The following is a 288358-nucleotide window of genomic DNA, read 5'->3' as shown; positions in this document are numbered from 1 at the left end:
AAAAAAAAAAAAAAACAGGTTGAGCAATTAAACATAGGCTGTAGCTCTACGCATCCTGACCGTTAATTATCTGAAGTCACGGGTTGACCTAGGAGCGCACCCGCCGAGTATCAGCGCTCCCGGTGCGTGATCAACGCTCCCTGAGAGTGCGCGTCCCTGCGTCATTAGCATACGCCCCTCCCCCTCCGCGCCCCCGTGAGGAGTGTTGATCAGACCGTGTATAATTGGAATGTGGCCGCCTGAGTGCTTCACCGTTTGGTGTAAAGGCCAACAGTAAATGTTCACTGGAGGCATACTGTCTTCTAGATAGATTCATTCTGTGTTTACAAGACTTACCTTTGCTTTAATTACTATAATCAAGATGAATTGAATGTTTTTATTTCAACTCACTTTACAACTATTTTAATTCAGCCAAGGAGGCCTTGATGTTTGAATCCTCTACTAAAGAATGTGAACGGTACTGTTTGTATATAACATCTTCTGCTCTAATTATAATTCAGACAACCTTTACCGGCTTAACAATCCCACATAATTAAAAAAAATCTCCCTTAGGTCTTTTGAGATGTTGCTTGTTGCTCTTATCAGTATAGGCCTAATTGTTGGCAGCATCGCAGTGCTGATAAATCACAGATGGAACAAGTTGCAGCAATGAGATGAGTGGTTACACATGCACATAAATATATGTGCTTGAAACTGCAAAAGTGAACAAACTGGATATATATGTCAATTAATAATTTCCAAAACAATCACGTTTACACAGTGTACTGACTACGGAAAAGTTTAACTTTGAGTTTTAAAAGCTTCTGATACAGATAATAACACTATAAAATGATTTTCATTCATTATTATAATAGCATGCTGGACTAATACTGTCACTGTATGGCATGGCATCTTGAGCAGCACAAACACATTCTTGTAATCTCTTGTTGAAGTGGTTGTCTATTAGTAGGGCCAGAGAGAATCTGCAGATATCTATTGCTATTTCTGTGGAGAATTTTGAAAAATATTTGTGGATTTATGTGGAATCATTTTATGAGTATCATAACTAAAAACTAAATATATATATTTTTTACTTTTATCTAATGTTTACAATGCGAATCCAATTAGATCAACTTACTTGGTAAACAAAGCAAGTCTCTCATGTAATAGATCTACTAAAAGATAGAAAATATTACTTTACAAACTGCATTGTAAATAAATTATAAGAACATTTTAATATTACTATTATTATATCACAATAATATTAGTGAAATTAATTTAAAAACTGAATAAATGTAAATTTACACACATTTACACGTGTAAATACATCTCAACGATGGGCTAAAAATTTGCAGAAATCTGTGCATTTCTGTGCGTGCAGATTCCGTGTGGCCTTATCTATGCATGCAGTAACATAATTCATAATTCACTACATTACATTTGTGTAATTAACTTAAATTAAGTCAATACCTGTATAATTTAAGACCAAAATGTATGTAAGACCCCTCAAATGCAGCTGTCATGTAAATTATGTCCAAAACACACACACACAAAAAAGATAGGGCCGAATTTATTTTTAGTTGAAAACAAAGTATCATAACTTCAGTATCATAACTTTCTTCTGCTTGAATGTTGAAAGATTTGATTCAAATCTGATATCATAATAAAAAAAAGTCTATTTAACGTTTATGTAAATATATATTTTTAAAGATTATTAAAAGTTTATAAAGGTAACAGTAGTTGTTTAAGAACTGTAAAATATTTTTATTTTATTTTTATGCTCATATGACTTTCATTTACGGATTAGTATCATCCAAGTAAACATGCAATATTAAAACCATCCTGACAATTATTATATATATATATATATTTGGCTAATAATGAAAATCTTCCTGACTCATTTATGAGTCAGATTTCAGTGTACTCATATCTGTAACTTTTGTAAGTGTTATTGTGGTTTCTGCACATAGTCGCTGTGGGGGAGGTGAACTTTTCTCCCCTGGTGCTGATTTTTTTACCAGACTCTGCTCGCATGTGACAGCAGCACTTCACTATCAGGTGAAAAATTTGTGACGTGCCTGTTGCTTTGGCTGAAGGCAGAGTGTTAACCTCGAGATGAGCTGTTGGCCAGGTGAAGAATGTTTTACAAGCTAGAAAATTCATTAAATCTCTCTCGCTTTTAACCTTGTTGACTTGCCTGAATGAATAGATAAAACATCAATTCTCTAAATGTACTGGACTGTTATAAACACAGTAAACTTGAGGCCCAGGGAACAACCCACTGATTTGAACTCTCCGTCTTGGAGTGGAATGCTAAATAGTCAACAGACTTTCAGAGTACTTTAGGCAGTCTCAGGTGAAGTTATCTGTAGTATGTGAGGAAGGTGAACTGTGTCTAAACATCCTGAAAGCTGTGTGGCTGTGCAGTACAGCCTTAATTAATCTTTTTTTAAAGCACACCTTGCTTATATCACCAACTGCTCTAAATGCTGACAGAGAGTATCTCAAGTATGTCACTAAGGACGTGTGTATTCTCAAAACCCTATTTCACCCATACAGTTCCAGTATGGGTTTCCTGTTTGTGTCTTTTCGGGAATCGTTCTGTGCATATCCACAGCAAAAAGGTGTTCAACACCAGTTCCACTGTTAAATATTTCTACAGCATTGTAGTTACATTGCACTGTATGGCTCTGTACAGCAACTTCAAAAATATAATCCTGAGGTACATGGTATGTGATATAACCAGGAGTGAATTTAGGGATTTTGGGGCCCTGTAAGCAATTCTAGCCAAGGGGCCCAACAGTTCTAAAATGCACCTTTTGTACTTTCATTTTTTTAATATTATTATTTAGCAGTTTTTTCTTACTGTATATCATTTGATCTCATTCTCTTCATTTTGTTTATGCAAAATAATAATAACATGTAAAGCACCTTGTAAAACTTTTAAAATTTTGTGATTTCTTATGTTGAATTCACAACTAAACAAAATAAATGAACAATTTCGTTTTTAAAACTAAATCTTTACTGATTTGACTGCTTGAAGGTGGGGGACACATTTGTGCAGATTAAATAATTACGTTCAAATTACAAAACAAATTTGACCACAACATATAAAATATGATAGAAAACAATGTTATATATAATTTATAGTATTATTTATACTTTTCGGTATTTATTTTGGGCCCCTTAGATTTACTGGGGCCCTTAGCGGCCGCTAACTTTGCTTATTGGTTAAATCTGCCCCTGGAGAAAACAATTGAATGAAGCATTTCACTTCTAATTCATCTAAAAAATGAAGGATGAAACCATGGTTGAATCAGTCCCGGTACTGGAGACAACAAAACAGAGGTGCTGAAGGCACAATGTTCTTTTTCAGCCTGTTTATAGAGTACAACACACCAAGTATTATATCAGTAACTATGTTTCCATCCTCCTATTTTTATACGAATTTTGGACATATGCATAAAAAAACGTTGATGTAAACACCAAGATGCGCATCAATTTTGAAAATGCACATAAATACCATATGCACATAACTGAGTAGGACAAACGTTTTATTCGATAAAAAGAAATGCGCATAAACTTCAATGGAAACGCAAATTCCAGTATGTGCATTAAAAAAAGTCATGTGATTTTGTTATAAAAGATCATGTGATTATGAAAACGTGTGAATGGACAAACCAAGTGGCTGACCACATTGTAAAGCATTTGCTGTTTCGGTCATTCTAAAACATTAGTGTTGTTATATTATTATTAATTACCTCCAGAATTGTCAAGATTGTCTGTGCTCCGTGTCTCACCCCTTCAAACGCCAGTACCTGTTCATTGTGTGTTGACATTTGTTTCTTAGCCGCAAGTAATTTATTAAATAAAGAAAAGATTCATGCAGCTTCACCTACTGCAGTAAATTATTCCATTTTTACTTTTGATATTTGGCGCCAGTAAATCAGGAAGTGATGATTTTGTTCTCTTTGACTCGTTGGATGGAAATGTTGCTTTATTTGCACGTGTTTTATGCGACATTTCCATTTTTGCGCATACATTTAATGCGCATCTTCGGATGGAAACATAACTACTGTTCATTCTGTGGAATAATTATGGCTAATTTGCCTGGCCGAGACTCCAGAATGTGAAGCATTGTTGTGGAAAAGAAATACGATTCTTCAAACCTTTTTAGAAGATGCTTCAACTGTGCCAGTGTGTGTCTTTTTTCACCTTTGGACGTGGGAATTATTCCCAAACATTTGGGGTTCTCGCAGCACATGACATAAAGACTATCAGGAGCATGAGCTGTAAACGTGGAGGTGCTTATACTTGGTAAGACGACAGGTGTTGTTCACAGGGCAGCTCTCTTTCTGTCCCTTCCTCCTTTGGCTCCCTCCAAGAGTACTGGAGGGCAATCTGAAACCTCCCAGTTTGGGAATAGAGGAATGTGGCTGACCGGTATTAGCATGGCTAAGATAATAAACATGGCAGCGGCTGTTGGGCGTGCTGTGCTTTGTAGTGGCTTTCTAAAATGGAGGTTACGTTTCAAAAGAACTTTAGCAAGGCTGTGTTTTTACACCGAGACGTTTTAGGGGAAGGATTTACACCTCTGAAATGAGCAGAACCCGCAAAGTTTTACTTGACTGCGCTTATACTCGAAATGGCACACCCAGTGAATGATGAGAAATATTTAGCTTGTTTACTATCGTTAGCTTCGGAGAGCTATGGCCAGCGTCAGGCTACTGCCAGCTCCGTGATAAAATGGGTGTAGCGGAATTTATTTGGCTGATAAAACTTTAATTACTGCACCGGGCAATTTCCACACCCTGTACCAGACTTTCTAGGGTTTAAGGCAATAAACACACACGCTTGTTTTTCTCTTACTCATGCACATTAAGTGATGCTTTATAGTTGCAGTATTTTGTTGCATGTATTTGTTTTTCTGCAGGTATATGTGAGTGAGGAGGTGTGCTTTTCTGCAGGATGTGCTCCTAGGGCATTTTAAAGGCCATCTGCTAACATTTAGGATCTCTCTCTGGTTTAGCCGAAGAGGAAATTTTTATTTATCCATCATCCCTGCCTTGATTTCCTCCAAAAGTGAATTGACTGTCCTCTTCTCCTCTCCTCCTTTGACCCTTTCCCTAAGACACAGTAGCAGGACGATGTTTAGTGACCTCTGCCATGGGCACCCATGCATTGCCTCAAGTATGACTTCACTTTCCCCCCCTGAGCCATTGTGAGGCGTCCAGCGTAACAAATTGGCTGTGTGTTAAAGTCCCCTACACGCACACACACACACACACACACAAATACACACTCTGTGAATAGATCTCTAGGTAACAAAGCTCAGAAGCAGTCCTTGTTTTTTTCGTCTTAGCCCCCATTCCCTTTCAGCTTGCCCCCCGTGTGGAGGTCACATGGGGGAGGGATTTGTTGAAGATGGGGGTCAGTGTTTCGGAGGCCTGCTGAGGTGACAGTGAAGGACTGTTGTAAACTGGCGAGATGGCTCTTCTTCTCTCCCTTCCTGTGCTTTGCATAACAAACATGGCTTCCTTCTTGTCAAGGGCCAGTGCAAATGTGTGTTTAAGCACATGGAAAACACTGTATGTGGGTAAAAACTTCCCAGCAAACAATTTTGTGTTTAATAGAGATCTAATAGACATCTAAACTTAGTCAGCTCGGCTAAAACAAGGCTAAACTTGGGCTGTCAGTGAAAATCTAATAGACATCTAAGAATAGCCCAAAACTAGACTTTATTGGTGTAGTCATTCATTTCAGTTTATTTGATGACCTATTTTCAGACGTCTATTAGGTTTTCACTGACAGCCCAAGTTTAGCCTTGTTTTAGCCTATATGACTTTGTTTAGACGCCTATTAGACGTCTATTAGACATCTTTTAACAACAAAAAATGCTTGCTGGGTTTGTAGACAGAGCGTGGCGCTGCATTTCTGTTTGACTGAGCTCCAGTTTGTGTTTTCTTTTGCATTGTATGCTCTCGCTCGTTTTCTTTAGAAGGGCTGAAGAAGGAAATTGGGGCCTTTTGTTTTGTTGATTGTGTGAATGAAAAGGAAAGAAAAGGAAATGGGACTCCATTAAAGGTAAAAGTAATGGCCATTCAGGTTTTAGTAAATACAACATGTCAACATGCGACATGAGATGGCATGCAGAACTTTTCCTGCCTTTACTGTCACAGTTGTTTAATTGAACGTGTCCTTGCAGAAGAAAAGTTTTCATTAAAATCAGGGATGCTTTGATCGATCAACCAGAGATTGGTATCGAATGATTAATCGCATTTAATGACTCTATCGGTACTCGCTGATCTGGCCAATCTCAGTGTTTGTTTGCGCGTTAACATTCAGAGGAAGACACACATGCAATTGTTGCAATCCAGTAGTTTGAGTTGGAGAGTTGGGGTTAGAGTTAGGATTATTGTAAGTTGACATGTCTTGCAAAGTTTCTTATAGTCAGTTGAATGTCTGTTTAGCAGCAGTATCAACTGATATTAAGCACACAGTCTACTAATACTCAAATGAACCATCAAAATAAAGTGTTACCCAGTGATGTTCTAAAAAACACACATACAGTACACTAGTTAGGTAAATTGAATAGATCAGAAAACTTCTTGTAATATACTTATTGCAATCAACCGTAGTTTAAAAGCCTATTTTATTTTAGTACAGAGGTATTAGATTTGTAAGTGTGCATTTTAACTTCTTATGGATCAAATATTCGCTCCAAACTCATTATTGATTGAGACATGTTGAATTCTCGTTCCATCATTTGCAATGTTTGCATTGTTTGTAATTTTGATCTGTGCAATCAGTTAATTTCTGTAGAGCTACTGCTGACACTGACGTCCACTCCTAGGGTGATTTTCCCAAACAACGAGGTAACTCGTGGCTGAACTAGTATAATGCCCATAGTTTCTCTGTTGCAGATCCATAGTTTGAACCATGTTTGTTATAATGTAAAACGGCCATAATGATGCTCTCAACGGGGTGGAGTTACAACTTTTTTAGAGAAAAACCCCACAAAACCCCACGCACATTTAAAAAACAAAAATCCAATATTAATTTTGGTAAAAACATGCACTCGTATTCCATATTAATTGAAATATATGTAAATGGCATGCATATTCTATTCTAAAACATAAAAAACCTTACAAAAGCTAACACGTATCCTAATATCATATATAAATCATAATAGATAAATAATACTTATTAAGAAATTAAATTTAATATTCATTATTTATTAGGACATGAAAAATTATTACTTAATAGTAATATAATTGACGATGATGATGATGATGATTATTATTATTAAGTAGCAATTTACACCTAAGAGGTTTAATATTAGAATTAAGCAAATTACACCTAAGAGTGATGACTTTAGTGCTTTTTTAAAAATAATTCCAAGTTTAAATGTTAGAATGTCCTAAAGGAATAGGGCATAAGGAGATAACTGGGAATAAACACTACACTTTATGTTTCTACTACAGCTCTAGAGGTGTAAGTTTGCTACGCAGTTTGCGAATGTTCATTGGAACAATGAATTTAGGAAAGGTCAAATCAACAAACTGTTTGTAACAAAGGAACTTGCGACGTTAGCTGGCTAACGATGGTTTTCGGAAATGCACCCCTGATTGGTTATAAGAGATGTGTTTAAGGGATTATATGCAGTATCCTTAGTTTATTTCCTTAGGTAAGGTGAGATCTTCACTTAAGTGTCATACTTAGAGGAAAAATGTGCTTTATGCATTGTAAATGCATTATAAAGCTTGAAGCATTAGAATCGGTACTCGATATCGGCTGAACACCAAGACACGAAACCGATACTTGGTATCGGCTGCAAAAATTCTGATCGGAGCACTCCTAATTAAAATAAATAAAAAAAGAATAAAAAAGAAAACTTTCTAACCCCAAAAATTTAGCATTTCTGATTAAATTTGGAATTTTATTTGGAAATAATGTAGAGTGGGAACTAAATTTATGAATTAATATTTAAAGCTTTATTCTTTTGACATTGATAGACCTGCTAATACTGCCTTGGTAAATTATGTTCCAAATCACAATGAAAAATTATAATATTTTTATATTTAATTAGATTTTTTTTCTTAATTTTCATTGTGTTCTGAATGATCCTTCAGCTTGCAAAAAGCTGAGATCTATACACGGTTCATTTCAGGTGCTGCTTAATTCCTGCGGCCCTGTCCAAATTTGGCTCTCGGCAAACAGCACTCCAAACATCTCTGTGCTTTTACAAACGGGATTAATGATCAGCCCGGTCACTGGTCTCACGGAGGAAAGAGAGGAAGCATTACTCCCAAAGAAAAACCTTCTCTTTATTTCTCTCTCCTTCATCTCTCCCTCATTTTCATTCTCTCTAAAAGAGCCCAGGTTTCATGAACCCCCTTTTTGGTTGTACTTTATTGCTGGGTTTGTGTGTATTTGCGTGTGTGTGTGTGCGCGCATGCTTAAGTGAGCTATTGTGTTTTAAAGCTTCAGCGAGGGGGAGAAAAGGGGTTTTGCTACCTATGCAGCAGGCCACTATCGGCCATAGAGGGGCTTAGCGGCAGAAGAAAAGAACTATTGAAAGAGTGCAGAGAGGGAGGGAACACTCTTTCTCCTGCTGCCTGTGGGAAACTACTGCCCATGCGGAGACGTGCATTTGCATATGACCCATTCTCCTCCGAGAGGAAGACGAGATGTGGAGGAATCCTTGTCTTTTTGCATGTCAGTGTGTGTAGGTGGAGCGTTTGTCTGCTGTGATGGAGAGGTGTGATGGAGGAACAAGTGTTAGAGCGGATGGGTGTCAACAGCACTGGTCTGGGGACTAAAATATCCTAAAGGTGTTTGGATGGTGCTGGTGAGAGACACGTAGGCATTGCCAAAATAAAACCCCCCTCGCAACACTTGAAGATTGAAGTCATATGTGTCAATTTCAAATACGCACATGTTTATTTATGTTAATTGATATAATAGGCTTTTGATCTATATAATAATAAGAATATTATAATAGTATAACAATAGTAAAGTCAGGGCTGTACTATACTTCAAACAAAATCAAACAGGTCTAACTTAATTCTGAACAAAATTAAGCTAAAACAACTATATTACATTTAGTTAGTGGTAATAAGCGAGGCTCTACCTTCTTGGAAGTTTTCTCTGCTTCATTTCTGTCATTCTCAGACACACAAACACGGGTGCTGTCATCTACAGTACAAAATGAAGTAAAAGTGATACTGATATGTTAAATATCATAAGTGTAGGTGCATATGGTGCTTAATAAAGCACTGTATAATTTTTATTGTTGTTGTTATCATTACTATTATCAATTGAATATATAAAGTTCATACTGATGTCGAATAAAAGTTGTATTTTCTGTACATTTCTGTCATCATTTACGAATCCTCCACTTGTTCTTCTTATTTTTAACAGCATAATCCTTCGAATGCTAAGACTAAATGATTTGGCTAGATTATAAATATGGATTGTCAGAGTCATCGTTTTTTAAATTTTGTACGGCACGAAGGCAATCGTACTTATACTTTTGAGCATCATGGTGGCACTGTTTGTAGCAGGATTGCCTCACATTATGAAGGTTGGTTCGAGCCCGGCTGGGTCAGTTGGCATTTCCATGTGCATATTCTCCCCGTGTTGGCTTAGGTTTCCTCCGGGTGCTTCGGTTTTCCCCACAGTCCAAAAGATGTGCAGTACAGGTGAATTGGGTAAGCTAAATTGGTCGAAGTGTATGTGTGTAAATGCAAGTGTGTATGGGTGTTTCCCAGTGTTGGGTTGTGGCTGGAAGGGCATCCGCTGCGTAAAACATATGCTGAATAAGTTGGCGGTTCATTCCGCTTTGGTGACCCCTAATTAATAAAGCCATTTATCTAAGCCGAAAAGAAAGGAAATTAATGACTGAACTTTTCTTCATCGATAATGCATGTTAGGACTGGAAGATACTGGGAAAAACGTGATATGTGATACAGTTTTTGTTGTTGCGATAATGATATTTCTTATGATATAATTAACTTGCAAAAGGCAATTTTATCAGCGCTTTAAAAATATATATTTATTTATGTTATGACCATAATGAATAAACAGGTAATAGATATTTTTCTAAGCTTGTTAAATCCTAAAGAAAAACCTAACAGCACCAACTGGAGAGGTTTCACCTACCCATCTGATCGGTCTGCACACAAATGCTTGGCACATACTGTAAAATTACTTTACTGTGATATGGACTTTGCATACACCAGGGGTGGGAAATTATTTTTCCAAGGGGCCACATTAGACTATGGGGCGGTTTTAGAGGGCCAGATAAATACAATAATTTGTTTAAAAAAAAAAACATTTAGTGAAACTATTCATTAAACATTCATAAAAACTCTATAGTGTGAAAAATTTTACACAAAAAGTGTTTTAAAGACCAGCATCAAAATATCAACTTCATATAAATGCCACAGGGTTATTTGTTTGATTGCTTTACCTTTGTTCATTTTTTTTTTTAATTTTTAAAAAATTTTCATTCTTACATTCATTCATTTATTATTTTTATGTTCAGTGACAGAATTCTAGCCTTTGTCGGGCTGAATAGGTGCACTGAAGTCCATTTGAAATAACAAAACTGAGTGTGCAAAAAACGCTATATGTGAAAGTCTCCTTCTGTTGACTTGCAGTATCAGGCCTGCACATTGCAAGGCCCTGTTTGTGTTTGAATTTAAATTAAATTAATACTTAACTCGGGCCGATTAAATAAGTCCAGCGAGCCGCATGTGGCCCAGGGGCCGTAAAATGCCCAGGTCTGACATATACAGTGCTCAGCAGATAGAAGTACACTCTTTACAATTTTTTAATAAGAAGCAATACAATATTATATTTGTGCATATACATTAGATAAGTCATTACTGAAGCCAAATCTGGAGCTTATCTAACAAAATAACTTATGATAACCGTCCAAAAACTAGTACACCCAAATGTATATTATAGAAAAATATTAAATACAAATTAAAAAAAAGAAAAAAAAAATCAAGAGAAGGAAAAAATATATATTTTTTTGTTGAAATTTTGTAAGTTGTAATTTATTTTTGCAATATTTTGCTTGAGTTAAATTGCGTTATCTGTCAATTTCTAAATATGTTTGTTGCAGAAAATATTATTTTAACAAATTTATCTGTTTAATAAATCTGTTTTGTTTAAATGCACCAAAATACCTTGCCTATATTCACTGAGAAATTGATAAAAAAAAGTCACTTTCAAAATGGGGTGTGCTCAATTATGCTGAGCATTGTACTATTACCTTGATAATAATATTTTTTAAGGCTTGTGGCTGCCATATTCCAACTATGAAACTTTTAAAACTTGCTAAATTTTAGCTAATTGCTAAAGCAGGAATCTCCACAGAGGCAACCCAAACAACAAAGTTTGATATTTATGATTTTATGATTTGGGATCTAGGGAGCTCTGACTTTTATTGATTGAGAACAATAATACATAATCATAATTATAAACACAATGTTTCCACAAAATTTGATTGTGACAAGCCAAAACTTGGTCTATGCCGATTTGATCATTGAGTGGCGCGAACAGAAAATAAAACAGGCTTAAAATCGTCAAGTGGCCAGCCTTACACACAGCTCAGAAAAGTGACGCCTCCCTAGAATAGCAGCAGCCAGTTAGGATCATTCACAAGTATTGTGTTGTCTGAACCCACTAGCACACATTTCACAATGTGTGTGTGTGTGCGCGAATGCTTCCTATCAGTCTCATTTTTTCTCCTGTATGTCACTGTGTTGTGTTGATCTCATCTAATAGAGTGTGTATGAAATAGATTCTCTGGAGATAAACACTTCTCTGCAGATCTCTTGTCAGTGTGAGTCATATGAACAGGTGTGTGAGGTGTATGACCTCATCTAATACAATCATCTATCCCGACGTGTGTGTGTGTGTGTGTGTGTGTGTGTGTGTGTGTGTGTAGGCATGGTGGGAAGGTCACTGCCACATCTCACAGGAAATTAAGACTTCGTCCCCCCTTCTCCACTCTTTTACTCTTTGGGGATATTATGTTTGTGTGTACACCTGTCCGAAAGACTCCGATCGGAGCCTGACAACTTAAGTGGCGTGTTCTTCAGGGATGAGCTCGTGTGTTTGTGTGCACCTGTTAAGGTTTCTTTAGTGCACCTGAGAATATGAGTGCTCGTAATTGGCTTGTGTGGGGGGTAATTTTGTGCGCCTGTTGTGCTGATACATGTATTGTTTTTAATAATATGACTTGGGAGTACTCTTAAGGGCTAGCATCGTCACTAGAGTCTCTCTCTCTCTTTCCTTTGTTTTTATGCATGTCTACAGCTAGCCTTAAAGCTAAAGTTTGTTTTGAACTGTTTACACAATATAGTCCTACTGGTCTTTTTTTTAGGACCATGTATTCAGTAGATTGTGGTGTAATGTAGTAGTAGGAACTGGGCTCGTAACAAAAAGGCTTAAATCCCCAAGGAATGATTCCATGAACGGACAGCTTTGTGCTGTTGAGCGAGCCACTTAACCTTAAGGTTGATCCAAGAGGATTGTTCCTGTAACCGAAGGTGCGTTTAGCGTGTTATCTGCTCAGTCTATAGGCTGATATAAATCTACACTGTAAAAAAAGTTTATAGATGAAAAAAAGTGAGTAAACCCATTGCTTTAAAGTGATTAGTTGACTACTTAAAAAGTGATTAAACCTGTTGCCTTAAAAACTATTAAGCATTTTGTTGTTGTTAAAAGATGCCTATAGATGTCTAAAAGACGTCTAAACATAGTCATCTTGGCTAAAACGAGACTGTCAGTAAAAATCTAATAGTCGTCTAAGAATAGGCCAAAACTTTGAATTAATCAAATAAACAGAAATGAATGACTACACAGATAAAGTCTGTCTATTTGACGACTAGTCTAGTTTTGGGCTGTTCTTAGATGTGGATTTTCACTAACAGCCCGAGTTTAGCCTTGTTTTATCCATGCTGTCTACAATAAGATGTCTATTGGACATCTATTAAAAAAAAATTGTTAATAGTTCAAGGTAACAATGTGTCTACTCATTTAAGTGAACTTTTAGCTTTTAAGGCAACAGGTTTAATCCAGCTAGATCTCATGAAGAAACTTAACTATTTCATGTTTTGTCAGTTTAGTGGCTAATTCGTACGAGTTCTGTCCCATGAAAATGTCCGATTTTAAAAAGGAGGTGTGGAACCCAAGCCTGCCCCCAAACCCAATCGCCATGTGTAAAGGAACAAATCTTACTAAATTGAGATTGTACAAATTCATACAAATAAGCCAGTAAATCAGGGCTGTCCAAAATTTTCATGTGGAGAGCCAAAAACTAAATATCATTGAGACCCATGGGCCCAAATTATATTACATTAATGTGGCCATACACTCTAAAAAATGTGGAGTTATTTCATTCCAATTCTGGGAGTAATAGGGACTAACCCAAGAGCTCTTTTAAAAAAAATCAAATTAATAGGACCAAATTTAGCACATTGTTTGGGTAAGTCTATATTGTACCCAATTTGGGTTATTTCCTAACGTATTTTATAACATTTTAAAAATAAATAGTTACTTATTACAGTAAAAGCATAAACAATAACATTTATAGCACAGTAGTGTTCTATGCTGAATACATTAGTCAAGCAGAATCTGCCTCTGCCTTCATTTGCTCACTGATATATCTGTATTTACAGTTAAACAGTATTTACATTAAAAAAAACTGAAACATTTAATTTTCATTAGCTTTTTGTAACTTAGCAATAAAACAAACAAACAAAAAGTTACATTACATTAGAAATGTCATTTCTAGTCTCTAAAACAATAGTCTCAAACTCAATTCCTGGAAGGCCGCAGCTCGGCATTGTTCAGCTCCAACCACCTCCAACTCACACCTGCTTAATAGTGTCTAGTAGTCTTGATTAGTTTGATCAGCTGTGTTTGATTAGGGTTGAAGCAAAACTGTGCAGAGCTGCGGCCCTCCAGGAATTCAGTTTGAATTGAGACTGCGTTCACACCAAAGGCAGTGACAGTGTCAAAGTTCACTACACTGAACTCATATTTAAAGAGGCCGTTACAGCATATCAGTTACATTTCCACATAAAACATGCTTTCTAGCAAGAAAATGTTGCACACTTTTTATCAAATTCATTTAACAATGGAATATTAAGTTGTTATATGTGGTGTGGCTTTGCTCCACCCACCCAATATGTGTCCTTATGACAGAAATATTCAGAAATCGTTATAGTTAGCATGAGATTCCCATTTTTTTAAAAGAACAAAATATAAATAACATTAATGAACATGAGTAACCCGCCAGTAACTTTTTTATATGCATTTCACTGTATGAAAACATTGTAAATAGCTGGAAATGTGCCAACTGCAATAATCGAACTCTTTGGAACAACTGTGGTCGGAAACACAGTGATTGTGTTCTCTGGCCTTCTACCAATAGCTAGCCTTCAACATTGCGATTGCTTGCCGCCGAACCGTGTGACAGCTTATTAACATGGAGTTGACTTGATTTCAACTCTCCTCGAAGACCACAACTGCAAAGACACACTGCGCTGCTCCCCGTCACTTATCACACCGGCTCCCATTGAAATTGAATGACTTCCAACTACTTTGACGCTCTCGCCGTTTTTGGAGTGAAAGCACTGTAAAGCATCCATATCATTCTCCCTCTTTTCTCAAGAGATGGGATGGGATGGTGCGCCAAATCAAAGGTTACCATGGGCCAACTTTGGGCCCTAGTTTGAGCATCTCTGCACTTAATCAAAAAGTTACGAATTGCTGTGAGTGTGTTTTTTCACTCAATTTTTTTAAGTGAGCTTATAACTTTTTACAGTGGGAGCAACTATTTGACATTTAAAAGAGCATTGGCTGACCAGCTACTACTGTTCTGACATGTATAATACAGCTTTTTAATTCATTTTCATTCTACATCCATGTGAACAGGGTTGTTTTACACCATTGTCTGCAGCACCTGGGAAATTGTTTTAGAACTTAAAAGGAGAAACATTTCAGTTTCTTAATACATCACTGCAAGAAAGACTGCTGAGAAAGTGCAAAGTTTTCTGATTGACAAAACAAGGTATTTTGTCAGTTTATAAAGTTTCGAGTAATCCCAGAGTCAGGTATGATATTTGTCAGGTTATAGGGATTTTTTTTCCCCAAGAACAAACAAAAAACTAACATTGTGTTTTCTGCTCTGCCTTATGAACATATCAAAGAATAAGCAAGGGGCGTCTCATCAGCAGCCAGACTGTTTCTCTTACCCTCACCTCCTGTTTATAAAGGAGCTAAAAACGAAAAGCTGTTTTTCATTTCTTTAATCTTACTTCACGCTCGTCACATCCAATCCCATCATCCCCATATTGCATCCATAATAGGCAACAACCTGCAATATCTCCTGATTGATCCACAGCATAAACACGACAGTCTCTTCCAGCACAAAAGCAGCATCAACACACCTTCAGCCGTCACCGTTCCTTTTTTGCATCCCTGTTGCATCAGAAAGCAAAATTACAGCTAGAAGTAATGCATCCTCATTTAATGCTTTCAGCCCTTATCGCATCAAAACAATGCTAAGAAGATAATGATGAATATGCCGTATACTTTTATCAGCTCGTAGGCCTTATGAATACAGCTCTTATGCCGGCGAGCGGCTGCACTGATAAGGTGATCTATCAAAGTGATGTATGAAATGTCAGGGATGCTGGGAGGCAGCATGAGATCTCTGTTCTCTGAGCTTCTGAGCAGCTCGGCAGGGTTTGATGCGTTATGATTTGAGGGGAGACTCGTAATGCATCTCTATTCACAGCCCCCTGGAGACCTGTGTGTGTGTGTGTCCTTGTCCATCTGAACTCCCTGGAGAAGGGATTGTATAAGTAGGATGTTAGGTCGTACTATGATGTGTGTGTATTAGTCACATTGTGAAAGGCTTTTCAGTCCAGCGAATGTCAACACCGGTAAACATCTAGAAAGATGCAATGGGGAAAAATGTAACATTTGTGATAAAGCCGAATGAAATGCTGAATTGGCTTTTTTATGCGTACAAAGCAATGTGTAACTTTTATTGATGCATATTTTTCTGACAAGTTACAATCTAATGTAAACAAAACAATAAATCAAGATGTTGTTACAGCATATTATTCATTCATTCATGTTGCTTTGGCTTAGTGTCTTATTCATCAGGGGTCACCACAGCGACATTCATTCATGTTCCTTTGGCTTAGTGCCTTATTTATCAGGGGTCACCACAGCGGAATGAACCACCGACTATTCCAGCATATGTTCTATGCAGCGGATGCCCTTCCAGCTGCAACCCAGTATTGGGAAACACCCATCCACTCATTCACACACAATTCACCTATAGCACATGTCTTTGGACTTGAGGGAGCACCCAGGGGAAACTCACGCAAACAAGGAGAACATGCAAACTCCACACAGAAATGCCAACTGCCCTAGCCGGGTCTCGAACAAGTAACCTTCTTGCTTTGAGGCGATAGGGCTTGGCAATTAATTGAAAAATAATCGAAAACGACATTCAGAACCTATAATCAATCTAATTTTTCCAAGTCAATTTTTTTTATTTCTTTTTTTACCGTGTCTGGAGTCATGTGACCCCACTCTGATTTTTACAGCTGCGTTGAACGCACACGTATGGTCCGGCGCAGCCTTTGTGCGGTCGCATACATGCGCGCCTCTCAAAAAATGTACCTACACATTGAACGTTTGCACTAAATTGACGATGATTGGAGGCTGTGCCAGAAAAGCCTTGAGACGGCATATTTTCCATTACATTAAAATGATTATTTACATTAAAATATCTGTTTACAGAAGATGCAAGAAATGCACTGTTTAAAATATTATTTACAGGATTTTTAGAAGAGATAATGCTAATGTAACAGGGTTAAACGAATGTTAGTTTAATTGTCTTACACTTATTTCTACTTTTAATATCAAAAGTACAGTACACTGTAAAACCCAACAGTCAACAATACCAAATGAAATGAGTGTAGTTAACTCTAAATTTACTGAAAGTTCATTCTACTCATTTAAAAAGAGTTTTAAACTCAGTATTGATGGTAATGAGTTACTTAAATACCTCATTACTTCAACTTAAATGGAGTAAGTTTACAGTACTTGTATAGATTTTTTTTTTAACTCAAATGGTTTGTAGCAATCCATTTCCTCAAACGGTTTGTGTTGCCTTAACTTAATGAGTATTACAGTATAGTATTACAGTATTACAGTATAGTTTAGTTAATTACAGATAGTTGTTTTGAATTATATTCATTTATTGGGTTTTACTGTGCTCAAATTGCTTCATTTACTCAAATGGATTATGTTCACAGTACTCATTCAGATTAGTGTTTGAACTTAAATGGTTTATTGCAATTGGCTTAGAGTTACCTTAACTTTTTTTGTTTTACAGTGTAATAATTATTAATTTTGTTTATAAAAATTAAGTAATTTATTTTTACTTTTTTAAGAAAGAGTGACTGTATGTTTTAGGCAATGTGTGTGTTAATTTCAGTTGCTGACGTTCAATAAATAATCATGTGTGTTTCCTTCAATTATTTTAAAATCAAGCAATGCACCCTTCATTCAAAAGTCTCTCACTTGTAATATGTCAGCATATTTACTTTATCTATGAGGACAAAATATTTACTTTATCTGAGGGCCAATAAAATCAAATAACTTAAAGAATCATTTATTAATCTTAATCAAGTTAAAATATTCATTAATCAAGATTTTGATTTTAGGCCAAATGGCTCAGCCCTATGAGCCCGTATGACCACTGAGTGATTTACAGAGTAACTGCCTCATTATTAGTCGGTAAAATAAGGTCATAAAGACCATAAAACAACAAAGTAATTAATTGCTTCCAAAATTACTGTATAAAAGCAAACTATTCAAGTATTAAATGGGAAGTAATTACTTTTTATTAGATTCACAGCAGCATTACGGTTCACTTAAATTAAAATCATTTATGTACTGTAACAGGAAATAACTATTAATTAAACAATATGTAATAAAATAAAAAATAATTATTTAATATGAAACAGAAAATATTCAAACGAATTCAAACCAATGAAAATGTCAAGTAACTCAAATGTACAGCATATCTGAGATAAACACTTTGCGGGACATAAAGAGACAGAACCCTAACCCTAACCCTAAAGAAAGAAATGTAAAACCCAAAACTAGTGGTCTGCATTTGATTAAAACATCACCTAGTGACATATTACAGCCAGTCTTGCACAAAATACACTAAAAGAAGATGCTGTCACCCCAATTAAAATGCTTCTCGAGGGTCTGTGTGTTCTGTACAAGCGCGAGTGTGTGCACCAACAGACAGTCTTGTCATGGGATGATGAATATGTTTAAGCGGTGTTTAGCAAACTGTTTGTTTCTGCTCTGCAGCTCCATATGTTTGCCTCAGGTCCCCACAGGTTTCCTCTGATGTCATCTATCCATGTGCTAAATGGCATCCAGGGAATTTCTCACCTCCGCCAGTAATAATTATCCTGGGGTCCCGTGCGAGGCTGAGAGGATGTCATTGCACCGTTTCCTTTTAAAACGCCCCTAATGTGAACCAGATTTGGGTTTGGCTCTCTCTCTCTTTACGTGATCCGGACATCTTTTAAGCTGTCAGACTCCCTCACCCCTCCTCTGCCCGTCTGCACCTGGCACCTGATGGTATCAGAGCCTCCCACGTACATTTCAGCCAATCACAGGGCAAGGAGTGCTATCCCTCCTGTATTTGCAGTACACAGCATTTGGCCTTGCCAAGTTTACCTGATAGTTACCTGATACTGAACTGAGGTTAGGCATCCAGAGCAAATAAACGTCTTGTGTAATAATCTTGCTTCGTGCCTTGACCCAATTGGTGGTTAATTTCTTGCAGTTTTACATCACAATAAGGTGAAATGATGCTTGCAAGCTATTATTCTGAAAGAAATGAAATATTTTTTTTGCATCAGGAATTGATTGGATTGAGGCAGAGAGTGTTTTATTGCATTTTGATTGAAGATTACAAACATTTCTTTTTTTTTTGTATTGGAAACGGAACAATGAATTGTGCTTCATAAGGCCAGAAGAATACGTTCAGATAATACATGAGGTTGATTCTGATTTCAGATGTGTTATTGGTTAATTTTAGTGGATATCTTTTGCCCATAATGTGTGTGTGTGTGTGTGTGTGTGTGTGTGTGTGTGTGTGTGTGTGTGTGTGTGTGTGTGTGTGTGTTTTAGCTGATCTAGCGATGATGCTCTCTGTCCAGACATGGCAGATTAAAGTCCACCTGTCCTGACTCAGGTGTTTGCAGTCAAAACAAACGCTGACCTTGCAGTGTTCACCTGTGTGCTGTGTTTACCTGGTTACAACACTGACAAGAAGTGATGACTGAACTTGGGTCCAAACATCTGCATGACTAAACGTCGGTTAGCTTTTTTTTGGGGTTGTTTGCACTTCTAAAGTTTATGATTTCATTCATTGTATTGGATTTTATTGTTTTTACTTGTGATTAATTTCAGAAACACTTTAAAGTGGGATTCAATCAGCTAATCCATGTGTATATTGAACCTGAAGAATACGTTCTATATATACTAACACATTATAATACTTTAGAAAAGAATGGTCATATTGTTGCAGAAGCAAAGTGTTAAGTTTACAAAGTGACTAGCATGCAAAGAAAAAATCTTATTGTTGTGTTTGTAAATTCAATAGGGATTGTTTTGACAGTGTTGACAGTCATCTGCATCCAAAATGTTTCAAAAACAGTTTTCAGTACACTGTTATTGTGTTAAATGACAAAGTAATTGTGTCAAATGAAAATTCTGTCATTACTTACTCTACACGTGTTCCAAAATGTCTTTTTTTCTGTTGTTATTATTGTTCTGATATTTTGAGGAGCGCTGAAAACCAATAGCCATCAGCTTTTCTTTCACTATGGATGTTGGTCACAGTTACCAACATTTTCAAAATATCTTTTGGAACCGAGTATGTTTTGTCTCCCTTTTACACTATAAATGCTGTAAGCATTGTCCATTGTTCCTAATGCCTAATTAATATATTCATTTGAACCTTTCCTTTAGTTGCATTGTTTTCTTCGTCTTCACCTCAGTAACATGTTTTAGTCTGAAAAACTCCCAAGGTCCACTTAACATTTTCAGCACACTTTCGTAATGTGTTTGAAAACGCTGTTAGACCTTTTTGTTCTCACAATGCTTTCACAGTTCTTCTGCCGCTCCCAGCTTCCCTGAACAAATCCACTACACTTTTTTTCAATGTCCTTTAATGTTCCCGGCCACCCTTAACACTTAAATAACATAATCACAGTGCTTTCACAACATTTTCCCTGCTCTTACAGAGTACGGCAGCTGCCGCTCGGCTTCCCGTCCAACTACAGCAGGTGCTGCAGACTCACAGGAATTCCGCTACACGTCTCATAAATAACACCTGACAAAAGAGAGAGAGAGAGAGAGAGAGAGAGAGAGAGAGAGCGAGAGGGGAGACATGGTACCTTTGATGATTTAGACTGAAAAACTTCAGCAGACATGGATTCTGAATTACTTTGCTTTTAAGAAACAGAAACAGGTCAGTGAGGCAGAAGAATGTTAGAACTGCACCAAATGAAATGATCCATGAGGGTTTGTCTGCATGGAGAGAGAGAGTGAGGGGGGAAAAGACAATGCAAGACAATGGCTTTGTCCAAAACTATAAGAGCTACCCGTATGTCCAATCAGCCAGTGATTTCACAGGCAGGGCTTTTCTATGAAGTTACATAAGGCAACATTTCAGCATGAGGAGCACAGTTTTGCCTCAGTTATCTCTCATATTACTACTTATTATCAGGGCCAGACAGAATCTGACTTTTTTGCCCGTTGATTGATATAAGTTTTATAACATTTTTTTATTTTTTTTATAAAAAAACGAAATAATAATAATTTGCAAATTTCTGTGGAGTGTTTTTAAAAGTATAAAGGAGCTGAAAACTTAATAAAAAAACATACTTTTTGTTTAAAATAGAAATTCAATCTGTTAGGTCCACTTATTACGTAAACAATGCAATTCTATCAATACAACATCCTCTAAAATACATAGAAAATGTTACTTTACAAATTGTATTATAGAGAAAGCATCTAAATATTTAAATAATATTAAAAAATATGACATATATATTTAAAAAATCTGAATGTATAATATAGGCCTTTATACAACTAAATAGATGGAATGACACAGGGTCAACAATCTGCAAAGTTTTCTGCACATTTCTGTGGGTACAGATTCTGTGTGGACCTACTAATTATAAATAGCTAATAAGAGAGTTGTTATAGTGGTCAAGCATGGAATAGGATTCTTATAGTCAGTTAAATGTCTGTTGAAGGAGCAGTATCAACAGATATCAAACAGACAGTCTACTTATACTTAAATGAACCATCAAAATAAAGTGTTGCTAATAAATTAAATGTAATATTTAATCCTTGTCTCCTACATAAGTGCATTGTATTTTATGACGGTATAATGGTATTGAAACGGATACCGTTGCTATTTTTAGATACCGCGGTATACCATATTACCACCCAAGCCTAATTGTGATGCTTGTTTTTAATAAAAAAATGCAAAATAATTCAAGTATATGCAGTATATCAGGGCACTGAATCACATTTAGTGTCTTATACACTCAACGTCACTAAATGGCCATTGGTACTGCTAATAAGGAGGTGTCTTGTGTGAAAATATATGCAGAAATTATATTTAGGAAATATCTCAGTTTTATTATGTTATTATAAGCTCACCATTAGGGTGAGGAACAGAAGGTACGGCCTCACCTTTACGCTGCATTCCCAGATTGAAAAAAATATATTTTGTTTTTGTAATCTGCCAATTTGGTTTTATCATTTGTCCATTTTTCTCGCTCCCTTAAATCAAGCTTTTAAGCTTGGTATCGGCTGAAAGCGTAGAGGTCACAAAAAGGATAAAAAAAAAAAGCAAATGGATGTGTTGGTTAATGGATGCAGATGAGAACATGAAAGAGTGCTTGTGAATTCAAATCGAAAAGCAGGGAGTGCATTGTTCTGTTCTCTAGGAGTTTATAATTCCATAAAAGAAAAGCGGGCGACTGTGTTAATTGTGCTGTTAAAAGCTGCTAACGTCGTCACGAGTGACATTGAATGAGTGTCTCAAAAAAGTGGCGGGCTAATAATTAAGAAGTGAACATTAATCAGGTTAGATTGGGCATGAATAGACATGTGTAAAGTGATTAATTGAATCATTACGGCGTTCCTCTAGCCCTGTTTTGCTTTCCTCAGAGGTTATTTACAAAAAGGCTGAAGTTACTGATGCTTGGACGTGGCATATTTTTAGCTAAATGAATCAGTTCATCAATCTGTCTGTAAACTGTCCTTTGCTGATGCCACCAGCTGGAATGGTTCTCTGATGGGAATCTTAATGTCTGGCTTAACATGAAAGATTTTGATTGTGCTTGTATTTCACTTAGTAGAAGTCAGTCATGGACACAAAACCGAGAATGAAAACAGACACTGCTATTCGCTGAAATACATTTGGGGAAATATATAGTAGTGTCTTCAGTTAGGATCATACAGTCAAAAATATTTTAAAACTCCTTATTTAAATGAGATGAAACAACACAGTTCTAAAGATTGTTTGGGACAACTTAATTGTTTTATGTTCAATCCACTTAAATTTGTAAACACAGTTAAGTTAAATTAATCGGTTTGTGTTGGGACAATGTGAGTGAATGAATGAATACGTACATTGTAAAAATGTGGTGTTTCCCACAATTCCATCATGTTGTCCCAAGACAAAACTATTAAGTTAACTTAATTGTGTGTCCAAAAATTTAAGTGAATTGAACATTGGACAATATAATTGTCCCCCCTCAAAAAATGTATGAATTGTGTAAACTCTTTTAAAATGAGTAGTTTGAGCAAGCAGCAAAAGTCATTTTTGATTGGTATAAAATGCGATCTACACTTCAAAACGGTAATTGGGTTTTATTTAACTATGCATAGAAACATAAAAGTGCAGAAAAAATATACAGAAGATAGAATGGCCAGTTAATAATATTTCATTGTCTCTCTCTATTCGATTAGCAGCCATTCTTCTGCACATTTCTCTATAAGAATGTTTTTTGCATCTTACAAAGGAAGCAACTGAAACACAGAGCACATACAGAAGTTTAACACTCTCCAAGGACAACTATACGGTTAGAAAATCTACATCAACATAATAGGAGAGAGTTTGAATAAAGACTGAAGGATACATTTTCCTTGTCCAGACATTACTTTTCACCATTACTGTAGCTAAACACGATTTTCAATAGATTCCATTCAAAGGTTTGGTGTCAATAGGGTTGACTAATTGGATTTAAGCCTTTTATATGTTCACCTTTTTTATTAAGCAATGTTAAAAAGTAATAATGTGAAATATGATCGCCACACAATGCACTTCATTACATTTACAGTGATGTTTTGCATGGTTATTTTTATTGAATGTACAATTGAAGAGTTTAAATGCAAAAACCTCTAAGGGTCGTCTAAAATTATTATCTAAAATGAGCATGTTTATCATTCTGTTGTATGTAGTTTCAGTTATAATTACTCTTAGTGCAAAGAATACATTATTTTCTTTGCTTTTAAAGTGAAATTATTAAACAGAAACATGGGAGGCTGGGAAAAACGCAAATTTTAGAGGAAAACTTCAGACGGCACTTAGAGGTTTTTGCATCTGAACCCTTAAACATGGACCTACAGTAAACAGAATTCAAACAAACTGACTTTTCAAACTTCTCTACTCACTTCTCTACCGCTTCTGAATGCACTGCGCAGGCTTGTTTATTTAAGCTTACCATGGGAACGGTAACGTGGATGAGACTGAACGAGTCTGTGATGTAAACATGACTGATGTCATGTTTATACCGTGTAATAAGATGCGTTTTGGTTGATCGGATCACAGGTAAAACAAGAGACGCATTCCTGTTTAAATCTTCCATTTAAATGAGGTTTAAGTCTTTTGTCCACTTCCAATCATGTTGTACTACACTTCTCCGATCTTTAAATCTAATACGAGAAAAAAACTATCAATTATGTACTTTTTGTCAAAGATTGTACAGTTAGCACTAAAGCAATTAAACACCCATGATCACGCTCTGCAGGTTTTTTCCTTTTATACTTCCTAGTACAGAATTTATACTGTTTTACAGTTTTAACATGTATACTATATACACTGTGGTCTTCATTGAATTTGGTTAGATAGATTTATACTGGCTGATGTATGAATAAAAACAATGCAAAGTATCAGGAATTTATCATGAGAAAAATATTATGCAAAAATGTATTAACAGCACTAATGACTTCATCTGTTAAATAAAATATACACAACAAAACAAACAAACAAAACAAAAAACAAACAATTAAATCATATGAGCTGCAAGAGAGTGCTGTGTGAAGAAAATAAAGCCGCTTCAGCACAATGCAAAAAAATTATTTGTTGTCAGTATTTTTATTTTATCAAAAAAAAATACATATGTTTTGGACAAAATGAAGTATAAAATTTAAGACATTTCTTAGTTATAAATACAGTGCTTTATATTGGCAGAAGAATTACATTTTAGAATATACAAATGAGTATTGTAGCTGCTGTTCTTATTTGTGCCCAATTTTTTAAAAATGGTTTCATGCATATATCCTTGTTAATAGCGTCATATATGAACATTGCATTTACTTTCTCCAGGTTTTTGATTTTTTTCTGAAAATCACATTTGAATATGCAGCAACTACAGTTGCCGGTGGGCAAATATGTTGTAAGCATTGTTCAATGTAAAAATGTAATAGGAAGAGATATGAAAACCAATTGATATGAACCCCTAAACAATCATATAGTTTCATGACTATGAAAAGACAAAGAACTAATTCATTTGTCTCACAGTGATGAAACACACACCAGTATCCCCAGCAGACTATTGTGTGTCAAAAGGATAAAAGAAAGTAAAGTTAAGAATTATATTTATTTCAATATTTGTAATAATATTTGTAAAAAAATCTTCCCCTACAAGAGTTTTCAAAATCATGAAGTTTCAGTGACCTGATACTTTGTGAGTGGATGAACAGTCAAACTGTGTAGAAAAAGCAGAGATTTAGACACTATCTATGTCTGTGTGGACAGCAGGGCTTAAGGTTGTAACTGAATTTAGTTGTAGCTTTCTCTTTTTCTTTAGTGATTCAGCAGTTCATTATTCTCTGTGTTATTTTAAATCTTTGTGGGAGAGGGAACAGTAGGAGAAGTTAACTTTACTTTGACGATTTTGCTGTGTATAAAATTATGTATAAAAAAAGTCTACTTTAAAGTAAAGATATTAGTTAAAGGGTTATTTTAAAAAGGGGTATTATGAAAGTAAAAAAAAAACAAAAATTAAACAAGGCTAATAACCTTGACTTATTAACTTACATTATACCCTAATCCACCATTATCTATGTACTTACAAGGTATTTGCTCACTGGCAACTATAGTTTCAACTTAAACATTTGACAAACTATACACAAAACTATAGATCTCTTGAAAGATTTGTTTTGTTTGATGAATCTAGAGACCTTCAATTAGAGGTAGGACGTTGACAGCCTCATGCAACAGGAAGTAAATCAATTCTTTTTTTCTTTCATGAAATCTTTTATTTGGTTGTTTGCTTGCATGTCACTGAGAAATTAAACATGGATAACATGTGGAAAATTACTTAGAAAAGGAAAATGGCAACTATGAACTTGGGCAAGTATAGTTGCCGGTGTGCTTAAATGGATTAACAGCCAAAAAGTTAAGTTCTGTGTCCAGTTGATGACACACAGGGCAACTTTTTGAGCAGTGTTGTTGGACAATATTGTGTAGAGTGATGTTGCTTGGCTACTTTTCTGCTGAAAATTAGTAACATTTTTACAAAACAACTATGCAAGTTATTTTGTATAGATGTATACATCATGTTTGTTAAGTTAACCCCGTAAAACTAAAACAGGAAGTGGTAATGAATACTTTTTGCTTTAGTACATATTTTAGGCTGTCCTTTTCTTTCTACTTTAAAACAAAAGTGTAGTCTGTACTTCAACTTTTACCTTTTAAACATGAGTATCTGCACTTCTACTTGAGTAAATGATGTGTGTCCTTTTGCCACCTTGGTAGGTCATTAACTGAAAGTCTAATTAAATGAAGTATGGCCCAGTCCTGGCCCAAATGTACCCTATGATGAGTCAGTGTCTGCTTTGAGTGACCCCCATCCGGGCCAATGCAAACAAAACCAGGAAGAGACAAAGACAGATTACTTACCCAGGATGCACAGCCTAAGGTCCTGCCCCCTCACAACTAAACAAAGCAACAAAAAAACTAAACAAACAAGGAAGTGTATGTAACTTTAGCATACGTGTGTGATTGCTGCTGACGGTACAGTGGAATGACACTTTTAACTGCACAAATCGAATTATGATTTCAATCTTAACAAGCGTCTCTCTTGAAAACCCAGAGTGTTGAAAGGATCCAGTCACACACTGGATCTCTGTTTCATCCAATTCCTCTCACTAATACCAAAGTCTTGCAACACTGCTTTTGAGGCAACACTGTGTGCATGCCAACGAGCCTCTGTCTCCTTTTGTGCTGTTTTCACTGACTGGCCTTATTCACGCTCTGGGATAAATAAGCCTCATTCATGACCGATGAAAGCCAGAGTCTGCCCTCACTGGCACAGACGGCCCCTCTGCATGTTCCTGCCTGGCATCCGCTCGCCTCAGAGGGCACTGCCAGCCCGACTCGCCACCCTGCCATCTTCATTGTGCTCAGACAATCAGCAAGCAAGTTATCAAGACTTTAATAAGTCATCGATGGCAGCATCAGCTCATTTTTAAAGTGTTTATGGATTAGATGTCGCATTTTGGTGTCTGCATCAAATTAAATGTATAAAATGGATATGCTAAGAAAGTAAAATATAAGTGAAATATTGTTCTATTGTCATTAAGAGTAACACATTTTGTTAAAATGAAAATTATTTTGACGTTTAAAACAAAACAAAAATGTCAAACTAATTTATTCTAAATTTCTTTTATAATTTTTGAACGATTTCCACTTTCTACCAAAACTTCTTGCTTGAACTGGATAAAAACAAGTGGTGTGAAACAGAATAAACTAAATATTTTTAATTTGATTACAATTAATTAGTATTTCAAAGCTACAAAATGATCCTTAAATAGTGTTTACAATGTGATCAAATTGTCTTTTTAAATTACTTTGTTATTTTAAGAACACAATCTAATGTATGGAAGAATCGAAATGTAAAGCTTTATGTTAAATATAAAGGTTTCACCATACACAGGGAAACTTTAATTCATATTTTGCTAATTTATTATTTGTTTGTTTTTTTAAACAGTGCAGTGTTTATATGGTGTAACTTTAGTTTAGCATATACTATAGCAAATACAGTATTATCTCAGCATATACACTCACCGGCCACTTTATTAGGTACACCTTACTAGAACAGAGTTGGACCCCTTTTATTCATCAGATATTTAATGCAGCAGATATCGAGACTGGTCAGACCACGCAATGTTTTTAGATGCTCTTCTGCATACCTCCGTTGTAACAAATGGTTATTTGAGTTACTGTTGCCTTTCTATCAGCTCAAGCTTGTCTGGCCATTCTCCTCTGACCTCTGGCATCAACAAGGCAGATGATGGTTGTGCGTGAAAATCCCAGTAGATCAGCAGTTTCTGAAATACTCAGACTAGCTCGTCTGGCACCAACAACCATGCCATGTTCAAAGTCACTTAAATCACCTTTCTTCCTCATTCTGATGCTTAGTTTGAACTGCAGCAGATCCTCTTAATCATGCCCACATGCCTAAACACATTGAGTTGCTGCCATGTGATTGGCTGATTAGAAATTTGCGTTAACCGAGCAGGTTGACAGGTGTACCTAATAAAGTGGCCGGTGAGTATAGGTATGTTGGATAAAATTATAATATTAACTAGAAAACTAAAAAAAAAACCTGCACACCGCTTGATTTCACAAAAATATTTTAATTACTGTTTCAATAATTTAACTATAACACTCATTTATAAACAGAACAGTTCACTCAAAATCATTTACTCATCTTCATATCATTTTCAAATAGCACCATCTGAGACATATTTGCTTATGTGATTGTATAAAAACTGTTTTGACTGTATAAGGAAAGTCAATGTGGTCCAAAATAGCAATCTATAAAATAATTTAGAAACCATAAGTCATACAGGTTTGGATTGAAGAATGTCGGATGACTAAATGATGACGGCATTGTCATTTTTAGGAGAACTAGTTCAGAATGACTGTCTGCGTTCTCATTGGTAGTTACTGCATCATGTCATTGTGCATTTGCATAAAGCTTGACTTCTGTTCCGCGTTGTCTCATAACTAGCATTTGGTTGAATTGTCATTATGAAAATGAATTGCTTCACATCTTCTTGTCACTACAGATTGTGATTTTCTTTTATTTAGAAGTTATCATGACATTCATTTAACAAAGAAGTCTGAATCTTTCAGGGTTTAATGTGTGCGTTGTCTTAAAAAAGGAAGAGGCGTGCACTATTAAGCAACAGTCTGACAGGCAGAGGACAGAAGAAGAGGAGTGAAAGGAAGAAGGCAACTGAAAGGGCGAGGAATGGGAATGCACCCATGAGATAAGCGTGTGAGACTCACATGGTTGGCCGTGCGTGCGTGCGTGTGTGTGTGTGTGTGTGTGTGTGTGTGTGTGTGTGTGTGTGTTTGTGTGTGTGGATGATTTGGTTTGTGCATGCATTCCTAACCTCCACCTGAATGCTGACCTTACTCTGAACTAGAAATGCATCTTTTTTTCCTCCGATTTACCCTGCACATGTCTTCATGGGTATTAACATTTCTCTATATTGCAAGATTGGAGGGCTTGTTTGAGAACAGACACTTGTTGTTATCTCTTCACCTCCACTTGTCATTTTTGTAGCATCGCTTCTCCTGAGCTTCACATTTGCTGACCTTTTCCGTCCTGCAGTTTTGGTCTGGTCAAAGAGCACGGTTAGAAAAGCACAACACTGACAATTAAGTTCAACCGACCTAAAAACCTGATACATCAGGGATAATTAGAGTAATCAGGGTTCCCGTTAGCTTGAATTGAGATCTCTGAAGGGTGGAAGAGGGGTCTGAACATGTGGTAGACTGTACTTACCCTTTAATTTCGATTCTGTGTGGCCAATGTGCCCTCTGCCTGAGCTGTCATTTAGCACAGAGTCCTCTCTCAGTCCTAATTGAATCAAAGCCTAATAAATCTATTAAATCAAGGAGAATCTCTTTAGCCCTACAGACGCTGTCTAGACGTTTATGGCCAGTGTGCCATGCCGGACCTTCGGAATTCACAAGCATTTATTCTTGTCATCTGCTTGATGTGAAGATGTGAGCTGATATTGGGTCATTTTGCGAGATGGTATTGGATGACTTGATTGATGATTAACTGGAGTGCTCATTTTGGCTGGTGTCACATTATTTATTTATAGTAGTGTGTGTGTGTTATATCTATAAAATGATTTACTCTATTGAATATTTATTTTATTTTAAACATCTTGAAAACAGAATTATTAGCCCCGCTTTGATTTTTTTTTCCTTTTTTTAAAATATTTCCCAAAAGATGTTTAACAGAGCAAGGACATTTTCACAGTATGTCTGATAATGTTTTTTCTTCTGGAGAAAGTTTTATTTGTTTTATTTCGGCTAGAATAAAAGCAGTTTTTAATTTTTTAAAACCCATTAAAAAAGGTCAAAATTATTAGCCCCTTAATGCTATTTTTTCGATAGTCTACAGAACAAACCATTGTTTTACAATAAGTTGCCCAATTACCCTAACCTGCCTAGTTAACCTAATGAACCTATTTAAGCATTTAAATGGCACTTAAGGCTGTATAAAAGTGTCTAGAAAAATATCTAGTCAAATATTATTTACTGTCATCATGCAAGGATAAAATAAATCGGTAGAAATTAGTTATTAAAACTATTATGATTAGAAATGTGTTGAAAAAATTCTCTCCGTTAAACAGAAATTGGGGAAAAAAATAAACAGGGGGGCTAATATTTCTGACTTCTACTGTATATTTATAGATGCTTTGGAAATTATTTGATTATTTGAAGTTATGACAAATTTATTGTTCTGAACTGATGCAACTGCACATAAATGTTTATTTCTAAATGATTTCAAATCATATATAAAGTATATATTTAATATGTATTACAGTATAAGTAGACAACTATAATGCAAATATAATGAAATCTTCACGATATTTTTAAGTTCATTATATATACTTATTTACATATTTTATCCAAAACATTCTTAGTTTATTGTTATGTATATAATAAAAAAATCTAATTGTATACATGTTGTATATGTGTATAATTATATTTAAATATATGATTAATTATTCAAAGTTAACTTTATAATAATAACTTAATGAATCCAAAACTCTACTATCTCTATTATTATTATTATTATATTATTATTATTATTATTATCTCCTTATTTATTTATTTTTATTTATTTATTATTTAATTAATGACATAATAACTAAATTGTTCTACATTTATGTATTTTTGGTCATATTTATGCATTTATGTGGTTACACCAGGAGTGCCCAATCTTTTTCTAATAAAGAAACAAAAACAAAGTTGATTGAGGGCTGTGGGCCAAAGTTAAATACACCAAACAGTATTATATTAAATTTGCCATGTGTAATTTCTTCATTAATTTGCTTATTATTTAAAAATAACTAGAAAATGCTGCTTGAAAACATATTAATGATGCAGTATCATCTTTAACATTTTATAATGAATTTATTATAGTAAAGACATAAACAGTCCTATTTATAACACAATGGAGTTCAATAAATACACTAGTCAAGCTGCTCCTGCCTTTGCCTTGATTTGCTCGCTGATGTCTTGTGCATTGTCCTCTATCTGTCAACAGTATTTGCATTCTGATTCAAAGTCTAATTCATTTACAACATTTAATTGAAACATTCAGTTCTTTGTAGCTCCTCAATTAAACAAAGAATCTAAGATTAGATTAGTTTCAACCAACTCCGCATCATTCTCTCTTTTTTCAGGCGGGCCAAAGCGCAGGCTCTACTTTGGGCATCTCTTGGTTAGAACAAATAATTGTTTATTTGCAATTTAAAATATCTTAAATGTTTCATTTCAATATTTAAAAAAAAATCAACAATTAGTCACCTTAGAGTTGTATCTGACATTTTTGTCAAAATTGAGTTATTGACATATTCTTATTAAATGACAACTTATTTACATTATGGGATGTTTTTTTATAAGTTGTTTACATTTTAAGACTTTTTTTATTTAAAAAACAAATGTTATATACATACTGTTTGCTATAGAATACAAAAACTTCAAAGCTCAATATCTCAAAACCATTCAGAACGCAGAAAGAACCTTATAATTCCAAGGTGACGAGTTATTGATTTGCTTTAAATGCTCCTCTGTCTGCCTCTCACCCATGCACAGGGTTTACCCCATAGAGTCATGGAGCAACGAAGCATCCCATTTAGAGAGATTAACTTACAACAACACCATGTGTAATGATGATCTTGTGGCCTGGCTGGTTATTAATACGTAAATACGGCGGATTAGTCTGCTTGCAGGCTTGCGCTGGGAGACCAGGATTACGGAAAAGCGCAGGAGTTTTGCTGCATGTCGCTTGCCTCGATCACACGCACATGTGTGCGCAAATACACAGACCACCTGAAGCACTCAGAGAGAGGATGATTAGTTCATGGTTAATCTTCTCTATTGAGGTTGATCTCTGTATGTCTGATGCCACCCCTCCCCCAATTACACACAAGTATGGCCCGCCAGATAATGTCCAGGTCAAACACGCTTTTACCCGCTAAGCTTTTACATTAAACTCTGGCCACTGGACTGTTTCAGGCCATGCATTACACACACACACACACACACACACACTCAAATTCACAAGCATTCAAACAGCAGATGGAATGGAGGGACACTGGAGGGAATCTGCATGCTTTTCCTACTTGGAAAACTGTTTGCTTGTTCGCATCAGCCATAGGCTTCCAAACTGGCTCACATCAAAAGCCACGTCTCTCCAGTCACATGGTCTGCACAGGAAACATGATAATAGCTCCAATCATGCTGATTCAATCAGGGCTTCTCCTCCAGCATTCTGGAGCTAAATAGTTCCTTGTTGACTACGTACACTCACAACTCTGCAAAAATCTCAAGCTCTAGGCTAATGCACAAGAAACACAAGGGAATAGCAGTAGGATTCAGTAAAACCACTCAATTCTTTTTCTTATTATTATTTGTGTGTGTGTGTGTGTGTGTGTGTGTGTAAAGCAAATAATTTGGCAGCAACTGCATCTAAGCATGTAGATGTGGCCAAGATGATCTGCTAAATTTAAAACCAAGCATCATAATTGGGAAGAAATGTGACTTAAGGGTGCACTTAGACTATGCTATCTATTTAAACCTTGCCCAGTCACATTTACTGGTTCGTTTGACAAGTGTGCGGTTGGGCTTTGGCATTGTTTGCTTGAGTGCAAAGTGCGCCTGAGCCTAAAACTAAAGTTTTGATGTCACTTTTAAGGGACTGTTTCATATGGATTTATTAATCATTTTTACTTTTCAATGATCGGGAACTGTCATGGTTTATTAAAGACCCAAACCCCTTCAGCCAACCTCCTTATACGTACAGCACAAGGACTTTTATGATAATATAGGATAGTCAAAAGTGGTGCATGTGTTCGGCAAAATATTTGACTGCTTGTCACTGCATTTCAAACAACTAAAATGATATATAACTGAAGCGATCTCCACTGTGCTGAGCGAGAGCGCTTCTGTTGCTTCCTGCTGCTATTCTAGTAGCATTTTCATGCACAACCCTCTCTAGGTTTTATAAAGAATTGTCTGGAAAAATCCAGCATTAGTTCTTTGCAGCAAAAATGCATTGTTAATGCCAGAAATAATAATAAAAAAATTTAATAAAAAAAGAATGACCAGCAACTCAAATACCCACATATTATAACCAAACCTTGAAGCAGGTGAGCTTCAGCAGCAGAAGAGCACACACGGGCGACACTCCTGTCAACAGCAAACTAAGCTTTCAATTTGCACAGGCTCATAAAAATTGTACAATAGAAGATTGAAAAAATGTTTATCTGATCAGAAAAGTCTTGCTGGGACATTCCAAGAACTGTAGACAATTTATACAAATTTTTAGTACCAACAATGCCTTGTTTAAAAGCCACAGCCTACCCTGGGCACGGTCGGATAGCATAGTGTGAGTGCACCCTTAAGCAGGTCGCACACCAGAAGCACCGCTCGGCGACACGGCGCGCGCATGACAGTTTAAAGTATCACACACCAGACGCGCACATTCGAATGATATTCAACATGAAACTAATCAGATGTCGTTCTGTGGCGCGGCTGAAAATGAACTGCGTCCTGAGCCATGGCCGGGCGCCGCCGACAGCCGCCGACTTGCGGCGCCGGTGTGTGTATCCTGATAAAAACCTATGTTTAGAATTCTAAAATGCATGGCGCTGCGTGGCGCTTCTGGTGTGCGACCTGCTTTAGTATTGAACAAAATCTCTAAGAAATGTTTCCAGCACCTTGTTGAATCATTGCCACAAATAATATCAGGGTCAGTTCTTAGGGTGAAAGAGTACTAGCAAGGTGTACCAACCTACTTTATAAATACAGTTAGCGTAGACCATATTTCATTCTTCTGAGGGTAACAGATTCACAGGGGCCTTGTGTAACCCTACCATGGCTCTGCTGCTGTGGGTCAGCCTTGCGATTAGTGCAGCTCAATCCATCTCTGTTATGGCTGAAATAGCTCCACAAGAAGTAGTAAGCACAACCTCCTGACCCAAAAATGAGGGGCTTAAGAGACCAGCTGTGTGTGTGCGTGTGTGTGTGTTGGCCAGGAGAACGAGAATGCATGTTTCAAAGGTTAAGCCTTTATATGTGTGCATGTGGGAGAGATTTGTAAGAGAGGAGAAGAACAGGTAAAAGTGTAGCGATAAACCCTATTTATAAATCCCTCTTCCTTTAGCATCTATCTCTTCTAATCTCTCTCTCTCTCCTGTCCTGTGTCTTCCCGTTCACTTCCTTCCTCTCGCTGTGCTTCCTCTCGCTCATTCGCATCGCAATGCATACAATTGTGTACCTGAGGAAGGTTTTATCACCTTTCTGTCGCTGTTGCTGGTTTGTTATCATGCACGATTAATGAGGTTGTTGTACGAAACAATGCAGACTAACCACGAACACATTTATCCACCCTATCATCGCAGGGTGTGTCTTCCTGGGAGAGGACACAGGAAACCAAAGAGAGCGAGCGATGGTGCACCAATTAAACAAACGCTCTTCAGACTGTGTGTGTGTGTGTGTTTCCATCTACTCAAAATGTACTCATCTCCTCTTTTTTTCATTCACACTCACTCACACTCCCACACACTCAGGGCGGCATCATAGACAATCATCGTGTCTGAGGACATGGCACAGGAAATCAGGGTTGTCTTGGAAACGGGGCCTTATTGATTAAGTGGTCATCATCGCTCGGCACATGTGGCTCAGAGGTGGACAGGGTATTACAACTCTCTCCTCTTTTGTTCGGTCTTTTGTGTCATGTTTATGTTTCATTTTCCTCATCCAAATCCCCGGCAGGTGTTTGTCGGTCCCGCATGGTAATCTTCATTTGTTTTGTTTTTTGTTTTGTTTTCAATACAGCGCATTACTCCCCTGCCCATGTTTTTTAGTGGTGTTGGTTCCAGAAGTATTTTACCCCAAATGATAAAAACAACAACGACAAAAGATTATGAGCCAGACCAAACAAAGCGACCATAACAAAAAAAAAATGTGGTAGGTAGAGCAATATGTACTTTAACAGCCTTAATAAGACAGCATTAGAAGTACAATCCCATGAAGCATTACGAATGACAACATCTTAATACAAAAATGAGAAGTATATATTTATATTTAAATATGTAAATATATGGAAGATCGTCTTAATTACATAATTTGTGGTACTTCATGGAAGTGGGCAGAGATGGTGGGAGGCGTGCGTTGTGTCCCACTAGAGACAATATACAGTCATAACGCACTGCTATGAGTGTGATATTGTATTTATACAACAGTTCAACAACATAGTCATGTAGATAAAAAAGAAAATTAAACATGGAGACTTGGAGAGTCTAAAAATCCTTTTGTATGAGGAACTTCTTTCTTCCGCCATTTATTTACACCTGCAGCTGACGTTAGAAACGCAGAAACCATTGCTACCTCACCAACATTACTTTAGAGCTAGTGTTTGAATGATTCTCTAGCGTAATGTCTAAAGTAATGACTAAACAGGTGATTTTGTTCACATCTTTGAAATTTGTTTTTACTTCTTATAAATTTGGGACTAGGTTGAAGAAAAGTGACTGAGTGAGTAAAACTTGATTTATCATTTCTTGTTTCAAATCTATTTATCAATGGAGAAAATAAATGGAATTTTTATATTCCTGTACCTGACTGTTGTATTCAGTTGAGTGTGTTTATTATTATCATAACTACTGGGCACAGTTGAACACTTTACATTAACAGAGTATTATTGTACAAAAAAAAGATAAAAAAAGAATAGAAAAGATAAAAAGAAAGATTTTTTCAATATTTTTTCCAATATATTAGGAAAAACTGAAAATTAAGAAAGATTTTTATACTTTAAAAACAAATAGAATCATTTTGACATTTATTGTTTTTTTTATTTTAAAATTGAACCTAATTATAAGATTTTTTTTCTCTTTAGTTCAGGTTTTCACAGGATTTCCTTCATTATTTGATCTTTTTCCTAAAACTCAGATAATACACTGAAAACTACAAATAGTGAACCTAAATTAGACATAAACTGAGTTAATAATTAAAACCTTGATAACTCATAAAAAACTGACACAAACAGCAGTTTCTTATTGTTTGCTGCTACAAAAGCAGAGCAAGCATCTCTCTCACTCGCCGTCTCTTTTTGATGCTTCTACAATTCCTCATTTGATATTTAACTCTCTTTTTGCATTTGCCATGTGCTTCTGTTCTCTCCCCATGGTTCTGCCAGCTTTACAGTCTGACTGTCAGATGTCAGATGTTTTGATCTCTGTCATGGAGCAGTCAAAGGATTTTCGAATGCTAGCATTGGGATTTACAGTAGGAAATCAGGACAGAAGCACAGTACCTTTTCTCTTTTTTTTTGCCGTTGGCTGGCAGTGTGGTATTTTGAGTTTAGACAGATTAAGTCAGGGTCCTGAGGTCATTTAGATTCTGAAAAGGCTTTTATGGTTTATATGAATCGAGCTTTAGGTCATAGGTGTTTGAAGAGTAGCCAGGCTTAATAAACGCACTAAATAATGTCTGAAATCTAAATGTAGAGATGTAATGTGTTTATGTAAAGTTAAAAGAAATTATTAAATTATAAAGTATAAATAACATAGGCTAACTACAACCTTTAATCATTATTATTTTGTAATGTAATGTATAAAATGTAAATAGCTCAATGTAAAATAATAAATAAATAAAACAAAATCCAAAACAATATGCAAATAGAAAGTTATGTACACAAGACATTTAAAGACATAGTTTACACAAAAATTTAAATTCTGGCATCCCTTTAGGAGTGTGTAGGAAGTTTCAATGTCATGTTTAGCTATGACAGCAGCTTTTATGTAACCTCACTGAACTGACACTGAATGTGTGTGTATCCTTTATGTTGTGTGGACCAAGTATAGTAAGTATAGTAAGTACATTTTGACCTTTTTGGGACATTTTTTTCTGTTTCCTTTGAGGAAAATGGCCCATAAATCATTCGTTTGAAAGAGTAAAAATGCAGAATGTTTCCTTTGGAGGTTGGGATTAGGGGTAGGGAGACAGAATATAAATTTTGTACAGTGAAAAAAAATCATTACATCTGTGGGAAGTTCCCAAAAAGATAGCTGTATGTGTGTATATGTATGTGTAATAGTTTATCATCTGCTGGTCTCATCTTCCAGAGGATTGAGACGCTGTGGAATGTAAACACACAAGCAAAATAAACAGCTATTATAGAACGCAGCCAGTGTACTTGTGCACGTGAGTAAGAAAGCCAGTGGATGTTGCCAAGTCTCTGTTAGTGGTGTAGTGTTCAACTGTTATATCTACAGTAAATGTATCAGCTGGGAGATCATTAGTGACACAGCCAGACCTTCAGACAGACAGCAGAAGGACTGCACACATATAAGATTTCACTGGCCATGGACTGCCAAGAGGACTTCTGACTGATACGTCGAGCAACCAATCACAGTCTAAATTTGTTCAGTGTTTAGGGGTTTGTTGTTGTAAAGCTGATGTCCATACAATGACAGACTGGCGTGTGCATTTCCATTTATATTAAAGGGTTAGTTCACATAAATTATATAATATTCTGTTATAAATTGCTCATTCCATGTTGTTCACATCGCCTAAACGCTTTATTCATTTTCCAACACAAATGAAGTATTTTAGATGAAATATTGGAGCTCCTTCATTCTCTATAGATTTATTACAATTAAAGAAATAGTGAAAATGTCAATTTTGCCATCATTTACTCTTCCTACACTTGTTCCAAACCAATTTGCACGTTTTTTTGTTCTTTGGAAGACAAAAGAAAATATTTTGAAGAATTTTGGAAACCTGTAACCATCGACTTACAAAATATTTGTATATTGTACTATGGATGTTAATGGTTTCAATTTAAAAAAAAAATGTGTTCTGGTTTAAAACAAGTCAAGAGTGAGGAAATCATTTTTGGGTGAACTTTCCCTTAAACATCCTTTCAGTAGTTGGCAGCGATGTCATTTACTAGATATTCAATGTGAGAAACGAAAATCAGACCAGTGCTCCAGTCACAACAATATATAGATAAAAGAATATATAATCTTTTGCACATTTTTAAGACCTACAAACTCAAATGTTCATCTAAGTTCAAACCAAGCACAAAGATATTAAAATTCAGCAGAATTCAACTAATCAGATGATGACTTTTTCAGTTTTTTAATCAGTATCGACCCATTCAGATAATGATGTGACGTGTAGATTGTTCTCCCTTGTTTAAAATGCTATAATTTAAATAACGACGAGCAAAAAAGATTCCATAATCTTGCCCTTCTCGGCATCAACTCAATAATAATAATAATAATATAATAATAAAAATATAATAATAAAAATAATAATAATTAATAATCCCTTATAATTATATAGCACTTTTCTGTGAGAGTTGCAGAGAGCTGGCTACAGGCATCAACTCAACTCAACATCAACTTTAAGTGGGGTGGAGAATAGTTTGAATCCTCCCTGATATCAGACTAACAGCATAGCCGGATAGCGGATGGCGTATTCAGTGTTTTTCTCCCAAAGTTTCTTCTTCATTCAATCCGTTAATCTTGCATTGCATCTCAACACAAGAGACGCAAGATATTTGCTTCTCATTTAGGGACAGCTCACCTTTCTCTTTGTGAGATATATCTGTGAGAACATGTGACACAGTTAAAGATAAATTATTAGTAGTAAAATAGTAGCAACTGATAAAGCACACCCACAGTTCACTGACACACCTGCTTCGATGCCAGCATTATGATTCCCAAATGATAACTTTTAAACTGTTTATGTGTTTTCCATTTTGTGTGCCTTATGCATCAGAGATTACCAATGGACATCTTCGATATTGGGGGGTGGGGCGCTAATTAATCCTGCAGAATTCAACCAATCTGATGATATCTCCAAAAGCTTTTCCCAATTTGTGTACCTGCCTTATGCATCAGACAATCCCCATGGACATGACGTCTGAAGCTGAGACTAGAAGATCACAAGCTTCACTGTCTGAACTCCCATTGGCATTTGCCATATTTGCATAAAGTTGAACTCTGCTCAACTTGGTCGAACCCTTCCTGCCACTCGTCTCACCTCAAATCGTCAACTCTCATTAAAAATGAATGCTTTTCAGCTGCACAAGTGTGACTTGCGCTTAAGAGAGTCACGTAGAGGTAACATTTCTGCAGCACTTTCACACACAACAACCTTGCATAACCCAAGTCTGAAAGTTGCAACACAATCTGATCGGACACAAATTAGCTCCAAATTTTCTTCAAATGCTTAGTTATCAGATTTAGTGTGACCATGGACCTTTTTCCAGATTAATCTTGCTTTAAATTTAAGCAGCAAAGCGTGAGAGAGTTTGGGGAGTGAAAGTGAGGCGCTCTTTTAAACATCACGTCATGGAAAACTCACAAGAAAAAAGCATATTGGTTCGTGGCGAGTTCAACAGGATATTGAGGTTCTTCCTGCCAAGGTCATGACCCAGGAAGTACATTACCTCAGATAAGGGCTGGTGGGAATTCAGCCATTGTGGCTGTGTCACGAAAAGAGAGGATGTGGATAGTAGGATCTGTGTGTGAGAGAGAGATGCTGTGAAGGAAAGCTCAGCCAGACATTAGACTCTCTGTTTTCTTCCTCTTTATCTGGGATGCAGAGTAATGACACATGCTTACTGCTTGAAACAACATTACATGCTAGGTTTAAACTCGAGCAAATTCTTTGGTTAGAAAACAGATAATGTGATTTTACACATTAGAAAAGCAAATTTCTCTCATAAGTGTGAAAAACTTTGGCATCAGTGTGTTTCCCAGTGAGAAGTCCTATTTATTTGATCAAGGGTGTAGTATAATCAGTGGTGTGAAGTAACTAATTACAAATATTCAAATTATTGTAATCGAGTAGTTTTTATCAGAAATTGTAATTTACTGAGTAGTTTTTATAAATGTGTGCTTTTGCTTTTTCTTGAGTAGATTTTTAGTGCAGTTCTGGTACTTTTACTCCACTACTTTTCTTCAACCTGCGGTCACTGCTTCATTTTTTCTTATCTATGGGGATTAGAAAAATCAGTCCCGTGATTCCTGTCCAATCAAATCACACATACTGTAGAAAGTAAATGGCATCATAATGAACTACCTCAAGACATGTGTGATTTATAATTGCAGCAAACTGTTTGAAAGTGTTCAAGAAGAGGTCCAAAACCTTTACACGTATTGATCCAGAGACTGTTTAGATGCATGTCACTAATGAGAAGATGACGGATGTTTATTGTATGATGACCGAAATGGCTTTATACACCCAGCAATCACAAGATGTCAGAACTCAAGGTCAGGCCAACATCCAACCTAAAACCAACCAAATATAAACGTCTAATGATATTATAACTTGACTTTGTGAGGACGTTACCAGTATGACATCTATCACACGTCAAGTGGATTTTGGTTGCCATACACAAAAAAATGCAGGGTTCCACACAATTTTTTCATGTTGTCCAAACATAAACAGAGTCAACTTAATCGTTTTTACTAATTTTAATGGATTTAACAAAGTAATTAAACTGTCCTCAAAAAACCCTCAAGAATTATGTTGTTTCAACTCATTTAAAATAACTAGTTTAAACAAGCAGCAAAGGTCATTCTTTTCAGTGTACCTGAGGAAAAATTGTCAGTTTAAGATGTTGGCTCGACGTTGGATTTTGGTTACTTTCTAACACAACCTAAAGTCAACCAAATATCAATGTCATTTGATGTTGTTATTGGGCATCAAAATAACATTGTCCTTAGATGCTGAATTGTGGTCACCTGACATCACAACCTAAATCTAACCTAACATTAACGTCTTATGATGTTTTGTGCGTGCTGGGGAATAACTAAATGCACTACAGAATGTTACGTTTACTAGTTTAATACTAGTAAAGTTATGGAAATGTGACTATTTTTAATAACCTTTTAATATACGCATATACTGTACTATAACCTTAATATATTCTGTATTATTTGATAATTAGAATATCATCTAGAAGTTTTTATTGTTACTTTTGATCAATGGATGCGTCAGAACTTTTCCTCTGACTGCCAAACAATGGAAATCTAAGCCAATCATCACTTTTTCAGTAGCACATTGTTCACAGACACACTAATCATCATCACTGGTTAATTTTGTGTCTTGCCCCAGCCCCACACACACACACACACACACACACACACACACACACACACACACACACACACACACACACACACACCAGAGAAAGAGATCCGACAGCTGAGAGAGAGATGCTGCTCGCATAAAAACTGATTCAGTGTTCTCAACTATAGTAACACACAATTTATTGTCAGTAACAGCAACGGTGTTGTAGCAGGGGAAACTAGAACTCATTTGATTACTCGTTACTTAAAGTATCACCGTTAGTAACGCTGTTTATTTATAGCGCCGTTATTCCCATCACTGGTGCTTATACAGATAGAGAAATGTATACAATTAAAATTAACTTTCCCTCAGTTATACTCCAGTCAAAACAAACAAGACTGCATTTTTGAGTCTTCAGTGTTGGTTTACCTGACATCAGGACACTTTTTACTTGCTCTTACATGAATTATGAACCACAAGTAATTTCAAACTGCTAAAAACATAATTGCTCTCAGATATCTTGCATGAGCTAATACGCTAGCTAGTATGCTAGCCTGACCTCTCGCTCTTTCTCTCCCACTTTGAAACTGAGACGTTGATGACTTTGGTGTGTTTTTCTTTCCTTGTCCCTCTGTTCTTTTTTCTTCCTCTCCTTTCTTCCTCTCCTTTTTCCACCCTTTTTTAATTTCTCCTGCTACATCAAAGCACAGGCTGGTGTGTAGGCGGTTAAATATGGACCCAATGTCAACAAGCCCTCTACTTTTTTCACTTCTCTTCTTTTTCTTCCTCATCCGAGACCTGGAGGACATGCCCTCCAGCAAAAACACTACCTTTTCCTTTTTTTTTTCCAGTATTACATCCAATATAACATCTTTACGTTTTTTCTCTTAAGGGAAGTTCAACTCTTTCTTGTCAGAGTTTCACAGGGAATGACCGCACTCATTAGCAGCAGTTCAAACCCAAATTCAGGGTCTTTAAGATGACAAACATGCTGTCTCTCAGAACACAGCCATGGCGTCTAAATAAACAGTGCAGCAGGATTTAGGACAAAGCCATAATTAGAAGTCAGGGGAATTTACAGTTATGACTCATTATAAATCATCTGTTAGCACCAGATATTCCTGCAAGCTCAGTACGTCACAGTTTTTCTTTATCATGGATTCTGGGCTGACTTAATAAAGCTGTCTGGAGATATAAGAGGAGGATGAGACCCAGACGCAGGGAGGATTGAGGAGAGGTCTGGAGCACACCTGGTTAACACACACACACACGGCTCTCTGGTGTGTGTTCTGATAACTTCCATTTGTTCAGTTTCCGTTTGATTTCTTTTTAAATAAGGAAAAGATGTTGTTAAAGATAGAAAAAGGAAGGGGACGGACTATAAAACATCACAGGAAAAGACGTCAACGCAAAAGTCCTGGTGTGATGTGGCTCTGTTTGGCAAGTGGAGACTTAGTGGTGAATGAATTTAGGTGAATGAGCAGATTAAATAGCTCACTCCTGAAGAAATGATGCAGCACAGCACATTATTAATATGTCTGAATTTGTGGTTCTGTAATGGGTATTGATTTGAATATGTACAGTGGTCTCAATAGTTTAAGGCATGTCTAAAATGACTAATGATGCCAGAACTTTTTTTCAGAATCAACTTTGCCTCTAAGACTTTTTTTTGTAATGACTTTTAAGCAACTGTTGACTTTAGTAGTGATTTAAGGGTTTGCTTTTGTTTTTACTCAGGTGCATTAATACAATAGCATGTTCTAACTACAAAACATTTTTTTACAATGTATCATAATTTTATTTTAATGTTGTCAAATGATTAATAGCACCCAGAATAAACGCGTAATTACATAATGTGTGTAGTCACTGTAGTTATATATACAGTGTCAATAGAAAATGATTATACCCCACAAACAGGCTACAAAAACATTTCAAGGAACAGGCAGGGAAAGTTATTTGCAATGTGATTTGATTTCAGGCTGTATGACAAATAAAGTCATTCTTTCAAATGGATATGATGTTTTTCTATAGGCACTGTGTGCGTGTGTATATACATGGGACATTCTACCAGAAACGTACATTTTTACTTTTAAAAAAATGTGTCGTCCTCAGTAAAATACTAAAAAAACGTGTATAAAATCATACAATTCAAAGATAGAACGCATCCTTGGTCACTGTCAGCTTCTTCTCCATCAAATGATGTCCCTTCTGAGTCATAGCCTTAAAGGTGTATTGCACACATTTTATGTTAAATTTACTGCAAATGTGACAGGACTGAACGAAACATGGAGATAATTGTAAATGTATTTGTATTATTTGTTTGTAGTAAAATTTGTAACATTTATTTAAAATTCAATGTTTTTAATCAATTGATGTGAATGATAATAACTTAAACGTTGCTATTTCTGAAGTTTTTTTTTTTTAAATAACAGTTTTTAGCATAACAAAACTATTAAAGCTTTAATTGGGCTTAGGTCAAAGTTGGTTTGTAAATTTATAAAGTTTTTTTTAATAAAGAACAAAAATCTGAGAACCAAATTAATGTCATATTACATAACAGAACAACTCACAGAAATCAACTATCAGTCCATTTTAGACATTTTTGGACACATTTGAAATACTTTTTAATCACTGTATTTATGTTTTTATTTCAGGGACAGATAATGTATGTTTATGGTGGAATGTGCCACAGTACAATACTGTTGAAGTCAGAATTATTAGCCCCCCTGTTTATTTTTTTTCCGTAAATTTTTGTTAAACGGAGAGATTTTTTTTAACACATTTCTAAACATGATAGTTTATATAGTTCATAATTTAACTAGATATTTTTCAAGAAACTTCTATACAGCTTAAAGTGACATTTAAAGCCTTAACTAGGTTAATTAGGTTAACAAGGCAGGTTAGGGTAATTAGGAAGTTATTGTATAACAGTGGTTTGTTCTGTAGACTATCAAAAAATATAGCTTAAAAGAGCTAATAATTTTGACCTTTAAATGGTTTTTAAAAAAATAAAAACTGCTTTTATTCTAGCCAAAATAACACAATAAGACTTTCTCTAAAAGAAAAAATATTATCAGACATACTGTGAAAATTTCCTTGCTCTGTTAAACATAATTTGGAAAATATTTAAAAGAGAATAAATGTATTAGACATAAACATATAGACACACATATATGTATTAATCAAATTCAAGCTTTTACTTTGAAATGTGATTAAACATAATTAATCTTTTGACAGCATTATATTAAACTATGATTTATTGGAGAAACCCTGTAAATGTCATTTGTTGTAATAATAGTTTACATTGCAATAATATTGGCAAATATTTAGAACAACAATATTGTAATAACATATTTAAATACATTATTTGAGTATAAAAACTCCAAAATAATTAAATGTCATTTTAAATGTCATTACTGTATTCTTCAACCTTCAGGTTTTACTCATCCCTGAGCAAGAAATTAAATGGTTTAGTCACCAAAAATGGGACGTCCTGCTTTGAACCCATAAACAAATACCAAGTTATAAAACTATGTAGAATATAATGGTTCTTGAAAGCGTCTTTGTCTTTGTTTTTTGCCACAAGTAACAAGCAATGGAATACGATGTTAAAATCTCGCTGGTCTAAACTAATTACCAGTTATCATTAAATCAAGTGACAGTTTCACATTCAATGTATGATTGTGCACATCCGCCATACATGCATGTCTGACATGCAGATTAGAGGAACACTGTTGTAACTGAATGCCTGGGTTGATTATACTCACTTGGTGACTAAAAAGAGAATTCAGGTTCAAAAGAGGAGGAAAGGAGGGGAATGATCCCCTCCAACCCCCCAAGCCTTGTGCAGTAGAGAATTTAAGCCTTTTTGTGAAGCTCTCTCTCTCATGTTGCTGGCCTGTAGTCCACAGATCATGCCTTAGAGTAATAATGATTGCACTCAGTCTGTGTCTGATCGTAGCTACAAACATACAGGTGTGTGTGTGTGTGTGTGTGTTGGGGGTAATCTCTAATCTCTGTCGTTTATCTGATGTTCTGTTTGTTTGTTTGAGATTAAGAGGATGTTAAAGCTCTGTTGTATTTGTTATTATTACACACTAATAGCATGTGTGTGTGTGTTTTAGAGTAAAAGCATTAACAAATGCGGTCGTTTGAGAGCACGATTAGCTTGTTTGACCACTGGAGCTGTGTATGTGGTGTCATTAGCGTGTGGGTGTGTGATGAAGATCAGCAGATGATCAGTGTGTTTTCAGCTACTGTGGTCTCTTCGCTGCACAGATGATGGCAGAGTTCCTCGTGCAGATCAAGAACATCTAAGCATTCTACATTTCTTCTGCTTCCCTGCACATCTGCATGCGTTAATGTGTGTGTGTGTGATTGTTTTGTATTTGGTTATTTTGTCTGGCAGGTAAATGTCACGCATGGGAGTGTTGCCTAGCTACAAAAATCAAATGCCATTAGCCCAATGAGAGTGAAAGCGTGCTTCACATTCCTGACAAATAACATGTCCACAACACCGCACCACTCATCTGCATATATACACACACATAACCACACTTCCTGTTTCCTTTTCATTTCATCAAATAATTAAAAAGCAAACAGCGAGACGCTTTGAACTCTTTATTGATGATGCTGTGGGTGTTTATAGGGGACTCATGCTTTGTTACTCTGTGTTTCTGGCTCTAGTTTTTGACAATATGTATAGATTTTTGCTGTGTCCATGTCTTGTTGAAATGACTGTAATTACAAGATAACAACTCCGAGCTGCGCACATCTTGGGCAATTTTTATTGCACCAAAACAGATCTGTATCAGCACTAATGTTGATATCTTAATCACATTTTTAATGTTCCTCAAAATTTTATTTTAAAAGAATTAAATATAATTAAAATATACTAAATATATATTTAATGTACAAATCCAGAAGTGGCAAAGTAAATAAAAATAAAAAAACTCAGGCTCAGTCTGAAAACCTACCACTATATTCATTTAAACGTCAATTATATCCTAGAAGCTACGTTTTTGGCTGTTTTTGTTTTCACAAATCTTTGTTTTCAACAAAGCCACTGTGTAGGCTTTTTCAGATCTAAAATTTCTCTCGTGAGTGCCATTCAAACCTGCTGTTCTCACGTAAAACTACAAGACGTCACTGTCGACTGACTGATCGATCGACTAATCCACCCTCCTCCTTCCTTAAACCCAACCAACAGTGTTTTTAAAAGCACCGATTGACCCACCCACTTCCCTAAACCAAAATGGTTTTCAAAAGCAATCCAGATGAAATGCCCTCACCTGATTTTTACCACATTTTCAGATTTTACCACATTCTTACCCTGTTATTTACTTGTATATAGAATTTTTGGCATCTGTTTTCATCTTACCCGCTTTCTGGAACTGTTCTTCGCAGGACTCGAACCCCATCATCATGGTCCTCTTTGCATCTCAAGACTACTCGTATAAAGTCAGTCTATTTGACGATTAGTCTAGTTTTGGGCTATTCTTAGATGTCTATTAGAATTTCACTGACAGCCCAAGTTTAGCCATATTTTAGCCGAGCTGTCTACGTTTAGATGTCTATTAGACATCTAGTAAACACAAAATAGTTTGCTGGGTTTCCTTAATATCTGTTTATTTCTCAGTAGTGATGTCAAAACAAAATACAGTCCACATGTAACTCTTGAGTTACTTATTTGTCATGTTGAGAAAAATCATTAAAATCCATAGATGATTTCTGCAACAGGTCAATGGGAAACTTGTGGCTCAAATTATCCTCAAGATGCAGCATTCACATTGTACCACTTCTGCTTTTGCTGCAAGAAAGTCTCTGAGTTTAAAGTATATTTCCTCTTTCATTACTATAAAATGCTTGCTCTGTCTGAATGTGCTTAAAATCACAGTAAAGACTAATTCCGGTCACAAATCACACACTTCAATAAACAGACAGAAAGAAGGTTCATGTGTTTACATGCTAAACAAAAGAGGGAGTACAGGCAAAAAAAATCTAGCTCTACTTTGATGACCTTACTCTGATAAAAAAAAAAGTGGAACACATTTACATGACCATGTGAATCCTTGGCTCAATTAGGCATGGGTCGGTATAAGATTCAGATGATGATTACCTTGGATATAACAATATCACGGTTTCACAGTAAAATGCTATTGGTATTGTGAACAACAACAACAACAACTTTTCCCCCCACATTAAACACACTATATTTTATTTTAAGAAACATTTAAAATATTTTGGAATAGTAAATATGTGAAGCTAAATAATTTAAATAAACTCTTGACTTCTGCTTGTTTTCATTAGTTTCAAAAACAACTTGAAAAGGCATCTTTGGATATCTTTTTCTGTGGATATAAAGTCCGCCACTGCACTGTTCAGGTTCAGAGCATGCTTGGATGCAAAAGCAAATTTTTTTCAAATGTTTCCTGAATGGGCTGACTAGTAGCTCTTGATGTGGAGGGTACCTTTTCTACAAGAGAATCGGTTGCCCTAAAAAAACAAACAAAACAAAACAAAAAACTGTCAAACCCCCCCCCCCCCCCCAAAAACGTACATATATCGTAGAAACGGTTTTTACAAATCACGGTAAATCTTAAAACCAGTTATCGTCCCATGCCTAGTATCAATATGTCTCAAAATTGGCTTGAATATGAACACTTTTGGAAAATAGTTCAGCCAATGAAATTAGAGCCCTGTAACTAAAATGTTGAATAAAAGAAAACAAGGTAAAAAAAAAAAAAAGCGTTTACAGATGTTTCTATTTGTTTTTATCTCTAAGGTGTGTCAACAAACCAAAACTGCCTTAGGGTCTGCTTCAAAGCTTTCAATTCTCTCCTTTCCTTTCATTTCGTTCGCTTTGCACTTAAGGGGGAATCAGGGACAAATTGTCTATCAGTCACTAAACACACACACACAAACTTCTGTGCACAACATTGCGTCACACCCTCCCATTGTGTTTATTAAAAGCTGCATATGTGAGTTTCCTGAAGTGTCAAAAGATTCGCCTAAGTTTAAAGGACAAACGTGCGCACACACATTCACCTTGTCCTAAAATGTACTCCAGTATCTTTCAAAAGTGTCTTGTGTGCATGTGTTTGTTGGGGAATATCACAGGAAGGGTTGTGTTCAGGGTCACATTGACTAATAGAATTAGGTCAGTGTGGGTTGTTCAATACAAATGCTGCTCTCTTATGAATCTATAGAAAAAACATTTATTCCCAGTGTCGTATTAAAACAAATAATGAGCGAGTTGTGTGCACTTGTGTAGGTCAGAGATGCCATTAGTAAAGGTGAGAGGAAATTAGAGATCTGTGTTGTTTTACACGGAGCGATTTGTCAGTGCACACATTGATTTCTGTCGGCGTACATCTTTCTCTTTCTCTCTGACAAACACACACACACACACACACACACACACGCACACACACACACACACAAACACAAGTCACAGACAAAGAGAAGCTTCAATATGTCAATATGTCTGTCCCTGGTGACATCATCTATCCGTCAGGTCAGCCGTTTTATCAATTTTTCTGTAAAAGACACTGTTTTCTTTATACACATTCCTGAACGTATTATGAACAATTCAGTGGTGCAAGCTACTGTCAAAAGAAAAATGTTGACGTTTGTAATGTTGCTCCTTTTTTAAAGTGGATAACGCCCACTTTTCACTATCCAATCATTTATTCATTTTCTTTTCGGCTTAATCCCTTTATTAATCAGGGGTCGCCACATCGGAATGACCTGCCAACTATTCCGGCATATATTTTACGCAGCCCGTGCCCTTCCAGCTGCAACCCAGTACTGGGAAACACCCACACACTCTCAAATTCACCCCCATACTCTACAGCCAGTTTAGTTGATTGAATTCACCTATGTGACTGTGGACTGTGGGGGAAACCGGAACACCCAGAGGAAACCCACTTGAACATGGGTAGAACATGCAAACTCCACACAGAAATTCCAACTGGCCCAGCTGGGATTCAAACCAGTGACATTTTTGCTCAGAGGTGAATGCACTAATCACTGAGCCACCATACCACCTTAACTGAAATATGTATAAATATTTTTATATTTGACAGAAATAATGGTTTAATATATATTTCTAATGATTGTGTTCTTAAAAAAGGAAATTAATAAAAAGAGTTGGCATTATACCACTATAATGTCCAGTAATTGCATATTTTACAAAATTAGAAAATGTAAAAAATGTTAAAAATATGGCACATCATATTCTGTAGAGAAAACCAGCGACCTTGCTGCTGTGCAGTGACAGAGCTAATCACTGAGCCTCAGTGTCACCACAAAATCCAGTCAATAGTGGATTAATTTAAAAAACATCTACTTTTTTTGTGCTGGGCAAAAAATTATCGCGATTAATCTGAAATCCTCATCCAAAATTAAAGTTTGTTTTGTCAATTTAAGTGTGTGTGCTGTTTATATTAAAACACAGATACATGTATATATTTAAGAAATTTTTTATTTACATTTAGATATAAAAAATATCTGTATATGATACAAGTAATATAAGTATATATATATTCATTCATTCATTCATTCATTTTCTTGTTGGCTTAGTCCCTTTATTAATCTGGGGTCGCCACAGCAGAATGAACCGCCAACTTATCCAGCAAGTTTTTATGCAGCGGATGCCCTTCCAGCCACAACCCATCTCTGGGAAACATTCACATACACTCATTCACACACACACTCATACACTACGGACAATTTAGCCTACCCAATTCACCTGTACCGCATGTCTTTGGACTGTGGGGGAAACCGGAGCACCCGGAGGAAACCCACGCGAATGCAGGGAGAACATGCAAACTCCACACAGAAACGCCAACTGAGCCGAGGCTACCCACTGCGTCGCCCATATATATATATATATATATATATATATATATATATATATATATATATATATATATATATATATATATATATATATATATATATATATATATATGATAAATAGACATAATGCAACACAGGCTCGTTCTGAAAACGTAGCCCTTTATACATTTCTGGAGAACGCGATTTATGTTGCCAGAAGTACGTATGGCTGCATTTTGTCTTTAAAACCAACGCTATGGGGCAGCATGACGCCGTTCCTTTTCGCGTCTACCAGCTGACCTTTTATACTCGTGTGGGCGACTTTCCCGCTGTTACCAGTCTGTCTAGTTAGCTCACCAAGTATAGGGATTTGAGATACAGAGAGGAGTTGAACACAACAACGGGGTTCAAGTCCAGGGAAGAACGGTTTCAGAAAGTGGACAAAAGCAGAAGCCACAACATAAAATTTACAAGTAAATAACAGGGTCAGAATGTGATCAAATCTGAAAATGTGGTAAAAATCAGGTGAGGGCTTTTGTTCATGTTCAATATCATAGAAATACAATACAGTATGTCACATATAAAGAGAAAAATAACGGTTGTGTTGTTTAATGTTGACTGTAAATAGTGCTGCGTGTGTGTAACTGTAGAAAGGCTGTTAAAATCTTATAATCGCTGATCAAAGTAAAAACAGGACAACTGATCCTTGTCACTTCTTGTAATTAGTGACTACACCGACATCCAGTCACTTTTTTTTCCTCTCTTCTCCCTGAGCGACTCAACGCACACACATACATACACTCTCTCATGGCTGGTTAGCTTAGATATATCTCGGCTGGCCGTGATTGTGTAAGTGATTGCCGTCCTGCCCGTTTAGTAGTGTGTAATGGAGCAGCACTGGATGGATCAGTGAGCTCCAGGAGGACGGGGGCTCAACCCCACCTCAGTGCCCACGAACAAGACACCCTTCTGGGGCTCGGTCAAACCATAGCAGAGCTTAAAGTATCTTTCAGATTATGTTTTTAACAAAGGTTTTTGTTTGTTAGAAAATGAAAATGTTTAAAAATTTGTTTTGAAAAAGGAAATACTGAGTCTGCATTCATTAAAAATACGAAAACAAAACGGTAATGCTGTGAAATAAAATTAAAAACAATTGTGAAAATTGTGTGAAAACAATTGAAATGAGGTAGTTTTATATTGATAATATATTTTAAGGAGCAATAAAGCTGAATTTTCAGCATCCATGGCTGCAGTGTACAGTGTCCATCGGAGATTATTTTAATGTTGATTTGATACTCAAAGATTTATTTTTATTATTATTATTACTATTATTACTACTACTATTAAGGTTTTATTAAGGTATTAGTATTTATATAAACCTATTACAAGGTCATACATTTTTGTACAGGTAAAAAATAAAAACAGCATTTATTTTAAATATTTTGTAACATACTTTGCTAAAGCCTTTGCTATCTATTTTAGTCAATTTAAAGGCAAGCACATATTCTTTGTTGGTCCACTCACTGTCTTTATTATCCAGTATCTACCATAAGCATTTGCAGAAGTTTATTATTCATCAGCAATTGGAAATACTTAAATGTTAGCCTAATCTCATGCCAAAATACAACTGTTTTATGTATTAATAAATTAGTAGAATTTATAAAAAGTATATAGAAGCCTTCATGTCATTTTACTTTCATTTTACTTGTGTGTTGATTCTGTTACTGAGAGTTAAAGGGATAGTTCAACCAAAACTGAAAATTCTGTCATTCTTTACTCATCGTTCATTTGTCACAACCGCGTTTGAGTTTCTTTTTTCTGGTCAATACAAAAGATGCTTGAAAATGTTGGAAAATATATAGCAATTGACTTCCAAAGTATTTGTTTGGTTTCTAAAAAAATTCTAAACAACTTTTGTTTTATGTTCAAAAGGACAAGGAGACTCATAAATGCTTGAAACCACAGGAGGTAGAGTAAATAGCGAGTCAATTTTTATTTTGAGGTGAACTATGTCTTTAATCAAACAGCACATACAGCATACAGTGCTCAGCATATATAAGTACACCCCTCACAAATCTTTTTTAAATTCATTTTTTAATAGGAAGCTATGCAATATTATATTTGTGCATATACATTAGATTATTCAGTACTGAAGCCAAATCTGGAGCTTATCTAACAAAATAACTTACGATAACCGTCCAAAAACTAGTGCACCCAAATTTATATGTAATAAAAAATATTAAATACAAATTAAAAAAAAAGCAAAAATCAAAAGTTTAATTGAAATTTTGTAGGTTGTAATTTGTTTTTGCGATATTTAGCTTGAATTTAATTGTATTATCTTTTAATTTCTAAATATGTTTGGTGACGAAAACATTATTTTAATAAATATATATGTTTAATAAATAAATTTTGCTGAAATGCACTGAAATACATTGCCTATATTCACTGAGCAATGGATACAAATATTCATCTTCAAAATGGGGTGTACTCAATTATGCTGAGCACTGTATATACCAGTATATCAAAATCAAAGTATTTGCTAAATATTCTACAACTAAATAAAATAAATAAAAACAATTTTGCAAAAAACCACATGAGGGCACTGAATTGGGTTCAGTTTCTTTAAGTTTAGTAGTAGGGTTGCCACTAAGAAGATTTCTGAATTCATCATATACTGTATTTAACCATCTGCCATTTATCAGTCAGAGTCATTTTCAAATCCTTTGCATCAACCAATAATTACTGTCAACGGTTGTGCTTTATCAGCCGATAACACTCGTTTACAATATCATGCTCAGTTAGCAATTCTCTGTAGCTATTGTTAGCATAGAAAACACCATATACACCAAACTCTGGTATGACTTATTTTGTAGTCTTTACCAAAGCGGAAGCTGCAAGGGCCTGTGGGGCAAACAGAAAGTGAAATTTGCAGATCCGTGCTGTTTCAGAGTGTGACGTGGGAGAGTTTCTGGGGTTGTTTTGTTGACTCATCCCTCTGCCTCCAGTGGGAGTGTTTAGAGTATGTGTGTGTGTGTGCGTGTGCGCCTGTGGCATCTCTTCACCTCTGTAAGTGTCAGGCTGTCTGAATGATCAGCTTTATGAGACCTGACCTTTAAATACAAGAGTCTGAGCACCCCCCTCTCTCAGTCTTCCTCTCTCTGAGCATGTGTGACAGGATCTGCCTCAGGCGAACCCGCCGTCCAGATGAATATGGACTTTGACGACGATGCTTTGTCTTTTCAAGTCATTAACAGTTTTTTCACCACCGTTTATACTCACAGCTCCATCTCTCACAGATCAAATGCTGCTGAATGCTGTTTTTTTAAACTATTTATGCTTGGAAAGAGCAGGGAGGGCTTATCTGTCTCCCCTTCCCCCATTCCGGTGCGCCCCTTTAACAAGAATAGTCATCCTTACTGCACACTTCACCTGTTCCCACAATCCAACAGCTGAGACTGATAGTGGGCCTCCTGTCGGGCTGGACCTTAGAGCGGTTTAATCCGGTTTAAGGTGTTTTCAGTCTAAATGAGCTGCATTAAAGAATGAAATAAATATACCAGTCATAAGCCAATCAAAATGCAGTGTTTCACTGATGTCATCATTGCAGTTATTCGCTTGTTAAGTGTGATGTTACGCGAAGTGGCTTTCAGGACCTGTAGCGCTCTATCAAACTTAATAGGGAGACTCAACAAATAGTAATACTAAATGTTTACAAAGCAATGTATTACTTTCGAAAATTATGATCGCAATATTCATATCTAATATCCGATGTCCGGAAAGTCATTGTTTTTGATGTTAATGTCAATGTTTTTATAAATTAATAAAATGTTGGTGTCTTTAATGCAGCAAGTCCAGAGACTGTTGTTTACACCCTGGTTTTATATAAAATTCACTTTAATGTGTGATGATATGACTAAAAAGTGACAAACAAATATTTTCTCAGTTCAAATAAGTTGTGGCTTAAACCCCGAAACACCGATATGTCATGACTTAACAAGTGGATTTTCACACAGTATTTGATATCAGGGCTGAAATAAAATCAAACCTAAATATTTAATCAAATACTTAATGTTGTGACAGCTAACAAAGTATAACTTAATGTCATGGACACATAGCAAAATCAAAAAAAATATGACAAAAAAGGAGATACAAATATTGATCTCTATATATATTACAAAATGAAAAAAATGCATTACAAAATAGGGATGCAATGATTTTAGATTTTGATTGTACGACTGTAGTCTGAAGAATAATCATGGTTATCTCGATTATTATGCATTCATTAATTACAAAACACCACTACTCTGTAAAACAAAATCTGTAATTTTTACATAATTTAATTAAAATAACAGATGTTAAATTACAGAAATTTTAATTTAAGGACATTTCTGTAATTTAATGGCTGTTATTTTACGTTTTTTCCGGCAGCTGGGGTAAAAACGTAAAATTACTGATATTTTTTTACAGTCTAGTTTAGAAAAATCACATGAAAACTCCTAATATTTTCAAGTGTTATTTATTGCTGCACAGTAACCAATTGATGCAGCACATAATAATAATAAAAAACAATCAATAGTCCATTTTTCTATGGACTTAAAAATAAGTGAAATTTTTTATTTTTTTTAACTTTTAAACATAAGTAATAATTTTACACTAACAAAAATAAATGACAGAAGAATAAATGAATAAATAATTAAATAAATAAACAAAAATAAGAATAAAAAAAAATTAAGCATAAATAAAACAAATAGGATTTGTCTAATCTAAATCTAAGCATCATATTAGCCAAGTTTTTCCCTTTTAAAGAGATTATTTCCATACGAATAATGAAGCTGATTGGTCAGTTCTGGTCACATGACTCAGGGTGTGCTCATGCCATTCTTTCAACTAGGTGCGCCGCGTTCGCACCGCGTGCACGTCACTCCCAATATGCACGCAAGAAAAGAAATAATGAACTTGCGTGCACAAAAGACACAGTATGTCAATGGCCCTTAGTTAATAGCTTCAGCCATGGTTAATCCATGGCATAACTTTTAGTTGCAGCAGTTTTGTTCTGTGCAGAAACACGGTGTTGAGAAGCCTTTACGATTAATTAACCATGACAAATTAAAGCACGGTTAATAGGGAAATTGGTTAATCGTTGGTTAATCTTTTACAAAAAAAGCTAAAACTAATATAAATACATAAAACAATAAAATACTTTAAATAAAAACTAGAAATATAAAAATAAAGCAATTTCAAAACATTAAATAAAACTAAAATCGAACTGCATCAAAAAGGAAAATTAATTTTTAAATTAAGAATAAAAAAGCACATCAAAAATACAAGTTATTTTAATTTAACATTCAGTTTTGCTTAAAAAGACAACAACAACAACCACATTAAAAGTTAAACTAAAATGTAAACTACTATTAATAACAACACCAACAACAACAGAGATGATTACAACTAAATACATAAAAAAGCTGACACAAAAAGCTAACAAAAAGTGTAAATGTGACACTAATATCTAATATAAATCTTTCGAGTTCTGTTCAATCAAGCATTCATCATCTTTGTCTGACTCAACCGATGTGCTATTTGGGAAATGCCCTGCATAAACACACACACACTGACAGATATACTCTTAAAATGACTAATGGTGTCTGAGTCACTCCGTGTGTGCAGAAATAAGTGTATCAGTGTGTGCTGCTCAGTGGTTTGGTCGTGCTGGTCAGTCAAGCAGACTGCAGTTCAATGTTTCGTCTAGACGCTACTGGCTCATTCACTCGTTCTTTTATTGATCATTTCATAGATTAAAACTTTTGGACAGTGTTTGTGTCCAAGAGAGTGAGCAGACACTATTACACGTCTGGAAAAACCACCAAACAGGGAAGCTTGTTCCCAGAGGAACCTTTTATTGCTCAGAGGTTGTTCTTTTATAGCGCAAGAGAATTAATAGTGTTCACAGTTGTGCTTCATTGAAGTATCAAGTACCTCTGTGTCATCAAGTACCACAGAGGACTTTCCCTAAGTCAGAGAAAAATGATTTAAAAGTAAGGCTCAATTCGATATATACCATTTACAGTATCGCATTTGCTAGATTGACAGTGTTTGAGTAGTTTTGGACAGTATTCTGTTTTTACGGTTCAGGAAATCTGATAATAAGTTTCAACATTTGAAATTCTATTATTTACAATGCAATCACATCTGCTTTTTACATAAATATTTTGACATTTGGTTATATTCTAGCTACCAGGCTCTTTTTACATTTCCATTTTAAATTTCAGATGCTTAAAGATCTGATTTGTGAGTCATTGACTACGTTTACATGGACATAAATAATCATAATATTGTCTTAATCTGAATGAGACAATAATATAAGTTGGAAAATGCACCTTCCAAGCTTTATACAGGTATGTATCTCATGCTCATCTCTTATGTATTCATGGAGATGTACACGTGGACGATTGTAATAACAAGGCCTCGTGGGTGTGGCCGCATTAAAAATAATGAACTGAGACTGAAAACAGTGTTGGTTTCATACTGATTACTTTATCAAACAATGTTTGTTTTCACCATGCACTTGCAGCATTTGAAAGTAGACACTTCAAGCTTTCTATATATATATATATATATATATATGTCTCATGTCTGGGTGTTTTGTTCTCGCAGAGTTTCAGTGCATTTTAGTGACGCGTTTTTAAAAACAGTTTGAAGAGAAGAGAAGAGAAAGAATGCCCACACTGTTTATTTTCCTTGTTTTGCAAAAGCACAGACTTTTGTTGTTGTTGTGAGTGTACACAAAAAAGTAAACACCTAACAGATTCGATGGATGTATTACTCTTATGCCGAGTTCAGACTGCATGATTTTCAAAGTACTCGTGTCACAGATGTTTTCACACTGCATGACTATCAGGGCTAGCGTTTTTTCGCTACTTTGTTTACACTGCAAGATTGATCGGCAACAGGGGGTTTCACATTGCATGACTTTACAAAAGGAAGAATTGCTGACAACTTCATCCAAACAACGTCTCACAGCCAAAAACACGTAGTATACATTTTGTTATTAACTACATAACGAGAAAGAAGCCTTTAATAAGGTAGAAAATGTACATATTTGCTCACCTGGGTTTAAAGGGAGTTAGCCATTTCTCCTCAACTTTCCTTTTTAACTTTCTGTATGAAACTTCAAACAGACATGGGTGCTCCTGTCAAACCTCCACAAGTTTTTCCTCCATTTCTTAGGTCCAAATAAACTATAAATGAACACTTTTAACTTCTCCCTCAACCTCCCGCTGGCCTGCAGGTACACACACAAGTAGATGCTACTCTCTCATTGGCTGTAAGCGATCGCCGATGTTATTTTTAGTCAAAACTCATTTCACACGGCATGATTAGAATCGCAGACAGCTCCAGATATTTAGCATGCCAAATATCTCACAGGCATCGGTGACTCATCGGCGATTCTCTCAGATCGCATCTTTGATAGTTCACACAGTGTGATTGTCACTCACGTGCACAAGCACCGATTTGCTGGTGATTTCTCAAAACCTGTTAGCGAGTCAAAATCTGGGCTAAAATCATGCAGTCTGAACTCGGCATTATCTGCATGATCAAAACTGGAAGTGTAATACAAGTTATTTTCAGCGTTATCAAGAGAAGACGCCTCAAACCACATAAATGTGGTCTTCAACCACTGAAGTTTAAGGTGTTTACATGAGTTGCTTTTTAAATGTTCCTTTCATGATCCAGTTTTACATGTTATAGCACATAATTCAATTAACGTCATTGCATCACCAAGTTTCCTCAGGAGTCAATCAACTTTAACTACAGTTCGACACTTTCATTTAGGAACATTTCATGCATACCGCCGTGACAAACGAGATATTGGATGAGAATATGAACTGCTGTAGGAGTGTTGTTTTAATAAAATTTGATACCGCACGCCATATGGGAAAAAAACCTCCGCATTTCACGATGCAGGTGTCTGTGGTCCTTCATGGACTCAGTAGGTGCAGAGAATAATGTCAAACAGCCATGAGTGTGTATCCTGTCGCAAGATGCGGCAAAAATCCTACACAACGCTAATAGTTTGATTAAGGTCTTTACATGCCTGTGCTTCACTTCAATAATGCGACTAAAACCTGCATACTCCACATGCCTTCGATTTCTTTTTAGTGCGATTATGACCTTAATCAGATTTGAATAATCAAAAATCGCTGTTTACATGGCAGACTCTTAATCAGAGTATTGTCTTAATTGTATAAAAATAGGATTATTAGTAAACATACTCATTTTATTATTTTTATTTTAGTTATATTTGGTTTTCTTTTCTGATTATTTATGTTACAACTACAATCTACCACTATATATATAATTGTATTCCCCCAGTATGTCATACATTGCATCTGTGGTATTTGAGTGGGAGAGAGAAATCCCCATTTCCTGTTGACACAGGTGTGTGGTCATGTCTCTGTGTTCTCATATACAACATATTGTAAGTGTTCATTTTGGTATGGGTTACTCTGACAACGGGACTTTCCCATCATAAGCAAAGCGTGGTATGTTAGCATCTAAATCCAGCGTGTGCTGACCATGAGCGGCACCAAACCTCTGTCTGAATGAGGACAGAGGAGGCTGATCTGATGGAGGAACGAGTGGGAGGGGAGAGAGCGAGAGAGAAGGTAGTGAAACTGAACGACTAAAGGTTCAGGTTAGTGAACCATATCTGCAGGTACAGGACTGACTGACTACCCAGCAGGCACAACAGATGTTTCCTCTTTATATCTACAGAACAGTGAAGCACAATCACACATGGACAGACACAAAGTCTAGCAGCATGCAGACACCAAACAGGCTCTGATAACACACAAGTGCCACAACATACCTCCCATACTTTCACTAACAGGTTATGAATGCACTGCTGTGCCATACAAATCTACAGGTTTATCTCTTTCGCTTATAAAAGAGCTTAAATTCACTATTTTTATTATTTAAAGCTAAACTTTCATAGCCAAATCGGATCATTTTCAGAGAGAGAATTTTTTTTTTTTTTTGTTATATTGGTTCATTTAAGCTTGAATCTTACCTCATTTAGTATATTATACATATGAATATTCTAAATAGACCTGCCTCCACTCCAGCTCGGACCTGCTCCATTTTCATTCATTCAGCTAAAGTATAAACACCACACAATGGCAAGTGTCAACTTTGATTAATTTAGACATGTTTGAACTAGAAACTGATTATGAAGAAGGGTGGTCTACAGGTTGATTTATTGCTCGCTGCAATGTCAGACACATAACTATATAATTAATATCTTTAGCTTGACTGTGTTATCAAACTGGTAATAATTGGTTGCTAATGTTACTCAAACCATGTTGGCATTCAACTCAGACAGTTATCTTCCAAAGGCCAAGTTTATTATTACATGTTGAGATGGTATGGGAGTACTTGACAACCAACACAAAAATGGTGGAGATTGCCAACTACTGGCCTGGCATGAATAAAGCAGTTTGTAGTTTATTTACAAGATAGTTTAGGCAATAAAGTCATCTGTATGCAAAACTTTTCATCACGGTTGTATGAACATGCTGAATATCCAATGAGCTCCTATGATTTTCTTAGTTTTAATGAATTGGAAAGCCCCAACCAATAAATTGATGGGATTGGTTTTATGTTTATGACAGTAGGAACATAATATTTTTTTTGAAACTTTGTTCTATAGACTGCAATTTTATAGAAAATAACTTTGTTTGTTTCTCAACCACGCTCCCAGTGGACCACCAGCTTTGCAAACATTTCCATAGCTGCGTCCCAAATGGCACACTATACACTATGCGCTTATCCACTATACTTATGCACTTACACACTCAACAGCATAGCATATGAATGTAGTGTCATCGCAAATGGAACACTACCCAGCAAACGATTTTGTTTAATAGAGTGTTTTAATAGACATCTGAATGTAGACAGCTTGGCTAAAACAAGGCTAAACTTTTAAAAACTGCTTGCTAGGTAACGTTTTTTTACTAAGCAGAATTTAAACCGTTTCCCAGATGACATATGTCGGTTGCCAAATTCTATTACCAAATAATACCTGCCATGAGTATAATCGCATTCACCATCGGGAGGCGATATAATCACTCTTGTAAAAGAATACTGCTTTCACATTCCAAAATAAAATAAAGTAATCCAACATCAGTGCCCGAAAGCTCCGCCCCTTCCGCTATTTGAGCAAAGCAGAGTCTGTTGAATGGGTGAAGTGTCCAACATTCCACACTTCGTTTTACGGTTGTATTTAAAAGTGCACTTATTATTTTTAGAGTTTTCAGTGTGATTGCACTACTTACACAATTCATACTACAAAATGGCCTAGAATAGTGCATAAGTATGTGGTTTAGGATGCATATCATGTGTCCTTAACCAAACACACCTGATTGAGATCATCAGCATTAGCAGAGACTGAAAGACCTGTAATGGCTGTGACAAACAAAGGAGACATCCAAGACATGCAGTATTGGTGGACCTCCAGGAACATGGTTGAGAAACACTCCTTTAGAGTCATTTTTACACAGCTGTTTTTAGGCAGCCCTAAAGCGAGTCTGTTTCTGCTTAGAGTTCAGTGTAAAGACGCTATGCAGTATTCAACGGTTTATGCAAATACACATTTTTGAAAGTTTATCTTTAGGTTTGAGTTCTGCGCCACCTTTGCAGTGTAAATATGCTTCAAATTGATGTTGACTAATGAATTTTCTTATTTCCAGCATATTTAAGCCCATGTTAAGCATGTAAACACATTTAAAAACTAGATTTTACCCAAAGGTAATTTTTGAAATGAATCTTCTGCCAGTCAGCACATATGAGAGAGAGTGAGTTAAGCTTGTGAATAAGGTCGGTCTCACCTCAAACATAAACACGCTAAAGTAAGCGCTGACAAAGTGAAGCTGCACACACTGTTATCATAGCACAGGTATGACTGCGCTCTCTGACCTTATTTAGAAGAGCCCAGTTGCACAGAGCAAGATTATCTCAAAATACACACTCGCATAGTCTCACATGAAGGCCAGACACACAACATGCATGGTCAGATGAAAGTACTCAAAGTCGCCCTTGCTCAAAAACACACTGTATATTCCTCATGGTACAGTAACACATTAGTATTAACACCGGCAACAATCAGCAATCATGCTAAGTGTACATTAGCAGTGTGTTTGTGCTTTATGTGAACACTTCTTCAGTGAATAAAGGAGACAGCCTGTTGCAACTAATTAGCTTCTTAGCATTGGCTGGATAATGATGCACTTGTGAAGTGTCGCTGTTAGCAGGGCAAGTGGCGCCAATGCCATCATTACACAAGTGTGAGCACGGACTCCCAAAGGACAGGAAGCGGGAAGGAAAGCATGGGAGAGCTAGGCGACTGAGATGTGGGAGTGTGAATATTGTATACTTACAGTACAGTGAACTTGTTATGTAACTCATTGATGTTGTGGCCTCTAGGTTCAGCCATGGTCCTTCTCAAGCAAATAGGTCTGCATATACTACTCTGAAGTGTCTTTTTGAAAATGATCAGCTGAGAGCACCTAGAGGGCACAGTTTTTAGCTTGTTGGTTGCGATTGTTGGTGATTTGTGTCCCGCCCCTTCTGAACTGTAATTGGAAGATTGTGTAAAAAGTAGCCATGAATCCATTCAACTATTTTTATGCACATTTAGGTTATGCGCATAAAATTTGTTGATGGAAACGCCAAGACGTGCACCAGTTTTGAAAATGTGTATGTGTATATCTGGGTAGGATAAACTTTTTATTTAATAAGAAGAAATTGGCATGAACTATGATGGAAACACTTTTAATGAACAAATTCCAGTAAGCACATAAAAAAATCATGTGACTTTGTTATAACAGATCATGTGATAATAAAAATGTGTGAATGGACAAGCTAGCAGGCTGACCACACTTTAAAACATCTGAAATGCTGTTTTGGTCATTCTAAAATGCCTTAATCATTTCTGTATTAATGTTATTATATCCTTAATTACTTCCAGAGTCATCAAGAGCATCTGTGCTCCGTGTCTGATGCCTTTAAACACCACCACGTGTTCATTATGCATCAACATTGCCTTCTGAGGTGAAAGTAATTTATTAAATAAAGAAAAGATTGACGCAGCTTTTCCTACCACAGCAAATTCAGTCTTTACTCTTGATACTTGATGCTAGTTATTCAGAAAGTGACAATTTTGTTCTCTTTGACTTGTTGGATGGAAAAGCTGCTTTATTCGCACGTCTTTTATACGATATTCCAGATTTGTGCATACATTTTACTCACATTTTTGGATGGAAACATAGCTATTGATGGCCACAGCATTTCACCAAGCTCTCGAAAGAAAACACTGCAGCAGCAGTATAGCCCTCAGCATGAAATAGCCTCCAAGTGCCTCATCACATTTTTAAATACAGTATGCAGGACTTTCATTTAAGACAATTAAAAAAAAAAATGCTAGCCTCAAGGAAAAAAAACACTTTGCAATATCAGCTACTAATTGTATCAGCCAGTATGAATATTAATTTTAGACTCTTTTAGGCTCTTTGATTACTTTCCAGTCATATACACATTTACAGAATTCTCCACAATTTCTGAGTTAAGTAGAATTTCGCAGTATTACACCAAAAACAAAAGCTTAAGGATTTGAAATATTAGAATTAACCATACTTGGTCCTGGAGGTCCAGTGTCCTGCATATTTTAGTTTCAACCCAGGGTCTCCCCGACGTCTTAAAAAGAATTAAACGTTGATTAATCCATTATGAGAAAATTAAGGCCCTTAAAAGGTACTAAAAAGTCTTATTAATGTTTTTAAAAGATATTAAATATTGTTTAAGCTGTGTCCAAAGTGTTTGACTTAAAAAATGAATCATTATATATAGTTTCTTCCTAATATTAACAAGCTCCTCCATCCGGGTGATGTCACGTAATTTGCAACAAACGTGGGAAGGTGATGTAATGCTCTCCACAATGCGAAACCATAGAGCAAAGTAGACTGCAAAATGGGAAAATGTAAGTTTGCGTACTCCTGGTCGGAGAAAGATGAAAACAAACACATGATTTATTCTTTCAAGCTTTGTTTCTTCCGAGCTTATTTGAGTTCTGTTGCATGGTTGTGCTCCATTGATTTATTTAACTACAACTGTTTATTACAGTAAGTTAAAGGTTTGACACTGATTACAACTTGAAGTGGCGATGAGGTCTTAAAATATTCTGAGAAGGTCTTTAAAAAGTCTTTAAAATTTATTGAAATTAGCTTTAGGTTTCCTGCATATACCCTGCAACCAGCTAATCAAGCTCTTTCTAGGTATACTAGCTTCCAGGGAGGTGTGTTAATGGAATTGGAAGCTAAACTATGCAGGGCACTTGGACTGAGTTTGTACACCCCTGTTTTAAAGTGAAGATTTTAGTAAATATAAAAACATTATTATTTTACTGGGATGCTGATTAAGACTGTTGATTCAATAATAAAAGATCAGCCATGTTTACTTTTAAATGTAGATTTTTATCTGCCTCTAATAAGAAACTAATTATCAGCTCCTCTGTGTTGGCTAGAACTTTAATATCGGCGCATCCCCTGGTTTCTCATCTCTCTTCCTCTGACATCACGATGCGCATCACATGAATGCTAAACGCTTTGCAAACTGGGCCACGCTGTGCTCCATCTGCCTCTGTTGCCTCGCTCATGTCTCATTGGGAACAGGTTGCCCCCTACAGGCCAGAGCAGAGAGAGCCCAGCCTCTGAAAAACAGTCACTGAATGACATGAGCCGCATGTGGAATCGGAGTCTTTCTGCTCACTCCCCAGACGGCCAGAGATGTGTGCGGTGACCGGCTTTTGTTTGATGTAATGGCTCTGTCTTGTTGTGGTTAGTGTGTGTGTGTGCAAAAAGAATGCTGGGTGTGGATGTGGTTTAAAGCTTGTGATGCTGCATGTGTGCGTTTGCCTGTGGAAAAAAGTTTGTGCGCAATAAAAAAAAAGTTATTCAGTCAGAACGTGTATGGTCCAGAAGGGTTTGCTTTGTTCTTCCAGTCCTGTATTGTTATTTTTTTTTTAGTTTTGGAATACAAGGTACAAACAGAAGTGTGTGTCGGTGTGTATTGAAGCTTTGGTTTATATATAGCCCATTTCTAGTGCAGGGTGTGTCTTCATTCACTTTAACGTTGCTTCAGTGTGTATACATACTTCAAACTATCACAAATCCAGCTTTGCATCATGGAATTGTTAGAGATGCTACAGTTCAGATTTGACAGTTTTTGACAGAGAGATCTGACAGGATCTATTCACTTAGTAGGTTTGATATCTCATTAGTAGGGAAATTAATTTAAAAACTGAAAAAATAAACATACACACATTTATACTAGTAAATAAATAGACTCTCGATGGGCTAAAAATCTGTTCTGTATATGCAGATGGGCCTACCCATTAGTTCAGTGTGTCGTTTTTTTAGTAGCCGAGTTGCAGAGATGTTGGCATTACTCACATATGCTAAAACTTAAATAATGTTTTCAATGCAAATGAAAGGATTTTTGTACATTGCACAAATTTCATCACAAGCATAGTAGTGGGAGTACTGAATGCAGGAATCAAGAAATTTGTAAACTCTGCACACCATGGTTCATTTATTCAATCATTTTCCTTCCTCCACCAACTATTCCAGCATATGTTTTAAGCAGCTGATGCCCTTCCAACCACAACCTAGTGCTGGGAAACACTCATACACTCTCCCATTCACACACACTTATACATGGACAATTCAGTTTATTCAATTCACCTACAGTGCACGTCTTTGGACTGTGGGGGAAACTGGAGCACCCGGAGGAAACCCAAAGCAAAACAAGGAGAACATGCAAACTTCACATTGAAACACCAACTGGTCCCATCAGGACTTAAAAAAGCAACTTTCTTTCTGTGAGGTGACAGTGTTAACCACTGAACCACCATGCCACCCTACCATAGTGTACATTAACCAAAATGTGTTTAAACTCACAAAAAAGTCACATTAGTAAACTTTTAGCATCAAAAGATGTCAGAGCAGAGATATAGGTTCCATAATGCAAGCTGAAAGTGTAATGGGTTACTTTTCATTTACATATTTTAGCATATGAATATCCTATACGTATATGGAGTGTGTAAGGCATTGAATGCACTATAGGTAATGATTAAAAGTAGTATATTCTGGGATTAAGGTGCTGCTACATCATATAGTTGCTCATGTAATTGTCATACTAAATCTTTGAAATTCCATCAGACAAACATTTTATGATAAATTACTTTGAAAATGAACTGCCCATCACTGTAAAAAATGCTGAGTTCCTCACAATTCCTTCATGTTGTCCTAACATAAATCTATTAACATAATTCATCAATTTTCCTTTGGCTAAGTCCCTTTATTTATCATGGGTCACCACAGCGGAATGAACCGGCAACCTAAATTGCATACACTGTAAAAAATCTTATTTTACCATAATTTTTTTAACGTAAAATAAAACACCTTAAAATAATGGGCGTTAAATGACAGAAATTTACTGTAAAATAACAAACATTAAGTTACAGAAATTTACCATAAAATAACAGACATTAAATTACAGAAATTGACATAAAAAATAGACATTATATTACAGAAATTTACTGAAAATTACGATTTAAGGAAATTTCTGTAATTTAACATTTATTATTTTACAGTAAATTTCTGTAATTTAACAGCTGTTTTTTATGGGGGATTTTCCGGCACCCAAGCTGCCAAAAAACTACTCCATAAAAAACAGAATTTTGATTTACAGTGTATGTTTTACGCAGCAGACACTCTTCCACCCACAACCCAGCACTGGGAAAATTAACTTAATTGTTTTATGTTTAATCCACTTTATTTTGTAAAAACAATTATGTCGTCCCCAAAACAACTTTTGGTGTGTGTTGTTTCAACTCATTTTAAATAAGCAATTTGAACAAGCAGAAAAGTCATTTTTTGAGTGATCTTTTCTGGACAAGCCCATGTTACAAATGCTGAAAGTTGTGTTAAGCACCAAAGTTTAGAATTTAGGGTTTAATTTAATTGGTTAACACTACTATGAGCAGCAGGAACATGCCTTAGCAAGCACTACTAATTAGTCTTTGCAGCTGAAAAGCAACAGTGCAGTGTGTGCCTGTTGTAATGAAGGTTAAAATAAGCCGACGCAGCATTCTGTCGTTATGGTCGAGCCACTCAGGGAGAGTGTTATGATTGGACATTCCACGCATAGCTTCCCTCACCAGGGTTGGAGGAGCGAACTAGAAGCAACTCCTGGACGAGTGAAAAAACCCAACTATCCACTCTTACTGTAGCCTCCTTCTAAAACAAACACTCAATCCTCTCACCGCAAAGATAGCTTTGGAAAAAAGGCACGTTCTTAAGCTGTGTTTGCAATGGAAACCCAATTACAGGACTTTTTTTTGTGGAGATCACCCACCTTGTGTTGTCATAATGTTGGTTCAGACAGGTATACAGCCAGTTACTTTCCATACAAAGGTGAAAACTAGTCCAGCGATGCAGAGCTCAGGATTCAGGGAGGTAAACGTGCTGGTCGCTGTGAAGAGGAAAGCATGCTGTAATTTACCGCTCTTGTGCCCCCCTCAAGATCGCTTCGTTGGTGATAAATCCCATGAACAGAATCCTGAGCGAAGTATCAGTGTGCCCCAGCGATTATTTTCTTACACCACAGGCCACAATGATTAATATGTTCAGCAGAGAGGGTTCCAGAAGAGAGACAACTCATGAAAGATTTAATGCACTGTTTGCTCTTTTAGCGCATTTGATAATCTAGCTGGCTAATTCTGAGACTTCAAAATGTAAAAATCCATATTTGACCCAAATTTACAAAGTGTAGCGTTTTCTGTTCTATTATGCGTTTTAAAAATGCTAATTTATTCCTGTGATGGCAAAGCTGAATTTTCAGCAGCTATTACTATATTTAATAATAACGCAGGATAACTTCCCCTATTTTTATATTTAGATTACCTTTGTACTCGTCTAACTTGTTTCAGTTAACCTTAAAAAATAAGTAATTTAATAACACTTATAAATGTAATCCAGCATCTCAAAATTATTCACAATGTTATGATGTCTATTTAAATGTCAAATATTTTACAAAACAGTAGTAGTGCATTGATAGACTATTTTTGTCAACATATGCTTCTTGTTTAACTCCAACTAAGGCGCATTCTGATTACATACCCCTATATACATTTTTGGAGAGCACCAAATACGTCCCAGGAGCTACAATTTTCTGTTTTCGCGAATCCACAAAAGGCCATTGTGTACACTTTTTCAGATCTCAAATTTTTCTTGGGAGGGCCATTTGCATCTGCTGTTCTCGCGTAAATCGACCAGAGGCTGCTATTGACTGACTTACTGACTGAATGACTGACCAATAACCCCACCCACCCCTTTCCTGAACCCAACCAAGTGTTTTAAAAACCACCAACTGACCCGCCCACCCACTTCACTAGATCCAACCTACAGTGTTTTTAAAAGCAATCCAGAAAAAAGAACAGGCCTCGCCTGATTTTCACTACTTTTTCAGATTTTACCACATTTTCTCCCTGTTATTTACTTGTTTGTTTTATTTTGGGCTTTTGCCTAACCTGCATACTGGAGCCATTCTTCGCCAGACTCAACTTCACTTTGTGTCTCAAATCCACCGACGTACACAGCGAGTCACTGGACAAACTGTTAACAACAGAAAATCCGTCCATACAGAAGTAAGCTGTCAGCTGGTAAGCGCAAAAAGGAACAGCTACATAATTCGCAATTTCCAGAAATAGGGCTACATATGTAGGGCTATAATGAGCCTATGTTGCCTAAATCAGGGGTTCCCAAACCTTTCAGCTCACAACCCCCAAAATGGCAATGCCAGACCCAAGTCTATTCATCATTTAAATTTGAAGAACACCACTCTAAGATCATCCTCCATGTTCAGTTGTGGCCTGTATTTATTTTGAATGTACAGTATGTAAGTGCTGTAAAGGTGTCAAAAAGTTTAACTTGGTGCAATAAAATCTATGTGCTGTGTCTTTAACGTAACGTAATCACCCCAGGGGTCACAAAAAAAAGAGAGGCTGATGGCTTTTTATTTGCATTTTGTTTTTTTTTTAAGTAACTATTAGCTACATTTTTCTTGTTCTGTAGGTTTTGGATAAATATGGTAGTAAGAATACTTTAATGAAAATAATTAGATTTTTGAAAATCACAAAGCCTCATTGTCCTGCGACCCCCACTTTGGGAACCACTGGCCTAAATCACTGATTGTACATGCTCTTGAATAACCTCTACATTGAGATTGAGAGGTCAAGTAGCATGTTCTTAGAGGCAAAGACTCATGGGAAACCTGCAGCTCACCTTCCTAAATGACAAATCAATAACTCTTGTCTGCCTCGGAGTCTCATGTGTCTTTTATCTGAGCTGGAAGAAAGTTCGATTTATTATTTAAAGGCTTCATATTTGATGCACTGTACTGCTAACAAGCATTTGAGCTCTGCACAGGTGACTGGAGATGTGCATGCACTCATTTGGATCTCGCTTTTAGAAGCATTTATCAGTGTGTCTTGACAGATGTCACCACAGCGCCCTAGGGAGCATTAAGGGATCCCAAGTGTGTTTGCTTTCAGTAGATGATTTGGAAAAGTCACCTGGAGCACTGGGAATACTGGGGTTATCATACAGGTACAGAGAAGCAGATTGGAGTCCAGTTTTGGCCCAGTCAACATATCGCTTCACTGGGTTGATTGTAAAATCCATAGATGAGGCATAGCTGGAAAACTGATTGACCAGTAGGAATGTAGACTCATTAGGCTAATGGTTTCATAGGCTGACATGACATATTCATAGTGCTGTGCGTGCCGACAACTTGCGCAAAGATCGCTGATGGTTTCGAAGGAATGTCGATGTTTGTGTGAGGGTAATTTTTTGTGATATTTTAGGAAGTATGAAGTATATTTAGCAATAGTTTATGTAACTACTGTGAGTAATAGTAGAGCCTTGGCCTTAGCACACAAGCTAAAAATACATTAAGATGTAGTTCCATTTTCCTGTTCTTTCTCTATTTGAGGTTTTAAAAATATATGTTAATTGTGAACATTTTGATTTTGTAAATGTTTTTAAACACTGCATATCAAAATTTAAACAGCTTTCCATTTTAAATATTCTTTTATTCATTTTCTTGTCGGCTTAGTCCCTTTATTAATCCGGGGTCGCAACAGCGGAATGAACCGCCAACTTATCCAGCAAGTTTTTATGCAGCGGATGCCCTTCTATCTGCAACCCATCTCTGGGAAACATTTAGAATATTTAAATATTCAATTTATTCCTGTGATTTTTTTGGTGGACATAGTTGCGGTCGGAAGTGATCCTTCAGAAACTTTTAACAGTATGTTTACATGGACACGATTTTAATACGATTAAGACAATACTCTGATTAAGAGTCTATCATTTAAACAGTGATTTTTGATGACCTCAATCTGACTAAAGTCATAATCGTACTAAACAGAAATCAAATTAAAAACATGTGGAGTATGGCGATTTTAGTCGTATTTTTGAAGTACAGCACTGACATGTAAACACCGCAATCAAACTATTACCGTTGGATGGTATTTTCGCCACATTTTGCAACAGTATAATTGATACACACACTGCAGTTTGACATTATTCCCCTCACCTACCGAGGCAGTAAAGGATCACACACAGCTGCATAGCGAAATGCAGAGGTTTTTCATTCATATAGTGTGCGATATCAAATTTCATTCATAAAAATAAAATACTAAAATAATTTGATTACTGATGTCCATGTAAATGTAGTCAATTATTTTGGTATTCTGGTAGCATTTCTTATCAGTGTTTAACATGGTTGTGCTAAAAACTATTTTGTAGAATCTTTTTTTTTCCAATTCCAATGAACAGGAATTAAAAATTTATTATTAAAAATAAAATATTTCAAACAAGACTAATGGCTTTACCTTCAAGTTCAATTCAATCCATGCTTACTAAATAAAACATTAATTTTAATGGACTGTGTGAGAAAGCAATCTTAATATTTAACATGTGGCCCAAATTATTGAAATTATTAAAATTTTTTATTATAAATATGTGAAATATTCAATTTCTGCATTAATCAGGGTTTCTGCAGGTTTCACAAAGTAATATTTAAGACTTTAAGACCATCATGAATGCAATTTTAGACTTATACAGGGCTAAATGCTAATGATTCTTTTCGAATATCCTAGTTAGACAACATTTTCACTTGCCCTGTAAAAAGTGTTAAATTTTAATACATTTAATAATAATAATTTTGTTTTGAATATTTTTTGTATTTATAAAAAAAATCCATTCACACACCCTATAACCCTTACCAAGAATACGCTGTAAAAAAAATCCTGGTTGCCTTAAATTTTTAAGCTGCATCGAATTAACCTTATGACTCCATTGAACTTATATTATGTTAAACTAACCTAAAACAGTTTGTTTAATTTAAATTAAGTTAGAACAAGAATTATAAGTTACAATGAACTAACAAAATATGTTGTCATGACTAATTGATCATATAATTATTACAGTGTAGAACAAAACATAATTGTCAATTACTTCAGTCTACAATAATAATAATAAAAATAATAATAATAATAATAATAATTTATTAATAAAAAATATAGATCAGGTCAGTATCCCTATAGCATTAAATGAATGGAGAACTTTTAAGCAAATGTTATTGTAAGGAAAGTAATTAAAGGATATTTTAAAAAAGTTTTATTGAGATGGATTGTTTGTTGTTAATGGCCAGATAGATGAACAAAGAAAAATTAAGATTAAAAATATTTAAGACAACATTATACATTATACTACAACACATTTCAGTAGATTTAAAAAAAAAATTTGCTTTTTAGATTTAAGACTTTGTAAGAGCCAGCAAATACCGTGATTAATGTTATATTTATATTTATTTATATAGTTTTTTTTAAATAGTTGAAAAAGTCACAGGGGAGATAAAATAAATAATAGAGAGAAAAAGACGTTAACCACAACATTATCTAGATTTATTAAACAACTACAGCATCAATCTTCTGATTTCTGACCAAAAAACCTAAATAAAAATATGAGTAGCATATTTGTTTTTTGTACAGTAACATTTCTATTTAAAGGTGTCAATGTTGAATGTTTTATCCGGTCTCCTACGCGTCTTTTATTTAACAGTTTGTTCTTCCTGTGCCTTTACACAGTTTCAGTTTACGGCTCCTGCATAATGTGAGCTATTCCTTTCTCTGTAAAGCGTTTGTTTAGTCACTTTTCCTGTGTGTACCTCCTGAAGGCTGTAATGAAATTTCTCATGTGGAACGGCGGAACAAGGCTCGTGGCTGTTTGTCATGGATCATTCGCAGTGAGCTCACACACACACACTCTCCACTGTCCCTTTACTTCCGTCTTCTGCTGACTAGCCACACCGTTTGCTTCCCTTGGCTGAACAGCCTGATGGGATTGGTAGCATCTCCTTCACAGTACACCGAATTGACTGTTGTGGCGATCCGTGCATCACTCGGATAGGTTTGACAGAACTTGTGGCTAGTGAGCGATGGGACTCTCTTTACGATCGCATGATTTTTTTCCCCATTTTGTTACAGGCGCCATTTTTACAGCCAGTGACTCTCAGCTTTAGAAGCACCACAGGTTTTTGGTCTGATCCATGACCTTAAAGCTGAAGATGAAGTGCGAGATAGAAAGAAACAAAGAGGTTAAGAGGTTTGCACATGCCCTGCACAGGTGGAGAATGAAAGTACAGGCCAGAAAAATAAAAGAAGATTGAGTGTGAGAGTGAGCGAGCAAGAGAGAAAGAGAGAGAGAGAGGGTTGGTTAAAGAGTGCAACAAAAAGCACAAAATCAGCTGAATGTAAATGTGCCAGATAAGCCCAGCAGAAGAGATATGGTGTGTGTGTGTGTGTGTGTGTGTGTGTGTGTGTGTGTGTGTGTGTGTGTGTGTGTGTGTGTGTGTGTGTGTGTGTGTGTCTACGGCCAGCCCCTGTGCTGACTTTGCTCCTCTCAAAGGAAAATTGATTTGGCCAGAGAGAGGTACTTAGATGAGTGGAAAAGAAGAATGACGGAGAGCTAGAGCAGTGAGAGAAATGAAGAGAGGAGGAGGACGGAGAGGAAGGATTTCTGGTACACCTATCTTTCCCTGTGAAATGTACACCAACTGTGCACGATCAAAATAGTTCACACATATTACGGCAATAATCACTGTTGTCTTAGGCGTTATTTTCAGTTCATGTGATTCTCTGTATTGGAAAATACCATATAAAGGATCAATTCGGCCAAAAATATAGATGATGTAAACAATAACAATGACCCTGATGTATTTCCTGTTTTACATTTTAAATTTCCATAGCTTCTGAGACTTAAAAAGTACCATGTAATGATAAATAATGTTATAATAGCTGTTATAACATCAAGTTATGATTGAATTGCCTCTTGTTACAGATATAAAACAGTTTAACAACAAGCAGGAAATGTTCATGAGCCAATTACATCACCACATTGAAAATATCTATAGTCAAAGTTTGATTTATGGTCTTCTATGGGGTATAAAAAAGACATTTGAACAAATATTCAATGGTTTTAGTCCAAAACATCATTGAGCCCCTCTGACTTAAATTGTTTTGGACACCACTGACTTTCATTGAATGGAAAAAAGCAGGCATTTAAAATAAAATCTTTGTTTTTTTTTGTTAAGAATGATCAATATGAGGGTGAGTAAATGAGAGTTTTCAAATGAGTTAAGGCCTGTACACATCCAAGGATGATATCGACAAAGTCAGTCACAAACAATAGTGACAAACTTGAAGTTTAAAAGGATTTGTAACGGGTTCCTTTTTTTGATCGATATATAAATCTGAACATTGCGTTTGATTTATGGATGCTCCATTAGAGGCCTTGTCCTGCCAGCACTTACCTATAACGAATGAGAACCTGTTGGGCGAGCTTACCACTCCGTCATCCGCTGTTTTAATAGAATGTCAAATCACACTTAGCCTAGCATGCAAACACACACATTACTAATTAAGGCCGTCTGGCCTGTTACAGAAAATCAATGCGTTTCAGCTCGATCCCTCTCTCTCTGCTGAAATGGAGGTCAAACAGTCCCTCCTCTTTGTCAAAAAACTAAAGAGGCATTTAATCGTTACAAAAGTTTTTTTTTCAGTTGCACATATATAATTTCTAGATTCTATAATCTCCAGAATCCAACAGGTTCAAATGAGAGGTTTCATTTAAGATAAAATATGTGCTTGTTTGAGCTGCCCAGGGTTGTGTTTTATCTCCGTTATTATTCATTTTATATACAAATTCATGTGTGAGGTAATTTAAAAATAGATATTGTAACGGATACAGATGATACCGCTTAGGTGAAGGAAGAACACAGGCTTGACTTCTTTTTAGACTGGTGTGAAAATTCAAACCTTCTCCGAAATATTCCTAAATCTGAGGATGGTTATTGATTTTAGAGAGAGAGAGCACAAAGCAAATCTCCTCCCACATTAATTAGTTGAGGAGCAAATTTAGTTCGTAACAAATTATAATTATTTGGGTGTGATGTTGGAAGATAAACCTAAGAGGGATGTATGGACGGTCTGTATAAGAAAAAAAGCTTCAGCATTGTACTTCCTAAAGCAACTATTGTCTTTTAATTTTGACAACACATAGTTGATCATGTTTTATAGTGCTTTTATCAAATATATTGCAATCTTTTGTGTGAGCCCAGAGAGGTCACTGGGGAAGGTGGTAACAACAGCCAGTAAGTTGTTGGGAATAAAACTAAAAAGCATTGATAGTTTATACAAAGGAAGAGTAGTAAATAAGACTATCATGATTGTCAATGATAAGAGACACCCTTTATTATACACTTTCCAATTGTTATCATCAGGTTGTAGATATTGTGTTACCAGATGTGTAAGAAATAGGATACAATGATCATGAATACCTCAAGCAATTAACTTTTTAAATTCCTCCTCTTAGTAGCAGTTGATGGCCAATAGACTGGATTTATTTAGAGTAGTTGTACCGTGTTTTATATGATTTATTTACATAAATGCCAAATGTGAAATGTCAGATGTCTCGGTGAGTGAATGCTTCAAATTAAATTTCCCTACAGCGACAAATAATGTTAACCAATAAACTGCATAACCCTTTTTAAGTTTTATCTGGTAAATTATTTCACCATTACAGAACCAGAGTCATCATTTCACGATGGAGATGATCTGATAATATGTGACTGTTTCCACATTGCAGGACCGTTTGGCCATGAATGGCTTTAACACGAGCCATTCTGATTTATTGATTCAATCTGGAGTGATTCTTTGTCTTGTTTCTCTGGCTCCCTGAAAGACACAGGAACTGCTCCACTACTATTTGGCATTTAATTGAATTATTCCCTCAAGCGCACTTCATCTCTCTGCGTCTCTTCAGTCATCTCTCCCGCTTTAACAATTGGTTTCATCTGAGCTGCTGTGTCTCTCTTTAATCATGTCTGCCTCTATCTTGTAGTCGTTTTCGCAAACAGCATCTTTTCTGAATCTTGAGGGTTTCATCAACCCTTCTGTGGTTTTCAAGCTCCATATGTTAGCATTCTCCTTAAGTGTTGTGTTTTCTCTGTCTGCAGTGAGTAACTACAGTCATGTGCTGGAGGGCCAGTCAGACTCCGATGATGAAGATAAGCTTCACATTGTGGAGGAGGAAGGGAGTCTCCTGGACGGGGCTGACTGTGACAGCGTGGCCCCTGACGATGACCCCAACGGGACCGCTGACCCTGACGGCAGATGGGACGATGGTAAGCCCGTCCTGTTGTGACATTTTTAATCAAGAAAGTGCTGTATATATGGAGTCTCAGTTCAGGTTCACCTGATCAGACAAGTTTCTCAAGAAGTGTTTACATAAGAGACAAACCTGAGTTCAAAAATAGACAGACGGAACAGAGCGCAAGTGCCTCAAGAAGCAAATCTTTGAAAAGGCAAACTATTTTTAAATTGACACGCCGTCTTAAAATGTCAATTTTGTGGCAGGATGCTCAGAACACAGTACTAAACTTGATGCAACCACCAAAGACATCTGTCTGAATGTCTATGGCTTTAGTTGTGGTGCTTTATCTGTCTGACAGACAAAACACAGCTCACTGTCATTACAGTAGATAAAGCATCTTTAGATGTTAAAGAACCCCAAAATACATGATATAATATATAAGGCAGTGTTTGATGAAAAATACGTAAATGTAAAAATAATCACAGAGAAAAATAAAAATCTATAGTCAAAAGGTTTCCACAGCAGTGCTTCCCACACATATTCACTGATACATTTTAGTTTTAAAACAGCCTTTTACAATGAAAATGATCCATGTCCACACTGCTGTTTCACCTATTGTTTCTGAACAGCCCTCCAACCACACTACACCACTGAAAACACACATCACCTGACCACACACACACTCTGGCATGCACTGCAGCGTATGCTCGCGTCTGAGCTCCAGGCAGTCAGCGGGTGCTTTGAGCACAGCTCCCCAGGTGAGAGCTGTGCACGTCGGACTGTTCATCAAGAATCTACCGCTGGATCTAATCTCACTATATTTATTAAACGTGATATTTAAATTTATATAATTAATCTTGTCTATATCTAACGACATTTCCCGACTTTGGTTTTTTAGATCACATTTTCATTTGACTGTTAAGATATTGAAACAGTATAGCCAGGATCATGTGAATGATGTTATAAACTAAACTGTTCCCTTTGAAAATTTACCCGACGTATCCTCGGGAGTTTGTTTTCCATATCAAACTTGCAAAGTCTAAACTACAGGGAAAGGATGCAAGACTGAACTTTGTGGGAGATTCCCAGCTGCCATTTCTGTGTGGAGTTTGCATGTTCTCCCCGTTCACATGGGTTTACTTCAGGTGCTCCGGTTTCCCCCACCAAAGAAACGTACTATAGGTGAATTGAATAAACTAAATTGTCCGTAGTGTATGAGTGTGTGAATGTGAGAATGTATGGGTGTTTCCAAAGAAGAATTAATGAATTCATTGCCTTAACTAATATCTCTAACACTGCGTTGAGCAAAATTTTAGAGTGATCAATGCGAGGTTGTGTTGTTATGGTGATTCATAATTAAACAATAGGCTTCGTCATACAATAATCAGTTATTTTATCAATAATAATCAGTTAAAATTTTAATAATTAGTTATTTTATTTCATCACAACAACCTACACAGCATTGGGACACTTAAAAAAAAACTTTTCAGATCTTTAGCAGTGAATTGTCACTACTAGCATAATTGGATTTGCGACAGAAGATTCCAAACTTGCTATATTTAAATATTTATCAGCATTCACTGTTGGTTTGCATGAATAAGTCACATTTATACCACCTCAAGAAGACACATGAAGAGACCTGAAATGGCAGTCAGTAAAAATTTTAGTCAGAAGAGGTCAAGGTATTCCTCTCATTAGAAACCAAGCACCAGAATTAGGCTCGATCCCAATTCTAACCCTTAGCCCTTGCCCTTACCCCTACCCCTCAGTTTGCACGTTCACTTCAAGGGGTAAGGACATCACAATTCTCTTATGCTTGAAGGCGTAGGGCTAAGGGGAGGGGTGAATAGTCATTCGAACAAAGATTTTTCAGAACCACACTTAAAACCAAAGAGTAAGAAAATTTCCCAGAAAACACCAGCCACAACGGCAGTATTGCTCAACCCGGAAGTAAGGAGATCCACAAATTAGTATTTTTTGTCAATAGAATAGAAGAATTTTTACAACAAACAAACACGTTTTAACATATTCATACTGGCGTTCGTGTTTTACCGGCATGCTTAAAAAAATAAATAAATAAAAAAGGCAAAATTTCACAATCTATAATCCATAATCATAACTCCTGTACAGCAGTCCCACAACATTCTCACACTCGATGACACTCGAATCCCCTGTCAGAAAAATCTAGTGGCTGAGAATGAGTTTTTTACAGTGTCTGCTATAATGTTAATGTTGTATTTGGTGTATTTAGATGAATATGGCCACTGCGTAAATACACAGTACAGTTACGATCTTATTGCCACATTAGATCCTTATGATAACATAGTATATGCCTTCAGTGATTTCTGGAAGATAAATACCAAAAAAATAGCACAACTGGAATAACAACAGCAGTCGTGATCGGTGATCTCATATTAAGCAAGAGATCGTGATGACATATGATGACGTGTGCAGGTGCTGTAGTGCTGTCCCTGAATTTGGAAGCCCTTCCCCTTAACCCTCGGTTGTAAGGGCCAAGGGGAAGGGGTAGGGGTACAAAAATAGAATTGGGATTGGGCCTTAGTGAGAGCTGGGTGGGGATGACCCGGTCACATGGAATGAAAATGTTTTCGCAGAAAGTTAGGGGAGTATAGCCAGTACAACTATAGCGATAAACCCCACTTTCAACAGTACTAAACTGCAATAGAAATACAAACCAACCTGAGCAATGTTGAACTAAAGCCAACCGAGCCATGCAGAACCATAATGTACAGTGCAGTGGAAAAGCAGGTTATGACACTGATCAATATTAGCACAGAAGCTTTTCCACACACATAGCAATAAGAAAAAAACGATCATCAACAAGTTGGAATTATGAAATGGAAGATAGTTTGTGTAGATATAACAGCGATACTTCTGTCTTCACAAAGTTTTTATGATTAAAAAAGCAGCAGCCTCAATGCTATTGTTTGTTTACAGTCTTGTTGTGCCTCAATGACATCACTCACAATTTTATAGACATCAAGCGATGAACATATAGCCTGAATTCTCTTGTTCATGACTTGTCAGCAGACAGCCTATTGCGATTAGAAACACTGATTGAGATACAATTGAGCACCATTCTTTTCCGTCCTTGCTTTCAAGTACAGACATTTTTGTCAGAAAAAGCAGACCTTCTTTTTATTGTGTTGCTGAAATCTTGGCTCTGTCTGGAAAATGAGCCTTGATGGAGGCTGACTGGGATACAATAGAGCTCTTTTGCCTTCGATGGAAGGCATTTCTCCTGTTTTTGGGTTAATTTGTATTGCCTGCAGTGTGGGGATTGTTTATGCTGTAGAAGCTGAACACAAAGTCTGTTGTGTGTGAGCTACCAGGGTGCTATTGTGCATTATAGTTAGTGTTGCGGGATGCCGGCATCATGGCAGGTAATATACCGCAGCTATAACCACAGCAACTGCTTGCACAGCAGCCTCTCTTTCAGTTTTTTCAGTCAGAACATTTCCTGTATTGCCAGGTTTGCTTCAGAAATTCATAACTCTCTGTCATTTTAATTTCTGCCAGTGTTCATTGATTCATTCATTCCTCACTCCCGACGTCTCTGTCAGTTCTCTGCAGGACGGAGCTTCAGCGAAGAAGAAAGTCATTGTTTTTGGCAGAGCTCTCCAAACATTAAACACTTCACAGAAATCTAAGTTGAGAGAAGCGACTACTCAAACTCTCTTTACCTCCACATCTTCTCTTTGTCCGCATGCTTATTCTTTGTTGTAGAACACTTGTTAGTCTCTAACATTTTCCCAGAATTCTTTGTCTACTCTCTTTTAACATGTTCCAGCACAGGATCCAAGCACCTGTTGTGCCTTTTCTCCAACATTTCGTAGCTTTTCCCTCACCATTGCAGCAAGAGGCCCAGATATACGAGCCATTATGAGGTGTGTCACATAGAGGAATTGGGCTGTTGAGATGTAATGTGCATTGTTCTCTGTTCTCAGATGTCGTGTTTGAGTTATATACACTTCTCTGCCTAAGCTTCCCATCATTCATAGAGCTCAGGGCTGTAAAGCAGCCACTAGCCGTAATGGTTCAGCACTATCAGTCCAACTCGCTCTCCCTCTCTCCATTTCAGGCTACCCTGCACCTCTTATTATTTTCTTTTTATCTTGGCAGTGATCTCTGTTTCAGAGTACCATCTCGCTGACTCTCTGCGGTCTCTCCGCCGGTGTTTGTTTTAAGCCTTCAATTCTTGTGCGCCCCTGTACCTCAACCTCCACTTTAACTTTCCCTCCATCGGTGCTATTTTTCTGCGCTTCATTCTTCACGATCAGATGACTATCCGCTCGCTTACTGTCAGCTCTCATGTTCTCTGAGATGAAAACGGAGTCATTTATGGGGTAAATGCTCTGTAAACCAATACATGATTACTGCGGTATGGATGGTGACGCTGCATATCCAATTCAATATGTCATATGGCTCCGTTCTCCAGTAATTTAACCACACATTTCTTGAACCGGTTGTTGGAATCAGCTATTTACTTAATGCGGTGAGCATAGGCACCTAGCATAATGGAACAAGGAACATGGCGGATGCGCTTACCTCATTTTTTTTTTTACTGTTGGGGAGGATTACTTTCTATATTTGACTCACAGGTTTTAAAGTGCATGAGCATATGGTGATGGAGAAATCGCTCACCGGGGAACGTGCTGTAAGTGCCTGACTCATAATGGAAATCCCACCTCAGGTTTAATCAGGAAAAGTGAAGCTGTTGAATTCTGGGCAATGTAGTATTGGCTGATTGGCAGAGTTGGGTGTAAGGCGTTCCACAGTAATGCATTACTGTGTTCTAATTACATTTTTGGGGAACACAGTAATGTAACAAATTACATTTTTAATTTGTGTAGTTTAAATACAGTTACTTAAGTCAATGTAATTGTGTTACTTGCGTTACAAATATAGTTTTTATAAGAAAAAATCTTCTTTTAAATCACGTTTTCCACTGCAACGTCAGTAAATAAGCATGCGTTTTCAAATTGCTGGAGAATGTGAGCTGAAATGGTTGCTGACGAGAGTGGCTGCTTGTTCAAGTGAAAATGCAGACATTACTTTGCATTTCACTTCTTTCTTTATGTTTTCATGCTCACTGAAATCAGTCTATGTCCAGTGTCTAACTTTTAACTGCTTTTAACTCGACCGGCAACTTGTTTAAGGCTTTGAACAGCAAGCATTCTATGACAACTCATTTCCAAGGAGGACACATAAACAGGCTAAATTGGATTTTTGTGCAGGATCGGGTGTGAAGGTATCTTCTGAATGTGAAGAGAAGCGTAGCTGCTTATGTGGCCATTCACATATCGCATCTTTTGCATGCGCAAATTCAAAATTTCTGATGGAGGCACGTGGCTTGTGCACGCTTGCATTTTTCAGGTGAACCCAGTTGAAAAATGAATCACTTAACAAGAAATAACCAATCAGTTTCATACCTTGTGTGAAATATACATATTTTGGTAACTACTTCAGACAAAAAGTATTAGTTTTCTTCTTAATGTCTTTTGTTGTAAAAAAAAAAAAGTAAATAAAATGTAAAGTAAATGATGAGAGAATTTTAAGTTTTGGTTGAACGATCTTTAAATTTTTTGAATATGTCAAGCTGCTGTGATCAACCCATTGTAATGTTTTTCAGTAAATATTAAACTACTGAAAGAGCTGCAGTTTATTCTGTATTTTTATAGGTGTATTTTAAATGTTTTAAAAGGTAATTCAAAGTAAAATAATTGGTAATCTGATAACTTTTTACATGAAGTAATTATCAGTATCAGAAGTAATGTAATCAGATTATAATTTCCCAGTAGTAGTCAGTAACTTGTAATCTATTACTTTTTTTAAATTACTTACCCAACACTGCTGATTGGCTTTGCTTATAACAGTTGGTCCAGTTCAAGTTTTACCCCAAATATGTATTTCTATCATGTATAACAACAATCTGTAAGATTGTATTAAAAAATAAATAGGCAAAAATAATAATTTATATAAATATAAAAAAATGCATTTAAGTAAGATATTGTGAAATCAAGTTTTAAAAGTTATTTTCTATTTTCTATAAATGAATACATTTAAGTATTGCAAATATTAATTACAGTGTAATTAATCCAAATATGTAGTCAATTTATTATAATAGATAATATTACAGATAATATTTCTATTAATATATTTCATTATATATTAATATAATACTTGTAATAAATATTAACATTAATGCCTTTATTCTTGCGATAGCAATGCTAATTTAATTTCTTTGAAATACATCCCTAATGCTTAAAATGGCATTTAGCTGAACAATTAATAGTAAAAACAAAAACATTGTATTTGTTTTTTATTTTATTACTCATTTTTTCTGACTTTCATTCAGCAGAAAGTGATTAGTTAATAATGCTGCTTATTGTTTTTGCAAACTGCATACTTTTTTTTAGATTATTGACAAATAATGATTTTTACATTATAAATGTCTTTACTGTCACTCTTCAATTTAATGCATCCTAGTAAACATCTTTTAAAATCTTTTATTTTTGAACTTTCTATAGACATAAAACTTTAGTTAAGGACAATTCAACCTACAATTAGCATTTTATTTTTAAAAAGTCAGTTATTAACGATTACAATCCGGAATCATATTTATCGCTTTGCCTTATTATAATCAAATTACAAGCACAAGTCTCCACCTATTAACTTACAGTATACAATAAACACCAGGGTAAAGTTTTTAAAAAGCACAAATCAGTTTAAGAGAGTTGTCTGTTGTTCAACCTAGTATTGGATAGAGGCTACATTTAAAGGGTCATGTGAACAACCTCACAGAAAAATCAGATTTGAGCAGAAAATCCGATTTGGGTCCCATTCAGCTGCGGTGGAAAGGCCTTAGTAAACCGTAACTGTTTTCATAGTGGGTTTAATGGATGGTGTAACTACAACTTACAAAACCTCTCAAGACTTCATGTACATCTCTTTTCAGTCAGTTTCTCTAGTTAACCGTCCAAAGTTAAAGTAAATCTACCAGCAGGGTGAGCTTTGACACTCATGTGACTGAGCTTTAGCATGCTAGTGCGTCAACCTCAAATCAAACCAAGCCTGTCAGAAAACACTCATGCACTTTATCTGACCTTCACCCTTAATGTGTTTAACAAGGTCAGGATGTCACATAGATTATACGTGCGTGTAAGTATGCTACTAGTGTTTGTTCAAAGAAAGTTTCAGTTTGTCATACAATCACAAGATCAGTCTCCATTTTTTATTAAAAGTCCTGAGGGAATATCGTCCTTCAAAAGATGTCACAGGACTTTAATAATGTGGGTAATAAAGTGTTTCTTGGAACTGGTGTAGAGTAGAATGAGCTTGTGTCTCTATCTCTGGCTTACTTCTAAAGTGAGAGTGTCGCGGCTGCAGTTGTGTTGTGATGTTATGACAACAGTGTGCGGTAATGGCTGGAGAGTGCTGGGCAAAGCTTGGAGCACGAGCGCTGGTAATCATCTGTTCTTTCGCTAGCAGAAAAGCCTCACACCCAGATTTCGAAACGATGTAAACCTCTCTGGAACGACTGGGAGGGACCTGCTGGAACATTAGCTATTGAAATTCACTGGAGATCGTGATAGGAGATGATTTCAGCTGAGTTTATCTTTTTCATTGTGCTCGTGGTTTTTCTGTCTGAAAACGCCAAGAGCGTGCTTTAAATGAATATGCAAATGAGTCTATAAAAATTAGCATAGTCCTCTATTACTCTTCTTGCGCCTATTACTTGAAGAGCAAGCTAATCTGATTAGCAAAATTACTGACTAAAGTCTTTTTTGTATCACAAAAATACAATTGTGGTTTCATGATTAGCGAATTAGCTACTGTTTTCATTGTCACAAGTGGGGTTTTTTGTACACACACACACCTTTCAGTTGACATTTATTTCAAGTAACAAAAATGGTTATGATTTTGAATTAAGTTTTAAAGATCACCTATGATGTAAATCATCTATTGGAAACTGTTTAGACAGAACTGTGTGTAGGTATAGTGTGTCCACAGTCATATTAAAGTGATAGAAACACAATAAGTCTCTTTTTTATTTCCTGACGTTAAATTATATCCAAATCCCTCCCTCCCATTTTGAGGCCCACCTTGACATAGTAGTGCGGTTTCCCCCGCCCACTGAATTGATTTACAGAGGAGTATTTAAATATCTCCAAAATAAGTAAACCTGATGAAAGTCTGCAAGATGTTACAAATGCAGTATATGAATGTTTTTAGATTCGTTACAGTACTGTTAATCTTGATAAATCCCAGCTGTTAGATACATAAATTATAAAATATTTTAACTGGGTGTTATGTAAATGTTACTCCAGACTTAAAATAATTGACTGTATTTATAGTTGATGTATTATTTGTTAGAAGTAAATTTCAAATAACATTAATAAAATAAAATGTTTACAATTAACAAACAGTAAGTACTAGGGCTGCACGATATGGGAAAAATATAACATTGCAATATTTTTTTTTTCTGCGATATACAGTATTTTGCCATATTAATACAATTTCAGCAGATGACATGAATAGCTCTATTTGGAATGAAATCATTAATTTTGATTGGAATAATCATGTAGAGGAGTAAATCAAAGAAATTGCAAGTGTAAATAAATAATAAAGAGCAAAGATAAAAGTGAAATAAGTAGTCAGATATTCAGGTACAGTAATACGATAGAATTTGATATTATCATTATATTTCACAAGAAAACCATCCCCAATATATCATATTTGTAAATCAAGGGGGAAATGCATGCATTATAAGATGTATTTTATTAACAGCACATATATTTTGTAGAATTTATATATGTTTGATCTGACACTACGAGAAGCGCCACCTCATGTACTGTCACCTAAAAGGTAAATGGTAGAAGCGCAAGGCTGATGAATTAGTTCAGATCTTTTGTACCTTTAAAGAAATATCAATATTTGACTACATTAATATTGTATTGCTGGTGGAATTATTACAATAAATCAGCATCAATATTTTGTCCTGGCCCTATTATTGGATAATCACATGTAATGTAAAATAACACTGTGCATTCTTCATTGCTGATCAACTATAATAATCCTAACTCCACATTGCAGATGCTGCGATGTGACTATTGCGAATGCACATGTTGCGATATCGATACTGAAACGATATATTGTGCAGCCCTAGTAAGCACATTAACAATAACAGATATTGAATTTATAATATATATAAAACTAATGTATGAAAAAACTAAACTTTGTTGAGAAACAAAACACTGATGACACGATATGCGTCTTTGTACAGAACCAAGGACGCCCTTGCGTACTGTGGTGAGAAAATCCTACATGTCAGACAAATAAAGCGAGTCAGTGTGAATCAGCGTCCCTTATGGAGACATCACTGCTGACAAGGGTAGAGCACGTTACAAAAAGAGCTGCTGAGGAAGAGAGCGAGAACAAGCAAAAGAACACTGACAAACACAATAACAAAAAAAAAACTCTTCATTTTGTTTCCCTCCCTCACATATTGCAGGATCTCTTAAATCGTTCCGACACACAAATGCACAAATGTCCTCAGGTGTTTCTGAATGTTGTTTTGACTCGCTAGCAAATGCCATTAGTTGTAATTGCTGACATTGCGGACTCATTTTCAGCATACGCATGAGAGAGCGCATAGCTAAGGCACAGAACTGTGTGCTGCCCGAGGGCTCGCTTTCTCCCGGAGCCGTCGCTTGTTCATTTGCAATCGTTAGTTGAGCCAATCTTTCGTTTGTGAGCAAAAGAGAATGAGAGTACATTTCTCAAATTAAAGAAACTCGTTTAATGGCGACGTTGAGCTCAGATTGTGCATTAAGCCCCAAATTGAATTAGCTGCACCAGAGTCATTTCTTTTTCATTTGCTTTTAATAGGTAAATGTGCAATCGAGGACTAATAAGTGTGTTTTTGTGGGTGTACATGCCCACGTACATGAAGCGGTGTATCTAAAGCTCATACACACTCAGACTCCAGTGAGTATTTAGCTAATGTACTGTTTAATAGTGAGTCACTGCTAGGTATTTCTGTTATTTGCTCTGTTTCTAATTACGCATCCTTCATATTTTCTGTTGTGCATCACAGCAGTGAGCGTCCGTGTATTTGTGTGTGTGTGTTGCAGTGAAAGAGGAGTGCGTGTCGGATGAAGATGAGAGGAGCAGAGATGCTTTGGTTGAGGAGATGCTCCAGCAAGGAGACACCGCAGTCATCTTTCCAGAGGCTCCAGATGACGAACCGCGACAGGGCACACCAGAAACCAGCGGACATGATGAAAATGGTACAGTCCAACAGTAGTAAAAAAAACTTCAGTTTACAAATTGGCGCATGGTATTTTCATGCCAAATACATGTGTAACTGGCTTCAAAATATCAGAAACACATGTTGCTTGGATTGCTTTTATAATGTGAACACTAATCGAATGTGGTGGAATGACCCACTGTTTTAGTCTTTTGAGCTCCAGTAATGATGATGAACACTGATGTACACTGTAGTGATCAAAATAGACTAATTCAACTTTTTTTAAGTAACTTAATGCTTTAACCAAAGAGTGTATTAGCTATTTCATCTCAGTATGCTACAAGTGATGGTAAAAAAAAAAAAGTATATTAGTAAATCCCTCATCAGGAAATGTATTCATACGGTTTCATTCAGAAAGTTTTTCTTCATAGGGGAGTCGATGAATCATTCTGAGAAATTACAGAATATTATTGTATAAAGGTTTGTCATGATGAGGATTTGTGCTGGTGGTATACTGTTATAAAAATTGTTGTGATAAGCGATATTATTGTCATTTTAGATCATTTTAATATAATGATTAAAATAGAGCACGATAAGGCAAAAAGCCAAAAACACTTTAAAACACTTATTTAAGGTTATTTAGATTTTATAATTTGATATAAAAATGTGCAGTAAATGTCCTATTATATATAATATTAAATAGGGATGCTTAAAACGATCGCTGAGCTGGCCCATCTCATGAACTGATCACAACTGTTTGTTTACGAGTTTACAAGCAGGGGACACATAAGAACTGAAATCTTTTTTACATAGACCTAAACATTCTGTATTTGGGGCGGTGCGGTGGTGCAGTGGGTAGTGCTGGGTTTCCTCCGGGTGCTCCGGTTTCCCCCACAGTCCAAACACATGCAACATAGGTGAATTGGGTTGCAGCCAAAAGGGTATTCGCTGCGTAAAATATATGCTGGATAAGTTGGTGGTTCATTCTACTGTGGCGACCCTTGAATAATAAGGGGATAAAGTGACCCTTGAATAATAATTGGCTGGAAATATTAGGGAAATTTTAATGTATTTATTTTTTTACTTTACTATTTCATATTATAACTTGTTGTAATATACATATTGTAATAAGCAGTAGTTTAGGTACCTATTTCCTCTAAGTAAAGAAGTAATGGGTATATAGATGTGCATTTTAATTCCATATGCGCTCCAAACTTCATTTAGACATGTTGAATTCTTCTTCCATGATTTGCAATGTTTCCAAAATGCTTTATTAGTGATTTTTCTTACCAATTTCTAAAATCAGTTTTTTCTATTTTGTTCTTCTGACCATGACATGTCTACACTAATGGTTTCAGGTGACATGTTTAAGGAATTATAGCAACATCTGTAATTTATTCTCTAAAATAAGTAAGGCAAGATCTCCACTTAAGTATCATACTTGACCTGTACTGAAAATGTGTTTTTGCATTAGCTTGAAGCATCTGAATCAGTAATCAGCTTTGGCCGATCACCATGACAAGAAATTGGTATTCAGTATCGGCTGCAAAAATCCTGATCAAAGCATCCCTGCTATTAAATGTCCTATTAAAAACTTTAACATCGGTCAGGTAAAACGTAAATATCATTGTAAAATTGGTGAATTTGTAATTATATATCGCAACGGCAAACATTTATGAGGTAATCAACAAGTATTATACGATAAATTGATATATCGATATATAGGCCTAATTGTATGATGAATTTATGCTGAAGCCAAGGGTTCACAAGTCTTTGGAACTGTACAATAGCCACACTTCTCTTCCACAGACCACTAATGACTTTGGAATGATTTCATTTACACCTGCAACACCTGTGCAAATCTCCCATACCTGAGCTACTTTCTCACGTCCCTGTTGCTGTTTGTGTGACAGAGAACGTTTCACCTGACTGGACTGAGAAGGTTAATAGGTTACCTGTTAACAGGTAATATGTTACCTGTGTGAGAGCTGGACAGAAACCGTTCCAGGTGTTTTCTGCCCATTTTTCCATTTGAATAATAATTGAAAAAATGTTTTATAAATCTTGATAATGATAATGAACTCAAATTCTTTCCTTAAACGTAGACATGTAGTTAATTTGTTGATTTATATAAACTATAAATGTACTATAAATGGCATTTCAGTTAAACATATGAATGTCTTCATCAATGACATCAAAGAAAATGTATCTCACCAGCATTCCCTGTACTCAATAGACTTTTTTGGCATTTTTCCATTTTAATGTACTGTCAAATCTTCTCAGGTTTGTAATCTATGCTCCTTTTCTATCAGCCTCTACTAGCATATTTTCGCTTACTGTGTTTCCATTTAATCCATTGTGAATCTATATAATTGTTTCCCTCGTTGCCCTGGTATGCCTTAAGTTACCAGCTGCCAATCCTTAGTTCTTTTCATTTTAGCTGCTGCTCTTCATGCTGGAGACATTTCAGCATGTGAAGATGTCACACATTATAGATCTAATTTAACTCTCATATTCACATTCCTCAGCGAATTGATCAATGTGTATATTCACTCATGCATACAGTACATTGCAATAAATGATATCTATGCTAGAAATCCATGCATTGGGATTCTTTAATTACACATCTTCAGAAATATCTGAACAATAGAGTAAATAATTGTAAGCTAATTTGCATACATTTGCAAATACCAATAAACAACAGATTTTGTCATGTTTCGGACACAGTGCTCAGCATAATAGAGTACACCCATTTTGAAAATGAATATTTGTATCAGTTCCTCGGTGAAAATAGACAATGTATTTCAGTGTATTTAAACAAAACAGATTTATAAAACAGAAAAATTTATTAAAATTATGTTTTAGTCACCAAACAAATATAGAAATTGAAAGAAAATACAATTAATTTCAAGCAAAATACTGCAAAAACTACAAAAAAATTTCAACTAAATTAAAAATACATATATTTTAATTTTTTTGCTTCGCTTGATTTTTCCTCTTTTTTAAATTTGTATTTAATATTTTTCTTTAATAACATAAATTTGACTGTACTAGTTTTTGGACTGTTATCGTAAGTTATTTTTTTAGATAAGCTTCAGATTTGGCTTCAGTACGGACTAATCTAATGTATATGCACAAATGTAACATTGTATAGTTTCCTATTAGAAATATGAATATTAAGAAATGAAAAGGAGAGTGTTAAAATTATCATATTCAATTCTACTCATTAATATGCTCTTCATTTCATTTCTCTCTCTCTCAGGCACGCCAGACTCATTTTCTCAGCTCCTCACCTGTCCGTACTGCTCTCGTGGCTACAAACGTTACACCTCACTGAAGGAGCACATTAAATACAGACACGAGAAGAGCGAGGACAACTTCAGCTGCTCTCTCTGCAGCTACACCTTTGCCTACAGAACACAGCTGGACAGACACATGACCGCACACAAAGCTGGCCGAGAACAGGTATTCTGCACTTAATCTGTAATATTTGTGAGCATGTAATTGAATGAGATATTTTGGTTAACTACGTTAAAGCTAAAGTGTTCAAAGGGGCCAACTAGCGGGAATAGGTTACAATTTAACACTATAATGTTGAAATCTAAGGATAAAAAAACAGACTCAAAATAGCAGGGTTTAACACATGGGTAATTCACAAGGCTTATATCATTCATGCAAGACATACAGGACAACATTAAAAGCTGTAAAGTGTATAAATGAATGCTGTTAAGCAATTAAACCATGCATGCATTTCAAATAATGGCCATTTGAAGATTTAAGTGCACTTACAAAAACATGACAGCAGTATTGTTCGCTCAAGTGTAATGTATTCTCTCTTGTGTGTTTTTTTTAGCGGCATGTTACTCAGTCAGGTGGAGGAGGGAATCGAAAGTTTAAATGCACTGAATGTGGCAAAGCCTTCAAGTACAAACACCACCTGAAAGAACACCTGCGCATCCACAGTGGTGAGGACTGCTCGAAATTTGCTAGAGTAGTGTATGTTGAATCTGTGTGTGTGTGTGTGTGTGTGTGTGTGTGTGTGTGTGTGTGTGTGTGTGTGTGTGTGTGTGTGTGTGTGTGTGTGTGTGTGTGTGTGTGTGTGTGTTTGCAAGCATGCATATACTGTATGTGTGCAGTTGTTTACTTCATTGTACCAAAATTTTAGGCCAATTCGGCATTCAACTACTTCAAAGAACTTCAAGTACTTACTGTCAAAGGCTTCTTAAGAGTTTTTCATCTAAATACTGCACACTTTTATGGGTTTTACTTATTGGAAGGAAAAAAAATGCTTTTTCTGTGTCGTAGTTTCTTCTGAGGACTGCCTATTATATTTCTACATTTATTTGATTATTAAAAAAACTGTTATAAAAATGTTCTGAACAGTGAAACAATAGAGTTAAGTTGAAATACATCAAGTGTTGGTTCATCTGTTCATTTTGTGTTGTGCAGGAGAAAAGCCTTATGAATGCTCCAACTGCAAGAAGCGTTTCTCTCATTCCGGTTCCTACAGTTCCCACATAAGCAGTAAGAAGTGCATTGGTCTCATCTCAGTAAATGGACGACCACGACCTTCTCCTGCTACAGGGGCTGCCAAGACCCCGCAGTGCTCTTCCCCGTCCCTGCCAACCTCCTCCCCTACAGCACGAGTCCAAGTAAGAGACAAACTGGATAACAGCAAACCCCTTCAAGAGCAGCTTCCCTTGACACAGATCAAGTCTGAGCCGCTGGACTATGAGTACAAGCCTGTGGTAGTGGCCCCATCTGCTAGAGGCGTAAATGGCATGTTTCAGGGTGGGGCAGCAGCCCCTCTCCAGGGTGCCGTACAGGCTGTTGTGCTTCCAACTGTGGGACTGGTGTCCCCAATCAGCATCAATCTGGGGGACTTACAAAACGTGCTAAAGGTGGCAGTGGATGGGAATGTCATTAGGCAAGTGCTGGAAAGCACACAAGCTAAGGGGCAACAAGCAGGGACGGGGATTGTAGGAGCAGGAGGGATTGCCCAAGCTACCCAGCAAGTTATCCAAGCCATTAGTCTTCCTATCTTGGATCAGGATGGCAATGCTAAAATCTTCATCAACTATAGTCTGGACCCATCCCAAGCCCAAGCAGTCCTTCAAAGTCCAAAAAAGGAACCATTGGGGTCGAACACTGAGGTCTGCAAGGGTCAGAAGCTGCCTGAGGACCTTACAGTAAAGACAAATAGGGACAAAACCACCCTCACTGTGGATGAGAAGAGCATGTTACACAATGACATATTACTTAAGCACTGTGGTAAAGATGAACATAGGATTAACGGGAAAAATCTTGAGGAGAAGATGGACTTGGAAGGACTGTGTCCTGGTCAGCCTCCTCTGAAGAACCTTCTCTCCTTGCTCAAGGCTTACTTTGCCTTAAACAATGAACCCACTAAGGAGGAGCTGGCAAAGATATCGGAGTCTGTCAGTCTTCCAGCAGAGGTGGTGAAAAAGTGGTTTGAGAAGATGCAGCTGGGACAGATCTCCATAGACCCTTCTTCACCTCAGCATGAGGAGGAGCAAACCACTCCTGTGGATTTGGATGGTACTAAAGGTGCATCACCCAAACCAGACTTAGATGAGCAAATTAACTCAGAGAAGCAAGAGGAGAGGGAGTGCTGTAGCCCAGCGGAGGGCATTGCAGCCAGTGTGAATGGAATCGAGAGTGTCCCTGCATCCCCTTCACCACTAAACCTATCGGCTGATGGTCCTGTCCCAGCCAGGACTCTTGAGGAAGGCGAGGGACCTCTCGATCTGTCGCTACCAAAATCCGCTACTACAGCCTCTGTGGCTAGCGGTCATGCTAACACTGTTTACTCGGCTCAAGAGGAGCCGCTGAATTTGACTTGCACAAAGAAGGAACTGCTCAGTAATGCAAGCACCAATGCTGCCATATATGCCAGCCAACCAAGTGCCAATCCCATAAACATCATGACCACTCAACTGCCCACCCTAGTGGCTATCACTGACCAGGGACAGGCGCAATGTCTACGTGCACTTACCACCACTAAACAGACCATCCTGATCCCGCAGCTGACTTACAGTTATACCACTACATCCTCCAGCCCGGCAGGGACCGACACACCACAGAAGAACATTTTACATGTCAATGGCATCAAGGTGAGGACTCAAATAGACATTCTTTAGCTGGGTATGGATACTTTGTTACATTTTTTAAATACTATGATATGCTTTCTCTCATGATGTAGGAGGAAAAACAGGAGATGGGGTCAGAGGCCACCTCTATATTGGAAGAACAGACAGACTCAGACTCAGGGCCGACCAAGAAGAAGATGAAAAGGACGGAGAGTGGGCTGTATGCCTGTGACCTGTGTGACAAAATCTTCCAGAAGAGCAGCTCGTTGCTCCGCCATAAATATGAACACACAGGTGGGATTCTCATATAGAGATAGATGATAAAGAAAGCAGTTAAGCCTGAAATTATACACAGGTTTCTTCATACACGCTGAGATTTCATAAAAATATGATTTGAAGTGATATTGAAGGGGAATTTATGACAGAGTACATTGTATTGCAGTAATTTTACCTATTACACAGGGAGCAGAACTGAATTTTAGGTTCCAACCGCTGTTAAATTACACGTGCTGGAGGGTGCGGTGACTTATTTTCCCCTCATCTGCTAGCCAAATACATTACCTTCTCGCACCGAACCCAGGCTGTTGCATCAGTTCTCTGTTAGTAATTTACACTCCTCCTCCCTTTTTTGCTCTAAAACATGAAAAAGTTTGCACAGCCAAGAGCAGGTCACCTCTCGCTGTTAAGATACCTGGCCAAAAATCCAGCAGCACTCATCCAAATGACATCACAGCGTCTTAAACCACAACTTCTGCTGTCTTTTCTCTCTCTCTTTTTCATTTGAAGCCACAGTTTATAAACTTCTAGGCCTTAGTGGAACTGGCCTGTCTTGTGCACTACAGCTTGTTTTGATTCATTGTTTGGTCTTATTGTCCATGGCTACATAAAAACATGTAATGCAGTCCTTAATGCCTTAAAGATCCAGGGTTGAAAGCTGGGTGTAGAGGGGTTTTTAGTGCTTTGTGTAGAAATTACAATAATCTTTTGTGGCTGGGACCATTTATAAAGTTCAGCTGTGTGACAGTTGTGTTTTAAGCATGCATATAATTGATCAAATTATATAAATTATCAACTCCAATTTCAAACTGTGGAACATCTTTGTCAGCCAGGTTAAAAAAAAAAAGTATATTTTAAATAAGTGGATGTGACAGATTTAACTAATTAAAGATGCATTCACATAAGCATAATTAGTACTGCATACAAAATTAAAACAAAGCAGGATTCTATTGGTCCACAAAATAAATCGCATGACCAGTTTTTCTTTCAAAATTGTTAGAATTGAGAGGTCTGCAATTTGCAAATATGAGGGATATATTAAGTTTGTGAATGTAACCTAAAATAAGACATAAATGAATAAAGCTATAACCTATAAGTATGATGACGGGAAGTTCAATTCATTTGAATATAGTTAAAATGTTACATATTAATTACCTAGCATAAATTACAAAACACATGCAAAAGATGTCATCTTGAAGACAAAACTATAATGCATCTATGAAATTATCAGAGACCCTGAGGATAAAATCATTGTTTAACTGGGTCTCCAGGCTTTGCAGTTTAAGGATGCGTTCACACCTGTAGATTGTTTTGTTCTGAAACAGGGATTAATATTGTTACAATGTTATTTTTTGTTCCTCATACGATTCGCTTTTACACGGCAAAGTATTTAAACGAAACAAAACAGTTAAAACAAGTCATGTGCGAGTAAACTCTCCTCACAATGTTCAGAGTTTCAGGGTTTATTTTCAGAGTCCCACAGATTCTGCTCAGCTACCTCATTATTTAAATTTATGATGATTAGCAATAAGGCATTATAAGTGAAAAGGTGCACTTTATTTTGACACCCACAGATATTGTCACCAAATATAAATAAGAGAGGTCAGACTTTCTCATTTCAGTCAAGTTTTGCAAAAATCTATTTATTGAATCAATCAGTCTATATCAGTTGTAGGGAACCTATGACTCACGAGCCACAAGTAGCTCTTTGACCAAAATATGCGGCTCTCCAGCTGTCTTCCTTCAATATTATTTTACTGTTTAAAAAACCATAACCATCACTAAAAATCAGTTTCCTATCGAAAATACAGTTACAATCCCCTTTTAAATTGTAATTTTATACAGCAGAATCAATAAGAACTTAGTTAACAGTATAAGGACATTTCGACCAATGTTTGTTTTTGGCAATGTGGATAAACTTGAATTGTGACACCATTAAAGGGCAATCAACTTATGTTTCTATGATAACTTAAATTCAAAGAACATTCATGAGTGGTGATGGTGAAAATAAAAATAATCTAAATTGTTCTTTTTTTCATTCATAGACTTCAGATTTGTTTATTTTTGAGTTGTGCATGGACATAAATTAAGGTTTTGTTAAAACTTGTATTATTTATAGTAATATAATAATAACAATAATAAAAACATAGTATTAGTAGTAATACTATAATATTTTAGTAATTTATAGTAATACAGTAGCAAATGCATTTTTAAAGAGGCATTTTGAGATATACAGTAAAGTCAGAATTATTATACCCCTTTGTAATTTTTTTCTTTTTTAAATATTTCCCAAATGATGTGTAACAGAGCAAGGAAATTTTCACAGTATGTCTGATAATATATATTTTTTTTTTTCTGGAGAAAGTCTTATTTGTTTTATTTTAGCTAGAATAAAAGCAGTTTTAACTTAAAAAAAAAACATTAAGGTCAATATTATTAGCCCCTTTAAGTTAGTTTTTTTCCGATAGTCTACAGAACAAACCATTGTTATACAATAACTTGCCTAATTATCCTAATCTGCCTAGTTAACCTAATTAACCTTGTTAATCATCATGTCATCATGGCAAAGATAAAATCAGTTATCAGAAATGAGTTATTAAAACTATTATGTTTTAAAATGTGCTAGAAAAATCTGCTCTTCGTTAAACAGTAATTGGGGAAAGAATAAACCGGGCTAATATTTCAGGAAGGCTAATAATTCTGACTTCAACTGTACACACATCCAAACGGCTCTTTAAAAAAATGCATTTGCTAAAAAAACAGAAATGGCTTTTTGCTGAAAAAAGGTTCTCGACCCCTGGTCTATATAAAAAAGTGTGTGCTTTAAAATGACACATTATAGGGTTAGATTATAGAGAGAAATAACAGATTAAGACTGCAGTCAGATCATGAAGCAAATCAATGTTGATCTTTCTTTCAAGGTGTCAGTGGAGAAATGAACAAAACAATAGACCTAATACAAAATAATATAATCAATCATTATCATTTCGGTCAATTTTTCTAACACATAAACAGCCCACTGTAATATTTCAGCAAGCTTTCACTTTCATATTTGACATGTAATGCACATTTACCAGTAGGAATAATGGCATCCTAGCCTACTCATCATTCTCTCTTCATTTAGTTTTATGTATGGCAGCTACATAGACACAATACACTGTGATATAGCCTGGATCGTTTTGCTTTCTCACTACAATCAATCTGCTCCAAAGTTCATTTCAGTCAAGCTGGGACTACCTCATTTAGGCGATCTTGGGATTGCTGGATTCACATATGCCAAAAAAAAACACTCCAACTGGACAAATGAGACACGTTCCAAAATGTCTAGGTGTGAAACCACCATAAGATAGCTCATTTCACATGTCCTAGTCCTCAGGTAGTTCACTGGTTATATTGTAACATCACAAGTCACACCTCCTTGAAATACAGTTAAGCAAGCTGTCCTGGTCCAATAACAGACAAGATTATTTAAGTCTCATATCCTCTGGTTTTAAGTCATCTGTTTAGCAAGTGGCAGCACCATGGATTAAAAATTGATGGTGAGCCAGTCCATGAATATGTATTTATTTCATTCATTTCTCTAGGTTTCGGGAAAAGATGTAATTGTACATTGCCCAGCATTTCTGGGTAGCTGCTGTCTGCATTCCAAGTCCCTTATAAAGCACATTTTCACCATGTTAACAGCCAACACTATGATTCCTGTCAGACAGAATGATGGTCAGTGACAGAGGCACAAATTATCAAAGTTATGATTGGTCGGAAAACCTGTCAATCCAGCAAACAGTCAATTGTACATGAGACACCAGCAGAACCCTGCAATACAAACTTTTTTTTTTTTACTGAATTTAAAATAAATAGAGCATCTGTAATTATTCAAACCCCCTTTTTGTGATTTTTTTGTGATAAAGAGTTAATTCCCAGAAATTTGCGAGCAATTTTGCGATAAATAAATCAGGTGTGCAATCTGACACAATGACAATGACACAAATCATAAAAATAAAGCTTCTTTATTTTGGTCTCTTGTCAAGACAAGATCATAAACTAGATCTAGAACGGAAGGGATTAAGTCAAAGGAAGGTTGTAGAACTATTACTTTACTCCCCGGAGCATCTGACATCATGTACCCCACTCAGGACATGCGTTAGGGCTTCCCCTACCGTAATACACCCAAAACACGGATTGCCGTAAAACTCGTCAATAGGAGGAAATCGTTTTCTCTCGTCAACAACAGGGAAAGAGTTAAACGATATCATTTATTGATTAGATGTAAATCATATTAGCCATACATGTAAAGCAAAAATAATGTCCTTTAATCTGGTCATGTCCAACGGCCCTCATCCTTGAACCAATCTCCATCTTTGTAAGCTGCTTTGTTTTTCCTCCGTTCCACTGCTCTGTTTGTTAGATGTTTGCTCCCACTTTCTTTTGCAGTCTGAAGTGCATCAAACGCACAAAACACCCAATTCGCGTCACAGGATGCCTAATACAATTTTTGCATTGACTTCACATGTAAATAACTCGCGCTTCATCCCCGTCTGCTTACTGCACAGGCTGCAAAACATTTCCTCCCACTCTTATGTAATGTAATAATTGTGTGACATGTCATTTTTTGAGAGACACTAAAATACATCACGGGCGCTGCGTAAGCAACATCTATAAGTCATGTAAAACAATAAATTGCAAACTTAAATAAATATAATGTGATTATATGGTTTGGAATTGGATGTTTTATGAGATTATTTACATTTTTTTATTTCACGTTTAATTAAGAATTTTGCAGGATCACTAAAATTTGCTACTTTTTGTGATTTTGCATTGGATTCAGCAATGGCGGAATCGTGAAAAACTAGGGGATCTGATTATTGTATTTCACTTTGTATTTCTTTTAATCAGAAAAGTACTCCAAAATAAACATTAATGAAGTGCAATTTGATCTTCTGCAGGAAAGAGGCCTCATGAATGCGGGATCTGCAGCAAGGCCTTCAAACACAAGCACCACCTAATAGAGCACCTGCGCTTGCACTCTGGAGAAAAGCCCTATCAGTGTGACAAGTGCGGGAAACGCTTCTCCCACTCTGGTTCCTACTCACAACACATGAATCATAGATATTCCTACTGTAAGAAAGAGGCTCAAGGCCAAGGGCTAGGCCAAGGAGTGGAAGAAGAGGACAATCCTGGTGAGGAGCAGCCTCAGACGGGCAGTACAGCGACCTCGCCTCCATCCCACCTGGACTCAGATGAGCGGGGGAGCAGTACAAGGGACGATGAAAGCGAGGAGGAGGACGAGATGGGCTCAGGGAGCTTAGTTGACGAGGATGAAATTCAGGTAGTCAAGATTGGAGAGGAGGGAGATGAAGACGATCAGGGAGCAGATGAAGACCAGGAGAGGATGGAGGAAGATGGTGATGAGGAAGGTGAGGGTGAGACGCTGAAAGTCGTGGTGATGCAAGATGAATGTGAAGAGGATGAAAACGAAGAGGATGAGCAAACGTCGGAGGATGCCATGGACACCAGTGACCACACGGAGGAAATGACAGAAAGAAAGACCCCAGGGGACAATAAGAACATTGGTGAACATGAAGGAAACACAGCCGCTATGAATGGAGATGTGAAATGAAGATTCCTTACGACGGTGTTTTACAAAGTTACTAATTTGAAGGAACCAACAAAAAGACGTTTTCTTTCAGCAGATGTTTCTCTCTCTTCCTGAGAACTGACTGTGTTAAGAGGAGAATGAGACGAGGAAGAGTGCGTGACGCTCTTGCGCTGCATTTAAACCCACTACTGTGTATAAACCCCCAGGTGTGCCTGAAAAATACAAAAGAGTTACTCTTTTTCCACATAAAGACAATTTTCTGTGTTTGAGTATGGTTTGTACAAATGCAAAGTTTAACACAAAAAAACAAAAACAAAAATGACGCATATATGAACTGAAAGCTATACACGTTTTGGCTAATAATGTTTTATTACTAAAACGCCTTGGGTCAATTTCTTTTATCAGTATTACTAATTTTTTGTCACTCTCGGTTTACCCTCAGAAGCTGTACAGTTGGGAGAGAGAGATTTCTATACGTTTTTATTGCCAATGAACAAAACTCAGTATTTTCTTGCATTTAAAAGAGTATCCTGTGCACTACCATATTCCCAGTTTACCTTCGGAACACCTATGTGGGCCTTGTGTTGTTTAATGTCTACCTTCCAGTATTAGTGCCCCAGACGATATTCCTTAAGCCACGCTAGCGCTCGCTAGCACACCATTTGTCCATCGTCTCATTTCCCAACGAACTGTGAGCCTTAAATGTTAAAAGATTGATGTGGTAATGGTGGGAGGGCTTTCACGAATCCCCTAAAAGAAGCCAAGACATCAAAGAAAAACCTTAGTAATCCTGGACAGCTGGTTTTAGACGGTGATCGCCATCAGCTCCTTCCCCACCCATTATCCACCCTTATGCAAAAACATGCATGTTGGAAGTGCCATTGAACAGTGCTGTGCCGTTGCTGTGACGCCGTTGCGAAGCAGCACATTCGCGTGGGGCTCATGCTGTCTTCGTTTTTTTGGTAGCAAAATTTTGGAACCCTGCACCTAAACCACTAGTCCTAAGTGAAGGACAAGACTGCCTATTTCTTTTTCTTTTTTTAATCAATCCAGTAAGGACTACACTGCATCAAGAATTCAGGAAAGAGGATCGATAAGCAAAAAGGAGAAAAAAAAATACGCTCTTTTTTCAGCCTTGAAGTATTTTCCCCTGTTTGGTGCACTTGTTTCTCTTGTAATCTTTAGCTGCACGACACTTTTTCTTCAGGTAACAAATGTAGGCAGATACGATCAACGAAGAATTCACTTTTAGTTTCTTTTGGGTCAGCCTTTTTACCTGTCAGTATTAATTTTTGTCTCGTTTGTATTGAAGTTTCTTTGTTGCTTGTTTCAGTGAACATTGTGTAAGTTTGTTTGTTTGTTTTGTTTTTCAGTAAAGGCAGTATTATCCCTCCCATCCCTCACCATTATAACTTTACATTTTTAGTTTTAGAGACCTTTTATATTTATGTGTCTTATTTTTGTATTTTCGTTATGGTTATTTATTACACAATGTAGTGTACAATACTGTAGTTTGTATTAATACAATAATATATTTTAGTATGAAGAATAATTTCGAAGATAAATGAATTCAAAGCTGGGGGCGAAACTCCAGCATTTCGAGTGTTTTAAAACTGAAAAAAGTATTATTTTCAAAGTTTCTGAATGCACCGTTTGAAGAACAGAAAAAAACACACACCCCTAAAGTATATCAGAACTGTTACCTTTTACATGTCACTTTCATGTTTCTGTCTCTTACCCCACTATACTTTGAAGCTACTGAACGTCTAACTGTATGCTATACACGCATGAGTCTTTGCTGTTGTATCGAAAGATTGTCCCTCGCCATGAAACTGTGCTGCCCTTTTTAATGAAGCCAAAACATCATCAGTGTGTTGTTTTTATTATTGTTATTATTTCCGGTTGTGCCAATTTGTAACTTTGTCTACATCGAGGCAACAGTCTTTTGTATGTCCCTGTTTTAACCTTTTTTAGTGATAGCTTTTTTGTTTGATCGTTTTTCATTTCTTTGTTTTTTTAATGAATCCCCATCTCACAATAAAATACTTCAAGAATTCAACATGTACAGCTTTTCTAGCATATTTCCTTTACAGGAGATACAAATCTTCATATTTAATTACAATGTATGATGAATTTGTTAGTGAAAAACCGAGACATTCACTTTGTATTCAATCCCTCAGCACTAACGAAAAGCATTGATTAGGATCAGGTTGCCATGCTGGGTTTTGGATGGAGAGTTTTGAATTATTAATGCAACAAAACATAAATCTATGATCTGACTAAAGTCTGAAAATGATCTTATGTGTGATGCTGTATAGAGAATAGGCTCAGCATTGAGCTGAGCTATTCTTGAGTGTCAAACTTTTAGAATTACCCTGCAGGCACACAACATCATAAGACGTTAATGTTAGGTTAGATTAATCATAATCCAACATCTGGTAGATGTCATAGTGGCAACGTCCACTCAACATCAAGGTGTAACATGATTAGACTTTGATATGTGGTTGATTTTAGGTTGTGTTGGGAAGTGACCAAAATCCAACGTCTGATAGATGTCATAGTGGTAACTTCCACACAACGTCATGGTGTAACATAATTAGACGTTGATATTTGGTTGGACATAGATGTCGGCCTGGCGATGGGTTCTAACGTCAACCCAATTTTCATTTCCAAACAAACGTCATGGGGTACAATGTCAATAAGACATCATGTTGACGTCCTGTGTCTGGTAGTTCAAAGCAGAATGTGGATTTTTAATGCAATTTTAGAAGGAAATTCTGAATATACTGTCTTTAAACATCTATCAAACTGTAGATTTGCCATGCCGACTTAAGCTGAACACTCTGAAAAACACACTTTAGGCTGGATATGTGTGCACACAGAATGAAACGAGAGCCCTGTGTCTCCTGCGGTAGCTGAAAGCTGATGGACAACAGCACAGGAACAAGCCAAGAGTGGAAGCAGAGAACAGAACATCCCCTGGGAAATTTAGCGGATAGCACAATCAAATACAAATAGCCTACATCTGTGCTCAAAACATTAGCCTTTACTTAAAAATCATGTTCATTTTAGCCTAGCACTGGATTTCACCGAGCGTAGGCTTGAGGATTAACGCCACAGTGATTTTCCCATCAATATTTTACTTGGATCGTTTCAGCACACTTGATTTTAATAAACAGTTTTATAGGTGGAACAAGCACAGTTCAAGTTGATTGTATTTATTGTAGAAAAGCTCTTCAATTCTTATTGTGAAGCAAAATGAAATGGTTTGATATTGTCAGCATTTCCACGGTTTGGATGGTAATCAGTGTTAGGAAGTTTATAAGTTATTTTATGAGGATCTTTATGTCAAATATGAAGTTCAGTTTGCCAAAAGAAATTCCAGGCCCAAGTACTAAATGCATAACTGTATTAATCAGGTAAGTGCCTCTATACTGTAGCAAAAACATAAACAAAAAATGATAAACAAAAATACATTAATGTGTCAGCACCAAAAGCCTGAGTATTGGGCATATAAAGTTTGAGTCCTAGCTCCCGACCCCATCCCCCCTCTCTCCAACTTCACTTCCTTTCTAATATATAGTACTATGCTAATTTGTAGTCCTAATTCACACCTTTGGGTTTTTTTTGCAATATTTTCTTTTAGGTTGTTTACAGAAGAAACCACTGCCCTACAAACCATTTACTGTAACTTGCCTAATTAACCAAGTTAAGCTTTTAAATTTCACTTTAAGCTGTATAGAAGTGTCTTGAAAATATCTAGTATAATATTATTTACTGTCATCATGGCAAAGATAATATACATGAGTTATTAGAAATGAGTTATTAAAACTATTATGTTCAGAAATATACAGGGAGGCTAATAATTCAGGAGGGGTAATTCTTCAACTACATGCACACATATGCTAACACTTTACTTGAAGGGGTGTTCACAAGACTGTCAACAAATCTTTAAAGTAATGACATAATACACGTCATGAAGGTGAATGAGATTTTTGCATGCTTATAACAACTGCCATTAGTTCAAATATGACAATTTAAATGCAAAGATGACAGAAGCTATGTTTTCATCCAAAGAAATGTATGCGCACACCTGGAATATCGCATATAAGACATGCGAATAAAGCGGCGTTTCCATTCGAGTAGTCAAAGAGAACAAAATCATCACTTCCTGATTAACTGACACCAAATATCAACAGTAAAAACGGAATTTACAGGCAGTATGCTGACACACGATAAATGCGTGTTGGCATTTAAAGGCATCAGACGCGGAGCAAAGGCGCTCTTGACAATTCTTGAGGTCATTAATAATATAATAACGCTAATACAGAAATTATTAGAATGACCAAACAACATTTCAGATGCATTTACAGTGTGCTCAGCCAGCTGGTTTGTCCATTTACACATTTTTATCATCACATGACCTCTTATAACAAAATCAGAGAACATTTTAATGCACATTTTGTCTTATTCTTGTCAACTTGACATTATCAAACAAAAAAAAACTTGTTATAAATCTGTCATAAACATGATTGTCATGAATTTGTCATTAAAATGTCAATAAATAATAATGACGCTCCTTTACATATATTTGACAGAATATTGACACTTTTAAATGAAACTTTTAAATGACAAATTCAGTTTGTTCCACTAAGAAAAGTTATCAGAAAAATACTTATGACACAATTGTAATGGCCCCATGACAATCATGTTTGTGACACATTTATGACAAGTTTTGTTGTTTTGATAATGTCAGGCTTTTATGACAAAAAAACAGACCCGTTGTGATGTATTTGTTTATGTCAAGTTGTCAAACAATATATATTACCTACAAAACATATATTACTTTATTATATAGTGCTTTAAGTGCAAAAAGCAATGCTGTATAATTACTTTGTCCATCCAAGCAGTCAAAGAGGCCCACCCAAGATGTACATATATTTAAAACACTTTATTGCTTATATTTAAGTGATGTTTCGTCATACATGTATAATACAGTATACTGCAAATTGAATATAATCTATATTATGCTGAAATTCTGTGGTGTGTCTGATAAACTATAGTCATGTGTAGGGCCCAACATAATATAAAGACACCTTTGAGCTTTTATGACCAATAATCAGCCATCCAGATCACCAAGCAACCACATAGAAACAGTAGAAACACTCCAAAAACACACTTAAATGTTAAAACGATTCCTTCATACCTTCATAAGGCAGCGACATTACCCTTCTTGATATCACATGCAAGTCTCATAATGGCAGACGGTGACTTTTGGCCAAACCCCTGAAACGAGACAAATGACCATTTCAAAGTTTCTTTCTTCAAACAGTGAAGTGACAAACAAGAATCATGCTTTAAAATGCTGCTCAAACGCTCAAACATCAGCAGTGTTTGTTGTGAAGGTCTCTGCGCACTCTTTTGATCTCAGCATGTTGTCGCCACACTCCTCAGCTGCTAAGACCAAACCTGACCACAAGTTTCTGATGTTTATATAAGGCTGTGCCCCTCCATTTACTCTCTAATGAGCTTCTAATCATTTGCACCTGTGCTAAAGTGCACCTGATTTTCATTTGGAGTGTTTGCTGCATGTGGAAATGGCATTTCTGTTTATTTAAATAGTACAAATGACTGCGCAGCCTTACTCAACCTTACATGACCTCACGTAAATCCTTCTATTTGATTGTGATCCAGCTGAGAATACATCAACGAGACTGGATACTAACACTATGCCACATGCGCTAACAAACATGCACACGCACATTGTTATGGACCGATACAAATAACTAATATCTATTACAGTAACATGCTGTTACAAATGTTGCTGATGATGATGTATTTGTAATACCATCCTCCTTTGGAGACTGTAAGAAAAGATATAAACATCACTGATGTAATATGAGCTAACAAACTGGAGGTTTATGCTGAGCATGAAGTTATTGAAGAGCTATACGTAATCTCTACTGTATATCAGCGTCTTTGCTTGCTTCTCAGATTGTACATTTCATCAGATTTGGCTATAAAATACAAAACAGGAAACAAGAACTTTAAAACAAGCACAGTTACCTTTTTACAATGTGTAAATGCTTGAAAATGCAGTTATTTATTTTTCATCAGCAGCAAAAAAACAAAAACAAAAACAAAACAAAACAAAAAAACATCTGAATCCATTTTGTTCACCCGAGTTAAATTATAGCATCCTTAAAACAAGCAAATCTAATCTTCTTAAAGGGTGGCAATGTCTGCTATTTTGATAAGAATAATTAAATAAATTAAAAATAACTAAATAAAGCAATCCTTGATGATTATTATTAAAGGTCAGGACAAAAACCATTAAAATATTAGCAATATTTGAAAAAAAAAATCCTTGAAACAAACAAAAGCACATTAAATCGTGGAAATGCCTGAAACAAGTAACTTAATCATAATGATTGTAATTCAGATTATTATTTCAATTTATGCAACACACATTTAAACAGATTGGGTTCAACAAAGTGCAATTTCATGCAAAACTACAAGCAAATCTATGATTAAAAGTTTTTTTCAGCTTTATTTGTACAGCGCTTTTACAATGTAGATTGTATCAAATGCTTAATTGTATTTATTTGACTGCAGTTCAAAAGTATATCTACAAAAATATGTACGCATTTAAAGTAGGCATGGGGCACTAAACAGTCTCAGGGTTTACTATGGTTTGGAAATGTAACAGTTTTTAAACCAATACAGTAATATCGTTCCTCTGGTACATATAGTAGGGCTGCACAAAATATTGTCTCAACATCAATATCGCAATGTGCCCATCCGCAATAGTCACATAGCAGTACAGTATGTGCAATGTAAAGTTTACATGTTGGGACTATGTTTGACCAACACAACAGTTCTAAACACAAGGGATTTGTGGAGTCACCTCAAAACATTAAATTATTGAGAATATTTAAACATTTTGTCCAAGGCATATTTTATTCAGAACAAATAAAGCTTCAAATGTAAGTAGGGGAGAGTGAGGATGATTGTAGCATGGGGCAGGTGCAACAAGACTTATTCCTCCATTGAGGTATGAGCTACATTGATGATATTATACTACACATTCTCAGTTAGACCCTCTTTCAATCTGAGGAAAATCATCCATGAGACCATTCCTTCAGAAAAAAACTAATTTTTTAGCGAAAAAAAAAAGTAATTTAAGTAATTTGTTTAATGTTCCGAAATTTTCTCATACTGTCTAATCTGTTTTTGTGAAAAATTATTCATTCAATGAATTTAAATAACTGTTTTCTTAGCTTTAAATAGGTATAGCTATCAAGGGTTAAAGCTATTGTATCTTAGAGTTGGGACAGCTGTTGCAACTGTCCCGAATTACAATATCCCTTGAACTGTCTGCTCTACCGAATGGTTGACCATATATTGACTGTTTTAAATAATGACTAATTTTAAAATAATGAGTAATTTAAAGAAAGACCATTTTAAATAACGATTTACACACAAAGCATTGTTTGCTTACAAAAAATTTAAATCAAACAAACAATTCTGCTGCACTACTACACTTGATTTTGGTTTTATTGTAAAAACAAACAAACAAAGAAAACAAGGAAACATGTTAAATGAGAATTTCTAATTTTTTATGGCATAATTATAAAAAATAATGATGCTTTAGTATTCAAAAATGTTTTATTTTGATTATGTTTTTAAATTAATTGGTCTTACACTTCATATTTTCAGATATTTCATAGTATATGCATTAATTTTGATACTTTTACCACAAACCAACATATCTACAATTTAGTTGAGGTTGATATTTTAGAAATTATGGGATCATGTTGAAAAAAATGCATTGAGTGTGTTAAATAGAGATATAAGCAATTAAGGGACATTAGGAAATTCAATCTAAATGTTTTTTTTTTCTTAGGGTGGCTGTTGAAGGGATATTCATATAAAAGCTTGCCATATTAACAATGCACACTTTTAAATTGATCACAGTTTCAATGTAATTTAATTTTTTTAAAGAATTCTTTGATTAATTAAATAATTTCAAAGTTCAAATTATTTTATAAAAGCTTAGTCTAGATTTTCAGTAAAAAATATGTTTGTTTATTTTCTTGGCCTGATAATTGGTTGTTGCTTGTTCTTTTAATAGTCTGTATTTATATGTGCAACTTAACACATTTATCAATTTTACCAAATTTACATTTAGTCTGTTCACCAAAAAAATAAATAAAATAAAATCCAACCTGATATTTTAGACTTATTCTTACATTTTAATGATTGTTACAACTGTCTCAATGGATTGTTGCAACATTCCCCCTGCTCGGAGTCAGTTGCAACGTTTGACTTTACCTGTTGAAGTTTAAATTCTGCAAAGAGTATCATATGTGCACATATTATAGCAATATGGGTGGGTGTCCAATAGCTGTGGGTTTATCATATAAAAATTTGAGGTATCCAAAAAAACTGTCTCTGAGAAACTGAAGGTAATGCAAAAAGTGTTGCAACTGTCCCCACTCTCTCCTATTGACTCAAATGTTTATTTATTATAATTTATTATTAATATTATTCATATATTATAACTAAGATAATTTACTTCCTTTCGATTCAAGCTACAATTTGTATTCAAGAAAACTGCAACACATATTTATTCATTCATTTTCTGTTCAGCTTTGTCCCTTTAATCAGGGGTCGCCACAGCAGAATGAACCACCAACATATTCAGCATATGTTTTGCGCAGAGGATGCCCTTCCAGCCACAACCCCACACTGGGAAACACCCATACACTCCTGCATTCACACACATACACTAAGCCAATTTAGCTTATTCAATTGACCTATAGCGCATGTCTTTGGATTGTGGGGGAAACCAGAGCGAATACAGAAAGAACATTCAAACTCCACACAGAAATCCCAACTGACCCAGCTGAGGCTCGAACCAGCGACCTTTATGTTGCGAGGCGATCGTGCTACCCACTGCGCCCTCGTGACACCCCACATGTTCATTTTAACCCACATTTTCATCTTTAGCTCATCTTTATTAGTCACTGACGAATCCACTTCGAAATGAAAAACAGCATGACGCACAGCTCGTTGCGTTAGGTGAACGTATTCTCAGGTGGAATAAAGACACAGATGATGTCGTCAGTCCTCAGCAACACAAATGACCTCTGGTGATGATGTCAAAAACATGCTCTAGCACATAATGATTTAATTAGATCCCTACAGAAAGAGCAGCGTGCAGTCAGTGCTTTTAAAGAACAAATCTGAGCTCAAAACCAAATTCAAGAGGTGATCTGTTGTCTCCCTCCCTCACACACACATATGCTTACTCCGAGCCAGATGGCTCAGGGTACAAAAATCAATTAGATCTCCACCTCAGGAGCAGAGGGAATTGATCCGGGCCGACCCCAGGTCTGAGTACAAGAGGACTGCGGCTCTCCTTCTGCCTCATCACCTCAGCTCTAATCTACTTCTCTCCGCTGCATACACACTAACTTCATTAGACCAGCGGCGGCAGGAGGAGGGAGAGGTAGAAATAGGGCACGCTGAATATCTTCGACTGCATGAATCACCAGAGCTCCTCTAAACATAACTGAATTGTGAGGCATACTTGAGAAGAGAAGAAGAAGAGAGAGCTGTAAGGAACATCAAAATAGATTTATTTTGCATTGGCAAGCCTTGCCAGCTCTCCTTTGGAGGAGAGGAGCAGAGGAGAACGTGTAGGTGGATTCTGGGAGAAGGATAATGTGCAATAAAAAGAAATAAGCTGACAGCAAGAATTAAGACTGTGCAAAAGCTAAAAACGTGAGCTTCGTTACACCCTAGTGTTCATGTTATAACATTGCATCGGGATTCATTGGTGAATGCAGTGCTTGGCTGACATAAGCTTATGGAGGTAGTTCATATAAAACTGAACATTCTGATATCATTTACTCACCCTTTACTGGTTACAAACCTGTTTGACTTTCTTTCTTCTGTTGAACAAAAAAGATACTCTGAAGAAAGCTGGAAATACTTTATATATTTTTTCCCTGCAGTGGATGTCAATGGTTGCAGGTTTTCAGCTTTTTTCAAAACATCTTCTTTAGTGTTCAACAGAATACAGAAACTCTGCATGAACAGGTTTGTGACCGAGAAAACATTGAGTGAATTAAAATTTTTGCGCAAACTGTTTAATAATGAATCGGCCATTTTGTGTTCAAGGGATGAGCATGAGCTAAATTGGAGGTTTAATTAGTCATAAGGTTTGATCATCAATCCGATTTGGTTTCATATTTTTAATTCTTATATTCTTTGGTGGAACATAAATGAGTGCATTTTTTATATATTTCACACTAAAACTATGATGAAATGGGTTCTTTTTGATTTGTGCTACAGTAGATTACACATCTTCTGAAGTCAAATGAGAGCTTTGTGTGAAGAACAGGCCCATTTAATCTCTTCTTATTGAGCGAGCAGTGATGCGTAGAATGTAGTTTCCCTTACTGAAATCAAAATAAATAGATTTTCACTTTTTATCTCATAATTTTTAATCACTTTGTATAAAACCGCAATTTAAAGGGATAGTTCACTGAAAATGTTTAATTCTGTCATCATTTACTTACCCTTTACTGCTCTCAAACCTCTTTGAGTTTCTTATTTCTGCTGAACACAAAAGAAATTTGTAAACTAACAACCATTGACTTCCACAGTATTTGTTATTCTTACTGTGGAAGGTAATGGTTACCCATTTCTAACCTTCTTAGAAATATATTCTTGCGTGTTTAACTGAAAAAAAACTCATAAAGGTTTGGAGCCACAGGGTGAGTAAATTTTAATAATTTTGGTCCATATTGACATGGCAACATTTGTCATCTGCACATCCATGATGCAAATCTCTCATTTCAACCCACCCCAGAGTTGCTTTACTGGGTTAATATCTGGTAACTGTGCATGTAATTTCAGTATAGCAAACTTACTATCATGTTCAAGAAGCCAGAATAATATTTTAGTCCTGATAGAGGTAGCATCACAAGATGGGTTCACTGTGGTCATAAATGATAGATTAATTAATTCATTCATTCATTCATTTTCTTTTCGGTTTAGTCCCTTTATTCATCAAGGGTCACCACAGTGGAATGAACCGCCAAAAGTCAGCCAAGAAAACATTGATTCAAGGTAGGTTTGACCTTGGCTTTTATGTTGACTATGCCTAAATCTGACCCTACTATCCCTGTCTTCAAGCAGATTTCAAGATTTCAGAGAAACCCTTTTCTCAGTTTTATGTTGTCCAATTTTACTGAACTTGCATGTACTGTATCCTCATTTTGCTGTTTTTAGCAGACAGGAGAGTCACCAGTGTGTTCTTCTTCTGCTGCTGTAGCTCATCTGCTTTATAGTTTGTTGAGTTCCTTGTTCAAAGATGCACTTTTGTACAGGGTTTTTTGATTTACTCTTACATTTCTATTAACTTATTTCAGTGTGTGCATTCTTCTCTGACAAACCCTAGACATGGTTGTGCATGAAAATGCCCCTAGATCAGCAGTTTCTGAAATATGCGCACTAGCCCTTTAGCCACAAACAACTAACTCATATTTAGTCACTTAAATCCACTTTAATCTACATTATGTTGCCAAGTTTGAACTTCCTTAGAATGCCTTTACAATAAAAATGTGCGTAATTGCATTAGGTTACAAATATGTGATGGCTGGCTGATTAAAAATTTGCATTAACAAGCAGTTGAACAAAAACCTAGCAGTTAGTAGTAGTCCCAAAATCAGAATTTGACATTTTGGAATTGAACTATTTATTTGGGAAAAGAAATGATAAAAAAACATGTTTCAACCTAACAAAATGAAGGACTAAAACAGTCTCTTCCATTTCAATGTCAATGCTAGTTACGACCCTAAAGGATGAAAATTCCAAAGGGAAATGCAACATGCATGAATCTCAACAACCTAATTGATGTTTAACATTACACGCCTGTATCTCTAGAGCTGCTGTGTTATCTTCTCAGCAAAACAGCACTGTAAAGTGGATGCTGCACCTCAGATCATAAATCAAGGTGTGAAGACATTGTGTGTGTGTGTATGTGTGTTTTGTTAGTGTGTGTGAGGCAAACTCGCGGGAGCAGCAGTCATAACACCGAACAAGAACACCCCTCATTTATCACCCGCTCGCTCATCAAGCCTATGATTTCATAGTCCTTAATTAAAAAGCACACAGTACTATTTATATGTGTGATCGTCACTTAGTAGCACTAATAAGGATGTTAGTTGAAGAAACACATATTATTAAGCCTTAGCAGAAGCAGGGCTTTGCTAGTAGGCACTCATGCTAATAAGCTGCTGACGGGGTCTAACACCACTCCATGGGCCCGAACAGGATTAATCAGCCTGTAAAAGAGACCCACCACACGGTTTCCTGCAAGGACACCAAGGCTAAATCAGCAGTTGGAGACAAACTAATTAACGGGTAGAGAGAGACCGAATCACTAGAGACTAGTGAAGAGGGGCACTGCTTCTAAATTACTGTCAGTCTCGTTCACAAGATGCCTGGCTTAAAGGGTTTCACTAGGCTGTCTATACTCAGGATGCGTTTAAGCTGATGTATGAAATTTTAAAGCTGTAGTGCACTTTTCTGCTCATTAAACTTTACTTTCTACACTTGTCTTCTAAGACATATCTGTCCTATTAAAAGCTGACACGCATGTGGCTCATTTTCATAAATGCCTGTCATTTGTGTCCCTCATGAACTATACATATGTAGTGTACAGTATGTGTAAAAAAGAAAACCAATGTAATTTAAGGCACAAAATACAGGATATTTATGAGTGAATGAACACATGAAAAACATTTAATTTTTACAACCAATGATTTAACAGAGGCTTATTTTTCCTTATTAAATCCTTTAGTCAATTTTACACTCACCAGCCATTTTATTGGGTATACCTTACTTGTATAAAGTTGGACCCACTTTTGCCTTTAGAACTGCCTTAATCCTTTGTGGCATAGATTCAACAAGATGCTGGAAATATTCCTTAGAGATTTTGGTCCATGTTGACATGATAGCATCACACAGTTGCTGCAGATTTGTCGACAGCACATCCATAATGCAAGGCCATTTGAGTCATTTGAGTCAACTCATTGTCATGTTTAAGAAACCAGTCTGAGATGATTTGCGCTTTATGACACGGTGCATTATCCTGCTGGAAGTAGCCATCAGAAGTTGGGTACACTGTGGTCATTGGGGATGGACATAGTCAGCAACAATACTCAGGTAGGCTGTGACATTGACACGATGCTCAATTGGAACTAATAGGCCCAAAGTGAGCCAAAACAAAATATTCCCTACACCATTACACCACCACCACCAACCTGAACCATTGATACAAGGCAGGATGGATCAATGATTTCATGTTGTGGATGCAAATTCTGACCTTTCCATGTCGCAGCAGAAACTTGGACTCATCAGACCAAGCAACATTTTTTCAATGTTCTGTGGTCCAATTTTGGTGAACCTGTGTGAATTGTAGCCTCAGTTTCCTGTTCTTAGCTGACAGGAGTGGCCCTTGGTGTGGTTTTCTGCTGCTGTAGCCCATCCGCCTCAAGGTTCAATATGTTGTGCGTTCAGAGATGCTCTTCTGCATACCTCGGTTGTAACGAGTAGTTATTTGAGTTACTGTTGCCTTTCTATCAACTCAAACCAGCCTGGCCATTCTCCTCTGACCTCTGGGATCAACAAGGCATTTGTACACACAGAACTGACGCTCACAGGATATGTTCTGTTTTTTTGGACCATTCTCTGTAAACTCTAGAGATGGATGTGCATGAAAATCCCAGTAAATCAGCAGTTTCAGAAATACTCAGAACAACCAATCTGGCACAAACAACCATACCACGTTCAAATTCACTTAAATCACCTTTCTTCCCCATAGTGATGCTCAGTTTGAACTGCAGCAGACCGTCTTGATCATGTCTACATGCCTAAATGCATTGAGTTGCTGCCATTTGATTGATTAGAAATTTGCGTTAATGAGCAGTTGAACAAATGTACCTAATAAAGTGGCCGGTGCGTGTATACTGAATCCATAGTTAATGTAGACAAATAATCAGCCCAACGTGGCCCACAGGCAGAGCTACTTTCCATGACACTTTTTAAAAGCACCATTTTTTAAATGTATCTTTTTTTCAGTGCCCATGTCGAGCACCTGTGTTCCTTAATGATATCAATAAGAGTAGCTGTCTGTCTATATACGTTGCACTCAAGGTTACACAGCCTTTCAAAGTATACTCCATTTATTATCATCCAAGTCTAATTTCTGTGACTTTTATCTAAGAATACAGAACGCAAAAGATAAAGTGTACTGTAGTCCAGGCGATTTATACTTTAATGGAAATGTACAAAGTGGTCATAATTCAGCAACACTACAAGTGCACACAATATTTGCAATCCTCCATCCAACAAATCCATTCAGACAGACAGACAGACAGACGGATCTATAATTTTAAAACATTATTAAAGGTCTATGTAAAAAATGTAGGCTATTTATTAAGTTAAGCAGCACTGTTTTAAGAACTATAGGTTTTAAATAATTTTAGTAAATATGTTTACTTACTTGAACTAACGAAGTTTGCTTTGCCGTCTTGCTTTGAGTAGGCTACATGTGATTGTCCATCCAGAAGAAAATCGATCGGAAATATACACTAAAACGCAACGAGTAGTCACATTAGTAGACCACTAACACCTTTATATATTTTTTACAGTGAATTTTGAAAAGTTAAAGGATCATTTCAAGCTATATAAACGTCTCAATGGACAATTTATGTTTAGGCTGACATTTGATACAAGAGTTTAACCAAATGACATAAACAATCCCACTTCAGTTTAAAAAGCGACGGTCCTCCTCACGTGCTCAAACTGACGGCTCACGCCCGCTAACCATACACCAAAAATTGAGCATACTCCAAACAAAATTAGGCATTTTTACAGTGTATTTGGGTTAAGACCGGTTTGTTTAGATTCTTTACACTCTTATTATATTTGAATTAAAAAAGTTACAACGTGTAGCTATACATATTACAACATATTATTATTCATAACAAAAGCTGTACCTGAGTGTGGAATCATGGGAGTTGTGGTCTTCAGTAAAAATGCTGGGTTCCACAATCAGTTTGTTTCGGGACAACATGAAGGAATTAAGTTATCTTATTAATTTGCACAAATATAAGTGGATTGAACATAAAACATTTAAGTGGTCCACCCCAAATCTGAAGAATTGTGTTGTTTCAGCTTATTTAAAAAAATGATTTTAAACAAAAAGCAAGCGCCATTTTTTGATTGGACTTGGGGGATAAAAATTGTTAGATGAGCTTTAGTATTACAAACTTGTTGTCAGTAGTTTAAAGTCCATGAAGCAAGACAGTTAAACCAATTGCTGAAGAGATATGAGCGCGACAACTTTAAACCAGCAGAACTTTTATTATTCCACAGTCGACCGATTCGCTTGTGGTTCTTCCACTTATGATCAGCAACCCAGTTCATCAGTACCATACACTTGATTTTAGGGTTGTGCGGATTTACCCAATAAGCGAGGATATCTAAAGGGCCCCCAATAAATATCTAGAACTATGAATTAAAACTAAATTATAATTATATATAACATCATTTATATCATATTTTGTATGGTTAGATTTAAACAATTACAATATAATGTAAGTAAATATTATTTCATATACAATAAAATATAATATAATAATGTAATAGGCGATGTGGTTGCGCAGTGGGTAGAACGATCGCCTCACAGCAAGAAGGTAGCTGGTTTGAGCCTCGGCTGGGTCAGTTGGCATTTCTGTGTGGAGTTTGAATGTTCTGTGACGCTCAATAATCAGGACGTGGAACCCAATTGCAAGTAAAAGTTATTTAATGAAGATCACAGACAAAAGACAGAGAAAATGGTGAGTGGCTGGAAGTACACAGTCTTTTAGCAGGAATAACAGTAGCGATCTTGGTCGGCAGCGCCGATAGAAAGTTCATGACACTCGTCAACAGAGTGAATCAAACAGTCATCATCAAAGGAACCGGAAGCATCCGAAAGTGAAACGAGGAAGCAACCGAGCCACTCACCACCAGCGAGAATCAGCGAGAGGATCCTGACAAGAGACAAAACACCGTGAGCATACAACGAACTGACAAAGTGAGACAGGAACGCTGAACATTTATAGGCACAAAAATGCGCTACACCTGTAGCGCGCTGATTAACAGCCGAGCGGTGACACGCAATAGTTCCGGTAACAAGGATCATGTGACCGCTCAGCTGATGCCACGAAAACAAACACCCACTGACAGGCACGCGAGTCCCACACAAGCACAGAGAGAGAAGCACACACACTTAGAAACACATACCATAAATAATGAACTGTCACACAACGCAGACACTTCAAATGAAGAGCAGATAGATCCACAACCGTGACATTACCCTCTCCCCTACGGACGCCTCCTGGCGTCCCCAGACGAGCCTACCTGGCGATTGTAATCATCGATAAGAGAGTGGTCCAATATGTCCCCGGCCGGAACCCAACTTCTCTCCTCCGGACCGTAACCTTCCCAGTCCACCAAGTACTGAAATCCTCGTCCCCTCCGTCTAGAGTCCAGAATGCGCTTAACCGAATAAGTAGTCTCCCCATCTACGAGACGCGGCGGGGGGGGAACTGGTGTGTGCGGATTAATTGCCGTATGAAAAACGGGCTTTACTTTGGAGACATGGAACACGGGATGAATTCTCCTGTACGCTGGAGGTAATTTGAGGCGGATTGCCACAGGATTAATGATCTTAGTGACAATAAAAGGGCCAATAAATTTAGGGGCTAACTTATTGCAGACGGTGCGGAGCGGAATGTTTTTCGTAGAAAGCCACACTTTTTGACCGACAACGTAAACGGGAGGCTTAGACCGGTGGCGATCGGCTTTAGCCTTGGTGCGCTTCCCCACTTGGAGGAGGGTCTGTCTGGCCCTATTCCAAGTGCGGCGGCACCTCTGGACAAAGGCGTGAACAGAGGGAACCGCAACTTCAGATTCCAGACTAGGAAAAACTGGTGGCTGGTAACCTAGACTACACTGAAACGGAGAAAGGCCCGTGGCAGACACTGGTAACGAATTATGTGCGTACTCCACCCACGAAAGTTGTTGGCTCCAAGAGGATGGATTCTGCGAGACCAAACATCGCAATGTGCGCTCAAGATCCTGATTGGCTCTCTCGGTCTGGCCGTTACTCTGGGGATGAAAACCAGAAGAAAGACTAACAGTGGCCCCCAATAAACGGCAGAATTCTCTCCAAAATTTAGAGACAAACTGAGGCCCCCTGTCAGAGACCACATCCGTCGGGAGGCCATGAATGCGAAAGACATGATCAATGACAGCAACCGCTGTCTCTCTGGCTGATGGTAATTTGGGCAGAGAGATGAAATGAGCAGCCTTCGAGAACCGGTCCACCACGGTCAAAACTACCGTGTTACCGTTAGAGGATGGAAGACCCGTAACAAAATCTAGCGAAATGTGTGACCAGGGTCTCGAAGGCACTGACAGCGGTTGGAGGAGTCCAGCAGGTGGGCGATTGGAAGACTTGGAAACCGCACAGACAGAGCAAGCCAAAACAAAATCACGCACATCGCGAGCCATAGCTGGCCACCAAAATCGTTGTTTGATAACAAATAATGTGCGACTCACCCCTGGGTGACAAGCTACCTTGGAGGAATGACCCCACCGGACGACGTCGGACCGTAATCCCTCTGGCACAAACAAACAACTCGGTGGACATCCGATCGGGGGCGTTACCCCATCCAGGGCTGCACGGACCCTCGACTCGATCTCCCAAGATATGTTAGCTACGACGATGTTCTGAGGAAGTACAGAATCAGAAGATGACTTGCGATCTGAAGGATCGAAAAGACGTGATAACGCATCAGGTTTGATGTTCTTGGAACCTGGTCTGTACGAGATGGTAAAATTAAACCGTCCGAAAAATAATGCCCACCGAGCCTGCCTGGAGTTCAATCTTTTAGCAGATCTAATATATTCAAGATTTTTGTGATCGGTCCAGACGATAAAAGGCACCCCCGAGCCTTCTAACCAGTGACGCCACTCCTCCAAAGCAAGCTTGACGGCCAACAACTCTCGATTACCAATGTCGTAATTTCTTTCTGCAGGAGATAATCGATGAGAAAAATACGCGCAAGGATGGACCTTGCCATCCGAGGCGGAACGCTGGGACAGGATGGCTCCGACCCCAACCTCCGACGCATCGACCTCCACCACGAACTGCCTGGAAGGGTCAGGGGCAATGAGGATCGGGGCTGAAACGAAACAGCCTTTTAGTTTGGAGAAGGCAGCCTCGGCTGCACTGGACCACCTGAACGGCGTTTTGGAGGAGGTCAAGGAAGTCAGAGGTGTGGCGAGCTGGCTGAAATTGCGGATAAAACGCCGGTAGAAATTGGCAAAACCCAGAAACCTCTGCAGGGCCTTACGGGAATCTGGGGTTGGCCAATCTACCACAGCCTGAATCTTCTCTGGATCCATGCGCATCCCCTCGACTGACACGATATGTCCCAAGAACTGAACCGACTGTGCATGAAAAACGCATTTCTCCGCCTTGACATAAAGCCCATTCTCTAACAGCCTCTGCAACACTCGTCTGACATGTTGAATGTGCTCCTGGAGAGAGTGGGAAAAAATCAGAATGTCATCCAGGTAGACATAAATAAACTGATCTATCATATCTCTCAACACGTCATTGACGAGTGCCTGAAAAACAGCCGGAGCGTTGGAAAGGCCGAAGGGCAGAACGCAATACTCAAAATGCCCTCTAGGGGTGTTAAACGCTGTTTTCCACTCATCCCCGGGTCTTATGCGAACCAAATGATAAGCATTGCGAAGATCTAATTTTGTGAAAAAGTTCGCCCCCTGCAGACGCTCGAAGGCTGAAGACATCAGCGGCAAAGGATAAGTATTCTTAACCGTGATGCTGTTCAGCCCTCGATAGTCTATGCACGGACGAAGGGAACCATCCTTCTTTTTCACAAAAAAAAATCCCGCCCCCGCCGGTGAAGAAGACGGGCGGATGATCTTGGCTGCTAGAGAATCAGAAATATATTTCTCCATGGCCTCCCTCTCTGGAACAGACAGCGAATATAACTTGCCTTTAGGCGGAGACGTACCTGGCAATAAGTCTATAGCACAGTCATAGGGACGGTGAGGAGGTAGAGAAGCAGCCCGGGACTTACTGAACACTCTCTTCAGGTCATGGTACTCACGGGGCACGTTTGACAGATCCACCTGCTCTTCCTGAAACACAGAACAAGACACAGTGGAACAAGCAGACAATAGACAAGACTTATGACAGCTCTCGCTCCAAGAAAAGACTGTGTTGTGGCCCCAGTTAATATGTGGCTTGTGTAACACCAACCACGGATGTCCCAGAATGACAGGATTCTTAACAGTCTTAGTGAGAAAAAAGGAAATAGTTTCAGTATGATTTCCTGAAGTAATAAGTCTAATAGGGGCCGTGATGTGCGTGATAGTAGGAAGAGGTAGTCCACTAAGTGCATGAACAGCTATGGGTGAAGAAAGAGGAAAACAAGGAATTTTTAACTTATTAACTAGATTAGAATCGATAAAACTCCCTTCAGCACCTGAATCGATGAGCGCATCACAGGAATGAAAGTTCGAGTTAACTCCCAATTTAATGGGTAGAAAAGTGGAACCTGAAGTGTCCTTCCCAGTCAATATTTCGCCCACCAAAAAACTCTTACCAGTGGATGGTTTGTTCTTGACTGGACATACGGCTGCATAATGACCACCAACCCCACAGTACATGCACAGTCCCCCTGTGCGACGACGACGTCTCTCCTCCGACGAGAGGCGAAATCTTCCCACCTGCATGGGCTCAGGTTCCGGATCGGGGGTTGTAGCCTCTGGAAAGCAGGCCTGAGGACGGAACTCCTTGTGAACGCCTCTGCGCTGCAGACGGTTGTCCACCCTTATAGCCAGACTGATGAGACCGTCCAACGTCTTGGGCAGCTCCAAAGCATAAATTTCGTCTTTTATGTGGTCCGCGAGTCCGTGAAAGAACATGTCCCACTGGGCTTCACTGTTCCAGCCACACTCAGCCGCCAGGGTGCGGAAATCAATGGAGTAATCCGCCACACTGTGATCCTCCTGGCGAAGCTCCGCGAGACGTCTGGATGCCTCCCTCCCCGAAGCAGCCTGATCAAACACCGTCTTGAGCTCCTCTGAAAACGACTTAAAAGACAGACAGCAGGGAAGTTTCTTCTCCCACGCCGTGGTTCCCCATAATGCCGCTTTGCCAGTCAATAGATTAATTAAAAACGCCACCTTGCTCTCTTCGGTGGGAAAAGATGATGGTTGAAGAGATATGTAAAGTGAACATTTGGCAATAAAGGCTCTACATAAATGGGGTTCACCTGCATAAGGTTGTGGTGGAGGTAGTCGTGGTTCGGTGGTTCGGGGAGTTTCGTTGACCAACGGGCTGGCTGGTGGGTCGACGGAGGGAGCTGGTAAGGAGGATCCGGCGCTGAGACCCGAGCTGAGTCGTTGGACTTGTGTAGTCAGCTCCGAAACTTGATTGACCAGTGCTTGGATGGCTTGGCTGGTCATTTTCATCTGTTGGTCTTGATGATCCATCCTGGCGACACTGCGTGAAAGCACCTCCTGAATTTCTGCGGCACTTGCTGGGTCCATGTTGGTCAGTTCGTTCTGTGACGCTCAATAATCAGGACGTGGAACCCAATTGCAAGTAAAAGTTATTTAATGAAGATCACAGACAAAAGACAGAGAAAATGGTGAGTGGCTGGAAGTACACAGTCTTTTAGCAGGAATAACAGTAGCGATCTTGGTCGGCAGCGCCGATAGAAAGTTCATGACACTCGTCAACAGAGTGAATCAAACAGTCATCATCAAAGGAACCGGAAGCATCCGAAAGTGAAACGAGGAAGCAACCGAGCCACTCACCACCAGCGAGAATCAGCGAGAGGATCCTGACAAGAGACAAAACACCGTGAGCATACAACGAACTGACAAAGTGAGACAGGAACGCTGAACATTTATAGGCACAAAAATGCGCTACACCTGTAGCGCGCTGATTAACAGCCGAGCGGTGACACGCAATAGTTCCGGTAACAAGGATCATGTGACCGCTCAGCTGATGCCACGAAAACAAACACCCACTGACAGGCACGCGAGTCCCACACAAGCACAGAGAGAGAAGCACACACACTTAGAAACACATACCATAAATAATGAACTGTCACACAACGCAGACACTTCAAATGAAGAGCAGATAGATCCACAACCGTGACATGTTCTTCCTATATTCGCGTGGGTTTCCTCCGGGTGCTCTGGTTTCCCCCACAAGTCCAAAGACATGCGGTACAGGTAAATTGGGTAGGCTAAATTGTCAATAGTGTATGTGTGTGAATGAGTGTTTATGGGTGTTTCCCAGTGATGGGTTGCAGCTGGATAGGCATCCGCTGCATAAAACATATGTTGAATAAGTTGGCAGTTCATTTCACTGTGGTGAACCCAGATTAATAAAGAGACTAAACCAAAAAAAAAAAAAAATGAATGAATGAATGAAGGTTATGTAGTAATAATAATTGATTCATTCATTCATTCATTTTTTTTTTTATTTTAGCTGTAAATTCATTTTAAGAAAACTAACCATTTAAAATGTGAAAATTGCAATAATTCAAATGTCGAAAAGAAGATTGAGTGATATTAAAAAACAGCAATATAAATAAATATTAAATAAATGTAGAAAGAGAGCATTTCAGGACTTGGGCTCTATGGCTGGAATTGCGTAGGGCCCCAAAATCACGAAATCTGCCCCTGGTTGTGTAATAATGCTACTCTGTGCACACTATGAAATGCATGAGATTAGGGTGTCTTTGGTAAAATTGAAGGTGCATGATGTCATTACCATACTGGTACAGGATACATACATAAAGAATAAAGACAGCAAAATATATAAAACTATAAAATATAAAACAGAAACTATATCTAGCACTGTTATTATATTTAAACTTAGCACAACTAAAAAAACCACTATTTAATATGAACAAACAACACAGGATTAAAAGCTAGCATTTTGTTTTCTTTTGTCTTTCAATTTTATTTGACATTTATTTGAACGACTTTCTAATAGTTGTACACCAACCCTTTCACCCTTTCCCTCTCTTACAGCAGCTCTTCCATAAAATATTTTGTTTATTAAACAGTTTCTTGCTGAAATGTGGAGATTTCGCAGAAATATCAGTGTTAAATTCTTTAAAAGCACCGTGTAATTTTCAAACCCTCTAATGTCAAATTTAATAGCTTCAAATGTAGCAGTGCTTACATGTATATTTATTTATATTTTAAATCTTTTACCTAGGGAGCGCACAGTGCATATGTGGACACTTACAGAATGATACTTCTGATAGAATATTTTTTAGGTTGGCGACAAAAAGGATATTCTTATGTGGCACTTTGAAAGAAACTCCCATTTCATATAATGGTTCCTGAAATGCATATATTGGCACACACACACACTCACACACACACACTCACTCTCCAGCAGGAGCTACTCTATAAACCTCTGGCCAGGGTTCTTCAGGTGTTCTCAGCTGCAAAATTTACAAGCTCTTAATGCTGGGTCAGATGATGGAGTACGGATAAACCAATCAGGCTTCACCCAGGATGAGTAAATGGACATGCAGAACGGTCCATTATCTGTCAGGCTCGTATGATACAGCAGCCCCATATTTACGGCCTACTTAATGGGGTTGATTGTATTAGTGCGCGAGGAGGGGGAATGGCACTATCGCAGACATAGTATTCCCAGCTTTGTGCAATTACCTTATGTAAATCCCGCATGCAGGCGTCTATTTAAAATGCATTGAATTTCCCAACGCAAAACCATCAAGTCCAACCAAGCGAACTTCATTAATACCAAAGCATGGGCAGATAACATTTTGAAGTACTCCTATGATTACTTTAGCCGATGGCCGTGTGCATTTGGGGGTTTATTTTAAAGGATACTCGAGATGGTATTTGGAAAGACTTGTAAAACGAAGCTTTTAAGCACAGGAGAATCTCAAGTAAGCACAAGTTTACATGGAAGTACCCTCAATATTTACACAATTGCTTTATAAAAGCCAATTAGGGAGAGGGAATGGATTTCAACATCATGTTCGTGCTGTATTACATTAAGGGCCAATTATCTTGCAAAACAGATATCTTGAATCTTGGTAATATCACATTCTATTACACTTAAAGATTAAAGTAACAGCAGACGCGTGCTTATCAGCTGCTAGAACATTCCTGTAAATGTCATTCAGGCTGCATGCATAGAGATTTACAGCTCACAAAAACAGTTTGCATTTATATGTGGCCTCATAAAAGTAGTTACCCTGTCAAATAAAACGATTTCATCTGCCCTCCCCGAACATGCAAATTATTCCAAAATGTGTAAGAGTCGAAGATGAATGAGAAAATTTGGACTCATTTCTTCTTTTTCCTTTTGATCCCTTAGCCTAATTCAGGCTGGGTTAACAATATCATGTTTTTATTTCATATCTAAGCAGCAAATGCGTGAGATGTTTTCATGTTCGTTTTTAATGAACACAATTACTCAGGCTAGTTGAGGCTCCAAAACGCAGATATGAAAATGGATCCCAGAAGACGCAAATCTAGAGAACTCAATTATCGTTTATGAAAGTCTTCAGTCAAACACGTTCTTGGTCAGAGTTTGTCACTGATCATGATGCAAGATGACAGAAAAATGACAGACATGCTTTGGGGGAAGAAGAAAAAAAAAAGAGTCAAGATTCAAAGTCATGAATCTTTTATGGGTCATAATGGCTTGCTCAAATTTCCTCACCACACTCCGGCCTCCACGGACACACAAGACCAGGGGCTTTCCTGGCACCTCTGCCCCACAGACACGAAGCAGCATATGGTGTGCAATTCAGACACCTCTGGGAGTGTGGTCAGAGCTATGAATTATGGATATGAGCTAATTGTTTTCTCATTTGGAAAGTCTTGCTCTTTTTAGGTTGCACAGCTCATGGTTTTTAGCAGGTGCTTGATTTTGATCTCCACCCATTCTGTCATTTTCCATGACACAGATTTAAGGTGGTCCTGTTCAGAAGGTCTGGGTGGGTTATATAAAGTAATATAAGGTCATTTCTATAGTGTAACTTTTTTTTGACTATTTTCAAAACATTTTTGTAGCCGTCAGAATAGTCTGTTATTTGAATATCTGAATAAAGCAGAAAAATACACAAGCTGACAGCTACCTTGTCGCCTATCCAAGTTTTAGGAACAATAAATAATACCTTGACTTCTAGTTTGTTATTTGGTATAAGAAATGGCTTAGAAAAGGTATTAGAAAGGCAAAAACCTCTAGATTATGCTTATTTGACCAAATAAAATATGATCATCTGATTTTTAATTATTTAATTAGGACAGTAAGGTCTGTCTTTGTTTGTGCAGTGGAAAAAGAATGAATATTGTGTATGACTCCCATGAGCTTGTAGGACTGCATCCATACATCTCTGCAATGGCTCAAATAACTTACTAATTTATCTGGAATGGCAAAGAAAGCATTCTTGCAGGACTCTCAGAGTTCATCATGATTCTTTGGAATCATCTTTAATTCCTCCATCTTAGCCCAGAAATGCTCAATAATGTTACCCTCTGGTGACTGGGCTGGCCAATCCTGAAGCACCTTGACCTTCTTTGCTTTGAGGAACTTTGATGTGGAGGCTGAAGTATGAGAAGGAGCGCTATCCTGCTGAAGAATCTGCCCTCTCCTGTGGTTTGTAATGTAATGGGCAGCACAGATGTCTTGATATCACAGGCTGTTGATGTTGCCATCCACTCTGCAGATCTCTTGCACACACCCATACTGAATGTAACCCCAAACCATGAATTTCAACAGATGATTCATCAGAAAAATCTACATTCTGCCACTTTTCCAAATGATCAACTAGAAGTCAAGTTATTATTTGGTGCTCTTACAACTGGGATCGATGACAAGAGTTTTGTCAGGTAGTGTATAGTGTCACAAAAGATGGACCGTTCTGTGAGTAGAAGAGAAACCTTGTCTCACAAAAGACAACATTTCTTTAATAGCATTAAAGAGCTGTGCCATAAAAGGCAGGAAATTGTCAATGTTATCTTATATAATATGGAAAGTTACATAAATAAGGGTGAAGCTTTGAACCATAACAAGCTAAATTTATTGTGTCAGAGAATTAATTTTTTTTTCAGTTGCTTATTTATATCCTTATCATTAAAACAAATGACAATTTTAGTTATTAAGGCTGCAGAAAGGGATAGTTCACCCAGAAATGAAAACTCTACCCTTGTGTCATTCCAAACCTCCTGAAAATGACAATATTTTAGATGAACTCTGAAAGCTCCCTCCTCCATAATAATAATGACTTCATTCAATAGTTTCTTCTCCTCAGTGTCAGTATATGGCACACATTCACAAGGATTGTGCAAAGTCATCTCAGGCCTCAGGGGTTTGGATTGACTTAAGTGTGAGTAATTAATAACTAATAGTAATACAATTGAAATCAGAATTATTAAACGCCGTTTGAATTATTTTCTTTTTTTTTTATTATTTCCCAAATTATGTTTAACAGAGCAAGAAAATGTTCACAGTATGTCTGATATCATTATTTTATTTTGGCTAGATTAATCGCAGTTTTAAAATTTTTAAAAACATTAAGTTATTATGTTTTTAAAAAATGATTTAGCCTCTTTAGGCTATATTTTTCCCGATAGTTGAGAACAAACCATCGTTATACAATAACTTGCCTAATTACCCTAACCTGTCTAGTTAACCTAATTAACCTAGTTAAGCCTTTAAATGTCACTTTAAACTGTATAGAAGTGTCTAAAAATATCTAGTCAAATATTATTTACTGTCATCATAGCAAAGATAAAATAAATCAGTTATTAGAAATGTATTTTCAACACTATTATGTTTAGAAATGTGTTGAGAAAAAAAATCTTATATCTGTTAAACAGAAATTGGGGGGAAAATAAACAGGGGGGCTAATAATTCTGAATTCAACTGTAAGTTTATTTTGGGGGTAAAGTAACACTTTAGGGTCTAGTTTAAGGTTTATTGCTGCATCTTCAAATCTTTTCGATTGAACATGCATTGAATCCATTTAACATTCAGTTGGCGAATATTGTTATGGTGTTAATCTTTAACTATTGGAATATGACTGTTTTTAACGTCAAATTGTGTTGGCTAATACTTGAGTACATCTCTATTTGTTTGCTGAAACTACTGAAGAAAAGGTTTAAAAATACAGAAAAGCACTAAACATTTGGCTGTATTCAAATCACCAGGATATACTTTTATTTTAGATCATTGTATTAAAAGGAAGGAAATGGTTGATAGTTCCCTGCGTCATTTGGTAACATCAGTTCCTGCACTATCAGGATAAATGGTGACAGATGAACAATAAAATATAAACACTAGACTAATAACTCAGGCATTATCACTTTAATATTATCCATGAGCTTTTGTCTTTTTAATTAGGATTAGACATCAATTTCAGAAACAGCAGTTAGTCTGAAAATTACATTCAAAATGTGCAGAATTCACAATGTGATGACATCACCCCTCCCTCGTCCCATCCAATACTCCATTTCCTTCATCAGTACATCAACAAAATGAGATCTTCTTTTTTTTGACACACAACTTCAAGCCATCACACTTCAATATTATTGGTATCTTTTTTTTACAACAGAATTCAAGTTCATATTGAAGTAATCTGTACATATGCTTAAAAACGAGACAAAGTTGCCGTCCACCGTTGGCATCTTCAGTTAAACACCAACTGCAGGACTATTTCCAGTACCATCCTGTCAATTTGTTATCAAGCTTCTCTCCTTCCACAGGCGGAGCAGGAAACAGGAGATGAATATTCTGTATTGATCTGAAACCGTGTAGGCCTAAATGCCGATCTAAGCATCTCACCTTTCTTTTTTCCAGTAAGCCCGGAGAGATACAAGAGCAACTGGCAGGTTTTTTTTGTCTTGCTTTTAAACTACACAACACATCGGGTTCACATCTGCAAAACAACCTGATTCTCGGCATACTGTTACACAACTCAGCACGACACAGTCCATTTATTTCAAGGAAACAACACAGATTTGACCTCAAACACGTGAAAGCCTTGATATTTCAGTAAAGGGAGGCTCATTTCGTTAGTTTTCCTATCGGATGATCCGATGTGTGAAGAAAATGTGAGTTTTCCAGTAAAGTGAAGTCCTGAAGCAAGAGACACACAACCATTCTGGTTGACATTAGTGAGGGTTGGAACATTGGTGGACACTGGGGTGAAACAACTGAGGGGAAAATCCTTCGATTTTGAAACCGTAGTCCAGCTCTAATACTGATAACTAATTTCAATCGAGCCCATTATCCATAAGTCAGTAGTCATTGTCATATAATACTGTTTCCTAATACAGTGCACTTTTAGCTTATTCCACAGGAAAAACAAATGAAGAAAAACAAAACCTCTGAGTCTGTCATAGCCTCAGATACACGAGTGAATCAATGAAATCCCAAAAATCTGTTTTACTTTGAAACATTTCACTGCAAAGCATTCTTGAAGTCAGTTTTCATCCGAGTCGTCAATACTGGCTAAGAAAAAAAAAACATTTCAGTGTCCAACTTAGGAAAATATTCCTATTTTCCCAAAAAAAGAGTGCATAATGGAGACTGACGATCATCCATAATCGTCCAAAAGTCCATCCGGCTTATTCTAAGCCAAAAATTGACAACCAAATGGCAGAAAAAAGGAAATAAATGTATATCCTCAAAATGCTAAGTGCATAAAGAACCTTCCTGTGTTCACTGTAAATCCAGTCATAGGTCACAGTAAATCCACTCTTGGTCCACAGCAGTTTTTGTGCGATGGATATGAGATGTTAAACGTCTGGCATTGTGTCATAAGCAGATGTTCTTCTACCTGCCAAATATGTTCTCGTACTCCAGTAGGATGAGTTCTACTATTTGGTTCTGATAGACCATATGAACAGCCATATTTCCAGTCTCGATCTCCGGCCGCAGCAGGGTCGGGCCGAACACGATAGCCACACTCTGGGTCGTCATCCTGTTCACTTCGCCATGATCGATCACTCTGGAAAAAAAGCAAGTAAATTGGATTGAAATGTTACCATGTCGCATGAAGAAATCCTAAATGCTGAATTTGTGGTAGCATCAAATCTTCCCAACACCGGCGACTTTACATTAGGAGAGATGTTTGGGTATTGTGGTTAAATTACACAAACACAACAGATGCATTTTCCCTTGTAACAGCGAAATGTCAGACCGTAATTTTTCCGGGACGCTTTGCCGCCGTCCTCCATTTTGAGTTACAGTGGGCCGAGAGCCATTTAAATGCAAATGGAGGTAAAGGCAAATGTCATTGTGCGTGTTTGATATCGCAATTACGATTGAGACTCAACACCGGTCTTGAATTACATTCAGACTAGCACAGTTTCATACAAATGACGCACTCTATATGTCGAGTGAAAATGGAGTTTTGTTGCTGTTTATTTCCTGCTTCATTTTAAGTTGAAGAAGCCTCAGGTGCTGTAAGTATACTGAAAGAGTTGAAGATTGTCTTTAAAGGAGACAAACGCATTTGGCTGAACATGTTGTTGCTTCCAATTTTAAGATGATTATGGGAATATCTAAAGGAAAGGAAAAGCAAGGGGCAGTTTGAACACCGTTCTTGATAACTGAAAGCAAAAGTAAGGTGAAATACTGTAGAAATGAACAGACCTCACTTGAGTGAACAAGACAACTCCCTAAAGAAAGCCTGAAGTGATTAAAGATTGATGGGACTCTCACCTGGCACTGAGGAAGCGGCTTTATAGCTTATGATTATTTTAGGGTTTGGAATGTATGTGATAACAGAGGTAGAGTTAACAATTTATGGTTATAAAAAGTCACTTCATAGACCTAAATCTACAAGAAAGATAAAGGAGTAGTCATTATAGTGGATTAAGAACTGGATTGCTGGAAAAATCTTTTTTAGTTTTTAGTTTTGCCTTTACAGGATTAACAGTTTGATTCTTTAAAATAACACAATGTTTTGGCTAATATTGTATTATTTGCAGTTGCTTTTATTTTTATGAGAAGGAAGGGTGGTGAAAGTTGCTGAAAAGTAACTATACATTTTGGTTTCAAATAAATGCTTTTCAAAACCTATTCACAGGCTATTCTCATCATTGCTAATCCTAATAAATGTTACTTGAGTACCAAACCAAATAAAACCACATAAAAACATAATTTTAAATAAATGTATATTTGGTAAGTGTAGAAAAAGAAAACTTATTTTAAAAATATTAAAAGATTTTACCAACAAAAAAATTTTATTATTAATAATTTCTCTTTTTTTTTAATATAAAAAACATGTCTCTCTTTTTACATACATTCTAATCTGTAGACAATTTAAATGAATTTGTGTGTGAGAGTTTTTATATTACATGGCAGGAAGAAATATATACATTGAATACTAAATTCCATTACTGGTCAAAAGTCTGGGGTCAGTTTTTTTTTTTAAAGAAAATTATTCTGTTCATCAAGGCGATATTTATTTAATCAAAAAATGTTTAATTGTAAAAAAAATTATTACAATTTTAAATAAATGCTTTCTTATTGTATGCAGTTTCAAATGTAATTATTAATCCAGTGATTATTGTTTTTATCACCATTACATTAACAACAACAACAACAACAGCAATAATAATAAATAATATTAGAGTAAGAAAGGATCATACGACTCTGAAGACTGGAGTAATGAAGCTGAAAATTCATCTTTAAACTCACTGGAATAAATGATTAAGTTAAATGATAAACTATTTTTGAGCAGTTATTTTATAGTACAATAACAATTTACAATTTTACAATTTGTACTGTATTTTTGATTAAATAAATGGAGCCTTGGTGATCAGAATAAGCTTATTTTAAAAGATTTAAAAATTGTACTGACCCCAAAACTTTTGACCGGTAGTGTATTTGATCAAATAATATAAATCACAGTCTTTGTACTGGATCTGTAAAATCCAATATTGTACATTTAATTGTGTGTGCTCATATCCTCTATTTTTACATTTAGATTATATTTGCCAACATCTGAACCTCATAGAAAGTCAAATTGTCGACTGTCAAATGTAATTTCAGGTCTCAAAATAATAATCTACCTTTACACTGTGCATATGAATGAAATACAATGTAATGATGTACATATAAATTCATATATATACAAATATATGTACTGTATACAAGTATACAGTTGAATTCAAAATTATTAGCCCTCCTAACAATAATATATATATATTTTTTTCTTTATCAATTATTTCACAAATGATGTTTAACAGAGCAAAGAATTTTTCACAGTATTTCCTATAATATTTTTTCTAGAAAGTTCTATTTGTTATATTTAGGCTAATAAAAAAGCAGTTTTTTTTAGGTCAATATTATTAGACACCTTATGCAATATATTTTTTAAAGTGTCTACAGAACAAACCATCATTATACATTATATTATTAGAGGGATTTGCCTTATTTACCCTTACTAGCCTAAATAACCTAGTTAAGCCTTCAAATTGCACTTTAAGCTGAATACTAAAACGCTGACAAATATCTAGTAAAATAGTATGTGCTGTCATCATGGCAAAGATCAAGAAAATCAGTTATTAGACATTAGTTATTACAGTTTTTTTCCAACTGCTTACACACAAAATCTTGTCACACAATTTCTGAAACATCCCACTCAAAATGGAAAAACGACACAGCAAATTTCCACAACCAGAAGCTATTTCTCATCCTTATACTCAGTTGTAAACTGCATAAAACACTTTTTACAAAACACTACACACAACTCTCTACCTAAAACACAAAAATCTAACAGGAAGCCACTTTCTTTCCTTTTCCAAACATAACCAATCAAAATGCTACACTTATTGACATGGCACACACACTCCTCAAATGTGCAAACACTAATTTCTTAACTGATCACTAAGCAATCATTGTAGTGCAGACCTATAAATAGATCAAAAGTAACAGGACACTGGGATGTTCTGGAACAAAAAATCCACAATTTGTAGTTTTATACCTACTGCAGTCACCTTTTCTAAATAATACATTCTTTTTGTTAGAAGTTTAGAAATTCCTTTAGAAAAGAATAGAATAATTCTTCTCAGCCTGATGCTGGCAAGTATAATGTAGTTTGTAAATCTTCTCCATGAAATGGACACTTCTCCCACAGAGACCCTCCACTGACAATTGTGTTTTTACTGTATTCTGGAGAATATACTTTTGCTTTACATGTTTGCTTTTTACATTTGTACTTATTATGTTTATGGTTTTGTTGTATGCTACTGTATATACCAATAATGTTTGGCCTAACAGATATTTTTTGTTTCTACATGTGATTGGTGTTTACAGTGTACCTGTTCCCCCTCTCAGCCGATTATTTTCACTGTATAATATTGCATTGAACTGTAGATATAAGCTACAGTTTATGGCATATGATGTGTGTTTATGGAATTTCGAATGTAGTGTTACATTTTGAAAAATGAAAATGTAAGGCATTTTGCATTTCGTGTGCGCAGTTTTGAAAATTGTGTGTAGTCTTGAAAAAAGGTGACACGGCTTTAAAAATGTGTGTGAGCAGTTGGAAAAAAACTAAAACTATTATGTTTAGAAATGTGTTTAAAATTGGGGAAAAATAAGTGATAATATTTATTATAAATTATTATTATTTTAGATTCATATATAAGTAATAATAATTCAGGAGGGTTAATATAAATCTGACTTAAAAATATACAAACTAAATATTGATTTAAACATGACTGTATCAATTCCAATCTAATTGTGCCTTTTTTATCCACAATGAACAAATTTCAAGATGACAGTCGGGACACTACAAGAGCCCGAAGCGTCAGCAACACAACAGTTGCTTCTCCACATCTGCCATTTCCTATGAAACTCCTGAGGTTGATGTCACTGTCAAGAACTGTTTACACAGGCCGTTAACTAATCGAATTACATTCCCACTGCATCACAATCATAGCCAGCCGCGCCTGGATTAACAACAGCACCACGCGCTCACACTCTCCACCATACAGCCCTTCATATTCCCTCTCCGTCACAGTCTCGTGTGCAGTGGCGATGCATCAGGAGGATGTGGTGTTCAGTCTCTTTCTGTCCCTCATAATGATGTAGTTGGCCAGTCTCCAGGTCTGTCCCAGTAATGGATACAGTGAGATAACTCGATAGAGGCTTGCTGTGCAGAGCAGCAGCCACACCCTCCATATATACCTCCAACACTCACATTTACCAGAGCTGCCCACAGGGTTGCCACTTTAAGCTAAATATTCATTTCTCTGACTTTTCTCTCACAGTATGGAATAACATGTTGCGGTTGTGCTTATACGACAATAATGTGCTAAAATATTAAGATATCAAAATAGCAAAATTTGGTAACACTTTAAAATAATGATCCATTAGTTAATGTTAGTTTATGTATTTGCTAACATGAACAAACTATTAGCAATACAGTTATTATGATTTTTACTTATATCTGTTAATGTTACTTGACGGTTTTTTTAAATAAATAATGTTAGTTCGTCAATTCACTGTGCATTAACTAATGTTAACAAGCACAATTTTGGATTTTATAATGCATCAGTTAATGTAAAATATGATTAATAAATGCTTTACAGGACTATTCATACTAACAAACATTAACTAAAGGACCATTTTTCTAAAGTGTTACCTAAAATGTAAATATTGCATGACTTTAATATACCCACTGTGAGAACAATAATGGATCATTTACCTAAGATTTATTTTGAGTTGTTGTAAAATGCTCCTTCTCTCATATTTGATTGCTCGATAGTAGTGTTATATACAGGAATCAGAGAGTAAAATTCTATACCTTTTATAAGACTCTTTCCATACATTTTAAGACCACTTTAGGCCTGAACCGGTAACATTGGCGACCTTTTAAATATAATCACTAAATACTGATTGTAAGAAACAAATCCTAGACTAAAACATTATTTATAAACTTTATAAACATGTTAATCCAGAAGGTGTTGCTTATAGAACAGCAGAAATAATGGTGCTACCGTGGTTACTGCAGTAAATAATGCAGTGTGACATTAAATATAGCAGAATTTTATCAATTTTTTTAACTACACGGCATCCCAAAGTTTCAAACTTTAGCATTCAACTATAATTATAAAAGTGTATGATCAAAAATTATGCAAAGTATAATACCTTGTAACAGCATTTAAGTCTTTTTAAGGGCCTAAATTTCTCTAAATTGATTCTTATTTTTTGATACTTTAAGACCCTGCGGACACCCTGTTATTACTTGTATTTTGACAAAATTTGCATTTCTGTCGTCTTTTCAACATCAAATCTTTAAAATAGCGATTTTTAAAAGCAAATTTTTTGTGTATTAATTTTTGTGTACCAAGTGTATTATAATAAAATGTAAATAAAAAAAGAAAGAGGTCCCAACCATAACAATAGATGTGAAAATGCATGATATAAAAATATGTTATATAAAAATTGCATTCTGATAAACGGAAACTAAAATTTAAAGCAACAACAACAACAACAACAACAACAACAAAAACTGATATTCCACAGCTTGGACAAAAATATATAAAAAGTTTACTGACTTTCAATGTCTGGAACAAACCATTTGATATTCCATGAAACTACTCCTGGATGAAGGACGAGGGTTTATTAAAGTGACACTTTTCCATGCGCCTGTCAAAGTTAAGATTTTTTTAAAATTGTTCAATGTTTTTTTTCTTCAACCTATGTTAAATTGTTACGGTACACAATTTTCGGGTTCAAACCTCTACTCGTTTGATCTGAGAAAACTAAATAGCTATTTATGATCATGTTTAGTCATATCCAGGGTGTGAATTGCAAGTAATTACGTTTGATCCCCCTGAAGGAGATCAAAACAAGACGTATGGCAGGGATCACCCATTTAAATAGTGAGAAATAGTTGGCTCTGATCTGTATCTTTAATGATATTAATAATTAAAATAGTAGATAATATAAATATACAATTGATCACCCCATAACAGTACATACCACATAATCGCGTCAAGCTGTCTATGCGAGAAAATATTCATTCAGCAGTCTGAAACCAGCAAGAGCACCAATAGAACCCGTAAGTGTTCACAAGACAATTTTCTTGTCAAATAGGTGTGTGTATCGACATACAGCCTAAAAGAATAGTTCAGTTAGATGCATAGTTTGTATTTTAACAGACACCTGCTCACACATGGAATATAAACAGCAAAATAATAAGTGCAATCTTTCATGGTCATCTATTGGTGCAGGAATGCAAGTGTGTCACCATTGGATTTATATGTTTTATTTGTTTGATATTTTATATTTCACTATAGTTAGTGCACCAACATAAAGTGCAACCTTGCTGCAGGTGTCCCGAGTTAAAATCCCGACTCATGGACCTTTCCTGATCCCTTCCTGCTCTCTAGGGGGTCACACACCAGAAGTGCCGCTCAGCGATGCACCAGCCATGACTCAGGACACTGTTCATATTTCTGCCGCAACACAGAAAGCCCTCTGAATAGTTTCATTTTAAATATCATGCAAATGTGCTCGTCTGGTGTGCGACACTTTCAACTGTCATTTTTCTCTTCATTTTCTGTCAATATCTATACTGTTCTATCGTAATGAAGGCAAAATGTCAAATATAAATCTTGAATAATAATAATAATAATAATAAATAAGTCATCTTTGACAATCACACATCTGTTTAAATCAGGTTACTGTAGCTCAGAATACATTCGATATCCATCAAAACACTGAAAACTGAAATAAGTGTTAATAAATTCATTTAATTGAATAATTTGATTCAATAGTATTTTTTCTAGTATGGAGGTAAATAGTTACAGGTTCTTCAAAATATCTTCTTTAGTGTTCAACAAAAGACAAAACGTAAAGGTTTAGAACTACCTGCGGGACAGTAAATAGTGAGAACATGAACATTTTGGAATGAACTGTTCCTTCAATCACACTTTATCAATGTAATGGATATTTTAAAAGAATTTTACTCCAAATTATTTTTTTATACTGCCCTGGGACATATTTCTCCACTTAAGCTGCACTTCCATACAAAACAATTTACATTTTTAACAATATCTTTTACAAAGAGATTTCTTCATACATAATTTCTTATGATATGCTTGTGTTAATAACATACAACATTTTATTCTTCAATTTTTAGTCTGCATTTTTTGAATTATGTAATATTTCATTTTTTAATAGTGATTAAAATTCACAAAACCAAACTTGACTTATAATATGCAAAGAAAAGAAAGACTTTTAAACCTGACTTCATCCAATGATTTTTGTGCAAAATGAATGCAAATTAGCACATATTTATTTTAATAAGGCATCACTTGCATCTTTATAACAAAAACATATATATATATATATATATATATATATATATATATATATATATATATATATATATATATATATATATATATATATATATATATATATATATATTTTACCTATTCAATTTCAATGTCCTCCCTTAAGAACAATCGTTTTAATGGCATGGTGTATAATGCAGTTCAGTGACAGGAGCTGCAGCTTCTTACCTTTTTAGATGCTTGAATAACACTTTCATTGTTTCCTGATTGGGTTTTGGCAACTGTTTGATCAAGTCTTTTATGGATTGGACTCGCTGCTTGTAGTCTGAGTTTTCTGTTTTTAAGTGAAAAAGAGAGGAAAAAGCATGATCAGGATGCTGTTAAATGCTGCAGATGAGCTGCAAGAAAAGCTAACCCCTGGTCACACTGCTCCCTCTTGTGGTTGAAGGCTTGCTAATGTTATAAATGTAAGAAGATTAAATCAATGTACACTAAAGATATTTTATTAAAAGAAATAAAAATGTAAAAAAAAAAACTAAAAGAGATAAAACAATCTGTATTTTGTCATATTACTGTTTCAGAGTAAAATAATAATAACTGATAACAGCAGTAACAAGTATTGTTGTAATAGCAATACTACATTTTTTTTCTTGAGCACCAAAACAACATCAGAATTATCTGATGGAAAAGAATCATTCAAGATTACAAGATTAAAAAAATAACAGCTCAGAGGTGCTCAAATTTTTGCAATTCATTTTAAATCATGTTACATCTCTTTGTGTATCTCTTTGTTTAAAATCTTTCAAAATAAAATCTTTACTGAAGTATAGACATGGAAGCACTTACTGATGGCTTCAACAAAGTCATTAAAGGATGCGTAAGTGAACAACGGCTCTGGAAGCTCCCGGAATAACATCTTTAGAGCACCTGTGGTGACGTGGATGTCCTCCCATTTACTGTCGTCCAGATTCACCTTTTCATCTGCAATGCATAAACACAGACTTTACACTAATTGAAAACAAAGCTGTTGACAGAGCAGATCATTACTATTATTGTTGGCATTCCCCACCACTGGTTCTGTTCTATTATTTTCATCTCTCTATATGTTCAATTTCTAATATTTTTGCTTCATTTCTATGTATTATTTATGACCTATAATGATGTTTTCTACTGTTATGCATGTTGTATATTTTTTATGTTCTACTTTTTTAGTTCTACGCACACACACACTCACAGAGACACAGACACACACACACACACGCACACGCACACGCACACACACACGCACACACACACGCACACACACACGCACACACACACACACACACACGCGCACGCACGCACACGCACGCACACGCACGCACGCACACACACGCACACACACGCACACACACGCACACACACACACACACAAGCACACACACAAGCACACACACAAGCACACACACAAGCACACACAGCTGTACCTGTACCTGTTTTTTCTGTTATTAGTTTTTCTCTATTTTCCATTTTTGTTTAATTTCATGTCATTTGTGTACCTTTTTGCACAATAATAATACTAATAATACATACAGTACATTTTTAAAAAGACAGAGCACAACAGACAAAGGAAACTTATATGATATACCACTAGATAAAGAATACGTTTTTTTAATAACCAATTTGACAGAACTTTTTACCCTTCAGGGTTGATGATGTGAGTTGATGCTTTTGATATCATTTGTTTCATGTCACAGTGTTTAATAATATTTTGAGTTTATTTAATTTTAGTTTTAACTTTAGCCATTTTCCCAGAGATGGGTTGCGGCTGGAAGGGCATCCGCTGCGTAAAAACTTGCTGGATAAGTTGGCGTTTCATTCCGCTGTGGTGACCCCGAAGTAATAAAGGGACTAAGCCGACAAGAAAATGAATGAACTTTAGCCATTTTGTAATGTACCTTATTCATTTAAATTATCTATACAATATTTCTTTAATTTATTCTCATTTTAATAATATATTAGTACATACAATATAACATATTTAACATGACACAAAGTTTGAAGAGATAGTTCATCCAAAATGTCATATTTACAGTTAATTTATACATTACAAACTAACTCACACATTTTTTTTCTTTGTCAGTAGAACATCAAAGAATTTTTAGCTTTAATCTCCCGCCAGACAGCATAGACCAATTTGCTTCATAAGACTTCAGTGCATCATCAGGAGCCATGGAGATCGATTCAGACTTGTTTGTATGCGTTTATTTTTGATCTCAAAGTCCTGTGACCATTGCCTTGCATTATACAAATCACCAAGGACCACAGATTCAGCTAAAAATCTCCTTTAATGTTCTACTGAAGAAGAAGAGAACAAAAAAATCACCAACATTTTCAATGTCCTTGTAAATTAACTGTAAATGTTCATTTTTGGGTGAACTATCCAAGTCACTATTTGTGTAAAGCTATAAGTATTCATTTTTACTATTTAACTCACCCAAAAATAAAAATTCTGTCATCAGTTACTCATCATTTACTTGTTTTGATTCTGTATGTGATTCTTTCTTCTGTTAAACACAAAAGGAGATATTTTAAAAAACGTTGGAAAATTGTAACCATTGTTTTTTATAAGATTTGTTTTTCCTACTATAGAAGTGAATGGTTACATGTTTTCAACTTTCTTTAAAAGATCTTGTTTTGTATTCAACATAATAAAATTTAATCATATAGGAAACACTATAGGAGTAAATAGTAAGTAAATTTTGTGGTGAACTATCCCTTTAAGGCTTACATTTTTCATCTTGCATTTATATTCTCTTTTATTTTATTGTAGATTTTTAATTATACTGACAGTCAACAACACTGGTGTGTGAGAGCAGTTTGCGAGACTGTCCTATTATATAAAACTGCATGAACAAAACCATAAACAAACCTTCCTTACCGTGATTGACTGCAAAGCGCAGTTTCTGTATGACAGCCAGGTTTCCACTGACTCTGTATAAGCCATCAACGTTCAAGCCTGAGAAAGAGATGCGAGAGAAATGAGAAGAGAACTGAATGTAGTTCTAGAATGACAAATCAAAGAGTGGATTAATAATGAAACACTCAGAAAAGTACCTGTGTTCTCCACATGCTCAATGCACATCTTCACAAAATTAGGTACAGACGTGCCTTCTCTCTGACACAGAGCAGTCAAGCTGCAGCCAAACACCTGATCTGAGAACAGACAGGAGGACCACTAGAGTGACTACAAACAATCTTTTTATATAAAGTGCAGATCAAAATTAGAAAACAATTCATGAAGACTTAATTTCAGAAATAATGCTTTTTTACATCGTTATAATGACATTGTAAAGCCTGATTTATTCTTCTGCATCAAGTGATCACCAAATCCCATAGTGTATCCCCGATGCCCATTGTGAGCATTTAATAACATCTATTCCTTGTTTTTATTTCTTATACTTGTATTCAGGGCTTGACATTAACTTTTTTAATCACCAGCCAGTGTGGCTAGTAGTTTTCCAACATTACTAGCCACTCGCCATTTTCACTAGCCAAATTTTGTTGTCAGGAAAATATATTTTAAATTTTGTGGAATGTCCACATGCCTCCTAATTCATTTTACTTTTTGTGTATGTTGTGTGTAAGCTTGCTCAGTGAACATGAGCACATAGGTCATGGTTTCATAGTTTTATTTTACAATTAGTTTTTATTTCACATGACGTTTCAGAGAACATTTCTTAGCCAAAAATTTAAAATAACGTGTCAAAACAAGCTAAATACAGCTGTTTACTACACTTTCTATTTAACAAAACATTTCTTTAAAAAAAGAGTTGACACCAGTTAACTACACATAAATGGGAAGTCTATCCTGTTCAAATAATGGTTAAAGTGAAAGCAACCTGTGCTCCTTACAAAAAGACCAATCTGGAGCTCTTGACAGCAGCAAGACTGTGGGTGCATGAATGTAACTTTTTGTCAAGTCTATTTAAAAGAGAACCGATCACACCAGTTCAGTTTCCAGGCACGGTTGTTTCAAGCAAGGAAACGGGAGCGCGCACGTGTTTTAAACAGTCGCGCGCATCACATCAGCTGTTGGTGCGAGTGATTATCCTCTCATTCGGCATTCAACCGGCTTTCTTTTGCCCGCACGAACAAAATTATATTTGTCAGTCATGCTGATTCTCGATTCTAAGATTGCATTTGCACGAATATTGGGCCATCCTTATTGTTGAACCCTGCTTCTAAGAAAACCACAATTTCAAAATAATTTTCAACCAGCCAAAGTGGCTAGTGAGAGTGTCTGTCTAACCTGCCACAGCTAAAATCTACCCACATATGGTGGGTTCGCGGGTGTTAATGTAAAGCCCTGCTTGTATTAAATTTTTCTGTTATTCCTGTTTATGTAACGCACTTTAAATTACCATTGTGCATGAAATGTGCTATGAGTTTAGAATGCATGCAATGCTATTGTAACAGCAGTTCAAACTCAAAGTCGATCAGAAAAGAAAGAGGCGGGAACCGGCGAATGTTCAACTATTTCAACCATAAAATGAACACAAAACCAAAGTATCTATTGGGAACTCCTCCTCAGGACTTGAGACTTGTTAAACCGCCCCATCCACAATCTTCATCGCTACCAAACCGGCCAGTCACAGACCATCCACTTCACTTTACCATGACGTGTAGTTACATTTTTGAGAGGTCCGTGGTCAGGGTCTCCAACATGTTTATTGTGAAGTGCAACACCGGACTTCAACACAGAAGTATAAATTCTACTTTAAGATGTAATATGCTAAAACTCACAGATTCTGAACAGCCAGATTCTTTCTTTGTCATTGCAGGTCCATTTGGCCATCTGAAAGTTTTAGTCACTTTAGAACTGCTCAAAAGTTTGCAAAACAAAAAAACTGATAAGTTGGACTGTCAATAAAACAAGGGATTGTCAGTTAATTACAAAATTTACCATCAGGTGCCAAATAAACACTATTAACTGAAAGGAATCTGAAAGTGTTCCCAATCCTGACCGATGTTTTTTTTTCTAATAATATCCAATATCACATTTTATATTTTTATACTGTGCTTGAGAATATATGTGATCCTGGACCACAAAACCAGTCATTATTGTTACATTTTTGCAAATTGAGTGCAAATTGAGTTGCAAATTCTAAATAACAAATATTTCCATTGATGAATGTTTGTTAGATATGATAATATTTAGTCGGGATACAAATATATAAAAATCTGGAATACAAGTAAATAAATTATAAAAAAATTTAAATTCTACATATTGAGAAAATCACCTATAAAGTTGTCCAAATTAAGCTCTAAGACATATTACTAATCAAAAATTTAGCTTTAATATATTGAGCTTTAATATATTTATGTTAGGAAATTTACAAAATATCTTCATGGAAAATGATTTACTCAATATTCCAATAATTTTTCGACATAAAAAATAGATAATTTTGACAAATACAACTACAGCTATTGCCAAAAATATACCTGTCAGGATAACTTAAAACTAGAACAAAGCAGTGACCTCGAAATTTAGGAAAGCATAGGTTGTTCTCTATTTTTGCTGTATGTTACCTTTGATGTAACCCTTATCTCGAACTGCCTGTAAGGTTGGTCTCCGTGTGAGGAACTTCTTCAGCTTGACTCTGGTCTTCTTCTGCTCGGACGACTCCATACTGGAGTTCTTCACTACTGCACAAACACACAGGTCTGTGTCATGACTCAGCATTAACCCTGTATGCAGCTAAGATTTCTTTTACAAATGCACGTCTTCTGTACCTCTGTTCTTCTTTGAGTCTCTGGGGTCTTTCTCTTTGTCGTGTTTCTCGCTTCCAGGAGACTCAGGCATGTCCTCTTCAATAGCCTCATCGGACTCCCAAGCCTACAAAACGTGTATTAGAATTACATTGATGTTTGTTGCATATTTTTTGCACACTGTGTTGTGTATGTTTTACTCACATGTGTGTTGATGGTCTCAGAAAGTGCTCTGAACCAGTCATTAATAACGCTGTCGATCTCAGACTGGATCAGCAGCTCTGTGCCAACTCGTGTCTTTAGCTGCCAGGGTCAAAGTTCAAATCAGGTCAGTGGAAGCAGATTTGGTGTCCAGACAGATTCAGTTACAATAAAACATTAAAATATACACTAACCGGCCCCTTTATTAGGTACATCTGTCCAACTGCTTGTTGATAATGGAAATTTCTAATCAGTCAATAAGCAACCCAATGCATTTAGGCATGTAAATATGGTCAAGACAATCTGCTGCAGTTTAAATCACATCAGAAGGGGGAAGAAAGATGATTTAAGTGACTTAAAACATGGTATGGTTGTTGGTGCAAGATGGGCTGGTCTGAGTATTTTAGAACTGCTGATCTACTGGGATCTTCACACACAACCATCTCTAGAGTTTACAGAGAATGGCCTGAAAAATAGAGCAAGTATCCAGTGAGCAGCAGTTCTGTGGGCACAAATGCCTCGTTTATGTCAGACGTCAGAGGAGAAAAGCCAGACTGGTACAAGCTGATAGAACCGATGTATGCAGAAGAGCATCTCTGAATGCACAATTCATCAAACCTTGAGCCAGATGGGCTACAACTGCAGAAGACCACACCGGGTGTCACTCCTGTCAGCTCAGAACAGGAAACAGAGGCTATAATTTGCACAGGCTCACCAAAATTGAACAACAGAACATTGGAAAAACATTGGCTGGTCTGATGTGTCTCGATTTCTGCTGCGACATGGAAGTGTCTGAATTTGGCATTAACAACATGAAAGCATTGATCCATCCCACCTCGAATTATTGGTTCAGGCTGCTGGTGGTGGTGTAATGGTGTGGGGGATATTTTCTAGGTACACTTTGGACCCATTAGTCCACATTGAGCACCATCTCACCACAGTCAACCTGAGTATTGTTGCTGACCATGTCTATCCCTTTATGACCACAGTGTACTCATCTTCTGATGGCTACTTCCAGCAGAATAACAAGCCATGTCAAGTGCGAATTACCTCAGACTGGTTTCTTGTACATGACAGTGAGTTCACTGTACTCAAATGGCCTTCACAGCAGATCTTAATCCAATTGAGCACCTTTGGGATGTGATGGAACGGGAGATTCAAATGATGGATGTGCAGCCAACAAATCTGCAGCAACTGCATGGTGTTATCATGTCAATATGGACCAAAATTTCTGAGGAATATTTTAAGTACCTTGTTGAAGCTATGCCACCAAGGATTAAGTAGTTCTGAAAGCAAGAGGGGTCCAACCCGGTACTAGTAGGGTGTACCTAATAAAATGGCCGGTGAGTGTATATTACAATCATAAACATGCTGCAGTGTGTTCAGAATTTCCTTGCTAATAATTTGACTACACTAAAAATGGGTTTTACTGCTTATTCAACCTCAAAACAAGTAAGGGGAACAAATTAATTGTTTTATGTTCAATCCATATCAATTTGTAAAAAAAGATTCTATTAACTTAATTTTTGTTGGGACAACAGGAAAACATTGTGTGGAACCCAACATTTTTTACAGTGTACTTATAAAACCTTTTTTGTATGACAAAATATTAAAAGTAAACTACTATTAACTAACAGCTGAACACTTGTATGTTATAATAATCCTTTTTGGGGTTTAAAAAAATTCAAAACAATAATCTCTTTTAAGTTTTAATAAAAAATCTAAATTTAACATCTGATCATATAATGTTGCATTTAAAGAAATAAACCAGCAGTTCTGGAAATAAAGCAAAATTGCAAGATACAGTATAAATTTTCAACAAAACGTAAGAAATATTCTAAAATGACTCCTAACAGTGGATAAACATCTCAGTCTCGCATGGCTTAATCTTCTACGTACTAGCCTGAAGACTGAACTGTAAATACAAAAAAATCTGAACTAGAATATATAAACAGTAGGTGTTTCCAACATTGTTTAAGGTTTTGATGGATTTAAAGGTTAAAACTCTCACCTCAATGACATGTTTCTTGCTGGACTTTTCTTTGGATGCCCACTCGACCGAACCTCCTCGGAGGTCCACAGTGAATTCTGGTTTGGACTGGTTCCCTCCGAACTTTAAAAACAAAGGTGAGATTAAAATCACACCACTCTCTCCATAAATTAATTATCTTATGGAGGTTATTTAGGATTCTCTTTAGTCCAGTGCTGTTAAACATGATCGGTGGTCCCGGTCAAAAGAGCACATTCTGCTTTTTTTAAGTGTATATTAGTTCTGGGTGCCAGGGAATGAACAATAATAGGTTAGAGTGAAATATTAAATGCACAATGCACGCACTTCACTGATTTATAATTTATGGCTCAGGTTTGCAAAGAGCATTCCCGCATTCTCCTCGCTCAATGTTGTATGCGATTCAGGTTTTTTTTTACACATACAAATTGCGTAAAATAAATTAGTCTGAATATGCACAAATGCATGCCAGTTCCTTAGTGCATCTATTTACTGGTTATTTGACATAATAGTCATTTTAAATTCTCCCTCTCTTGCTGGAGGAATCCACTTCAAGCACAAGGCAGGAGATGATAAGTAAATAAGGCAGGAGGTATGACATGCACAGATAAAGTGGAATGCAAGCTGCCCTGTTCAGCTGATCTCAAAACAGCTCTGCAACACAAAACACATTATTTAACTAGAGCTTTTTAAAAATAATAATATACCAATTCCACAGTGCATTTCATCTGAAATCATCTGATCATTTTTAGATCTTACATGTAGGCAAAACTGTTCCAAGATCAGCGTATGCAAAGTTCAGACTACACAATATCAGATTATTATAGTAGAACTTGTTAGACATAGTGCTGTGGTGAAAATATCATTTTCATTGCCACATCTGAGACACACAAACATGTCCACTATGACTAGTTTTCTGACCAACAGGAGCCCAAAAAGCTCTTCTGTACGCAGCTGTCAAGCATGGTAAAATATGAGCTAAACAATGGTATTTATGCTGCTAGGTTGAATCATAAATGAAGGCAACAATTGTGGATTCATGACAGCACATTTCCTGATGTCATGATGTTTTTCCCAGGTTTGATTTACGCTCTTGTTTCTAAAAGGTCAGTCGCTAGTTCCACCTTCTCAATGACATCACGCATATCAATAAAGCCGGCAAGTGATGATTGATCGAGAAGCAACATACAAGCTTACATAGTGACTTCTTTGCAGCGACTATTATAACATACCTAAATTAAGGTATTTTATAGTAAAATATTGTGTAGTCTCAACCAGGCAATAGAGGGCACATTCATTCTGTCCCGAGAGATTGGCACATACAGAGGAGGCCCGTGCACGTCTACAGTGTGTATAGGACACTGCAGGCCGGGGCTTTATTGAACGCTTCCAGTTACTTAGCAATGAAAGGAGGAGTTCAGGAAAGGAACCGTTGTGGCAGTACGACTTTGAAGAGACAGGGGAGAGATGGAAGAAAGGAAAACAACAGAAAAGAGAATGATGATGCATGAAAACACTCACAGCACATACATGGGAGACATAAATGAAGGAGAGACAGACTGTATATATCAGCAAGAGAGCTTAAACTACATTTTTACATGAAATAAATGGGTCTCGTTTTCTGAATTTGGATGCACATGGTATGTAACCGCAGGCAGACTACACTCAAAAAATGACTTTTGCTGCTTGTTCAAACTACTTTTTTTAATTGAGTTGAAACGACACAATTCTTATTTTTTTGTGGGGCAACTTAATATTTTTGTGTTCAATCCACTTAAATTTGTAAAAACAATTAAGCTAACTTAATATGTGTTGGGACAACATGAAGGGATTAGGTTATCTTGTTAGTTTTTACAAATTTAAGTGGATTGAACATTAAACAATTAAGTTGTCCCAAGAAAAATCTCAAGAATTGTGTAATTTCAGCTCATTTTAAATAAGTTTGAACAAGCAGCGAAACAAGTTTTCTGAGTGTATGAGGAAACCTGTCAGTATTCAAAGCATGTCAACAGAAACAACACTATCAACTGTTACTTCAGGCTAACAAGGTTAAAGCATCTTTAAAGGGTACATTTCCAGATTTGCCCCACTGTAAGCTGGCATGAATACATACCCAGCTGGTGCCGCTGCCCTGACCCTTTGCAAACAGTAAAGAGGATCCCTGCAGGACCGTCCAGGTGGAGGCCCAATTCTTCCTGCAGGACATTAAAAACAACAGATGCATCTGTGTCACATGACTAAAGATCAAAAGAGGGAGTGCAAAAGACAACATGCAAATAGCCACTTTGCATTTTTTAGCTTGAAAAAATACATAAGATCATTGTAGTATCAACAAATATACTGTAGGAGGTCACAAGATCTTTCCAAAATAGCTTGTATTAATGTTATGGTAACACTATATTTTGATGGTCCATTTGAGTATTAGTAGACTGTCTGCTTAATATCTGTTGATACTGCTCCTTCAACAGACATTCAACTGAGAAACTTTGTAAGAAACTTTATAAGAAACTGTAAGTACATGTCAACTTGCATTAACCCTAACCCAAACCTAACAGTCTACTTATAATCTAATGACAATTGTGTACATGTAGATGCAATGTAAATTCAACAAACAGACCATTAAAATAAAGTGTGACCCATATTTTTACTATTTTATTTAACTTGATATTTTATCAAATAGCATTAGTGCATTTATTTCCCCACATCTACTATAGTGAAGCATTTTTTTACCTGACTTTCTTGCCATGTTCAGTGATCTTGGTAACATTGAGAACACCACACTTTTCTGAGGGCTGAAGAAAAAAACGTTGCTTAGTAAATACAAATGAATAAGCATAATATAATAACAAAAAAGCTCAATTATTTAATAACCCTGTATATTACAGTATTATAGAGTGCATTAGTGGCCTGTCCACTTTTTCACATTTGTTCTGGAGGTATTTTTTTCTTTTAAATACCATGAAGCTTTTAAAGTCTTTAATAAAGATTTGTAAGTCATGAACCAGTGGTAATTAACAACATTTAAAATTTTAATTGAAAAAAATGTGAATGACTTAATATAAATGTGTAATTCCCACATAATAGAAATTAAGGAAAAAGACTAAACTATAATTTTTTTTTTTTTTTGTTAATCATGTTTATAGAAACTATATATTTAAAGTTTTTTACATAGTATGCACGTACATATAAAATAATTGGGGTGGGGGGAGTGGAAGTTAGTAGAGAGTCATTCATCTATTTTTAAAATACTCTTCTGTGTTTTTCTTTGCTTGTGACTTTCCTATTGTAAGTCATGTCGGACAAATTATTTTTACAAGTTGAATGGTACCATAAGTAGCAATTAAGAATAAATTCTAAACATTCTTTAACCTTTTAAAGTCAAGTGCTATTTTGGGTTCTCCACCTGGATTTTGCCTAATCAAATTCAAAAGCTTTCCAAATCCACATGCAGAGGTGTAAATGCAAAAGTTTATCATTTTAAAGAAAACCCTTGAATTTCCATAAAAACACTGTTTTATGAAAGCGTTTTTTTTTTTTTTTTTTTTTTTTTTTGGAAAAACTCAAATCTGAAAGTGTACCTTTTAGAGTACCTGTTTTTGTGTGGATGGGTTGCTGTAATTCATTTAGTTGGTTCCTACACATGTCAGTTATTACAGGAAAAAAGAAAAATGTATTAAAAAATGTATATAAATATATTCTATTCCAGCTGATGACAGAAGGGAACCACTTATGGGGGTACTGGGCCAGTCTGGACCTTTACAAAAGAAAAAATGTGGAAGTAAATGATGTCACGGACCCGGTACTGAGTATGCAGAGTTTTTAAACCTTTGTTTCTTTATATCTGTAAGTAAAAAGTGATCTGTATTGATAATGACTTTACTGAAATGAATTAAATGTACACGTTTTGTCATTAATAACAATAGTTGTATTCTACAAAATCATTTTTTTTGTGAAATGTTTAGGATTATAATAGATTATACAATAACTCAACTTAGTGTTTGAGACTATTAAACGAAATAAGAAAAATCACAAATGCATATTATTATAATTTTTTAAAGAAAGGGTGAATTATAAAACAATTCCAAGGAGGACCTGTTTTTTTTTCTTCTGTGGAGTATCATGGGTAACATAATTTTACATGACAAGTTCCCCTGTTAAACATGAATACTATTTAAAAAACATAATATGATAGTTAATATGATCACTATGAACTTTATGAATATAAAGTTAATATGATCACCAAAAGCATGAAATCAATTAAAAACACTGGAGCATTTAAGACACGTCTGTCTTTATAAATTATGCTCAGAAAAAAAAAATCTGATTTTTACTTCCAGAAGCCAACTGTTGCACTCTATAATGAAAATACTAATACTTAATACTTAATAATTTTAATACGCCCACATTATAATATCATAGTTGTTTGCAGCAGCACCAGAAGTATTTAATTTAGAAAATAGCACTGGTCATTCTCTGATAACAACATGCATTTAGAAGAGAACTGATTCTTAATATGCTGAATCATGCATGAACAGAGGGACTCAGGTTAGTGTGGATACTAACGGTAGAGGGGTGTTTTGGTGAGGATGGACAGGAGTCTGATTCAGGAGAGTTGGGTTTGGCATTTACAGACTCCTGTAGGTCATAAAGCAGAAACAGTGATGTTAAATATTCAGAATAGAGAGGAGTTTACAGGAAGGAAAAGGTGTTAGATCCATTCTTAGATAAGGTTAGAATTTCCAAAGAGAAAAATGCTGGTGTGCTAGTCTAATTGTGTGAACAACAATATTTTTGATGTCAGTAATGAAATTAGTAATTTGAAGAGTTAGTGTAAAAATAGCAGAAGCAAACATACGAAAAAATACAGATACACCCATGGAAAAAAATTAGGAGATCACTAAAATTCAAAGTAATGTATTTGAATCAAGCATTTTTTGTTTTGGTCTGCAAACGGATGTTTTTTTTTCCAAATTAAAAATAAAATGTAAAAAAAAAGCCATGTTTTCAGATGTGCTTATTTCAAGAAAACAAAATATGGTAACAATTTAGAATAATGGTGCAATAGTATTATGTATTTACTAACTTTAAGTATGAATAACCTTGTTAAAGAATGTATTAATCATAGTTCAACATTTACTAATGTATTATAAAAATTTAAAGTTGTGCTTGTTAACATTAGTTATTGCAAACTGAGTTAACATGAGCTAACGTAGTTTAACTTAATTAACATTAACTTTAACAAAGACAAATAAATACTGTAATAAATAGGGATGCTCCGATCGATCGGCCGGAGATTGGTATCGGCCGATAACCACATTTCACGACTCGATCGGTACTTACTGATCTGGCCAATCTCACGAACCGATTACAAGTGTTTATTTACGACTTTACATGCAGAGAAGGATGCATGTGCACATTCGGGATATACATCAGCAGCACTACAACACGAGCAATGTTTACAAATTGCATTGTCACTAATATTTCTTACCATTTTTGGATCTGTTTAATCTATTATTTTTTGTAAAGCTACTTTTGACCATTACATGTATGCAACATCCTTAATTTCAAGAGTTCACACTTAGCTGATGATTTATAAAAGCTTGTTTGGCATGCTGTCCCGGGAGAGAGCCCCGAGCTCAAGGGCTCCTCGAGCCCGGGGCTTCCTCCCGTTGGCAGAGCAAGAGGGGAGCCTGAGCTCGGTGGATCTCAGAACTCCCCTGCTGCAGTAGCTAAGGGAACACAAGGGATTAGACAAAGCTTGAATGTTATGTATGTTGAATGTCTTTGGATGGTGGGAGGAAACCGGAGAACCCGGGGAAAACCCACGCGGACACGGTGAGAACATACAAACTCCTCACAGAAACACCCACCGGTCCTGTGGAACCAGGGCTGGCAGTGTTCTTGCTGTGGGGCTCACAGTGCTAACCACTGGGCCGCCGTGCCGCCCAATCAGAGGTAAAGGAGGAGAATAGGGGAGGAGGGGGGTTTCTTCCAAACGAAGATAAAGTGAACTGAAAACTGTGGCTATTTATAGTAGCTTAGGGCTCATATGATTGGAAGATGGTGATTAGCAAATGCGAGACCGGCCGTGATAAATCATAAGCACGTGATCCTCTCGAAATTAGTTTATGAATAAACTTCACTTATTTACATAAGGCGATATCTCATACTTAGAGGGAAAATGTGCTTTATGCAATGGCAAAGCTACATAAAGCTTGAAGCATCAGAATTGGTACTCGGTATTGGCCGATCACCATGACAAGGAGTCAGTACTCAGTAATGGCTGCAAAAATCCTGATCAGAGCATCCCTAGTAATAGATGTATTACTAATTGTTTATTCATGTTAACAAATACGTTCATGAATCATTATTTTAAAGTGTTACCTAAAATAGTAACGTTTTAAACTTAATATTATATTATAATAATATTTAAGATGGTAAAATTAAGTGAAATAACCCTAATTTTATATAAAACATTAAAAATAAATATTTTTCATTGTTTGAAATTTTAAATAAATGTTTTTAAAATCTTAATAAAGTAAAACAAATATGAACATTTTACTCGCACTCCTAAAGTGGTCTCCTAATTCATTTCCTACATTGCTTTATGCACACAAATAAAATGCAAGACAAATCATAAAGAGCACATTTTGAGGAGGATTTCATTATACTGATTAAATTCCTTGATTGGCTTTAAAAAAATCAATTTGTGAATTGAGGGAAATCAAGAGGTCTGTAATCACATCTGATTGGTTACAGGATGTGGAGTTGACTAACTTCTCTGTACACTGGCAGGCCGAAGCCTCTGGGGGGGTGGTTCACGCTGAACCATCTGTTTTTAAATGGCAGCTGGAATGAAAACCATTGTGCAACATAATATCAGGCTTGCTTCATTTAGCATCTTTAAAGAACCAATAATGAGTTAAAACAATAGTAATAAATAGTAATATCATTAATAATATTAAAAATACAAAATAAATGGTACAAGATTAAGGATTTTTAAGTCTCATGCTTTACTTAAGGAAACATATTTGGTCTGTGTTAATCTTCACTGGCATCTGGGTGCAGGAAAAATTAATTTTGACAGCCTCTTTATTGGCTTTTCGGCTGCATGCTGGTTTCACAGTTAAAGATATGACAAGGCCTGAGGGTTACAGGCATGGAGTTAAAAATAACAATAAAAAAGCCAGGGCAATTAACACCTAAACATGAAAGCAGTTTTGTTACTTTCAGTATGTTGGAGGGGTGATTTTATATAGAAAAGTGATTTTTATGTACATAGAAAGCCTTAACTCATGTAGATCAATTTAACAATGTAACACATAGGTGCTTAGAAAAAAAAATTTGTTTTCATTTCAACTTTCAATTAATTATGTCTTTACCAGCATCAGCCATGGTGGTTCATCCTGAATGATTTAATAATTTAAACAATAAAATACAGTTTAATTTACATGAAGTCTCTGTTTTTGTTAAACACTAATGTCATACAAAATAAAATATACAATCTATAGTAATACACCCAAAAAAATTATAATATCTTAATTAAACTGGAAAGCTGTGCTTAAACAAAAAGTCAGACCTTAGAAAAAGGTGATGAAATGAGTCAAAAAAGGTCATGAGAACACACAAGGATTAAATGCAAATTTCTATTATAATGTTTCAAAAAATCATGAAACATCTAAACATTAATGATTGGAAACAATGTTCCACCGTCACATACTTAATCTGGACTTCTATTAAAAATAATAATAATAATTAAAGAACTTCATTACATTTTAAATGATTAAAATATAATTCATAAATGTATATGAAAATATAATTACCTTCTTGTTGGCAAATAGGTAAAACCAAGTGGTCTGAAGGATAGTGGCAAAGTATAAAGATTTGAAATGCAGTGTAATCCTTAAATCGAGACTTTTGTTATGTCATCAGTGTAATCCTATTTTATATTCCCCAAACTGTTCTGTGTTTGGCTGTTTGTGTTTAACATATGTGTGTACCTTGTCACTGATGTCCAGCACATATGTGCTGTGTCTCCATTTGGTCAACACAATGGGCTCCTGCTGCTTTCTTTCCAAACTGTGACTCTTAGGAGCTTCTCCGGAGATTGGCGGAGAGAGATTATACTGAGAACATACAGGAAAGATAGAGAGAAAGTGAGATTAAAACAGACTAATCATATATAAAAAAATAATAATAATAATAAAAAAAAAAAACTTCCACGTGAATAATCATAGCCATGCTGGTATAGAGGAATATCACATGGACATGAGAGTATGGCAAGCTGTTTAGAAGAATTACAATTTTGACATCAAGAATTCAATTGATGATATCAGGAATTTAATTTCCTGTTAAGCAATAAACTAAATTTTTAAAAATTAAAAAGTTAAATACCAGGCAAGCCATTGTTCATTGTATTGCTTAACACAATTAAATTCTTGATATCAAGAATTGAATTTTTCATTTCAAGAAGTCAAATCCTGAGAAAGAATAAAAGTCAAAATGGTGTGTGAATTGTCAAAACATAAAAAGTTAAGCGGCCTTAAAACCTCTTTTGCGTGAGGAACCACTTCATTCCCCAACAGATTTACCCTTTTTAAAGATTTTTTTTAAAGCAATCTTTCTCACATTATAGATTTCTCAAAGTATACTCCCCATAACAATATTGGTTATGTATTGTTGAAAGTAAAATTTAATTCCTTGTTGCCTTTTTTACACCCTTGTTGCTTCACAGTTGTCTACAAAGTCTCTTGATCCCATATAAAGTTCTAATGTACTGAAATTACTATCATTACACACACACATACCATTATAATACAGCAAATACTGATTAATTACTACTTTTATATAAAAAATAGAATTGACTGAACAGCAATATTTAATAAACAACGCCATCTATAATAAAAGCTATTATCTAAACTATAAAACAGGGCTGCACAATATTGGAAAAATCTGACATTTCAATATTTTGTTTTGCTGAAATGTGTATTGCAATATGTACAGTTGAATCAGAATTATTAACCCCCTTTTGAATTTTCTTTTTTCCTTTTTTAAATATTTCCCAAGGAAATTCACAGTATGTCTGATAATATTTTTTCTTCTGAAGAAAGTCTTATTTGTTTTAATTTTTTAAAAACTATTTTAGGATCAAAACTATTAGCCCCTTTAAGCTATATAGTTTTTGATAGTCTACAGAACAAACCATTGTTATACAATAACTTGTGTGAGTTATTAAAACTATTATGTTTAGAAATGTGTGGAAAAAAATCTTCTCTCCGTTAAACAGAAATTGGGGAAAAAATAAACAAGGGGGGGCCTAATTATTATTCAATTGTATATACTGTCACCAGATGATTTTTAATAGCTCTAGTTGGGAAGATTTTATCCATTTAGATCAACTGGGATAACTAAATATGTTTCTATGCAGTGTATCGGCATAAAGTTTAATAAATTACAAGCATATATAAATACAAAAGAGCAAAAATAAAAGTTAAATAAACAGTGCTTTAAGGTTTTCTAGGGAGCGTAAAAGTAATCAAGGACAATGAAACATAAAAAAAACATGGTCATCATTGTATAAATCATTTAAAATCTTTAAATTAAATCTTTTGTGAAGATTAAATTATATTAAATCCTTAATAAACAATACAATTTTGCGATGTGACTTGCAGATACACACATTGAAATATTGAGGCTTAAACGTTATATAGTTTACCCCTATTATAAAAAGTTAAGAGTTCAAAGTCAGCAGTGGATACATCATAAAAATGTCATCAGAAATATTTGTAAAAATGTGCCTTCAGCCACAACTGTTTGCTCTCAAACAAACAACAGACTAATTGGTTCTAAGATTTACTGTTCAATAGACACAAAACAATGTTTATTTCATGTTTAACCACTTTACAAACACACATCAGAGCCAGCAGTAGATTCCAGAAGAAAAGTTAGAGGCAAGCATACTCTTTGGCGGGTTTAAGTAGGCTCAATCTCATTAATCGATGAAACTAACTGACAAATAAGAGCAATTTTTATAGATAAACTGCAAATATGAAACTTAAACAACTACATGTTAGTCTTCAAAACACTTCAAAAGCAATCCATGAAACAAACGCAGTAGTATTTGTACATGTATTATGCCATAACATTGTGTGAGGGATGCTGAAGGCGGAGTGATACAAACTGTGAAGTAGTTCCTGTGGTGATACTAGTAAAATATATCACATGGCTAGAAAGACCCCACAGTGAATCAGATTTGAGAATCAGAATGGACTATTATATTACAGAACAAAACTGATACACTATATTAGAGCACAAAAATATAAAAAAAACTTTGCTTAAGTTTCAAATACTGGCTAAATGAAACTCATTTACATACTAAATGAACATCCTCAATGACAAAAACACAGAAGTGTAAAAAGTACCTCTCTCCTCAGCGTCCACGGCACCATGTGCGGTTAGTTTCCCTGCTCGGAACATAATCCCACCCAACACACACACATCCCATCGTAGCACAACATGTGTGCATACAATTCGCTTGTAATGACAGTAAGTGTATGTGTGTAAATAAGAAGAGTGTGGTCAGATAAACAGCGGCCGGCAGCAACACTCATCTCAGATAACCAGATTAAGGAATCAGAGTTACTTTTAGACTTTCCCAGTAAACCTCCTGCTGTGAAGGTTTACAGTTGAGTCAATGAACCGCACATGACCTAAAGACATGAGAAAGGCTGTTTGGGTGCACCTTTAAAACACAGTTAACTTACTTTTGGTAACTCCCATTCTGAGCGGGACCCATCAGCGCTGTAGTAATACGGCCGTCCCTGTTCATCTACATGCTTGATCCACTGCCAAACATGGAACAACCAAAAAGAATAAATATTAATATGAATACGATTACTGTTTGCAGTCAACAATACCAGTGTTTACATGAGGCTCGGGCACTCCAGTTTTAAAGTAAACAAAATGCTTTATATTTTATTTGCTTTATTAGAAAAAAAAATGGTAAGATGTCAGATCCTTCAAATATGACAGGTGTTTGCAGAAATCTTATCTATATTTAGAAGTTACATTTTTACATATAAAAATAAAAATAGTTCTCTATAAACATATTTTAAAAATGTTTAGGAGTATACAAACTGCCCTTTACACTGGGTTTCATCTATTATTAGGATGCCAAAAGTGTGTTAAAAGCTCTTTACGGCACCTTTTCATTGGTGTATTCAGACACGTAGAGCGTGTGTCCGTGTTCATCTAGCTCCTCAGACCAGCCTCGAGGTGGAGAGCCATACTGACTGTCTGACTGACTGGAGTGTGTGCTCGGACAGTTCTCCTCTGACGACAAGGGCTGGAGAACACAAGGAGACAAGAAAGAGTGAAAAAAGTCAAACCATGAAATTATGTGGTTAACATTTTTAATTGATAAAACATCTCATATATTTAGCTCCAGCTGTATAGCAGAGCACCAACAATGCTATGGTAACGATATGTGATATATTATCATGAAATCCACTACTAGTAAAATGTATTTTAACTGCAATAGAAGTAGATTTGGATTAAAATATCTCCAAAAGGTATACAGGAAAACTAACTTCTTTATTTAAAATAAAATCATATTTAAATATATTGTTTTTTCCTCAGGAATATTAATATAAAACACATGATAATTATTAATATTTAAACTAGAAAGAGAAAAATGTTTAAACAAAAAGCATTATTATTATTATTATTATTATTATTGTTATTATCAGTTTTATTAAATATAAATTGTATTTGTTAAAAGTAGTTGTGGGTAAAACATCTAAAAAAACATAGTTAAATAATTAAATTAAAAAAATAATTATATAAAAAAAATACAATATCTAAAAATTAGTAATATCAAAAGTTTTCAATATTACTATTATTATTACAAGCAACTGCTTCAAATAATAAATAACAAATTATGATTTTTTTTTGTTGTTGTTGTTATTATTATTATTTATAATGTTATTATTGAACTTAAACAGTTATATATTTGAAAAAAAATATTATTATTAATATGTTTTCTAATTATTATTATTATTAAATGTAAGTAACAACAACAAAAATCATGGTTGTCTCCATAAAACAAACAAAATGTCTGTATATAATGTTATTTACCTAAATAACAATACTTATTATTTAAAAGGTCTTTATATACAAAATAAGCATTAAAAAGTAAACTACCATTTGAATGCATTGTCATTTAAACTGCCTATATCTCATAATGATCAATTTATTAAATTAAATACAGTTTAAAGCTGGCTTAATGCAAACGGTAACAGTTAACATTTGAACACCATCAACACTTTTAAGTAAACGATTTTATTAATGTATGTTTACATTTATATTTTTACCACTAGATGGCAATTATGGACAATGGAAACAGTCACAGATAGACACAGATATCCTAAAAGAGTCTGGAAAACAGACCAAACAGTTTACTTTTCTAAACATACATCTCTAACAGTAACTTAACACAGAAACACTTAATTGAGAACACAGAAACACTGTCATTTTAAATAATATCCTGTAACAACGGTAATATGAGCTCTATCTGAAGCTGGGTCAATGCGTGATGTAGCTTAAACATCTAAATAGCATTTTTCAAAAGCTTAAATATAGACTGAAGACCTACTTCAACTCTGGCCTACTTCAAACTTTCACATACTGTATGGCCACACTCATATAAGCAATGCAAATGTGCTGCGCTTTACAGAGGAAATCAGATATATCATTTACATGGCTGATGGAGAACTGCAGAACACTGGAGGGACTGAGAATTTTAATTTTTTTAAACACAGATCATGATTTATCCATATTTCTGAATGGACAAAAACACAAAATCAATTAATAGAGGTTTTGAGGGTCTGTGTATGTTGTGAGTATTTGTTTTCTAATTTGAAATGAAAGAAGCACAAATGAGTAGACGACTGTGGAGTAAATAAGTTTTTATATTTTCTGGAAAGTACAGTAGCATAAGAAGTTCTCATAACAAAGGTGTTAAGGTATTTACATTTTAAAAACACAACGACTGCTTCAAAACACTTCAGTCACATGACTGACTGTAAATAATTCATTAAATACTGTATATCACACTCTACTTTTTTTATTACAATCTTTTTTTACTTTTTTCTTTTTTTTTTGTTCAAATGGAAAAAAACAAGACGTTTTCTTAGTCACAACATACACAGACCTCTGACAAGCTTTCATTTGGTGTAATTTATTTTTTAAATCTATATTGTGAGCTAATATACTGTACCTATCAGACCCCCTTAATTTTTTTACGATTGTTTTTTGTGATTTTTTTGCAATAAAAATGACAGATTTTGTGGTAGTATTTCCCACAATTTTGCGATTAACATTATATACTTTTTATAAAAATCAAAAAAATTATAAGCTTCTTTATTTTGGTCTCTTGTCAAGACAACATCTAAAACAGTAGGGATTAAGCCATAGGAAGGTTGTATAACTTTAACATTCATCCACGATCTCACTTTCTCTCGGATTTCACTCACTGGAGCATCTGACATCATGTATCTCACACATAGGACATGCGTTAGGTCTTCCCCTACCTTAACACACCTAAAACACGGATTGCCATAAAAATCGTCAATGGCCTGTTTGGCCACGTCCAGCGGCCATCACCCTTAAACCAATTTCCATCATTGTAAGCTGACTGCTTTTCTGTCTGTTCCATTGGTGTTTGTTAAATGTTTGTTCCCACTTTCTTTTGCAGTCTGTAGCACGTCAAACGCACAAAACACCCAAATCGTGCCTCAGGATATCCAATCCAATCTTTGCATTGACTTTACATGTAAATCACTCACGCTTCATCCTCGCCTGCACAGGCTGCAAAACATTTCCCCTCACTCTCATGTAATGTTTGGATTATGAGGGCTCAGGTGAGATGTAATTTTTCAAGAGACACTTAAAAACGTACATCACATGTGCTGCGTATTTTATGTTTAAATTATGAATTTTGCAGGATAGCAAAAAATTGCGACTTTGTTGATTTTATATATTAAATTAAGATTCCCGAATAAATTATTCAGTGACAAATAAATTAATATTGGTTGATGTAATTGCTACAACCTTCATTAGAAATGTCAGGTTGCTTATTAAACATCATCAATTATAAACTGTTATCCCAGCAGTTTTGTCACAGTTGAAATGCCTGTACCATAGAGAGGGGTCTGAATGCAGACCTGGTGCAGTTGCCATCTTAACTGCATGCAATGCTTTTTAATGCCCGCACCTAACCCCACCCCTAACCCTACCCTTCTCAATGACGTCACAAGCTCCATTGAGTGCATTTTGTCTGACGTTGCACTTTTGAGATATGCCTCAGCTTGCATAATCAAGGCTGCATCCAGATACTACTGGTTAATTCGGGTTGAAAAGACTAAAGTTTCATAACCCTGTCTCACATCTTTGGTTTTCAGGTTATTTTTTTAAATCAATTTATTTATTATCTCCACATAAGCTATTTACTGAATAAATTCAGTACACAAGTGAACACTATATATGTTTAACTACTCCTCCACCCTACCTTTTGCTAGACAAAACACGTAAATGAACCTTATTGCAAGGCATTGAGCCAAGATGTAACATGGAAAGGAATGAAAAAATAATAAAAACAAAACAATAATACACAAACACATAAATAAATAACAATAATTAATGATAAATCAAGCCATTAAAGGGAAAAAATGTAACATTTACAAACTTGTATTATACTTTTTGTGTTATGTTTCTCTAGTATGGTTTTACGTGCAAAACAAATGCATTAATGTACCAACTTCTGTTTTATATATAGGGCAATATTCTCAATATGAATCATGTGCAATCTTTCAGGTGTATAATACTGTACTGTAACTGTACTCTAATCTTGTAATCTGTAACAATATATGTATTTTGGGAAAAACTGTTCACTTAAACTACAAAAATAAAATGTTGAAGCAATTTACAGATGAGCTTTCAATTTGGGATTTCAGATTTGAATGTATATTGCTGTGATCCTCAAAGCATAATCATACTTGCAAACTATGATCATTCAGAATTGGACATTTAAATTCAAACATTTATCAATTAACCGTTTGGCCACAGCAGACCAATAATGACTGTTTGTGATGTTCATTACCTCCATGTCTCCAGTGTTGGATGTGTCTCCACGACTGACCCCGTTGTCCCGTGAGCGCGGGGGTTTCCAGGTCCTCTCCTGCGTCGTGCGGTTGAAGTAAAAGTTTCTTCCGCTCGTGTCTTTGTGTGTTTCCCAGTCGCCCAGCACATGCAGAGGAGAAGTGGAGGGCACAGGGGGCACAGACGACTGACAGATCTTCAGCTCCTGCAGGTTGGTGTAAACGGGGGACTCAGGTCGACCCTGTCCGCTTAGAGACACGCTCTGTACACAAAACACAAAGGGAAATTATGTCATCTTTTGTTTCAGGTCTGCATTTATGTAGGAGTGTATATATATGTACAGATTATGTCAAAATTATTGGCCCTTGTTTTTTTTCTTCTAATATTTCCCAGATTATGTTTAACAGAGCAAGGAATTTTACACGGCATTCCTATATACATTTTTTTTTCTGGAGATTGAAAATATATATATTTTTTTCAGCTAGAATAAATGCAGCTTTCTATTTTAAAAAATCTTTTACAATCATAACCAGGGTGAGAATTACAGGGGGGTTAGGAAAGGATTGACTCCCCTAATTAACGCTTGATCCCCCTGAAGGACATCAAAACAAGATGTATGGGGGGGTCAGTCCTCTAATACTGAAAAATATTTTACTCTGATCTGTATAATTAAAATAATAGATAACATAAATATACAACTGACCACCCCTATAATGGTTCAAACCATTGTGAATGCATTATCGGGCCAATGTCTATTCGAGAAACAAGTCTGAAATGGGCAGATCTAGAGCCCCGATAGACATCGTGTTTACAAGACTTGGTTTTCTTGTAAATTGGTGTTTGTATGTAGATTTAGCATGAAATGAAGTCAAATTAGACACATAGTTTGTAGTTTAACTTACTGTAACATCTCAAATAGCTAATCAGTGAATACTGTAGGTCAGAATACATTAAATATCCCTCAAAAGGCTGAAACTTAAACAAGCTGAATTAAGAAACTAGATGCAACAAAAAATAAATTCATAAATGACTGAAACATGTACAGTATTGTAGTACATGTTAGTATACAAACTAACTGAAACAGTTGAACCCTGTTTAATCAATGTATAATTCACACAATGGTCATAACAATTTCTTAAGCATTAATTGTGCAAAAAAAATAAAAAATACAAATAACAACACTGACAAAAAGTCACACAATTGTTTTGGTATGGTCAATGACAAATTTTCAAAAATTCCTCATGAAGACACCCATTTAAACATTTCCCTTCAAATATTTTCCAGCTCTGTAAAATAAAGCTATTTGTTTTTTCAGCATAGACTTAAATGTTTTGTAATAAGCACACACACACATCTGTCAAACCACACAGCCAAATGAAAGAAGAGTAGCTAATAAAACTGATTTATTCTGCCAGGAAACAGAGACACTCTATAGAGATATCCAAGCTTTACTAAGTGCCGAAAACATCTGCCAATTGTTTTATTGAGGCATTTACTGCCGACAACTGGCTGGACTCTCAAACTGTTCCTTTAAAACAACTTACTAAGAAGAAAAAATGAAGAGAATTCAATAAGAGATAAGAATGGAAATATGCCATCACAAAGCAGAAAATAAACATAAAATGTGTTATTTTTGCGCGGTGTGAGGGTTTCTCCAAAGAAAAAATATTATCAGACATACTGTGAAAATGTTCTTGCTCTGATAAACATAATTTGGGAAATATATATATTTTTTTAATTAAATAAAATTTAAAGGGGGCTAATAATTCTGACTTCAACTGTATATTATTATCATTTTTATACTAAAATAATGAGTATATATATATATTTTTTTTTCTTTCCAATGGTACATTGAGCACTTAATTATAGTAATTTTAAAGTGTAAAACAAAACAAAAGAAGTAATTTTTAAACAGCTCTTCCTAACTATTTATAAATCACTAAATTACATCATTTGCTATAAAGCTTTAAAAATCACAAAGATGAAACTGACAAATATTAATTACAAAATCAGCCTACAGTGCACAAGAGGATGCCATCATTTAAAAGTACATTTCTATTCATACAGAGCATTAATGAATATAATATAGTATAAATTTAGCTTGGTAACAAACGATTTCCCAAATGAACACACTGCAATCACAGTAAAAGTGCGGTATAGCAGAAACATCTGGTAAGTAAAACTTATAGTAGAAAGTCAATTAAAAGTTGCCTGAACGAGTTATTTTAGAAAGTTTCTCTATACTTTACACAGTTACAAACATAACATCCTCGATGCTGAAAGCTATGTTGTTTCAGTGTAACTCATTTTGAGCTTCACCAACGTAAAAACAAACCACACAATACAAGAAAGCCGAGCGACTGAAAGAGGAAGAACAAAAATAGCAGTCATTCTCTCACCTGAGATGAACAGTAACTACAGCAGACTAAACATTAACAGAACCAACACTTTATATACCCCATCTGAAAACACTGATCAGAGCAGTAAACCCGGATACAGGATAGTAATTTGCTAATAAATATGCTAAAACTGAGCGATCTGAGAGAGGGTTATTAAACATTGGGTGACACAAAAACTAAGAACCAAACCAACAAAGCGATGACCCATTGCTAACCTTGGAAAAAAGTCTGACAATTCCTGTTTTTTTGGAAAGGCCCGTTGGCACAGAGCTGGAATTGGTCAGGGTATTTCGAAGAGAAGGAAAAGCCTGTTGGATAATCCATCCTGTCATGCATGAAAACAGATGGGATTTCCTGTCATACTGAAATAATAAGGTCAATCGTGGTAATAGACTCACAGCGGTTTTCAAAATTTTCCAAAATCCTGTGGGACTGTGTGATGATGGGCAAAACATTCCAAATAAAAGTGCCAACATTATTTTTATTTAATATCCTTTAGTCAGATATTTATTTATTTGAATAACGATCACAAAACTACTCTAAGAGACTTGGAGATTTTATCGCTCAACTTTCAAGTAAAAGTACTTTAATAAGCTAATTATTATTTTAAATGTTTCATTACAGCATATCAAAACAGCATGGTAAGAGGAGCTTTGAGCATAAATTGAAATATGGAAACAGGAGGGAAGCACAAGAACAAGTACATTTTGTATTAAGCACGGTTTAATACAATTTAGGATCCAACTAGATAGATCCATAGACAGATGCAATCAAACTCCGGCATCCCGGATCACGTTTTGGAGTTGTCAAATTCAATTAAGAATAATCGGATTTTGGTTCTATGGTTAATATCAGAAAAAAATATACACTGGGCCTATTTTGGCTATTTTGGTGTCAGTGATGACCCAGATCTATCTAACAATCAACTTACAGTGATTAGATGTATAACCCTTCAGGCACGTAGACTGATTTTACTGAATTAGAAACAAAAAGATCCTCCCCACTGCTAAACATTGATAAAAAATGTCATGCCCTGCCTGCAACATGAGAAGCTTAGACTTTCTCTTAAAATAAAACTAAGAAGTTCTGTGTATGGAATCCATTTGTTGAGTATTTTAACAAGAGAGCAGTGATTAAACCCTAGACCCTAGTAGAAACACCTCAAATCATCCCCCTAATATTTTTTCCTTCTTCCCCCTCCTCTTTTCTCTAAATATTTTTTTTAGTTCTCTTATTCATAGAGTTGAAGTCAGAATTATTAGCTCCCTGTTAATTTTTCCCCTATTTCTGTTTAACGAAGAGCAGATATTTTCAACACATTTCTAATCATAATAGTTTTAATAACTCATCTCTAATAACTGATTTCATTTATTTTTGCCATGATGACAGTAAATAATAATTGACTATATTTTTCAAGACCTTCTATAAAGTTTAAAGTGACATTTAAAGGCTTAACTAGGTTAATTAGGTTAACTAGACAGGTTAGGGTAATTAGGCAAGTTATTTCATAAAACGATGGTTTGATCTGTACACTATTGAAAAAATATATAGCTTAAAGGGGCTAATAATTTTGACCCTAAACGTTTAAAAAAAAAACAAAAAAACTGCTTTTATTCTGGCCGAAATAAAACAAAGACTTTTTTTCAGAAGAAAAAAATATTATCAGACATATTGTGAAAATTCCTTGCTCTGTTAAACATCATTTGGGAAATATCAAATAATAATAATAATTAATAATAATAATTCAAAGGGGAGCTAATAATTCTGACTGCAACTGTATAATGCTAACATGGTGTTACAACTTCTTGTTTAAAAGAAAAGTATACATACTGTATATAAAAGTAATAATTTGTATACCTATATAAAAAATATAACAAAGACAATGTTAAAAGAATAAAGACTTAATGTAAGTATTTGAGATCATAATTCACACTACAACAAGTCAATATTAAATGATAACACATGTTAATTGTTGAATAACTTCAAAATTACATTACAAATGTTTCTTTAAAAATAAATATTGTCATTTTAACACATTTATTTTTTATGAACATTCAAATGAATTCCATCACAAAATTAATTTTTTTAAAATTGAAATTAATTACAATTTAATATTATTATTATCATTATCATAATCATCATCAATATAATATCATATAATGGAAAGTACAATGAAAAAAACAATCCATCACAGAATTGATTAATTTATTTTTATTTAATTTTTCCAAATTAATATTATTATTATCATAATCATCGTCAATATAATATTATATAACTGAAAATACACTGTAAAAAGGTGTTTAGTTGATTCACTTAAAAAAGTGAGAATTGTTTTAAACCATTGCCTTAAAACAACTGAGCAATTGAACTACTGTCTGGACATAATTATAAAAATTACATTAAGCAAACACAACAGTTCCAATTTACTCACTCAAGTCAACTTGTTGCTTTTAAAGCAATGGGTTTAAACTATATTAGAATTAACTGCCTTCATTTTTTAGTTGAATCAAATTAACTCTCAAACTTATAGCTAAATTAACTGAAAATATTAAGTTTACTATAATATAGTATAATTTAGTATTGATATTTAAAATTAGTTGAAACCTGATTAACGTATTAAAATAAGTTAAAGAAACATACAAATATTTGTTGTCTTGACTTTTTTCAATCACATTTTATACAGTGAACTTACTTTAACACCTTCACAATCTAAATATAATATACAGTTTAAAACACCTGCAAACTTTACCTTCAGATTCCTGCTGGTGTCTTCAGCCGCAGCTCTTTTTCTATTCAACTCAATAAAGATAGTGAAACTTTCCAGCTCAGGATCTGCATTTAAACCTCAACCCGTGTTTGCATATCTCTCTCTCTGCCTCAACAATATCCACACTGTATTAACAAGTACAGTAAATATTATATTAAGAGAGAGCATCCTACAATTTTACTTGATACAAAAAGTGACTCAAGAATAACTCAAACTGAAGTGACCATGAATTCATTCAACTCAGTCTTAACATGCACATACACACAGACCAGAGCAATGTATTCAAATCTACACTCAGCCACATGGAAATGCCAAGCCCACACCCATAAGGAAATGCAGAGCCAGAAGCTGCGAGAGTGTACCAAAACATGACCATAATCAAACGTGTGTATACGAGCTCAGACAGAAGCATCTATGAATGCCGAGCGGTTTCATGTTATGAGAGGTCTGTTGTTGTTTCAGAGATGTTTGCAGATTAGATGCACAGATATGGATGCTAATGAAGTCCTTTGTGGTTACGCTTACTCACACACACACACATACACAGATACACACGTACAGAGGCGTCTGATGGTTTCTGCTCCAAATGTGCTTGCTCACTCAGACATCACAATGGTGCTATAGATGCAGTGGCACCAAAAACTGGATTCTACAAGCTTGACGTAAGAAAATGTTGAAATGTTGATCTGGAGATGATTCATCAGTTTATTCATCTGTTTGTGATCAATGGCAAACACTGCTTTCAGGTTTATGCTGAAGTATGAGAGCTACTCGGTTATAACTGATATCATACAGTTCTAAAATAAATAAATAAATAATAAATAATGATAATAATAATAATAATAATAATAATAATAATAATAATGATAATAATAATGTTATAAATATAAAGAAGTTACAAAACTGTAAAAAATATTTTAATTAAATATTTTACATTTAATTTGTCTCTTTGAAAATACACATTAGCAAACATTATACTATATTATATTATATTATATTATATTATATTATATTATATTATATTATATTATATTATATTATACACTCAAAAATAAATGGGTAACACTTTACAATAAGGTTTATTAGTTAATGCATTTACTAACATGAACTAATCATGAACAAAACATGTACAGCATTTATTAATCATAGTTGAACATTTACTAATGCATTATTAACATCCAAGTCTATGCTTGTTGACATTAGATAATGCACCATGAGTTAACATGAATTAACAATGAACAACTGTATTTTCATTAATGTTAACTAACATGAACAAATACCGTGGTAAATTAATTGTTCATTGTTTGTTCATGTTAGTAAATGCATTAATTGACATTAACTAATGAACCTTATTGTAAAATGACCAATAAATGTTGCTGCTTGTTCAAACTACTTATTTAAAATAAGTTGAAACAACACAATTCTTGAGGTTTTTTTATTGACAACTTAATAGTTTTATGTTTATGCTAAATGATTTGTGGAAGTGTACATGAAGGAATTGTGTGGAACACTGCATTTTTTTACAGTGTATTGTAAAGTGTCACTTAATTTACTGTATTAAGTGTCATATAATGTAATATAATATTAATAAAGGGACTAAGCCGAAAAGAAAACGAATGAATGAATGAATAATATAATATAATATAATATAATATAATATAATATAATATAATATAATATAATACTCTAGTAGTCAAACCTTTACAAGCCTTTATTTTATAATATTAATAATTATCATATCATCTATATTGTCTATCAATTAATAATAGGAATTTATTTAAATTATTCATCACAGAATAATTAGAAATTAAAATAGATACTATTAACATGAATTATCTAAAACTAAACATTTAATTATAAACAACTATATTTATTAATAATAATTTTAACTAAACAATGACAAAATATTCATATAAATTCTGTACTGTAATATTAATTTAAACTTTTTAATATATAATTGTTAATATTTTGATAGTCTGATATATCATATGTTTATTAATATTGAGCATGTTAAACTACACATATTTGTATCAATATATACATTTTAAAATGTACGTAAATAAAAGTAATTAAAATTCGTAAATAAGCATGCAAACTCAATGTAAAATAGTTTCAGCTTAAAATGTATATTGACACATGATGTTAACTGCCTTATATTTAAATTAGACACAAGATCCACATCTTTTCTGTTCTTCAGATCGGCCACTAGGGGTCCCCCTTATACCAATAAACCTTCTGCCACAGTTGGATTATATGTAAACATGGCAACCTGCATTCCTTTCCTTCCTAAGCATCTCATTACTTTTGGCTGTGTGCGTGCGTGCGTGTGTGCGTGCGTGCGTGCGTGCGTGTGTGTGTGTGTGTGTGTGTGTGTGTGTGTGTGTGTGTGTGTGTGTGTGTGTGTGTGTGTGTGTGTGTGTGTGTGTGTATTCAAATTCTGGTGAAACTTGAACTTGAACACCAATGCATGGGGACATTGTGGGGACTTAAACTAAGGTGACTTATAAATCATACTGTACATCGTAATGAATTAATTTAGAAAATATCAAAGCGCAGTGTTAGGTTTAGGTTTTGGATAACAGGATAGAATATAAACAGTTTGTACAGTATAAAAAATCATTATGTCTTGTCCCTACATAGATAGCAAACTACAACTCTGTACACATTACAGAACTCCATATGCATTACTGGAGAGCCTTTGGCCTTATCCCTTTGATTAATGCTGACTGCACATTCTTACCCAATTTTGCACTGCTTAAAAAATAAATAAATAACTTAAATGAGCACTAAATATTGATTTAAAATAATTGTATTAGCTCAGTTGCAGATTATGACTGAAGCTTCACAAGCCTAAATACAGCTATATGAGCATTGTGCGGTCTGAGGCAATGTCCATTTATATAATTCAGCCATCATTATAGAGCAATGCTGGACTGCAAAATGCCATTACTGACCAATCAAAATGGAGTATTCCAGAGAGGGTCCATTAAGGTTATGCATGCCATGAACAGAGTTACTTAAAGGCCTTGTGTGCTAAGCTGTGACATACAGTACTCTCTAAGATGGTTACATAACAGAGTGAGTGTGAATAAGGTACAGCGCAGAGAGAGAAAAACAAAGAAAGACAAGTGAGATTGAAAACTTGAATAAGGTCACGATTCTTTTTTTCTTGAGATGTTTCTATGGATACGCTTGCATGTATGCTTTAGGATATTTTCCACAAAAAATACACTAAAAAGTTCACAGTTCAGTGTAAAATAAAAAAATAAAAAATAATAAATAAATAAAATCCTGCATTTATGCCTGGTGTTTGGCATTCATGCTTTTAATTCTGAACCTAAAACAAAACAAAACCAATGTCTTTTAAGTTGCATAACGTGACATTAATTCAAAACTGATTTACTTTATTAAGCTGTTTGGTCAGAACTGTGTGCATGTATAGTGTGTCCACTGTCATAGTGGAGTGATATAGCCTCAACAAAAATATATATTTTTTAATTTCCTGACGTTAAAATAGGACCCAAATCCCAGTGATTTCAAGGCCCACTGCAACAGTGCGGTTTTCCCTACCCACCGAATTGATTGACAGCCGCCATGTTTCCATAATAACATGTATACACATATCCACAGAACTTTTTTTGCAAATAAACTGGGATTCAAATATTTGTTCCATCTCACCACAACCACATGGTGTCAGTAAACGCTATTATGTGTGTGTACTGCATTTATGTGAAACTCATCATTTCAGAAAGGCTTGAATAAACTCCACCACAAATACATCAAATAAACTTACTTAGTATTTTTGATTATGAACTGTATTTCAGCTTCATCCGAGTCTTTCTCTGTCACCGACTGCTGTTTATCTGACGTAATGCATGATGAGAAGCAGACACACATAGTAACGGTGGGTGTGAAAAAGCAGCTCAATCAAATTTAAAGCCACAGGCTGCAAAAACAGCTACAGTATACTCAGACAGCAAAGTGGGCAGATTCTGGATCTGATGAGTATTTTGAGCTGAAACTTTACAGACACATTCTGGAGACACCAATGGCTTATCTTACATCTTGTAAAAGGGGTAAAATAGGTGCCATTTAAATTCATGAAATTAACTGATCTTGAATCAATCTTTCATCAATATTCGATATACTGGAGAGGTGGGTTCTGTTCACATTTTCCCACATTTACCTGGAATTTAAAACAAACATAAAGACATTTACATTAATATACAAATTAATGGCTATAAATTACTTTTTGTTATTTCACTATTTCTAAACTAAAGTTTGCTCTTCTTTTCTAGAAATACTTAAAACTTTTGTATTAAATGTATATACAGTTGTAGTCAGAATTATTAGCCCCACTATGATTTTTTTTCTTTTTTTAAATATTACTCACATGATGTTTAAAAGAGCAAGGAAATTTTCACATGTCTGATAATATTTTTTCTTCTGGAGAAAGTCTTATTTGTTTTATTTTGGGCTAGAATAAAATCAGTTTTTATTTAAAAAAAAAAAAAACGTTTTAAGGTAAATATTATTAACCCCTGTAAGCTATATATTTTTTCAATAGTCTACAGAACAAACCATCGTTATACAATAACTTGCCTAATCACCCTAACCTGTCTAGTTAACCTAATTAACCTAGTTAAGCCTTTAAATGTCACTTTAAGCTGTATAGAAGTGTCCTGAAAAATATCTAGACAAATATTATTTACTGTCATCATGACAAAGATAAAATAAATCAGTTATTAGAAATGAGTTATTAAACTATTATGATTAGAAATGTGTTGAAAAAAAATTAAGGGGTTAATAATTTAGGGGGGCTAATAATTCTGACTTCAACTGTATACTCAACTGAATAGAGAATCAAGTTTTGATATGTCAGAGAACAACCCAGACCGCAGTCCTAAAAAACATTTATTTTTATTAACATCAAGCACAGAGTAATTTACTTAAAGTAAAACTGAAACATGTGACACTTGGGAAATCACCAAGAAAATTACTCAATCTCTCAAATGTGAGCACAATATGAAAGCTAGCTGCTTTACAAAAGATTTATTGAAATAAATAATAAATAAACACATAAATACACGTCACAGGATGTTTCGGATGAAAAAAAACAACTCTACTTAAATTATAAATAAACTGTAAAAAATATTATATGACAAAAAGTCATGAGAACGAATGTTTTTACATTACTTAAACTATATACAGCTAAAAAAATTATCGAAACCTGATTAACTTATTAAATTAAGTTAAATTAAATTAAGTTAAATGTAATATTTTTATTTTTATTTACTTTTATTTATGTTTAGTCAACAACTAGGGATCAGAGTTTTGGCCTAAAATCTAAATCTCGGTTAATTGAACGTTTTAGCTCAATGTCGATTATTTTATTAATTTTTTTGCTAATAGTTTTTGTACGGTAAATATGCATTTTTCTATGGTACAAGCTGCTCGTGTTACTTTCTTAGTTTTTAAGATGTCCAGCATCGACACGTTGGCGGAATAACATAACGGTGTGGGGTCATGTTGTAAGGAAAGTAATCGACCTGGAAAAATTCAATCAATTATAGGTTGTGAATGACAACTTCGATTATTTTTTAATGAATCGCCCAGCCCTAATGACAAAAAGTTCATTTGATTCAACAAAAAAATTACGCTAGGAAGATTTTTTTTTACAATGCATGGTTATAAAAATAACATTGCTTCCTTTTCTCACAAAGACCGCAGACACTACCCCTTACACAAAGACAGACTCACTCTTTTCCTCCTGGACTGAGTATGGATGACCAGTGTAACCTACATTTCCATCTGACCGCCTGCAGTCAGGATGCATCCGCTCAGCCACACATTAGCACATCTGTGACATATGCAGAGCCACACAGCCACATCCCCCAGAGCCCCCGAGGGTCTGTCTGTATCTACACTACGAGACCACAGCATCTAATGCAACTGTGTCGAGAACGACACAACCACACAAACACACAAACGAATCAATAAGTGTGGCTCCAGGAAGCTGATTTAGTAGCAGACAGCAAAGTTTATGGAAAATTTGAGCACCATTTCACAGCTCAGCTACTTCAGCAGTGCTCAAACTCTGATGGAGAGTCAACCAATTAACCTTTAGGTCTTGGGCGCACACAGTCTAATGCGGCGTGATCCCACACATACACAAACAGACCTCCTGTGCTCATCGCTGATGCTGGCCGTTTGTACAGCACTCAATGAGAATATGAGCCATCTGTCAGAGCAGCATAAAGAACATCTGTACACTCTCCTCACTCAAGCACTCTAACAGATGTCGGACAAAATGGGTGTAACTGCAATGTACTGTAGGTAAAGGTAAAAGCTAATTGTAAATAATGGTTTTATTTTTAATCTTCAGCTATATTTTGAAAGAAATATCCATCCATCTACACATCATCAATTCATTAATTCTTCAATTATCTATAATCCAACCAACAATCCCCAACAATCAATCGTCCACCTAACCATTGTCTATCCATCCAATCAACTATTCAATAATCGATTTGTCTCACATCCACCTATTTTATCTATCGTCCACCCATCAACCTGTATAATCCATCTAACATATGTCCATTTCCCTTTCATCTTTCTATCGATAATCCATCCAACCATCCAATCTTCCTTCATCAATCCACCACCTACCAATAATCCATCTTCCATCTATCCACCTATTATTCATCTTCCCTCATCACTCACCTTCCATCCGCTCATCATTTATCATTCATCCACCCATCAACCTAACTATGATCCATCTAACATTTGTGTATTCCCCTTTCATCCTTGTCACGAACGGGTGTTGAATCCAGGTCTCTGTTTTTGAGGGTGCTTTCACACTTGGTTCATTTGCCTGGACCGTACCCAAGATCGATTGTCTCCCCCTGCCACCTCCTCGGTTGGTTTGTGTTCACACTGTCTTTTTTCCTTCTGAACCCCTGTACGCTGGAAAGACTTCGGCACATCGCGGTCATTCAGCTTTTACTGAAGCTTTTGGTTTCGGACATACAGAAAGCGACTCGCGTCCATCTGCCGCAAAAATGTGACACACACACACAAACACGAACGAACGTTATGAAAATGATAGTTTGTTGTACAGTTGGCGGTTCACTTCCGTGATTTGGTACGATTGCAATCACATCAGAAGTGAACCGTACCAGAGTTTGCATGAATCGTACCCCAGACGACCTCTTTCAGGCGGACTCGGGTACGGTTCACAGGTGCGCATCCGAGTTCAGTAGACACGTTCACACTAGCTGAACGTACTGTACTATGATGTCAATCGAACCCGGGTGCGGACCAAAAGTGCTAGTGTGAAAGCACCCTGAGACTGGTGAGCAGAAACACTAAGTCACAGGGGCAGTTGAGGACCCAAACAAAACACTTAAAGTGGGGATCCAGAAAACAAGGATTTATTAAAAAAAAATCAACTTAGGGTGCTTTCACATCTGTAGTTCGCTTCATTTGGTCCGGACCAAGGGCAATAAATGATGCATTGTAGCATTTTCCGCCGTCTTTGGGTCGTTTTCACACCACACTGCTGGCTTTGGTCCGAACCAGATGAAAAGAACCAAAATGAAGTCATGTGACAAAATCCACATCACTCATTAGCCAGATGTTGTTGAAGATAGCTTATCGAGCATAGCTTAACTGCTTATCGATTGGTCAGAATTAACATGTGGGAAAAACATAAATGGAACTCCTGCAATTAAACAAACCGGCAGACACAAAATGTCGCTTTTAACTATGGAGCTACGACTGCGCTGACTGATTGTATCCCTGTTCATAGTATACTATATAGTTTGTATACATCACTTTAGACAAACTATACATTTCGAGAATAAAGTGCAGATGCGGCTGGAAAACAATGTTTTAATGCATCGCACGTCACTTCAGGAGCTAGGCGTGAATTAATTTTGCTAAACTGCGACATGGTCATCTTGCGGAAATATTACCAACGATCCATCAGGTAATGTTTTTTCCTCTCTCTCTCTCTCTCTCTGTTAGTAAAGCGCTCAGTGTTGCCAGATGTAGCGGACTAATTCCAGCCCAAAAACCATTTAAAACCTGCCGAAAACCAAAAAGCACTGCCCAACAATCTGGAGACTATTATAACCTGGTAAGAAGCTGAGGTGCGGGGGGTAGGGGGGTATGTAGTGTCCTTGAGAGATCACAACTGTTGTCTTCTCATCCGTCTATTAATCCAAACATAAACTTGTACATCCATCTATCCATCCACATATCAATCATCCATCCGCCTTCCATATATTAATCTATAATACATCCATCCAGTCTATACAACATCCACCTATTATTATTATTCATCTATCATATCCATTCGTCTTCCATCAACCCATCGTTTATTATTCATCCAACATATGAACCTACATATGATCCATCTATCATGACTCTTCCCCTTTCATTCTTCTATCAATAACCTATCCAATCATTTATTCATCCACATATAAATTAATTATTCATCTAAATCAATTCATCCACCTATTATTATTAATCTATCATATATTCATTTACATACCATCCACCCATCATCTACCATTTATTCACCCATTAACCTATTTATGATCCATCTAACATGTCCATTCATCCTTCCATCCATAACCCATCCACATATCGATCATCCATCTATCTTCCCTACATTAATCTATTATTCATCCATCAATCTATCCAATATCCACTATTATTATTCATCTATTATCCACCCAGTCATCTTTCATCAACCCATCATTTATCATTCATCCAGCCATCAATCTATCTATGATCCATCTATCATGACTATTTCCCTTTCATTCATTCATCAATAACCCATCCAACAAATCATTCATTCCTCCACTCAACCATCCATCCACATATCAATCATTCATCTATCCATCATCCATCTATTATTATTCATCTATCATCTTTTTATTCACATACAATCCACCCATCATCTACCATTTATTGACATATGTATATTCATCCTTCTATCAATAACCCATCCAACAAATCATTCAGTTATCCATCCACATATCAATCATCCATCTATCTTCCGTTCATTAATCTAGAATCCATCCAATCATTGAATCACAAATCCACCTATCAAACATAATTATATCCATCGTCCATCCATCATGTATTCTTCCTTCCATTAATCAATCAGTTATAATTCATCCAATATCAATCTACCTAATATGCATCCATCCAATAACAAATGAAGATATTTTGATGAATGCTTCAGTGTTTTTCTGTTTGCTGCCCAAAATTACGGTCAGTAGGACACAACGTTGTTTTGAATCCCACAGATTTTCAGAGAAGAAAGCAAGTCAGATGCATTCATATGAGGAAGTTCATATTTGAGTGAACTATCCTCATAAGACCACATTGCAAATTAGCTAATTATGAAAATGAGTAGATATGCCTCAATCACAATCAATGAATGTGGCAGTGAATATATGTTTGTGTCTGTGTGTGTGTAAGTGTGTGCGTGTGCGTCTAAAAAAACCTGCAGGCGGTGTGCTTTGATGGCAGTCCCAAATCCACTACGGCAGACGGTGCGTCCCGCAACCATACAGATCCCTGTGTTCTCATTGGTTCCCCTCATCTCCCCAAAACCCACTATTAATTATTCAGAAATGTTAGTGAGGACTCCTAGTGTGCAACACTCTGTTCTCTGAGCTCAAAACACTGCATGCGAGTGAACGCATGGCCTTTATCTTTAACTTAGTGCAAAACTTAAACTACTCCATTGCTAATAAAGTTTTTGGAAGTCAAACTTTCTTATTTCATCATTGCACACCATTATAATCGATATAGTATATGACTGAATAGACAAAATTAGCAACAAATGTTGAGCATATAACTATAAACAATTCTTTGAAAAGTCATCTATATTGGTTCAAACCATGAATTATTATGTGGTGAATATGTTCCTGGACAGAAGGGCTGAATGGATGATTCTTTCCTTATCTCTTTCTTCCCTTCCCCCTTTTCCTGGTCTTTCTCTTTTTGTGTTTCCTCTGTGCTGACAGATGCAATGGCTTAAAAAAATTGCTCTACTGAAACACTTAATTGAACTGACACGCTCCATAACACAAGTGTAACTTTTCTGTTTGTAGTTTTTGTCGACTTAACATTTCCTATGAATTACATTTTCTACAGTAAAGCAGACTGAAGGAAAGGGCAGATTGGGAAAAAAATGACTAATCTGACCAGTAAAATCCCTTGCTTGACCATCACAAATAAACTTTAAAAAGGTTAAATAGTAACTGCTCCTTTAAAATAGCACATACATTCAGTAACGTAATAATTTTCCAAAAAATAAGCAAATAATTGTGACTTTCTGCTACACTGAATGGTACATGGAGCATCACGACCAAGTAAACAAGCATAGCAAACAATATCAGCCACTTTTAAAGTGATAGTTTACCCAAAATGGAATATTTACGCACCCTCAAGTGGTTAAAAAATGTAATGGGTTCCTTTCTTTTAAGTAATTGTTTTTCTATAGAAGTCAATTGTTACAGGTTTCCAGAGCTATTCAAAATATCTTCTTTTGTGTTTAACAGAAGAAAAATAAAAACCGTAAAGGGTGAGTAAATGATGACAAAATGTTTATTTTTGGGTGAACTATCCCTTTAGATATCGCCAATGTGCATCGGTATGTAATTTTTAGTGTGGCAATATTAAAGTCTAGCCTGACTATAATACACTATACTACAACTCCTTTAATTTATGATTAGCAATAATTCCAACACTGATGACCTGATAGCGTTCGAGGAGCATGCTGGTCAGTGCATTCAGACAACATTATACTTTATATATTACAGGATCTGTCGATCAATAATTGAGGCTAAGCTGTATTAGCACCACACAGCACAATATATCATTTATGCAATACGTGAATACACTCCTGCCTGTCCAGACACCCCTGGGGAGGCTAAGCCTCCTGACTAATGAGAAAATCCTTCGGTAATTCCTGTTGAGGTATTGCTTCTTGCTAATTACATGGACTGTGGGTTACAAGGCTGGACTGTTGAAAGTATGGTAGTGGTGTGGGCAGGTTGAGCAAAATACAGTAGTTAAGAGAGTTTATATCACAGTAGCAAAAAAGGTAATGTTATGGTAACAGTTTGATGTTAGTTTCAGTCAAACCAGTCAATCCAGACTAAAACATATGTAGCATACCACTACTACCCACAACAAAAACATCACTAGAACACTGCATCTTACTATATATATACTGTACCAAATCACCTGGTTTGAGGCCAGCACTTGCTCAACCAAACAAAAGCTCTTTTTACCACAACACAATATCCAATGTGATTTTAAACGTGTTTTAAAAAAGATACAGCAGGAATTTTTTTTCTATTAATAATCATATAGTGATTTATTTTTTTTGTCGTTTTGTTTTTAATCCAAGATTCTCTGCTCAGCTTTTAATTTTTTTTTTGTTTCCTACACTTGCAGTGAGAAACGTCCCTGAAAGCCTTTTATTTGCTACATCCAGACTTGAAGACTGCAATAGTATTTTGGCTAGCTTACCAAAGGGCTTTATCAAACACTTGCAAAAAGTTCAGAATGCAGCAAGTAGAGTGCTGACTCACATTAGACTCAGGAAATCACTTAAACCCTTTGGCTCACTCGCTGCCACAACTGATTGCAAGATCCTCTTTTTTTTTAAATGTCTTCACGGTGCACCAACATACCTCAGCAGTAAGGTTACAAAAGACTCATAACTAAAAAAAAATTGCAGCAGCTGTTTATTGAGTAGTGTTAATACAGCAGTGCACAAAGTGCAAAACAAAAAGTTTCTAACACGGTCACAATGGATGCGAAATTAAGAAAAACATGCTTAAAATAGCTGTTTACAGACAAAAGCCTTTTTATCACAAACTCAAAAAAGTCTTTGTTATATGCAAGTCATAATAACTGTCATTTCAAAATACAACACATGGCTTATTGAGAGTTTTTCACCTTGGACTTGGCATTGTGTTTCTTTATCAATGCCTAAATTGATTTGCAGGGGTCAGATGGTACTGAGGTGACATGGCAAGTTGTAGTTTTGAGAAAATTGCCAGTTTACAAGTTGTAATTATGAGTTCTATGAGGGCGTGAACTCTTTTTACAAGATAGAATCTTGTAATTATGGTAATTACAACATGGCGTGAAAGCACCTTTGTGTAGCAGCAACAGCTCTACTAAAAGTGCAACTCTTTATTGGTTGGTCAGTTTGCGTCATATTGCAATGAACACCCCGTTATAAAAAATACAATTTCACTAACAGCATGCAAATGTTCATGATGTTCAACCATTCATTAAACAAAACAATTAATCAATTCTACCATATTTGCGCACATTTCTGTTTTGATTAGCTATCTAAAACATGGCATAAAATTGACATATTCATTCTGATTACTTACAAAATGTAGTCTGCTACTGATTACAAATTACAGGATGAAATTTGTAGTAAATGTATATAAATAATATAATTAGTTCTGTTCCCTTTCTTTAAATCATTTTGAAACAGGTTTGACTTAGAAAGAACTGTTGCCAATACGCTTTTTTTCTGCCTGTCAGCGTTTGAACATTCATCAGCAAGAAATAAACTTGTGATCTCAAGAATAGGCCTACAGTTTTTTTGGTATTAGTATTGCTATTTGCTATAGTCTATTATAGTATAATTGTTGTTATAGTCCGATCTCAGCTAAATCATTTTATATTGACACGGTTTTTAGAATTACATCTTTTTTCAGAAAAATAATGAGAAAAAATAATTTCAATATTCCAATTCATCATATAAACAATTTGTTCATGAAATCCATAAAAAGTATCTTTTGTCTGATTACGAGCATTTTAAAATGTGATACTTAACTACTTTTTTGTAAACAAGTAATCAACACTGACTGAATACAAATACATATACAATTTTATTTTCAACTTCTCTCTCAAACAATCAGCCTTGCTATAAGTGATTCCCTACAAACATAATTGACTAATAAAATGTACTGCTAAAGTTTGTATTTGTTAAAGCATTCTGAAGTAGTATGTACTACAGTATGTACAACACGAATGCCACTTAAAACAAGCTGCGATCTTAAATTTAAATTAGTTTTCATCATGCTTCATTCCTTAATACTGACTGGTCAAACCCCTGTATCATGTGCTTAACTGTGTAAAGTGCATCACTGCATGATGCCATTAGCAACCACCCTATAGCTTATAAGCTATGTAATACTGTCACAACTTTTCCATATACTACAAATTGAGCAAAAAAAAGTGATTTGCTATGTTTAAAAAAATAGCAGTGATTATGTCAGATGAGTCTTGTATCAACTAAGAATTTGCCACTGATTTTCTGTCGACGACAACTTGTGCAGATGGATGACTTAAATCCATGAACAATGTTATTGAGTGGTCACCATTTTATAAAAGTAATAAGGTATTTATGGATGTATTTAAAATTTAAACCAGCCTCTTCAAAGGTTAAACAGTATGTCATATATTATTACCTAATAATTGTGAAGCACTTAAGAGACAGTTTCCCTTAGAGACACAGTCTACAAAGGTCAATATTTCAGTTCATCATGAATAACAGGAAATATTAAGCAATACTACAAATGTCTTGATTGTATCATTTGGCATTAAGGAAATGCCTTCTAGACAGACATTTTCTTCTTCCTCTTTGTCTTTTACATAATCACAGTCTGATAACCCAGACGGAGAAGTATTTTTAATAATCTTATAAAGCAGAATTAAATTAGAGCAGGTCAAACATCAGTCAAACGAACTGACACACACACACACACACACACACACACACACACACACACACACACACACACACACACACACACACACACACACACACACACACACACACACACACACACACACACACACACACACACACACACACACACACACACACACACACACACACACACACACACACACACACACACACATTAAATGTGATCATGCTTGTTGTTAGTCTTTTCCAAAATCTAATAATAAATCCCAATGGTGGGTTCTAGACTCACATTAAGCACATGGCTTGTTAACAAAGGTGCCAAGATTTTGTGGCGCACTTGCTGTGCTAGATCACCATGACTGATTTACTAAAGTGTTGTTCCATCACCCTTGTATACATAAGCACAGCAGGGCTAACGAAACGTCTTAGACGCTCGTCGAACGTCTGCCACGAGGACTAAAGGAGATGACGGCTCTTGGTACAGAGAGCACAATGGCTATTCAGGCAAAGCTGCCCTCTGAACAACTCACAATGACTCAACAAAGAGGAACAGAAAGATGAATAGACAGAGCGAGGCGATTCGGGAGAGACACGGACACAGCCAGAAAGCATTTTCAAAAGTGCCACTTTCTTGATGCAGACCTATGACTTCTAAAACCTCCTGAGATTAGAGCTCCATCAGTCGACCATCTAATATTCAGAAACAAACTGTATTTGTTTGTTTGTTTATGTGTTTGTATTAATATGGCCAATCTGTGTTGTGTGAAATACAAGATGAAAATACTAAATTATAAAGTGGAGGTGGGAGGATTTACAAAAGTATCTATGAAAAAAAGTTTTCTTTTTGGGCAATCTCTGTATAATGCACATTAAACACCCTTGCAGCTGCTTTTGTTTACATCACACACCAAAGAAATGGTACTTTTTATGCTTTTCTATTGTATAAGCACCACCTGCAGGTGAACTAGAGAGCAAATTAGCATTTTTATTTAGCCTTTCTACTGTTTTATTTTTGTGCAAGTTATGCAAGTGTTTATGTAGCACAAAATCACAAAACTAAAATCACTATGTTTTTATTTTACATTCTGAAACTCTATTAAATAAATATAAAGCATCTGTTTCGTGAGAAGTCTTCTCATATTATATGTAAACGATCTGTGCAGCTTTACTTTGACTGAGATTTCCTTTCTGTTTGGTACCCTTTTGGCAGTGGAAACGCAAGCTTGATAAAGGTGACCCGTACCGACCCGTACTGTACCGTACCGTACTTGCACCACTCAGTGGAAAAGGGCCATTAGGAATACTGAATTCTACGTTAAGCATGAACACAGCATTAGGTAGGTTTGTACAACAAATCCAACCTTCTTGTGAACGACAAAACCTTTCCCAAGTTATTCAATGTAATGCATTGTGTTCATCTATTCATATTTAAATTTCTTGTTTCTGTTGTAAAAAAACTATATATAAATAAAAAATATATAAATAATGGCATCAGCACAGGCCAGTTTATTTGTATAAAAAACAGCTATCAGAAATAAGATCTGTGCGTCACTACTCTATAAGCAGTCGAAAAATGTCAGTCTTTGCATTGGAAACATCCAGAAAGCTTTCTTGTCGGCAGAACTGAACAGTGTGTTTGAAGGATTGTGGGACGGGAATTCCAATTATGCAAAACTATAGGAGAAAGACGTTCCCAACGCTCAATGCGCCAATATCAGGCCACGTGCTAGCTGCGTAAAACACCCATGCTTGGCCTGAACATGACCTTTAGCTGCAGAAATAGACGCAAAACAATGCGTCTTTTTCACGATGACCACAAAGCCACAGCACTGGCAGAACAAAGCTGAAGTTTGAGCATGCAGTATGAATGACAAGTTAATCAGCAAAATGACATCAACGGCCACAGTGACGCAACCTGTACTTGCCTCTCTGCTGCTCTCTGTGCAGAAAACAACTGACTTCATCCTGCTCTCCTACACACGGTTCATCCCTCGTAGGTCAAGTTATGTGTGGGATTTCACCACAAAAGTACAGGGTTTTCCAGTCATGAAAGAGATAGATTGCACAACAGACAATTCCTTGTATTGTGTAATGCTGATTTGGAGCACATTTCAGACAAATTGATTATCATTATCATTGAATAAAAAACAGTCTCATCTTTTTGCAAAAACTGATGAATTATTCTTTGATAAAATGATAAAGAAGTCATTTGTAACATTATAAGTCTCTTTTCCAACGAAATGCATCCTTGCTTAATAAAGTATCTTCTATTAAAAGTATTTTCTATCAAAAAAATTTAAAACATTTTAGTTTCTGAAACATCAAAAAGTAATTTAATCTCTTTAATTAGCAAAAGTGATTTGAAAACATTACAACACTATTTAAGTATCACAGTGCAGCCCCAAAATACTAAATATTAGTAATATTATTAGTAATATTATTATTAAGGTGTAACTTTAAATCTTTATATTATTCTTCAAACTGCTAGTTTTTACCCATTTGTCAGAAAAAATATTTAAATTACTTGAATTTTATCATTAACATGTATTCTATATACTTCTGTAATTCAAAATAAGTTTTATTTCATTTTTATACATATGCATCAGCTGAATAATAATAGAATTAGTTATTTTGCTCAATTATATTTAGATTTTTTTCTTTAAAACACTACTTTGTTGTTAATTGAAACAACAAATTAGACATTTTACTTCGCATTTAATATGCTTCCAATAAAATCACTTTATACATCAGCAAAACATTCACGTGTTTGACCCATATATTACAGGGCTGCACGATTAATCGAAGAAAGATCCCGATCTCGACTCGACCCCCCCACACAATCTTAACCCAACATCTCTACGAATCAGCCAATTATATTTTCAAGTTCGGGAGAAGCATAAAGGAGGTCGCACAAGTCTTCACATTGTTTTATAAACATTGCTCAGCAACATGGACACCTCCAAATAACATACTGTATTTATAAGGTGTAATTCAGCCAAAAATGTAATTTCTGTCTTAATGTAATGATGTATTAGCGCCTACGATATCTGAACACAAGCTGATGCACTGTTTGTTTACTACCGAGAGGACGCGCATGCATGAAGGAATGATGCCTACTTTACTTATAGCGAACACAAAGTGTTGTGCATGAAAATAAATGTTTACTGCGCCAGTATAAATACTCTAGCCTATATAATGTTGAATATAATGCCAGAGAGAATCTGATAATGACAAATATCTCATCTTACCAGAAAAAAAATGGTCTAATAATGTTGTCAATGGCAAATGGCAAGCCTAACGTATTTCTCAAACATAATAATTTAACTTTAGATTTATGAATAGTTGTACTCTGATGTCATCACTTTATTGGCATTAATAGACACAACAAATTTAAAGTCTATTCAAGTCTACATTCTTCCAAGTCTATACACAATTTAGCATTTTAAGCAACACTGGACCTAAACATAGGCCTTATATTATTATTGTTGTTTTACCATATGTTAGAGAATAACAATAATAATAGCCTACTTATATTAACCTTTATTTTACATCCACAGTATCGTGATCTTGATTTTAAGAAAAAAAAAATTGTGATTCTCATTTTAGCCAGAATAGTGCAGCCCTAATTCATTACATTTTATTACTTCTACATTCACATTACATCACTGCATTCATTCATCACTCTATTAGCATTTTCATTTAAATGCCAAAATATGCTATGAATAACAACAGTACAGAAAACACAGAGAAAAATAATAAAAAAAACACAAAGCCACAGCCTTATACAACTAGAACTCTACCTGCATTAAACATCAGCCTTTACATCTCAGCATTCTAACTTTTGACTTGTCAGAACTCACCAGGTAGTGTGGAGATTGCAGGTAAGAAAACATGTCTGCCGTGGGTCTGGGGCCAAAATAGGCCCACCCTGCAAAACTGTAGTCTTTGTAGCAGCAAAATGAAAAAGTACCAATACGAGAGCAGAATCTGACACAAGACAGTCACGGCTTTCCAAGCCAAAGGCACAAAGAGGCAGGCACTAGGTGCTTAAAGAGAGCATCTTAGGCAGTTAAATATAGAAGCAGTAGAGTTCTCTTTAAATAGGCTCACTCATTAGGACACTGGACTTTACCACTGTAGAGTGAATGAGAGAGAGAGATAGAGAGGGAGAGAGAGAGGGAGAGAGAGAGAGAGAGAGAAAGAGAGTAATGCAAGAGCTCAGAGAAAGCAGGACAGGTCGGCCTTGTAGGCTGAAGGTCTGCTAGCAGAGGTCAGAGGTCATGGCATAGAGATCAATGGAGATGCAGTTCACACGCTCCGCAGAGTTACGATGGAATTTCAATCGCTATGGATCCTCTTCATGTGTCTGTCAGTTCACTCTGACAGTGATTAAATCACTGGAGGTCACCATGTTACTATGCTGCTGCTGCTGCTATTGGAGATTTCAACTCAACCCCAGTAACCAACTGTATCACACGAGCTTGACTAAACTTGCATTTGTAATAATCAGCCCCATGTGATATTCTTCATCTATGATTATAGTGCAATAGTATACAGTTGAAGTGAGAATTATTAGCCCCCCTGAATTATTAGCGCGCCTGTTTATTTTTTTTCACCAATTTCTGTTTAATGGAGGGAAGATTGTTTCAGCACATTTCAAAGCATAATAGTTAAAAAAAATGGATTTCTAATAACAGATTTATTTCATCTTTGACATGATGACAGTAAATAATATTTTACTTGATATTGTTCAAGACACGTCTGTACAGCTTAAAGTGACATTTAAAGGCTTAACTGGGCTAATAAGGTGAACTAGGCAGGTTAGGGTAATTAGGCAAGTTATTGTATAACAATGGTTTGTTCTGTAGATTATCAAAAAAAAAAATAATAGCTTAAATGGGCTAATAATTTTGTCCCAAAAATGGTTTTAAAAAAATTAATAACTGCTTTTATTCTAGCTGAAATAAAACAAATAAGCCTCTCCAGAAGAAAAAATATTATCAGACATACTGTGAAAATTTCCTTGCTCTGTTAAAAATCATTTGGGAAATATTAAAAAAAAAAAAAAAATCAAAAGGGGGCTAATAATTCTGACTTCAACTGTATATGAGCTGACATTATTAAGCATTATTGTTTTTTTTAAATATATATTTATAAGAGTGCCATTTTCCTAAATATAAGGATTCAATGTAATGATGAAGTTATTTAAACAAAAACAAACAAAAAGCAAATTGAGTAACAATTTACATATTTTTGTCAATTTAATCATTACACTGATTACAATGAATAAATTGATTGTGCTCTTTTTACATCACTGTCTCATAATTCAAGGTTAAATGTAGTTTATTTGACAAGTAAATACATTTCTTTATTTTAATGCGATCTACAAACATTTGTTAAATGTTTCCCTCCAAAACTCTTTCAACTGCTGTACCATCAAAACATAGCTTTTTATTTGAAGTTCACCCAAAAATGTATTTGTACATTCCATTCATACACCCTTAAGTAGTTTTCATCCTCTATTAAAATATAATTTTGTCAGCAAAAATAAAAGTGAAAAATGTTAGTTTCCTATAGCTTGGCACAAACTTTACAGGTCCTTTGTGAAGTTCTATTAATAAAGACTGTCACATTAATGTGACTAAAAACTATGAATGTGCTGCAATGGATGGAAGTGATGGTATAAATATTGTTGTCAAAAAAAAATCAATCAATCAATCAATCAATCAATCAATCAATCAATCAATCAACCTTTATTTATATAGCCCTTTACTGCAACCAAGGTTAACCAAAGTGCTTTACACAAGTAAAAGCAAATTATACAGCACAACTAAAAAGCACACAATGCAAAACAATACAAGAAATATCAATAAAATACGAGGAACATTAAAACATAAAGAAGTGTCAGAGCCATCCATTAAAAGCCCATTTAAACAAGTGGGTCTTAAGCTTGGCTTTAAAAAGTGTCAGATCAGTGATTGTACGAAGCTCAGTAGAAAGGGTATTAAAAGGTTTAGGATCTGCCACTGAAAAGGAGCGGTAACCCTACTGCTTGTATCTTGACCGAGGGACTTCAAGCAGAAGTTGGTCAGCAGATCAAAAAGCTCTGCTGGGTTTGTGAATGTGCAAAATTTTGCATAAATAAGTAGGAGGAAGGCCATTGACGGCATTAAAATCAAAAGGTTAAAATCAATTCTAAACTTAACAAGGAGCCAGTGGAGGAAGTAGAGAATAGGTGTTCACATTTCCGACTGTTAGTTAACATGCGAGCATGCATGACACGACTGGTTATCTCCAACATAAAGTTTATTACAGTAGTCCAAAAACAAACTTACAAAAGCATGGATGGCTTTCTCAAGATCAGCCTTGCTCAGGAATGGCTTGACTACAAGGCACAGGAAGGTGAAGCTAAAAAAAGTTTGCTTTAAACTAAAAAATAAACTAAAATGGAGACAAAAAGATCAACTAATGGATATATTTAATTTAATCCGCTTCATTGTGTTGTTCATTTATTAGATATAGACACATTACTGGTGCAGCAGACCTGTCAAGTTTCCGTTTGTATCAAGCCATTGTTGTTGACGAAGTTAACAATGCTCAGTTTCTTTTTTTGTTTAGCTTGAAATAAGCATGGAATACATAAATAAATCAATGTATGATTAAGAATCCAGATAACCCACATTAGGGACAGACGAGTCTTCGCTGAGGCCAGCTTCCAGCTTCCGCCGCTGAAACTGCAGCTCTGCACAAGACGTTTGGCCAGCGGAGAAATTAAAATAGTCGTGTCCAACTGAGTTTGGTTTCACTCAAGGTTTTTTTCTTCACTTTGGCCAATCGGTGAAGTTTTTTCCCCCTCTCCGCTGTCGCCTCTAGCTTGCATGGTTCGGGATCGATAAACCACACTGAACTGGGCTAAACTGAACTGAACTTAAACACTAAAAAAACTGAACTACACTGTTCCAATTTACTATGACCATTTATGTGAAGCTGCTTTGACACAATCTACAATGTAAAAGCGCTATACAAATAAAGGTAAAGGTGAATTATTGACTTGGTCTAAGTCAATGGTTACCTTCATTAAAATATCTTCTATTGCGTTTATCAGAAGAAAGAAACTTAAAACTGGTTTGAAACAAGTGGTGGGTGAGTAAACGTTGAAAGAATTTTCATTTTTAAGTCATCTAGTTAAGCCCAGCCCACCCAATCCGACAAAGCATCAGTTGCTCAACCAATACTATGAGTTCAGGACGAGGCTACGCATTTTATCAGCCAATGGCATATCATGATGGAAATGTTTTAGGGAAACCACTCAGTGTGTCTAAGATGAATGAAACATGTACCAGCCTTGAGTCAGCAGTTCTGACATCTTATTGGCCAGTCAGTTGCCATGCAGAGTTTGAAGGAAGGAGCGATGCTGTGCTCCTCCTGTGTGCCTGTTCAAGCACTGTGCCATAAGTCTTCGGTGGGTAATTTGCACACGGTCACGTCTCCCCTCATGCCCAATACATCACACCCACTCACCACTGCACACACTGAATAATACATACAGTGATTACTGTGTGTGGCTGAGAGAAACTCTGCTGTTTACAATTCTCTGAAGTACAAGAAAAAATTGCTTGAGGCAACTCTGGCCATCTTTGCAGCTTCAATAACATCATCGCTAAATTCAGATCAAGAAGATATCAGCTCACAATAAAAGGATATGCATGTGCTGATTATAAGATACATTTGAAACACAACATATACAAACACCCTTCCCAAAACTTTCAATACAGAGGACTTAATTTGACTAAATTTAATCTTAATTAATTAATTTATTTTTATGTATTTGATAACTTTCAGCCATACTTGTTATTTTTGTTAACTGAAGAATAGATCATTAAAATGTATAATAATAATAAAGATAATAATAATAATAAATTATTATTTTTCATGATTTAACATTTACATAATTATAGAGACTAAGCATTGGGATAATATGTTGGGCAACCTATTTATTTTATTTATTTTTTTATTTATTTTAATTATTTATTTTTTGTAGAAGTTCATTTAATATTTTTGTATGTATATACATACATGCATACATACGCGCGTGCGCGCGTGCACACACACACACACACACACACACACACACACACACACACACACACACACACACACACACACACACACACACACACACACATATATATATATAAAATTTTACAGCTAATTTTTTATATATTACAAAAATATTTAATAGATATCAGATTTTTGAAGGATTTTAAAGTATAGGTTTTGCGTCATCCTCTTCACAATAATATTTAAAAACAAAAACAAATGGGCAACATTGTGGTGTCCTACAGAGTAGCACATTCAACATTGAGCCATAAAAATATTTTTAAATATTTCTAATTATACTATTAATTATTAGATATTTATTTCTTTTTACAGTTTTTGTGTAATACAATTAGTAGCATTTACATCCTTATCACAATACTGTTTAAAAATAACCATTTTGGCCAAAATTGTGCAGCTCTACAAACAGGCACAAACACCCGTTTGAGTTTTAATCAGATATATTTTTTAGCTTTTTTAAAGTCAAGTTTTTAACAACAGTTGTGAGCATTTTCACTTTTGAGTTAAATGTTCCTTTGAGAAGAGCTCAAATAAAATGCGTTCACACACGCTCTTAATGAATGAGAGGGTGAATCAGGTTAATTAAAACTCAGTATGCTTATGCACTTCTCAAACCCCTCTCATTTTAAAAAACAAGATAAGAAAGAGGCAAGGTTAAAGCATGACTGCCAATCTGCACAAGAATACTGTACAAAAGAAAGTGTGCATGTTATCTCTCCTGCAGAGGTGTGAGTTTTGCCAAGTCTGTCATAATGATAAGAGCCTGTTAGGTCCACCAACTCCGCGCTCAACATTTCAAGAGCTCTCTTCCTCTGCATTTCTAACGCCCTTTCTTCTTTCATCAAGGTGACCCACATAATGTGCAGCATATAGATGTTTTGCCATGTACAGCTAATCCTGCATTAAACGAGTCAAAGAAACCTCCATTTAAAAACACTTAGATTTAAATGTTAACCTCAGGGACTTATGTAGGATTTCAATAAGGGCTGCACGATATTGGAAAAATGCTTTGTTTTTTGGTGATATATATTGAGATTTTTATATAATTTCACCAGATTACCTAAATAGCTCTATTTGGTAAGAATTCAGGTAAAGAAATTTAATAATCAAATGTAAAATAGCACTATATAGGAATTTTATTGTGTAAATAATTCAAAAAAATATTTTTATTAAAGTTTCAAATCGTACAATTCCTTGTGCCTGAATGTGACACTCTCAGAAATAAAAGTGTGCCAGTAGTTAGGGATGGTAGCTTTTCATATTAATACCCCAAGGATACATATTGGTACCTAAAAAGTACAAAAGTGTTCCTCTTAAAATTTGTAGATACTAATATATACTTCTGAGGTACCAGTATAGACCCTTCAAGTATAAATGTGTAACTTTTGAAAAGGTACCACCCGAGTAACAGCTCTCGTGCCTTTATTTCTGAGAGTGTATCGAACAGTCACAAGGCTTAAAAACGTAAATGATAAACATTCTCCATTATATTAAAAATCCCCAATGACTCCATGTTCTGAACTGTGGCGCCTGGTCAAATATAATCCCAATTCAATATTGCAGATCCTGTGATGTGACCATTGCAGATGCATACATTGCAATTACGATGCAAAAACGATATTTTGTGGAGCCTAATTTCAATGCTTTTAACATGTCGATTCAACACATTTTCAGGGCTACATTGGAAAGGGTACTTCACAATAGGGTTGTCGCGATGCCATAATTTAATCTTACGATACTATATCAGCTGAACTATCACGATACCAAGTAGTATGGCAATACTGCAATTCATGACTCAAATTATAAAGAAAATTGTCAGAAATACTATATTTATGTTTTAAAAGGCCTACTTGAATTCATAAATCCCTTAAGGCCAAAAAGTATTTTTTGCACCTCACTTCCCCTAAAATGTATTAATTCTTTTTGTTTATCTTGTAGAAAACTGACCAACAAAAATAGAATAAAATAAAGGTGCAAATAATATCGAATGAAATGTTACAAAAAAGCTTTTTTTTCCCCAAAACATTTTCAATGTTTCCTGTTGCTATATCTTTTTTCAGTCTTATCAAGCAACAATCCAAAACAATTCAAAATTTCACTTCATGAGTCGTTCTTTTAAAGAGATTGTCATGGTTGTTGTAGCTACTAAATCAAATTACCAAGAACAGAAATGAACCAATTCAGATGTGCATTCGAACTAAAGCATTAGAAAACGTGCAATAGGCTACCACAAAAGGCTCGAATTCTACACAATTTTGAGACCTTAAAAGGCTCCAAAGACAATTAAAATAAAATGTTCTATTGTTGCACAAACGTGTGAGTATTTTAGTGGCTTTTTTACATGCAACATTATCTACTGTAAATAAACCATAAATTACGATACTACTGTATTGACAGGCAATATTTTGAATCCATAGTATCGCGATACTACCATAGTACCGGTAAACCATGTAACCCTACTTCACAGACGTCACTACATGACATTCTACAGTCATGTGGTTATTTTAGGCCCCCTTTTACATGTGGTATTTTGATTAATTATTCTTGTTAATGTAATCATAAGCAGACAATTTGAAGCACAGGTTTACTGGCTCTGAAACCTTTTGAGCTTAAACAACTTCTAATAGTAGAAAAAGGTGTCAACCAAATTGCTTTTGTAGTGTGGGTAAATACATTTGAACAGCACCAAACGGCTTAACATGATCATCATGGGATGAATTGATAAAGCACACTATGAATTTAAACTGTCATGTAAAATTATAAGATAAAGGTTTGAAGGTAAATCATTTCAAAAAGCCCATGTTGAGTCCTTACTTGAGCCTCTATTCATTCTGTCGTAAAATATGTACTCTTTTGTGAAGAAAACATACAAAAACAGTGTGTAACAGAGAAGTTTGACATACCTTGAGACATTCATTCATTCATTCATTTTAATTTGCACTTAGTCCCTTTATAAATCTGGGATTGCCACAGCAGAATGAACAGCCAACTTATCCAGCAAATGCTTTTTTACACAGTGGATGCCCTTCCAGCTACAACACATCACTGGAAAACATCTATACACACACTCATTCAAACACACATACACTATGGACAATTTAGCCTACCCAATACCACGTCTTTGGACTTGTGGGGGGGAGAGTGGAGCCCCCGGATGAAACACACACGAACACAGAGAGAACATGCAAACTCCACACACAGAAAATGCCAACTGGCCCAGCTGAGACTTGAACCAGCGACCTTCTTTCTGTGAGGCGATAGTTTAACCCACTGCGCCACACCTCCTATTTAATGGGTTTTTCATGCAGGGAAATCTCCTCAGGTGTTTCCAAACACATCTTTAAAGTTCACATTGTCATTCCATTTGATTTCTGTGAATTAATGTGCAGCACAGTGTATATTTAATATTATTTAGGTACAATATTTATTATTTTTTTGATAGTATTGTAGTATTTATTATTTAATTACAGTATTTATAGTATTAAATACATTATTTAACAGCAATTTTGTTATGTGCATTTATCATTTATATACTTCTACATAACTATATACATTATTTTTATTTCAGTATGTTTTACAATCCTTAAAGCATTTTTTAAATACTTTCAGTTGAGGACAACTATCAAAACACAAACTGAGACAGAGACTGAGAAAGCATAAATACAAGCAACGACCAGAAGCTTGCAAAATGCAGAAACAGTTGCTGGCACAGACGCAGAGGAAATAATACCACTGTGAGGAACAAAAAGCAAGACAAAGTCAGGAAATGAAGTCAGACAGAAGTGTTGTCTGGGGTACAGGTGAGAAACGGCAGATCAAGTAAACAAAGTGGATCAAAAAGGCCTAAAACATACGCAAAGAAACTTTTCTCTCCTTTTATTTAACAGAAACAAGACAAACTGAACTATAAACACATTTCTGGACAAATTCTGCAACATGATGACACTAACTACTTTAATCCTAAAGGCTTCGAAATGCGCAGTTTTTATTCAATGTTTGACGTAATCTTAACTGAAAAATAATTTGATGACAATTGTTGATCGAAGCGAGAGCTTTAGATGTTTACATCAGTTTTATATTTTCTAAATGCGACTTTTGTCACTGTTTCAGAGCACACTAGCTAATAGATATCCTTAAAATTATCTGACTAATAGTAACATCTAATTTTTTTATTTTAATTTCATTGGACCTTTAAATCCAACAGATTCGCTTGAGGAACCAAATCACAACTTAACTAATTATGAACCCCACCGTCAAATCTTTTTTTTAAGGGCAGAAATTAGAATAGTGTTTGGTTGCTTTGCATCTTTGTCCAGAAAAAGAAAGGAGAATGAGAAATGAGAGAGGGACAAGAACACACGGAGGCTCAGCTTGAAGTGCCAGCGAGTTCGCTCTGATTTTAGCACAGACAGATAATGGAAATGTCTTGCAGAGCATCCAACATCTCCACTTTAGACCTGAAAACTCAGATACTAGACGAAAAAGCAGAAGAGAGAAAAGCAGCAACGAAAAACTTCTGCATTAGCCATCATCATGTAGCTGACGTTCCTCCTTCAGACTTATAATATACCATCCTGTCTAGGTCTTATGTTTCAGGAGCCAGACAGAGAGTTTAATGACGACACTATAGTCCCAGGACTCCCATAAAGCCTCAAAATAATATTACTCTTTAATGTTTTGTCCAGCTAGTCTGAATTAATAAATTTAAAGCCTAAAGGTCAGGCCTGGTTGTTTTTCTTAGTATTTCTAAGTTCAGTGCAATGTATGAACAAAAATAGTTTCTCTGGAAGCATGAGTTACGTAAACAGGGCAGACGACAACAACATTGTCATCTGGATTATGGTTTTAAAATCTGATTTCTCTCTTTTGCCTGGGAGGACGGCCGATTAATATGCCAAAAGCACCACAACAAATCAAGACATGTTCTTATTCATCTTGAAAGGTTTGTTCCTAATTCAAGGTTTTAAATCACTAGAGGAAGAGAGGAAAACACTGAACTACAGTATTTGATGACATAAACGTTCAGGTCTGAGATTCAGAAAACACAGACTATACAGGAAACTTGATCTGAAATCAAATGATTTTGAATCAATGATGAATCTTGATCAAATGATTGATAAAAAGGCATCAATGTTTAATGATGGTATCAATAATAAGAGCAGCAATAATAATAACAGCAGTAAATAAAAAAATTAAGATTGGATGTATTTTTTGTATAGCCCCCAAATTTGTTTGCTGTAGGCTTTGCTAAGCTAACTCTGTAAAAGCTAATGTCTCCCTTTGCATTAAACTTTGAGCGTATGACATTCAGAGATGTTGTTTACGTTCAAACAGCTACATTACAGATGAACTAAAGTTGAAAATGTGATATCGTAGTGTACCGCCTCTCTAAATATTATAAATTACAAAATTGCAATGTATAAAACAGCCACAATAAAATAAATATTCTTGTCAACCACAACTACCAAACACGTTAAATTTCTGAATACAAAGAAAATGTCAGTTACTGCCGTATGATGTCAATTGAAAGTCAATTTAAATAGCAAAGTGATCAATCAAATATCACAACATTAAATGACTGCAATCTCCAATACTTTGCCAAATCTAAAATGTGTAGCCCCCATCTATGCATCTCTTCCAGGATATCATGTGATGTTCTCAAACATCCTCTTTGCTCTGTTTCAACTCTCTGTCCCACCCACACATTTAGCCCCGAACAGTTATCAAACCACTATTTTACATCTGTCATCTCAAATTCTTCCGTGACGTTCTCTTTCTCTTTCACCCTTTGGCAGACTGACTGGATTGAGAGGGTTTCAGCTGAAACCGAATGGTATAAAGGCATGGAGACACTTTACCCCCTCAGATGTCTGATAATGTGGCTTTTGTCAGTCATTCAGCCCTTTGGAGGCCACTGGAGTCTCATTCTCCACTTATAGTCCAGTGATGACAGCACATCCCCTGCAGTGGCCTTAGATTCCGCAAACACCTCCAGGACATGATGCTAAAAGCGTGCATATACTGTAATTCAGGTTAGACTGCTTTGGTTTCAAAGCCAATTACTGAACTTTGGTGCTTAATGTATGCGTTTGTGGAATTAAATGTATTAAATTAAATTGATTAAATTGATTTAAGTTGCCTTATAAAGTGAATCTGTGTATACCTAGGAATACTCAAATTCTAAGAGTTATGTACATAAGAATGGCCAAACCGTGATCCTAAAACATCATTGTTTCCTGATTCTCATGTAAATTCCATGAGTGGAAAACACCAGTGGAAAAACAGGCCAATCAGAACACAATACAGACTTTAGGCTGACATTAGGTCAGGTTCGACATCATCTGGAACTGCATGGGCTACTGAAGTTCTACAGAAGTTCAACAGCCAAAACACAGACTCGTATTTTGCACACACGACCATCAATATGCTTGCGCCAGGCCGCGTTTGATTGGCCACATCAACCACAATCATATTTATACCGATTAGCAATTGGTTTGCCAATATGTAAAATATATAAGACTTTCATGTGATTCTAGAATTGTATACAATTCAGACTTATTACAAAACAAATCTGATATATATATATATATATATATATATATATATATATATATATATATATATATATATATATATATATATATATATATATATATATATATATATATATATATATATATATATACACACACACACACACACACACACATAATATTTTTGCCAGGTCGCAAAAATTATCTTCGTACAAACGAAATCATTGAAACAGTTTAGTTTGCCATTGTTGTTGTTGCCACTGTTATGTGATGTCTGACTACCTAAACTTATCTAAACTTATGGACAGGGCCATAGTACGTCCTTTACAGTAAGTGTGTCAGAAAAGTGAGGGACTATATGCATAATTACACTACTTGACCAATTCATAAGTGATTTATCCATTCATACGTGCGGAATTTCCATGATTTGAGATCTGTGACTTGTGTTAACCACACACCGAGACTAACTTTAATTAGGCTATATTCTAGCTTGAAGCAAGGCAAAGTGGATTGAGTCTATGTTTTGTGTCCCGAGCCATTTGAATCACATCCAGATAAATTAACCTAAATCTGAGGTAATAAATAAATCAAAAGCCAAGCTGCTTTACAAAAGCAAATAATTTTATATATCGAAAACACATTATTTTACACAACAACGAACACACATTTAACACATCTGTGACAATTACAGTATTTTACCAATGATGCAGCATGAGAAGATTACTGAGTTTGCAGTAACTGAAATGCCAACACAACAGCACTGGTCTGCAAAAGCACTTCTCTAGCGTGTATCTGCTCCGCAGTGCCGACCGCCTCTTTCTCTAGCTCTGCTCCAAAGCGGGTTGATTTTTAACATCTAATGACACAATGCACGACAGTAAACATTCGAAGCACACCCATGTAATCGTACTCTTCAGGAAACAGCCAATGCTAATCACATCAGTGTAATCATTCGCAATGGGTTAAAAGTGTGTTGTTACTATTTTTTCTTTCATTATTCAGTATTTCTTTGCGTACCACAGTTAGAGAACCACTGTAATAGAGTATCCAACAGAATGAGATTTGCTCACGGTTCTGCCACAACACACTCGCTAGCCAGGTAGACTGACACTGGCACTGGACTGAAAACACTATTAAAAAATGCTGGGTTCCACACAATTCCTTCATGTTGTCCCTAAACAAAATCATTAACTTAATTGTTTTTACAAATTTAAGAGTGTTAAACATAAACTCAAGAATTGTGTTGATTCAACTCACTGTAAATAAGTTGTTTGAGAAACAGTGAAAATAATTTGAGATTTTACTTTCAGCTAAAATTTTACTACTGGTACTATAAGGGAATTGGGGGTGTACGTTTCTGAATCTTGTCACACCACAACACAAGCAGCTCTTTGAGTGTTTGCTTTGGCTCTTTAGACTCTCTTTGTGCCAGTATAAAAGGGCATTTTGGGGCACCTAGTGCTTGCTGGCACAAACATCCACCCTCGTCTTTCTATCTAATGGCACAAGCAGACAGCAGTCCATCAAACTGTGCACAGAGGGAGAAAGAGATATTATTAGGTGCTCCAAAACAAACATAAGAGCAAAGATGAGTAAAAGAGATGAAGGAGAAACACCGAATAATTAGCACTACTGACACTTAACAAACCCAACTGCAAAATAAAGAGATTACAGATGTCATTTGATTTGATTGTGTTCATTTAAAGGCTAGCCCGAATGTAAACACACATCAATGTAATGCTAAGTGTTTGTGTGTGCCACATTTCCTTTAATCCAGTTTTTTCCCATCTGCCCCCAACCCCCTCTTCTTTATGGAGGTACCATAAGAGGATTTTACATGGGGGGTGGACAGTGTTTGGCACAAGAAAACAAGGGAAACATGCTTTTAGGCTAACTCAAATACACTGCAATCTTCCAGGTCGCTTGATTGGCATTTTTAGGGATGTTTTTAACTTTAAGCTCTAAATTGATAAGACCTGTAATTTCCCCAACGGCACTGAGAGAGAAGTGAAATTGGAGAGCAGGAAGCACTTAGTGGCCAGACGGTGATGGGCAGGACAGTGAGAGTGCTCTTTGACTGGGGTCTTCAAATCAACTGACTAGACAGTGTGTTAAAACACAGGATCAGCCATGCTTAATTTCTGAGGATTACGAGAGGGGAGCATCCTGTTGGTGGGATATCACAAACTGTCACTCTCATTGACAAGCACTAACTATGAACCAAACCATCTGTTATAACAAAGAGGAAAAGATTTTTATCCATTCAGTCAAGGTCAGTGATGATGTTTTGAATCTACTGACTTACAAAAGTTGGCACATTTTTAAAATTATATTAATCTGTGTTCTACACAGAAGTCATACAGATTTAGAATGGTGCATAATTTTGTCTGGCCCTGTTCCTGAACCAACAACACATGCCACAGCACAAGGAAGAAAGAAAAGTGACAGAAACAATAAAATGAAAAGAAAGATTTTACAGCAGTTTGGATTGTGCAACATTTTCTCCTGCAAGTGTAACAAAATAATGCTAATAAATGCTTAAAGTACCAAACGTCAAAAACAAAACAGCACTGCTCATTACAACTGCACAAAATCAACCAAGTGGCAAACTCACGCTCTCTCTCGTGAAGCCAATATGGAAGTAGCTGAAACTGCAATTCATCGCCTCGCCTGCCATCGGAGGTTCAGATGTTCACTGACTGTAATGGTAAATTGGCCAATTTTACAGCTGATAAAAACATGTTTACAGCCTGGTACAAAAGATCGATTTGGTGCATATAGCTAATATTACCCTTTATGACATCTGTGAGGGGGGTGAATTTTTTTTATAACTCATCTGTTTCTTTTTTTATTAAGTTTTATTAAGTCTGCATAATTAAGGGCGTGGCCGCTTGAGTAAAAGCTAGGTGTCGCTGCTCTCTGTCTTGACACCTCAGTTGATTCCGGCTGATTAGCCGCTGAACATAGCATACACATTGTGTTTTTGTTTTGTTTTATGTGGCTTTACACAGTCAATTGCCTTTTGGAATTATTTCCTGCAATTATCAGATTATATGGCATGCTGTGTGTACTTAATTGTGCTCACAAACCATTCAAGCTGCCTCCATTTCCCAGGTAATTGAAATTATATACTTATATACCAGGGGTCACCAAACTTGTTCCTGGAGGGCCGGTGTCCAGCAGATTTTAGCTCCAACCCTAATTCAACACAACTGGACAAGCTAATCATTGTCCTAATAGGTATACTCAAAACACCTAGACATATGTTTAGGCATGTTGGAGCTCAACCCTGCAGGGAAAATGGCCCTCCTGGGCCGAGATTGGTGACCCCTCCTATATACCATGTCTATGTATTTGTTTTACTTAGAGAATAATTTATCATTTATATTTTTCTTTAGAACTGTAAAGCACTTCAGAATCTGAAAGGTTGATTAGCTGTAGGCTATAAAACTAAAACGTAATTTAAAACGTTATCAAACAGTTTTATGCCTGGAATTTATCAAGAGCCCTGCGTTTACTAACACAGACTACATTTGAAGTGTTTGGAAGTAACTTTGCATTTCTGTAGAAAAACATCAAAAGAACAGTTTTTAGTGGCTCAATACATCACAACAGTGTTTTTAAAAGAGTAAACACTTTATTGATATAGTACACAACCAAGCACATGTGGTCAAAACACAAAAAAGTCACAGGTAATTAAGTATTAAGCGTTTCTCCCAAAGAAAAGCCTTTCTAAGCAAAATGCTAGCAGGTGTTTGTAGCTCCACTGACGCTCCGCCTCTTTGCTGTTATTTGGTCACCCCTGGTGGGTGCGATGATGTGCGAACAAAATGGCGACAGTGGGCCACGCCTACTCAGAAACATATGGGTGACGTCACGGATGTTACATCCATATGTTTTACAGTCTATGTTATCAACTCACCCAAAAAACGAATAAATGGTTCACCATTATGAATGTTAGTAACTATAAAAATGTTAGCTTTGATATGAAATGTGTTCACCACTAACTGTTTGGCTACCTACGTTTTTCACAATTTCTTCTTCTGAATTTAGCAAGAACAAAACTAACGTCTGGAACAACTAGAGAACGATTCAGTGATTAAATAAGAATTTTCTCGTTTTGGTGAACTATCCCTCTAAGTACTGACAGTGAAATCCTGACTGGAGCTGTTAATATTGACTAATTTCAAAAGCATCTCTTTATATAAAAGTAAGATTTGGCTATCAACATTTTTTTTTACCATTTCTTCTTTTGAGTTTAAGCAGGAACAAAAGTTACATACAGCGGTCTGGAACAACTAGACAATGATTCAATGATTAAATAAGAATTTCCCATTTTTGGTGAAATATTCCTTTAAAAACAGACAGTGGAACCCTGACTGGAGCTGTTAATATTGTGTCATTTCAAAAGCATCTCTTTATGTAATAGTGAGATTAGCACAAGCATAATCTAAAGCGCATGAAAACAAATCTTCATGATCAAGCAGAATTTGGTGCAAGAAGGTCACCAGCAGTGTTATTTGTGCGTAAAAGGGAAGAGCATCATAAGGTCAGAGGTCTAGCACAAACACACTGCAGACGCAAACTGGCACCCAAACATACTGTAATGTTGAAAGTGCAAGCACAGTCTCTTCAGTGGTGACTTCCTTTGTCCTTCAGCCTAAACTGAGTCACGGAAAGAAAAGCTGGCGAAAAGCGAGTGTGTACAGACACACAACTGTGAAGGATTTGCAAACAGTCAAATTCTTCACTTTAAGGATCTTTTCTTTGTTTTTAGCTGGTTTAAAACTTGCTTGTGCTAAAACAAATTATACACACATCTTAAAATGGCTAGATTTAGCACACAAGAACATGTTTATAGGTCATATTTCATGCACAGATGTCATGATGAACAACAAACAATACTGATAAAAAGTTTGTTGTTGTCCTTTTTAACATTTATTTAGCAAATAAGCACTAAACTAATAAAAAGGCAGAGTAAAGACATTGACAATGTAACAAACAGAAAAGCAAACCTGTTTCAAACATCATTTTCATCAGGAATAAAAAACAGGATTCAGAAAACAGCAGCAAAAATCATTATTCTTAAACTGCAATAACAAATACTGATGCTTTAAATCAGGGGTGCCCAAACTCAGTCCTGGAGGGTCGGTGCCCTGTAGATTTTAGCTCCAACTAACCTCAACAAACCTGCATGGATGTTTCTAGAAAGCTTAGTAAGAGGTTGATTAGCTAGCTCAGGGGTGTTTTATTGGGGTTGGAACTAAACTAAACAGACTTCCAGGACTGAGTTTGGGCCAACCTGCTTAAAATTATTATTTAATATTTATAAATGATTCTTTCCAAATAATTAGTTGTCATAATTTACTCTACAAGAACAGGAAACTGAGGCTACAATTCACACAGCCTCACCAAAATTGCACAATAGAAGATTGGAAAAACGTTGCTTGGTCTGATGAGTCTCGATTTCTGCTGCATCATTTGGATGGTAGGATCAGAATTTGGCGTCAACAACATTAAAGCACGGATCCATCCTGCCTTGTATCAAAAGCTCAGGCTGGTAGTGATGGTGTAATACTGTGGGGGAAATTTTCTTGGTACACTTTGAGCCCATTAGTACCAATTGGGCATCATGCCAACGTCACCGCCTACCTGAGTATTGCTGTTGACCATGTCCCTCCCTTTATGACCACTGTGTACTCATCGTCTCATGGCTACTTCCAGCAGGATAACACACCATGTTGTAAAGCACAAATCATCTCAGACTGGTTTCTTGAACATGACAGTGGGTTCACTGTAATCAAATGGCCTCCACAGTCACCAGATCTCAATAGAGCACCTTTGGCATGTGGTGGAATGGAAGATTGGCAACATGGATGTGCAGCTGACGAAGCTGCAACAACTGTGTGATGCTATCATGTTAATATAAACCAAAATCTTTTGCTGTATCTATGCCATGAAGGATTAGGGCAGTTCTGAAGGCAAAAGGGGGTCCAACCCGGTACTAGTAAGGTGTACCTAATAAAATGACCAGTGAGTGTATGTGTAAATTGAAAGTTTGGGGATGAAGTGAACTATGCCTTTAACAGTCACAAAAGTGCAAAAAGAACTGAATGTTAATCAAACAGGTTTCATCCTCTAAAAGAAAATAGCCTTAAATGTTTCTTTTGATTCTGGAATCCAAAAGTTCTTCCCCTAACTATTCTTCTGCAATAGTTTATCACAAGCATCAATCAACAAAAACTATCTGCTATAAAGGCATTAACAAGGTGTCAATCATCCAAGCTGGAGAGAGACATCAAACACATTATGGCCTTTCAGACGCAGCAGGACAAACACAGCACAGAGACATCCATCTCCATAGTCATATCCATTTCATTAATGAACACATGAGGAAATACACAAAGTAGGAGGGTCATCAGCCAATCACAGGAGAGGAAAACAGGGCTTGTGGCCTTGTACTTCCTATCCTCTCACTCACTACAAACAGACACTGAGATGTTGATGACTGATACATTTAAAGTAGAGTAAAGGGATAGTTCATGCAAAAATGACAATTTACTCTAATTTGCTCACCGACTGATGAAGGAGGTCACAGGAAAATAAAAAAATGAAATCAAAACTGCTCACCCGAAAGAGCCTTTATGACTTTCTTTTTCTATTCAACACAAAACAAGATACTATGATTAATGCTTGAAACAGGTAGCCATCGACGTCCATAGTAAGAATAACAAATACTGGAGAAGTCAATGGCTACCGGTTTCCAACATTTTACAAAATATATAGATTTTTTTATGTTCAACAAAAGCAAAAAACTTTCACAGATTTGTGACCAAGTGTAGAGTGAGTAAATGATGACAATTTTCTTTTTTGGGGGGTGAACTATCACTTTAAGCACATTATATTTACCAACAGGGAATTGCCATAGGAGCTAAAAATCTGTGTGTATGTTTGCTGACTGTGGATGGCGTATGCTGGGGCTCAATATTTCAATTCAGCATCAATATCGCAATGTATGAATCTAAAAAGGTCAAATGACAGGATGTTCAATGTTGAGTCTGGAACATGGTTGACAAGGCACTTTAGTTCAAAACACATGCAACTCAAGTATCATTGCACAGTTAACCATAATAACTGAGTAAAGGTTTATTATTTGCATCATTTTAAGACCTGTCACAGTGTAAGCACAAGAAATTCTATAATTTGTAGATATAAAGACAGAGAGAGTAATTTTTTTTTGCTGCTTGAGAGTGCATATTCACAACAAATAAAGGCGAATTTTGATGATGTCATTATTTAGTGTGGGTTTATGGGAGTTGTTATTTTAATTACATTCTAAGAGACTCCTGCAGAAATCATGTTCATGGATAAGCTGAAGTAGTCAAAACTTATATTATATTATTATATATTATATTATATTATATATTATTATTATATTATATTATATTATATTATATTATATTATATTATATTATATTATATTATATTATATTATATTATATTATATGAAATCTTAAACCCAGAAGCAAGAGCACTGAAGCAATTGCTAATGAGAGACGAATGTGTGGCACGAAATTTATTTTGCCACATTATTATATGTGATGATATCAGAAAAAAACAGCGCTGTTTTATAATGCTAAATACATTTTAAGGTTCTGTGTAAAATGTTGTTGTTGTAATAAAACTCACAAGACATTAAAGCGTCTTTACTGTTTCCTGGTTTTCTATAAAACCAAACCACAAGGGTGTATGATGTCATAAGCACACAAAACAAGGTCCGTGTCAGTAGATACAACTTTTCTCTGGATTTAAACATTCTTTTAAATATACAAGATAATAAGTACACAAGTCAGCAAAATTTATAACACTGTTGATTTTTGGACAATTTAATAACAAAACCCAACCCGATTTCATGAGGAAACATACCTTTTACAAATTGTCAAAAAGTAGCCGCATCATACAAATTCATATGATTTCCTTTAATGAAAATGAACAATATTTTAAGAGGAAAAAACCCTCCCCTCTACCCCCTACTGCGAGATGAGCAAATCATACCAAAATGTTTGAATGAGATCATACAAATGAATATAAATTATCCTTTAAATCAAAAAGAATTACCATAAGATTTAGTTGTGAAATTTTACATAGTGTGCCTTTAGCAGAGATTATTAATTCAATTATTCATTTTCTTTTCGACTTAGTCCCTTTATTAGTCTGGGGTTGCCACAGTGGAATGAACCGCCAACTTATCCAGCACACGTTTTATGCTACGGACATTTTTAGCCTACCCAATTGTCCTGTACCACATGTCTTTGGACTTTGGACCCACTCAAATGCGGAGAGAACATGCAAACTCAACACAAAAATGCCAACTGACCCAGCCGAGGCTTGAAACAGCGACTTTCTTACTGTGAGGCGACAGCGCAACCTACTGCGCGTTGACCTTAACAGAGATTAATTATATTTGATTATTTGTAAGATGAAGAAAGTATTTGATTCAATTTCTGTACCTACTACTAGACACCCCGGAAAACCATAGAGCACTGTTTATTTCATTTCATTTCATGTTTGCTCTATTGTATTTTTCTACGTTTGCAATTTATCCATCATATTTTTCATAAATGCAACCCTTTACAAAATCATCCTGATTATTCAAAAACAAAATAAATCACTTTCAAATAGAGCTACTCGAGTCATCTGGTGAAATTGCATTAAATTGAATAATGGCAGAAAAAACGAAACATTGCCATGTCAGTCTTTTTCCAATATCATTCATCCCTTAGTGAATGCTTAATTATGGGTTAATTGTTAGTGAGCGCGCAGATCATTCGACAGCACTGGTTCACCATTGTCACTGACGAACCTCAGCTCAGCAAACAGAGGTGGAGAACGTTCCCTCTGACAAAAGCACTCAGGCACCGCTGTGATAATGTCCACCATCCTCAAAAGGTCATAAACCGCTGTGAGGGACGGGTTACCTCAGTTCAGTCAGTAGCACACTGGTGTTTTTGCTTGCTCTCTCTCTCCCTCTCTCGTCTGTTTAACTTTATCCTTTCTCACAGCTAAATGTCCCTGGGTATATTGTGGCTGGTTAGAAGAGATTTTAGTCTGAAAACAGAGAAGGAAAGTAAATGGTGGAGATTGAGACAGTCTATTCTAGATAGACATTTTAATGTATGTAATCTATGTATTTATAGTAAAACAAAACACAATGCTTTAAGTAGCTGGATATGCTCTACTTGTAATCTTCTAAATCAGAGGTGCCCAAACTTTTTTCGTATAAAGGGCCAAAAACCTAATAAGATTAAAAGCTGTGGGCTGAAGGTAAATATATCAAACTGTATTACATTAAAGTTGCCATAGATAATCTCCAGCTTTTTTCATAATATTTAAAAATATATAAAAACTATAACTTTAAATCATATTACCTAATGAATGTTTTATACAATTATAACTCATTACAATAAAAACAAAACAATCACATTCATAACTGTGGAATCAATGCTGAATACACTAGTCTAATAAAATCTGCCTTTGCTTTCATTTGCTCAGTGATGTCTCTGCATTGTTTTCTATCAGTATGTACATTTAGGAAAAATATGATTAATTTTAAACATTTACAGTCATTGAAACATTTAATTTCAGTTAGTTTTGTAGCTTAGCAATAAAACAAACAAACAAAAAATGCTACATTAAATTAGAAATGACAGTCTTTTAACCATCTCCATAATTCTCTCTCTCTTCTTAGATGGAATGGTGGGCCAAATCAAAGGTTCCCATAGGCCAACTTTGGCCTGCGGGCCCTAGTTTGGGCATCTCTGTTATAAATAAAGGTTTAATGGGTTTTTCTTATTGATGCTTTAGATTTTTATCCCCAAAAAAACCCTGTGAACAATTATGATTTAAACAGTTATCATTATTATTACAATAACTATTCAAAGAACCATTTTCTTTATGTGAAGAACAAAAAAGTATACATTTAAAGAACCATTATTTACCACAAAACCTTTTTTCTAATAAAAATGTTTTGAAATGTTTTTAGTTTATTTCTATAAACTTTGCTTAGGCAATAATTTCTGAAACTGTAAAACATTTTTTACAGATTTTAAAATAAAAATGTTAGAAACTTTACTTAAGTTGGCGCCAATAGCCTAGTGGTTAAGTGCGCCGACATATAGCATCGTGCTCACGGTGACCTAAATTCAATTCCCGACTCAAGGTCCTTAGTCAACCCTTCCCCTCTCTCTTCTACCAATACTTTCATGTCTGTAACCTCCACTGACCTATCCAATTAAAGGTGAAAAAACCCTAAAAAAATATTATTAAAAAAAAAGAAATTTCACTTAAATCAAATGCTTTTCATTCCCATAAATGGACAAGTGTTAAAAGGACACTTATTTTTTATTCTCCTTTTTAGAAAAAAAAGAACACCAGCGAGAGGAAATGATGGCTTAATTAATTTATTTTTGGCTGAATAAACTCTTTAAATAAATCTTAAATAGCAATAAATGTTTATTTTACAGAACATACTATTCAAAAGTTTCTGATACTAGGTAAAATTTTATATATTCTTATATATTATAATTCTTCAGCATAGATGTTTCAAATTAATATAAAGTGACAAAACATATTTATAAAGTCTGCTTCAAATAAAGTGCTCTTTTGTACTTTCCATTTATATAAAACAACGAAGAAAAAAATTCTCAACAAAAAGATTAGTAAGCACAAAATGTTTTAAATGCTAATAATAACAACATTTCATTACTCATCAACATATCCACATGATTTCAAGAGGACACCAAAAACTGAAGTAATAATGCAAAAAATTCAGCTTCTCAGACCAAAATATAATGACATTTTAAAATGTTTTAAAACAAGAACAAGAAATAGACCCTTGGTGTCATAACTGGGTAAACTTGGTGCTGTGAATGAAAGAATACCTCAAATAAGTTGTTTACAATCCTATTTACTGAAATAATAAAAGAGATAATGTTGTTATCAAGACTTTCAGAAAAAGGCAAAAAAACAAACAAAAAAAAAACAGTGTGAGACTGATAACGGCAGCCAAATTTACTCCCAGCCCCATAAACACTGCATTAGAAACACCTCACATAAGCGGTAATTCATTTTTTGTAATTTGACGCAAAGATAATATGATACAAACGTAAATGCATTTAAATTTTCATACATTTTTTTTAATCTAAATATTAAAAACTTTCAAGGATTTAAGATTAAGTCTTGTGAAACGGTCCATTAAGTTTTAATCTGTAATCATTTCACATTTTTTAACTTAAACTTTAAATCAAATAAGCACAGCTTTAGTGAGCAAGTTACCGTTTTAAACTTGGTGTGAGTCAATTCTAACTCCCTTTAAAAAAAGCAGACGTCTATGTTGTGTCTTCATAGATAACGAAATAAATAGAGTATGTGTGAAGCTAAACTTACCTCACCGTCTGGACACATTGTGCCCCGACGACATGTCAGCTGTGCTCATCGACAGCAGAGAGACAGAATGAGTGAGAGAGATGCCCTGACAGCACCAGGGTACCAGACCCCCCCCCCTCCCCAAACACACCCACACACCCAAACACACTTCCATTTGATATCCACTGCCATCTCTCAGGCTAAAGTCCATTTTTGGGCAAAAATAGCAGACAGGAACAACAAGAGACAGGAGAGAGAAAGAGAGAGATCTTTGATACTTGAGTAAATATTAGATTAGGGTGAGCTGTGCTGTTTTCCGCCCATCAGGATTGGTGAGCCTTTATTGGGTTATCCCACTAAACCCAATGTGTGTGATTGTGTGTGAGAGAGCGCTTGGAGAGGAATGACAGGAATGCTCGGGCCTCCTTTACTGTCAATGTAGGGAACAACTTACAGGATTTAGACTCAAGTCCAAAGAGCGCATACTTCTAAGACTTTTTAGGCTGGTCACAAGTGAGCTTTAAAGGGGACATATCACGAAACCCTTTTTCAGTTTATACTTGTTATAAGCAGATTTTGTGCATCTACAAACACAGAAAACATAAAAAAGAACAACCCAGTTTTGGTAAAATTTTAAAGGTAAGATATATCATCGTAGTAGCTACACCACCATATTGCGATATTTCCTGTAGCAATATTATGCATTAATGTCTTAAGGCTGGGTGATTCATACAAAAGTAATTGAAATTGACATTCAGAAACTATGATCGAATAAATTGTTCCATGTCGATTTTTTAGATTACTCTCCCTACAAAGTGTGGTCATATGACCCCACTCCATTACGTTATTCCGCCAACATGTTGAGGATAAACAACAAAGCAACAAGAGCAGCTTGAGCCAAAAAAAAGCACATTTATTGTACAAAAAATGCAACTAGAAATAAATAAATAAATAAATCATTCATTAATCGTAATCAAGTTAAAATGTTCAAATAATCGAGATGTTGATTTTAGGCAAAATCGTCCAGCCCTAAAATGTCCATATGAAAATATTGTCAATATTTTACCAACTGTACTTTAAGGTTGAATATTAAATACTCCACTTGATGGTGGTGTCACCTTCAGTATGCCTTAAGTTGGAAAACTAAAGAGGGCGGCATTGCAGAAAGGTGCACACATTTAAAGTACACATGATATCAAACTAACCATTTTGATTTTTGTTAGCTCACATTGCTAGTTTTGTGGTGAACAATTAATATGCGCATGTCATGAAGAAAAAAGTGTTTGCACTTGTAATCTAAAATTCATTCATTCATTTTACTTGTTGGCTTAGTCCCTTTATTAATCTGGGGTCGCCAGAGCGGAATGAACCGACAACTTATCCAGCAAGTTTTTACGCAGCGGATGCCCTTCCAGCCGCAACCCATCTCTCGGAAACATACACACACACACATTCACACACACACTCATACACTACAGACAATTTAGCCTATCCAATTCACTTGTACTACACGTCTTTGGACTGTGGGGGAAACCCGGAGGAAACCCACGCAAACGCAAGGAGAACATGCAAACTCCACACAGAAGCGCCAACTAAACCAAGGATCGAACCAGCGACCCAGCGACCTTCTTGCTGTGAGGCAAACGTGCTACCCACTGCGCCACTGCGTCACCCTTAATCTAAAATTGAAATCTAAAAATACACATGCTGTTTGTTTTCAGTTCAATTCTTAGATTACGGCTGTCTGAGGTATTGAATGTGGTTAACATACTTAACTACACCCCTCCAGCTGTCAGTTATGACAAAAAAAAGAAATGGTGAGGAGAAAGTGTAGGATAGGTTGTAATAACTCTCCCAAAACCCTTTTACAATCTTTCTGAATAAATTGCCTACTTTACAGCATCCAATCAGCTCAAGGTGAAAAAAACAAACCACGTCCACTGTGTTCCTGTTTAACATTACATTTCGCTAGAAACTGCATAACAAAATGAAAAAAAAGTTGCAGGTTCTGGTTTATGCAGACTTTAAGACATTTCATTAAAGCGTTGGTCAATTTATCTGCTTGACAATTCCATTTATTTTCAATGCAGCAATAAAATTAAAGTGAGAAACACAAAAAAGATCATTTATTAAAAAGATGTTTGCTAAATTTTCCTTTGGAGACAATTTATAGTTGTAAAAGCAAATAAATTGTAACATTTCACAGAATATCACAACAGATAGATAATTGCAATAATATTGTATAGTGACACAAGTATCAGGAAACCTTTTGTACAGTGGGTTTATGGTGATTCCCACCCCAATCTGCACTGGTGAAAAAAACACATTTACATTTTGCTCTCAGAGTGACGTAAAAATGGGTTCTTATCGTGTTTGATGGCATGCCACACACTATTTGCTATAACACAATTTATGGTCATCAAGTCAGAAATGGTTAAAAGTTGCCAGATCAAAGCTGGAAATAAAGGGAGACCAGGCTTTTGCCATTGTTGGCCAAATTTGTGAAAGAGGTCTAGCTCTTGCTTTTAGGAAAATCTCCACAGAATCCTTGTTCAAGGGGAAACTGAAACATCACCTTTTAGAAAAGGCCTTTAACACCAGTCATTTGAGCTTACATTTTCCTTTATACATTTCATGTTTTTTGTATTGTATGTATCTTAGTTGATCATTTTATACAATTTGTGTAGAGCACAAGGGTACAATGACTTTTGTTGTTTTGTGCTTTATAAAGTAAATTACAATATTAGATGCAAAAAAATAATAATGTTCTGTTGTTAAATATAATAATGAAAATAAAAGTCTCCACAAAGACTCAGTAGAGTGGTAAAATATTTATTTTTGAATGAAATGGGCTGAATAATATCAGACCAGTGTTCCATATTTATACAATATATACTTTACACTGAACTGCTTTACCAATGAGGGTCTGCTATAACTTTCTAACTTTTGAGATTGTCTCTTCATATTCTGTGAATGTTACCAAGTGTCCTTTCTGAAAGTGCTTGTTAACATTATAGGGCTAATGTAGCTAAAGTCAGCATTGTTTTTTGTGCTAACCTCGCGAGCGTTTTCAGCAGTGAGAATTTAATCACACTGAACGGAAGTGAACTTCTCTGAAAACTGGACTGACAGTTTCAATTTACTAGAAATTTTATGTTAAGCTGTTTTGTGAAAAAATGTGTTTTTGCTCACTGCTTAATAAGGCAAAAATAAAAGATCTGTGAATTAATTTGAGCTGAAACATCACAGACACATTCTGAAAAGTCTATTTATAATCTTCAACATATTTATAATATTTTTGTGTAAATACCATTGCATATTCACACAAATACATACACACACACACACACACACACACACACACACACACACTCAAAAAATAAAACACAAAACCTGCTGCAACAGACGGAAACACATAAAAGAAGCTGAAGTATAATCTCAGCTGCAGACAATAACTATTCAGACAAAAGAAAACACCCAACTGAGGGGGCTGAATTTAATTTTGTGCAGCTGCGTGTTAGAAAAGCCCCAGCGCCATTCATAATCTTTTATTAGAGAGGTGACATGCTACTAATCCGTCGTTAAGTGACTGTGTGTGCATCTTCTAATGGCTTCTTATTTTCTTGAATGTTTCATAGAAAGGATGTAGAGTAAGGAAACACTTAAGAATTCAAAAGTCTCTAAAAGTGAAAGAGTAGGATAGGAGAAGAAAGTGAAAATGGGAAAGTGTGTGTGTGCAAATCTACCTCAGGGGGTGAAGATAAAGTTGAGGCATAGAAAAAGGCGAGAAATTGGGGTTCTAAATCCGCTCTCGGTGGGCCACTCTGGTGGAGTGGTGAAGGAGGCAGATTTGGACCTCAATCCTTTTAGAGCGCAGAAGCCTCCCATTTACAATTGGTGAAAGGGGATCGACGGCAGGAGGGATGTGGGCAAAGAATGTGACTTTGGGATAACAGTATTAAACCAAATAGCCCCCAAATTGAAAATTCAACATTTAAATATATATACATTCTTCATTAATGTGTGTATGTGAATGTGTGTGTATGTGTGTATGTGTGTGTGTGTGTGTGTGTGTGTATTGAAGCACAAAATTCCCTTTTCACATTTCTGGGTTTCTCAGCAGCAGAAGTCATTATAGTTGGGTAAACAGTGAATGGGAGAGTACATTCATTCATTCATTTTCTTTTCGGCTTAGTTCCTTTATTAATCCAGGGTCGCCACAGCGTAATGAACCACCAACTTATCTAGCACATGTTTCACTCAGCGCATGCCCTTCCAGCCACAACCCATCTCTGGGAAACATCCATACATTACGGACAATTTAGCCTACCCAATTCCCCTGTACTGCATGTCTTTGGACTTGTGGGGAAAACCCACATGAACATGCAAACTCGTATACACAGTATAACAATTTTTTTTTTACAATTCTTTTTGCTGAAATAATAAAAGAAAAACACCATGATGCTATCAAGACTTTCAGAAAAAGGGACAAAATTGTGTGAAATTGATAACGGCAGCCAGAGGAGAGATTAATGTCAAATTTACTGTCCTCTGCCCCAGACACTGCCTTAGAAACACCCCGCATAAGCAGTTATTTGTTTTTTGTAATTTGATGCAAAGATGATATAATACATTCATAAATGCATATAAATGTTCACACTTTTTTTGAAAAAATTAAATATTAAAAATTTTCAAGGATTTAAGATTACGATGACCATTAAACATATCTTAACACTCTTGAGAAAAGGGTCCATAGAAAAAGAACAAAAAAAAGATAATGAAATAGTTTAAATAAAATAAAACAAAAGTTAAAAGAATTTGAAATATATCAACAATTAGAATTACAAGTCAAACTAAAACCTGAAATACAAATAAATGAAAACTAAACAAAGAAAAACACATATAATAAAAATTATTAGCTAAAATAACAAAAACTTAATGATAAAAATGGAAGAATATTCAAATGACGCTGAACAGAATTAAAAACACTTTACTTCAAAAACCAAACTAGAAATAAGAGAAATAGAAACTCAACACTTGTAAATAAAACTGAAATAAAATAAAAGTGGGCTGCACAGAAAAAAAACGCACATACATTTATTAAAAAATTAACTGAAAAAATCATAACTTCTAATATAAATCAGAACAAAATAGAAATTTCGCTGATAGAAACAAAAACAAAAAAGACAAGGCACAATAAAAATAGTAAAACTTTACATCAAACTAAAACTCCAAATATTTACAAAAGTTAAACTGAAGTATTCACAAACCACTTTAAGGAATAAAAAAAGATGATTACAGGAATGTTTCCACTTTTTTTTTTTTTAAATACAATTCAGTCCTCTTAAATGCCAAAATCACACAAACAGGACACAGTACATTTTAAAAGCTACAAAAATCACATAAAACCATTATTAACTGCAAAGATTTCCAACCAGTAGTCAATTGACACAATTTCAAGCAAATAATGATTCACAATAAAATTCAATATTTACAGTTCAGCTTCAGGGTGTTTAAAAAGGTCTGGGAGCACACAAGCTTCAGTAATTGATAGCAAAATTGTCCTTTTTGGCTGAACTCCTCCATCATCAACCCAAACATCACGCAGAGCAGATGTCATGAATGAGATGTGGAGGGAAAAAATTCTTTGTCTGTAAGGGATAGTTGCTAAAGGGCTGATTAAGTAATCACATGGTTTAGTATTAGCAGCTGACCCTGATGGACAAAGCCAGACAAGGACAAATCCCTCAAAAGCCCAGCGTACTGTATGTCCCTTTAAGTGCCAGTGAGTGTGTGAGTGTATGATAAAGCCACTGTTTGCAGCCTGCCTTCAAGAAACATTATTATAATTCTTATTATTCGATAGAGAATGGAAATAACTAGAAATGGTGTAGACTCGCACACAGGGTCCTAACAACACACAACGCCACAAGATTCCAGTAACAAGCAATTTGGCTGTCTGCACCAAACGCAACAGGACATGACAGAAACATTTATATACCAGTCACTGCAGTCACAGTTCTGACTTTCATTTTCAAACCGTCTGCTAGTTATTTTATTTTCAAAATCTGTGTTAAACTATCTGCTGCTGTTATTTGTAGTTGTATGTCACATTAAACTCACATCGGTAGCATTTACCACTGAATAAAGCACATAATCGGTACCTGAGGTTATCATTGTCTTAATAGTACATGCTGATGTTTTGCCCCTTAAAATAGACATTTTGTGCATCATCTTCGCAGATGGTTAGAACAAAAACTCCTTTTAACGTGAAAAACTATTTTTTTATCATGTGTCATGGCACCGCATCGCCTGTAGACACTGTCACTGTGCCATATCAGAAGATCAACTCAATCGACAAGTTTTCCCATGATTATGATTGTCTTTTTATTTCAGAATGACAATATGCAAAATAAACGGACAGTTCACACCAAAATGAAAATTGTGTCATCATTTACTCTCCACTTGTACCAAACCTGTTGGTAGGGATGTAATGATTCACCGTGACCTGGTTGAAAATCGATTAAAATGTGTGACGATTCAAACCAGTTGAAATGTTGAATGAATCGCAAAACATGTTTTGAACAGAGGGGGCGCTGTGCAATCTCGCAGGTGCAATCTCGCTTTACCTGCAAGCGGCGAGCAAGAGGTGGGGCGGCAGAGTAAAATGACAGGGGTGAAGTACACCAGACAAACACAAACTGTGTAAATACTACGAAAAGATGTTTACATACACTAACAGGAGAACGAATTACATGCACATAAACCCTCGGTGATACTTATGTGAAAAACTACTGTCACAGACATCTATACGCAAAAAAAAAAAAATAATAATAAAAATATTAATAAGCCAAACCACAAAGTCCAGATGATTTGCAGCTCCGCTTGCTCTGATGAGTGCTACGGAGATCACACGGTGCATCAGTGTTTTCAAAGCGAAAGTGTGAACATGTTTTTAGACTGAAAGAGACTTCTGTTACAGAAACAGGTGTTAGATTATTTTTACCCTCTCCTTTTTAAATAAGTTCATGCATATTTTCATAATTTGCTTATTATTATTTATATTTAAAAAGTGTTCAAGATTATCTTTTCTTAAGTGCATCACATTGAAACTTAAAGTAATTAATTTGCTATTAATACAAGTAATGTTAATTATTCATCTTCATAATCATGTTCAACTCCTGTCTCTAGTCTACTTTATAATCAGTAATTTTATAATCAGTTTTTTATGCCTGTGGCCAGTCCCCTGGATCAGAGGGGGCTATTGACCACCTCTGTACGCACTGCTCTCTGGTTTAGGAAACGCTTCCCCCTCCACACCAGCCATCTCAGTCCTCAGTGAAAGAGTTTTGTTCAGCAGGGGGACATTGTAAATGTGCAAATATCTCAGCTTATACCAGAACAACATAGACATGCTGATATTTCTTTTTTATGTAAAATCCTAGCAGTCACAGATTTAGCTTGTTTATATTATTGATGAGTCTTCTTTAATTTGAATAGTTCTTTTTTGGGGGAATTTGTTTTTAAAATAGCAATTAGTTATGGAAGAAAATATATTATTTTGCAAAAATGTGCAGCATTTAAGAAAAAACTGAAAGGGCTCTTCACCTTAAATTTGTTTCAAATAATTTAGAAAAAAATCATGACTAAATTGTGAATCGTGAGATTAGTATCGTAAATCGTAGCAAAAAGGTGAATCTTTACATCTCACCTGTTGGAGTTTCTTTTATCTGTTGAACACAAAAGCAGATGAAGATTGCTGGAAGCCAGTAGCCACTGACTACTATGGAAGTCAATGGCTACCAGTTTACAAAAATTCTTCCAAAAATCTTCTTTTGTGTTCAACAGAAAAGAAAAAAAAACTCAAACAGGTCCTGAATCACTTGAGGGTGAGTAAACGATGACACAATTTAATTTTTGGGTAAACTATCCCTTTAAACTTCTCAGTGTGCATATTTCCATACCATTCACAGTTTCACACCCACACAGACAAAACGGGGGCAACAACACGATCTAGTCAGATATGACCTACTTTTTACGTATTCTCCCACAATCCCCTTTGTTCCCCCAGCAGCACCCTCTTTCAGAGACACAGAGAAATGGGGGAGGAGGAGAGTAACAAAGACTAAACACCCAATTCCACACGATGCACCCTGGGACACTCAGAAATCAAACTCGATCACTCACAAACTAGTTAATGCTCACTACTGCAGGCTCCCCAAATGGCAAAGCCCCCTGACATCTAATAAGAAGCGGATTAAACATAATGAATGCATTGCAATTAACTCTCTTCAATGGGTGTATTACACAAGAGACTCAGAAAAGGCTATTACAATTTATCTATTATTATGAAAAAAATAATTTTAAAAAACAATGTGTAATATATTACCTACATAATTAAAATATATTTATTAAATTATATAATTTGGTAATTATATTTTAAATGCATACACAAACACATACAATGTTTATATATAATAATACAATGCTTGTGGGTAACTATAAAAGAGTCAAGAATGTATGGGGGTAACTATGCTTTGGATGGATGGATGGATGGATGGATGGATGGATGGATGGATATATGTTTTGGATGGATGGATGGATATACAGAGTTTTGGATGGATGGATGGATGGATGGATGGATGGATGGATTTTTTGGATGGATGGATGGATGGATAGATATACAGTATGTTTTGGATAGATGGATGGATAGATATACAGTATGTTTTGGATGGATGGATGGATGGATGGATGGATATATGTTTTGGATGGAAGAATGAACATATGTTTTGGATGGATGGATGGATGGATGGATGGATGGATGGATATATGTTTTGGATGGAAGAATGAACATATGTTTTGGATGGATGGATGGAAGGATGGACGGATGGATGCTTTGGAAGGATGGATATATGGATAAATGTTGTAGATGGATGGATGGATGGATGGATGATGGATGAATGAATATATGTTTTGGATGGATGGATGGATGGATATACAGTGTTTTGGATGGATGGATAGATGGATGGATGGATGGTTATACAGTGTTTTGGATGGATGGATGGATAGATATACAGTATGTTTTGGATGGATGAATGAATGAATGAATGAATGAATGAATATATGTTCTGGATGGAAGGACAGATGGATATGTTTTGTATGGATGAATGTTTTGGATAGATGAATGGATAGATTGATATATGGATGGATGGATGGATGGATGGATATACAGTGTTATGGATGGATGGATGGATGAATGAATGTTTTCTATGGATGGATGGATGTTTTTGATGGATGTATGTTTTGGATGGATGGATGGATGTTTGTTTTGGATGTATGTTTTGAATAGAGGCCTAAATGGATGTATGTTTTGGATGGATGGATGGATTGATGAATAGATACATGTTGTGAATGTATATTCTGGATGGATGGATAGATTGTTTTCACATTAAAAAATTAAAAAGTCAACCAGCTTAGAATTTGTGTTATCACTATTATAACAGTGTCTATTACTGTCTAAATCAAAACCTGTAAGGTGACCGCGATTTCCACTACCATCTCCTGCTGAACAATTGTCAGGCAAGGAAATGAAAGAAAGGCAAGATCAGAGAAAACCACTTATGAATGCAATTTAACCTGACAGACAAGACGACACGCAACCGTAAATGTCAGAGGTAAAACTGAGGGGAGGATGAAGGGGAAGGTGTGGAGGAGGAAACGTTCGATTAGTCTCAAAGTAATGGTTAGAACAGCATGTTACAGCAAAAAGATAATGACAATCAAAGGATAAAAAGGCGGCGAGAGCATTTCTGCCATAGATAAATACTGAAAATGCCGAGAATGAAGAGCTGAGGATGACACTGAAGAAGATAAAAGCAGAACATGAGTATGTTTGGGAGAGAAAGCAGGAGAAAGCAGAGTGAACGTCACTCATTCTTACCTGTATGTGTTCAGTTGAGCTGCTGCTGAGCTCATCTCCAGATTCTGAGTCATTTCTCATTTTCTCCACTCCATCTCCCGGTGACACACTGCCATCCGTGTCTACAGACAAACCACCTGTGAGTTTGCCCTGGCAGCCTTGATCTCGCGGAGGAGATTCTGCACGCCCTTGCGGAAGCGTGGGATTGGCGTGGTGGAAGTTGTGATGGTTGTTGTTGTTGAGCAGGGTTAGTTCAGCAACAACGCTCTTCATCCCTGGGTTATGATTGCTGTCACGTAACAGCAATGGCGGGGTTTGTTGTCCTGGTAAAGGGGAAGGTGTTGTTGATGGCGGTGGCCTCCCAAAGGTGGACTTTTCCGTGGGAGCACGCTGGTTGAGATTTTCATTCGAAGATCTGCAATGGGTGATCTCGAGAACATTTGGGGGTTTTGCTCGAGGTTTGGGAGGTGGCATAAGGGCACGTCGGACCTCTCGGACATACTGAGCAGGGACGTAAAAAGCCTTGGTGCCCTCCTCCCGACGAACTTGCCACCAGTCCTCATTGGTTTTCCGAACTAACATGTAGCACTCGCCTTGCCGTATGGAAATGAGTTTGTCTTTCGCTTTGTACTCGTAATCGTACTCCACTTCAATATACACCTGTCCCGGGGCGATGGACAAATCACAGCGGCCATCCCGTTCACTCATGGCTCAAACAGTCCTTGTCTTATTCAGGAGACAGGCTGTAAGTGGATCCTCATCTCTTGCTCTGTCCGCACAACTGTGGAAAGAGAGAATGAGACTGTGAACAACTGGCATGGAAATTTTGTCCAATAGAGATTATTTAAATGATATATTCTAATATGGAACATACATATAACAATAACTCTTAATATCTGGAAGCTAATTGGCTGATACATTAGCAATATATCATTTAAGAATACGAAAAAAAAAAAACACACAATTGTAGCGTTATTGGTATTTTTGGACCTAACATTGAAATTTTGTCCAAAACAGATAACAATAACTCTTTATATCTGGAAGCCAATTGGTCGATACATGGCCAATATATATAAAATATGAACACAATAATCACAATTGGTGCCATAATGTCTAATTTTACAATTTTAACCTTTAATTAGAAATAATTCAATGCTAACTGGCATAGATTTTTCACTGTACAGAATATTATAATGATATTTTCCTCATTCTGTGATATGAAACCACACCTGGTCACAAAAAGCATTTATCAACCTATTCCAATATGGCTGCCAATATATTGTGCATCACTGGTGTTTGACATGACGGCAGGAGAACCTGTCACGCATCAACAAAACACTCAACTATTCATAGAAATAGGCTTTGTTTACCAGTCACCTGTAGTTAAACAGTTGCATTTTACCATTTTTGAATCCATTCAGCAGATATTAAAAAAAAAGTTCAGGTAATTGTCTGTGTCTCTGTGGTTACACTATGTACTAAGACTAATGGAAAAATAAAAGCTGCTATTTCCCATGCTGATATGGCTAGGGTGGTCTAAATGTGGACCTTTCCATGGGAGCACGCTGGCTGAGATTTTTATTTGATATTCTGCATTGGGTGATATTGAGAACATTTGGGGGTAACTACAGAAGAGTCAAGAACGTTTCAAGAACGTTTGGGGGTAACTACAGAAGAGTCAAGAACAATTTGATAATGCTTGTGGGTAACTATAAAAGAGTCAAGAATGTATGGGGGTAACTATAGAAAAGTCAAGAATGTTTGGGGGTAACTACAGAAGAGTCAAGAACATTTTGACAACATTTGGGGGTAACAACAGAAGAATTAAGAACGTTTTGATAATGCTTGGGGGTAGCTACAGAAAAGTCAAAAACATTTTGACAACATTTGAGTCAACAACATTGACAACTTTTGGGGTAACTACAGAGAAGTCAAGAACTATTGACAACATTTGGGGGTAACTACAGAAGAGTCAGGAACGTTTTGATAACGCTTGGGCGTAACTACAAAAGAGTCAAGAACTTTTTGGCAACATTTGGGAGTAACTACAGAAGAGTCAGGATTGTTTGGGGTAACAACAAAAGAGTCAAGAACGTTTGGGGGTACCTACAGAAGAATCAAGAACGTTTCAAGAACGTTTGGGGGTAACTACAGAAGAGTCAAGAACAATTTGATAATGCTTGTGGGTAACTACAAAAGAGTCAAGAATGTATAGGGGTAACTATAGAAAAGTCAAGAACGTTTGGGGGTAACTACAGAAGAGTCAAGAACATTTTGACAACATGTGGGGGTAACAACAGAAGAATTAAGAACGTTTTGATAATGCTTGGGGGTAGCTACAGAAAAGTCAAAAACATTTTGACAACATTTGAATCAACAACATTGACAATTTTTGGGGTACCTACAGAGAAGTCAAGAACTATTGACAACATTTGGGGGTAACTACAGAAGAGTCAGGAACGTTTTGATAACGCTTGGGCGTAACTACAAAAGAGTCAAGAACTTTTTGGCAACATTTGGGAGTAACTACAGAAGAGTCAGGATTGTTTGGGGTAACACCAGAAGAGTCAAGAACGTTTGGGGGTAACTACAGAAGAATCAAGAACGTCTCAAGAACGTTTGGGGGGAACTACAGAAGAGTCAAGAACAATTTGATAATGCTTGTGGGTAACTACAAAAGAGTCAAGAATGTATGGGGGTAACTATAGAAAAGTCAAGAACATTTGGGGGTAACAACAGAAGAATTAAGAACGTTTTGATAATGCTTGGGGGTAGCTACAGAAAAGTGAAAAACATTTTGACAACATTTGAGTCAACAACACTGACAACTTTTGGGGTAACTACAGAGAAGTCAAGAACTATTGACAACGTTTGGGGGTAACTACAGAAGAATCAAGAACATTTCAAGAACGTTTGGGGGTAACTACAGAAGAGTCAAGAACAATTTGATAATGCTTGTGGGTAACTACAAAAGAGTCAAGAATGTATGGGGGTAACTATAGAAAAGTCAAGAACGTTTGGGGGTAACTACAGAAGAGTCAAGAACAATTTGATAATGCTTGTGGGTAACTACAAAAGAGTCAAGAATGTATGGGGGTAACTATAGAAAAGTCAAGAACGTTTGGGGGTAACTACAGAAGAGTCAAGAACATTTTGACAACATTTGGGGGTAACAACAGAAGAATTAAGAACGTTTTGATAATGGTTGGGGGTAGCTACAGAAAAGTCAAAAACATTTTGACAACATTTGAGTCAACAACACTGACAACTTTTGGGGTACCTACAGAGAAGTCAAGAACTATTGACAACATTTGGGGGTAACAACAGAAGAGTCAGGAACGTTTTGATAACGCTTGGGCGTAACTACAAAAGAGTCAAGAACTTTTTGGCAACATTTGGGAGTAACTACAGAAGAGTCAGGATTGTTTGGGGTAACAACAGAAGAGTCAAGAACGTTTGGTGGTAACTACAGAAGAATCAAGAACGTTTCAAGAACGTTTGAGGGTAACTACAGAAGAGTCAAGGTCATTTGGAGCACGTTTGGAGGTAACTACAGAAGAGTCAAAAACGTTTCTAGCTGGTTTGAGGGTAACTACAGAGGAGTCAAGAACATTTGGGGGTGACTACAGAAGAGTCAAGAATGTTTACAGAAGAATCAAGAACGTTTTGAGCATGTTGGAGGGAAACTACTGAAGAGTCAAGAACATTTGGGGGTAACTACAGAAGATTCAACAACGTTTGGGGGTAACAACAGAAGAGTCAAGAATGTTTGGTGGTAACTACAAAGAGTCAAAAACATTTAGGGGTAACTACAGAAGAGTCAAGAACGTTTGGGAGTAACAACAGAACAGTCAAGAACGTTTGGGGGTAACAACCAAAGAGTCAAGAATGTTTGGGGGTAACTACAGAAGAGTCAAGAACGTCTATGGGTAACAACAAAAGAGTGAAGAAGGTTTGGGGGTAACTAAAAGATTTAATCTTTTTTTAGTGAGGTGCTAATGGTCTAACCAAAATCAATTATTTATACTAAGTTAAGCTAAAAGTGCTCCCTCCAGACTTAGAGACCTGCTGGATTGAATAAAAAATGGTCAAACTTGACTGTTTAACTACAGGTGATCTGTAAAATTTGCAAAAAGAAAAAAAGTTAATCGTTCCCTCAACACAACAACAGCAAACCAAATGATCTAATCAATTCCACTTAAACCTTTTTTTTTTAATTGAACAAAAGACTATCTTTTATTTGATGCCAACAGTACCAATAAATGCACTGCATTAGACAAAAATGAAAACAAATCACACAAATTAAAAAAAGCTACTGTACTACTGTACTTTCCAGCATCAAGGACAGTCGCACGGTAACCTAATCATGCATAAGGAGGCCATGGCAACCAGCATATCAGTAATCCAATGATCAAATTACAATGACAGGTCTCAAGGAACACAACGGCACTCTCACACATACACCGATCATTGAGAGATATTTTCCAGACAGAGTATTGCCTGCAGATGCATTTCTACTCCCAACATGCATCTGTTTGGCTCCATATACTTCTCTCACATGTACACAATCCCCTTTAAGCATTCTTAGGTTAAATATACACTGTCACGTTCACATATGGTGCGTAAAGATGATGGATTGTGACAGCCTTGGGCCGGATATAAAGAGCGGCTGGATTCACTCTTGCTTTCATTTCTCTGACTCTTTGTTCTATTTAGTCCTTGTGCATGTACGGAAAAAAGGTGTATTGATGCACACTATGCAGGATAAATGCAAGTACTTTACGATCTGGCAAGCTCTAATCTGATTGGCTGGCTTTGTAGGCAACTGCAAATACATAGGTCATTGAAATGAATGCTTTGAAAGTTGGATCTGGTAAATATACTACCGTTAATAAGTTAGGGCTTATGTTTGTTTTTAAGATTTAATGACCAAGAAACTACTAAATCGTTTAAAAGTGACAAATTACAAATGGTTTAAGTCGCCATTTGCGACTTACAAATGGTTTCCCATAAAAATTTTATCCTGCCTTATATTTGATATCATGTCAGCGCTATTGACTTTCTTCATGGCATAATAAATAAATAAATAGTTAAAAAATACAAATCAAATAATACAAATATAATAATAACAATAAAAACAATTCAAAAAGACAAACAAGCAAACACAAATTCTTTAACATTACACTTCTTACATTAATGTTCTGCCATATACAGAAAATGTCATTCTTTTCAGACAAAATCTATCAAAAAATAATTTATAATTAATAAAAAAAAATCTCAAAATGTTAAAATAACAATAAAATAAAACATTTTAAATATATATATATCAACTAATTGCAACATTTAAAATTGCGATTGCGATTCGATTTCAATTAAAAGCACAGCCCTAATATATATTATAAAAATTAATTAAATAAACACCAAATTAGCATATTAAAGGTCATTTCTGAGGGATGACACGACACCAGCTGAAATTTTTCCATCACAGGAGAAAAATCTAAATTATAAGTATATTAAACTAGAAAACAATTATATTAAATTGCAATATCAATTCTCAACATTAATATTATTATATTTTTTTTCCAAATGAATACAGCCTTGTTGATCATAAAATAATTTTAAATCTCTGTCCGTCCTGTCTAGATCTGTTCAGTGTGGTTTAAATTTCACTGCTTAAAGTTTAAACACTGAGGAGCAAATCCATTGATGCGCAGCTCCACATGTCCCAAACCAAGCAAGATAGTGGCGATGAACAAACTTCACCAATTGACGAAAGTGAAGCAAAAAAAAAATTTCTTTTGAAATTTTAAATTGTATTTCTGATAACTGGTTTGATTTATATATTTATAAATATAATAATACAATTTATTATTCTTTTACTTTTTATCTATTAAGCCAAAATATCATACAACACCCATAACATGAAGACAATATTCAGCTAAACTTTGTGCCAATAGTAAAAAGTACGGTTACAAAATAAGAAAAAAATAAACATTTGCACATTCTTTACTAGCTATAACACCCTTTCTACTTATAGCAAGTTAATCCACATGGTCTGTCCTTAAACGGTCAGTCACTGAAGCCGAAGGGTTTACTACACATTTGGAAATAGCAACAAATATTATACAACCTGCTCATTGAGTGTAATGCCATGCGGGGCTGTCAAATTTTAGATGTGGATTTGATGTGACATAAGGCACCTCTCAAAATAGCCACGGAGGAGAGGAACTGATAGAGGTTACTAAGACTGAATGAAACTAAATACTGTAACCAGACACAGGCTGCACTGATGCCTCCACTGAGAAAACCTCACGCTGTTAAGTCAAGCACAGACTCACGTGCGCACATACAAATAATTCACTGGCAATACGCTTTCTTTTATATAGTCTTTTATAAAATAAAAGCTACTGCCTTCCTGCTCATGCAGCAGGGAGCAGCTGGCTTTTATCAAAACGCCTGATCTTCATAAACCTTTTGATTATGAGCTAAGCTTTGAATTTATGAACCTGCGTCTCATCTATGAAGAGGTCAGGCTGGTCAGCTTTTCTCCCTCTCTCATGCTGTCGGTTGTAGATTCTTTAACAAGCTATTAAACTTGCACACAAAATAATGATGTAAATCAAACCAAAGAGACTCTGACATGACAAGCATAAACATTGGATTTAGAGATGTACTAAAAGGCCATTAAGATCAGTTCACACCAAGTGTAAATGTGCCCAAACCATTGCAGAATAACATTTTGCTTATAAAATACTATATAGTTCATTTACTTGAAAAGTCTTAAAAGTGAGTTAACCATTGTCTTACAAGCAACAAGTTTAATTTACTTAAAGTGAGTATACCAGCTGTAACTTTGAACTTCTAAGTTTTTATGATTATGCACATAGTTTATATTTAATTTTAAAGGTTGCGTGATGTGCTTTGAAATTAGCATTTTTGTTTAATTTCTGACAATTTAAACAGAAATATGCAAAGAGCCGTTCCCCTTTTTTAAAAATACAGCCAATAGAGTTTTGTTTTTATTACAGCACTGACATGAAAGTGGTTAATTTCAAGCACATCAATTGAAAAGTATGTGAGTAGCATCTTGAAGGTGGCAGGGCATGTCAAATACTATAGAGCAGGGGTCACCAATCTCAGTCCTGGAGGGCCGGTGTCCCTGCAGGGTTTAGCTCCAACTTGCCTCAACACACCTGCCTGGATGTTTCAAGTATACCTAGCAAGACCTTGATTAGCTTGTTCAGGTGTGTTTGATTAGGGTTGGAGCTAAAATCTGCAGGACACCGGCCCCCCCCAGAAACAAGTTTGGTGACCACTGCTATAGAGCATTTGATTGGTCAGAAGATTTTATGAGAAACAAGTATGAGTTAATGTTATAAAATCGGTGATCCATTAAGGCAGAGGTGACAAACTACAAGATTTGAATGTTTATATCTTCTAAATATGGATTTTATCACTGTTTAGGAGCACACAATACTCAAAAACATTATTTTTGCTGGTTGTTCAAACTACTTATTTAAAATGAGCTGAATCAACACAATTCCTGAGTTGTTTGTGACAGCTTAATTGGTTTATATTAAATCCACGATTATTTGTAAAAACAAATCAGCAAATTTTAGTTAAAGAATCGTGTGAGACCTAGCATTTTTTACAGTGTAGCTTAAACCTTAAAAGGGGACCTATTATGCAAAATTTACTTTTATAAAAGTTTTAAACAGTTGTGTGGCACCAGTGTGTGAATATAACCAGCCTCCAATAGTAAAAAAATAATTGAATAATTTTTTTTTTAAATACACTATAAAAACAGTCAGCCACTAAAAGGATTATTAATGTGGCACAAATTGATACCTCAAGGCTCGTTAAACTGCGTTCTTCTGAGCTACCTTTTTTTTTTTTTTACATTTTCAGTTTTTCACAGAGATAACGTTAGTCCAGTTTCAAATCAGCCACTATGCTGATGCACAGGCATTTGTAGCTCCGTCCTTTTTGGAGCACAATCCCATGTGAATTTAAAGAGAAGTCACCAAATCAGCACAATTTAGATCAAAGCCTATAAGGGGAAATTTTTAAAAAGTCATAAAAATTATTTGTAATGTATATTAATTATTACATTAATAATAATGAGGTATTTTGAGCTGTAACTTTACATACACACTCTATAAGGAAATCATAGACTTATTTTACAATTTGTAAAGAGGGGCAAAATAGGACCCCTTTAAAACTAACATAGTGATATTATCATATTAAAAAAAATAAAATTCACAGGGGCTGCGTCCGAAACCGCCTACTACTCAGTAGGTACTGCATTTGAATTTAAACGTACTACTCGGCCATTAGAAAAGTACGTTCTATACAGTATGAACGTGAAAAGTATGAATGGAACCATGTAGATTCTGACTGGCTGTCTGTGTTTAAAATGTTTAACAGCTGGAAAATAACTTGTTCTAACAGATTCAATAATATATGATTTCCTCCATGCCTTTATTGTGACTTTGATATTAACAATTTTCACAATTATATCTGCATCCTACCCTAACAGTCATTGTCTTGTGTAATTTGGCCTTAATGGTCCTACATCTAAATTAAAGGCACATAAAACTGAAGGCTGTTGCTGAAACCGACCTGTTCCCCTCCACTGCGCTTGTCACAACTACACATCTCTTCTATACCAGAGAAGACAGTTGAACCAGCATTGGTTTAACCGATGCAGAGCTAAAGGCAATCTGCTCTCCCTCTGTATTCGCATTCTGCACTAGACACTCATGCCAGCCTTGGCAGCAACTTCACACTTTCACATCCTTTCATTTCCTACATACTTCATCAAGCCTCACCACAGGCACTCCAAAACACTGAGGCATAAACTCCAAGACAAGAGACACTGATTAAAATAAAACAACAAATAAGAGCATGAGGAAAAACTGCTAAACAGTGTCGATTACAGCTTTTTAGGGGAAATTCACAGTGATTTCTTTCTTTTTTTAAATTCCCGGCTCTACTTTTTCAGCATTTTCCTAAGTTATACTGTGCACCACAGACACATTTTACTGTGGTGCTTGCACCTTGCGGCTTGCTTTTTGCAAAATGACACAATGTTTTAAAAACTTGGTGCTCAAGTTTCAACTTTTACGAAACTTGTCTCAATTCCACTGCCCTGCGCCTGGTGCTTTAAAAGCAAAAACGTGTCTTGCGTGAATGGTCCCCTAGTGTGAAATGATACCATATGAACTCAAGCCAAAGTGAACTAGGAACATCCAGTACTAAACTAATGATCCTGTGAGTGAACAGAGAGACAGGCTCTGTAAAACAACTATTAATAAACCACAACAATAATAACAAATAAATGGTCTTCACGAAGGTTTCGTTCACCCAAAAATATGTTAAGTTATTTACTCTAAGACCATCTATATAATGATTCATTAAAAGCTAATCAATTACAAACAGCGGAACTTTGAAAGTCAAATAGACATACATTGATATATATTGAGGTCTGTAAAATAAGTGAAATGATATAATTTAATTAATAATTTAATTTCATGACTCATAACTAGGGCCAGACAGAATCTGTGGGCATTTTTTGCCATTTCTGTGCAGAATATTGTAAAAACTCTGTGGATTTATGCTAAATGACTTTGGGTGTATCGAAACTAAAAACTAAAAACTGTTGAATAAAAAACTATTATTTTTTAATTTTTATTTAATGTTTGCAATAAAAATCCTATCAGAGCCATTTATTTAGTAAACAAAGCAAGTCTCATAATACATTCAATTCAATTCATCTTTATTTTTATAGCGCTTTTACAATGAAGATTGTGTCAAAGCAGCTTCACATAGAAGAATATAGCGAATTGTAACATCTATCATATATCTATTAAAAAACAGAAATTATTACTTTACAAACTGTGTAAATCATATCAACATTTTCATATTAGTCAATAATATTATTGAAATGAATTTTAAAAACTGAACAAATATAAATGTATAAACATTTACACACAACTAAATAAATACTCCAAGATGGGCTGAAAATCTGCGTAAATATACAGATTTCTGCGTGCACTGATTCCATGTGGCCTTACTCATAACTCTATTTGAAAAGTATTATAATTTTTTATTTTAAATTCTGTGATGATGATCTGTGACTGTGATGATTTTGTAGGGGGAGACTTGTTCTGTAGAGCCCAAATGACACTGTATAGTGCCCAATGACAGTTTACACTGTAAAATCCAAAAAGTTAAGATAACTCAAACCGTATGAGCAAACCTATTGCAACAAACCATTTAAGTACAAAAACTAATCCTAATGAGTACTGTGAACTTAATCCATTTAAATAAAGGTAGCATTTTGAGCACAGTAAAACACGTTAAATGAAAAGAACTCAAACCAACTGAGTACTGCAAGCCCAATAAATTAACGCAACTCAAACCATTTAAGGAAGCTGATTGCCACAAACCATTTAAATACAAAAACTAATCCTAATAAGTACAATGAACTTAATCCATGAGTAAACGAAGCAATTTAAGCACAGTAAAACCAGATAAATGAAGAAAACTCAAACCAACTGAGTACTACAGTATAAAATACAATAAGTTAAGGCAACTCAAACCCTTTGAAGAAACAGATTGCTACAAACCATTTGAGTTATACGAGTACCGTGAACTTCATTTAAGTTGAAGTAATGAGGTATTTAATGAACTCATTACCTTCAACACTGAGTTAAATACTCATCAAATCAGTAGAATTAACTTTTATTAAATTTTGAGTTAACTACACTCATTTCTTTTGACAAAGTTGACTATTGTAGACACAGGGCTTTAAAAAAACTGTTCATCTACTAGGGTTCAACTTTATTCAAACTGTGTCTTCTGGTTAATTACACTTCAAACTCATCATTACAGATCCTACAAAGTGACTATTGCCAATTTGCACATTGCAATATCGATGCTGAAAGTATATATTGTGCAAGCCCTACAATGTACTATACTTTTCGGTTATACAGGTGTAATTATTCAGTGCATTGCATGTGAGGAAAATATCAGCAAATTTAGCAGAAAACTAATTATATGATAATATTTCACAAATATAATCTTACAATGTATTTCCAGCAGTCTTCAGAGTCACATGATCCTTCAGAAACCAATCTAATATGCAGATTGACAGCATAATTTCTTTCAGAAAGTTCAAGAGTTCTTTTGCAATTCTATAAATGTCTTAACTATCACTGACAGATCTTTTTTTATTCTTTGGTAATCCACCACCTATTGATAAAGTTTACAACAAGCCTGTCTGTCTGCCCGCAAAACTGCCCTGTCCTCCCTAGACACTGTGTACTGAGCTAAACATAGTCCATCCTCTCCCTCTGCCAATAACATCCACAGGAGTCATTCACGTTTGCAAGCTTGGGTTGCACTGTTAACACAAGGAAGAAGCCTGAGAAATAAAAGCCTTTAATGATTTCTGATGAAAGAAGGAGAGGATGGCATCTGAAAGGGAGCAACATTATTTACACACCACAGACTGGAAGATCTTAGGTGAAAGCTCTGATGCCAGATTTCAATCAACAGCAACAACAATTTTTTGTGAAGAGAAAGCAGGTCTTCATTAAAGTGAACGCACACATATCTGATCAAAAAGTAGCACACAAGGATTTGAAATCGACCATGTGTCTCCCATTTGGGGACTTGACTGCAAACCAAAGTGGAGCTTTTATAAACAAGGAGCAGATGGAAGGTCTCCTCTGGGTGTGAGTGCAGTGTCACTGCGGCCAACGTGCAAAAGAAATTACAACCAAATTTAAAGCATGATGAGTAAGACTGGCACATTAACAGAACTGAACAGACACTGAATTTCATGTGCTGCATCATATATGCTGGGAAAGTATTTATAAAGTTTCACTCTTTGGGCTTTAAGCAACTCATAAGAGTTTCACAATCAAGTCCACCCATTTAGCACTCACTGAAAATCTAAAACATAATGTCGAACATCATTGACATACACTACCTGACAAAAGTCCTTTTGTCGTTCCCTGTTGTAAGAGCAACAAATAATAACTTGACTTAGCTGATTAATTGGAAAAGTGGCAGAAGGTAGATGATTGCATCCTAATCATCAAAAATACTGCAGAAGACCTATTGGAACCCACACAGACCCAAGATTCTCACATAAATCAGTCAGGTTTGGTGAAGGAAAAATCATGGTTTGGGGTTAAATTCAGTATTGGGGTGTGCGAGAGATCCGCAGAGTGGATGGCAACATCAACAGCCTGAGGTATCAAGACATTTGGCATGACCATTACATTACAAACCACAGGAGAAGGCAAATTCTTCAGCAGGATAGCGCTCCTTCTTATACTTCAGCCTCTACATTAAAGTTACTGAAAGCAAAGAAGGTCAAGGAGCTCCAGGATTGGCCAGCCAAATCACCAGACATGAACATTATTGAGCATGTCTGGGGTATGATGAAGGAGGAGGCATTAAAGATGAATCCAAAGAATCTTGATGAACTCTGAGAGTCCTGCAAGAACGCTTTCTTTGCTCATGGAAGTCACACACATTCATTTATTCATTCATTTTCTTGTCGGCTTAGTCCCTTTGGAAGTCAAACACAATGAATAATTATTTTTCCACAGCACCATGACTTTATATTCTATATTGTAGATTATTGAACAGTATCAATACATATATGAAACAGTGTCAGTCCAGTTTTCAGTGTTTAAGTTCAGTTCAGCTAAGTGTGGTATAATAATTACTACTGAGAGTCCAAACACTGAAGAGCAAATCCATTGATGCGCAGCTCTGCGGGTACCAAACCATCCAAGCTAGTGGCGACAGCGGCGAGGAAAAAAACGTTCACCAATTGGCGAAAGTGAAAAATTTAAAAATTTTAAATTGAGCGAAACCAGGCTCAGTTCTGCATGACCGTTTCTCCTATGGCCAAACGCTTTGTGCAGAGCTGCAGTCTAGGCGCTAACCCTAACCCTAGTCTTAACGTATTAAAAATATGTTTAAAATATTGCTGAAACATTTAGGAGACACAATAAACGCAGTATTGTACCCTTATTAAATACCAAAGTATTAGAAAACAAAACTTTTTGTCTTATTCCTTCATTCATTCATTTTCTTGTCGGCTTAGTCCCTTTATTAATCGCCAAAGTGGAATGAACCGCCAACTTATCCAGCACGTTTTTACGCAGCGGATGCCCTTCCAACCGCAACCCATCTCTGGGAAATATCCACACACACACACACACACACACACACACACACTCATACACTACGGACAATTTAGCCTACCCAATTCATCTGTACCGCGTGTCTTTGGACCCGGAGGAAACCCACGCGAACGCAGGGAGAACATGCAAACTTCACACAGAAAAGCCAACTGAGCCGAGGTTCGAACCTGCGACACAGCAACCTTCTTACTGTGAGGCGACAGCACTACCTACTGCTACACTGAGTCGCATTTTTTTGTCTTTGTATTTAACCGAATTATAATTGCAGCACAAAGAAAGAAAAAAACAGAATCAAATGCCACCTAGAGATTAATCAATCTCCCAAATGGAGCAACTTGTTCGGCACATAAATTACAGCAAATTTTTAACCAGACAGTTTTTGTATTATTGCTTAAACTTGAGAAAACATTCTGCTACTGTAAATTAATCTCCAGAGGTTTCCATGACAGTTTACACTCTGGACATGATCAAATTAAGCATTGTTGCGCAGCGGTTTAGGTCATTACATAACATTTACAATAAAGGCCAACATGATCCACTTTCGCATCAGCTAGATGTAAATTCACTCGAGAAAGGCAAACATTGCGACCTGAGGTTTATCATAGAATATGCGGATTTTTGGCCCGTCAAACAGTACAACCAGTGTCTCTATATTTGGAACCTGGGAAAAATAAACCTGAGATTTCAAACGGTGTTTATATATGGACATCTGGTCTAGACAAGAAAACATTTGAAATCCCACAGTCTGCGCTTGGGGGATCCATGAGATTGGCGAGGATTACGCTTTCAAACACTGTCATCCTCTTTCAGAAAATTGGTTTTGTTTGTGCAGATAACATGTCTTTCGGAGCAAATAAAGTTTTGCAAACTATTCCTTGCAATTAAAAAACCTTGAATGGCTTCGATATAGAACCAGAATAAAGAAGTAGTATTTGATCTCTGTAGAAACAATACATTTAGTCCAGTTACCTGATCACTTCAAGGGCCTGACACCTGACACTGTGTAAAGGCCACAGTATCCATCACTAACAGTCACGCTCTCATTTCTAAACATGACTTTCACCCACATTTGAACTAGAAGAACTATATCTTTATTAAAAAAAATAAAAAAAAGTCATGCATCTATATGGCTGGCTGGGTACACTGTAAAAATGCTGAGTTTCACACAATCAATTTGTGTTGAAATATGAATTAAGTAAACTTATTATTTTTTACAAAAGTGAATTGAGCAAAAAACAAATAAGTTGACCAAAAAAAAACTCAAGTATTGTGTTGTTTTAGCTTTTATATATATATATATATATATATATATATATATATATATATATATATATATATATATATATATATATATATATATAAATGCAATTTTATACAGTTAGAAAATAAGTTAAAATCAAGATTAGAGAATAAAATTTTATATAGGGTGTTGAACTTGTAAAGGTACTATGCAGAACGATGGTGTATGACAAGTGTGTGATGATGACCATCCCTCATTCACTTTGCACATGAACCGAACTCCGCCGACTCTATCACAAGTTGGCCTGTGACATGAGACAGCAAACTAAACTGCGCTTCTCATGTACAGAGTGAGAGAGAGGGATGGTCTGCTTGATGCTGCACTGCGCTTTCCAGTCAAATTGGTCAAGCAGCAACACCACTTCCATAAACACCTTTTACAGACATGTAAAATACAACTCTCTCAATAATTGCTAATATGGAATATTTATGGCTGTACCTGGTGAGATCATAATTCTCCCAAAAATGCTAATCCTGTCATACTTTAAACTTTATTTTCAATTGAACGCCAAAGAAGATATATTGAAAAATCCTCAGACTTGTTAATCCAAGAAAAACTATGAAAGTCGATGGCTGCTGCTTTCACATATTCTTCAATATATCTACTTTGGTGTTCAACAGAAGAAACACTCGTAGAAATTTTCAAGCTCTGCTAGAATTTGGGTTGAACTATCACTTTCAACTCCTTTTTACATAACACTGATATTACAGTGCATTTGTTTCATGTGCCAAGCAGGGTTCTCTGTGTGTAAATTGTGAATATAATCACCTTTTTATTATTGAAAATACCTTCACCTACAAAATATACCACAGTTATTCATTTACAACCTAGGAAGTCACAAGAGGTGCCATTTATGTTCACACTTCGCAATTAAGCAAATAATACCCTATTCAATTAAATAAACAAAAGTGTTTTGTTCATTACAGATTATATTTAAAGACAAAACATTTATAGAATGCCAATTAAGCAGTCTCAGCTGTATTTCAGTTATTTAATTATGTTTATAATACGAAATCTGGCAAGTCTCACAACAAATTAGAATAAAATGCTACATCTAGTGTCTTGAGTGTCCCTTGTAATGGCTTGATGCTCTGAAATGGCTCTTTGTCATTCATCTCGCTGACTTCAGAGTAGCTCTCTTTTTGATTAAACTATTTATCATGCCGACAAACAACCAGGCAGAATAAATCGGGTTTGTTTGTCTAATCCACTCAGCCACTTAGCAGCCGTGAACACAAAGTGACCTTGCAGGCGGGAAACGCATTATCGACATTACTTGATTTTCAGCATCAGAAAATTCTCTCACACGTCAAACGGCATTTGCTTTCCTTCCAGCGGTTCATTCATTCAATACAGATGCAGATGAGCACTGTGAGCCATCGCCACAGCCCAAAGCAGACCACAACTAGAGGACCCGTTTCCCCTGGTAACCCGCCTTTGTTTGGGTCGGCTGCACTGGTCACTCATCGCGGTCGACAGTGCGGTCCCTCCCCGGGCGAAGGCGACAGCGAGGCCGCGGGGGAAAGGGGGAAGGGGTCGGTTCGGTCCATAAACTTTTAAACAAAACACCAAAAGTACGAACTAACAGTTCTACCCAAGAAATGTATACTGTGATCAATTACAAGTGATTTGACATCACAATAATTTAAACAAAATGATTCCAAAGGGAAAGCCAACACTAGTTTTCCAACGTTATCCATAATAACAACAACTTTGATGAACCGTTTGAACCCCCTTGACTGATGACAGAAATCTAATCAAAACAAAAGCTGAAATAATAATATACACAGATACAAATGTACATAATATGAATCATCTCATAACAAGACGAAAGTGTGACTGGCTATCAACTGCGTGTTAAAACACATGGCTGTAATTTAAAAGCCTGATGGGAGTATTTTGCCGCAGCATGATAGCAGGTTCCCCCAAACCACGAATCCCCAAAGCGGCTTTAGTGGCTGGCCGCAAGGTAGCAAACCGCTGTGCAACAATCAGTCCCCAGTGCTCGCAACAATGCAACTCTTTATATTTACAACAATGCGCCTTTGAAGCATAAGAATGAACGCAGAAACTGCCCATACTGACCTGGCGTTCAGGGGGATCTGGGAGCGGCCATGCCCGTTAGTTGGAGAGTCTCTGAAATAAACTTTTCCCTTTGCAGTCCTCGGCACTCGTGTAAAAAAGATAGTGCTCGGCAGCAACACAAAACACACGATCTGACCGCCTCGCGCTTCCAATCGCAGTCGGTCTCCGTGGGTGAGCGAGTGCGCGTTCGCGTCACTGCGCGCTCCCGCCTGTCCTGTGTGAAGCTCTGTCAGACTGCTGATGCTCCTGTGTTACCGCATCAGGCCCCCTCGTGGGGTTGCAAGGCTCTTGATCCCCCCTCTGCTCAGTGGAAAGCAGGCAGAGGCGTTTGCGTGGTTCTGCATGCATAACTTTGGGTCACTGGACTTTATTATACACTAAACCTTTATTTTATGTTTTCTATTGCATTAAGCAACGTGTATTGCAACAGTACATTAAAAACTTTCAGCAAGCTCCTCTCAATTTGTTGCAAAATCTTTTTATTTGCAGTTTTATCTTGCCATCAATTTTTTTTATTTTCCAAAACTGACAGAAATTGATAGGTATGTGGTAAGAGAATGATTTAAAATTTGGATTTGAGTGTCACCCAGTGGCTGTTTTTGGTACAATGCCTAAACGAAATCTCTGAAGAGCTTTTGTGATATCACTTTTTTAAAATTTGAAACATAACTTGATTATAAATATGACTGTAATTCATTCATTTGCTTTTCAGCTTAGTCCCTTTATTAATCAGGGGTCACTATAGTGGAATGAACCACCAACTTATCCAGCATATGTTTTATGCATCGGATGCCCTTCCAGCCGCAACCCATCACTGGGAAACACCCATAAAAATGCATTGAGTGTGTAAACTAGCGACATTAGGAGATAAGAAATGCAATCCAAAATATTTGTTTCAATGTAGGGCAGTTAAAGGGTTAAAAAGTAATTATATCCAGCACACTTATGAACAATTCTAAAATAGTTTTTGCATGTATGTGAAGTTAAATTTGCTTCATGAATCATTTGAATTTACAACTTAAGTGTACATTGACAAAATGTCCACCAGGGTGAGACATTTGTCAGCTGTAAAATGCTCTTGCTAAAGATTCAAGCATTTCTTAAATAATTATTTTTGCACAGTGTGTTTGAATAAATTAAAAACATACATTTGCCAGTTACCTGAATATTCACCTTGACCATTAGGAATAAACCCCTACAATAATATTTTAATCGCTATTCAGTTATGCTTGTTGTTGGCAAGTCTGACTTCACATAGTTTACTTAAACTGAATTAAAATACTACATTTGAACCTAATTTTGATCAGAGGTATTAAATCAAGGAAAATACGATTTTTTAAATACATATATTTTTATTTGAAATCATTTTAATTACTTTTATTTTAAAATAATAGACAACAGTTCACAACTTCCGTTTCTAAGCGGAGGTAAATGCGCTTGTAGTCCTAATCCGAACCCCTTACCGTTAAAAAATGCACAAAAAAACTACAAAGACCATTCTGCTTTTCAGAAGACGTTTAAAAGGTTGCTGCGCAGTGTGCGGTAAAGGATGGTAAACAGAGGTTCGTTGACTTAAGTAAATGAAAGTACGTTTTTAGCTGGAGGTACATAAAAAAAATCTATTTCAGTATAATTTCTGTTAAAATGACAATAAACAAAATGTGGCTAGCTTAAAGTATATCGCCTCAGCAATGTAAATATAGTATCAAAATATATTTAAGTCGTTTTTATTTGGCATCACCTGCTATGGACCTGTCATTGCGCACTTGCAAAAAGTTTGTCCATTTGGACCTAAAAGGGGCTCCTCCTAGAATTGGTTACTTCATTGAGGTAAAGTTACTGCTTAAACTCCTACGGTCTAAATGTTTGCTTTAAATCTTAATAAAGAATCTTACATGTGAACTCAATGATGTGTCTTCAGTTGATCCAGTTATTTGCTGATCTTGGTGCCAATGGGTTGCTCATTGAATATGAGGATATGTTTCCTTATGAGGGAGAGCTGCAAGTTCTTCAGTCTAAATCTCAGCCTCCATACAGGTGATATGTGTATTTCAATAATATTTGAGTATTTGTTTATTTGTTTGAGATTTTAAATGACAAAATCCCTAATATCCAAACAGCCGAGAGGAGATTGCGTCTATCCAGGATGCTGCCAGTAGCAGAGGGCTGGAGATCATTCCGCTGGTGCAGACGTTTGGACACTTGGAAGTAACTATTAAACTGATATTTGTCATTTACACAGTTGAAGAAATTTCTAGTTCAATATCAAATTGCCATAAATGAAAAACCATTAATGTATAAATATGGAGACACACAGACACAGATTAGTTTCTCTGCTTGCTAAGGCTGCACTAAGCTGCATTTGCTGAATTTATTTTTTGAATGTAATTTATTTCCTTGATTCTATTTATTCATTATATCGGTTATCACTGTCACACTATTTTTCAGAACTCATTAGAATACGATTTACTGATTAATTACTATTGGTGCTCAATAATGGTAATTAATAACAATTCTTTTTTTTTCTGAAATGTATTTTTGAGCCTTATTTTATAATTTTATATTCAGAATTTTAAAAGAGCTGAGGAGTACATACATTATAATTTACAGTACTTTTTATACATGTACATTAAGACTGGAATAATGCCTAATAAACTTTCGAGAAACCAACAGTTTTAACTAAAAACTGACCTGTCTGTCAGGTGTAGAAGAGCCGGAGTCAAATATTCAATTAAAGATATTTTAATAAGGATAGTTTTCATTAGCAGAAGCCAGCTTTAACACTCGCAAAGAGTTTGTAGGCCGTTCTGCTTACAATCTCAAATCATCAGCAATTATACTGTAACATGACGTCACTAACTGCATCACATCTGATTGGTTAAAACACAGATAGACTTTTCCACAGATATCTCCAATCTCCAATATTCCAAACAATATCTCCAATGATTACTTTGGCGTCAAGCATACAAGCGTCAGACAACCAGTAGGCTATTAAGAGCTGACCCCAGACCTGTAAGAATGACCCACCAAAGAATAGAACACACAAACAAAGTACAAACTGTTTTATACTCAAGGCTGTTTCCAATCATTCAAACGTCTAACTCCACATCAAGGTCTTCATGACCTCTAAATAGGCCGGAAGATCCTTTTGGTACAGAAAATTCAATAACAAACATAATTATTCCAGTTTTGACACTGAAGAGGGATGAAACTAGGCATGAGACGATAACCGGTTTCAAGGTTAATCATGGTTTGGAAAAGTCAAGGTTTTAAAACCGCCACAATTTTTTGTTATACCATTCCTAAGGTATATGTAAAAATTTTTATGTGTTATTGAAACTAATGAAGTTAGCAGTCAATGATTTGTGACATGTTCCCCCAATGACATGTTTGCTGTTTCAAAATAGTATATATGTTTCCTAAAATAAAACATATTGTGTTCAATAAGGGTATTATTTCTTTTTTTACCCAGACATTTAAAAAAAAAAGTGTTTTAGAGCAGTAATTACAATAATGTGATACCATGAACTAGTGATATTTTCATCCAAGGTTATCATACCATCAGACACTTATACAGACCCGTGCCTAGATGACACTAAGGTCATCATATAATCTAGGTTCTTAAACATTCAACTTTATTAATAATAATAAAGACATAATAAAAGATATGTGTTACTCCATCCTGCAGCAGACATACATAAAAAAAATTCACTCTATCAAAACAATCAGCTTTGAATCACAGGAATAAATTACTTTTTTAAAATGTATTCAAACTGAAAAAAATTATTTTAAATTTAGTGACCATTTCACAATAATAATGTCTTTACTGTACTTTTGATCAAATGAATGCAGCCTTTGTGAGCAAAACATATATTTATATAGATTTCAAAAATATAAAAATAGTATATTATTATCAGATAGCCAATTGGGGAAAACATTCCTTAAGGAGACTAACAATATGTTTAAAATAATTATTCCAGCCAAACTAAAAGAAATAAGACTTTCTTCAGAATAAAAAATATAGGAAATAATGTGAAAAATTTCATTATTCCTTTAAACATCACTTGGGAGAATTTCACAGAGTGTAATAAAATACATTTGTTTTATAAACCGTATATAAAATATAGATATTCAAACTTTAAATATAATATTCTATTCTAAATATAATAAAATATTCTCTTTAATATGAAAACCTGTTCTTCAGTTTGTCCTGAAACATAAGGTGTTCAGAGATCTGCGGGAGGTGGACTGCTGTCTGGGCACCTTGAACCCAAACTGTGATCGAGGAGTCAAGCTGGTCCAAGAAATGCTAAAGCAAGTCATGAAGCTCCACCCTAATAGTACCAGCTTACACATCGGAGCCGATGAGGTATAATACACTCTTCATCAAAAATACGTGACTCCCAAATAAACTGCTGCTCAGATCTTAAAAAAGATGTTTGGCATCGAAGTTGATGGTCCTGGTTTAACATTTGTCTTGATTAAATAACATGCTGTTCATAGGTGTACATGCTCGGTCTCGGTGATGAATCCAAACAATGGTTAACTGCTCCAGGTCGAAATGTTCACCAGCTGTTCCTCGGTCATGTCCTTAAAGTGGCAAAAAGCATTCAGGAGAGTTTGCCCAATCTTAAATTGATTATGTGGGATGATATGCTCAGATCCATGACTTCTGAAACTATCAAAGGTGAGCAGTTCTTCATTTGGTTGTGTACAATGATGCATTCATTCATCAGTGTCAAATGTAAATTCATATGATTTAAAGGATTGTTTATTCACAAATGCAAATTATATTGCTCTTTTTTATTCTTTGTTCTTTCATTTGTATTTTTTGAATAATTAAATGATAGAATTAAAATTACATTAAATATTTTTTTTAGTAGGCGGTTCTGAACCTTAACCCATATATTGTGTTATAATATGTTGATATATAATTACAAATAGGTACTAGATATAAAACCTCTGGGTATTTACATTTATGCATTTTATTTCATATGATATTGGTGTTTCTAACGGTATGTTCTACTGCTTGAGCTTCACAAAAAAGAGAAATAAATGTGTTGTCAACATTGTTTAAAAAGTAGCATATAACCTTCACAATTTTAAATAAAGTACTGTTTTTTTATGTAAGGGCAAATAACCGCTAACTAACTTTTTGAAATTGATTATATTTATTGTGGTCATCTCCTCAGGTACCCTCCTTGAAAATGTGGTTGTCTCAAGTATGTACAGTGCATCTGGAAAGTATTTATAGCACTTCACTTTTTCCACATATTTTTTATGTTACAGCCTTATTCCAAATCCATTTATTTGCTCAAAATTCTACACACAATACCCCATAATGACAACGTAAAAAAAGATTTTTTGAAATTGTTGCAGATTTATTAAAAATCACATGTATGGACGTATTCACAGCCTTTGCCGTGAAGCTCTAAATTGAGCTCAGGTACATTCTGTTTCCACTCATCAATAATTGGAGATCACCTGTGGTAAATTCAGTTGATTGGACATGATTTGAAAAGGCATACACCTGTCTATATAAGGTCCCAGGGTTGACGGTGCATGTCAATGCACAAACCAAGCATGAAGACAAAGGAATTGTCTGTAGACCTCCAAGACAGGATTGTGTCGAGGCACAAGGTTGGGGAAAGTTACAGAAAATTATTTGCTGCTCTGAAAGTTCCAATGAGCACAGTGGCCTCCATCATCTGTAAGTGGAAGATGTTTGGAACCACCAGACCTCTTCCAGAGCTGGCTGGCCACCTAAGCTAAGAGATCGGGGAGAAGGGCCTTAGTCAGGGAGGTGATCAATAACCCGATGGCCACTCTGTCTGAGCTCCAGCATTCTTCTGTGGAGGGGGGAGAACTTTACAGAAGGACAAAATTCCCAATGACAGGTGTGCCAAGCTTGTGGCAACATATTCAAAAAGACTTGAGGCTGTAATTTCTACCAAATTGCATCAACAAAGTAATGAGCAAAGGCTGTGAATACTTATGTACATGTCATTTTTCAGGTTTTTTATTTTTAATAAATTTGCAACAATTTAAAAAAAACTTTTTTTTCCACATTGTCATTATGGGGTATTGTGTGTAGAATTTAGAGGAAATAAATTAGTTTAATCCATTTTGGAATAAGGCTGTAACATAACAAATGCTATGAATACTTTGCGGATGCACTGTACGCTTTTCCACTCGAGTAACTCACCTATGAAATACATCAAAAGTTCAATGACTTTTGGCAGCTATGGACCCCTTTTTGGCATTAAATTAATAATTTCTCCTGATTTTCTATTTTATGGTGCATATTTAGCTCCTAGCCTGACTGTATTATCCTGTTTACTTGTTTGTATATTTTTCATTATTTCCTACTGTATAGCTGAGACTGTATTTGTATGTGCTGATTTATTAAAATAGACAATGATTAATTAAAAAAAAAATTATAATATTTTTTGGGCACAAAAGTGTTGTAATAATCCCCAGAAATACATTTAGGGTTTTCCGAATAGTATTTCAATGAGTGGCCTGTAAAGTTTCTTTGTCTTTTCTTTTTTCTTTTGGTGATTTGTTTTGAAATGAAGGTCAGTTTAACCTACATCATAAAAGTTGTTCCTATTATTTAAACTGGTAAATGTTTCATTCTGGCATTTTAACAACTGTTTTAATCAATTTGTTAAATGTTCATTTAAATAAGTAGTTTTCCTGATAACAAACTCAGGTTATTGGTGTTTCTAAGACAACCAAAAAAAAACTATCCTTTAAACTGCAGTTGCTTTTAACATGTTTGTGATATTTTCACCTCTTTCCCTTTGATATGCTAAAGGTAACACCCATGCCTTCATTGGCTAAATGCCTCACATAAATATTCCACATCCTTTAAATATAGCTATGGATAAATATATTACTGTATTGCATATTTTAATTCATAACAAAATTGTTTGCATTATACTAACATTAATTCCCATTTATGATCTTGTTCTAGAAAGTGGTCTTGTTGGATTAGTGCAGCCAATGTTGTGGGATTACAGCCCTACTCTGGATGTCAATAATGCTGGTACTGCACGTTTGAAATCACACACTTTTAATGATTTGTTAATGTAAATGCTTGACCATTGGACATGGACTCTTTCCAGTTGCGCTGATGGAGCTATATAAGTCTGCTGGTATGTCACAACAATGGGCCGCCAGCTCTTTTAAAGGCTCGACCACCGTCCACACCTGCGTAACTGGGACTCAGAGACATGTGGACAACCATCTACAGTGGCTCAATGTAGCATCGAATCTGTCAGCTGGCATCAAACTACAGGGAATTGCTCTAACTGGATGGCAAAGGTTTGGGGGTGTTCTAACTCGCGTTAAAATTGCAATCTTCCAATTGGGCAAAAAAATAACTTGTATGGGTTTCTTTTTTGTCTTTAAAGGTATGACCACCTGTCCGTTTTGTGTGAGCTGATGCCTTTGGGTTTGCCCTCTTTGGCATCGTGTTTGCAAACTCTTCAGCACGGTCAGTCTCCTTGATTTAAATATAGATTGCTTTTAAAGACTTAGTTCATCCATAAATGAAAATTCTGTTATTAATTAACCTCATGTCCTACTAATCCTGTGATACGTTCATTTGTCCTTAAACAGAAATGAAGATATTTTAGATTTAATCAGAGATCTCTTTGACCCCTCATAGACAGAAATGGCCCTGAGACCAGGCCTTGGTATGGGCATCCCCAGGTGGAAATAGAAAGCAAAGAAAATATTTAGCCCACTCATCCCAGTCGTTGTAGGATTTAATATGGAGTTGGTCCACCCTTTGCAGCTTTAACAGATTCAACTCTTAAGGGAAGGCTTAGGAAGGCTAGGAGTGTGTTTATTGGAATATTTCACTATTATTCTAGAAGCCAGGCAAGTGAGGTCAGGCACTCATGTTGGAAAAGAAGGACTGGCTTGCAGTTTCCAATCCAATTTATCTTAAAGGTGTTCAGTCGGTTTTTAGTCACGACTCTGGGCAGGCCAGTCAAGTTTCTCCACACCAAACTAGGTCATTTATGTCTTTATGGAAATTGATTTAAACACTGGTGTGTAGTCATGTTGGAGCAGGAAGGGACCATCACCCAAATTTGTCCAAAATGTTTAAGTACAATTTCCCAGCTCTTTCAGACCCTTCATAGACAGAAATGGCCCTGAGACATTTCAAAGAGCTGTTTCAAAGATCCAAAATCTTTGTTAAAAAATTCCATGCGACTTCAGTGGTACAACTGAAATCATTTGAAGCTCTAAGAAGACTTTTGTGTGCCAAACTTTGTTTGCCCTGGTTTGCGTGTTTACTGCTGGCAAAACAATGTTTATTGGATATTACCTTTCATATAGTGTGTATTACAGCTGTTTGTGGATGTTGAATTTAATTAAATAATTGATGAAGCATTGATGCTTTTAGAATTAAATTAAATTAAAACATTCACAAAAGAACTGCACCAATTCTTGAGCACTGTTGTTGGAGGCAAATTCAAGAAGGTTGTATTTCAGAAATCGTATTTGTAGTGAACAACTAATTAATTTTTTTTTTTGGTGAAAAAGTGTAGTGTATAGCTGTGAATTTTAGATTAAAAAAAAATGTTGGATTTAAGGTGTTTATTTTGTTCATTTTAAAAATTTTGTTCCTATCACTAACCAGATTTCCACCCCAACATGCATGAAGCAAATCATTTCAAAGATCTCAAATGCAAATTTAGGTTTGTTTTCATCAAGTTCTTAGAGTGGCTAACTGTAGTATTGGTAACCTAGTAACCAACAGTAATTAAGGCAAGCATAATGGAGACAGCTGATTAGTCACATCACTATGTCAGAGTTTATTTCCACAAATGCATTTCCATCTCTCATTATTCACATTATTTTTTTTGCCCAACATCAAAACATTCTTGTGGAACACTAAAATTCAAACAGTAATTGGCATTGTTTATGCACAGTGCTGGGGGTAACATGTTATAAGTCAGGCGCGTTACGTAATAATACTACTTTTTCAAAGTAACTGTGAGAAAACAGACAGTCGGCTCGCAACTCATCATCATCAGGTCTCTTTTCACAGCAGATGAGTCAGTGTACTGTTCTAGTAACTGAATAACTCAGGATATTGGTTTATTTCAAGTCAGAGGGGGTATCTGGTATGTTAGTACTGAAGACACAGACCATTTCACGACAATTCCATTCAATTAAATGAAATGGTTCGACTGGTTAAAAAACAAACAATTTATTAATGTATCACCCGTCATCACTACAGAAAGTTGGAAACGGAAAGAATGACAGCAAAGACTTGTCTGTCCCTGGAGCGTCACTTGATTCAGTCTCATGCTCTCCACTCCCCTATGACCAACAGCATATAATATAACGCATTACTTTCCATTAAAAAGTAACTATTAACGTAATTAAAGTTATTAAAAGTAATTACTAATGCAATTAGTTACTTTTTTGGGGAATAACTCAATATTGTAGTGCACTATACTTTCAAACGTAACTTTCCCCAACACTGCTTATCCATCATAGTGTGTAATGTGTTGACCAATTACAACGGACTAACGGACTAGACCATGTAACCATTTAGAGAAGAGTACACTCTCGACGAGGAGGGGTTTGTATTTAACCATTTACAGTAAAACACTGTGAGAAAGGTGTTATTGCAATAAATTTTTTTGACCTTGAAAGTTGTAAACCATTAGTAGGGGTACTCTGAAACTAAACCTGGAACCTTTAAAACTGCACAATGCAACATTGGAACAATGCTAAATTGACTTAAGCTATTCTTTCTTCACAGGTAGCTTTACTGAAGAGGTGCAAAAGAAAGTAATTGAGACACTTGGCACTGTGGAAGTAGCAGACACAGAAAGGTACCATATATTTATAATTATGCCCTGAAAGAAAAAAGCATATGAGTTTAAAGCTAAAAAACCTCATGGGTTACTTTTAAAATAGACTCACTTACAGGATATTCTTTGGCCTCTGTGTCCTAGATTATCTCCCAGGACGTCTTCTACCTTTGGTGGGGCGAAACTAGCTGAACTCATAGTAAAGTTGACATCTTCGCTGGAGTCTGCAGAGCTGAGACATTTTCAGAACAACATGTAAGTTTATGGTTTAACTTTTTTAGTGACTTTATTGGTAACTTCTCACTAAACATTTATTCTTGCACAATGTAGGTTTGTGAGAGGCTGGTTTACTTCTTACCATATTCAGAAGAAGACTGTTAACCCACTTATTGCACAACAGATTAAAACACAAGCAAAAATGTAAGTCTTGTATTATAAGTACTTTGTTTTAATTGAAAAATACTAACATATTAAATATAGTTGCCCTTGATGTTGGTTTGATGCATCACAGTCATATTCATGTGTATTTTATCAGGGTCCCTATGACGTAATATAACCTTATTTTTTCTCTGGTCAAACAGGTTTCTTGATGCTGTGGAGATCCAGGTGGTGGAGGTGAGGGCTGAAATGCGTCTGCTTTATTCGGACTCTACGGTCCAGGAATGGATGGATCAACATGTTACCCCAGTTCTGGAGCCGCTGCACAACCTGCTGAGAGACATTGATAGAGTTTTACAGGAAATGGGACTCTGTATTTAATCAATATAATAGAAGCTGGACAAGTTTTGTTTAAAAACTTTCCATCCTGGTTAGATGTTTGCTTAAATGATCATTTAAAGCAGATTTAAACAACTGAGATGGCTTGTTTTTGTGAATTTTAGATATTGTATTGTTTCAAAACAAAAACAAAAATGCTTGTTTGTAATATAAATGTACTGTAACATTAAAGTTGTCACTTATTGTATCCTTTTAAATGATTATCAATCAATATGTGCATGAATTAAATTAAGTTCTGTGCAGTATAAACTATTTTAAACTTTAGTTTCCATTTTTTAACTAATTGTTAAATTAATTAATCCTCCTTATACTTTAGTTTAGTGTTATTCAAATACTACTATAGTATGTATTCATTTTAGTAATATTGCTTTGAATATTTTTGTATAGCTACATAATATTGGCAAAAGTTTTGGGACAGCTGCCTTTAAAGCCACACGAACTTGTAATGATTCAATTCAATTCAAGTTTATTTGTTTAGCACTTTTCACAATAATTAATGTTTCAAAGCAGCTTTACAAAAGATGCACAAATCATTGTATTACAATCAAAATCAGAAAAGTTCAGGTTATTGCTTATCATATCTTTATTAGTTATTGATAACTGTATTATTACTAATAACTTACACTAATGAACTAGTAACTAATGGTTTTTAGCAGTTAAAGGTATTATATGTAACACATACAAGTTTAATGAAGTGCATTTGTGTATTAAGTGTATGTGTTGTCCTTGAAGTCTTCGATGGTTGGCATCATCTCTTCACAGGTCTTGGATATCAAGTGGCAATGCACAGTCTCTAGTGGCCTTGGGATGGGCATCCCCAGGTGGAAATAGAAAGCAAAGAAAATAATACCCAATCATCCCAATCTTAATATAGAGTTGGCCCACCTTCTGCAGCTTTAACACATTCAGCTCTTGAGGAGTTCATGCACTAATGTTGGACTAGAAGGACTAACTTGCAGTTTCCAATCTAATTTATTTCAAAGGTGTTTAATTGGGTTGTGGTCAGGACTCTGGGCTAGCCAATCAATTCCACACCAAACTCGCTCATCCATGTCTTAATGGACCTTGATTTGTACGCTGGCATGTAGTCATGAAGCAGGAAGGAACCATCCCCCAAATTTGACCAAAATGTCTTGGCAATTGCTAAACCCAAACTCTTGTATTTCCAGACAGATGAGTCTGGGTTTAGCAGTTGTGAGGGGAATTGAACCAAGACATATTGGACAAATTTAGGGGATGGTCCCTCCGAGAGTACACCGAATACTTCAAGAGTACAACCCCCAGTCCTGGAAAACATCCATATATAAACTCTGTACACTTTCCAAACATTCATTAACTATGGTCATTTTTTTGTTTATCTAATTAACTTGTGTCTTTGGACTGTGGAGGAACCAGAGCACCTGGAGGAAACCCAGCATGCAAACTTTCTGGTCCAACTGGGAGGTAACAGTGCTACCCACTGAGCCACTGTGCCACTATTCTTTAACTATTCTGGAGGCCACATGATGTTTGGAGCTCTGATAGCTATACCCTACAGAATGTGAGTTGTTGACTACAGCACTCTGTACACCTCAGCATACCATGATGACACCTCTCTGTGATTTATTGTTTGGTACCACCAGTTGCAAATCACAAATGTACTTGCTTGAATGTTTAAATTTATGAACTTCTGAGAAGAACCCATTCTCTTAAAAAGGCCTTTATGCTTTTTAGGTTTAATTTAATTTTTGATTTTTATAAATGTTGAGTGGTTTTTATTTCTTTATGGTTTAAACGTCAAATGTTTCTATTTCTCTTCAAATGTTTATGGTATAAATAAAGGTAATTCCTGTTTTGTTTCAATGACATAAACCATATAAAACTATAAATATTTTTAAAGTCGATGAATTCATATTTTTTATCTTTTTATTTTAATGTTCGTTTAATTATGGTGAGTTTAGGATTTTTAATATGTATGTTTTATTTAAATACAGTTTTATATAAATGTATTGTTGTGTTTTATTTTTAAAATGTAATTAATGTATACTTAATAATTATCCACCAAAATTAGAATTCGCTCAGAAATAACATTTAGAGCATCATTTGTATTCTGGCTTAACGTAACGTTAGTAAACCTTTAGTTTTGTTCGATTTTTCTTTACTATACTTCTCTAATTTTAAATTTAGAAAAAAGAAACATTCATTAGACTCAATTGAACTTGATCCACCGTGCCAAAGCACAATTACATAGACTTTTATTTTGTCACATATGGATTTACTTGACCTGGAAGTGATATGTTGAGTCTCACCCATAATATTTGTAGCTTACATGGGTCGTTTGTATAAACAAAACGGACCAGCGTAGCGTTTTGTGGAATTGTAAAGCTATGCCGCCGCGCGTGAGCGTTAATAACACCCCGCAACGCTTTTGTCGCCGTTATCAGTGCGTGTAAATCGTGCCGTTCAGCGTAAGGGCGCCGTCCGGAGCGCTAAATAAAGGCATTTGGTGTCTGATCGAAACGGAACTTACTGTTTGTGCTGCGAAAATATGGCAGAGTTGCACGTTGAGCCCAACGCGACTGGCATCATCGAGCAGCCGGAGCATTGTGAGATCCGCGGCTCGGTGAGCGTGAGACTGCCCTCGCCCACCCTGGTGATTCCGCCCCGGAGCGGCTTGTCCAGTCCTGGGGTCTCGGGCTCCAGAGCAGTCTTCGGGTTCCCTATGAAGAGTAACCCTACTTCCCCTTCACCCGAAGCCACGGAGAAGCCCGGGTCCCGGTGGGTTCGCTTGAACGTTGGCGGAACCTACTTTGTTACAACCAAACAGACCCTTTGCAGGGATCCCAAATCATTTCTGTATCGATTGTGTCAGGAAGATCCAGATCTGGATTCGGACAAGGTAACGTTAAGGCTCGGTTTACATCACCAAAGCTTGCATTACACCTTAAAATAAATCAGTCCATTTACATTGTGCATAAAATATTAATAAGAAAATGAACTCGACAGATATTGATCGTTTTGCAGCCTAAGATTATACTTAAAGCTCATCTGGACTGGAAGAATGCAGTTACAAGAAATAATGCTAGTTCACCCAAAGTGTTAAATTCTGTTATTTATTGACAAGGTCTGCAATGGCAAAGATATAAGGATATTTCTGTGGAACACAAGATATTTTGAAGAGAACATTGGTAACAAATCTATTTTGGGGATCAAAGATGAAAAGGGCTTTCAAGCATTCAAACAATGAAGATGTAACCGCTTTAAAGGTGCAGTTTACTCAAAAAGGAATAAAAAAAATAAACATACTCATCTTCTAGTGGTAATGTGATATGTTTTACTTCTGGACACGTAATAAAAGTTGTGTTATGCTCATTGAGGTATTATAATGGCATTGATCGGTGCCTGGGTTTTAAAAGCTCCAAAAAGCGTATCGGTATCCACCACCCACCATATAAGTAATCTCTTCCATACAACTACAAGATAATTTACGTTTTTGGTTGAACCATTTCTTCATTTTTTTTTACAATATGCCCTGTTTAATTTGACTTTTCTTATTGTTCTTCAAACATAATGACTATCATACATTTTAAACTTGATTTGGTGGCAGAAGACACCATTAGAGCAGAACAATTGTTATACCAAAATATCTTATTTGTAGCAAGAATCATTTGATTGCATCTAGGCATGAGCCAGTTTAAGATTCTGACGGTATGAAAACCTTGTATAAAAACATCACGGTTGATTAGTGCTCTAAAATATATTCTTTATAAATGTCTGGGTAGAAAACAAAACATTTTCCCCCTTGAACATAATATGTTTTATTTTGAGAAACATTTATAATGTTTTGGAGCAGTAAACATGTCAAACTAAATCATTCAAATCAATTGCTGACTTCTGCTGTCTTCATTAATTTTGAAAACACAGATTACTTCACGACTTAAAACAGCATCTTTGGATAGCTTTTCTGCTGGAGATAATATTGTCCTAAAAAAAAAAAAAAAAAAACGTAAAAAAAAAAAATCCAACATATACCATAGGAACTGTATAACAGAAAATGTTGGTGGTTTTAAAACCTTGACTTTTCCAAACCATGGTATACCTTGAAAAAGGTTATCGTTCCATGTCTAATTGCATCATAAAAGACCTTCTTTTAAGCCACAGTATGTAATTTTGCGCACTAGAGGGTGCGTGTTCACAACAAACAAAGGTGTATTTTGTTGACGCCATGAGTATGGAATCATGGGAGACATCAGGAAATCTTGCAGAAATCATGTTTATAGATGAGCTAAATTATTCAATGCTTATTATCATGATTCATGGTAGTATGACACAGAGTAAGTCTGAAAGCCGTGGAATCGAAACAAGACCACTGAAGCAATTGCTGATGAGAGATGAGTGTGACACGGCTCAAAAACAGCAGAGCTTTTATTATGCTAGATTTAATTGTTACCGTTTTTTCCAGTTATGAACATGTGGGGAAGAAGTAGTGCAACATATTAAAGCGTCTTTGGTGTTTCCAAACCAAAAATCGAGGGTGTATCAGGCCTTGCAAGATTGCTAGCCTGTCCTCCTGGGGTTATTATTATGTTTTCCAGTCAGGCTACCAAAAATGAGTCCAACCTGCCCGTCAAACTATCTTAATAGGAGGAAAAATATAGCTTATTTCAATGCTTTGCATTGTCTAAATAAAGTGTTATTATGTTGTATGTAATTTTCATTCATCGAGGAGCCACTGTCAATATGTGTTTGAACTTGCATGGTGTCAAAAGAACTGGTGCTTAGTTGATAAAAAAACAAAACAATGTTAGGCCTGCCAGGTTTTCACATGATTTTTGGTTAGCAATGTCGCCACAGAAAGAAGGCTGCTGGTTCGAGTTCTGGCTGGAGCAGTTGGCATTCTGTGTGGAGTTCTGTGTGTAGCCTTTGAATTGCTCACCATTATCCAAAGAAATGTGGTATAAGTTAATTGGATGAACTAAATTGCCCATAGTGTATGAGTGCGTGTGTGAATGTGAGGGTGTATAGGTGTTTTCCAGTACTGGGTTGCGGCTAAATGGGCATCCGCTGCGTAAAACTTATGCCGGAATAGCTGGTGGTTCATTCCGCTGTGGTGACCCTTGATCAATAAAGGACTAGGCCAAGGGAAAACGAATGTAATTAGGTTATTTTCAATGTATGTGAATCTTTTTTTATTTAGTAAATAATATATTTTCTGTTCTGGCTACTTGAATTTATTTCGCGCTACCAGAAACTGAATAGTGACTGCCCTAAAGGCTAGCAGGGATTTAGAAATTTTGTGAGCCCTGTGTATGATGTCATTAGCATCAATACAAACAGGACACAGTCTCAGTCACTAGTTAAAATTTCTTATTTCTCTGATTTTTAACAATCTTCTAAACATTTGTGACAATGTATATTATCAGCACAATAAAACTCTGTTCTAGTGAACATTTTCTGATTTATTTATTTTGTCAGAAAGACATGTTTAATACAGCAAAACTTTGTGATTTTTGTATCAAACTATTTTAATTTATAAGTACAGGTTAGATGAAGTATGTTAGTTCATGATCCAAAACCACCTTGACTGCCAAAGGATGGTGATCTGGTAACTGGCTTTTGCTCTTTAACCAGCAAGCATCAACTAATGATCGTTTTAGACCATCTAGAAGCATATTAATATGTTTAAGAACCAGCTTGGCTGTCTTAACCTGGTGGCATTTGATAAATATCCAAGATAATCCAACAATTTGTACAATTATGGAAGACCATTTAACTTGACAAATTGTGCCAGAGAGTTCAAAATAATTGCTGAGTATTTGAAGTAGGGCTTGGCGATATGCAATCTCAATAATTATTTTCTATATTGAACGCTAACAATATATATTTCAATATTAGTTATTAATATTTCCGGATTTAAAAAAGTACCCCAACAATGACTGAACTCAAATTCCCAATCACTGTACACCTCTAATCCCAGCACGTTTCTGCTAAGATTGGCTAAAATAGAGTAAAAAGTCCAAAGCTTATAAATGTTATAGACAAATTTTATCGCGATTTTATATAATTTAGTTTATTAACCCAGCCCAAATTTGAAGCTGATTTGTAGCTTCCTGGAAATACAGACTACATTTCTGTTGTTGTTATTAGCGAATTCAACTCTTATCTAATAAGATTTTTAATTGACTTCCACTGAAAGGTTTATATATTGTGTAATTAGCATGTTTTTATATTGTATTGTGTTTGATTATATTATGTACAGATCTGTTTGAAATAAAAAAGCCATTTCAGAATGTCATCAGCTGTCATTTTGTGACTGTTACTTATGTCTAGTATTGGTTCAGGCACCATTTAGGTTGCTTTTTTGCATGGCATAAAGTGTTAGTCACAGTTCAACAGAGGATTTCCTCTCCACGGTCTAATGTAAATTTAGCAACAACAGTTTAGAGGTTGAAATCATGAGAGCATCTAATTTGGAAGGAAAAACTCCTCTAATTTGCTCCTAAATCATTCTGCATTCAATTCTGGAGAATGCTAAAGCTCACAAATTGGGTTCTAGAAAGTGTCACTCACTTTGCAATAATTAGATGCTATTTTACCTGCTGCTTGAGTTGAGGAATTTCTGTGCATTTCAGTTGAATCCAAAATTGCTTCACAGATTGATTAATTGTCTTTTCTTCCAGGATGAGACAGGAGCATATTTGATTGACAGAGATCCCACATATTTCGGGCCCATCCTGAACTACTTGAGGCATGGAAAGTTGATCATCAACAAGAACCTCGCCGAGGAGGGTGAGATGATGTGGGCATGCTGCCCTCAAAAACTTTATAATGGAAGAGTAACGACCTACTTTCATTTAGAAACATCTTTTTGTGTGTGTGTGTGCGCGTGTGCGCGTGCGTGCGTGCGTGTGTGTGTGTGTGTGTGTGTGTGCGTGCGTGCGTGCGTGCCTGCCTGCGTGCGTGTGTGTGTAAAGGGACCAGTGTGTACTCGTGTAAGAGATAATTTCTTACAGGACTAAGGGATATTGGCCTGTCTCAAAAATAATTTTTACATGTGCAATATATTGTCACAGGAGTATACTATTAAAGGGATTGTTCACCCAAAAATAAAAATGCTGTCATCATTTACTCATCCCTTTACTTGATTGAAACCTTTATGAGTTTCTTTCTTCTGTTAAACAAAAAGAAAATATTTTAAAACCATTGACTTCTGTAATGTTTTTTCTACAAAGGAAGTCAATGATTACAGCTTTCTTCAAAATATTTTCTGTTAGCCTCATAAAGGTTTATAATAGGGATGGGAAGATTCATCGATATGTATCGATACGCGGTCATGCGCGTGCACGATGCGAGTGTATCGGTTGAGCAGCAGAGGACGAATGAAATTTTGGAAGCAAATCGAGATGCATCGGTTTTTGCGAGATGCATCGATTTTTCCGAGATACAGCTTATATTTTTAATATAGAATGTATTTTTTATTTATTAACAAGTGTTGTCAACCTGTTTTTGGCGCATAATTTAATCGACCTACATAAAGTAAGCCTTAGCAACGGATTTGCGGATGTGTACACTCACACTACAACTCAGTGTATCAGGTGTGCGGATGAAGCTAGTGGAGCGCCCTCAGAAAGCGCGAGAAGCAAAACAAACATTTTATTCCTCACTGAGTTTTAAATCTAAAGTATGGCAAGCAACATTATGGATTTAAGGATGGACGACATGACAGGACAGATGCAATTTGCAAAATGTGCCGCTTATCTGTAAAATACGCGGGCAGTACGACTAATCTGAAATCTCACTTGAAGCGGCGCCACGGTGTTGTTGTGAAAGCATCTTCCAGTGTTCCTGCATCCCCGGCTTTCGCACTGCTTCAATCAGCTCCAAAAGTGGTGAGAAAAGCATTGCAAGTTTTTTTCCGTGCGCAACAGTTTTGTGTGCTCTATGCCAATAACGGATGTTATTGCATTGTTCATCTGCAAAGATATTCAGCCTAGTGTCACGGAGAACGAAGGTTTTAAACACCTCCTCCTGTTAATTTTTATTTAATAATAATAATATTAATAATAATAATGATAAAAATAATGGGTGTCACGGTGGCACAGTGGGTAGTTTGACCACCTCACAGCAAGAAGATTGCTGGTTTGTTATATTTTTATTAGCCTGTTGTTTACAGTGATAGTGATGTTTCAAAGCAGCATAACACTGCTAGTTCACAACCTTAAGTTTTGAATATTCAGTGGCAAAATATCTTTGTAAAACTTGTTTTCATAGTTGAAAAGTTAAATCACAATTCTTGTTGTGCAATGGTAAACCTTTATGTTGAAAGAGTGCAAATATATATATATTTTTAATATATATTGCACTTATACATTCTGTTTATCTTGAAAATACTTAAATAATATGTGCTATAGGTTCTAAAATGGCCCTCTACTGTAAACTGACACTCTGGCTCTGAGAGAAGAGCCAGTTTGTAAAAAAAAGTCTTGGTTTTGCTTGGTTAATAAATAATCAAACTCATTCAATGGCACAGCATCCTCTTTCACATCATCTCATAAACTTGATCTAATAAGTTAGTGCTGAAATATCGCATCGTATCGTGATATGGGTGTGAATCGTATCGTGTTGCATCGCAATATGTCACAAATGTATCGCTAATATATCGGATCGTATTCTTTGTATCGAGATGCGTATCGGATCGGCATTATAGCTTAGATGCCCAACCCTAGTTTATAACCACTTGAGGGCGAGTAAATAAAGATTTTTTTTGTCAACTTTTTTTAGGACCTGTAAATTTCAAAGAATCTTTCAATTTCTAAAAAATTTTTTGATTTTTTTTTTAAAGGTTTTTGCACACTGAAGTCTGAAATTTTTGTATGCGTTTTTTTCATATTCAAATGCTAAAAAATAGTCACGCAAACAAACCTTGCACACTGAGTTCAATGCATATTAATTAATCCATTACGAAAAAACGCAAAACATTTCGGAGTCAATTCAAGCAGTGATACTTTGTTGTCTCTTCTCCAAAGTAGAAGAAGAAAGAGGAAGATGCTAGATATTGTGTTCATCCAGTACAACCTACAGAGGAAGGAGAATTCAGCTCGTTATCAAAGAGCTAAGCTATGATTATCCTAAAATGCAATGTTTATTTTAGGAAATCAGTGAAATCTGATACATTGCTTGTGATACTTCACACTTTCACGGATGTAAACAAATCCTGAACAGAGACTGGCTGTACCTATAGACCAGGGGTGTCCAAACTCGGTTCTGGAGGGCCAGTGTCCTGCATATTTTAGTTCCAACTCCAATTAAACAAACCTGAAGTAGCTAATCAAGTTTGATCTAGGTATACAAGAAACTTCCAGGGAGGTGTGTTAAAGGAAGTTGGAGCTAAACTATGCAGGACACTGGCCCTCCAGGACCGAGTATGGACACCCCTGCTATAGACATAATAATAGATGGTTGATGTGTCAAATCAACAGACTGAAAGCAGACCATACTTTTTGTTATAATGTTTATGGGCAGTACATCAAATGTATGGACACATACACACCAAGCAGCAGCAGGGGAGAGGTGCGCCAGTCACTGAATCCAGCATATAAGGGTCTCAACTGTCCGCTGCATTCGGTTTTATATTATGCACTGTGTTTTTCATAAAGTTATCTGTAGCTCAACAGTATTCTGTATTTATCTTTTAAAAACAGAAAAAAATCTGACCTGGTTCAATTTTTTTTATGATAGACGTAAGTTTCAGAGGCAGCGTGTAAATATGATTGACACAAAATGAGGTAGAATCTATTTTTTTATGTGGAAAATTATGGACGGAAATTTCGGATTCATGGTGCAATAACCTTTAAATTGTTCTTTGCTTTAGGAAAAAAAAAAAAACTTTTCACTGAAAGTTTCTCTGTGGAACCCTAATTGGTGCCCCAATGTCATCACTGCAAACTTGTTTTAATTCATTTTTTAAAAAGAGTAATGTTTCTGTGTTTTTTTTTTTGTTACACTAGGATAGGAGTGGCCACTACCTTGTATACTTTAGCTTCTACCCTAATTAAGCTCACTTAAACCTGCCAATCTAGGTCTTTCTAGGCATACTAGAAAAATCCGGACTGGTGTGTTGAAGCAGGTTGGAGCTTAACTTAACCTAACATAACCTGAATCTGATTGAGCATGCATTTCACTTGCTGAAGACAAAACAGAAGGAAAAATACCCCAAGAACAAGTAGGAACTGAAGATAGTTGCAGAAGAGGCCTAGCAGAGCATCACCAGGGATAAAACCCAGTGTCCGGTGATGTTTATGCCTTCCAGACTTCATGTTGGAAATTACTGCAAAGAATTTGCAACCAAGTATTAAAAAAGTGAACGTTTGATTTATGATTATTATGCTAACCCTTTACTTTTGGTCCCTTAACAAGTGGGAGGCACATATGCAAACTGTTGTAATTCCTACACCGTTCATCTGATTTGAAAGTAAAAACCCTCAAATTAAAACTGACAGTTTTGCAGTTAAAGCACAAATTGTTTGTTTAATTTCAAATTCCTTTTGTTGGTGTATAGAGCCACAATGTTAGAATTGTGTTGATGTCCTAATATTTATGGCCTGACTGTATATTTTCCGTGGTGAAGGACTGCTCAAGAGGCCTTTTGACCAATCACTGACCAACTATGGATGTTTTGAAAGTCCTTTTTGCAACTAAGAAATTAAAATACAATGTTGTAGATGTTAGTTTCAGTTGGTTGGTGTTAAGGACAATTCCTGATTAGTATAAATAATGTATAAAACTGATTTAAGCATCTAAAGCTTGCAGTTTGTCACTTCTGCCTATATAAATCAAGTTTTTTTTCATGTCACCTCATACTTCAATTTCTCATCAAATCTTGACTAATCAAATGCTCTCTAGTATCTGACATACCCCGCCCCCTTCAAGATGCTTCTCATTTAATGTGCTTTATCATCCACTCTCAGTGGCATGTTTTTTAAAAGGGGAGGTGCTACATGGTCCCATCCTCTCTTTATTTTTCAGTTAAAATTTTGTCAGACATGCTGTTAACTATCCCTTTTGTATGACCTCCATTGGCTCCCAGTTGCATACCACATTAAATTCAAAATTCTCTTCCTTGCATTTAGATCCATAAATAGCCTAGCTCCCTCCTATCTCTGCAACATGCTTGTCCCCTACACCCCAACTCGTTCATTACGTTCCACTGACTCTGGCCTTCTCGCTGTCCCTCGGTACCGCCTCTATTAAATGGTGGGCAGATCATTTAGTGTTATTGCACCCAAACTCTGGAACTCTCTACCACGCTCAATCCGTTCTGCTAATAATATCTCTGAAGTTAAATCCTTACTTAAAACTCACTTATTTTCAGAATAATACACTTCTGATCTGCCAGGCTGACCACTTTATCTGATCCACCTGCACTCCGCTCATTAGTCTCTTAGGTCTTGTTTTTGTAATTCCAGTTTGCTATATTTAACTTCCTGTATGTTTGTGTATCTTTTATCTGCCTGTACCATCTTTTTGTCACATTTTTTGTAAAGTGTCCCTGAGCTCTGGAGAGGCACTATATAAATAAATTATTATTATTATTATCATTATTAATATTATTAATATTATTATTATTTTAGACTGTTTATTTAGACTAATTTCCTGCCAATAGTCTAGTGGTTATGTGTGCCAACATATAGCACTGAGGTTCTCACGGTGACCTGAGTTTGATTTCTGGTTCGAGCCCCTTTGCCAATCCTGTTCCCCTTTTCTCTGCTCCCCACACTTACCTTTGTCAACTCTACTGTGTTATTTCCAGATGCTTATTTTTGATTACAAAGCAGTTGGTGCAAGATGGATGTTCTTAGATTTTTTTTCCCCTTGCAGGTGTTTTAGAGGAAGCCGAGTTTTACAACATTGCATCACTCGTGAGGCTTGTGAAGGAGAGAATACGAGACAATGAAAACAGAACGTCTCAGGTATGTGGGAAAAACAACACATGGAGGAACAAGATGGCTTGTGGCTGTTTTAAAGCAATCAATCAGAAATAGCTCATTTTTTTTGGATTACTCACTCAAAGGGAGTAGTTCATTCTGCGACTGTGCCAAAAGGGAAGGGTACTGCCTGAGTTCCCTGTCTGAAAACAAAAGGAAACCTCATGTGAATCAGCATTAAAATGCGCAGCCGCCCAAACTTATAAAACAAGCACTGACTTATAGACATCATTTGAGAATTTGCTTTAAGCAATAATTTGCTCAAAATAAGAGCTCTGTCTGAATATATTTACGTTCATGTTGTTTTACAATAGCACGACTTCTGTGAAACGAAAAGGAAGATGGTTGGGATAATGTTAGTGCTGCTCACTTTTGAGTATTAATACTATATTTCTCCATTGGCTTAAGTATTTTTAAATATCTTCTTATATACACTCACCGGCCACTTTATTAGGTACACCTTACCAGAACAGGGTTGGACCCTTTAGAACGGCCTTAATCATTTGTGGCAAAGATTCAACAAAGGTACTGTAAATATTCCTGAGAGGTTTTGATCCATATTGACATGATAGCATCATGCAGTTGCGGCAGATTTATCGGCTGCACATCCATGAAATGAATCTCCTGTTTCACCACATCCCAAACGTGTTCTATTGGATTGATATCAGGTGACTGTGGAGGCCATTCGAGTAGATTGAACTCGGTGTCATGTTCAAGAAACTAGTCTGAGATAATTCACGCTACACGATTGTATGTTATTCTGCTGGAAGTAGCTATCAGAAGATGGGTAGTCATAATGGGATGGACATGGTCAGCAATAATATTTAGGTATGCTGTGGCATTAACACGATGCTCAACTGGTACTAATGGGCCCAAAGTGTGCCAAGAAAATATCCCCGACACCATTACACAACCACCACCACCACCAGCCTGAACTGTTGATGCAAAGCAGGATGCTTTCATGTTGTTGATGCCAAATTCTGACCCTACCATCCAAATGTCGCAGCAGAAATCGAGACTCATCAGACCACTCAATGTTTTTTCCCAATCTGCTATTGTACAATTTTGGTGAGCCTGTGCGAATTGTAGCCTCAGTTTCAGTTCTTAGCTGACAGGAGTGGCAACCTATGTGGTCTTCTGCTGCTGTAGCCCTTCCGCTTCAAGGTTCAACATGTTGTTCAGAGATGCTCTTCTGCATACCTCGCTTGTAACCCTCCGTTGTATCAAGTGGTTGTTTGAGTTGCTGTTGCCTGTCTATTAGCTGGAACCAGTCTGGCCATTTTCCTCCGACCTCTGGCATCAACAAGGTTTTTGTACCCACAGAACTGCCGCTCACTGGATTTTTTCTCTTTTTCAGACCATTCTCTGTAAACCCTAGAGATTGTTGTACATGAAAATCTCAGTAGATCAGCAGTTTCTGAAATACTCAGACCAGCCAATCTGGCACCAACAATCATGCCACTTTCAAAGTCACTTAAATCCCCTTTCTTCCCCATTCTAATGCTTTGATTGAACTGCAGCGTATCATCTTGACCATGTCTACTTGCCTAAATGCATTGAGTTGCTGCCATGTGATTGGCTGATAAGAAATTTGTGTTAACAAGCAGTTTTGAAAAATAATTAAAAAGTAAAAGTAAAAAGTAGAAAAAAGGAAAAAATTTGTTTTTATCTATTTGTTATAATAACACTTAAAAAACAGCCTGCAGAAACGCTTTGATTGACATTCTCCTGTTGTACATATGATCAGAGGAGGAAAGTCCTGCCCATTAGTGACTATCTCGCTGAAGCACAGGTGTTTGTATCTCCACCCTCTGCTAGGAGCACAATGTTATCTGAATTTAAAGCACCAAAACAGCACAATTTGGATCAAAGACTACAAGGGGTAGTTTCAAAGAGTTTAAAAATTTTCTGTGCGGTATTTTGAGCTGAAACTTCACATACACGCTCTAGGGATATCAAAGACCTCTTGTAAAAAGGGCTTTAGTAGGTCACTCTTATTGTTTGCCTGTACACTTTAATGTGGACCCTGATATCTAAGTTATTCATCTTCAGTCTTGGTTTGAAAGTATTATTGTTGTTGTTGTTTTTTGCAGGGCCCAGTGAAGCATGTGTATCGTGTTTTACAATGTCAAGAAGAGGAGCTCACGCAGATGGTTTCCACCATGTCAGACGGATGGAAGTTTGAACAGGTAGCTTTTCTTAATATCCTCATAAAATGTGGATCTGATGGCTGTTTTCAGTACAGATTCTTATTCTGGACATGCCATATTTTATTTTAGCATCTTTTTAACTCAGATAATATGTAGATCAGGGGTCACCAACATGGTGCCCGCGGGCACCAGGTAGCCCGCGAGGATCACATGTGTTGCCCGCCGGCCTGTTCTAAAAATAGCTCACCATAGCGCCACTTACCAGTAAGCTCCATCTAATATAGAAGTAATCATTTAAAAATGGTAATATTTGCAGAGATATATTAAAATAAAGTGTTGCACATTGATACATTAAATACAGGGAATTTCCTACCCTGTTAAATCATTGCTGAAATTTGTTATGTTAAGTCTAAACAGGCTGTTCTTATATTTCTTTTAAATAAAGGATGGTTTACTGATAAAAAGGTTTCTGTACGTGATGTTTTGGAGAAACCGAATATGTTTGAGACTTGCATCATCCACTGTTCTTGTTACTTATCTCTTTGCTGTGGAACAAACCTGACTCGACTTGTCTGTCTTCAGCTCATAAGCATCGGCTCCTCCTATAACTATGGCAACGAGGACCAGGCTGAATTCCTGTGCGTTGTTTCCCGGGAGCTCAACAACTCCACCAATGGAATTGTTATTGAGCCTACTGAGAAGGCTAAGGTATTAAACGTCTTTTTAAAAAAAAAAAAATTTTCTTTAGTTTAATACCATTACAGTACAAAGATAATGCCTAATAAATTATTACTACAGAAAGTAAAAAGGTATACAAGTTATTAAATAGGTCAACATGATGCAAATAATCATAAATATGATAATTGTTATTATTATAATGTTTTTTACATTCATACTAACATATAATCACAGCGTTTCCTTCAAAACTAGAAAATTTTATAATTGTAGTAAATTCCAATCTAATTGCATAATTGAGTACACCCCATCTTAAAAATAAATATGTTTTATCCATTTCTCAGTGAATGTAGGCAGTGTATTTTGGTGCATTTAAACCAAACAGATTTATTAAACAGATATATTTATTGAAATAATATTTTAGCCACCAAACATATTTAGAAATTGAAATATAATACAATTAAATTCAAGCAAAATATTGCAAAAAACAATAACCACCTACAAAATTTCAACTACATTTTTCAATTTGTTGCTTCTCCTTGATTTTTCCTCTTTTGTTTTTTTTTTAAAAAGTAATTTGTATTTAATATTTTTCTATGATATAAATTTAGGTGTGCTAGTTTTTGGACCGTTATCATGAGTTATTTTGTTAGATAAGCTCTAGATTTGGCTTCAGTACTGACTAATCTAATGTATATGCACAAAAAATAATACTGTATAGCTTCTGTATAGATTAAATTATCTGAATTTATAAGGTAGATTTGTTTGGGGTGTACTAATATATGCTGAGCACTGTATATTGATATCTCCAGTAAATGCTTTTTTTATGTTATGTTAATCTGTAAAAATAATTTGGGCTATATTTTTAAGCCAACAAAAATTATGTATTTTTACAGTGGTTGAACCACTTCAAGTGCTTGCTGTCTGCCACTTTTTACTGATTTTTTATTTTGGTTAATGTTTAGTGACTTGGTTGCTTAATTTCTGCATTCTTTTTTGTTAGGCAGTAGGTTCTATTTATGGAAAAGAAAGTTGGTTAAACAAATAGGTAGTTGATTTATAAAGTTCAGAATGGACTTTTCTGAGGTTCAGGGTTTTAAAATAAAATCAGTTGTTGACGTTGTGCTTGCCCCTTTGATTTTGCAATCATGGAGAAAATGTTGAAGTATTTATATTTATTGACTAATATATCTGCTATTAGCTTCCAAATCTAAAGAGTTGTCATATCAGAAATTCCCTATCAGTGCATCCCTAATTACTTTTATTACAGCAGTCCCTCACTATTACACAGTTGACTTTTCGTGGCCTCGCAGTTTCACAGATTTTTTTTGTGGGCAATTTGACATAGACTGTCATAGACTGTAGGCTGTAGACCATTGTCAATCAATCTCCTCCCTGTCTCCTGTACAGCTCAGAATGCTTTCAGCTTGCCAAATTAACATAGATCTTCAATCACGAGCAGTGTGATTTTCAACAGGAGTACAAAAAGGTTTGTACCTGTCTGCAGCAAGACCATCTTAAATTGGGTGATACATGCCTTTTAGAATTGTTAACATAGGTTTATATCAGGGTACGCACACCGCTGTCTGCGGTGCTCAGTTACGACTCAGGACACTGTTCATATTTCTGCCATGCCAAAGAGCACCATCTGAAAATTTTCATTTCAAATAACATGCGGATGTGCACCTCCGTTTTGTGTTTTATAACATTTTTTTGCAAAAAAGAATAAGTTTACAAATAATAACAGTAAAAAAATAAGAATAATTTGTACATTTTGACCAAATTATGCATCCATAAAAATAAACCTAAACCTAAAATAAACCTAAACCCTGATAAATAAAACATTTTCTTTTTATTGTCGTTTTAACATACAAAAAATCGACAACATCTATTTCTTTTAAATCATGGTATCTACAGGTATTTAAGTGTTATATTTAAGAGTTTTAAAGACCTTTTTAATTCCACAAAGAATTAAGTTTAAGACCAATTGTATAGTATTATTAATTTACAGTACCAACTTTGCAAAAAAGCACCCAACACAACTAAATAATTGATATTCGAACACTCTATTATGTATAGAAAGAGAAAAAAAAAAGAAAATGGGATGCAGCAGAATCACCAGTCAGGCCAGTCATGTGAAAAAACAGTCCGATTCCGGTCCCTGGTCAGTTGATCAATGCATTTCTAGTTCTTTATTTGCTAATGTATGGGTAAGCAAAATCTCTGCGAGTGTTTATTTTATTGGGTTCCGCCTATTTAGTTCTGGGTGAAAAATAGACAGAAAACAGAGAAATCTTTATGGGGTCATTTCTATTGCATTTTAAGACTTTTGAAACGCAGATTTAAGACTAATGAATGGCTCATACTTGTATTACTGAATTCAAGACTTTTTAAGGATCTGCAGTACATACTCTAAAAAAACTTAATATGTCCTAACTGCCATAACAGATGGAGGAGAGTTCATTTGTTTAAATGGTAGAGCTCATCAGTGTCCTCATGTTTCCTTCTCAGATCCTTCAAGAGAGAGGGTCCAGGATGTGAGGAGCCTGTCGCCTGAGCCCACACAGATCTCCCATCCCTCACCTCCTTTCCTTCAGATCCTCCATCAGCCCTCCACCCCTCACCTCACCCTGCCCTCCTCCCTCGTGCCTTTCCACTGTGGGGCGTCGGTCCCCCTCCTCCCTGCAGTGCTGCAGCATTAACCAATCAGCACCACCACTAACTATCACTGCTATTGCTGACTAATCAAAACAAAAGAGAAAACAACAACAATGTGTCCAGGGTTAAGCCTCAGACCATCACATTTGATGCAAGACTGCTCAGAGAGAGGATTACAGGGAAGGATCCATCATTCATCCTAATGCTTATTTATGCAGATTTCATCATCATCATTATCATCATCCTCATATCCCGATCATTATCATCATACAGCTGCTGGCTTTACACGTTGCCCCATTGGCTCGGCTGCGTCCATCAACTCCTCAGGACTTCCAAAATAGACTCGCATCTTCAGCTTCTCATTAACTTACACTGTAAATCATTATCAGCCGTCATTTCTGCATTCATTTCCCATTGGAAGATGGCGATACGGATAAAAACCTGAGACGACGGCTTTCGGAACGTGCTGATTTTTTGTTTTTGTCTTCGAAGTGGCATGTTTGTTTCGTTAACTACCCATTTACCCATCTGGAAAGGACCAGGGGAGAAGGGAGAACTCATACTGCCAATAGTCTGCGTGTCTATCGCTGTGAAGATTTGTCTCACATTTCCCATTTGCTACGGTTGACTTTTTGTCATCCTGGATTTTGGTTTTGTTTTGCCTCGTCTCTGTGGATATTACAAAAGCATCAACACACAGGATATAAAAAAGAAGAAATATGTGGTTTTAGGGCATGTGAGGATTATGTATATTACAAACATATGTATTACGAAGAGGCCGAATGCAAATCTTGTAATTGTTGATATCTGTACCATAGTGGTCGTTTTTTTTTTTGAGTGTGTGTGTGTGAGCTTGTTTATCGAGATTTGATTTGGGGGGAGGTTCTAAATCGAACCTTGAAGATCTTTTTTTTCTTTCTTTAAAGCCTGGTTGCCAACATGTGAAATGGTTTGTTTTACCTTTGAACTCTTTGTCGATGACTGGAAATAAGCAGGAGGCTTCTAGTGTTAGCGGTATCATAGTCCAGGTGCTTCGGGAGACTGTTGATGGACAAAGTGGCCTCAAGTTTTGAGTCAGGGCAAAACTGCATTAGTGGCTCTTTGTTGCATCTTTTTTTTTTTTTTTTTTTGCACTTGTCTGACAAGTTTAAATTCAGATATAGCTCTCCCCATAACAGTTTGGCTATTGAAATGTTTAAATTTTCTGTTTTTGGTTTAAACAAAGTCTGATAACATCAGCAGAATGTTTATGAATGTAAAGGGCTGCATTTGTTGTGGAACGTTCTTGACTTTTTTTTTATCTGATATGTTTAACATTGAAGCCTCATCTTTGAAGGCTTTGGTTGCCCTCGTTGTTTAAAGAGTTGGTTCGCCTCAAAATGAAAATATTCCATAAGACTTCATCTTAAAAACACAAATGAAGTATTTTTCAATAAGAGAAATTTTTATCAAATGCAAATGAAAGTTTATTTGTTGATTAAAACATAAAACTAGGTATTAAATCAACCAGTTGATTTGAATAGATGCACACAGTCACTTATTTGATAATCAAATATTAAATAGGCTTTCATTTACGTTTTTATATTGAACAGCAAACATAAACAGAAGCTAAACTGTACCCGCTTGATGTAAATCTCATCTTTTTTTAAGATCCTTGAATAAACCACGACTGAAGATTGAACCTGATTGGTTCTCAAGCATCAGGCAAGCTTCCTAAAAGGTGAATTCTGGAAACATTCATTAATAATCAATGTTAATATGTAAATTAAGATTTTTCCTTAAGGCTTTATTCATCTCAATACAAATGAAGATTTTTTTTCAATATGAGACAAATATTGACATTCAGCCAAAACTTGAAGATTTCAAAATGTATTTTAAAGAGATCAAAACATAAAAAGTAATAGAAATCAACCGGTTGATTTACATAGATGCACACAGTCACTTGTTTGATAATCAAATGTTAAATAGGCTTATTATTTACATTTTGTTCATTTACATTATTTATTATGTACATTTTTTTATTGAACCGCAAACATAAACAGAAGCTAAATCACAAGCATCCTGAAATTTGAATTTTTAAACATTCCTAAATAATCAATGTTAATATGTAATTCAACATTTTACCTTTAGACTTCCTTCATCTCAACAACACAATTAATGATTTTGTTTTAATATGAGACATTTCTCTCCATTTATTGACATTTGTCCAAAATTTGAAAATTTCAAAATGTAATCTAAAGAAATCAAAACAAAAAATTGAATTTAAATCAACTAGTCGATTTGAATAGATGCACACAATCATTTATTTGATGATCATAGAAGAAATAGGCTTTAATTGACATTGTTATATTGAACAGCAAACATAAACAGAAGCTAAACCATATATAATAGTTTTTAGGAGTTTGAATATGCCACGACACAAGAATGAACCCTTATTGGTTCTCATGCATCAAGCAAGCATTCCAAAAAGGTGATTTCTGGAAGCATTCATTAACGATCAATAGTAATATGTAAATAAAATTCAATCTTCATCAAATAAAGTCATTATATCTCTTCAGAATAAAGTGAATCAAGCATTGATTGATTTTTTTGAAATATCTATAAACCTTTTGAAGTTTTGTGAGAGGATTTTCAATCGAGAGACAAAAATTTCTCAGGTTAGAAAAAAAATCTTCATTTGTGTTTCGATGGTCAATTTTCTTGTATTCAGACGTTTTGTTTTTTGCGACGTGAGTTTCATTTTAGAGGTGAACTTTCCCTTTAATTTGTGTTTATTTTTGATAAATTCGTTGTGGTTTCTCTGAATCTACTGTGACTACATTGCGAATTGTCAGTATTTGAACGGTAATCCAGGCTCTATTTTGATTATTCATATCTGTTTATAAACTGTTGTTGAATCTAGGGGTCAGTCTAAGATGGCATCATGTAAATGGACGTTTTTATGGTCCGCAGTGTTTCAAAGTGTTGTCTGTTCCTCTCTTTATCGCATTAAACTCACGTCCTTTAGTTGATCATATCAAGAAGACGATGTACTTGAGTTTGTGAGCTACAGTATAATCTGTTTAAATGGTCGTTGGCTTTTCTGTTTCTTTGTTTGTGTTAATGTTTTCCCCCTCCTGGAGAGAGTTTATTTGTTCAAGCCCACTTATTAGTCACCGAAGCTCCTGTAATGGGACCTTGGCCCTCTCACAGGATCCTGTTTGTACTTTCCCTTTGTTCAGATAGCTTTCAGGTCCACTTCCAACGCAGAATATTGGAATTAGTTCCAGGTGGCAGCGTTAAAGTCTCTCTCTCCGTCCCAATTTGTTTGTCTGGTGTTGTGCCTTTGACCCGTCGTGCCCTACTGTACGTGTCTTCGCTCCTAGATTACTCTTTTATGAATACAGACGGTTGAGAAATACTTGTTTTGACTAAATCAGTTCTGTTCCTTGACACAGATACTGAATGTGCCCGTTTCCCCCTGAGATTGTTATTGTTCTTGTTTTCAGTGGTTCATCCCTATTTCGCTTTTCCACTCCTGCCCCTAAGCACTTTTAAGTTTGCGCCTACCTGCATTGTAATTCACACTGTGTTTGTTCTATTTTTAGAGTCAAACCCCATGTGAGGCAAACGAAAAAGCCATGCGCAGTCTCAAGTTTTATATAAGACGGTTTAGGAAACTGATACGGACGTCACATTGACTGCTGATGCTTTCCAGCACGTGAGACTGTGGGAATTTAGTTTGTCTCCTTATACTTTTAGAAATACGCCATTCTTCTTTAGGTTTCGTGTGGTTTAGGATCTAATGAAAATGATATATGGATTTAAAAAAAAAAAAAGATATTTTCTTCGTGAAAAGATCTATATATATATATATATGGTGTTCAGAAAAACGATGAAGTTGGTGGTTTGGAATGCCAACTCGGAAGCATGCGAAATGTGTTAAGTATATATAATGTTATATGCTGGGATGTTGTCATATTATAAAGGTGATCCGGTGCATGGACAGTTGACAGATGGTATATCGATATCATAAAATCTGGCCCTGTTTTAACTGTTTGGAAGAAATCAATAAAATCAAATTCAGTATTACTGGAAAAACTTGTTTGCTGAGGGAAAATATGCTTACACAACACCCCATGTATTCGATAAAAATATAGCTTTCAAGCTGGCCAAAAGTGCAGACCTCTGTCGTAACGTCTTCAGATTAAAGCTAAAAACAAGGTCCATTTTTAACAGTTGTTGTTTATTTTCTGCCATAATAGTTAGTCTACAACACCTGCATGCTTTAATATACAGTACACATACATTTTAACGTGCTGAAACCTGCTCTTTCATCAGATGTTTTGGGTGTATTGTCAACAGTATTGATGTAAAGTGTCAAATATGTCACTAGGCTATGGAGATTGTTAAGCTAAGTGTTCTGGAAATGAATAGTCTTGATCAGACTGTCCTTTTCATTTCTTTTTTATTTCATTTTTGAAGTTTGATGCAGTTTCTTGCAATGTACAGATTGCAAAATGATAATGTATGAATTTTATCATAAAATGTGTTTGTGTTTCAGACTTGTGTGCTCATTTTTTTAAATGTTTATATGTATTATGTTTTTAAAAATCTGTTCATTTTCTTTTTGCACTCACAAACAGGATTACAAATTTATTTATATATATTTTTGTATTATTCCTAAATTACTTACAGTGTTGGGTAATTAGCCATACCAGGAAACTTTTAAAAATCCCTGATATTTCATTATGGGAATCCTGTAATCACATTCATAGCATTGAAATTAAATTGTACTTTTGTGGTGTAATTTCATGGACCACAAAAGAGAAGTTTGGCAGAATGTCATCATACATTGGCATCCCACATGCAGATTTCCATGAAGAAAGTGATGTTATTGTTATGCAAGTTGTTATGTAGCCAGATAACCACATGTTATCTGGGTAAAAAACCCTCTTCATTCAAAGTGATCTAAAATGATGTAGATTTTCTTTACTTATACTGTAAATATTTACTGTAAATATGATTGTGCTTGTTAAGAAAGAATTTAAATGATCACAGTGTGTTTTATATTTAGTATTGGGAATATAATTGTTGAGCATTTCACAATGTGTTTATTAATTGGTAATGAAATTAAAATAGGTTGTGTTTTTGGTTAGGAATAAAAAACATCTGGTCCCACATACTAATATACACATACTCGTCCCACATAGTAATGTATAGTAAATACTACAGTGTTTTTCAACAATACAGTAAAGTGTATTATATTTACAACACTTTGTTGATGAATGCCATAACATACTACAAGTCCGTAGCCAGGGAGGGTTCGAGTGGTTCAAAAGGCACACCCCCACTGATAAAGGTCCAGAATTTGTCCCATACATGAGCTCATTTGTCTTATTTTGACTGCTATGCTATCATAAATTGTGGAGGCATCAAAGAATGCTTCCAATAAATGCAAATAATTATATTCCACATCCAGAAAACATCCTAAAAAAAAAACAAACAAACATAGAATCTGACGTCTGTGAAGTCATCTTTACTTCAAGTAACTTTTATTTTGAATCTTGGAGCTTATTTCTTGAAAGAAGAGAACTATAAAAAGGTTTAAAGCATCAAAAGCAGCTCATATTAAGGCAATTTTTTCTATAAATATGCTATTTTACAATGAACTTTTAAAATGTACTTTTTTTTACAAAAAAAAAATAAAAAATCAAGAAGCTCTACATTATTAATATTGATGTTTTACTTTTTTATTATTCAGATGGCCAAATTCTGACTGAGGAAAATGTGCTGGCCAGTTTGTTATTTGCTCATTAAATGACAATAGGTGACAGTTTTTTTTATTTGATGTGGAGGCTGAAGTATAAGGAGTGCTATCCTTCTGAAGAATTTGCCCTCTCCTGTGGTTTGTAATGTAATGAGCAGCACAAATGTCTTGATACCTCAGGCTGTTGATGTTGCCATAACTCTTTTACATGCTCCCATACTGAATGTAACCCCAAACCATGATTTTGCCTTCACCAAACTTGACTGATTTGAATGTTGGGTCTAATCGAGTTCCAATAGGTCTTCAGCAGTATTAGTGATAATTGCAGTTCAATAGATGATTCATAAGAAAAATCTACTTTCTGCCACTTTTACAAATGATCAATTAAGTCTGTTGCTCTTACAACTGGGAATAACGACAAGACTTTGGTCAGGTAATAGAGTATTGTTTTATTACACAACAAATTAATTCACGTACTTTAGCATGGTTCATAAACGCTAATAAGCTACAACAGTAGGGCGAGGCAGTGGCACAGTAGGTAGTGCTGTCGCCTAACAGCAAGAAGGTCGCTGGTTCTGTGTGGAGTTTGCATGTTCTCCCTGCCTTCGCGTGGGTTTCCTCCGGGTGCTCCGGTTTCCCCAGAGTCCAAAGACATGCGGTACAGGGGAATTGGGTAGGCTAAATTGTCCATAGTGTATGTGTGTTTTCCCAGAAATGGGTTGCAGCTGGAAGGCATCCGCTGCGTAAAAACTTGCTGGATAAGTTGGCGGTTCATTCTGCTGTGGCGACCCCGGATTAATAGAGGGACTAAGCCGACAAGAAAATGAATGAATGAAGCTACAACAGTTTTTTTTTCATGTACGGTGTTTTTAACCTAGGCCTAGTATTAAGCGTTTCTCTTTCTTGCACAGAAACACACACAACATCTGCGTCATGTGTTCAGTACTACTTAATTCTAATAGAGTGTTATCGGATGTAAGTTTGATTTTAATAAACTGTAAGAGTCAGTGTGCCATTATATTGTTTTCGCTTAAGCGTGCCAGCATTCAGAAACCCGCCCTTCAGTGCGCCACTAGGCGGATGAGATCGAGACTCTGTGGGGTAAAGGCGAAGAGGAAATGCCATTGCCTCCGTGCTCAAATTTCCCTACGTATTTACTGCTGTTAAAGGAGCCGTTTCCACTTCCATGTAGCCATCCATTTGTATTAGGCGGTCATAGGACGACACGTGAAAGAACGGGCTTATGCATTAGCCTTTCCTTCACCGGTTGGAGCCCAAAACTGCTCCCACCCGTAGTGTCTCCTCCTCCTGCCGCTGATATGACAGTCTTCACAGCCTCCGAAACACAGAGACGCGGATCTAGCGTGGATGCCTGATATGCGCTGAAAAGATGCCTGCGCTGCTTCTTCCATGAGGTCTGTTCAAGCTTTTGACTTCATCTTGTCTCAACATGGAAATACTTACACGGTGCTCGGACAGGATGATGTGTTGACATTGGCTCCCGAGATCCCGGTGATGTGGCCAGTTTCAGGTACTTTCAATTATACTGTTTTCTTATGGGAAAAAGCTAGTGCGTCAAGCATGTTTTAAATTTCTTCGTTGTTGTTTTTAAAAAGGTGGTCGTAACACATGTTGGGGAGAGAAGCATCACATGTACGCGTCGGTTTTCCTCGTAGTTTCTTTGTTGTTGAGTCCTTCCTGAACTGTACGAATGTTGTGATGTCATCATTTTTTTGCTGTCACTGCACGCCAGACAAAAGAGGAGAAGCGTGTAAGCATGTCGTTAAAGCAGAATATTTTCATTATTATGATTATTTATAAATATTGTCATACAGTTCTTATAGTTTCATAGAGTTTCATGATTGGTTAGGCCAGTAGGTGGCGACATACAATGCATAATGAGTCCCTTACAAAAATTAAACCTTTATATTGGTGTAGTAAAAAATTGTAGTACTCTTACAATGTTTATTTTTTGTACTGGACACCAGTTTACTACAATTACCATGGTTTAACAATGGTTAGTGCAGCAATACTACAAATAACAACCCAAAAATGTAGTTGGTTTATTTGTAGTAAGTCAGTTTTTTTAGAGGTCATTAACCTTCTGGATTCATTCACTGGGTGATTCGTTACTCAGACTTGGGTGACTAAAATAAGTCTTTGGTTTATATATTCCCTAAAGTACAGGTGTTTACTCATTCATTAAAGGTGCACTAGGTGACCTGCCAGAATGCTATCCGTTAGCATAATATAATTGAAACATAGTCCTTCTTATGCTGTCATGTCTCCTGAAATAATGAATGCACACCTTAAAGATGACAGTAGACAATTTACTAGATCATGTCAGTCGCTAGTTTGAAAACTTTATAGTACTTCATAATAATTAAATTCTGAATGAAAAACTATTATATTTAGCACATTTTCAGTTGTGTAGCAAGACTACTGTATGCTTAGTGGTTGGCCGTCGGGATGCAGGAATTACACTTATTACTAAGCTACACTTACATGCTATTTCAGACCAAATATTCAGAGTAGCATGGTAGACAATATAGGTCACAGGTTGCGATTGTTAAAGAATGAACCAATGCGAATATAAAACCTACTTCACCTGAGTAAAGCAGGCTAGGTGGAATATTGCTATTTACTGATGTCTTGTTGTTAAATTAATCAAAATCTACATTATCGATGCTGTAAATGAGAGCTTTTGAAGTTCAAAATAGTCACATAAATCTTTCGCCAGAAGTTTTTAGTGGCTGAACAACACTTCCGTGCATATAACCCATTCAAAACAACACAATCTACATCAGCTTTGCATGACTAAAATAGTTTTAAAACAGAACATTACCTGTCTAAAAGAAATACTTTAGCCACGGTGTCCTCCTTCCTCCAGCGTGCAAAAAGAAACTCCAATATTGATTCTGGATTTTAAAAAGTTTTGATTCAGCATTTGTTTTTACAGCTGTCACTCTCTTGTGTGTGCCGCGTTCACATATCAGAATTATGGTAATTATCAGCCTGACAAATTTTATTTGGATGAACATTATTTAGTCTTATGTGTTAACCCAGAATATAAAAATACATTTAAATCATTACTATTGGAATGTGAAGACACTGTCAACCAGCTCAACAAAACATGTTTCTGAAGACAATCATCTACTGTATGTTTAAGGTTCCATTCACACACTAAGGCAGTGATCCTTGGTCATTCCTAAAATGGAAGTCAAATAATTTTTACAAAGAAACGTATACAAGCTAAATAAATGAACACTCGTAACCTCAGATGATGAATGAAATCTTATGAAGCAAAAAGATTTTCAAGCACTAGTACCATAGCCTCGAAAAAGAATGGGTGCTGAGCATGTTCAGTTGTCATATATTCACACACACATATTTATATATAGTCAGTCTTCTCATTTGATATTGCACACATGAATAGAATCTTACTACACAGGTTGCAGCATCCAGTATGAGTAGAAGTACATTGATGAACAATACAACAGACACTACAACACACACTACAACACACACACATCCTCCCTAAGTTGTAAATAAACAGATCTGCACACATGCTCTTGCACGTGTCATTGTGCGACAGGAAACTTGAGCTCCACAGTGCCGTAAACATGCACAGGACCATTTGCAGATGCCGTGGTTATATACAAATAATCTAATGTCATGATTCAATATACAGAAGGTTTTAATCGCACAGACAGAGTTGTTTTTCAGTCCCGATAGCTGTCGACTTAAACTTTATGAATCACCACAGTTTCAACTATGTATATAAAAAAGGTCAACTACCTCTTGGATGGCCTGAGGATGCAAAAAGCATGAACTATTGTATTCAAAAACGCATATTTGTTCACAAAAATACCCTTACAAACACAAATTCATTCACAAAAAACTCAAAAATACATATTCATTCATAAAAAACCCAAAAACACATTCATTTACAAAAGAAAACTAAAAACACACAATCATTTACAAAAAACCTTTAAAAACACATTAATTCACAAAAGAAACCCGAAAACACATATTCATTCACAAAAAACCCTCAAAAACACATTCATTCACAAAAGAAATGCAAAAGCACATCTTTATTCACAAAAAAACCTCAAAAACACATCCATTCACATAAGAAACCCAAAAGCACATATTTATTCACAAAAAAACCCTCAAAAACAAATATTCATTCACAAAAAAACTTTAAAAACACATTCATTGCCAAACCCCCCCAAAAACACATTCATTCATAAAAGAACCCCAAAACACATATTCATTTACAAAAAACCTTTAAAAACACATATTCTTTCACAAGAGAACCCCAAAAGCACATCTTCATTCACAAAAAACCCAAAAACAAATCCATTCACAAAAGAAACCCAAAAACACACATTCATTCACAAAAAAACCCAAAACACATATTCATTTACAAAAAACCTTTAAAAACACATTAATTCACAAAAGAAACCCAAAAACACACATTCATTCACAAAAAAACCCAAAACACATATTCATTTACAAAAAACCTTTAAAAACACATTAATTCACAAAAGAAACCCAAAAACGCATATTCATCCACAAAGAAACCCTCAAAAACACATTCATTTACAAAAGAAACGCAAAAGCACATCTTTATTCACAAAAAAACCTCAAAAACACATCCATTCACATAAGAAACCCAAAAGCACATATTTATTCACAAAAAACCCTCAAAAACAAAAATTCATTTACAAAAGAAACCCAAAGACAAATGTTCATTCACAAAAGAAACCCAAAAACAGATATTAATTCACAAAAAAACCCTCAAAAACACATATTCATTTACAAAAAACCTTTAAAAACACATTAATTCACAAAAGAAACCCAAAAACGCATATTCATCCACAAAGAAACCCTCAAAAACACATTCATTTACAAAAGAAACGCAAAAGCACATCTTTATTCACAAAAAAACCTCAAAAACACATCCATTCACATAAGAAACCCAAAAGCACATATTTATTCACAAAAAACCCTCAAAAACAAAAATTCATTTACAAAAGAAACCCAAAGACAAATGTTCATTCACAAAAGAAACCCAAAAACAGATATTAATTCACAAAAAAACCCTCAAAAACACATATTCATTTACAAAAAACCTTTAAAAACACATTAATTCACAAAAGAAACCCAAAAACCCATATTCTTTCACGAAAAAACCCCTCAAAAACACATTAATTTACAAAAGAAACGCAAAAGCACATCTTTATTCACAAAAAAACCTCAAAAACACATCCATTCACATAAGAAACCCAAAAGCACATATTTATTCACAAAAAACCCTCAAAAACAAAAATTCATTTACAAAAGAAACCCAAAGACAAATGTTCATTCACAAAAGAAACCCAAAAACAAATATTAATTCACAAAAAAACCCTCAAAAACACATATTCATTTACAAAAAACCTTTAAAAACACATTAATTCACAAAAGAAACCCAAAAACCCATATTCTTTCACGAAAAAACCCCTCAAAAACACATTAATTTACAAAAGAAACGCAAAAGCACATCTTTATTCACAAAAAACCTCAAAAACAAATATTCATTCACAAAAGAAACCCAAAGACAAATATTCATTCACAAAAGAAACCCAAAGACAAATATTCATTCACAAAAGAAACCCAAAAACACATATTAATTCACAAAAGAAACCCAAAAGTGCATATTTATTCACAAAAAAACCTTACATTTTCATCCAATGTTTTACATACCTTTTTTACTTATAAACATTTTAAATGTCTTGTTTATAATAACATTACTCTTTTTTCTTTTTGTATAGGAGTATATGATATATAGATGATTCAGAATATGCCGGAATGTTTTTCCTCTCTCATCTGCCTTTGAGAGCTCATAGCCCCCTGGATCGAGTACAACAACACGGAGGACAGTGATTTGGTTACCATCAGACAGGAATATATGGCACCTCAGCAACCTTCCAGCATGGAGGAGCAGTCCGGTGAGCTGTGTGAACCTGAATCTGAGGAGCTAGAGAAACAAGGACCAGGACCCCCTTCTAATGCAAATGCACCCGATAGCTATGATGCTCCAGATGGAGGCTGGGGATGGGTGGTTCTGCTGGCCACCATCATTGTTTTAGCTCTGACTCTGGCCTTTCCCTCCTGCATAATCATCTTCTACTTGGACCTGCAGAAAGAATTTGAGGCTACTAACAGTCAGACATCTTGGGTGCCGTCAATAATGACAGCTGTTCTGCACGCTGGAGGTGAGGAAATTGTAAATAAATGTACAAAAGTTTGTAATAACAAACAGAGACAAGAACTTAGAGATCATTTGTGTGCCCAAGAAGAAGTGAAAAAGATCTAATTTGCCTAGCTGTTTTGGGGAGAATAGAGGCCTTTTTTAATCTTATTTTGCATGAACGGTTTCAGTGTCAATTGAATGTTTCAGCTTTTAACATTAAATGCAGATGATGGTTCAGTTTTGCAAGCAATCCATAGACCACATTCCAAACCATGAGGTGTCATTCAAACAAAATCACAGATCAACTATCCTTTATGCAGTTTCACTCTTTTTTTTCAGGTTTAATTGAACATTATTTCCATTTCTTTGTAAGTGTTTGTAACTGAGTTATAGTAACTTCAAAGCCATTTTCGAAACATAGGCTCATTCTGAAAACGAAGCCCTATATACATTTCTGGAGATCGCGAATTATGTAGCTAGAAGTACGTATGGCTGCATTTCGTCTTTAAAAGAAATCCTACAGGGCGCTGTGACTTGGTTTCTTTTTTGTGCTAACAAGCTGACCGCTTCCCTCCATATGGACAGCATCCCTGCTGTTACAAGTTGCTCAGTTAGCTCGTCATATACAGCAGCGGTTCCCAACCGGGGGGTCGCGGCCCACAAGCGAGCTTTGTGGGGGACCGCATCATATTTAAAAAAAAATCTTAGCAGTGGACAATAGTATTACTGACATGAATATACAAACTGAATAAATATATATTTACACTAGTGGTGGGCCGTTAATGCAAGATTCTTAGGTGTGATAAAAAAAAAATTGCCGTTAATCTATTCTCAAAGTTGGGTTGGGAGCTGGGTCTATTTTACGCAAGCTATGATGACTTTCACCTTGATATATTAGCCAGATGTATACTTGACTGGTGAGCCGCCTGACAAAAGAGTGCTCTTCTGAATCAAATAGTAGGATGCCTAACTTTAACTGCAGTTTGGCAGTTTCACTTTAACTCATGAACATTTTATTCATTATCCTGTGACAAGCTGGAGTATTAGATGCAAATGAGGAGTTAGGACTGGTGAGAGTGTTATGGACTATAATAGCGTACGCCAAATAGAAAGAAAAAAAACTTCCACATTTCGCGATGTTTGTGTGTGTGTGCGGTCCTTTACTGACAGCCGCGTGTGGATCTTGTCAAAAAATATGGCGAAAGGTCCTAAAGACCGCGGTATTTACTTTAACAATGCCACTAATATCTGCATACTCCACATGTCTTAATTTCATTTCTGTTTAGTTCAGTTATGACTTTAGTTGGATTAAGGTCATCAAAAATCCCTGTTTGAGCTTATGTAGGCCTGGAAAGGTAAAAACGCGCTGGATAAGTTGGTGGTTCATTCCGCTGTGGCAACCGCTTTTTTATAAATGGACCAAGCCGAAAAGAAAATGAATTAATTAATCTTATTGAACATCATTTATTTTCATCACTAATTATCATAGTCGAACAGTTTCTCAAGCAGTTTGTGATGCAATTTGGAAACTGAAGATGAGCCCCTGGTCTAATGCACCACCTGGCTTGAGAAACCCTTTCTCAAAGACCTATTATTTTGGTAGCACACATATTCTGAATGCCTTCGGCAGAATTCAAATGAGCCATTTTAATCTAGATTAATCTAGATTAAAAAATAATAATCTATACCTAAATAATACACATACTGTTTGTTTGAAAAAAAAAAATTGTCATCATTACTGCAAACTCATATGAGCGATTATATCATTAAATGTGGAAGGGGTGCAGTTTTAAAACTGTCGTTGGGTTTAGGGAAGTCGGTGGGCGGGTCAATCTGCGCTTTTTAAAACACTGTTGGTTGGGTTTAGGGAAGGAGGAGGGTTGGTCAGTCATCCAATCAGTCATTCAGTCAGTCAGTCAGTCAGTCCACAGCAGCCTTTACGCGAGAACTGTGCGAATGGCACTCACAAATTAAATTTCAGATCTGAAAAAGCGCACACAGCGACCTCTTGTGCATTTGTGAAAACAAAAAACGGCAAAAAAAAAAAAACATAGCTCCTGGGATATATTTGGCGCTCTCCAGAAATGTATATAGCGGTACATTTTCAGAATGAGCCTGGGTTGCATTTTTTCATTGTATTTCAGCATTCAGAACTTCATCACTAGCACAAATTAAACTGCAAAAATGATGATTTCCAAACAGGTTTCCCAAACACTCAATTTTTTATTGCCTAGACAAACAAGTCTCACTTCAGAATATAAAAATTGCACTAAATAAATGATAAAGTTATTGTAGCATATAGTCAGTTTGCTCTGTCTGTTTCAGGTTAAAGGTTCAGAGTCTCCTACTTCTTATTAACTCTATCTTTGCATACATAAAATATCATTTCAAACACAACACACCGTTCACTTTGTTTACAATAACATTTGCATAATTTCCAACGTTTTTTGTGTACAGAAGTTTACAGCATTTTACCAGCATTCCTCCAGAATGACAACTGAAGATGTTTTTTAAGATGTAAAAATTGTTAAACATAATATAAACAAGGGCAGCGCAGTGGATAGCGCTGTCGCCTCACAGCAAGAAGGTCACTGGTTAGAGCCTCGGCTGGGTCAGTTGGCGTTTCTATGTTGAGTTCGCATGTTCTCCCCGTGGGTTTCCTCCGGGTGCTCCGGTATCCCCCACAGTCCAAAGACATACGCTATAGATGAACTGGGTAAGCTAAATTGTCCGTAGTGTATGTGTTAGAATGGGAGTGTATGGGTGTTTCCCAGTGATGGGTTGCAGCTGAAATGGCATCCGCTGTGTAAAACATAAACTGGATAAGTTGGCGGTTTATTCTGCTGTGGCAACCCCAGATTAATAAAGACACTCAGCCAAAAATAAAATTAATGAATGAATAAATAAATAATCAAGTTATTGTAGCATATAGTCAGTTTGCTCTGTCTGTTTCAAAGTAAAGTTTCAAAGTCTTGCTATACCTCTTACTAACTCTATCTTTGCATACATGAAATATCATTTCAAACACAACACGCTGTTCACTTTGTTTACATTAACATTTGCATAATTTCCAATGTTTTTTGTGAACAGAAGTTTACAGCATGAGTCCAACTTTCTTCCAGAATGACAATTGATGTTATTTAAGATGTAAAAATTGTTAAACATAATAATTATTTCATTGTATCTGGGTGCTGCAGCAGGACTAACATTAATGAAATAATATGTTATATCAAATACAAAAAAAAATATGGTATATGGCATCATTCCATTAACAACAGATTAATGATATTTTAAAACAATATATTTTTAATTGCTCACCTCATGTCATCCGGCTATTGATCAGCATCACAGAATGTGGCATTAAATAAATGAAATGCTAATGGGCATCAACTTAAATATTTTATGTCTAAGGGGTTTGGCTCACAAGATGTTTTCAAATCCCTGCGTGAGTCATTAAAGCACAGAGCACGGTTCTGAAGCTGCAGACATACATGAGTGAATGACTATTGTGTCTGGAGTTAAATTGGGTCACACTTGATTGAAATTTAACCTGTGGAAAATCCAATTCACAGATGTGTAACTTTTTAAAAGTCTGAAGTGTTGATGTATAGCCGGAAATCAAGTATACCATTGACTTTCCACAAAAAAAATCCAAAATAAAAATGCAAATTTGATTGCAGTCAAAATGTGACTATAATTACTTATGAAAGCAATAAAACTCCCTAAATGCATTTTTGGTTTTATATTTGTAAGATGTGATATAGTTAAGAAATAGCATGAAAACAAAAGTCCATCATATAAGCATGTATGTAAAGGCAAAAGTAATTTTGTACAATGGAAATTACATGTAAATTACATTTTAGATGCAACGTTGTCTTTTTTTCTTATTTTAAATTTTTTTTAAAAGTGTAATCAGCTCTAAAAAAATCTGGAGCAGAACACATTTAAATGGCTCATGAGAACACAAAGTGTTTTGTTGATTACTAAATTTGTTCAAATTATTTAATTATTAATTCACAGTTTCTTATTTTTGTGACGGTGAAGTGACGCTGACAACAGTGCAGATCCAAATGCAGGTTTATTAGAGAGGTTAGGTAAGCAATGGTCAACACAGGGGAAAACAGACGTATGCAGGCAATCCACAGTCATAGTCAGATGCACAGGCAGATGGTTAGAAGGCAGGCAGCGGACAGAGATAAACAGAAAACAAGGCGAGGATTAAAACACGGCAAAGCAAGACAAAGGAAACGCATTGTAATGTCACTAAACAGTAAACAAGACTCAGCAACGTCTGTGTTTGAGAGGTGTATAAATAGTCTGTGTAATCAGTCCAAAAGCAGCTTCAGCTGTAAGTGTCTAATCAGACTTAGAGCAGGTGAGTGTGTTGCATGACTGGGATCTGTAGTCCATAAACCGGCCGCTTTATGGTTTGTGTGAATGTGAATGTTTTCCAGTGATCTATGGTGTTTAGATCGCTGGTGATTGTGACAATTTTCTATCTCAATAAATTATTTATAACAAATAATTTGAATAAATATTTCAAAGAATGACCAACGAAGACAGGTATTTCTTTCCACCTATTGGCATCATTTTTATTAATTCATGACATGTCTGAACTAGCCAAGAAGTCACCAACACAAAAACACACACAGCAAAAGAAAACTTAATAATCATTTTAACTTTAACACTTAACATTTTTTATCATTTTTTATTTGTTTAATGATTATAAATACAGTAATTTTAGTCATTTATTATTATTGTACTTTACTATTGTACACAAATGGAAATTTATCTTTGCCTTCACCACACAACCACATCAGCGTTCACATTACACATATAACAGAAAAACAGACAACACAAATGCATTCAATGTTTTCGCTTAAATCACATTAAAAAGTCATCATCATAATCAGTTCTTGTGCACTGAATGGACAAGTACATTTAAAAAGTTTAATCTTTGCTTATTGTGTAAAGATGACTGTACTTTATGTGCTTGCTTTATCTCAACTGTTGACTTTATATCTGGTTTAGGCCCCTCACCAATATATCTCCAACAGAGATGGTAATCAAAAGTGTTTTGTTTTTTCACTGTTGTATTTACACTGTAAGTTTGGTGTAGTCATAATAGCAGCCATAATTATAATAATCAGAATAGAAAAAACAGGAACAGCTTGATCCAATATTTATTACACCCTCTTAAACTGCTATATGCCAGCTACTTGAGATATTTGTGTTGAGCATATTTGAACAAGATCTCTAATTGTTATATGGTGGCTGGTTGTTGGCCGTTCGTTGTAGGAATAGAAAATCTGACTTTTTCCATGTTTAAAAGAACACTGCTGTTTTTTTGTTTTTTTTGGTGAAAACTTGGTCAAACTTTATTTTGATGTTACGTTTGTTGAATTTAAGTTACATTGCATCTACATGCCAACTAATTCTCATAAGATTATAAGTAGACTGTTAGGTTGGGGATAGGGTTGGGGTTGGGGTTAGGGTTAGTGTAAATACTTTAAAAGTTTCTTATAGTCAGTTAAATGTCTGTTGAAGGAGCAGTATCAACAGATATTAAGCAGACAATCTACTAATGCTCAAATGTACCATCAAAATAAAGTGTTACCAAAAACTGGCTTATTTTACAAGTCCATTACAGTTATACATTAGAGTTTGATCATTTTTGAATCCATTAAGCCGATCTCCAAGTCTGGCAGGAGCATTTTAGCGTATCTTAGCATAGATCATTGAATATTATTAGACCATTAGCAATTCACTCAAAAAATGACCAAAGAGCCTTGATAAATATCCTGTAACTCTTCTGTGGTTAAATTATTTACTTATTGTTTAGGTCGACGTGGGTAGGAACTATAATCTCATTCTGGTGTAATAAACAATGAACTGCAATGCAAGTCAACATTACAGTATTATTTTTGGCAAACACATCAGAGAAGATTTTAGATCAGGGATGTCAAACTCAATTTCTGGAGGGCCACAGCTCTGCACAGTTTAGTTCCAATCCTAATCTAACACATCTGATCAAACTGATTGAGTCCTTCAGGCTTGTTTGAAACTTACAGGTAAGTGTATTGGAGCAAAGTTTGGACTGAACTGTTCAGGGCTGTGGCCCTCCAAGAATTGAGTTTGACATCCCTGTTCTAGATTAATCTACTCCACAGCAACTGCAATAATTTATACACTAACCTTTTAAAAACATTCAACTTGTAAATAAGTGTTTTTCTCCATCATTATTTGACTGTGATTTAATGTTTCTGGAGTGTCAGAATAAGATTTAAAGACTGTGGCTTCTTCTAAAAATTAGCAGCTAATTTGCATTTGCAAACACACACACACACACACACACACACACACACACACACACACACACACACACACACACACACACACACACACACACACATGGCGTGTTTCTGCTTAGAACCAAATTGGGACAAATATGACAAGCTATAACAAATTACTTACTGCACATCGTATGAAAGGGCCATTGTTTATCCACTTTAAACCTTTTTTATTCTTTGCATGTCTCCTTCAGGTCCTCTGTGCAGTGTGCTGGTGGACCGTTTCGGCTGTCGGGCGACAGTGATGTTTGGAGGAGTGCTGAGTGGCTTTGGGATGGCGGTCAGCTCTTTCTCTCATTCCATAGTTGACTTATACATCACCGCCGGGGTCATCACAGGTCAGTACGTCCCTAGAGGAAGTGGTTATTGCATCCGCTATTTGTAGACAGAAGAGCAGAACAGCAGAGATTGCATAAACATTGTGGTGATTATGCAAGGGGTTATCACTAAGTATTTTACCAGCTGACATGACTTGAATAACAGAATATGAATACAAATATCTTGAGCAACAGCACATAAATCCTGATGTGTGTAATATCAGTAGCGCAATAAATCTTGATGTGTGTGATATCAGTAGCACAATAAATCCTGATGTGTATAATATCAGTAGCGCAATAAACATATAATTATGGCATAGGCTGTCAGTATGTTACTAAATAATACATGGTATTATTATATTTGTTTCATTGATTGATTGAGTAAAAATTAAACAAACTAAATTGGCCGTACTGTATGTGTGTAAATGAGTATGGATGGAAATGAGTGTATGGATATTTCCCAGTTATGGGTTGCAGCTGGAAGGGCATCCGCTGCATAAAAAATATACTGCATAAGTTGGCGATTCATTCTGCTGTGGTGACCCCCGATTAATAAAGGGACTAAGCCGAAAAGAATATAAATGAATAAATGAATGTATTGTCTAATAATTAATTATCACATCAATTTATAAATGATTTACTACTACTGTCAATAAATATTATTTAAATATTCTTTACATTTTTATATTTTATAATAATAACAATAATAATAATAAATGTATTAAAGAATGTTAGAGCTAAGATAGTCATGGGGCGCAGGTAAGAAATACATTAGCATTTATTATAATAGAGCTTTCAATAGAGTATTAAATAAAAACTAATTATTAAATATTATTAACAAAAAAGTGTTCATATCATCTAATGTTATCTAAAAATATGTATTATTGAATGTTACAGCTTTGATGTATTTATCATTCACTGGTCAATTATTATTATTTATTAAACTAAGAATTATTACTTCATTGTTATTAAAGGATAGCTCACCCGAAAATAAAAACGTACTCACTATTTGTTACATTCTTTCAAGTGGTTTCAATCCTTTATGCGTTTCTTCATTCTGTTGAACAGAAAAGAAGATATTTTGAAATATGCTGGAAACCTGTAACCATTGACTTCAGTAGTAAGAAACACAAATACTATGAAAGCCAATGGTTACTGGTTTACAACCTTTTCAAAATATATTCTTTTGTGTTCAACAAAAGGTGACACAGTGGTGCAGTAGGTAGTGCTGTAAGCAAGAAGGTCACTGGTTTAAGCCTCGGCTGGGTCAGTTGGTGTTTCTGTGTGGAGTTTGCATGTTTTCCCTGCGTTCGTGTGGGTTTTCTCCGGGTGATCCTGTTTCCCCAACAGTCCAAAGACTTGCGGTACAGGTGAATTGGGTAAGCTAAAATTGTCCGTAGTGTATGAGTGTGAATGAGGTGTATGGATGTTTCCCAGACATAGGTTGCAGCTGGAAGGGCATCCGCTGCGTAAAACATATGCTGGATATGTTGTTGGTTCATTCCGCTGTGGTGACTCCAGATTAATAAAGGGACTAAGTCAAAAAGAAAATGAATGAATGTTCTACAAAATAAAGAAACTCATAAAGGTTTGGAACCACTTAAAGGGCACCTATGATGCAAATCAACATTTTTAAGCCTATTTGGAGAGAACTTGTAAGCCTATTTGGAGAGAATAGAGTGATATAAACACAACTAGTGTCTTTTCTTCAATTTCCTGACTTTAAAATAGGATCCAAGTCCCAGTGATTTTGAGGCCCACCGCAACGTGGTGTAGGAGTGCAGTTTTCCCCGCCCACTGAATTGATTGACAGGCTCCATTTTTCTATAATAACATGTAAACACATGTCCATAAAACATTATTACAAATAAACTTGGAATAAAATATTTGTTCCAACTCTCTGTGATTTTTTATAAGTTGTAAAAGTTTAAAACGGTTTTAAAACAGAGCATGTTTGTAATAAAGACTGTAAAATCGCTATCTAATTCTTAACCACTATAATCACCACAGTCGCATGGTGTCAGTAAACGCTAATAATGTGTGTGTGTGAGACTCATCATTTCAGAAAGGCTTGAATAAACTCCACAACAAATATGTTAAATAAAATTGGGTATTTTTGACTAATGAATGAGCTGTATTTCAGCTTCCTCCGTGTCTGTCTCTGTCACTGACTGCTGTTTATCTGACATAATGCAACATGAGAAGCAGACAGGCACGTTAGAACGGTGGGCGGGGAGAGGCAGCTCATTTGCATTTAAAGCCACACTCTACAACAGGTACACTGTATTCAGACACTAAAATTTGCATATTCTAGAGGCCATAATAAATAATCTGATGGGTATTTGGAGCTGAAACTTTATAGGCACATTCTAGAGACACCAAAGTTGTATTTTATATCTTGTAAAAGGGGTTAAATAGGTGCCCTTTAAACGGAGAGTAAATAGTGAGTTCATTTTTTTGCCATGTTTGTGTGAACTATCCCCCAAAACTCATAAAGGTTTGAAACAAGTGAATGGTAAATAAATCATAATAGCATTTTATTTTTGAATGAACTATCCCTTAATATAAATACAGTTATAGACACACATAGAAAATATGGATTTGATAGTTGGTATGTTTACTGTAAGCTAACAAATACAATGAATTTTAGTCTGTGTTTTTACAGTTTTGAATCCATCTAAATCCCCCTTTATTTGCTTCACAGGTCTGGGTTTCTGTTTCAGTTTTCAGCCTGCTGTCACCATTCTTGGCCACTACTTTGTGCGTCGTCGCCCTTTTGCCAACGCGATGTCCTCCACCGGCACTGCTCTGGGTCTCTCCACTTTGCCTTTTTTATGTGATTTTCTGAAGATTGAGCTTGGCTGGAGAGGAAGCTTTTTGGTCCTGGGCGCTGTGCTGCTAAACTGCTGTGTTTGCGGAGCCGTCATGAGACCAATCAGACCTCGCAAGCCCAGAAAGACCAATGAGATCAACAACAGCCCCAAAACCTCAGACAAAAAGGGTTGCATGCTGGGGATCTGTCAAAGTTTAGCGTCATCCCTCAGACAACAAATGGCCTTTGACCTCTTCTGTAGCAACACAAGATTTCGGGTGTTTTCATTGGGCATCACTTGGATGATGCTGGGTTTTGTGGTGCCACTGATTTACCTCGTCCCGTATGCATCGGCTGATGATATGGATCCAAGCCGGGCTGCCTTGCTCCTCTCCATTCTGGGATTTGTTAACATCTTTGTTCGGCCTCCTGTCGGAGTCCTCTTTAGCCTTCCCTGGTTCAAAGGTCGCCACATTTACGTTTTTTCAGCCGCGCTCCTAATAAACGGACTCAGTAATAGCATTTGCTGCATTTCTGCAAGTTTTCCTGTGCTGTTAGTTTACGTGTTGACCTACGGACTGTCCATGAGTGTGGTTGGCTCGCTGATGTTCACCGTTTTGATGGACACAGTGGAAATGAGTCGATTTCCTTCTGCTCTCGGCCTGCTGTCTATCATGGAGAGCGTCACATTGCTGATTGGACCTCCACTCGCAGGTAACTTGAAAACCTTGTGTGTTTTGAATTGTATGTTAGGAAGGCACAATGCACAATGTCACAATGCCATTAAATGTATTTTATTTATTTTTTTATTTTTTTTGGCCTTTTTGCCTATATTAGATAGGACAGTATTTAGACAAGAAGCGAAGTTGGAGAGAGAGAGGGTAGAGTAGGGAAATGTCCTTAAGCCTGGATTCGAACACGGGACACCCTGACATACTACTGCACCATATGTCGACACGCTAACCACTAGGCTATTGCACCGACTCTGCCATTAAATGTAGTGGAAATCAAATGTGAGAGAACACTTGATTTTAATACTACTACTAATAATAATAATCAATAAGTAATCTTAATTGTTCAAAATTTGAAAGAGTTTAAGATTTCACTATGCTATGCCTTTGTTTTACAAAACAGCTGTGGAATTTCTGTGGAAAACAGAATGATTTGGGAAGAGAACAGCTATGATTGCAGCTCAAAAAGAAAACTACATCTAAAATTTTGGATGGTTACAGCAGTCAAAAATTAGTAGGAAAATTGAGTAGGAGCTATAGTGTGGATATAGTGTGTAGTCTGTGGATTTCAATGACTTCAGCACATTTGATGCTACAGGACATCACTTGTCTTGTCCACAGTTAACTAACTGTAGTGGGTTTCTTAGTCATAACTTTGTGACCAAGGATTTTATAGCTATTACAGGTTTAGTTCGGGACTCTGGTTTGGCCATTTCATTATTTCAATTTTCAAGGAACTGTTTTATCTATAAAGCTGTGTGACAGATTTAATTTTTCTACATGAAAACTGCTTATTGATTGGACGATAAAAGCAAGGAAGGAACTGCTTTTTGAACTCATATTTCTGGTCCAGAAAAATCCCCAACTATGACATTTTACCTTCACCTTTTACTTTTTTTATGTGCTGTGGTTTCAATCTTCTCCCTTTTCGAGAATGAACATAATTTCCAGTCAGACCAAAATAAATGAAACTTACTTTCATTACTAAAGTGAGGATCAATTCGAATTGAGTGAGATTGTAAAAATGCAATATTCTTGTAATCAATTTGAAATTATATAAATTTGAAATCACTTCTCTTGCTATGGGCAAAAGGGTCATACCTTTGGCCATTTTGGACAATCTGTTGAGTGTTTCATTCACTTTTGAATGCTCTCTGTGTTTCAAAGTCACTGAAAACTGGAAAATTAGGCTGCCAGTTTAACAGGGTTTGTCAGATAACTGAGGAATTTACCACCAGGTGTAGACTAACACTAGTTACAGAGAGGTAACTGTTCTCTCATTTTTATCAAAATTCTTTTTAAAATTTCTCATTAAAACTTTTACACTGTACTTAAAAATATGTAACCCATGAAATTTAAACTTAAAACTGCTCTTTTACTCCTTTCGCTATAACTTCAAAAGGACCAAGGAGTGACCTTGAAACGTGGAAAAATGTATGTTGTTCTCTAATGCAGATCTCCACTGTATGGCCCAGAAGACAGCTCTGACAGATCTTTACGTGTCTAAAAGCTGTCTTGCTGGTATTTCAACATTTGTTCCTGCCCTATACTAGAGTCAAGTATTATCAATAGAGAGTAAGAGCATGTCTTTCATTTACTTGGATTTCATTTGCAGTGGATTCAAAGAGCGACAAAAGATTACAACACTTTATGAGTTGTTTTTTAAATACACTCGCCAGAAGGGATTTAAACTTTACCAGCTGAAATCGGAAGCTGGTTTGAAGGTGAAAAATGTGGGGAAAAAAGCACAATATTATCTAACCACTTCTGATTCTAGCTCAAATTTACAACATTCCAATAGTATGTGGATGCAGTCTTTGTGATGCAAGCTGAGATTGCATTGCCCAGAAATGCAGTGTCAGACACAATGCACTTGGTGGTGCTAGTGACATTACTGTGACGGGTAGGGTTAGGGGTGGGGTTAGGTGAGTGCATTAAAAAGCATTACATGCAGCTCAGCTTGAATTTGCACCGAGTCTGCAGCCAGACCCCTCTCCAATATTTAGTGTTTAATGCTCCCCATATAAGTACTGTTGTCTTCTTATGTACACAAGTGTTGGACAATGAAACAGTACAGGGGCTCATTTTGTGGCCAACACAGCAACAGTTCATCTTTGGAATGACAGACACAAGTCCTGCACAGTGGCCAGGGGGATTTTGAGGCATTCTTCTTGTAGAATAGTGGCCAGGTCACTACGTGATGCTGGTGGAGGAAAACATTTCCTGACTCGCTCCAAAAAAAACCCCAAAGTGGCTCAATAATATTTAGATCTGGTAACTGTGCAGGCCATGGAAGATGTTTAACTTTACTTTCATGTTCATTAAACCACTCTGTCACCAGTCTTGCTGTGTACTGGTAGTTAATCATCTTAATATGTGACACCGCCTTCAGGATACAATGTTTAAACCATTGGATGCATATATGGTCCTCCAGAATGGTTCGGAAGTCCTTGGCAGTGACGCGCACAGCTAGCACAAGCATTGGGCTAAGTGAATCTCAAAATATTTCAGTCCAAACAATCACTGATCCACCCCCATACTTCACTTTGGGCATGCAACTGACTAGGTGGTACGCTTCTTTGGGGCTTCTCCACACTATAACTGTCCTGTATGTGGGAAAGACAGTAAACGTGGACTCATAAAAGAACAATATATTTCACATTGTCCATAGTTGAGTGGTTCTAATCGTTTATGAATTTCTGTCTTCTGTTAAACACCAGAGAAGCTATTCTGAAGAATGTTGGGAAAAAATCCTTGAAATCCATAGCATCAAAAATATTCTATGGAAGTCAATGGCTGTCCCCACCCCTACATTCTTCAGTATATCTTCCCTTGTGTTTAACAAAAGAAAGAAACTCAAACAGATTTATAAAAAGCTGAGGGTAAGTAAATGATAACGGAATTTACATTTTGGCATGAACTATCCTTTTAAATACGAAGGAGAATAAGAATAAGCTAAATGTAATAGAGGTGAAGCAGTTTTGTGGTTAATAGTTGTGGGAAACAAAACAAAGGAACATAAAACAGAGCTGACAAGTTATAAACTTTACCCTGAAATTCTAATACACATGACATATTAACTTCCTAAAAACTCTTCTTATCGCATCTTCAAATCTGTCTCATTTATATCAGGAAATGAATGTTCTTTCCTGTCACGTCGCTGTACAATTCATTAGTCGTTAACAAATTCATTCAAAAGAATTCCCAAACATTCAAGTCAAAGAGAAAAGAAATGACATGTACAGAGTGAAATATTATAACCGTGATTGTGTAGATTGTGAAGGAGGTGTGTGCTTGTGTTTGTGCTGAAGCAAAGGAATGTCTCCTCCATTGTAAAGGCATTAATCTGGATTTACGTGTTGCTAGTGGGAGCGAAGGCGGTTCTCAGTCTGGTCAAACTGACCGGCTCTTTCTCACACTCAGATGTACATTGTTGAGCCAAGTACAGATTAGTATACTCGTTTTTGACTTGGCACACATTCTTATACTAGAAAACCCCTGCACAGTCATGGTGCATGACTTACTGAAAACATGATTTTGGTGGTTATTTTCAAAATAATGATGACAGAGCACTTTCTTTAACTTTACATTCTAAATATAGTTATATCCTATGTTATAGTAAACTGCTGGCTGCAAATACAATAATAGTAAAGAATACTTTGAGTGTCACACTATTCTTCAGGAATTATTTTAATATGCTGATGTTTTGCTCAAAAAATATTTATATTTATCATTAGTGTTATAAACGTATTATTTGTGTGTAAACCTTAAAAATAATGGTTAAAAGAAATTAATTCAGCATCGATACACTAAATTAATGAAAATGTAAAGATATTTTTGCTGTTATAAAACTACAATGTTTTTGTTTAATTAAATTCTCTACTCTTCAAGGAATTTTGAATTTAAAAAATGTAATAAAATGTTTTCCACAAATAATTAGGAGGAACTCCATTTCAACATTGTCAATAATAAGAGGCATTATGAGGAACTAAACAGCCATAATAAATGTGAACAAGATCAGGATATTCAAATAATTTCCGAAGGATCATGCGACACAGAACCCTAATGGTTATTGAAAATTCATATTTGAGTCACACTAATAAATAACATTTTACAAAGTATTAAATCAGTAATCGAAACCAATGAGTTTAAAACAATGAATTTACAATAGGGCTGGGCGATATGGCAAAAATGAAATCTTTATAATTTATTTCCATATTGAATGATAGCGATATATATTTCGATAGAAGTTGTTGATGCTTTTTAAAAGAGTGCCCCAACAATGACTGAAGCCACCAAAATAAGAGTGTCGATTAATTGGCATAACATATTTTCAGTCAATAAATATTCAGGTAGCACGTTCGCCTCACAGCAAGAAGGTAACTGGTTTGAGCCTCGGCTTGGTCAGTTGGCATTTCTGTGTGGAGTTTGCATGTTCTCCCCTTGTTCGCGTGGGTTTCCTCCAGGTGCTCCGGTTTCCCCCACAGTCCAAAGACATGTGGTACAGGTGAATTGGGTAAGCTAAAAATGTCCGTAGTGTATGAGTGTATATGGATGTATCCGGGTTGTGGCTGGAAGGGCATCTGCTGTGTAAAGCATATGCTGGATAAGTTCATTCCGTTGTGGTGACCCTAGATTAATAAAGGGACTAAGCCGAAAAGAAAATGAATGAATGAATGAAAATTTTCCGAAAATTCAGCGCATTTCTAATATCAACACATTTCGTCTTATGTATCACATATTAACGTCTTATGACGTTGTGTGCCTGCTAGGCAATAACTAAATGCACTACAGAATGTTACGTTTACAGACATCCACAAGTTACATGTAAACCAGCTTTTCACAGCGTAATGCTCATTACTCACTACTCTTAAATACTTTTAGGGCTACTTTTTACTCATACTTTGAGTCATATTTACAACAGATACCTTTACTCCACTGAAATAGATTTTAGGCAAGCAATGGTACTTTTACTTGAGTATGATTTTTCAGTACTCTTTCCACCACTGGTCAAGAAGACACACGGTTGCATTTTATTTTTTTTTCTATTTATATAAAATCACTTTAGAGAATTGAGACATGTCTAGCCTTTGACCTAGATGCAAATAAACTTTTAAATGTAACCATATGGGTTGTGTTACAGGATTCCTTGTGGACCGTACCCAGCTGTACACATATGTGTTCATGGCCTGCACCATCATAGTGGTCTTATCAGCTCTGTTCCTCATGTTCACCTTTTACTGGCTGGACTCCCGTGATGCAGCTAAAAAGGATTCTCCAGCCAAACCTGCAATCAATATCTCCACAGACTGTCAATACAGCAGTGTGCCTATAGATGGAGACAAGACCAATAAACCATCATCAGAAACAGAAAACACCACCTGCGTATGAGACCTGGATCTTGGTTTATTTACATTATTTCTTTGTAATTGTGATCCAGATCAGGTATATAAAATGTGCTGTTTAGAATTGTATAATTTCACATTCATTTTTTGAGTGTCAAACCCTGGTTGTTTTATAGAGTGCAGATGTATTTTTTCCATTTATTTTCCTATAGTGATAAAAAAAAAAAGATATATATATTTGTTAAAAGGTTATAAGCCATAAACCAAACCAATCAGCTATTAGGTGAATCACAACATTACAAATCTAAAGCAAAGAAATATATGAAAATCAGACAAAAAGTACAAGAATTAGTACTTGACGGCATTAATGAGAAAAATAACTGCAAACACAATTGTATCAAACAATGGAGTACAAACTATTTATTCAACCCAGACTCATTCTGGTTCCGTACCCCTATATACATTTCTGGAGAGAGCAAAATACATTCTAGAAGCTACGTTTTGTTTTTGCGAATTCTACTGAGGCTGCTGTGTACGCGTTTTCACATCTCAAACTTCTCTCATGAGTGCCATTCGCGCCTGCTGTTCTTACGTAAATCTACCAGAGGTCGCCGTCGACTGACTGACTGACCAAACGACTAATCCCACCACCCTCTTCCCTAAACCCAACTGATAGTGTTTTTAAAGTATCAATTGACCAGCGCCCACCCTCTTCCCTAAACCCAACCGACAGTGTTTTCAAAAGCAATCCAGAAAAAAAAAAGCCCTCATCTGATTTTTACCACATTTTCAGATTTTACCACATTCTCACCCTGTTATTTAATTGTTTATTTTATTTTTTAGCTTTTTGTTTTAGTCTTACCTGCTCTCTGTAACCGTTCTTCATCGGACTCGAACACCGTTGTCGCAGTCAACTCCACACTGTGTCTGCTACTGGACAAACTGGTAACAGCGGAAAAGTCGTCCAAATGGAGGCAATCGGTCAGCTGTTAAGCTAGAAAAGGAACGATGTCATACTGCCCTGTAGCATTCGTTTTAAAGATGAACTGCAGCCATATGTAGCTTTGGCTACATAGTTCGCGATCTCCAGAAATGTATGTAGGGCTACGTTTTGTTGTATTAATCTTACAAACATATTATATTTTAAGTTTATTGCAATAATTGCATATAAACATATACATTTCAAGCATTTTGAGAGCGTAAAGTCAGAGACCTGCTCGACTAGGTTAATCAGGGAGATTCTATGAAGTGGGCGAAGCCAAAGATGGTGTGCTTACTGTGGCTGATTGGTTGAATTTTCTGTGCAGCATTATAGGTAATGTAGATTTTTAGCATGAGTTTCACTATTACTGTCTAAAATAAGCAATTAATAACCTCGAAACACTCTAAAATGTCATTAGAAAGAATACGATTGCCTTAAATTGAGCAGAAACTGAAGGAAACTTAAACTTCCTTAGTTCCATGAACGTAATGATATTAATGCTCCGAACTCACATAAAATCCCAAATCATTATGTTTACCTTCCTTGGTAAACATGTGGAAATAGATTTTTAAATTGTAAATTTTATAAAACAAACTGTTCCAATGATGAATTTAAAAGCGGTATTATTGACGTATACACTGTGAAAAGTTTTCAAATTTCGGGCTTCACAAGTGTTGTCCATTTATTTATGGTTGCAAATTGCATTATGGGACCTTTATCTCTGCTTTATCCACTTTTGATATTGAAAATTCAACTCCACAGTTTAACAAATTTGTCTTTTTTTGACATTTTAGTAGTTTGAAATAATATAATGAATAAGAGATAATATACAGAGAATTGTCTGTAAAATAACAAAAAATGTTCTGGCAGTTTATTACAAGTTTTTTTTTACTGTATTATACAACACCAACACAGACAATATATCACTTCAAACTATAAGAAATGTTTATAAAAGTCACTTTTTTATTTTTAAGGTTAAAAGTTGGTGGATGAAAGATCAAGGTCCCATAATGCATTTCAAATGCATAAATAAACAGGGAAAATTAAAAAAGGAATCGCAAAAAACAGAAAACTGCAAATTTACATTTTTTTACAATGTAATTTACCCATAATTAATATTCTGTCATCTTTCACTAACCCTCCACATTTCAAATCTGTTTAAGTTTCTTTCTTCATTTTAACGCTTATGAAGATATTTTGAAGAATTTTGGAAACTAGTAGCTCTTGAAATCCATAGTATTTTTCCTACTATATAAGTCAAGTGAGTGGCCAACAGTTTAGCTAACAGCTAGCTTGTATAACATACAAAATTAAAGTTCAAAACATAATTACTTGGTTTAATAAGTAATAGTAAGCATCAAATCATATGTTATGTTCATATAATTTTTTCACACTGTACATCTACACTGTAAAACCCTAAAGAAGTTAAGGTAACTCAAACCATATGAGGAAACCAATTGCAGCAAACCATTTAAGTTCAAAAACTAATCTTAATGAGTACTGTGAACTTAATATATTTTAGTAAACGAAGCAATTTGAGCACAGTAAAACCAGATGAATGAAGAGAACTCAAGCCAACTGAGTACTGTAAAACCCAATAAGTTAGGGCAACTCAAACCGAAAGAAGGAAACTGATCGCTACAAACCATTTGAGTTAAACCAATCAATATTAGTACTGTGAATTTACTCCATTTAAATTGAAGTAATGAGGTATTTAATAAACTCATTACCTTCAATACTGAGTTCAAAACTCTCAAATGAGTAAATTTTGAGTTAACAACACTAATTCCATTCGATAAAGCTGACTGTTGGGTTTTACAGTGTACAGAAGGCTCTTATTAAGAATTAACAGATGTTTAGATGATGATTTTTTTGAAAGTAATGAAGTCTGTAGTCAGCATTGCTTTACTTGGGCTCTTGTGCCTTGACTTTTAAACATGAGTTATCCCTCAACTTGTAAAACTTCTTACTCAGCTTGACTACCACTCAATTTTTAAAAACGAGTTACTAATATTCAAGTTTATTAGTAACTCAGCTATTCACCTAGTTTAATCAACTCAAATACGATGAGCTAGTTTAGTTGATCAATTTAAGGCGATTCCTTCCAGCAAGTTTTTTAAAAAGGAGAGTTCACACAACGTGTGAAAAGTCATAAACGTGCCATAAAAGTCAATGGCATTTTCCAACAGTCTTTTATGTATCTTCTTTTTTTGTTCAGCAGAAGAAAGAAACTCAAACAGATTTGCAACAAGGAGGATGAAGTAATGATGACAGAATAGTGATTTTTGGGTGGAACTAACTAAACTAATAACATTTTGCAGAGGGTCTGTCTTTAGAGGTTTGAAATGAAGGAGAAAACGAATGGAGTTTACAGTCTCTTTTATACATTTCCCAGTCTCATGTTACTGGTTTGCCTTAAACAGTATAATAGTGCCACGGCACAACAATTCTCATCCGTTAATGCTGTCTTCATTATTTCTGTCCTAAGAAAGTTACTTTGCCAGGAAATTAAGCTATTTGAAGGCAGGAAATGTTTCACCTCATGCCTATAAAATCCAGTTTCCTCAATATTTGCCAGTTATATTACTTTTGAACAGTTTGGGGTCTGTAAGATTGTTTTATTTTGTTGCAAATGATTAATCCAAACAGTTGTATTGTAATATTGTGAAATATTTGTTTATAGTGATTACTATATATAGTACATATATATTTCTTCTGGTGAAAGTCTTATTTGTTTTATTCCAGCTAGAATAAAAGCAGTTTTTAATTTTTTAATCACCATTTTAAGGTCAAAATTATTAGCCCCTTTAAGCAACTTTTTTTTCGATAGTCTACAGAACAAACCATCATTATACTATGATTTACCTAATTACCCTAACCTGCCTAATTAACGTAATGAACCAAATTAAGCCTTTATATGTCACTTTAAGCTGCATAGAAGTGTCTTGAAAAAGATCTAGTAAAATATTAGTTACTGTCATCATGGCAAAGATAAAAGGTATTATGTCCAGTGAGTCTTCAGCTCCAGAATCTCATGATCTTACATCTAATTTCTTTTTTTATTATCAGGTCCTACTGCTTAATATTTTGGTAGTAAGTGTGATTTAATTTTTTTCATTAAAACGTTACAAGGTTTAAAAGTTAAAACACAGCATTAATTAATGTATCTTGCTGAAAAAAGTGCTAATAACTTATAACTAATAGCTTACTGACCCCAAACTTTTGAAAGATGTACAACAATAAATGGAAAAAAAATAAGAGACCATTTAAAGGGTGCCTATTTTATCCCTTTTACACGATTTAAGAGCCTTTGGTGTCTCCAGAATGTGTCTATAAAGTTTCAGCTCAAAATACCTATTAGATTATTTATTATAGCCTTCAGAATTGGCCCATTTTGGTGCTTATTTATTTTGGCTGAATACAGTGTAGCTGTTTTTGTAGCCTGTGATATAAATGCAAACGAGCTGATTCTCCCCGCCCTCTGTTCACACGTCTGCTTCTCATCATGCATCAGATAAACAGCACAGAGACAGACTCGAATGAAGCTGAAATCCAGCTCATTAGTCAAAAATATGAAGCAAGTTTATTTTATGTATTTGTGGTTGAGTTAATTCAAGCCTTTCTGAAATGATGAGTCTCACACAAATGCCTTTTGCAGTACACACACATTTTACATCACGTTGCGGTAGGTCTTAAAATCACTGGGTCCTATTTTAACGTCAGGAAATTTAAAAATGAAGGCCTGACAACATTTATACCAACTTTTAAATACAAATGCTGTCATTTAGAGCCTTTTTGTACATAAAAAGTGCCTTTTTTCCAGATATGTTTATATCTACTATATTAATATTAAATGTTTAAATACATAATAATAGAATAACCTTAATATCATATGTTTTATCCAAACATAATAAACCTAGTAAATATTTCATATGGTCTCTTATTTTTTTCCATACCTACAGTATATCACACTGTGTTGTTTTATAGTGCACTAAAAGACCTGACCCTTAAAAGGATGATTTGATGTCTTTGGTCCAGTTGTTTCTAAAGGGTAGGAAAGGTACTGGATAACAAACTGCTTTGCTATTGTTGCACATGGGCTACACCAATACCAATATTCTTTAACCAAGATGATTTTAAAACAATGTGCTTTTTGTATGAGAAGTTTTCAACATGTACCATTTGGGGTGTTTGATTGTGTGTTTTGGATTTGTACAGGGGTTTGAACTGAAGCACATTGAAATCGAGTGTCATGAATTGTAACTTTACTGCTGAATACAGAGTGTCACATTTCATTTGCTGATTTTTGTAAACTCCTCATGTAAACTGATAGTGGTCTTGCCATAGTTTCATTGTTGTTTTGTTACTTTGCCAAAGCATATCTGAAAGCAGAAAGGACACTGACAGACTATCATTTTTATCACAAAGTGTAATACAATATATTTGCAGCAAAAAACAACAACAACATAAAAGTTTATTTCTGTACTTAGTTTAAATTTATTACTAAAGATGAATAAAGAAATTATCGACTGAAGAAAAGTCTTTTTTTTTTTTTTTTAATTAATTTCAAGAAGAATTATGTTTCAGCTTATGTGTTTTCTGTTTTGGAGAGAAGATT

The 288358-nt window shown here is 35.8% G+C and overlaps 5 protein-coding genes and 1 long non-coding RNA gene across 44 annotated transcripts in view; 4 read left to right on the top strand and 2 right to left on the bottom strand.

Moving 5' to 3' along the window:
• zeb1b (zinc finger E-box binding homeobox 1b) overlaps nucleotides 1-99044 on the top strand; it is a 101451-nt gene extending 2407 nt beyond the window's left edge. The window contains exons 2-8 of one of the 2 annotated variants that reach the window (XM_021480009.3): nucleotides 74594-74761; nucleotides 84888-85043; nucleotides 88266-88468; nucleotides 88857-88968; nucleotides 89453-91137; nucleotides 91227-91407; nucleotides 96333-99044. In XM_021480009.3, the coding sequence (XP_021335684.1) occupies nucleotides 74594-74761; nucleotides 84888-85043; nucleotides 88266-88468; nucleotides 88857-88968; nucleotides 89453-91137; nucleotides 91227-91407; nucleotides 96333-97006 (3179 nt within the window). In that variant the 3' untranslated portion in view covers nucleotides 97007-99044. 2 annotated transcript variants of the gene reach the window in all.
• LOC141376810 (uncharacterized) lies at nucleotides 11413-112073 on the bottom strand. Its single transcript, XR_012388033.1, has 5 exons — nucleotides 111567-112073; nucleotides 102192-102271; nucleotides 66368-66484; nucleotides 20359-20449; nucleotides 11413-15483 (listed from the first exon to the last, which is right to left on the bottom strand). It is a non-coding gene; the product is annotated as an uncharacterized lncRNA (long non-coding RNA).
• Nucleotides 112074-123515: 11442 nt separating this feature from the next.
• Nucleotides 123516-227337, bottom strand: arhgap12b (Rho GTPase activating protein 12b). Of its 38 annotated transcripts, none has more exons than XM_073917491.1 (20): nucleotides 227146-227305; nucleotides 210553-211312; nucleotides 155605-155865; nucleotides 151651-151791; nucleotides 151211-151291; nucleotides 148448-148573; nucleotides 148271-148303; nucleotides 147225-147296; nucleotides 143178-143239; nucleotides 142561-142642; nucleotides 141771-141893; nucleotides 140451-140552; nucleotides 138443-138541; nucleotides 138263-138365; nucleotides 138059-138175; nucleotides 135584-135682; nucleotides 135408-135485; nucleotides 133334-133468; nucleotides 132716-132821; nucleotides 123516-125175 (listed from the first exon to the last, which is right to left on the bottom strand). In XM_073917491.1, the coding sequence occupies exons 2-20, from the start codon at nucleotides 211237-211239 to the stop codon at nucleotides 125001-125003; spliced, it is 2682 nt and encodes an 893-aa protein (XP_073773592.1). In that variant the 5' UTR covers nucleotides 211240-211312; nucleotides 227146-227305; the 3' UTR covers nucleotides 123516-125000.
• A 1323-nt stretch (nucleotides 227338-228660) lies between these two features.
• Nucleotides 228661-237963, top strand: hexd (hexosaminidase d). Its single transcript, NM_001077167.2, has 12 exons — nucleotides 228661-228975; nucleotides 229067-229182; nucleotides 229266-229353; nucleotides 231350-231514; nucleotides 231649-231832; nucleotides 234125-234196; nucleotides 234276-234474; nucleotides 234564-234646; nucleotides 236939-237011; nucleotides 237135-237245; nucleotides 237321-237410; nucleotides 237572-237963. Exons 1-12 carry the CDS (start codon nucleotides 228892-228894, stop codon nucleotides 237747-237749), a joined length of 1443 nt encoding a protein of 480 aa, NP_001070635.2. The 5' UTR covers nucleotides 228661-228891; the 3' UTR covers nucleotides 237750-237963.
• Nucleotides 237964-240041: 2078 nt separating this feature from the next.
• Nucleotides 240042-255306, top strand: kctd2 (potassium channel tetramerization domain containing 2). Its single transcript, NM_001045434.1, is given in 6 exon segments — nucleotides 240042-240645; nucleotides 244427-244535; nucleotides 249624-249715; nucleotides 251824-251919; nucleotides 252463-252588; nucleotides 255067-255306. Coding segments are annotated over 6 exon segments (804 nt in total). The 5' UTR covers nucleotides 240042-240294; the 3' UTR covers nucleotides 255097-255306.
• Nucleotides 255307-262037: 6731 nt separating this feature from the next.
• On the top strand, nucleotides 262038-288070 carry slc16a5a (solute carrier family 16 member 5a). The gene is made up of 5 exons (XM_021480337.3): nucleotides 262038-262493; nucleotides 266782-267225; nucleotides 273748-273891; nucleotides 276575-277396; nucleotides 282557-288070. Exons 2-5 carry the CDS (start codon nucleotides 266919-266921, stop codon nucleotides 282802-282804), a joined length of 1521 nt encoding a protein of 506 aa, XP_021336012.1. The 5' UTR covers nucleotides 262038-262493; nucleotides 266782-266918; the 3' UTR covers nucleotides 282805-288070.
• Nucleotides 288071-288358: the final 288 nt, after the last annotated feature.

This window comes from Danio rerio, chromosome 12 (assembly GCF_049306965.1).
Source record: "Danio rerio strain Tuebingen ecotype United States chromosome 12, GRCz12tu, whole genome shotgun sequence".
Taxonomy (NCBI): domain Eukaryota; kingdom Metazoa; phylum Chordata; class Actinopteri; order Cypriniformes; family Danionidae; genus Danio; species Danio rerio.
This window is presented reverse-complemented; position numbering and strand designations above follow the sequence as displayed.

Bases quoted from the DNA above. Each gene is read 5' to 3' on its own strand.
- arhgap12b (XM_073917491.1), bottom strand. From the start codon at position 211,239: ATGAGTGAACGGGATGGCCGCTGTGATTTGTCCATCGCCCCGGGACAG. The intron at 155,866-210,552 runs GTAAGAATGAGT...TTTTGTGTACAG, and splicing joins GCTCAACTGAACACATACAG to AGCGTGTCTCTAAGCGGACA. The intron at 138,366-138,442 runs GTGAGTAAAACA...CACGTTTTGTAG, and splicing joins CTGAGACCATCAACACACAT to GCTTGGGAGTCCGATGAGGC.
- hexd (NM_001077167.2), top strand. From the start codon at position 228,892: ATGGACCTGTCATTGCGCACTTGCAAAAAGTTTGTCCATTTGGACCTA. The intron at 234,647-236,938 runs GTCAGTCTCCTT...CTTTCTTCACAG, and splicing joins TTTGCAAACTCTTCAGCACG to GTAGCTTTACTGAAGAGGTG. The intron at 237,246-237,320 runs GTAAGTTTATGG...TGCACAATGTAG, and splicing joins AGACATTTTCAGAACAACAT to GTTTGTGAGAGGCTGGTTTA.
- slc16a5a (XM_021480337.3), top strand. From the start codon at position 266,919: ATGGCACCTCAGCAACCTTCCAGCATGGAGGAGCAGTCCGGTGAGCTG. The intron at 267,226-273,747 runs GTGAGGAAATTG...TGTCTCCTTCAG, and splicing joins AGCTGTTCTGCACGCTGGAG to GTCCTCTGTGCAGTGTGCTG. The intron at 273,892-276,574 runs GTCAGTACGTCC...TTTGCTTCACAG, and splicing joins CACCGCCGGGGTCATCACAG to GTCTGGGTTTCTGTTTCAGT.